General features: G+C 36.0%; 1 protein-coding gene, 2 long non-coding RNA genes and 1 pseudogene across 3 annotated transcripts; 1 reads left to right on the top strand and 3 right to left on the bottom strand.

Annotated features, from left to right (window-relative positions):
- Window positions 1-19,125: 19,125 nt before the first annotated feature.
- On the bottom strand, window positions 19,126-53,220 carry ZSWIM2 (zinc finger SWIM-type containing 2). Its single transcript, XM_025848890.2, has 9 exons — window positions 52,625-53,220; window positions 51,350-51,426; window positions 49,356-49,396; window positions 43,383-43,593; window positions 36,090-36,341; window positions 33,408-33,492; window positions 32,602-32,714; window positions 21,154-21,307; window positions 19,126-20,242 (listed from the first exon to the last, which is right to left on the bottom strand). Exons 1-9 carry the CDS (start codon window positions 52,787-52,789, stop codon window positions 19,430-19,432), a joined length of 1,911 nt encoding a protein of 636 aa, XP_025704675.1. The 5' UTR covers window positions 52,790-53,220; the 3' UTR covers window positions 19,126-19,429.
- Window positions 53,221-56,511: 3,291 nt separating this feature from the next.
- Window positions 56,512-57,392, bottom strand: LOC112806578 (uncharacterized). The gene is made up of 3 exons (XR_003203891.1): window positions 57,324-57,392; window positions 56,754-56,828; window positions 56,512-56,583 (listed from the first exon to the last, which is right to left on the bottom strand). It is a non-coding gene; the product is annotated as an uncharacterized lncRNA (long non-coding RNA).
- Window positions 57,393-57,533: 141 nt separating this feature from the next.
- On the top strand, window positions 57,534-205,234 carry LOC112835817 (large ribosomal subunit protein eL28-like; annotated as a pseudogene).
- Window positions 177,829-213,496, bottom strand: LOC141370690 (uncharacterized). The gene is made up of 4 exons (XR_012374948.1): window positions 213,377-213,496; window positions 205,822-205,941; window positions 181,739-181,801; window positions 177,829-178,344 (listed from the first exon to the last, which is right to left on the bottom strand). It is a non-coding gene; the product is annotated as an uncharacterized lncRNA (long non-coding RNA).
- Between the last annotated feature and the right edge of the window lie 46,350 nt (window positions 213,497-259,846).

Here is a 259,846-nt window from a genome sequence, read left to right as displayed (position 1 = left end):
CAGTATCTTACCCCTTGCCCTACAGTATCTTACCCCTTGCCCTACAGCATCTTACTTCTTGCCCTACAGCATCTTACCCCTTGCCCTACAGTATCTTACCCCTTGCCCTACAGTACTTTATCTCCTTGCCCTACAGTATCTTACCCCTTGCGCTACAGTATCTTATCCCTTGCCCTACAGCATCTTAGCCCTTGCCCTACAGTATCTTACCCCTTGCCCTACAGTACTTTATCTCCTTGCCCTACAGTATCTTACCCCTTGCCCTACAGTATCTTAGCCCCTTGCCCTACAGTACTTTATCTCCTTGCCCTACAGCATCTTACCCCTTGCCCTGTAGTACTTTATCTCCTGAGTAGCTTAGTCAGTTAAGCAGCCGATTTTTGATTTCAGCTCAGGTCATGATCTCAGGGTCCTAGAATTGAGCCCTATCTCAGGCTCTGCACTCAGCGGGGAGTCTGCTTGAGGATTCTCTCTCTCTTCCTCTGCCTTTCTGCTCTGCATGCACATGCACACCCACACACGCTCTCTCTCTGAAATAAATCTTTTTTTTTCAAAGATTTTATTTATTTATTTGACAGAGAGAGACACAATGAGAGAGGGAACACAAGCAGGGAGAGGAAGAGGGAGAAGCAGGCTTCCCGTGGAGCAGGGAGCCCGATGTGGGGCTCGATCCCAGGACCCTGGGATCATGACCTGAGCCGAAGGCAGACACTTAACAACTAAGCCACCCAGGCTCCCCTCTCTGAAATAAATCTTAAAAAAAAAATCTCTGCTGAATTCCTTAGACCTTCTCTTACCCCATCTAAGTTGGCTTCTGAACCCTAATCCCTAGACACTTCCTATCATATTATCCTGCCCTTATTTTTTGTTCATTTTCATATTTAAAATTACATAGGTTGTCTACCTATCTCCCTTCCCTGGTAGATATTAAGCTTCTGGAGAATGAGGACCTTCTCTGTTCCTTGGAACAGAAATTCAATAATATGGTGAGTAGTTAATTTGTTTTCTGAACAATTTATCAAATTTGAATTGTTTCTGTAGTTATTCATTTACCTCTTCAAACTAACATTTCCTGAAAGCTCCTAGTAGTTTCCAAAATAGACATATCTGTGTACACACAAACATATATATACACACACACAGTCTCTTGGATTCTGTCAAAAGCATAGAACCTCAGTGTGATATATTGAATAAAAATTATTTTTGAAAAGAAATATTTTTCTGAGTTGAGGTGCCTTTTCAAAAGAAAAAGAATAGACCTTTAGTGGAATAATATTTGTAGAAGAGAAACTCTTTAAACTTTCAGAATTTATAGTAGGGGTCTAACCACAACAAAAATTTTATAAAATTAAAAGAAACAAAGGAACCACAAATAACTCATTTTGTAATTGAAACAATCCTTGGAAATATCTTCTTGTATAAAGAGGAAGTTTGGGAAGCAACCAAGATGTCCTACATGGCTTCTGTAGGTGAATGTATAAAACAGACAATGGAATGTTTTTCAGAGCTAAAAAGAAAGGACCTATCAAGCCATGAAAAGACCTGGTGCAAACTTAAGTGCATATTACTAAATGAGATGTCAACCTGAAGAGGTTACATATAATATGATTCCAACAATATGACATTCTAGAAAAGGCAAAACTATGGAGGCATTGTGGTGGGGGGATAAACATGCAGAGCACAGAAGATTTTTAGGAAAGTGAAAATATTCTGTATGACGTTACAATGATGGATATATGTTATTACATTTGTCCAAACTCACAGAATATACCATATCAAGAAAGAACCCTAAAGTTCACTCTTTATGGGTTTTGGTGATTTGTGGACTTTGGTGATTATGATATGTCAATATATGTTCATCCTTGGTAAAATAGGTAACATTTTGGTGAGTGATGTTGATAATAGGAGAGGCTATACATGCATGGGGGCAAGAGGTATATGATAAATCTCTGTACCTTTCTCTTGATTTTCTTGTAAAACTGAAACTGCCTAAAAAAAAATAAAGTCATCAAAAAAAGGAGACAAGAACTTCTTGGAGTTTTGATCCAAGATGGCAATATAGGAATCTTGTGAATTAACTTCTTCCTAAGCACACAACTGAATCTACAGCTATACATGGAGCAAGTCCCCCTGAAAGAAATTCAGAGACTAGTTGAGTGAATCCTATGTATCAGGCAAACAAGAAAAAACCCACATCATCTACCCTGAAATGGGTAGGAAAGGCTGAGACACACTTTTGTCATAAATTCACTCCTAGCATAGAGCCAAACAATCATGAGGGAACTCTCAACTCCTAGCTTCAACCTTGTGGGAAATGGAACGCCACAACAACCACTGGTATATGTTCACTCAGACTCCGAGATCTCTGAGAAAACTCGAGATTGCAGGGTTAAAAATAACCGGAAAGGATCAGAGTGAAATGCCCTTGGAACGTGTGTGGTCAGTTCTAAAAAGTACTAAAACAAGAAGATGTTTAGTAGATAGGAAGCCAGCTGTAAACAGCACACTGTGCACTCCCCTCTCTGTTCCTTTATTCTGTTTTAAAGATTCTTCCCTGCTTGACTAATCCTGTATACACGGAGGAATGTGTCTTACTACGCCCCTGCTGTAAACCATTATAGTTCTATATCGCTGTAGAAGGTATATAAGGGTATGGGAAATAAACCTCGGCACCTCGGGCTGTTAGCTCGGGGTCCCCTGTGCCTCGCTCTACTGTCATCTCTTTTTCTCAGTCCCTTCGCCACCCCAGGTGTCCGACTCTCTGAGGTCGACACAACCTGAGGAGCAAAATATTTGGATCCCAAATCTGGTGCCCCAAGTTTTAAGACTTCCAACTGAGGGACAGGCCCCCAAATAACTAACTCTGAAAACCAATGAGGTTTACATCCAGAAGGACCAACAAGACTATAGCAAACAAAGAAATAGTTCTTAAGGGGCTTGCAAGAACTCACTGCGGCTATGCCCCCAGGGCTCAGCACAGAGACAGTGGGCAAAAAATGCCCACCTTCATCTTTCCGTGAAAGAGGTCTATTTGTATACCTTAAAAGCTACTGCTGAGGGTCAGACTTTTAATTTAACATTTATATAGAGGATGACTGTGTGGACCTCTCTCCAGACCAGGGAAGCCTGTGGATATTTCCATTGACCTCTTCCTCTAACCTACTCCAAGTAACCAGTTTTTCCAGGGAAGGAACTTGTACACATGTCTGGTACCCCAGCTGTTGGGGCTGCCAACCAAGAGACAGATGCCTAGATCATCTGGCTTTGATAGCAAGCAGGACTTAAATTCATGAGGATTCATACATGACTGTAGCAAACAAAGAAATAGTTCTTAACTGATTGTTCCCCTAGGGGTTGCATTCACAAGTCCCCCAGGATGGTAGCAAACAAGGAAGCAGTTCTTAATGGATGCAGGAACATTCCTTGCACTCCCCCACCCCCACCCCATGGCTATTCCCCAGGGTCCAGCACAGGGAGAGCAGGAAAAAAGCTCATCTCCCAGTTTCTCCATGGAAGGCACCCAAACACATACTTGCCCAGCTGCTGCCTGAGGGTCTTGCTGCCAAACAGGTTTCATCTAGGGGTTGACTATGATCCTCTCCTTTGGGGCACTGACAGTCTTGGTACATTGTTAACTACTGTGAGCCACAGAACAAAGAAGGCAACTTGGACAATCACACAAAATTGAGAGACAACCAAGAGCTCAGACACAGCTAAACAATAAAATTCATCTTATGCACAGGATTGTTCCTCAAAACTGGGAGAGGTGACTAACTTATCTAATGTGCAGAAACCAACACAGAGATTCAAGGAAAATGAATAAACAAAGGAATATATTTCAAACAGAAGAACAAGCTAAAACTATAGAAATAGACCTTAATGAAATGGAGACAGTGATTTATCTGATAGAGTTCAAATAACTGTCATAAAGAGATGCTTATGGAGCTCAGGAGAATGATGCATGAAAAAGTAAGAATTTCAACAAACAGAAAATATAAGAGAGCACCAGCTGAAGTATACAATAACTGAACAGAAAAATTAAATAGAAGGACCCAACATCAAGTTAGATAAAGCAGAAAAAAGACTCAGAGAACCTGGATACAGGGCAGTAGAATTCATCCAGTCAGAGCAGCAAAAAGGAAGAATTTTTTTAAAAAGGGGGAAAATAGCTTAAGGGACATATGGGACATCAAGAGGAACAATATTTACATTGTAGGGATATAAGACAAAGAAGGAATAAGAGAAAGGAGCAGAAAATTTATTTAAACAAATAATGACTGAAATTGTTCCTAACCTGGGGAATGAAACAGATATCCAGATCTAGAAAGCCCACAGAATTCAACAAGATAAATCTAGAGACCCATACCAATACATGTTATATTCAAATTGTCAAACATTAAAGATAAGGAAAGAATATTAAAATCAGAAAGAGAGGAAAAAAAAAACTTATGTACAGGGAACTTCCATAAGACTTTCATCAGGTCTTTCTGGAGAAACTTTACAGGGCAAAAAGACGTGGCATGACATATTCAAAGTGCTGAAAGGAAAAAACTGCCAACCAAGAATATTCTACTTGGGAAAGTTATCATTCAGAATTGAAGGAGAGATAAAGAGTTTTCTAGAAGCTGAAGGAGTTCGTCATCACTAGACTAGACTTAGAAGAAATGTTTAAGGGAGTTTTTCAAGCTGAAGGAAGAATATTAGTAACAGGTAAACATATGACAGAATAAATCTCACTGGTAGAGGAAAATATACAGCTAAATTCAGAATAGTGCAATGATATCATGATGATGGGTAAATCACTTATAACTCAGGTATAAAGGTTAAAAGATAAAAGCATTAAAAATAACTCTAGCTACAATAATTTGTTAATGGTTAAACAAGGTAAAAAGATGTAAATGTGACATCAAAAACACAAAATGTGAGGAATGTAAAAATGTAGAGCTTCAGTATGCCTTTAAAGTTAAGTTTTTATCAGCTTAAAATAGACTGTTATAAATGATGAGGGAACAGAAGGCAAGCTGGAGACGAAGCATAAGCTGGCACCCCACAACACTCTTGCCCCCAGGCACTTCTGGCTGCCCTAAAGGAAAAATAGTTAACTTATAGAGATCACATTCCTGCAAGACCTGAATCTCCCTCAGTTTACTTATAAAAGCCTTAGCAATAGCTTCCCTAAGGGAATGTAAATACAATAAAATGTCTTTATAACCTGCAGCCCATCAACAGATACTTGAAGTGGGCAGAGTGTAATGTTCCTCCAGAAAGCTCCCAACTATCCTACTGTTAATGCCTTACTAGAGGGGTAAACAACCTTAATTTGACAATGGGGAGGACTTCGGTATCCTGTGAGTCTTCTTTAGCATATGAAAGTTCTTTGGAAACCTCCCTTTTTCCTTACCTCCCCCAACCCCATAGTATATAATCAGGCACCCCTCACAACCCCAGTGCAGCAGCTCTTTCTGCCCACGGATCCTGTCCCCAAGCTTTAATAAACCACCATTTTGCACCAAAGACATCTCAAGAATTCTTTCTTGGTTTTTGGCTCCAGACTCCACTCCACTGAACCTCATCTATATTCCAAAACCGCATCAATAAAAACACAGCATTTTATGTCAGCCTCATGGTAATCACAAAGCAAAAACCTATAATAGATAAAATGTAAAGAGAAAGAAATCTAAGCATATAACTACAAAATCATCAAATCACAGAGCAAGAGAAGAAAATGAAACAAAATAATTACAAAACAGCCAGAAACATTTTTTAAAATGGCAATAGAAAGTCCATACTTGGGGGCGCCTGGGTGGCTCAGTCGGCTAAGCATCTGCCTTCAGCTCAGGTCCTGATCCCAGGGTCCTGGGATCGAGCCCCACGTCGGGCTCCCTGCTCAGTGGGGAATCTGCTTCTCCCTCTCCCTCTGCCCCTCCCCCCTGCTCGTGCTTTCTCTCTCTCTCTAAAATAAATAAATAACTTAAAAAAAGTCCATACTTATCAATAATTATTTTAAACTTAAATGGACTAAATTCCCCACTCAAAAGATGTAGAGCATGAGGCACCTGGGTGGCTCATTCAATTACGCATCTGACTCTTGATTTTGGCTCAGGTCATGATCTTAGCATCATAAGAGTGAGCCCTGCATCAGGCTCTGCACTCAGTGTCGAGTCTGCTTGGGATTCTCTGTCTCCCTCTCCCTCTACTCCTCCCCCAACTCTTGTGCTAAATAAGCAAGTAAGTAAATAAATAAATACATAAAATCTTTAGGGGAAAAAAAGATGCAGATCAGATGAATGGATAAAAAACCAAGACAACTATATGCTGCCTAAAAGGGTCTCACTTCAGCTTTAAGGACACACAAATGAAAGTGATGAGATGGAAAAAGATACTTTATGCAAACGGAAACCTAAAGAAAGCAAAGATATATGTACTTATGTTAGACACAATAGAATACCAGCCAAAAATTGTTATGAGACAAAGAAGATCAATATACAGTGATAAAGATGTCAATCCGAGTATATAATATTTATAAGCATTTATGCACCCAACACAGGAGAACCTAAATATATTAAGCAAATATTAATACAATGGGAGGGAGAAATAGACAGCAATACAATTATAGTAGGGAAATTCAATCTGACACTTTTATCAATGGATAGTTCATCCAAACAACAACAACAAAAAATCAATGAGAAAACATTGGATTTAAATGACATGTTAGACCAGATGGACTTAACAGACATTTATAGAACATTCTGTTCAGCAGGAGCAGGACATACATTCTTCTCAATCACACATGAAACACTCTCCAGGATAGATCATATGTTAGGCCACAAAACATCTTATTATTTAAGAAGACTGAAATCATATCAACCATCTTTTCTGACAATAGTGTTATGAAACTAGAAATCACAAAAATCTTCAACAGGAAAATGGTATCACCAAGATGGCAAAATAGGTTGTTCCTAACTTCATCCACCCTCACAAGAAGAACAACTAATAACTATTCATGGACAAAGCACCACCAAGAGAATCCTAGAACACAAGGGTGAAGCTGAAGCACCTCCCTGTACCACAAAGACCAAGACAGCCTGCATTAGATGGGTAGGGGGAGCAGCTACATGTTGACTACATTGCCTTTTCCCCAGGCTGGTGCAGCAACACCCTGAGAGATCTCCCCTGAGAAAAGAGAACCCAGGGTGGACAACCAGCTCCTTCAACATTGCTGTTTACTTCTTGGGAGCCCTAATTCTGGCATCCCCAACAGGGACTGCAGAAGAATCTATAGGGCTTGAAAATTAGGAATATGACTGTAATATAGAAGGGAAAGGGGCTTGCCTCCACTCAGATCTTGGAGGACTGAATTCCTAACTACAGCACGCAATTAGTACTTATAACCAGCAGCTTTGCTCATTGGTAGAACAAAGTCAGTAGCACAGTCTGAGCAGAGAACAGTTACAGTTCTCCCTGATTCAGGTCCTCAACTGAAGAGTTTTGCTGGTCCTGTAGCCTGGTCTGCCCCAGCACACACAGGGGAGCTGAGTCATAACTCCTTATACTGCTGAGTAAAGCTCCTAGCCTTGACCGACCAGAAAGGCTGGCAGGAATATCTGGAAGCTGAATAGCCAAGCAAACCTCAAGTCGAGTAGGCAGAGTTGATCACCAACAAAGCCAGTGGCAGGCATGGAGGATTCCAAAACCCCACCCAGGTGGGGAAGCTAATTCATAGTTTTACCCATTGCTCAATGAAATTTTCAGCCCCATTCAACCAAAAAGCCTGGCCAGAGGGCGGGGAAAGTTACAGAACCCAGCAATGCTTGAATAGAGTCCAGCAGGCAGAGCTGATAGTCTGCAGACCAAGGCGAGTGACTCTAGCCAGGGAACTTAGGGCACAGCTTGGCATGAGTCAAGACTACAAAGAGCCTTACTGGCCTTGGAGCTGGTTCTCTCACTGTGCTCAGGCAGGGAATATTTGTAGTACCACCCATTGCTGAATAGAGCTATCTGTATATCAGGCCAGGGAACATAATCAGAGCCCATGGGAAGCTATATAGCCTATCTAACAGCCCTATTTACAGTGGTACTTGAATAGAGCCCAGCCCATGGCTTTCCTTTTCTAAGCAAAACTGGTGGCCCCATATGGCCAGGGAATTCAGTATACAGTCTTGCCAGATTTCGTTCACCAAACAATGAGCTGTGCAGGCCCTGAGGTACATCCTGCTGCCCAGTCATGGCAAGAAAGCTAATTCATAACCAAACCCTACTTCTGAGTATAGTACCCAATTCTAACCATCTAGTAAACCTGATCAGAGAACCCAGGCATCCACGGAACCCATCCTATAGCCTCACATAGGCTGGAACCAAGCTAGAAATCCTATCTAACTGTTCTAGGCCAGTGGCACTCCTCCAACCTCAGAATTTGGGCAGTTAATTTGACCCTCAAAACAGAGATTAGCAAGTTCCACCTGACCAAGGACATTATCGGCAGACTTATCCAGAAATCCACACTGAACTGACTGATGAAGAACTGTCTCTGCAAAGGTGAACTTGAAAAGTCTAGATGAGAAGACCACTTACTCATCTATGCAGATACTAATGTAAGGAATCAAGGATCATGAAATATCTGGGAAACATGACAGCACCAAAGGAAACTAATAAAGCTCCAATAACTGACCCTAAAGAAATGAAGATCTGTGAACTTCAAAAGATTTAGAATAATCTTTTTAAAGAAGTTTATTGAACTATAAGAACAATTAGACAGACAACTAAACAAAATTAGGAAAACAATGCATGAACAGAATGATTTCAACAAAGAAACAGGATCAAAAACAAAGAAATACAAACACCCTAGAGCTAGAAAAATACAATAATTGAGAGGAAGAATTCAATAGAGAGCTTCACCTGAGGACTCATCATATGGAAGAAAGAATCAATAATCTAGAAGATGTGTGAAATTATCTAGTCAGAGGAGCAAAATGAAAAAAGAGTGAAGAAAACCTCTAAGACATATGGAACACAATCAAAAGAAAAAATATCCATATTATGGGAATTCCAGAAGAAGAGAAAGGGACAGAAATATATCTAAACCTGAAAACTTCTCTAACGGGAGAGAAATGGACATCTAGATCCATGATGCAAAAAGGACCCCAAATACATTGTACTCAAATAAATCTACACTGAGACACATTATAATTAAATTGTCAAAAGGCAAAGACAAAGAATTTTGGAAGTAGGAAGAGGAAAAAAAGTAATTATATACAAGGAAACCCACACAAGACAATCAGTGGGTTTCTCAACAGAAATGTTTCAGTCCAGGAGAAATTGGGATGATATAGTCAAAATTTTGAAAGAAAAAAAAACTATCGATATAGATTCTATACCCACTAAAGCTATCTATCAGAAATGAAGAAGAGATAAAGATTTTCTTTTTTAAAATTTTATTTATTTTTTAAGTAATCTCTATACCCAACATGGGGCTTGAACTCACCACCGTGAGATTAAGAGCTGCACACTCCTCCAAATGAGTCAGTCAGGTGCCCTGAGATAAAGCCTATCTTGAACAAACAAAGGCTGAAGAAGTCTGTAGGACTAGACCAGCCTTTTAAGAAATGCTAAAGGAACTTCTTTGAGTGGAAGTACAATATGCTAAGTCACATCACCAAAACTTAAGAAATAATGCAAAACTTATGATAATGGTAAATATATAGTCAAGATTAATTCTATAATATAGTAATGGTGGTATGCAGTTCACTTAAAACTCTAGTTTATAAGTGAAGGAACAAATACAGTAAAAATAACCAAAACTACAATAATTTGTTGTCACACAATATAAAAAATATGCAAACTGTAATATCAACAACATAACATGCAAGCGGGAGGAGAAGTAAAAGTATAAAGTTTAGGAATTTTATTGAATTTCTTATCAGTTTAAAATGGGGTGTTACAATTTTAAGCTATTTTATATAGTCCTCACAGAAACCACAGAGAAAAAACCTGTGGTAATTACACAAAAGGACATGATAAAGAAGCTAAAGCATACCAATAGCAAAAGACACCAAATCTTAAAGAGACAGCAGGACCAAAACAATAACAATGGATACACAAAACAACCAGAAAACAATTAACAAAATGGCAATAGCAAGTCCATATATATCAATAACTACTTTATACTTAGATTTAATTTTCCAGTCAAAAGACATAGAATGGCAAAATGGATTATAAATAAGATCCAACTACATGCTGCCTACAACAGCCTCACTTTGGCCTTAAAGATCGAAAGCAAAGGGATGGAAAAAGATATTTCCTTGGCAAATTTAAGAAGATTGAAATATAAAAAAAATGAAACTGGACTTGTATCTTACACCACTCAAAAAATTAACCTGAAATGGATTAAAGACTTAAAAGTAAAACCTGAAGCCATAAAACTCCTAGAAGAAAACAGAAACAAAACTCATTGGAATGGGTCTTGGAAATGATTTTTTGGATATGACACCTGAAGCACAAGCAACAAAATCAGAAATAAATGAGTGAGACCATATCAAACTAAAACACTTCCACACAGCAAAAAAATCAATAAAGTGAAAGCTTAGCCTATGGAATGGGAAAAAATATTTGTAAATCATATATCTGAAAAGTGGTTAACATCAAAAACATAAAAAAACTCATATAACTCAATAGTAAATAAACAAATAATGAAATTAAAAATGGGCATAGGACCTGAATAGACATTTCTTCAAAGAAAATATACAAAAGGCCAACAGTAACATATGTAGTTATTAGGAAAATTCAAATTAAAACCAAAATGAGATATTACCTTATGCCTGTTAGAATGGACACCATCAAAAAGACAAGAGATAACAAATGCTGACATGGTTGTGAAAAAAGGAACACTTGGGCTCTGTTAGCAGAAATGTATATTGGTATAGCCACTCTGAAAAACAGTATGGAGGATCTTCAAAAAATTAAAAATAGAACAACCATATGATCCAAGCAATTTTACTTCTGGGAATATAGGCAAATGTAGCAAAAACACTAACTCAAAAAGATATCTTCACTTCCATGTTCATAGAAGCATTATTTACAATAACCCAAACAAAGAAACAACCTAAGCTTCCTTCAATGAAGTTTTTTTTTGGTGTGTGTGTGTGTATATATACACACACACAATGGAATATTATTCAACCATAAAAAAGAAAAATTCCTACCATTTGCAACCAGATGGAAGGACCCTGAGGGCATTATGCTTAGTGAAATAAGTTAAGACAGAGAGAGACAAATACTGTATGATCTCATTCATATGTAGAATTTAAAAACAAAACAAAACAAAAACCACAAAAAACAAAAAAATACCCCACCCCAAACTCATAGGAAAAACTATTAGAGTTATGGTTGCCAGAGGCAAGTAGTGGGGGAAGGGGGAATTGGAGGAAGGTTCTCAAAAGTACAAACTTCAGGTTGTAAGATAAATATTTGCGATGCCATGTACATGATGATTATGGCTAACATTGCTGTATGATACATATGAAAGTTGGTAAGAGACTAAACCTGAATTCTCATTACAAGGGAATAATTTTTTCCTTTATTCTTCCTTTTCTTTTCATGTTATCTATATGAGAATGGATGTTAACTGAACTTATTGTGGTTATCATTCACAATATATGTAAATCAAACTGTTATGTTATATGCCTTAAATTTATTCAGTGATGTATGTCAATAATTTCTCAATAAAACTGGAAAAAAAGATTGAAATTGCTTCTCTGACCACACTGGTATGAAACTAGAAATTAATAATGGGAGGAAAACTGGAAAATCATGAATACTTGCAAATTAAATAACACTCTCATGAATAACCAATAGAGAAAAAAAAGAAATGAAAGGGAAATAAAAAAAATATCTTGAGACAAATGAAAATAAAAACACAGTATGTCAAAACTACGGAATGCAGTAAAAGCAGTTCTAAGAAGGAGGTTGATAGCAATAAATACCTACTTAAGAAATAAGAAAGATCACAAATAAATAAACTAACTCAATGCTTAAGAAACTAGAAAAAGGAAAAAAAAGCCCTAAGTTAGCAGAAAGAAAAATATTTAATAAAGATTAAAGTAGACATAATTGAAATAGAGAACAGGAAAAAATAGAAAACATAAAACTACAATGTGATCCTTTGAAAAGATAAAAAAATGGACAGACCTTTAACTACACTAACTAGAAAGGGCTCAACTAAAAAAATCATAAATAAAAAAGAAGATGGGCGCCTGGGTGGCTCAGTAGGTTAAGTGACTGCCTTCGGCTCAGGGCATGATCCTGGAGTCCCGGGATCGAGTCCCACATCAGGCTCCCTGCTAAGCAGGGAGTCTGCTTCTCCCTCTGACCCTCTTCCCTCTCGTGCTCTCTATCTCTCATTCTTTCTCTCTCTCTCAAATAAATAAATAAAATCTTAAAAAAAAAGGAGACATTATGGGGCACCTGGGTGGTGGAGTCAGTTAAGCATCTTGACTCCTGGTTTCAGCTCAGGTCGTGATCTCAGGGTTGTGAGATCAAGCCCTGCATCAGGCTCCATATGGAGTCTGCTTCAGATTCTCTCTGCCTCTCCCTCTGCCCCTCCCCACTGCACTCTCTCTCTCTAAAATAAATAAATAAATCTTTAAAAAAAAGGAGACATTACAACTGATACCACAGAAATACAAAGGATCACTAGAGGCTACTATGAAAAACTATACAGCAATGAATTGAACAACTTAGAATAAATGGAGACATTCTTAGAAAAGTATAACTTACTGAAACTCAATAAGGAAGGAATAGAAAATCTGAATAGACCAATTATTAGTAAGAAGATTGAACCAGTAATCAAAAATCTCCCAATGAAGAAAAGCTCAGGACCACATGGTTTCACTGGTGAATTTTATAACACTTAAGGATTTAACACCAGTCCTTCTCAAAAAAAATCAAAGAGGAGGAAACACTTCAAAACTCATTTTATGAAGCAAACAGTACTCGGATACCAAAGCCAGAAAAGGACACCACCAGAAAACTACAGGCTAATATCCTTGATGTATATAGATGGAAAAATTATCAAAAACAAACAAACAAAACCCAAACAAACTAGCAAACCAAATTCATCAGGACATTTAAAAAATCATTCACCGTGAAATGACGTGGGATTTATCCTTGGGATGCAAGGATGGATCAACAGTCACAAAATCAATGTGATAACTTCACACTAATAGAGTAAAAGAAAAAAAAATCATATGAGCATCTCAGCAGATGCAGAAAAAGCATTTGGCAAAATCCAACATTGATTCGTGATGAAAGCTTTTTTTAAGATTTATTTATTTGAGAGGGAGAGAGAGAGCACAGACACAAGTGGGAGGGACAGAGGGAGAGGAGAAAGAATCCCAAGCAGACTCCAGGCTGAATGCAGAGCCCAACGTGGGACTCGATCCCATGACACCAAGATCATGACCTGAGCAGAAACTCAGTCAGATGCTTAACTGACTATGCCACCCAGCCGCCCCTGATTCATGATGAAAACTCTTTTAAGATTTTATTTATTTATTTGACAGAGAGTGACACAGCAAGAGAGGGAACACAAGCAGGGGGAGTGGGAGAGGAAGAAGCAGTCTTCCTGCCGAGCAGGGAGCCCCATACGGGGCTTGATCCCAGGACCCTGGGATCATGACCTGAGCTGAAGGCAGATGCTTAATGCCTGAGCCACCCAGGGGCCCCAGGGATGAAAACTTTTTTTTTTGAAAACTCTTAACAAATTACATATAGAGGGAATGTATCTCAACATAACAAAAACCATATATGACAAGCCCACAGCTAACATCATACTCAATGGTGAAAGGTTGAAAACTTTTCCTCAAAGATCAGTAACAAGACAAAGATGCCCACTCTCACCACTGCTATTTAACATAGTGGAAGTCCTAGCCAGAGCAATCTGGCAAGAAAAGTAAAATGCTTCACAATTAGAACTGAAGAAGTAAAATTTCTCTATTTGCAGGTGATATATTTTATATATATAAAATCCTAAAGATCCTACCTAAAAACCAGATCTAAATGAATTAAGCAATTTGCAGGATACAAAATTAAATAAAAATCAGTAGCATTTCTATACACTAACAATAAATTATCTAAGAAATAAAGAAATTGATCCTACTTACATCAAAAACAAAATACTTGAGATAAACTTAACCAAGGAGGTGAAAGATCTCTATACTGAGAACTGTAAGACATTAACAAAAGAAAAAAAGACACAAATAAAAAGTTATCCCATGTCCATGGATTGGAAGAATATTGTTAAAATGTCCATACTATGAAAAGCCACCTATATTCAATGAAATCCCAATCTAGATTCACATGGCACTTTATAAAAAGTAGAAAATAATCCTAAAATTTATGTGACCACAAAAGACCTAAATAGCCAAAGCAATTCCAAGAAAGAAAAAAAAAAGCAGGAGGCATCACACTTCCTGATTTTAAGCTATATTATAAAACTATAGTAATCAAAACAGTAAGGTGCTGGCACAAAAACAAATATATAGATCAGTGGAATGCACAGACTAAAAGTGTCACAGCGGAAATAGACATTCTGTGCAAATGGAAACTAAAAGAAAGCTGAGGTAGTTTTACTTATTTCAGACAAAATAGACTTTAGGAGAAAGTGATAACAGAAAAGGAATTGAAAATTGATTCTGAGAAAATCTCTCTGATGCCAGTGCCTGGACAACTTGTTCTATTGTACCATGATGTACTTGACTCTTGCTTCACCTGGCCTATAGCAACAATCTCCTCACTGGTATTCTTATCTCTTATATTTTTTTCCCAACCTATTCCCCAGACTCCAGCAAGCCGAACTTCCTAAAATACTGCATTATTTACCTTGATTCAACGTTGGTTGGTTTCTCTTTAGTAACAAGGGTCATTTAATGGTGGCAAGAATCAATTTATGTGACCTTAGGTATATCATCTTCTCTCTTGTAAACTGATCTAAGTCAATTTGCTTAATTGCATCATATTAATTCCTAATAGTATCAATCATATGATATTAATAAATATTTATTTAAAAATAAGGTCATTATTATCCCTGATGAACATAGATGCAAAAGTCCTCAAAAAAATATTAGCAAACTGCATTCAAAAATTCATTAAAAATGTCATTCACCATGATCAAAAGGGGATTATTCTGGGGATGCCAGAATGGTTCAATATTTGCAAATCAATCAATATGATACACCACATTAACAAAAGATAAAAATCATATTATCATTTCAATAGGTACAGAAAAATGTGATGGCATTTTTGGAAAGAGGAATTTTTGTCACTATATCTTAATGGTCTTATCCAGATACTATTGAAATATCACTGAAATATACTTCTGGTCCATTGTTGACATTTTTAAAATAAAAGCAACTACTTAAAATATTGCTATTTTTTGGCTACTCCTTTGTACTGTAAGAATAATATACCAGCATATTACTACTAAATTAAAGTTGCATCTGAAGCACAATTTGATCTTTAGTGTTATATCTTCTAGTCCTTTCTCTCAGGATTTCAAATATTTGAACAAGTATACATGTGACAAATGTGTTTCAGTATGGAACAGATGGCCACAAAACGGTACAATTTATTCACAAGCTGAAATCCAACTTTCAAACACTAGAACCTCTCCAGTGATTTAAGCTTCTATGATATGCCAAATTGTCTTTTCCTATTCAGACTTGAAAAATGCTCCCTCTGCTCCAAAGAGATCACTCATTCAACCATAATGACATTTTAACTTAAAGAAAATTGGTCATCCTCTTCAAAGAACATATTAAAAGTAGAACTTGTTTCACAGTAGACATCACTTAGAAAACAGTTCCATCAATTTTTAATCTTCTAATTGCTTTTGGAAATGTTCCTGCAAATGTGTACCTTTGAATATTTCATTATAATGGCTTCTTTGAATAAAAATATTTATTACCATATGCACAAGAAACACATTATATATGTAGTAATTAATCATGATAATATGCATGAAGGTATTTGCTCGGTACAATACTAATTCTACAACTATACTTCACTGTTAAGAATGATATTCTGCCTTTACAAGCTCCAGAAAACATTCTCTAGCCAGAATCAGAAAAAGATTTATTTAAAATGGGATAATATAATATTCCCTCAATTAAAAGCTGAGAGAGACTCAGAGAAAGAGGCAGAGAAAGAATACCACGGTGTTCTAGTGTCAGACTAGGAGCAAGAAAATGTGAATTTTTGTTTTTGCTTTGACTTCTCACCTTGGGTGACATTAAAACCCTTTAAACTTTATTTTCCTCATTAAAAAAAAAAACCCTAGGGGGATGCCTGGGTGGCTCAGTAAGTTAAACGCCTGCCTTCTGTTTGGGTCATGATCCTAAGACCCTGGGATTGAGTCCCACATTGGGCTCCTTGCTCAGCAGGGAGCCTGCTTCTCTCTCTGCCTGCCGCTCCCCCTGCTTGTGCACGTGCGCCCTCTCTCTCTGACAAACCAACCAACCAACCAACAAACCAACCCCAGGATCTCCAAAAATTCATTCAGCTCTTCCACTCTGTGATTGTACTGCACGGCTAGGGGAGATGAAGAGACACAGAAAAGGGTTTGAGCCAACTGCCAGCCTCCTTTCACCCAAGTCTCTCACCATGTCCCCCAACCCTCACTGGGTTCTGGGTTACTTTTTCCACCAGTGCACAGCCCCACTGCCCAACAGCCTTCTGTTGATTTAGACTCCTGCTGCCTCACTATATGCCTTTGTTGCCATGATACCTGGCAACACGATTGGGCATCATATATTTGCCACTGAGAAACTGAGGGTAAGGAGCATCCTGTGCTGAAGGTCACATCCATCTCTGAGTCTCTCCACCTGGGGCCACAACCAAGCAGCAACTAAAACTTTGAAATAACTTGTTCACTCTGCCTTAAATTTCCATTTGTTGGTCACTTAAGTGAAGTCCCATCTTCTTTATTCTCACCTTTATCGCTATAAGACTTTGTGTTTCCTTTCTTCCCTAACAGCTCACGCCCCTTCCCATCCCAAACTCCTGTATTTTTTTTCTCCGGACTTCTGATTCCACTACCATGAGCTCCCTACACCTGTGATCTTTCCATAAAATGTTTCAGTCCTTCCCACCCTTCCTCCCCTCTTGTCTTAACCTGTATTGCTTCTAAGGACTTTACTTCCCTGCAGCCCTGTCAGAAAAGCATATTTATTTTTTTCATACTGTCCTTGCATCAGGATCAGGGGGTGGGGTCAATTTCTCTGTACTCCTTGACGTTTTCAGATCATAGCTCCAGACTTTCTTATAAAAATGTCAGTTCCCTTCAGGATTTACCATTTCTAGATTCCTCTCCTTTTCTACCCCCTCCTCTGTAGACCTTCTTAGACACATTCAGCTGAGGATTTTTGGCAATAGATTTACAAACTTTCTTCCCTCCCTAACTTCTCTTATAAAGAAGGATATTAATGTCTATGAGGCTGATTCAGTTATTGCCACTGGTTCTCTTTGGCTTCATATTTTCATTCTTGCAGGCTTCTCTCTGCCTCATCTACCAACCTATGGCCATACTTGGAACCTGCTCCCTTCTGAAATCTCTTCTTCAGGCATTACTTTCTCAGACCCAGACTTCCTATTTTTTTGCAGCATGCCTGCCTAGTACTCCTGTTTGACCAATCTTAGTCTTCCAATTCATTTACTCATTTATCTTGCCTTAGAGTCAACCTTTTCCTATAATCTTTTCTAATTTGTTCAGATTTTGAGTCTATCTCTTCTTCGATGTCTCCCTTGTTGAGGCCCCAAACTTGCTTGCTCATTTTCCTTTAATTGTAACTACCTACCAAAGCTGCAACCATGATGAATTCAAGGCTCCATCTTCTCTACAGTGGCACATAGATTGTGTTGTGCAGCTAAACATCATCCAAATGAGTCAGATTGGTAACATTATATAAATTCATAGCTAGCAAACTTAAAAGGACCTTAAAATTGCCTGAAAGGCTATTATGCTTCACCAGTCAGTTCACTTTCCATTTCTCTCAAGAAAATAGTTTCTTTAATCCTTTTCCAATGACCTCAAACATCTTTCTTCTTTACTCACTCTCTGCTTATTTAGACTACAATTTCATTACCTCTTGCATCTAAATCTATAATATATACCCCCCTTCTGTTATAGTGGATAAGTCCCTGCATCCTACTATAGGGTATCCTGACACTTATGCTCTAGATCCTTCTGTTATTAACAATTATCACACATACCAGCTGTATCTGTCTGATATCACTTATCATACACACCAGGTATATTTTTAATGACATTTAAATAGGTTCAAGTCTCAGCTTAAAAAAAAAACCAAAACCCTGAACAAACAGACAGTTACTTTTGTCTCTTCTTTCATTTATAATCTCTTGTCCTGAGTTATATATATATATATACCCTGTTTCCTTGTCCTCACCTGTCATTTTCTCTTCAACCCAATCCAACCTAGACTTGGCTCCCACCACTCCACTAAACTCTCCTAGCTAAGGTCACTAATGTTCTCCTTGTTGCTAAAGCAAAATTGCGTTCTTCAGTCTTGATCTTACCTGACCAACTGCTACTAATTTACTACATTTTCTTTCTTTGGTTTTCTAATACCACATATTTTTTTTGTTTTGCCTCCCTCCCATGTGGCCACTTGTCTTCATAATTCAGTAGTTCAACCAATATTACAGAACACTTTGTCAAGCACTGTATGTTAAGTGTACAACAGTGAATAAGACAACAAGGTCCTTGCCCCCAAATATATTATATTTTAATGGGGTGGATTAAGTAATTTTATATAGTCTTCAAAAATAGTAGAAATAGTAGAAATTTGGTAGTACTTATAAGTTTCTTAAAACCAGTGAGATCATTCTAAATGTGGTATAACTTACAGCATTATAAGTATATTTAATTTTCATTTCATGTATAAGAAATACCTTTAAGGAAATAAAGTGAAAAAGACAACTACCATCTGGATTTTCCTATAGGTTTGTGGTGAATATTAATGCAAGAAAATACAAAAAATATTCAATGTCCTGGAAAGAATCCTTCCATGTTACATGTTATCAAGTGGAATGTTTAAAAACAGTAGCTCAAGACAAGGAAAATCTATTTCCTTAATTTAAGTAAAAATAAATATTTTAGTCAGTATGAAATAAAATTTCTAAAAATTATTCATAATTAACAAAATCCTGAACATACTCATCAAAACACCTAATGCTTTAAGTCTTACAGAGAATGGGGTCATTTCTTTTAAGAGTAGTTAGTCATTCACAGACAAGTAGGCAAAATGATGACAAAGAATTCTGTGTACATTTGTCAAGAGTATACAGTGTTATGTTCTACAAATAAAACATTTTTATGTTCAATATTCAAATATTTTCTGATGTTAATAAAAATACATCTTCATAATTGAACTCCTTCCAATATTAAAGATAGCTCAGGATTTTTTGTATTTGAAGGATGAGATTCAGGCTTTCTTGACAGATTACTACATTTTTGTCTAATTTTTCCCATACAATTATTATATCTTTTAGACAAACTAATTTTAGTTGTACCCCAATTGACAATAAGATTTAAATCTTCTGGAAGTAAAGTATTTGATCTCTTCTTGTCTTCTCTTATTCTAGTACCAAAAGTCTTCTTTGGATTGTGGTTAATATGTTTACAGTCTTTGGCCATCTTCTGACTTTGACCAGTGTGGTATTTTTCACTGATACATGGGCTTTCCATTCCAGTGAGACATATAATATTCTTGTGAGCAATAGAAGGAAGAAATGTTTGAGATGACATTTTTCCAAAGGATCCAGTTGGTAAATCTTGAAGATACCTGGGGAAATGTTGGCTAATTTTATATTCATAGGTTAATTTTCTTGTGTTTGAATCATCTAACTTGATAGAGAATAGATCATCTATTGTTATATTCTGATAGGTATCTGTTGGACTTTCAAGTGTATTCAACTTTTCAGAATTATGTTGAGGTATGCTAGGTAAAATTCCAAGTCTATTTTGTTTTAAGACTAATCCAGTACCAGGAATAAAAAGTTCTGGTTTATCCTGTTTTGACAGATGAGTGATGTTTGTGTTTGAAATGGATTGATGTGTGTGTCCATTTCCTGCCGTATCTTTCCAGATTAAAGGGTTATATATAACTTGTCCATCAATAGGGCATGAATTGCACTTGTGGAATAACCAACTGTCAATACATTTCCTATGAAACTTAAAAAAAAGGTTATAAATTAATCAGATATAATTATCTTGTTTATAATGTATACATCTATGTAAGTTTTTCCCAGTTTCATTATTGTGTTACTATTAAAACTATTTAGCAAGAATGGAAGATAATTATAATTTATCAAGTTTTATGGAGATATTTTGAAGAGGAAAATGGAATGGGTTATGACTGATCTCCATTTTCAACATTAAAATGGAAAGACTTCTATGGATATCATTTTTGTAATCTTGTTAAATCCCACTACTTATTCAAGCCATGAATTTTACTGTTGCTTTCTAATGAATGAAATTTGTTAAATAATAAAAACAGTCATAACCAACTAGAGTTGGAAACAGATCTGATGATGGTAAGGTATCAAATAACAAATCACATTCTTGAGAAGAAAACAAACTAAGACTTTTTAAGTAAAGGTGACTCTAAAGCTAAATATTTATTTAAAGTAACTTTATTTCAGGAAAAAACTGGTTACTAACTATATGGTGATTGAACATTAGACTTTAATTCCAGTGAATTCATTTGAAATAATAATTAACTACGTCAAATTAAACATTTCTGTTTCATCCAAAGAATCACAAAAACACATTATTCTATAAGCTATTTCTTTATATGGGTAATGAAAGTAGATAAGATAGATAAAATAATCTAACTTGAAGAGCCATTTTATCTTTCCTGGATAGCATATACAGAAATGAGTCCTAATCAATAGAAATCCATCCATAGGGGACAAAGCTGCCTTCTCAATAGTCTCTGCTGCAGCTCTTCTACACATACTGTTCAATATGAACATCTCTGCACATAATGCAACTAAAAAGTGAAAGTAGAGACTTAAATTGTCAATTCATTTGTAAACACTGGCCCTATAAAGAAAGTCAAACTAACATGATGTGACTTCTACCTTGTGAGTACATGGTAGCAATCTTGTATGTTGACCCAGATGAAATGCCTTCAAACAAAGTCGACACTGATAGCCTGGAGCAAGCAGCTTACTATTCTTTGTAATCAGTGAAAGAGGCAGTGACTTCACCACTTGTTTTGGTGTGTAAACTTGGCTGAATGAGAATGAGCAGAAAGACATTAATGTTTATATGTGATTATAGATCAGGTAGTAATCAGTAGCACAGGTAAATAACCTCCATATAAATAATGTAAATGAATCCAATATTTTTTGAACTGAAGGTAAGAAATCTCATACATTATAAAGTCGAATAAATCAATTATATTGATGCTGAACAAGATAAACCCAATTTCAACATCAACTTCATAAATAACAAAATTTAGTCATTTCAAATAAAAACACTAAATTAAAATTTTTTTTTTTTTAAAGATTTTATTTATTTATTTGACAGAGAGAGACAGCAAGAGCAGGAACACAAGCAGGGGGAGTGGGAGAGGGAGAAGCAGGCTTCCTGCGGAGCAGGGAGCCCGATGTGGGACTCGATCCCAGGACCCTGGGATCATGACCTGAGCTGAAGGCAGACGCTTAATGACTGAGCCACCCAGGCGCCCTAAACTAAAATTTTTTGATTTCCACTTTTTAATGTCTATGAAATAAGAACAAAATTTTAGTGAGAACCATATACTCAAATTATTTCAGTCTAAGCCAACACTTATTCCTTGTGTTTAGAAAAATACAACCTGAATCATGATGCCATCTGGTAGGGAGTAAGGTGCGTGGTAAGCCACATTAAATATTCTAGGCTACTGTGATAAATTGGTAGATGAGAATCTAAGAGGAAACTCATTTTCCCTTGGGGTATATGCTTACTACTTTAGTATTGTTAGACTATGTTAATGTAATTGTAAAAGTACCAACCCCATTTTTGTACCAGAAGTACCAACCAACAGAACTAAGATTAATGTAAATTAACTGCTATGTGATGCCATTAATAACTGAAGAAACAGATAAAACAAATATTAAAAACAAAACCTGGTAAAAGGTTAGACACATTCCTATTATTCAAAAGTCATTCAGAACAAAGTTCAAATACAGGACTACCCCAGAGATATTGTGGGCTTGGTTCCAGACTACCACAATAAAGTATCACAATAAAGCAAGTCAAGTGAATTTTTGGTTTACTAGTGCAAATAAAAGTTATGTTTACATTATACTGTAGTCTATCAAGTGTGCAAATAACATTATGTCTGAAAAAGCAATGTACATACTTTATTTTTTTTTAAAGATTTTATTTATTTGACAGAGAAAGAATACAAGCAGGGTTAGCAACAGGCAGAGGGAGAGGGAGAAGCAGGCTCCCCATGGAGCAGGGAGCCCAATGTGGGGCTCGATCTCAGGACTCTGGGATCATGACCTGAGCCCAAGGCAGTCACTTAACTGACTGAGCCACCGAGGTGCCCCGCAATGTACATACTTTAACTAAAGATGCCTTACTGTTAAAAAATGCTAACATTATTTGAGCTTTCAGTGAGTTGTAATATTTTGCTGGTCTTGCCTCAATGTTAATGACTGCTGACTGATCAGGGTGCTGGTTGTTGAAGGCTGGGATGGCTGTAGCAATTTCTTAAAATAAGATAACAATGAAGTTTACCTCATCAAATAACACTTCCTTTCTGTAGCATGTGATGCTGTTTGATTACATTTTACCCACAGAAGAACTTCCTTCAAAATTTGTCAATAGTCTTTTATTTTAAAGATTTATTTACTTATTCCAGAGAGAGAGAGAGAAAGAGAGAGAGTTAGTAAGGTGAGGAGCAGAGGGAGAGAGAGAGAGAGAGGGAGAGAGAGAATCTCAAGCAGACTCCCTACTGAGCACAGAGTCCCACAACAGGGCTCCATCTCGGGACCCTGAGATCATGATCTGAGCCCAAATCAAGAGTTGAACGCTCCAGCAACTGAGCCACCTGCGCATCCCAAAATTTGTCAATACTCTTAAACCCTACAGCTACTTTATCAACTAAGTTTCTGTAATATTCTAAATCTTTTGTTGTCATTCCAACAATCTTCACAGCATCTTCACCAGGAGTAGATTCTATCTCAAGATTCTATCACCACTTTCTTTGCTCATTCATAAGAAGCAACTCCTCATCCATTAAAGTTTTATCATGAGATTATAACAATTCAGTCACATCTTCAGGCTCCACTTCTAATTTTATTTCTCTTGTTATTTCCACCACACCTGCAGTTACTTCCTTCATTAAAATCTTGAACCCCTTAAAGTCATCTGTGAGGACTGGAATCAACTTCCTTACAACTCTAGTTAATGTTAATATTATGACCTCTTCCCATGAATAATGTTCTTAATGGCATCTAGAATGGTGAATTTTTCCCAGAAGGTTTTCAATTTACTTTGCCCAGATCCATCAGAGGAATCACTGTGACAGCTATAGCCTTACAAAATGTATTTCTTCACTTCTGGAGAAGATGGCAAAGTAGGAGTATCCTAGGCTGATCTTATCCCATGTGTACATTTAGATAACACTCACATCAGGTTAAATAACCCAAAAAATGACCTAAAGACTGGCAGAACAGACTTCCAACATCTAAATGAGAGAACAGTCTACATCAAAGAGGGTAGGGAGGGAAGAGATACAAGTTGGGAGGCAAATTGACCTGTGAGACTCTGTAGGAGGAGGGATGCCAACAGTGTGGAGATGGGCGAGGACCAGACCCCAAACCAGGCTCTGCAGGCATGGGGGATCTGCACTAGGAAGACAAATCCCCATAACATTTGGCTTTGAAAACCAGAGGGACCTAACTACGTGAGTCCTTACAATCAGTAGGGCTTAACAACTGGAACTTTAAAAATCAGTAGGCTTAGTTCTGGAAGAGGCAGAGGGGATAAGAAACTGAGTCTCCACCCTAAGAGGGAGAGCAAAACAAACAGTCGCACTGAGATCAGCATAGAAACAGCAGTTTAAAAAACTGGGATATACAAGAAGAAGATGTATTTACTAATCTCTGAGCATGTGCTAGAGAGGCAGGGATCTTTGGGAGACTACTCCAAGAACCAAATAGCTGGTGGACATCATTTCCCTCCCCTACCTCCCAGCTAAATACATAGACATGTGTTGAAACTGGTACAGCATCAACACTCTTCACCTACCTTGATAACAGCAGCACCCTGCCCCTGTGTTCTCTGGGGATTCACCTCCTCCAACAAGCCCTTGGCAAGAGTTCATCCAAAGAGAGGCCACAAGCCTGGCAGGGTACAAGCAGCCCTGATAGGGGATGGTACCACTCCAAAGTGACTCCTGCCCCAGGGAGAGGAGAAGGTAACCATACACACCAGTTTTACTGGGCCCCAGCAATGGGCTGGGGCAGACCTGTGGTCTGACTGCAGGCCATGCCCAACAACAAAAGCTTCCCAGGAGATAAAATGGGGAAAATACCTTGCAGTTCAGTGCTATGCAATTCTGGCAAAAGCCTGGTCTCAGTCAACTCAAGCCCAAGGCAGCTCCAGACTAGCCCACTAATAACATAGGAACAAACCCTACCCACAACAGACAGACCACTGCAGATGACTGTACTGAAAACAAATGCAACGCAGCCACAACATAGGGTACATGCAATCACATAGGAGATACCCTTGAAGTGCCAGGTTGTGGTGAACATGGGGCATTGCGCTACAGGGAACCACAGGACTTCTTTTTCATAAGGCCACTACTTTCAATATAGGAGATGTGCTGACTTTCCTAACACTTAGAAACAGACACATAGAGTTAGACAAAATGAGGAGATAAAGGAATATGCCCCAAATGAAAGAACAGAAAATCATAGCAAGAGAGTTAAATGAAATGGAGATTAGTAATATGCCTGATAGATAATTTAAAGTAATGGTAATAGAGATACCACTGGACTTGAGAAAAGAGTGAAGGACTTCAGTGAGAACTGTCAACAAAGAGATAGAAAGCATAAAAAAGAACCAATAGAGATGAAGAGTTCAAGAACTAAAATTAAAAATACACTAGAGAGAATAAATTGACTAGAGAAAGTAGAAGAATAGGTCAGTGATCCAGAGGACAGAGTAATAGAAAGCAATCAAGCTGAACAGGAGAAAGAAAAAATAATAATAAAAATGAAAATAGACAAAGGGAACTCAGTGACACCATCACTTGTAAGAACATTCACATTATAGGGATCCCAAAAGGAGAAGAGAGAGAAAAAAAGGCAGAAAATTTATTTGAAGAAATAATAGCTGAAAACTTCCTGAATCTGGGGGAGGAAACAGAAAACTAGATCCAGGAGGCACAGAGAATCCCCAACAAAATCAACCAAAGGAGCTCGACATCAAGCACATAGTAAATAAAGTAGCAAAAAGTAGTGATAAAGAGAAATAATTTTAAAAGCAGCAAGAGAAAAGAAAGAATATAAAGGAATCCCCATAAGGCTATGAGCTGATTTTTCAGCAGAAATTCTGCAGGCCAGAAGTAAGTGGCATAATACATTCAAAGTGGTAAAAGAAAAAAACCTGTAGCCAAGAATACTCTATCCAGCAAGGTATCATCCAGAATAGGAGAGATAAAGAGTTTCCCAGATAAACAGAAGTTAAAAGAATTCATCACCACTAAACTAGACCTACATGAAATGTTAAAGGGGACTCCTTGAGTAGAAAGGAAAGGCCATAAGCAGGAGTAAGAAAAGTAGGAAGCACAAAAGCAGTAAATTTAAGTATATCTATAAATATCAGCCAAGGAATTCACAAAATAAAAGGATGCAAATTATGACACCATACCCCTAAAATGTGGAAGGGAGAGGAGTAAAAATTTAGTGCATTGAGAATGGGTTGAAACTTAAGTGACCATCAACTTAATAGAGACTGCTATATGCATGTTATATATAAACCTAATGGTAACCACAAATCAAAAATTGGTAATAGATATGCAAACAATAAAGAGAATCGAATCCAAGTACATCACTAAAGAAAGTCAGCAAACCGTGAGAGGAGAGAGCAAGATTACAAACGAACAGAGAAGAACTACAAAAACAAACATAAAACAAGTTAAAAAATGGCAATACATACCTTCAATAATTACTTTGGACACAATGCTCCAATCAAAAGACATAGGGTGATGGAATGGATAATAAAGCAAGAACTATATGCTGCCTACAAGAGATTCATTTCAGACCTAAAGACACATGCAGATTGAAAGTGAAGGGACGGAAAAGTATTTATCATGCAAATGTAAGTGAAAATAAAGCCAGAATAGCAACACTTATATCAGACAAAATAGACTTTAAAACAAAGACTGTGATAAGGGACAAAGGACACTCTATAATCATAAAGGGAACAATCCAACAAGAATATATAACAATTATAAATATTTATGCACCCAACATGGGGGCAACCAAATACATAGAGCAGCTAATAACAAACAAAGGAAATAATTGGTAGTAATACAATAATATTAGGGGACTTTAATGCCCCACTTACATCAATGGATAGATTATCCAAACAGAAAATCAACAAGGAAACAGTAGCTTTGAATAACACATTGGGTCAGATGGATCTAACAGATATATTCAGAACATTTCATTCTAAAACAGCAGAACACACATTCTTTCCAAGCGCATATGGAACATTCTTCAGAACAGATCACATATTAGGCCATAAAACAGATCTTAACAAATTCAAAAAGATTGAAGTCTACCATTCATCTTTTCTGACCACAACATTATGAAACTAAAAATCAACCACAGAAAAAATCTGGAAAAAACACAAATACAGGAGGTTAAATAATATGCTATTAAACAAGGAATCAGTTACCCAAGAAGTCAAAGAGGAAATTAAAAAAATACATGGAGAAAAATGAAAACACAATGGTCCAAAATCTTTGGGATGCAGCAAAAGCTGTTCCAAGAGGGAAGGTTGTAGCAATACAGGCCTACCTCAAGAAACAAGAAACATCTCAAATAAACAACCTAACATTATATCTAAAGAAGCTAGAAAAAGAAGAACAGATAAAATCCCAAACCTGGAGAAGGAAGTAAATAATAAAGATCAGAACAGACATGAGCAAAATAGAAGCTAAAGAAACAACAGAACAGATCGATAAACTAGGAGCTCATTCTTTGAAAAGATCAACAAAATCAATAAACCTAGCCAGACTCATAAAAAAAAAGACTCTAAATCAGAAATGATAGAGGAGAAATAACAACCAACACCACAGAAATACAAAAAATTATATGAAAAAATTATGAAAAATTGTATGCCAACAAATTGGACAACCTAAGAAGTGGATAAATTTGTAGAAACATATAACATCCCATAAATAAATCAGGAAGAAATAGAAAATTTGAACAGACCAATTGCTAGCAATGAAATTGAATTAGTAATAAAAAAAACTCCCCAAAAACAAAAGTCCAGGACAGCATGGCTTCACAGGTGAATTTTACCAAACATTTAAAGAAGAGTTAATATCTATTCTTCTCAAACTATTCCAAAAAATAGAAGAGGGAGGAAAGCTCCCAAATTCATTCTACAAGGCCAGCATTACCATGATACCAAAACCGGACAGTGTCACTACAAAAAAACACTACAGGCCAATATCCCTGATGAATATAAATGCAAAAGTTCTCAACAAAATATTAGCAAACCACATGCAACAATACATTGCAAAGATTATTCACCATGCTCAGGTAGGATTTATTCCTGGGATGCAAGAATGGTTTAATATTTGCAAATCAGTCAACATCATATACCACATCAACAAAATGAAGGATAAAAATCATATGATCATTTCAATATATACAGAAAAAGCATTTGACAAAGTATAACATCCATTTATAACAAAAGCTCTCAACAAAGTAGGTTTAGAGGAAACATATCTCAACATAATAAAGGTCATATATGAAAAACTCACACCCAACATCAAACTCACTGGTGAAAAACTGTGAGCTTTTCCCCAGGAACAAGACAAGAATGTTCCCTCTTGGGGCGCCTGGTTGCTCAGATGGTTACACATCTGCCTTCGGCTCAGGTCATGATCTCTGGGTCCTGGGATAGAGCCATGTCAGGCTCCCTGTTCAGCAGGGGAGTCTGCTTCTCCCTCTCCCTCTGCCTCTCTCCCCACTCATGCTCTCTCTCTCTCAAATGAATAATAATAAAAAAGTATGTTCACTCTCATCACTTTTATTCAACAAAGTACTGACAGTCCTAGCTATAGCAATTAGATAAGAAAAACAAATAAAAGGCATCCAAACAGGTAGGGAAGAAATAAAACTTTTGCTATTTGCAGATGACAAGATACTATATACAGAAAACCCTAAAGTCTCCACCAAAAAACTATTAGAACCAATAAATGAATTCAGTAAGGTCACAGGATACAAAATCATGTAGAAATCTGTTGCATTTCTATACACTAATAATGAAGCAGTGGAAAGAACATTTAAGAAAAATCCCATTTAAAATTGCACCAAAAAGAACAAAATACCTAGGAATAAACTTAATCAGGAGGTGAAAACTATAAAACATTGATGAAAGAAACTGAAGATGACACAACAAATGGAAAGACATTCCATGCTCATGGAAGAACAAATATTGTTAAAATGTCCATACTACCCAAAGCAATCTGTAGACTTAATGCATTTTTCTAGATTTTTATAGATACATAAAAATACCAACGTCATTTTTCACAGAATTAGAACAAACAATCCTAAAATTTGAATGGAACCAGAAAAGGCCCTGAATAGCCAAAGCAATCTTGAAAAAGAAGCTAGAGGTATCACAATTCCAGATTTCAAGTTGTATTACAAAGCTGTAGTAATCAACACAGTATGGTACTGGCAGAAAATTAGACAATGGAACAGAATAGAAAGTCTGGAAATAAACCCACAATTATATGGCCAATTAATCTTCAACAAAGAAGGCAAGAATATGCACTGGAAAAAAGTCTCTTTGATAAATGGTGTCTGGATAACTGGACAGCTATATGCAAAAGAATGAAACTGGACCAAACTCTTACACCATACACAAAAGTCAACTCAAAGTGGATTAAAGGCCTAAATGTGAGACCTGAAACCATAAAAATCGCAGAAAAGAGCACAGACAGTAATTTCTCAGACACTGGCTGTAACAACATCTTTCTAGATATGTCTCCTCTCTTTTTTTAAAAAAAATATTTTAGAGAGAGAAAGAGAGAGTGCACAAGTGGGGGGAGGGGGTAGAGGGAGAAAGAGAATCTACAGTGGACTTAGTGCTGAGCATGGAGCCTGATGTGGGGCTCAATTCCAAGACTCTGAGATCATGACCTGAGCCAAAATCAAGAGTCCGATGCTTGACTGACTGAGCCACCCAGGTGCCCCTCTAGATATGTCTCTTTGAGGCAATAGACAAAAAAGCAAAAATACACTATTAGGATTACATCAAAATAAAAAGCTTCTGCACAGCAAAGTAAACAACCAACAAAACTAAAGAGAACCTACTGAATGGAAGAAGAAATTTGCAAATGACATATCTGATAGTATCCAAAATATGCACAGAACTTTTACAATTCAACATGAATAAAATAATCTAACTAAAAAATGGGCAGGGGGCACCTGGGTGGCTTAGTCGGTTAAGCTTCCAGCTCTTGGTTTTCTGCTCCGGTCATGATCTCAGGGTCGTGAGATCCAACTCCGCATCAGGCTCCATGCTCAGTGTGGAGTCTGCATGGGATTCTCTCCCTCTCCTTTTGCTCCTCCCCCCACTCTCTAAGTAAATAAAATCTTTAAAAAAATAAAATAAAATAAATTAAAAATGGGCAGAAGAAGACATGAACAGACATTTCTCCAAAGAAGACTTACAGCTGGCCAACAGCACATGAAAAGATGCTCAACATCACTCATCATCAGAGTAATGCAAATCAAAATCACAATGGGATATCACCTCACACCTGTCAGAATGGCTAAAATGAAAAACACAAGAAACAAGTGTTGGAAAAGATATGGAGTAAAAGGAACTATCTTGTACTGTTTGTGGGACTGCAAACTGGTACAGCTCCATTATGGAAGACAGTATGGAGGTTCGTCAAAAAATTAAAAATAGAAATACCCTATGATCCAGTAATCACACTATTAGATATAGACCCAAAGAATATGAAAGCACTAATTTGAGAGAATATATGCACCCCCATGTCTACTGCAGCATTATTTACAACAGCCAAATTCTGGAAACAACCCAAATGTCCATTGATAGATGAATGGACAAAGAAAAAGTATACAGGCGCCTGGGTGGCTCAGTTGGTTAAGTGACTGCCTTCGGCTCAGGTCATGATCCTGGAGTCCCGGGATCGAGTCCCACATTGGGCTCCCTGCTCAGCAGGGAGTCTGCTTCTCCCTCTGACCCTCTTCCTTCTCGTGCTCTCTGCCTCTCATTCTCTCTCTCTCAAATAAATAAAATCTTAAAAAAAAAAGTATACACACACACACACACACACTGGAATATTACTCAGCCATAAGGAAGAATGAAATCTTTGTCATTTGCAACAACATGGGATGTAGAGGTTATAATGTTAGGTGAAATAAGCCAGGGAAAAACAAATACCATATGATTTCACTGCTATGTGGAATTTAAGAAACAAAACAAAGAAAAGCAAAGAACAAAGAAAAAAAGAGACAAACCAAAAACCTCTTAACTCTAAAGAACAAAATGGTGGTTACCAGAGGGGAGGTAGGTGGTGGGATGGGTGAAATAGGTGAAGGGGATTAAGAGTACAACTTATCATAATGAGCACTGAGTAATGTATAGAATTGTTGAATCACTATATTGTATATCTGACACTAACACAACACTGTATTTAACAGTTAAACTGCATTTAACTCTTGGAATTAAAATTTTAAAAATTTATTTCTTAAATAATAAGACTTGAGAGTCAAAATTACTCATTAATTCATGGGTTGCAGAATGGATGTTGTGGTAGCAGGCACGAAGACAACACTACAATAGCAATGTCAAAGATCACAGATCACCATCACAAATATAATAACAATCTGAAAAAGTTTGAAATATTGCAAGAATTACCAAAATATACAGAGACATGAAGTGAGCAAATGCTGTTGGAAAAATGGCACCGAGATACTTGCTTGATACGGGTTATTGCAAACCTCCAGTTTGTAAAAAAATGCAATATCTGCAAAGTATAATAAAGTCAAGTGCAATAAAACAAGGCATGCCTATATTTTGCAGAAAAGTTTATATTTCTTATCACTCTACAGATATACTTCCATACTACAACAATTGCTTTTACCTAGGTCATCTAATCATCAACTAAAAAAACAACTGTATTTTTATTATTTAAGGTGGTAACCATACTTTATCTTGAAATTATCTTTTTATTTATTCCACTTTCTCTACCTAGAATGCCTTTCTACCCTAATGTTCTTTTGCTTCTACCTATAATATCTTCAAAACCTTTAGTTACACAATTTGTCACTCTAATGGGTTGGTGTGATACCTAGCCAGAGCCAGAGGAAATGGAGATGGAGAGCCTTTGCATAGGCTTATTACACACCCGCAAGGTATTTTAGGCTCTGCAAGAGCTGTGGTCTACAAAGTGTGTGAAGTGTCCATAGGACATGGATAAACATCCATTGGGTTGGCCAGAAACATGTGTGTGTTTGTGTTAATGAGAACAAGCACAGTTTTTATTTGGATAATTCACTGAAATTATTTTTTTTAAAATGAATTTTATCTCATCCTTTCAAAATGACCTCTTTTGTATATGTTTTATAGTGTGCCTAATATGTTAATAATACACAGCTTATTTAATTTTCTTTAATGAAGAATATGACAAAAAATCTGGAGGTTTACCCACTAATAAACAGCCAATCAGTGTTGTGAAATACAACCAATCCGCTCAGCATTCTTCCTCCATGAGGGTGAAATAGTGGGGGAATGAGGAAGAAAAGACTTCCTTCCCCTAGAGGTCAGTCACTTCAAAACAAATATCAAATCCCCCTGCATTTTTTTAATAACATATCAGTTTTAATTTTACATTTATTTAGACAATCATTTATTTACTGAGGGAACTACTATATTCCTAATAGCTAGTAGAATCTCTGGTGGGATTAATAATAATAGACAACATTACTTGAATATTTGCTGTGTGTATTAACTCATTTTATATTCACAAAATTCCTATGAGGTTGGCTTTTATAATTATTCTCATTTTAAAGATGAAAAAAACGTGGCAGAGAGAAGTGAAGTAATTAGCCCAAAAGTCACATGGTCAGCTTGTAGTTGTAAAAGGATTGGATTCAGGCATTCTGACGCTAGAGCCTTCCTCTTTGCTTGCATAATAATGTTAACATATGGTTCATATAAATAAAGGAACGAATAAAACTTAAACTGAAAAATTATTTAAATGTTCCAAGTCATAAAAGAAATGTAAGCTTCACTGAGAATCTCACCCTTGCTTTCCTTGAAAATGTGGCATCTTCTCTTCTATCTCATTTTTAATGTCTACATATTTTGCAATTTCATCTGATCCTTTTTCTAGTGATCTCCATCTTTGATTTCTCTTCTGTAATAGGTAAAAATAGGTGTTACTTTGCAAATCATGGAAATTTTAATTTTGTGGATTAAAATCAGTTGTGTATCAACATGATGTGAATAACAAAGACTCATTTAAAAATACACTTTTTTTAACATTAAAAAATTTATAAATTATTAGTGAGTCTAACATACTGTTGCACAGCTACTATAACATTACTTTTTAAGGTAAAAACATTAATCAATAATGGTAATTGTGGATGTTTTATCCTGTGTAATAAGTAGAAGGTAGCATTATTATTCAGCAACAGGAGACACTTCTAAGTGTACAGTTCAAATGATTGCGACATTTTATTATTGTTGATGTAAGAAATTTTAAAACCATAAGTGGTTGTCAATAAGTTAGATCAAATTTGAAACACTGAGTTTTTTTAAGAAATGAATATTCAAGTTTAGTGGCTGTAATTCCTGTACTTAAGATTTATGTATGATATCACCAGATGTTTGTTATTGTGTTAGTTTTGTAAACTACCAATGTGATAACTGGTTGCCTTGTACATTCCTATGAGAGTTCTCATAAAAATTTGGTCTTAGGTTTTTATTAAAAAAACAATCAGCTCTATTACCAAGTGTTATCTATTCTTATTATTCTTAGATTTACTTTACTTAGATTTATAATAGGACAAATACAAACACCATATAAAATTTAAGATGGATATGGTACCTCACGAAATGTAAATGGGTGAGAAAGATGGCAGCAGCTATCAAAACATTCCTGGCATAAGTGGTATTCTATACATTTGGTACACCTAAGAATACAAAAGGCCAAGACATACAAGAAAAAAATTCAATTATTTTGATGGTTTTGGTGAACAATTCCTGCCAAAATTTCCTGGGAACTAGGCAAATAGGACAAAGACCCATATTATCTGATCCGTATTAGCTTCCTACTGCAACTGTAACAAATTATAAAAAATTTAGCAGCTTAAACAACATAACTTTATTATTTTATAGTTTTGTAGGATAGAAGTCTGACATGGGTCTCAAGGGACTAAAATCCAGGGGTCGGCAGGATTGCATTTGTTTCTGGAGGTTCTAGAGGGGATCTGTTTCCATAGTCACATTTCCCCCTGACTCCGTTTTTGTCTCCCCCGTCCACTTTTAAGAACCTTTGTGATTACAATGGGTCCAGACAATCAAGAATAATCTCCTTATTTCAAGGTCAAGCATTTAGCAATCTTAATTACATCCGCAACCTTAATTTCTCTATGACATGTAACCTAATATATAGGTTCTGAGCATAAGAATGCAGACATATTTGGGAGGACATTATTTTGTCTACCACATATCCCTTTCATGATTTGTTCCCACAGTATCTTAGCTTTCATTTCTTTCTTTCTCTAAACTCCTATAGGCTTTATAGCCTATTAGATATCTATCATTTGATTATCCAGTGTTTTCCAATTGCTTCATAAAGAATCGTACTTAGGAGAATACTTCTTGAAAACAGGAATTATATACCCTCTCTTTCCTCACAACATAAATTATTCTCAGAGGACAGTGTAGAGCAGTGGGCAGGGAAAAAAACAGTGGAGAATGGCTGTATTTGGAACAATTCTCCCCAGTGCCAATTTGGCATGCAGATTATTTTGAGCTGAAGTCAGTCAAGCCTAAAGGACTCAGGAATAGCTTTTTATCTCCCCCTCAACTGCCTAAAGGAATTTAGATAGAGGCCTGGCCCAGAGAGAGAGCTATCACCAGAGATAACTACAAAGAGTATGGGCTAGGTCTGGTAAGCTGGAGGGAGCTCAGCAGGGCCTGTTCAAATTCCTCTTTGTGTTCCATTGTTTCTGCATGGCAGGACAAACATTTGCTCTTCCCATCTTCCCATAGATTGTCTTCTTTCCCTTTGAAGCTCCAGGCCCTTACCCTCTTCTTCTTAGCTGAGGATGGCTTATAAACCTCAACTGCTAGTCTTTGAACCTCTCATGTCAATGTAAGGCTCCCACATGAACAAATTAAAATTTTTTTTCCTGCTATTAATCTGTCTTATGTCAGTTAACTTAATAGACCAAATAAAAGAACCTAGAAAGGTATAGAAAAAATTTTCCTCCTGTGCAGGAGGTAGTAAGAAGAATCATCCTCAAAGACAGAAAGAGCAGTCAGAAAGCTCAGAGTAATAGAGTGCACTATCATTAACAAAATGCTTAAAAGAAAGATTTGAAATCGTCTACTAAAGCCACACACTAATCATTTGAGGAATAGGCAAGTTTGAGGACAGAATTTTACACCATGGCCAATTCAAGTCCTCATCCCCCATAGCTGTTCCTCCCAATCCTCTCTTTTACACACTATCTTCACTCCTTACTGTTTGGGTCCATACCTCTTGAAAACAATGGCTGCTAAAACCAAAGATCAAGTTCTTCCTTTTTCTAGAACTCTATTTAACCAACATTCCTGACACTAGCTGAACACCTGCTAAAACTCTACAAAAATTCTCCCCTTCTTCAATTTATTGGAGCCTTCTCAGGCCAGTTATTTTCCAATAAAGACTTTTACTTATAGTGATCCAGTTGATTTTATTCTATGTGACACATAGAGAAAACAAAGAACTAAAACACTTCAAAGCAGAAAAGTTACCATTTGTTGATGGGAATGATAAAAAAAGTTTTATGGTTTTATAAGAGGGTTCTAAAAATATATTAATTGGGCTCATCATAATGTATTTCTAGGAAGACTGAAAAAAAGAATCTATTTTCTTAACATACAGTTAAGCTAAAATTTTAGTTAAAACACAAATTTCTCAAGCACAGCAATTAATTGATGTTTTAGTGTGGCAATTCTGGGAAAGTTGGGGATTATTTACAAAAGTAACAAAAATTGTTTTCTCTAACATTTATTGTTGAGGTATAGGATTAAAGAAAAAAAATATGTACTCATTGCAATTTCGAGTTTGGGAAACTTGATTACATATTCAGTCAATCTAGTCAATATCCCTCTAGCTCAATCCTAGGAGTGTTTGGCAATGATTTCACTGATGGTCCAAAGAAAGTTATAGAAGTTGAGAGGTCTAGAAGTTGAGGGTTCTGAGTTTGGAAACTCATTTAGGCCTGTGTCCTGAGCTTCCAGGACAGGATGCTCCTTCAGACTCTCAATCTAGACTGAGTACAAAGCCAATATCCTTGTGTAAGTGAAGAAAATAAAACAATCAGAATTTTTGAGGTACTGGGCTGACATAAATCACCAGTCTGGAAATCCTAAATAAGCAACCATCACCTAAGGCAAACACACTATATATAGAAGGAAGAAGGCAGTCTAACTGACCAGTACCCCAATGCTCCAGATTTCCTAAAGTTAAAAAAAAAAAGTTAGAATACATGTTTATACTTTTACTGATGACACTTACTTATAACATTTCCCCTCAATTGGAAATTGTTTACAGTTATTACAGGGAATTCCAAGGTGTTTGTCCAGTCGCTCTTTTTCAGCTGCAGTCACAAGTTTGTTAGAGTTTTTGAATTCTTCTAAAATAAGTTTTAATGGTGCAAACTCTTTCCTACACAGAGGACATTTCAACATGGAAGTGTTTGAAATCATATCTTGATAATTAGCTAGGATCTTCATGCATTTTATATGAATGCTATTGCCACAACCAAACCTGTTAGAAATAAAATATGAGTTTACCACTTGTATATATCAAAGTTACATATATTTATATAAATAAAACTTCCCGTGCTACCATCTTTATTTCCCATAAAAATAGATTCTGAACTGACTTTCCAGATATAGCTTGATTATACACATAAACAGTATCTTATCTACCTGTCTAATCTATCATCTTTAATTTAATACATTAGAATTCTTAACAAATTCTCCCTCATTCCAATGAAATGGTGGTTTAAACAATTTTGCATCATTAGAATATTTTTCTTTTTTTTAAGATTTTATTTTTAAGTAATCTCTACCCAGTGTGGGACTTGAAACCACAACCCTGAGATCAAGAGTCACATGCTCCATTGACTGAGCCAGCCAGGTGCCCCAATATTTTTCATTTTAAAAGTGAGAATAAATATAATCTTAATAAAAGGAAAATTATAATAATAATTATTGTTTTTTAAATAAAAAGCATCATTGAGAGCAGGGGTATCACCTCATTTTTCTAGAAATCACACAATATGTGGTTGTACCTGACAAATATCTACTGAGAGAAATAATATTTTGGGAGATAGTAAATAATTTAAAAATATGCAATAGAAGCAGCCATATGAAAAACTACATGGATGAAAATTCTGGCCAATAATCAGGAGTAAGAAAATGAAAAATTCAATAACAAATGGTTGCCCAAATATTCAAGTCCAACTTTACAGGGCCTCAAAGAATAGTATGAATATGACACTCTTAACAAATGTTTGTATATAGGTAAACATTTCAATTATTTAGGTTTAAAGATAGAATTTTGAGACACTGAAAATAATTTTTATAATATTAAAGTACTACTTTTACTCTCAGAAAATTCTTTGTAACTGGTCTAAGCCATGGCATTTATTCATGTGTATAAAAGAGAAATGTGAAAATTATCCTACTTTAATAACTCAAAGTGGAGGGGGGAAATAAAATGGAGTTAAGTTTTAATTTTCACCCTTTAGAATGTAACCTAGAAATATTTAGAGTAAGAATAGGACCTCTTACAGCAGATATGTTAGGAAAAAAAGATCAATTAAATATAAATTAAGCAATAGGTAAAGCTTTTTGTTGTTTCTCTATCAACATGTCTCCTAACAATCAATTACAAACATATTAAATTACAATTTTTTCATAAGCTTTAAATATCCAAAGAAAAAAACATGTAGAAGGCTGGGAAGATGGCAAAACAGGAGAATCCTGAACTCACCTTGTCCTGACACAATACTGACATACACACTGACATAATAGCCACATCAGTGCAATTAACTCAGAAACAACCAGAAGACTGACTGGAAGAACAGACTTTTCACAGTTAATCACAGAGCGAGTGCAACATCGAAAAGGGTGAGAGGAGTAGAGATATGGTCAGGAACTAAACCCACAGGGAGACTAACCGCAAATGGGAGGGACACCACAAGCATGGAGAAGTGGAAGGATCAGACCCCACACCAGGCACCCAAGGCCCAGGGAACTTGCATTGGGAAGACGAGTCTCCATAACATTTGGCTTTGAAAACCAGTAGGGCTTAACATCACCAGTTTTTACAGTCAGTGGGGGTTAGCTCCAGGAGACCCAGAGGGTGAAAGGAAACTGAGTCCCCTCCCCACCCTTAAAGAGCCAGCATAACATATAACTGAGATGAGATACAGCAAAAAAGCAGTAGTTTGAAAAACACCTGGGGTATCATGAAGGAGATTTATTTACTAATTTCAGAACATGCCCCAGAGGGGCAAGGATCATTAGGAAACTTCTCCAAGAACTAAAGAGCTAATGGGCACCATTTCTATCCTACCCCATCCCATAGGCTAGATAGCTGGATGCTATTATTTGGGCAATATTAATAGTCACACTGGATGCTTGCCCTCATCCTGTCACTCTCCACCTATTTTGCTATCACAGTGCTTCCTGCCTCCACATTTTGCTGTGGGAAGCATGCCAACCAACTTGTCCCACTTAGCAGGTGTCCCTAGAAAGTAGCTGCTGGCCTAACACACTCTGCAAGCAGTCCTGGCAGGGACCAGCACCACTCCAAAGTGACTCCTACCCTGAGGAGAGGGGAAAATAACTACACACATCAGTGCACCCACAGTCCCTACAGCCAAACCTTATAGCTGGCAGCTCAGAGATTGCCCTGCCAATCAGTGCAACTGCAGCATTGGCACACAGACTGGGGGCAGGCATGAGGTCTGACTTCTGGCCCCATCCACCCATGAAAGCCTCTCAGGGGACAAGGCAGGGAGAGTAGGCTACAGATCAGTGTGATGACAAGACAAGCCCCAACAGGGATGGGCGGTAGGCATGTGGTCTGGCTTCTGGCTCCATCTACCAATGAAAGCCTTTCAGGTGACAGTACAAGACAGTGCCCTGCAGTTCAGTGTGACTGCAGCTCCAACAGACAGGATGAGGGCAAGCATCCAGTGTGACTATTAATACTGCCCAACTAAAAGCCTAGTGCTTTTAGATGGGTTCAAATGTAAGTGATCAACTTATATGTACTTTTAATAGACTTTTATATGCATAAGATATTATATATGAACCTAGTGGCAACCATACATTAAAAAAAACTATAAATGATATAGAAAAAAATAAAGAGAAAGGAATCTAAGCATAACATAAAAGGAAGGCATCAAACCACAACAGAAGAGAGCAAGAGAAGAAAGGAATAGAGAAGAACTACAAAAACAACCATAAAACAAGTAACAAAATGCCAATAAGTACATACATATCAATAATTACTTTAAATGCAAATGAAATAAATGTTCCAATCAAAAGATGGTGAATAAATGGATTAAAAAAAAGACTCATCTATATGACACCTTCAAGAGACTCACTTCCAGACTTAAAAACATATGCAGACTGAAAATGAAGAGACGGAAAACCACTTACCATGCAAATGAAAGTGAAAAAAAGCCAGGGTATGAATACTTACATTGGACAAAATAGACTTTAAAATAAAGACTGTAGCAAGAGAAAAAGAAGGACATTACATAATGATAAAGGGAACGATCCAACAAGAGGATTTAACAACTGTAAATATTTATGCATTCAACATGGGAGCACTAAATACATAAAGGAACTATTAACAGACTTAAAGTAAGAAATTGACAGTGATACAGTAATAGTAAGGGACATTAACACCTCACTTACATCAATGGATAAATCAGCCAGATGGAAAAATCAACAAGGAAATAGTGACTTTCAGTGACACAATGGGCCAGATGGACCTAACAGATACTCAGAACATTCCATCCAAAAACAATAGAATATACAGTTTTTTCAAGTGCACATGGAACAATCTCTAGAATAGGTTGCATATTAGGTCACAAACAAGTCTGAATAAATTAAAAAAGATTGAGATTATATCATACATGTTTTCTGACCATAACAGTATGAAATTAGAAATCAAACAGAAGAAAAAATCTGGAAAGAACAAAAATAAATGGAGGCTAAATAACATGCTACTAAACAATGAGTGGGTTAATCAAAATATAAAAGAGGAAATAAAAAATGCATGGAGACAAACGAAAATGAAAACACAATGGTCCAAAATCTTTGAGATGCAGCAAAAGCTTATCAAAGAGGGAAATTTATAACAATACAGACATACCTCAAGAAGCAAGAAAGATCTCTAACAAACAACCTAACCTTATATCTAAAGGAGCTAGAAAAAGAACAAATTCCAAAGCCAGTAGGAGGAAGGAAATAAGAAAGTTTAAAGCAGAAATAAATGAAATAGAGACCAAAAAACCCCCCACAAAAAACAAAAACAACAACAACAAAAAACCTCCTCAAACAATAGATCAATGAAACAAGGAGCTGGTTCTTTGAAAAGATCAATAAAATTGATAAACTTTTCATCAAACTCATCAAGAAAAAGTGAGAGAGGACTCAAATAAATAACATCAGAAATAAAGGGGAAAAAGAACACAACCAATGCCACAGAAATATAAGAGAATATTATGAAAAATTGTATGCCAAAAGATTGGGCAATGTAGAAGAAATGGATAAATTCCTAGAAACATAACACCTTCCAAAACTGAATCTAATTCCAATAAGAAATAGAAAATTTAGACCAATTACTAGCAAGGAAATTGAATCAGTAATAAAAAAACTCCCAGTAAACATTTAAAGAAGAGTTAATACCTATTGTTCTCAAACTTTTCCAAAAAATAGAAGAGGAAAGAAAGATTCCAAATTAATTCTACAAGGCCAGCATTACCCTGACACCAAAACCAGATAAAGATACTATAAAAAAAGAGAAGTACAGGCTAATCTCTCTGATAAACATAGATGCAAAAATCCCCATCAAAATATTAGCAAACCAAATCAAACAATACAGTAAAAAATGATTCATCAGGATCAAGTGGGGTTAATTCCAGGGATACAAGTATGGTTCAATATTCATAAATCAATTAACATCATATATCATATTAACAAGAGTTAGGACAAAAAAAATCATCTCAATAGATGCAGAAAAAGATTTGACAAAGTACAACATCCATTCATGATAAACCTCTCAACAAAATAGGTTTAGAGGGAACATTTTTCAACATAATAAAGTCATATATGAAAAACCCACACTAAAATCATACTCAATAGTGAGAAACTAAGAGCATTCCCTCTAAGAGCAAGAACAAGACAAGGATATCCACTCTCACCATTTTTATTCAGCATGGTACTGAGCGTCCTAGCCATAGCAATCAGGCTAAAAATTAAATGACATCTAAATTGGTAAGGAAGAAGTAAAACATTCAGTATTTGCAGATGACATAATACTATATATAGAGAACCTTACAGACTGCACCAAAAAATACTAGAACTAATAAATTCAGTAAGGTCACAGGATACAAAATCAATATATAGAAATCTGTTGCATTTCTCTATACTAATAATGAAGTAGCAGAAAGAGAAATTAAGAAAACAATCCCATTTATAATTGCATCAAAAAGAACAAAATACTTAGGAATAAATTTAACCAAGGAGGTGAAAGACCTGTACTCTGAAAACTATAAAACTTTGATGAAAGATATTGAAGATGACACAACAAATGGAAAGAGTCCACATTCTAAGATTGAAAGAATTAATACTATTAAAATGTCCATACTACACAAAGCAATCTACAGAATCAATGTAATTTCTATCAGAATACAAACATTTTTCACAGAACTGGAACAAATAATCCTAAAATTTGTATGGAACCACAAAAGACCCCAAATTGCCAAAGCAAACTTGAGTGAGTAAAACAAAGCTGGAGGTATTACAATTCCAAATTTGAAGATATAAACAAAGCTGTAGTAATCAAAACAGTATAATACTGGCACATAAAATAGACACACAGATCAACAGAACGGAATAGAGAACCCCAAAATAAACCCACACATATATGGTTAATTAACCTACAACAAAGGAAGCAAGAATATATAATGAAGAAAAGACAGTTTTTTCAACAAATGGTGCTGGGAAAACTAGACAGCTATAGGCAAAAGAATGAAACTGGACCCCTTTCTACACCATATGCAAAAATCAACTCAAAATGGATTAAAGACCTAGATGTGAAATCTGAAACCATAAAAATCCCCAAAGAAAACATAGACAGTAATTTCTTTGACATCAGCCATAGAATCATTTTTTTAGATATGTCTCCTCAGGCAAGGGAAGCAAAAGCAAAATTAAACTATTGGGACTACATAAAAATTAAATCCTTTTTGCACAGCAAAGGAAACCATCGAAAAACCAAAAGACAACCTATTCAATGGGGGAAGTATTTGCAAGTGGTATATCTGATAAGGGTTAATATCCAAAATATATAAAAAAACTTGTACAACTCAACACCAAAAACCCCCAAATAATCTGATTAAAAATGGGTAGAGGATCTGAATAGACATTTTTCCAAAGCAGTAATAGAGATAGTTGACAGACACAGGAAAAGATGCTCAAGATCACAACTCATCAGGGAAATGCATATCAAAGCCACAATGAGATAGCACCTGATACCTGTCAGAATGGCTGAAACAAAAAACACAAGAAATAACAAGTATTGGTGAGGACATGGAGAAAAAGGAACCTTCATTCACCACTGGAAATGCAAATTTGTGTAGCCACTGTGGAAAGCGGTATGGAGGTTCTTCAAAAAATTAAAAATAGAATTACCATGATTTAGTAATTTCACTAAAGGTAATTTACTGAAGGAAAACAAAAACATGAATTCAAAAAGATAATGTACCTCTATGCTTATTGCAGCATATTTCCAATAGCCAAATTATGAAAGCAACCCAAGTGTCTATTGATAGATGAGTGGATAAAGAAGGTATGGTACACACACACACACACACACACACACACACACACACACAATGGAATATTACTCAACCATAGAAAAGAATGAGACCTTGCCATTTGCAATAACATAGATTAACCTAGAAGGTATATTCTTAAGTGAAATCAATCAGTCAGAGAAAGACAAATACCATATGATTTCATTCATATATGGAATTTAAGAAACAAAACAAATGAACAAAGAAAAAAGACAAGCAAAATACCAGACTCTTTTTTCTTTTTTTTAAAGAATTTTATTTAATTAATTAATTTTTTTTATTATTTATTTATTTATTTATTTATATTTGAGGAAGAGAGAGAGGAGAACAAGTGGGTAGGAGGGGCAGAAGGAGAGGGAGAAACAGATTCTCTGCTGAGCAGGGGACCCCCGAGCCCAACATGGGACTCCATCCCAGGACCCTGGGATCATGACCTGAGCCGAAGGCAGACGCTCAACTGACTGAGCCACCCAGGTGCCCAAAATACCAGACTCAAATACAGAGAAGAAACTCGATGTTGTCAGAGGGGAGGTGGGTAGTGGGATGGGTGAAATAGGTGAAGGGGATTAAGAGTGCACTTACCGTGATGAGCACTGAGTAATGTATAGAACTGTTGAATCATTATATTGTACACCTGAAACTAATATAATGCTATATTTTAATTATACTTCAATAAAAAAGAGAAAGAAAAAACATGTCACCTGCAAAACGTGACAGGAAGCTTTTTCTCTAAAAGTACTTCTTGACAAATCGAGCAGATATCATCTGAACCAATTTCCTTCTGTTTAATGTACCCATCTTCTTCTATATGGACAGTTTCATTATTTGTTCCTTGTTGGGGAGTTTGAACTCGATGTATCCCTCGAAGCAAGTCACTGATTTCTCCTTCCACAAGACCTAACTGCAAAGCAGCTAGTGAAAAATCCCAAAGTATTAAAATTCAGTGGCTAAATTGGAGATACAGAAATGTAATAACTTATGCTGAAAGTTATCAGATAAAATACCAGAAAGACAGTTTTGATTGAATTACTACACCTACATTTACCACTTTTTGTACTTTTTCAGAACCAAAAGGTCAGGAAAGAGTCATTTATAAAAAGAATGGAAGTTACCTTTTTTTCTTGTAACTGAAAAGAGTCACTGCAAATATTGCATTTTATAAAGATTTTGGATTAATTATATGATAGTGCTCATCCTTGGATTGGTGTTATAATCATGTCTTACATATTGATCTGTTCAACTTGTCCACAAACAAATATTTTATCAACATAGAATCAGAAGAAATAGGCAAAACATAAAGGGGAAACAGGGATATTTGAGTAGTTAGTAAAATTAATATTTGTTAAATGAATAATGAATGATTGGACAAGAGGAGAGCAAGACTCATTTAATTGTGCCTATTCTCCTGTCTTGGTTTTATGTTTGTATAAGAGTGTCTTGGTAGCCACATCTTTCACAGATTTGGTTAGTATTCCTCAGGACAATCTATTACAAATTATGTTGTTTATAACCTTGGGATGTGCATTCTTTGAATTATGAATTTTCTACATCCTGCTGTCTTTATAAGAAATTATTTTCTAATACATATAGTTTTGATCAGGACATCCTAGATTCTTTTTTCCCTGGCCCATCCCAAGCTCTTTTCCTTTTCTCTCTCCTTAACATGCCATAATTTAAATGTCATCAGTTATTGGTACCCCTGAATTCTATTCATTTTATACATCCTTTAATACATTTAGTACATCCTTTAATAAATTTTAAAAATATTTGCAAGATAATGAAAAGCTTCATTTTTCTGGAAAGTCTCCCAAATAAACACTAAAAATACTGAAAACATCATAGATACATTTCAATACAGAAATCTCTGTCCCTTGTATGAGGTGGGGTGGCAGGTGGAATGTAAGAGGGTAACATACTTTAATTAACCATTACTTTGGAGGATGAGGGGTATTTGTCACAGAGACAGAGCACATCTGCTCTCTAAAAAAATGGGGAGGAAAACGAAGAACAAAAATTGTGCTTTTGGGAATAAAGATTTTCTAGGGCAGCGGAATTACTGAAACATAAAAGTTCGTAAGAGGAACTGGCCATAAACTGTCCTATGTCGTAAAATATGAATTGCAAAATGCAAGGGAGAAACAAACTCTTCTGAGATAATTTGGAAAAATTAATGTATGAGACTATGAAAGAATATTCTTTTATGAAGAAGGCAAGACAGCTAACCTTATCAGAGGCAATGGAAGATGTTCAATTTCATTAACATCAAAGAAAAGTGAGTTGAAATACGATTGAGGCACAGACACACAATAAATACTGCTATTGAATAAGCAGTGATAAATAAATGAAATGTTGTTTCCCTTATGCTATTTCTTTTTGTATTTAGTTAAGTTATATTAAGGCATTTTAGATCTTCTAAAGGTATGTTAGATGTATGGGAGAATGGAAACTATTTTCTTATTTAAGTTTACTAGGAATCAATAGATTATAATGAACCTTGTATCTGGTATTGTTTCATGTTTTGTATGATAGCCTTTTTTTCTAAAACTATAGAAATATTTTTAACATTTCAAAGTATTCCTATGTATTTTTAAATTATTTTCTTTGGGGACTTAAGTATTTTGTTCATGTCTTTCATTATATGGTTAAGTAATAACATGACCTAATATGAATCCCAAAGCAAAACTAGCAGAAAATTGATACAGTGCTGAAATTGCAAATCAGCAAAAGTATTTTAAAGACCAATTTGGTAATACATATGGGTGGTAGACATAAAAATATTAATACTTTTACTCTAAAATCCAATTACTGAGATTTTAGGCTAAAGAAATAATTGAAAGAAGAGAAAGGTTCATGTACAAAGGATATAACAAGTAGTTTGAGATAAATTAAATGACTAACAATAGAAGAATGTTAACTAAATTATAATATACCATATCAAATGGAATAATGTTAGCCATCGATGACTTTGATTACAGAGATTACACAGCATTGAAAATGCTTATAAAGTAACAGTGTGTGATAAAAGCAGAAGACGGAATTCCCATGGGGTATTAGGCGTACATAAATATAAACTCAAAAAGGAAGTAAGAATGCATAAAAGTTTATTTTATCTTTGTAGTGGGAATTATAAAAAATTTCCTTAAATGTGGTTCTTACTTTATCTGTAAATATTTAACTAAAAAAGGAACAGACGGCATTAACCAGACAAAAAGAAAAAGAGAAAAGGGAGGAGAAGAGAAGAGCTCAAAAAGTCTAGTTTGTACTTTGCATTCTGTCTGCTGTTAATATTGGACCTTTTAGAATCTCCCTTATAAAAGAAGAGAGGAGAGTTGGATAAACTAAAAGTTTCTTTAATGTCAACTTTTATAAAATGAAGAGAGGGATAAGTTTCAACTCTTAGTTATTTGTCCCTCAGCTCTCTATTAAAAAGTAAACTATCAAAAAAAAATAGACATTGTATTTAGAAGGAACTATTAGGTGATAAATGCAGGTTTTGCCGTAAAACATTTGGTGGGTGATAAGAAGAAGGCTGTTCGGTGTTCAAAACTGATATCTTTATTATAAAATTCCTGCATAATCATCTTTGTAAGTCCTCAAAAATAAGTCTCATGTTTTTGATATGCAGCATTAGAGTATAAATATTTGTTTTCTGATGTGTTTTGCAAGAATCTAGGAATGATATTCAAAATACTCTTCCCTCATTACTAGTAACCATCTCCTCCATTACGTACATACTTTACATAATCTTAATGAATAACTGTTTATAGCTTTCTTTAAATTACTTTAATTTTCATTTAAATGATAAATTTTAAGATATGCAAATAGGATTTTCTCAATGTTGACTAAAACTTCTTTTATTTTTTTTTTTATTTTTTTTTTTTTAAGGATTTTATTTATTCATTTGAGACACAGAGATACAGAGAGAGAGAAGAGAAAGCATGAGTAGGGAGAGAGGCAGAGGGAGAGGGAGAAGCAGGCTCCTTGCTGAGCCAGGAGCCCGATGTGGGGCTCGATCCCAGGACCCTGGGATCATGACCTGAGCCGAAGGCAGACGCTTAACCATCTGAGCCACCCAGGCGCCCCATAAAACTTCTTTTAAATATAGGAGAGATGCAAGATCTTTTATTTTAGTAGGAAGTATACATTTTTCAAAATTAATGTATAGGATTAAACATTTAGAAATTTCCCTATTGTAGACTGATATTTATAAAAAGAACAAAACATGGTTTCTGTCTTCAAGAGGTACAAATTATAACACAATATTAAGTATTACGTTGGTCCATATGAAATTGCTATTTTTGTAAATGAAGAAGTCCACAAATGTTAGTATTCATATGTTTTGATTTATAAAAAATACCTAGCAGAGGCTCCTGGCTAATGCGCAGTACAATAAATACTTGTTGAGTTCAGTTGTGTAGAGCAGCACTGTCTAATAGAGTAGCCAGCCATTAGCCACATGTGGCTACTGATCACTTGAAATGTGGCTCATGTGACTGAAAACCTAAATTTTTAATTTTTTTCATTTAAATTTAAGTTGAAAACTGATAATCAATAGTTACCGAAAAATTCATGAGTATGTTTGTAACAATTCAGGTATTACATGAATCTTTTTTCCAACTGATTACTTTTTGAAATCTAAATGCAGAAGAAATATTTCCAATGAAAATATAGTATCTGAGATGAGATGCTCTGTAAGTAGAAAATACACACTAGACTTTGAGGACAGTATAAAAAAATTGCATTATTTTTATACTGATAACATATTGATGTGATAATATTTTGATGCATTGGATTAAATTAACATATTAAAATTAATTTTCCCTGTTTGTTTTTACTTTTTGTAATACAGCTACTAGAAAATTACATATGTGGCTTACATTATATTTCTATTGGACAGCACTAGTATAGAAGCTTGTGAAAATGATATGTAGTGGGGAGATCAAATAAGACTTGGAGAGGATGTGAACATTTAACTTCAGGTGGATAAAATGAAGAAATAGAGAAGACAACAATACATATACTATCGTAGAACCTAATCATTGTGTATGAAGGGATTGGGAGAGAAGATGAAGTAGAGAATTAAGTAACATTTCAGAAAGAACCTTTTGTCTACAATGTGAAGGAGGGAGCAACAAAGTGCAGGCACTGAAAAGAAGGAGGCTACAAAGAATACTATTACGGGCTTGTGAAGGCAGACAAAGGTGAGAATGAGGATGGAGAGAGGAGAACACTACTGAGAAGAAGGCAGGATGTAACGTAAACAGGATTTATAGAGTGACTAGAGATATGAGGGAAGAAATTGGAAGAAGACAAATCAGGGTTTCTAGTTTTGGAGACTAAAGAAGAAGGAAAGCCAATATATGAGGTAAGGAATACAAAATGGGAGCACGAATGGGGAGAAATTTGTTATTTTTCTAAAATGCCGTGGGTCCTCCAAAACTGAGCTGCCCTGAAGGCAGCGGGAATACTGCTCTGTTGATAAGATGTTGAAATCACTGGTATAGAGGTAACAGCAGACATAGAAAATGCAAGACACTTCTAAGAGAATGTGTAAAGTGGGAGAAGAGTACAAAAGAAAAATGCCTGTGAAACAGTAATATTAATTTATTACCTAGTACAACTTTTAAATGTTTATTATAATTGTACTTATATGATAGCTGGGGGGACTTGAACTTGGCTGAGTAAAACATACTCTTAGAACTAAAAAAAAATGGAAAACTGATTATTACTTTCTTTATGAACATTATAAACATTTACTAATAAGTTTTAAAATGCCATTGCAATTCTTAGATGGGTCTATTGCAGGCCAAATAACCACATGACTACAGGAACAATTCCATAATGACAATATCTTTTTTATAAGATCTACAAACCTAAATGACATATAACAAAATTATTTTTCTTTCTGTTTTAATTTTGAGTACTCCAGAGCTTAAAGTTACACAACTATATGCTTGACTGCAAACACAATTTAAGTACTGAGATAAAAACTATTTTATTCTTTTTTTTTAAAGATTTTTATTTATTTGAAAGAGGGAGAGAATGAGAGAGAGCACATGAGAGGGGGAAGGGTCAGAGGGAGAAGCAGACTCCCCGCCGAGCAGGGAGCCCGATGTGGGACTCGATCCCAGGACTCCAGGATCATGACCTGAGCCGAAGGCAGTTGCTTAACGACTGAGCCACCCAGGTGCCCAAAAACTATTTTATTCTTAAAAAAATATATTTATAGATTTTAAAATATATTTATATATATATTTTCATACGAATTTCAGTCAGTAGACGTTTTTGAATGAAATTATGTGCTATGTCAACTGCCTATTGATGGGATCTAAACAATTGCATTTCTTATTTTTCCTGTAATTAAAATAATTTTAAATATAGAAATCACTGTGAATCTTTGCTTAGAGCACATGAGGAAAATTTTGCCTTCAGAATAACTGGCCATTGTCTCATCCCTTTTTACATTAAATGCCATTGAGTTTGAAATGACATATAAAGTTACTTTTTTTTTTATTAAGGAAGAAAAATGTTCCAACTGTCTTAAATGAACAAACTGAGCTATAGCTAGTTGTCAGATTATCTAGGAAAATAATTTTTTAAATTTGGAATATGTCCAAACAAAAAATTACTAAAATCGTTAACTTTAAAATAATAAAAGAAAAAATACAACTTACATTCATGATTCCTTGGAAGCTTGAATTTTTTCAACAAGACCCTAATATTCACAGGCAGAAAACCAAAATAAAACATTTATTTTTGACATAACCTAAAAAGATATATTTTGTTTTAATTTTAAGATAGGAAGATCATTATAGAATTTATATTGCTGACAGTGTTATAAATAAACAACACTCTTACCAGTTTTCTGTTACAATAGTAGTTAATTGTTAACTATACTGAAATTATAATAAAAAACTCATACAAAAAATAGTAGTTAAATATATGTTTTTAAAGTAAACACATGTGAAAAAAGTGTGATAAATGAAAATAAAAGACATTTATAATAAAGAGATTTGCTAGAGAGAGTCCATGAATTTCTTCAGGATATACATTTGTTCACAGACACAGGTTAGTGAGGGAACTGAGGTATTCATAGTACTTCCTTTAAACTTCCCTAGAAGTTTCCTACTCCTGAAAATGGAGTAATTTTCTGGAGAGTACTAAATGACTTTTCCTCCATATACCACATTAATGTATGACAATAAAAATACTTCAAATATAACCAATTAAACTGGAATATGGCTTTTTTAAAAAGTGAGAAATATATACAAAATTCTTACATAAATATATTAAATATACTTTAGTATATTAAATACTTGAATCATATTTCCATTTAGTTTGGTATATATATATTTTAAAATGAGTTATATTATATAAAAATGAGAAGAGAAGGCCCTTGCCCTGAGGAAGCTAGCACTAAAAAAATGAAAAAACCTATTTTAATAAATGTAATTTATTATTTTTAATAATAAAACCAAACGGCAAGTTTTGAAAGGACCATATTTTATATCTTCTATGCTAACTACAGCAAATTTATTAGCAATGCTGAATAAAAACCGATCAAAACAAAAAACAAAAACTTAGTAAATAAAGCTTTGGAAATGACAGATATACATTGTTTTTGTTTTTTTAACCTATAAAGAACAGCATTCAAAATGTAAGATACAAACTCTTCTCTCAATTTTTTGTTTGATTTGTTTTACTCTCAAATATCAATCAAACTTTCTATAATAGCATAATTCATGATTTGTTTCTATAAATATAGATGAGTAAAACAAAATGAGTTGAAAGAAGGAAAAAAATAGAAAGAATTCCAGACAATTTCCAAACACTAAATGGAAAGAGTTTTTTTAATTTCAATTTCTGGGATTCCCCTACAAATAGGTTCTGACATTAGGGGTAAAATTTCAGATTTGTCAGAAGTAATCTTCAGTGGAGTCCTACTACTATCTTGAAAAATTCACAGTAAAATGCTTATTGAAAACAAAAATAACACATAGAAGGGAGAGGTGTGGGGGGATGGGTTAGCCTGGTGATGAGTATTAAAGAGAGCACGTATTGAATGGAGCACTGGGTGTTATATGCAAACAATGAATCATGGAACACTACATCAAAAACTAATGATGTAATATATGATGATTAACATAACATAATAAAATTAAAAAGAATATATATCATAATAAAAAATTATAATGATCTATTTTGTTATTAAATAATTTGTTGTACTGCATTTACAAAGAAAACAATGCATCCCTTAGAAAGCATAAAAATAAAAATGTATTTGGAGATTTATTTTTAACTGACAGCAAATAGAAATCCTGTAGTGAGAACATAATTATCATCAGTGATGTGAATCAGGGAGGTTTTTCTTTTTCTTTAGAGTGAGATTTCACATTTGTATATAATGAGACCCTAGGAAGTCATTTTTTTCTTATTAAAAACATTAACATTCAAAACTTGTAGAGGTGGTAGTATGTTTCTCAAGTTAAACCTTACTTAATTTTCAGAATGAAATAAAATATCCCAAAATATACAGAAAAACTACTACCATTTTACTTTTATATTCTCCCAACACCAAATTTCTTTAATCTTGTAGTACTCAAATCATGAAAAAGGCAATATACCAAGATGCTCCTTTGTGGCAGATCTTTATTACAGAGTTACTTACCAGCATATATGCTTACAAAGTTCTCCTCCTTTCAGAAATGTGGAGCAGTTACAAACATGAGGATTTCCTAAAAAAACCTTTAAAAGAAAAATGCATACTTAAAAAATCCCCCAGCTAATTTTTAGAGTTAGAATAAAATTAATTTAATAGATAATAGGATTAAGAGAGATTTCAAGAAGTAACTTAGTTTAGGTGACTCCAAAGGTTGAAGATAGTCTATTGAGACATCTTAACTCTTGACACCAGTCTCCTCATATTCTTTGCGTTGGTCAACAATTTGCATTATGAGTTAAGACTCTTTTTAGATGACCTACACTCAGGCAGCTGAAAAGAAATCTAATTTTAAAAGCTAAAAAGAAATTCTATACATTTCTTACCAAAAATTCATTCTGCCTTGCAGTGGAGCTAAAGATTTTTTGTAAACTAGCTTACCTTGGATTTTCGTTTGTTTTGTACACTTAAATTGGCATATAATTTTACTTGAGAAGACTAATTTTATTCACCAAATCTATATTGGATAAAACAATTTATTAACTACAGTAAGTGTTATAAGGGAAAAAGTAAAAAAAAAAAAAAAGAAGAAGAAGAATGTCTTAAATAAGCACAGGCTAGTAGTTTGTATTCAGTACTTAAAATGCAGGACACTAAATTAAAATTTTCCAAATCAACACCTGGGAGGGGGGATGGATGGTGGCTGACTTTTGAGTGGCTAGAGTGGGATATCAAATATAAAGTATCTGTTGTCTTTCAGCAAAATTAGAAAGAATTTTTATTAAGACCTTTCCAAGGCATCATCATCTAAACAGTACTTTAAAAGGATCTTCTTGGAGTTTTAGAGTAACTGAAGAGTAAAGAAAAACCGATTTTATTTATTTGGTAAATATTTACGGTATGTAAGTAGGTCATAGGATTTTCATTTCGTTTGAGTTACAGGGCTACTGACTGCTAACACCGGATCTAAGGATGCACGCAATGTAAACCCTAGGTTTAAATAAAACGTCTCACATTTTCAAGCCTAAAGATCAAACAAGGGCCATTATATTACAAGAGTTGGATGCAATTTGGAGTCCTGACTTTCAAAAATGAAACTTTTCTAACAAATACTATTTCCCTCTGCAATCTGCCCATCTTTAGCGTCTGGAACTCGTGCGGGTGGGGTGGGTGTGGCAGCGAGAATCCGCAGGGATGGCGAGGGTGGCTAGATACCAGGCAGGCCCAGGAGGACCAGGCGGGTGGGCCAGGCAAGAGCAGAGGGGAGCCCGGGGCGGTAATTACTCGGAAATCCCTGTTTTCCGGCTCCTCCTCCCTCAGCAGGAAGCCAGTGGGGCCCATCTCTCGTAGGAGGTAGATGCTGCTGCTCATCGCCTGGTCTTGTTGCCAGCTGAGGTGGTCGCTCAAGTGTCTTCGCCTTTCAGAGGCCTTATAGCCTCGGCGAAGCATCCTGCCTGGGTGCGGGCGAAGGCAGCCCCTCTGCGAGACTCTCCGCGGTGCCCGCCGGTCTCCATGACAACCGCGTGCCGGCGGGTTGCCTTGGTGATGGTGGTTGAGCTCCCTGGTGTCCCAGCGTGCCTTGCGCCAAGCTAGAGCTAGCGATGAAAGTGCGAAGGGAGAAGGGTGTGGATTCCACAGCTCTCAGCCGCCTCCACTCCTTACTGAAGCGACGTTCCTGGCTGAGAAGAGATAATTTAAAAGCTGGCCGCCAAAGGCATAGCTGTCAAATCTCTCGCGTTCCTTTTGCTGGTTCCTCGCAGGCAGGGCTGGTGAATGAATTCATGTATTAGGACAGTTGCACAACCTGGTTACTGTTTGGGCTCTGCATGCTAAAATTATCCTGTGATGATTCATCATCTTTATCAGAAAGTCCAGAGTGATTGTTTTTGTTCAACAATATTCCACCAACATTTCCCAAGTGCTCACTATGTGCATAATCTGAGCGAGTCGCTGGGGGAAGATCAAAAATGCGGAAGACAGGAATCTAATCCCCAGGAAGTGAGATCCTTAAATCGGGATGTGTGTGTGTGGAGGGGTGTGGTTTTAAAGCAAGAGGAGCATCACTAAATTGCCTATTTGGGGCAAAGGGCAGAATCCATTGACTCTGTCCTCTAAATTTACAACCTCTGTTCTAAGGAATAAGATTTTAGAGGTATGCAACATTGATTATAATTCAAATTGTCTTTGAGCTTTGTTACCACATGTTGGTGGGAGAGCTGTAATAAAGTTGAGTCAAGTAAAGAAGCATGTAACTAGAATGTTTCTAAGAAATTGAAATCAGGAAATGGATACTTGGTGGCCCAGTAACATAAGCAAAGATGGAGGATACTTGTCCCATTTTATCATTGGTGGAAGCCTCAACTAGATTATGTCAAGAGCAGAAAGGAGAAAATGGCAAAGGCCATGCTATGAGAGAAAATGATGGAAATGGCAGCTTGCACATGTGAGACAGGCAGATAAACATCATTCAATCCTAGGTGTAAGTTTTTTTTTTTTTTTAAGATTTTATTTATTTATTTGACAGAGAGAGACACAGCGAGAGAGGGAACACAAGCAGGGGGAGTGGGAGAGGGAGAAGCAGGCTTCCCGCGGAGCGGGGAGCCCGATGCGGGGCTCGATCCCAGGACGCCAGGATCATGACCTGAGCCGAAGGCAGATGCTTAACGACTGAGCCACCCAGGTGCCCCTAGGTGTAAGGTTTTTAACTTACTAAATTTTATTACTACCTTCCTATTCTGACAAATAACAACTAACATACATACAACAATAATCCCAACTTTGCTGTCAATTTAATGGTACTAGATGTTAAAGTAAAACATTATACATTAGGGAAAAACTTCATACTGAAACCAAAAGAAATTATAAATTGAATTCACTTAGTTTATTTGTTAATACTTGTAATTAAAAAAATTCAAAATAAATTACTGACAATCTACACTTTCTATATAACAAGATGAGTTGCGTTCAGAGTGAAGGCATTTTATTCAACTGTCATTCACTCTCTCTCTCTCCCTATATATGTATATGTATAATATACACAAAATATATATGTCTCCATATAATATATAACTCTATATTATGTGAATATGAAGTAATAGTTAAGAATTGTCTTGAAGAGAACTTTAAGAAATGAACAATAGCAAGTAATTATTAAAAATTATGTTTTACTGGGTGCCTGGGTGGCTCAGTCGTTAAGCGTCTGCCTTCGGCTCAGGTCATGATCCCAGGGTCCTGGGATCGAGTCCCACATCGGGCTCCCTGCTCGGCGGGAGGCCTGCTTCTCCCTCCCCCACTCCCCCTGCTTGTGTTCCTCCCTCTCTCGCTGTGTCTCTCTGTCAAATAAATAAATAAAATCTTTAAAAAAAAAAATTATGTTTTACTTATTATAATTAGATGATGCTTGCTCCATGTGTAAGTGATAAACATCATTTTCAGAAAGGTTACATGTTTAAGACACAATAGTCTTTATGTAAACTAAATGTAGGTTCATAAATTCCATTTTGGGGAGTGATAAAAGTAGGAATATTCATGCTTTCATGGAAGTTAAAAAGAGAAAGCACAGATTGTTAGAACTTCAGTCTAGGTGTAAGACATTTGTTTTTATATCTGTCAGTTAAGACTTAAAAATGTTTTTATAGGCAGGTGACTATCCCATATGTTTGCTTCATCTCTTAAGAGTGTATGACATGAGTAATATTTGCAAATATTAAATAAAAGAATTAAATTTCTCCCTTAAGTTTGTTGTGTTCCTTTCCAAGTTACATTTTGAAGCATATTGACCCAGAGATGAGGGAAGTGGTTAGTACTAGAAATGAGTCATTGATAAGCTTTGTGTTTCATGAATTAAGTTTTAGTCCCTTTAGCAATTCGATTTAGCCATAAAAGACAGGAATTAATAAATTTTTATCAATCAATCTTAACTATATAGGTTAAGATAGAAAAAGTTGGGCCTGTAGTATTAGACCTTGGGATTGTGGAAGACAATGCCCCTGGGGGGGTAGGAAGAAGACTAACAGAAGTCAGTGGAGGAAGTCCGCTGCTAATCTCAACATGGGTATATTCGTGTTGGGGTGAGAGTGGAAGTATGTGGAGGGATGGATTGAAACACTGAGATGGGTTTGGGAAGACTGAGAACACATCTAGGGTCGGTGTGTGGTACCAGGCTGTTTAGTCCTGGAATAGTGTCAGAAAGGTGCAGGTTGCTGGGAAACTTTAGCTTTTGGCCTAGTGCTCCCTAACACGGAGTGAGCAATACATGGAGGTGCCAGTTGAAGACAGATCGGTAAATCAACTGCTTGTGATGTCCTGGTTCTGAAGAATTAAAGACATACAATGAATATAGGAGTTTGTGTTTACATCTAAAAGTGGGCACAAAAGGCAGAATACTAGTGTCTAATGTGATGCAGAACTCAACAATTTCAAGACGATAGAGGCAAATAGAACCAAGGACTCCAGTGGGGAGCTTCAAGATGAGACCTCCTTTAAAAAAAAAAAATTAAAGTCAAATAGAGTGAGTCACAACTCAGTGATCACCAACAGGGAATAGTTCAGACTGACCACTGCAGAAGTGACCAGGAAGAATCCAGTGGACATTGTGCAGATTCAAGATCATCTTTTGTCATCAGACATATGGTTATATAAGCTTCCCTTTCCTCATATACTCATATACCTTTTTGGAGAGAAATAGGGGATGGGTGGAAATCTGAAATGCTAGGCATTTTATCTTTACTAGTGACTAAGGCAGACTTAACATTCCCCTCAACTTGACTAAACTTTAGATAGGTTTCTTCCTGACTATAGGTCCCTGACCTCCATTTTCTTAGAGCATTCATTCTAGAAAACTTTAAATTGTATTTTTTTCTCTGTCCCTTTGAGATGTAAATCATCTTTCTCCCAGTCTCTTGCTAGTTTTACAAACACAGTAGTGTATTTCTGAAGGACCTGGAAACCAGCTCTTTGAAGTGGAATCATCAAGAAAGACAGTGCCCCTATCTCCCAGTCTTTGTGGCAGTGTGGAACCTAACTTTGGTGAGCACCAATAAGCAGTCACTTTAACAAACCTCCTTCCTAATGTCCTCCAGGACTTTTCCACTAGCTTGCTGCAGGCTTCAAAATGCTCCTTTTGTTTCAATGTAGTTGAAGTCAATCTCTCTCTTCCCTACTGCAATCATCCTGAGTAAAGTCTTCCTTGATGGTTTAACCTTGTCCAGGGCAATTTTTCTTTGGCAATAGATAGCATTCATCTAAAAAAATATTATCAAATCAGACTAAACTTACAGTTTACTAAAGTTTTTTTCTTCTTCTTGTTATCAAGGGGAGTAGTAAGTAGCAAAGGTGATTGGACCATTTATAGAGAAAACATACTTCAGGTTTTTGTACATCCAAGCGTAATATAAATAAATTTGCAACCTACTGTGAGTGTGATCGGACTTTTAGTTTAAGATGTCAGACTGAGTAGATAATGACAGTTCTCTTCCATCTGAAGAGTCTATGAAAATAATAAAAAAAAAAAGTAAAAAGTTGCAACCTCTGATACTGAAAAGAACTAGAGAGGACAGAGGTAGGTAGACTTCTAAGAATGACCCCAATGACTTTAATTGTATAATTAATTTGTATAATTGTATGCAATTATACAATTCCCTTGTATAATTCCCTCCCTGTGATTATGTCATGTCACATGACAAAAGAGATTTTGCTGATACAATTAAGGTTGCTGTCAGTTGACTCTGAGTTAATTAAATGGGAGATAATCTGGGTCATCCTGATCTAAACATACAACTCCTTTAAAAGCACAGAGTTTTCTCTGGCTGGTGGCAGAAGGAGAGGTCTGAAACGAAGCATAGTTTTCTTGCTGGCATTGAAGATGGAGGAGGCCAGGAATGCTGGGGACCCCTGGAAGAAAAAAGTAGACTCTGGTGGAGAGCCAGAAAGGGAATGGGGGACTTAGACCTATAGCAGTAAGGAGCTGGATGTTGCCAGCGACCTGAATAAAGCTGAAATCAGTTCTTCCTTGGAGCTTTCAGATAAGAGTACATCCTGGCTGACACCAGGACTTCAGTCTTGTAATACTCTGACCAGAAAATGCAGCTGGGTCTGCCTCAATCTGACCTACTGAACTGTGACCTAATAATGGGTGTTGTTTTAAGTCACTGTTTGTGGTAATTTTTAAAATATCAATAGAAAATGAGTATATGGGGCCATTGGCAAATGGATATGGGGCCGTTGGCAAATTTCAACAAACTGCTAGAGGAACAAATATGAATGGAAAGTGCTGACTGACTGTCTCAGGGGGAATAAGTGAAGGTATGAACATGAAACAGTTTACTCCTCATTATCTGCCAGCATTGGGTTGGACAAGAGAGTCATCTGGCTTGTTCTAAGTATCGAGTAATTTATTATAGGATATAAGTTAGCTTGCAGAATGTTTACTGAGGCCACAGAAATCAAACTTTGATCAGATACTAAAGTGAGGCACTTAGGAAAATTGTTGATTCATACCCTGAGATTTTTTTTTGCGACGGAAATACCTCAAAGTCACTCAAGAAGCTAGGGACCAGACATTAGCACCTCTACTACTGTTGCAGAAAACTTCGTAACTATAATTGCTAGTTGGGCTGCATGGTCTCAAGAGCTTCACTTCTGCCTTTCAGGTCTTCACTTCTGCCTTTTATGTCTGTTAACACATAACAGTAATGTGTTATAATCTAGAGGCAAAAAGAAAAAAAAATCTGGGAAATATGGAAAGGTGGTTTTTAAAAAAAACTGGACAGGTAACAAAACGGCCAAGAGAGGGAAGTAAAAGTGGTTTGGCCAGCCAGAAGGAGCAATCAGGGAATCAGAAAGAGCTTTTTGGTTTTAAAAATGATTGTCCAAAAAAAAAAAAAAAATTCCCACCACTGAGGGAATTTACCTTCAAGTGGAAAAAGCTTATCAAGTGGTAAGTAGGATGAATGAACTATAATTATTACCATACTTAGTTATGTGGTTAATAAATTTCAGAACATTAAAGAATGAGAAAACCCATTTACAGAATAAAAAAAATAGGTACAAAGAGGCAAAAATTAGATAAGCATCAACTTTTTTGTTTGTGTTTATATTTAGCTAAGTAGGACTCAGAAGCTTATCTCCCATGCACGGTTAATAAGTACAGAACTAGAGGATGTATACTAGAAAAATCAGGGTCATTTTAATTTTATGTTTATTATTATTTTTTGTTTAATTTTATGTTTAAATGGTTCCTATTTATCAACACCTGTCCTTTTATGACATAGCTTCTCTGTTTTCTTTATTTAGTTGATTCATTCCTTGATTGGTTTGAATAATTTCTCGAATACTTTTTGCAGGAAGAGAATATGAGTTATATACTTGATGTAATCTTGAATAACCTAAACTGTCTTAAAACTGCTTTCACAGGTGAACGACAATTTGGCTGGCTATAAAATGCTTGGATAAAAATCGTTCTCGTTTAACCCTAAAAATATTGCTATATATTTTGCAGGTGATCCATGATATAGAGGGTATAACTCTGAGACCAGTCTAATTTTTTATTCTTTATGTATTTAAACAAATCTTTATAATTAAGACTTCAACCAGGATTTCATGAGTTTTCCATTTCCATCTGTCCATGAATTTTCCAGTTATCCTCTTCTTATTGATTTCTAGTTTCATGCCATTGTGTTCAGAGAAGGTACTTGTATGATTTCAATCTTCTTGAATTTTCTGAGACTTGTTTTGTGGCCAAACATATCCTAGAAACATGGCTTAATATCATAGAAAACAGGCCTAACGTCCTAGAAAATCTTTCATGTGTGCTTGAGAAGAATATGTATTATGCTGTTATTGGATAGAATGGTCTGTATATGTCAATTAGGTCCACTTGGTCTATGGTGTTGTTCAAATCCACTATTTCCTTATTGAGTCTCTGAATGAGCTATCCATTGTTGAGAGTGGGGTATTAAAGTCCCCAACTATTATTGTATTATTATTTATTTCTCCTTTTAGCTCTGTTAATTTTTGATTTATATATTCAGGTGTTCTGATGTTGGGTGCATAAATATTTACAATTGTTACACCTTTTTGATGTATTCACCCATTTATCATATGATGACTTTTTTTTTTACCACTTTTAGATTGAAGTCTATTTTATCTGATATAAACATAGCTACCCCTGCTTTTTTTTTTTTTAATTACCATTTGCCTGAAGTATCTTTTTCCATCCTTCACTCTCAGTCTATATGTCTTTAAGGCTAAAGTGAGTTTATTTTTATTTTTATTTTTAATTAGTAAACATGGGGCTTGATCTCATGACCCTGAGATCAAGACCTGAGCTGAGATCAAGAGTCAGATGCTTAACTGAATGAGCCACCCACCCCTAAAATGAGTTTCGTAAAGGCAGCATATTGTTTGATTTTCTTTTTATCCATTCAGCCATTCTATATCTTCTAATTGGAGAATTTAATTTGCTTTAAAAGTATTTATTGATAGGTAAGAACTTACTATTGCCATTTTGTTAATTGTTTTCTGGTTGTTTTGTAGATCCGTTTTTCCCTGTTTCTTATCCTGCTGTCTTTTTGTGTGTGTTTTGATTTCTTTTGTTATTAGTATGTTTGACTTCTTTATCGTGTTCTTTTATGTAATTACTACAGGATTTTTTTCTTGTGGTTGATAAGGCTTACAGAACATATCTTAAACTTATAACATCCTATTTTAAAACTGATAACTTCAATAGAATTTGTAAACTTTATACTTTTACTTCTCCTCCCCCTCACATTTTAGGTTATTGCTGTTACAATTTACATGTTTTTATTGTGTAACTAATAACAGATTATTGTAGTTATGGTTTGTTTTCTTTTTAAACTAGAGTTGTAAATGAATAATGCATCACTATTACCATATTGTAGAATCTAACTATGATTATATATTTACTATTAGATTATAGATTAATGCTACCTTTTTGAGCTTTTATGATGTTAATTAGAGTTCTTTTACTTACCACTCAAAGAACTGTCTTCAGCATTTCTTGTAAGGGAGAACCCTCTTTAGTATTTCTGATAAGGCAGTCTGGTGGTAATGACCTCCCTCAGTATATGTTTGTTTAGGCAAGTATTTATCTCTCAGTTTCTGAAGGACAGCTTTACTAGGTTTAGAATTCTTGGTTAACTGTTATTGTCTTCCAGTATTTTGAATATCTCATCCCCTTCTCTCCTGCCCTGAAAATTTCCTGTTGAGAAATCCACTAGTCTTATGAGGGTTTTTCTTGTATATAGCTTTTCTCTTTTCTCTTGCTGCTCTTAAAATTCTTTCTTTGACTTTTGACAATTTAATTATAACGTGTCTCAGGTTAGCCCTATCTGATTCAACCTATTTGAGGTTTTTTGGGCCTCGGGGATGTGGACGTCCATTTCTCTCTCTAGGTTCAAAAAGTTTTCAGCTATTATTGCTTTAAATATAGTTGCTGTCCCTTTCCCACTTCTTCTGGAATTCCAATAATGCACATATTGTTTCTTTTCATGGTGTCCCATAACTTCCACAGAATTTCTTCACTCTTTTTATTCCTTTTTTGCTTCTCTGACTATGTAATTTCCAATGTCCTGTCCTCCAGATAGTTCATTCTTTCTTCTTTCTACTTTTTAAACTCTCTATTGAATTTTTCAGTTCAATTCTTTTTTCAACTATAGGATTTGTTTGATTTTTTTTATGGTTTCTATTTCCTTGTATTTCTCTTTTTGTTCATGCATTGTTTTCCTAAATTCATTTAGTTGTCTGTCTATATTTTTTTGTACACTAAACTTCTTTAGGAGCATTATTCTGAATTTTTCATCTGACAGTTCATAGATCTCCATTTCTTTAGGGTCAGTTGTTGGAGTTTTATTAGTTTCCTTTGGTGGTGCCACATTTACCTGATTTATGTGTGATCCTTGATTCCTTATGTTAGTATCTGCCTTTGAGTAATCAGGCTCTTCTTCCAAACTTTACAGGTTTTGACAGAGATAGTTCTTCACCAGTCAGCTCAGTTTGGGTTTCTGGGTGTGTTTATTGATAACATCCTTGAGCAGGTGGGGCCTGCTCTTATGGTCTGTTTTTGGGTGAGGCAACCGTTTGAGTTCTGAGAAGATGGATGGGATAGGTGTGCCACTGATTCAAAACAGTTGGAAAGGACTGCTGGCTTGGTTCCCTTCATAAGTGAGGCTGAGGGATGGGCTCTGTGGTTGCCTGGATTCTCTGGTCAGGATCACTAGGTGATCAGGACTGGGTACTATATTCTAGCGGTAGACTGGGCTATGAATTATCTTCCCTGCCTGGCAGGGCAGCAGGACAGGGCCCAAGGCCTATTTAGATCATTGTCTGTGGGTTTGAATTAGGCCAGAGTATGCACTGAATTCCCTGGTTAGGTGACGCCGCTAGTTCTGTTCTGCAGACAGGGGAAACCAGGGCCTGTACATCCTGTTCAAGTGCCACTGTATCCAGTGCTGTTGGATGGACGTCGCAGCTTCCTGTGTGCTAGGTGCTCTGGTCAAACAGGCTGAAGGCTGTGTTCAGTATGAGTGGGGCTAGAAATTAGATTCCCTGCCCAGGTGCTGTGGGAGAAGAGCTGCTTCTCAGAGCCAATGACATGTTTTGTAAACTATTGGCTCTGCCTACATGCCTCTCAGCTCCAGGAGTTGTCTCCAGCCTTTCTAGTCAGATGGGGCCAGAAGACACTTTCCACAGCAGGTAGGGCTATGTCTCAGTTCCCTTGTTTGGAAGGAAGGGGGAGGGCTGCTCCAGGCTACTTAATTTCTCAAACAGGCTCTCCAGGTCGGGGGGCCAAGAACTACCCTCAGCCTAGGCCATGAGTTAATCCCCCCACCCCGCCTATGCATAGGATGGAAATGCTCCACACTCAGTACTGGCTTTACTTGTAGGGGTGATGAGCTCTGCTTGCCTGCCTGCCTCTTGGCTCAAGAATTGCTGGGCTGCACTGCTTCCAGGAATTGTTACCAGCCTTTCTGGGCAGGTGGGGCTGGAAGACACTCTCCACTGAGGGTGGGGCTGTGATTCTGCTTCTTGAGTGGGTGTGGGCAAAATGGGTTCTAGGGCTAGCAAAACTGCCTCTGACTCAGGCAGATCAGTGTGCCCCTAGCTTGGTTCTGCAGATGAGCAATACCTCTGGTTGGGATCAGTACTTGGGCAATGCGGATATGAACTCTGTCTGCCAAGATTACAGACTGGTTGTTGCAAGCCTCGCCTCCTTTCTCTGTCACAGTCATATTCCCATTGGTTGAACAGATTCCCCTGCAATCCCCATGGTGTGAAATCAGAGTAGAAGCTCCCACAGTGCAACCCACAATGCTGGGGGTTGCTGGGTTCTCTTTTCCCACCAGGAGAATGGAGGCTTAGTGGAGACCTCTCTGTGTGGTGCTATGCTGGCCTAAGGGAGGAGCAGTGTGATCAATGGGTAGCTGCTTTTCTAATCTCTCTAATGCAATCTGTCTTTGTCTCTGTGGTGCAGGGGCTGCTTCAGCTTCATCCCCATGTTCCAGGATTCTCTCAGTGGTGTCTTGTTCTTGAAGAGTTATGAGCTTTATTTCTTGTGAGAGGAAATGAAGTCAAGAACAACCTGTTTTGTCATCTTGGTCTGTGAGAGCTTTTCATATTTTCCCTCTTCATCCTAATGCATTTAAAAATTACGTCATTGAATGTTTATTTCACAATGCTTTAGAAAATTCTAGTTCATTTGTTATTTCTGCCAATTTTTCATACAGTTTTTCTTTTGTCTCAGCCACTTCTCCTTTGATTGCAGACATCTTATTACCTTTTTTTAAAATTTCTTTTTTTTTATAAAACATGAGAACATGTTTTAGTGAATTTTACCAAGCATTAAAACAGACACTGCTATTTACACTTTCCTTTTTAAAAGCATGTCTTTTGAAAGGTGTGCCTTTTTTTGTTCTTACAGAATCTTTTCTAAGTTGCCCTCTTCTTTTTATTCATCCTTGATAGAGGTAATTTCTTATAGTCTTAGTATTTGCCTCTAGCAGGGGACAAATGGAGTCTTCTTGTTTTGCCTCAATATCCACTCGGATTTGTTAAAATCCTTCTGTTAACATTTTAGGGCAGTGGGGTGGTTCATGGTTCATTGATCCAGGAATAGCTAAGGAAGAAGCTAAGACTGTGGTCAATATCACTTGCGCACTTCTCTCTGTGAGGTTTTTTTTCCCTCATGTTTTGTGAAACAATTTGTAGGGGCTTTACCCATTATGGTCCAAGCTCCTTTCTAAGTTTGTTCCCCATGGCATCAAAGAACCTTGGTATTAAAGAAAGAAACTCCATGTTAATGCAACTAATAATTTATTTTGTGTGCTTTCTTTATTTCTGGTCTCCTGAAACAGCTGTTCTTGAAATCATTTTGTTCTCCTTACTGTCGCTACAGCTCATGTAGTCAGGGTGAGTGCCATTGATTTTTATAGACTAGTTCTTTGGTTAGCAGTGTAGTCTACATGGTGTATCTCCCTGGTTTCTCTGGTATAGTTCTCTGCAAATAGTGCAGATCAGTGTTCCAGATTTTCTTTTATTGTTTTGCATTTATTTAATCTTTATGCTATAAAGGAGTCAAAAAGTGTCAGATGCCTTTGTTTTAGTTACTAACTGCATCTGGAAGTCTTAAGGCACTACATCTAATGAGAGGTTCTTAGAACACTAAGAAGAAATACTTTTTAAAGGCACACATGTGAAAAGGTAGCACTTTGATCTATGTCATTCTAGAGGGCTTGATGTTTTAGAGATGCAGACTGGCTCCTTATAAGAAGGAACATTTGGATAATTTTAGCTGTCCAAAAATGAAATGGATCTTTTATGTTTGAAGATTCCCATCACAGAAAACAATTAAAGGCATACTGAATTGGCATACTCTAGGAATACCGCAGAAGGTTTTCTTGCAGAAGTGAAAGATTATTCTAAGAATCCTCTAGGGGACATTTTTGCTTTCTTAGAGTCTGTAATTATTAGATTAATGTTGTTTTAAAGCTTATTTGAGCTAGTTGCCTCTCACTGCTCACTTGCTTATAGAAACCATGTCTAATTTAAGATTTATTATACAGTTTTCAGTAGCATTCATGAATCTTTCCTATAAATATGAGAATGGAAATATTACCTTAGTTATCATACAAAAGAAAATCAACATGAAAATATTTTGAGAATTCTCTAAACATATACACAACTTTGAATATTTGATGTGTAAATATAAATATCTTATTCATTGGCGAATATTTCTTGTGAACCTCAGGGGCTGTTTATTACTGGGTTAAATATTTGACATTAAGGTCTATGTAAATAAAAAAATTAAATTAACATTTTAAAAGTGTCTTTTTTTGGTCTTAATTGTTTCATTGTTGACTTGGAAAATACATTCAGTCTGTCTCTTCTCTTTACCCTCCAGATGGTAATTTTTCTGATGTCATTTTGGCACTATTCTTAACTGCATAACAGGAACTGAATTCAGCTGATCTATAATTTGAATATATTATTGGAAATTGCCTTTGTAACAAATGACAACACCTGACATTCTCAGAGTAAAGCCATAAGAATATTATAAATGGAAAAATATTACATTTCTTTTTTTTTTAAGATTTTATTTATTTCTTTGACAGAGAGAGACAGGGAGAGCAGGAACACAAGCAGGGGGAGTGGGAGAGGGAGAAGCAGGCTTCCCGCTGAGCGGGGAGCCCAATGTGGGACTCGATCCCAGGACCCTGGGATCATGACCTGAGCCGAAGGCAGACGCTTAACGACTGAGCCACCCAGGCGCCCAAAAATATTACATTTCTAAGCAAAATGAATGAAATGTGGTGTGTGTGTGTGTGTTTTCATAGTCAGAAAAAAAATGATACTTTGATCTAACCCATGGGAAAATCTTAATGTGAGATGATGCCCTGGAGCAAATAGTCATGTGACTACTATCCCATCTTTTGATTCCCAAAAGTTGTTTCCTGAACTACACTGTGTAGTTCTAGATAACTCTAGGCAATATTAGCATAAATACGGCAAAAAGAAAAAAAAAAGGGAAGGCTTTACTGTACCTCCATGTCTACCCCCCAGTGATTCTCCTGTCTACAGTATCCAATGAATGGGGGGTAGCATGCATTACTCTACCCCTATTTATAGCTATTTGGACAGGAGTGGACACTGCATTCAACAAGCGTTCATAGACAAGTCTGAATTAGTGGCCTGGTTCATGAAGATGATCTAGGCTTCCCTCTTCAGAAACTGAGCTACTACTCAAAGGGAAGTTTCTGGAGAAGATCATAATAAGCAGATCTGTAAGGTGCTGCATAGTTACACTAATGGCAGAGTACTAGAGTAAAGCTTTGTGGACTCCTGTTGCCAAAGTCTTCAGAGCTATTATGAATTTAAATTACTCTCTAGCCCTAATCTCACCAAGGACCATCCCTGTTATAGTCCCTCCTTCCAGATTATTGTCATTCCCCACTCACTCATGTCAAAGTAGTTAAACAAGGAGGCCATTATACAAACCAAAACCTAAGGCAGAGTCAATCCATTCAAATCTGAGAAAATGAAATTTAAGAACAACCTTTCCCAAATAAACTACTTAAGCTATAGCCAATCAAATAATTTCCTTGCTTTGCTTTTGTGTCTTCTCTATAAAATCTTTTCTCCTAGCTGCCATAGGCAGAGCACTCCTAAGCACCTTTGGTTTGGTGCTGCCTGATTCAAATCAATGTATGCTCAAATAAACTCTTGAAAATTTTGGTGTGCCTCAGTTTAACTTTTAACACTCACTACAATAAATCCTCTTATTTGAATTAGCTTCAGTGAGTCTCTGCTTTTTTTGTGACCAGATGAGTAACTAAAATCAGGTTCTGCATTAACCTAATGGTTGAGGAGGTATAAAAGAAATGATGGGTCTCAGGTATAGAATCAAAAGTCTTAGAAACCAATGGGATTTGGATAATAGAGGGAAGACTTAAAGACGAATCTCAACCCACTGGGATAGGTAACACAGTTGGACTTTTAATAGAGATACATATTAAACAGTTGGATATATCAGTTTGGACATGTTTTAATGCAATGCCCCCCCCCATAGCCTTAATTGCTATTAAATTTCTTTTATATTGAATTATTTATAATTAAGAATTTTGACAATGGTTTAACTGGCAAATTGACATAGTAAGAGTACATCAAACTAATAAAGCATCATACCATTAATAATTGTTTAATTCTTTTTTTTAAAAGATTTTTATTTATTTATTTGACAGAGAGAGACACAGCGAGAGAGCAAACACACGCAGAGGAAGTGGGAGAGGGAGAAGCAGGCTTCCCGCAGAGCAGGGAGCCCGATGCAGGGCTCGATCCCAGGACCCTGGGATCATGACCTGAGCTGAAGGCAAATGCTTAATGACTGAGCCACCCAGGCACCCCTAAATGTTTAATTCTTTTAAAATAACCTCATTATTGTTATTTTGGCCTTCTGCCCTTTGATCATAGAATTGCAATTCATAAAATTTGATTTCATTCAATTGATTATATGTTTCTTATTTTAAGTTAATAAATTATGATACTTTTTTATGCAGTAGTCCTTTGTGCATTTTTTTAATTAGTATGAGCTAGTTGCTTGCTATAGGACTGAGAAATTATGAGCTAGGAATAAAATTGTGTTTCTGGAGGCACAAACTTGAGGAATCAATCATGAACTTATAATGTCTCCCAGATAATTTGGTTGTGGAGGTGGACAGTTGGATTCTAGATATCATTTTTTGGTTCCGTGCATTAAAACACTTATACACCCATATCTGTATTATATTTGGGCTTTTCTTCTTAGTGACCTAAGTGGTAAAAAAAATCTATTAACTGTATAGAGATATAAATTTACTGCTTGGTGAATTAAAGATACAAATCTAATTACCTTCCAAAACTCCACTGGGCTATAGGAAGGGAATATTTTAAAAGACATGAACTCACAAATACAAAGGAGGAAAGTGGAGACAAGAGCAACATAATTTTGGAAAATGAAATGACCAATGAGTGGCAGACATTGTAGCAAACTGGTAAAAGCTGTATACTGAGCTTGTGTTGTAAAAGGTGAGAATTAGTCCAGTTTACTTTGAAGAATTGCAAAAAAGACTAAAGATTTAGGCTCAGCTACCTCTGGCAGTTGGAAGGTGCAGTGGGATGATACTCTAAAATTATTTAAAAAAATTTGATTGAAACCTGCTTAGGAGGGAGTTACAGCCCCAGTTCTACTTCCTCTTTCTGAACACTTAGATAACTGCCTCCATCCAGGTAAATCAGCAGAGATTTAGTCTCTGGAGGAGGTTACATGAAGGGCTCTACATTGGGGAACCCTGAGCATAATCAAGGATGTTTGCATCATACTGAAAACAGGTATTAAGTAAACATATGCATATTAGAGGCTGAATCCCAGTGCCTTACTCTATCCACAACTAGATCACTGGTTGTCAGGCATTTACTTTTGAAGAAGAAAAAAGGATGAATCTTTTCTAGGGAATCTGCCCAGCCCTAGATAAAAGACCTAAATATAATACAATACAATACAATACAATACAATACAATACAAATACAATACAATACGGGCTTCCGAATGACAATGACATGGCCTGGTTAGATCACCTGTAGTGACAGAGTCAACACGCTCCACCTACATACTCAGAGTTTTGAACTAGGGTTTTCTGTCACCCATTCAACAATGAACTGGTAAATATGAACACAAAATAGGAAACCTAAGGGAGGTCTTTAATGTAAAAATAGAAATCAAATAGCCAAAAGCAAAAAAACTGAGGAAGAAACAGAGACTCTGCAGGAGGAAGAAAACATAAAACATTTTGCATAAACTTTTTAGAGAGTTAAGTCTATTGAAATAATAAAAAAGAACAAAAAGCTACAATACAGAAATAGTAAGAGGACAAAAAAGAGCTTTTAGTTATTCAAAATAAGAAGAAAACTCAAGAGGATTGTAAGAGCAGAAGAAATCTCTCCCCCAATAAAACAAACACAGTAAAAAAACAACAAAACCCAAGTCACAACCACTACCACCACCAAGAAACAAAGAGATTGTGTTTAAGTGAGATGATAATACCTTAAGACATAGCACAAGAGGTCTAATATCTAATTAATAGAAGTTCCAGAAATAGATCAAAGAAAGGAGAAGAAAACATTAAAGAAATAATTCCAAAAAATTTTTCTGGAACTGAAAGGCATGAGTTAACCAACTAGAAAGGGCTCATCAAATGTAACCAATCTGCTAAGGTAGGTGTAATGGTTGGGCATTGAACCACTCCAAGGGGGCACCCTGTATACATAGGTGGAGTTGTGTGAAGCACATCTGTATGCTTTTATGTGGTGTCCCTGAGTGCCTAGCACCAAGGCTCAGAAATGTGAAATTTCATCATCATTGGGACAGAAGTTTCTATATTGTATGTTTGGATGGGGGTGGAGAGAGAATAGAGACACTAAAGGATCTAGAATCAGAATTGCTTTTTACTTCTCATCAACACTGAAGCTCTAAGGCATGGAGCAACGTGTTAAAAATTCTAGGAAAAGTGATATCAAACCTAGAGTTCCATCCCTAGCCAAAGTTAGTATGCAGATAGGATAAAAACATTTTCAGACATACAAGCTTTTAAAATACTTTCCATCAAATCTGTCCCTCCTCAGGAAGCTATTAGAGTATGTGCTCTACCAAAATACAGAAGTAAACAAAGGAACACGGGCTCCACTACACAGGAAATCTAACAGAAGATACAGGTGAAAGGAATCTTCAGGATAAAAAGAAGAAAAATAGTCCAGACTGGAGCAGTTAAGACAACTCCAGCAGATCTGTTTCTTCAAGAAAATGAAATTGAAAGAATGAATATGCGATGTGCCTTAAAGTTTTAAGATATTTTTGGCATGATATGCAGTTTCTAGGTGAATGAATCCTAAGGGACAGAAAATTAAGAAATAATCTGTCACAGACCTTTAATATAACAATCTCAGGTTATCTTGGTCACAGCTCTTTTTGGTGGCCATTGGGTACTTTTTTCCTAACGTGGGTCCAACCTGCCAGCCCTTCAGCCAAAGCCTTCCATTCCTCAGGCTGATCTGTTGCTGTTAGGTGTGAGTCCTTTGGGTGACAAACCATCCTGGCTCGCCCAGAACTGTGGCAGGATTTCTGGCAGGTGGGATTTTCAATATTAAACCCGGTAAAACCACAGGCAAACCATTACAACTAGGGCTTGGAAATGCTGGGACTTTAACATCCCTGGGAAGACTAATGGGAAGCCAGAACTGGTGGATAAGTTACCTCCCTGCCCCCACTCTAGTCCTTCTGAAATAGACTCTGAAGATGGTCCTGCAAGATGGAGCAATCAGCAGCACCTGATATCAAATGGAGACTGATTCAGTTATTCACTCCCTCATATAGCTTGCACTATTTTCCTGCTCCTCATATTTTCCTGCCCCTTGCTCCTTTCCTTTATTCCTATGTCTCTAAGGTTTTCACTCCCCAGTAAAAGGCTGGCATACAAGTTTTACCTTAGGTACTGTTTTCTAGGGAACCCAGGCTTAGGGGCAAACAAATACTTCCTCAACAATTATCAGTTCTAGGAATAAAAATATTGTGCAGAAATTTGAAATTTAATCATAGCTTTACTCTGATTGGTGTTTACCTACTGATGATATTTTAACACACCGAATAGTGACCTAACTGAAAGCATGATGGAACTGGTTTGGGAAAATGAGAGAATGGGAAGGGTGAACGTGTGTGGTGAGGTAGAGGTGAGAAAAAGTTAAATCCTTAACTTCCACTGTGGGAAGTAAATGAAAAATTAAGAAGTTGTTTGAAGATAAAAAAAAAAAGACACAAAAAATCAACCAAAATACTTTATAAATTATTTGCTGCTGGGGAAGGAGAATGGGTGTAGAGGGTCCACGGGCCACTTTGGTCTTAACAAGCATCGATTCTTTAAACTATGTTTGTTTATAGCTCTGATAAAGACTTGCAGCCGCTACCATGCAGACCAGACTTCGCTTCCTCTGCAACCATGTCTGATGAACACGATATGGCTGAGACTGAGAAATTCAATAAATCGAAATTGAGGAAGACAGAAACGCCTTCAAAAGAAACGGCTGAACCAGAGAAGCAAGCAGGCGAATTGTAATGAGGCTGCCAATATGTGCTGTACCTTCCACAAACATCGCCTTACTTTACATCTGTGAGCTGTTTAACTGTGTGAGATAAAAAGAGTGTAGATCAAGTTAAATGGCTACTGCCCCTTTTCTCATCAAAGAATCTGAACTACTGACCATAACCTCGGAGTCTCCTCTCCCGTCTGCCTGTCTGGCTGGCGGGGAAGGAAAAGAATCTGGTGAAGGAAAAAGCTGGGTGGGGATGACCAGTAAAAACTAAATTGGTCCAAGGTGTCAGGCAGGCTCTACAATGTGGTTTAATCAGAGTGCCATTTTTTTTCTTCAAATGATTTTAATTGTTGGAATGCACAGTTTTTAAAATATGCAAATAAAAGTTTAAAATGTGGTTGGTGTGTAAAAAAAGTAGGTCAAAATAAAATAAACTCCATGGCTACTTTTAAATAATTTAATTCTCATAGAATTTAGTGAAGTTTTATTACTTGGGATCTAATAGCATCCGATTGCTTTTAAGTAACTTCTTACCAAATTGGTCCCAAGGCTATATTGTCTTTTGTCATATATTTAGAATATGTGTATCGTGTGTATTTGTATTATTTATTCTATAGGTTAATTTAAGTGTAAAAAGCAGAGTGAAGAGCTCAGCAGCCCTTGGATCTTGTTTTCATTCCACTAGATGTCAGCATAACACTGTGAATTTGAAAGTTGTTGGGTGACCAAGGATTGAATCCTTGCTTGTTCAAACCTATTTTTATTTATCTTTCCAAGGATGATGATGTGACATTTAGATTTAATAATGTAATCTCTTGTGTATTATAAGAATTACTGTCTACCCAAATGTTCATTTTTATTATACCTATTCAAATTAATGTCAGCTGATTAAATTAGTTAAGCTTTGGTGCTAATCTATATCAAGAGAATAGAAAAAGGAAACAATCACACACAGGAATGATAGCAATGAGTATGTTTCCTGCATTGTATTTTGGGTTTTCAGTCAGTAAGTTATGAAAGACATTTGGCCAATATAAAGATCAAAACTATAACATTTCCCCCTTGTGTTATCTAGTTTATAAATATGCTTTAAAGGATATGAGCAATAATTGACTAACTTAGTACCATGTTGACTGATAAGCTTTCTTATTAAGAGAACGTGTTGGGTAATTCATAAGTTAGATATTTTTAACTTATTTTTCCCTTTCTGACTACCCAATGTAGCATCAGAGGCTTTGGCTTTGGGTTGGCATGACCTTGATTCGTTAGAACATAAGCTTCATCTTATATTAAATAGTAAAAACATTAATATTCATGAAAGTTATTTCATATGAGTTCTATTTTTCTTAGTATGCAAAAAGTTTTTGCTTAAAAGAATTGTTAACATTTTACATTTTTTTTTTTTTTTTTTAGGTATGCTCCACGCTGAGATCAAGAGTCTCATCCTCTACTGACTGAGCCAGCCAGGTGTCCCACAACTGTTAACATTTTTTAAAAAAAGATTTATTTATTTTAGAGAGAGAGAGTGAGCACATGTGAGAGAGCACGAGAGAGATTGAGAGAGAGAGAGAGAGAGAGAGTGCATGGGGGGCAGGGGCAGCAGGAGAGAGAATCCCAAGCCAATTCCTCACTGAGTGCAGAGCCCAACCCCAATGGGGGGCTCCATCTCATGACCCTGAGATCACTACCTGAGCTGAAACCAAGAGTCCCACACTTAACTGACTGCACCACCCAGGCACCCCACAAAAGTTAACATTTTAAAGGAAAAAATGACATGTTGAAGTATTTTTCAAATTACAGTACATAAAAATGTTTTAAGTGTGCCATTTTGGGTAGTTTGTAATGTGGTCAATATTTTAATAAGTTTTTAGCCACAAGCAATAGGGAGATACTTATTGGCAATGTATTCTGACTTTAATGAAGTATTATAAGTCTCTCACTAAGTAATTTTCAGTTATAATCTGAAATTTTTCTTTGAAAATTTTCCTCAAAACTCATAGGAAATTCCACTCGTTCATGCTATTTCTTCATAATAAAAGACTTATTTTCAGTGTCAATTTACTCATGATATTAATTAATCACATAATAAAAAGTCAATACCCAACAATACAAACTATAGAAATTTAGGGATATTAAATTATTCCATACTGTACAGAAAGAGACCAGAGGCATTTTAGGTAAATTGATATCATTAAAGCCCTTCTATTTTTGGCAAAATAATCTCTTTTTTCCAAGCTTTTATTTAAATTCCAGTTAGTGGGCGCCTGGGTGGCTCAGTTGGTTAAGCGACTGCCTTCAGCTCAGGTCATGATCCTGGAGTCCCAGGATCGAGTCCCACATCGGGCTCCCTGCTCAGCAGGGAGTCTGCTTCTCCCTCTGACCCTCCCCCCTCTCAGGTGCTCCCTCTCTCTCTCTCTCATTCTCTCTCTCAAATAAATAAATAAAATCTTTAAAAAAAATAAATTCCAGTTAGTTACCATACAATGTAACATTGCTTTCAGGTATAGAATTTAGTGATTCATTACTTACATAAAAAACCCAGGCCTCATCACAAGTGCCCTCCTTAATACCTATCACCTATTTAACCCATCCTCCCACCCACCTCCTCTCCAGCAACCCTCAGTTTTGTTCTCTATAGTTAAGAGTCTGTTTTATGGTTTGCCTCTCTCTTTTTCCCCCCACTATGTTCATCTGTTTCAGTTTTTAAATTTCACATATTAATGAAATCTTATGGTATTTATCTTTCTCTGACTTATTTTACTTAGCATAATACTCTCTGGCTCCATCCACATTGTTGCAAATGGCAAGATTTCATTCTTTTGATGGCTGAGTAACATTTCATTATATACCACTTCTTCTTTATCCTTTCATTAGTTGATGGACATTTGGGCTCTTTCCATAATTTGGCTATTGTTAATAATGCTGCTATAAACATTGGGGTGCCTGTATCCCTTCAAATCAGTAAATACTTAGTAGTACAATTGCTGGATTGCAGAGTAGTTCTATTTTTAACTTTTTGAGGAAACTCCATACTGTTTTCCAGGGTGGCTGCATCATTTTGCATTCAAAAAACAGTGTAAGACAGTTCCCTTTTCTCTACATCCATGACAACACCTGTTGCTTCCTGTGTTGTTAATTTTAGCCACTCTGACAGGTGTGAGGTGATATCTCGTAGTTTCATTTGCATTTCCCTAATGATGAGTGATGTTGAGCACCTTTTCATATGTTTGTTAGCTATTTGGATGTCTTCTTTGGGAACATGTCAATTCACATCTTCTGCCCATTTTTTAACTGGGTTGCTTTTTTGGTGTTGAGTTGTATAAGTTCTTTATATATTTTGGATACTAATCCTTTATCAGATGTGTCATTTGCAAATATCTTCTCCCATTCCATAGGTTGCCTTTTAGTTTTGTTGATTGTTTCCATCACTGTGCAGAAGCTTTTTATCTTGATGAAATCCTGAGAATTTATTTTTGCTTTTGTTTCCCTGCCTCAGGAGACATATCTAGTAAGAAGTTGCTACAGCTGATGTCAAAGAGGTTACTGCCTGGGTTTTCTTATAAGATTTGGATGTTTTCCTGTCTCACATTTAGGTCTTTCATCCATTTTGAATTTATATTTGTGCATTGTGCAAGAAAGTGGTCTAGTTTCATTCTTTTGCATGTTGCTCTCCAGTTTTCCCAATATCATTTGTTGAAGACATTATCTTTTTCCATTGGTTATTCTTTCCTGCTTTGTCTAAGATTAATTGCTCATATAGTTGTAGGTTCATTTCTGGGCTTTCTATTCTGTTCCATTGATCTATGTGTCTGTTTTTGTGTCAGTACCACACTGTTTTGATCACTATACCTTTATAATATGGTTTGAAGTCTGGAATCGTGATGCCTCCAGCTTTGCTTTTCTTTTTCAAGATTGTTTTGGCTATTCGGGGTCTTTTGTGGTTCTATACAAATTTTAAGATTGTTCTAGTTCTGTGAAAAATGCTGGTGGTATTTTGATAGGATTACATTCAATGTGTAGATTGTTTTGGGTAATATAGACATTTTAACAATATTTGTTCTTCTAATCTATGAGCATGGAATATCTTTCCATTTCCTTGTGTCCATGTTTTATAGTTTTAAGAGTACAGAACTTTTACCTCTTTGGTTAGTTTTATTCATAGGTACCTTCTGGTTTTGGTGCAATTATAAATGGGATTGATTCCTTGAATTCTCTTTCTGCTGCTTCATTATTGGTGCATAGAAATGCAACAGATTTCTGTACATTGGTTTTATATCCTGTGATTTTACTAAATTTGTGTATCAGTTCATTTTTTTTTAAAGATTTTATTTATTTATTTGAGAGAGAGAGAATGAGAGAGAGCACAAGAGGGAAGAGGGTCAGAGGGAGAAGCAGACTCCCTGCTGAGCAGGGAGCCCGATGTGGGACTTGATCCCGGGACTCCAGGATCATGACCTGAGCTGAAGGCAGTCGCTTAACCAACTGAGCCACCCAGGCACCCTTGTGTATCAGTTCTAACAACTTTTTGGTGGAGTCTTCCAGGTTTTCAGTATAGAGTATCATGTCATCTGTAAATAGTAAAAGTTTGACTTATTCCTTGCCAATTTCGATGCCTTTTATTTATTTTTGCTGTCTGATTGTTGTGTACTATGTTGAGTAAAAGTGGTGAGAGTGGACATTCTGTCTTGTTCCTGACTTTGGGGAAAAGATTCTCTTTTTTTCCCAATTGAGGATGATGTTTTCTGTGGGTTTTTCATATATAACCTTTATTTGTTGAGGTATGTTCCCTCTAAACCTATTTTGTTGAGGGTTTTTATCATGAATGGATGTTGTACTTTGTCAAATGCTTTTTCTGCATTTATTGAAAGGATGATATGGTTCTTCTCCTTTCTTTTATTAGTGTGGTGTACACGTTGATTGATTTGCCAATATTGAGCCACCCTTGCCATTTAGGAATAAATCCCACTTGATTGTGTTGAATGATTCTTTTAATGTACTGTTGGATTTGATTTGCTAGTATTTGAGAATTTTTGTATTCATGTTTATCAGGGATATTGGCCTGTAGTTCTCTTTTTAGTGGAGTCTTTGTCTGGTTTTGGTATCACAGTGATGCTGGCTTCATCAAATGAATTTGGAAGTTTTCCTTCCATTTCTATTTTTTTGGAATAGTTTGAGAAGAATAGGTATTAACTCTTCTTTAAATGTTTAGTAGAGGGGCATGTGGGTGGCTCAGTTGTTAAGCGTCTGCCTTTCACTCAGGTCGTGACCCTGGGGTCCTGGGATCAAGCCCCACGTCGGGCTCCCTGTTCGACAGGAAGCCTGCTTCTCCCTCTCCCACTCCCCTTGCTTGTGTTCCTGCTTTCGCTATCTCTCTGTCAAATAAATAAATAAAATCTTTAAAAAAAATACACCATGAATGTTTAGTAGAATTCTCCTATGAAGTCATATGGTCCTGGACTTTTGTTTGTTGGGAGATTTTTGATTACTGATTCAATTTCTTTGCTGGTTGTTAATCTACTTAAGTTTTCTATTTCTTCCTGTTTCAGTTTTGGTAGTTTGTATGGTTCTAGGAATTTATCCATTTCTTCCAAGTTGTACAGTTTGTTGGCATATAATTTTTTGTAATACTCTCTTATATAATTTTTTGTATTTCTGTGATGTTGATTGTGATTTCTCCTCTCTCATTTGTGATTTTATTTATTTGGGTTCTTTTTCTTTTCTTTTTGATAAGTCTGGCTAGGGGTTTATCAATTTTATTAATTTTTTTCAAAGAATCAGCTCCTGGTTTAATTGATCTGTTTTATTTTTTAGGCAAAATAATCTTAAAAATTTAGATTAAAGAAATTTTATATGTTACAAATCTAAAGTGGAGGATATGTACCCATATATACACACACACATCTAAAAATACAAGGAACATTCTGTACCTTACAGAATGAATGTACATTACATTCTGTTCATTATGTTTAGAATAGTACCTGGAATATAATAGGTGTGTAATAAATGTTTGTTAAAAGGACAAATTAATAGATGTGAATAGAGAAGATACATGTGTAAGAGATTTGATCAATAAGACTTGATCACTCATGGAAATAAAGTGTGAAAAATTGAGACGAACTCTTGGGGTTTTCTAAGACTTTAGAAGGCTTGGTGGTGGCATTTATTATAATTTGAGACTCCAGGAAGAGGCACAAATTTGGCAGGAAAGATAATGAATTCAGATTTTACCCTTTTGAGGCAGTGTAGCAGACAGCAAAGTGAAGCTGTCTGACAAGAACTGGCTGTAAAACAGATGCATTTGGTGGAAAAGTTTGAGCTGGAGATACAGAAGTTATGATGTAGGAGGGGCCAGAGAGGTAAACTAGATCATCCAGGTGGAGCTGTTCAATGAAAGAAAAAGCAGAAACCTTGCAGAACAATATTTTAGGACCAACAGTATAACAGGGTCTTGGAAAGCAGGCTGGAAAAGCAGGAATAAAACAGCAGGCTCAGAGAGTAGTGAATTTCAAGAAAAATGGAGTGGCCACTAAGGTCAAATACTGCAAATAAGTCCAGCCATTTGAGTAATAAAAGAAGTAGATGGATTTGTAAATTAGGAAATTGTCTGTGACTCTTACATGAGCTAGTTCAGTGGAGCTATGTGAATGAATTACTGTCTATACTTACTGTAGGCTGAGAAATAAGTAGGAGGTAAGAAAGTGAAGATAGTGAATACAGACTGTGGACTACATTCTGATGCATTATGGATATTAAAAAAAGGGGAGCAAGAGAACATGTTACTCAGTGTTTGCTAAAGCTAGCTGACTTAAACGTGGGACTTATGGGGGCAGTGGACCAGCAATCTTCAAACTGATATATGCACTCTTGAAGTCCACAAAAACTTCACAAAGTTCATGGGCATAGAATTTTAAGAGATTCAATGTCCACATACTCAACTCCCATACTTACTGTTTCCTAATATTAATCGGCCTGAGAACTTCAGTTAAAACATCATGCTTGTCTTTTTTTCCCACTTTCCTTTTGTAACCAAACTTCTCTCATTTTAGAAAACAAAATCATACCTTATATCCAATCTGGTATTCATCATCCCAGGGTATGAAAGTTCCTGGAACACCAAACAGAAAGAAAATTTGTATTGATGATAAGAGAATGTCTCTAATGGCTCAAAAACAAATCCTTTTGAAAGTCAAGGCATTTCTAATTGTTTGCTTTCAAAACAATTGAAGAAGTTAATAGATCATTAAAATACACTTTTTGATAATAGATCACCATGTGATTTTTGGCATAAACTTGAAAGGAGTGCAAATAGTTGAGTGATATTGCTAATATCAAAACTTTCATTCCCATCTGTCCTATACCACATTGTTATGCGACCAATTTTGCTCAGTAAAACAACAAAGACTTAAATCCATGCGTAACACTGCCTTCTACCATAAATAATATTCATTGTTACATAAACTAAAAAACAAAACAAAACAATAAAAAAGAATTCCAGAGTGTATAAAGGAAAGCGTTGGGAAAGACAAAAGCATTGGCAGTTAAATTGAAGAAGTGTTGAGGTAGGTATCAGATGAAAGGAAAGGTCAGTAAAGGGTGTGAATGTTATGCTAGACTGGATAAACAGTGACAATGGGATTAAGGTCCCCAGGTTTGAAGGTTCTAAGTAGAGACTGGCAGAGGCCTCAGGTAATATGAGTGGTCCAACGAGGCCAACTATCTGTAACTCTAGTTCTTCCTCAGTATCATTCCAATTTTAGTATATGTGTCCAAGCAAGCACTAGTTCTTCCTCAGTATTCATGATTTAGAAAGGCATTCAAGTCAATGTTGACTGTGATTGGATGAATCCTGAAGAGAACCCTCTCATCAGATGGTATAAGGAGATTCAATACATGTTAGAAAACTCAATTCACCACTTAAGAAGTAAGAACTTGACTGTTTTCTTCAATGCAGTATTCTGAATGCTTGGTACACTGCCTGGAGTAGTGCTCAAATACTTTCTGTTGAATGAATTGTCAGTGATTAGAGGTAGCCAAGACTTCCAAATTTTAACTTAGTGGAACGAATTTGTGTTGCCAATTTGTAATAAAGCCTATTTGAATTTATATATTATTTGTTCACTCCATATAGATTGGGACAAAAATAGGTTCCAATTATGTATTTATGTTTATATAATTTAGTTTGAAAATTCTCTTCCAAATATATCTCATATCTCTTTCATTACCTAACATGAGGGATAGAGGTGCTACATATTACCAAAAGAAGTATAATTCAAATGATAATATTATTAAATTACATTCTATATACTATAATTATTTGTTTATGGCATTATGTGTTAGAGAGTATTTGTATGTCTGGATGACAGCAGAGAACAGGCTGAAACTGCAAATCAGAATTGGTGTCATTAGGTTGAAAATGTCACAGATTTAGCTTTTAATATGCCAGAATGATTGTGTAAAATAAGACGACTAGCAACAATCTCCTACTGATATTCGTGGGAACATGGGGATGACTTTGAGGTTAAGAACTATTTTTAGATTAAAAGACTTGATATTTTCTGTCAATTAAAATGACTATAATTAACAGCTATTACTAGAGTTATTTAATTGCAAATTATAAAAATCCAACTTTAATTAGTTTTAATGATAAGTGGGAATTTATTGGCCCAGAAAAGTGGAAAGCCCAGAATGCACGTAGCTTTAGCACAGCTGGATGCAGGAGCTTAAATAATATCATCAAGATCCCCCTGTTTCTTCCTCTCTTGGCTTTTTTAGTGTTGCGTTTATTTCTAAGCAGATTTTCCCCACTTGGGTGGCCAAGAGAGCATCAGTAATCCACACTTGCTTAGTAGTTAGTGCTTTTAAACTCTGAAGGAGAAGATGGATCTTTTTGCTGATAGTTTTAACAAAAAAAGCTGGGAGAGATTTTATAAGCTTGATGCAGGCCATGTATCCAGCCATGAAACATTCATGATGGTCAGCATAATGCAATACTCTGAGTGATCAGATCTGGATTTTTGGTATCCCTGTAGAAAAGGTTGGTGATGAGGTATTCCCTACCTGAACGACATGGATTGAAAATAACAAACAGACTGTTACCAGACAAAATAATATGACATCTAAAATATTTTTTGCATATTACACTGTATTAATTAACCACATCTTAAAAACTGATGCATCAAATAGCCTAAACAGCTATCACAAAGAGTTAAATATATAGTGGCCTTCAAGATCAATCAGAATTTGAGGTTCCTTATATTTTGTTTCTTGTTTCCTACTGCCAAAGTTAGCTCATTGGCAGCAGTCCCCAGGAAAGAGGAAAGGGGATATAGAAGAAGAAAAAAAAGAGAAAACAACTTCTGTTTAAGGAAGTGATCCTGAAGTAGCACACATCACTTCTGATCATATCCCACTGGTCAGAACATGGTCATATGACCATTGGTGGTGGCAAGGGAAGCTAGTAAATATGACATCAAGCTGTGTAACAGTGTGTTCAGCGGGACTCTTGTTACTAAAAGGAAGAAGGTGTAAATGTATAATGGGAAAAGTAGTTATTTCTGCGATGGTTCTTCTTTTAACCTTTACAAACTTAAATAGGGGAAAAATTTAAATTACTTTTACTATGGAAAGCATTGCTAAAACATGTATTTATATGGGAAAAGAGTAAAGGGAATTTTCACTTTCATAATAAAAGAAAAAGTTTCAGTATAAGTGTTTAGTACATTTTAAAGTCCCTTACAGATGGTGGTACTGTTGAAGGATGCTTTGATTTTTGACATTACTATGGATATTTTAGAGATAATATTAACACATATTTTTCATTTATAAAAGAATGGATATTGATGCTCTGAAAATTATAAATATCTTGGTTTTGAACTTTTTTATGTCATTGACTAGTATATCTACATTTTTAGAAAACATGGAATTTGTATGGAATCAAATTGCATTTGTAAGGAATCAAATTGTTGTAATATGTACTATAAAAGAGTAGATTAAAAATTCCAGTCAAATATAATGCAAGATTGTGTCTCTTTCTAATGCTAAAAGCTTACTGAGCTGGAAAAAGTATAATTTAACATATCACCCACTTGTCAAAAAAAAAAAAAGATGCCTGGCTTGGATTTCATCCAGGAAAACATCTGTTTGCCTGGAATTAATAATAGTACAACCCTAATGATATGCCAAACAAGTTATTTTAATAGAAATGCTTTGTTTTGAGAGGTTAAGTTTGGTTACTCAGCAGAACTGCTGTGTTTATAAGGGTATCATGTTTGATTCTGCAACTAGGGAACACATATCCCACTGAAGGCAAGCTTGGGAAATTTGGTGGAAGTTGCTGTACATTTTACAGCTAAACTAACAGAGTACTCTTGATCTCTAAATGACCTCTCAAGATTAACCACATTAGAAGATTGGAGGCAAGGTGGTAGGAAATCACTATTCAGATTTTAGAATAGATATTGGAGATTGTCCATTGCTTTTAAAAAGCACAAATATTCATTTACATGCCTATTAGCTGTTTCTCAAGATCTACTCAAAATAAAAATCCTGCTTGGTTCATTTTAGTCCCATTCTTTCTTTTTTTTTTTTTTAAGGTTTTATTTATTTATTTTGACAGAGAGAGAGACAGAGAGGGAACACAAGCAGGGTGAGTGGGAGAAGAAGAAGCAGGCTTCCCGCTGAGCCTGATGTGGGGCTTGATCCCAGGACCCTGGGATCATGACCTGAGCTGAAGGCAGACGCTCAACGACTGAGCAACCCAGGTACCCTAGTCCCATTATTTCTTACTCCTAATTTTCCTGCTCTAAAATGTCAAAACATTTAGATAAAATGAAGGGATAGTCAAATGTTTAAATGCTTGGTCTATGTGATTTTTTTTTTTTAAAGATTTTATTTATTTTTGACAGAGAGAGTGTACAAGCGGTGGGGGGAGGGGGTGCAGAGGCAGAAGGAGAAGCAGGCTCCCTGCTCAACAGGGAGCCCGATGTGGGACTCAATCCCAGGACCCCGGGATCATGACCCGAGCCGAAGGCAGACGCTTAACCATCTGAGCCACCCAGGCGGTCTATGTGATTTTAAACATCTAGATTTTTAAAATCAGAGAAAAGACTGAAGTTCTCAGATTTTATTCATAATTGCTATTGTGTATATTTACTATGTTATAACTTTTTAAAGAACCACTGCCATATGAACCAGGCCAAAAAGGGTAATGTCGTAGGGAAAGTCATTTATAAGTGTTTTAGGCCTGTTGCCGAGTTTTAGTGACTGTTCTGTTCAATTTTAATCGTGCCAATACTGTTTCATTTAAGCACTAGACCAATGGCTAATACACATTTAGAAATAAGTTCATCCAATACAATTTTGGTTTTTAATTCAGAGGCATCATCTAGCTAAAGTGTCTCTTTTAACAACATTAAGAAACAGGCTTAACTACTGTAAAAAAATATTTAGGGGGCACCTGGGTGGTGCAGTTGGTTAAGCACCAACTCTTGGTTTCCACTCAGGCTGTGAGATGGAGCCCTGCACTGGCTCTACGCTCAGCACAGAGTCTGCTTAAGACTCTCTCTCTCTCTCTCTCTGCCCCTCCCCCCAATAAATAAATAAATCTTAAAAAAAAAGAAAATATTTAATGTTTTATATTTTACTTTCTTGAACAGATTATTGATATACTTGAAGAAGTATAAACAGGCTAAACTAAGGTTTTCTATGTAAGAAATTTCTATTTTGTAAGATTAACATTTTCTAAGTTTTTTACTGAAATGTAACTGCTAGTATGTGTAATTGATCACATTTTTACGTTAACTAGGCATCCTCAAATGGCACACAAAATTCTGAATGCTGTGCAGAGAGAAAGCAGCCGGAGGAATATTTTCTGGCAAAGTCCAGCTCCACATGTTGTTGCTGACCATGGGAAACAGATGTGGGCCAAAACAAATGCTAAGATTATTCCAGGAACTTTCTGGCATACCTGGAACTTTTTTCTTAATTAACTAGTCTCTACTGAAATGATTTTCCAGGTCTAGGCTACTTTTGGGTATGGTTTTAAAATGAATTGATTTAATTCTAGATCTCTATGAGGAGTTTCAGAATATGCCAAGGGTCTCAGGTAGAAATAGTAATGGAGTTGTAATATAGACTGCTAATTACCTTTGCACGAGAAATCTCTTTTTTGTTGTTTATTCAAATATAATTTATACTTAACAAAAAGCAACCCATTTTGGGTATACAGTTCTGTGAATTTTGACAAATTTATATAGCAGTTCAACACCACATTCAGGATAGAAAAGATTTCCATTATCTGAAAAAAATCTCTTTCATGCGTTTTTGTAGGCAATCCCCTTTCCAACGTCTGGAAATCACTGATCTGATTTCTGTCCCTATAGTATTATCTTTTTTAGAATGTGATAAATCAAATCATACAGTATGTGGTCTTTTGATTCTGGCATAATGCTTTCATTTAGCATAACATTTTTGAGATATATCCATGTTAGTGCATGTATCAGTTTATTCCTCCCCCAGCCCCCCGAGATTAGCCTCCTTTTAAAGCTAACGGAATCACAAATCTATTTGTGCAGACTCAAAAGTGGCCTGAACCAATCATTTGTGGTCTGGCATTCACATTTTCCTTAGCCAAGTGGTCCCTTTCCCATAATCCTGTGCACCCAGGGATGGTCATATTACACTCTTAAGACAATTAAGAAGAAAGGAGAAATTTGTTGGAGAACATTTGGGAAGGATTTAGCCCTCATTTATAAAAATAAATTTATCATACTCTAGTACCACTGCTTGCTTCCCCCCCTTCCAGAGTCCTGCCTTTAGACATACGATGTCTGGAACTATGGAATCCATTTTGCAAGCCTGAAGGAAAAGCCAAAAGAACTGTAGAGATAAAATCCCAGAACTCTGTCATTTTTAGTTTATCAACAAACATTTAAACTGCCCACCTTCAGATTTCTCAGTGTGTATGATGGCTGACTGTGCTTGTTATTTTGCTATTTTATTATGTTATTTGCAGTCAATGACATTCCTTGCTGAGAAACTGTCATCCAGTCTAGAAGCCATTTTGGGTTGGAACTGTGGCTCCGTTTTAGAATTGTGTAATTCTGATTATTATGGTCAGAAAATCTCCACTACTACTTACTATAGTAACTCCCTGTTGTACATGAAATGGGTTTTGGCACCTAAACATCTTCCTGGAGAATTCCAACCCATCAGTTCACTTAAACAATGATAGTTCTACACCATTATGATTTGCCTTTGAATCCACTTACTAGGCTTGCTCCAATATTTTCTGGACTGGTTGCAGAACTGTGAAAACTATATTGTTCACTGATTACAATATTGCAATTCTCTTCTTGAGTAAAATTTAAGTATGATTTTCAGATTATTCTCTAGAAAAGAGGAGAGAATTAACCAGAAAATTTAATGAGTCTTGATAGGAATGTATTGCTCATGCTACCCATTATTGCAGTCTCATAATGGTTGATATAGAGTTGCTCAACTGGTACATTTTATTATATTAGGTTAATCTTAAAAAATAGAACATATCATTTACTTTTGGGGAATTAAAGGAACACAAGTTGATGTCTTTAAAACAAAATAGAAAATGAATGGAAATTATTTCTGTAGGTAGGCCCACATTTTAATATGGGTCTGTCAAATATATGCTATTATTACTTACTATTAAGTACTTAGATCAAAGTTATTCCAAACTAACATCCTTGTAATTTTACAGTCACCGAACAGGAAATCCTGTCCTGAAAGAATTGTTCTCTCTGCCATTAATGAAGGGACATGCCCACTGGGAATAGCCCGAGAGGACAATTAGCCCTGCAGAAATATTGGAATAAGGTAATATAAAACTTGGAAATATTTTTGCTAACAAAACATTTTTATCCTAATAATTTAGAAGATAATTTTAGACTTAAGCCCATTTTATGTCAAATACTTTTTGCAAAGATGGCCAAAGTTTTTGACTGAAGGAAGTGCTCATTTTTATGCCCCCAAAATAAACTTGAAAGATGTTAGAATTATTCGTTTTATATAATATATTTCATGAATTATTTCTTGAATTAGTGTTAAGAATAAGAAAGTAGGCTATGTTTGGAACTGAATAATAAACTCCATATGCCTTCATCAATATTTCATAAGATAATTCTGCAAATGTTAATAGATAAGGAATGATTCTGTAATTTTATTAGCTCTTCAACCAGTCTAAGGTACAACCACTTTGCTTTTTTCCCCAATGCATATGAAACATACTTTCTTGAGAATACTTACCCAAATCTTTTTTCATTTAATATAAGGCCACAGAATTACTCAAGAAATGGCACATTTATGTTACTTTATATTATCTAAAGGATCTTCTTTGAATATGTCTTGAGATTGCTTAGAGTTGCAAATTTTAGGACTGAAAAGGTTTTAGAGATCATCTATTTATGTTGTTTCAAGTGCCCTGATTTACTCACTGATAGATACATATGTTCTTTGAGTTGGAGGAAAAGGAGTGAAGTTACAAAGAAATTTCTAGGAATTTCTCATTCTCTATTGTCCATCTCATTTGTGGTACGGTCCGTAGAAGAGTGTTGTGCCTGTGAGCAGCAGTCTGCCATGGCTGCATGGGGATAGAGTTTGAGAGACATTTTTCTATACAGGTTACATTATACAGTTGAGAAAACCAGTGATCAGAGAGGTGAAATAAATTCCTTAGCTTAAAACAGCTATTTAGAGGCATAAGACAGAGGAAAAGTCCTCAAGTAGAAATCAGTCCTCTTCAGTCTAGCCCTATATATGCCACAGATTTGTTGGAAATGGCAGCAGAAAGATGACTGTAACTGTAAATAGTAACTTACCAAGAGTATAGATTCAAGCCATGGTGTCCAAGACAGGTTCTATTGCCTGTGCGAATAGCATGTTCACAACTCCTAGACAGTGCTACCCTTCCGGTCTCAAAATTCTGACTGGGCAACAATTATTTAAACCACAGAAGACAGTTGACCCAATATTAGCCATATTATTGTTTGTGTTGCATTCTCAAATAGGATGATGAACCTGTTGGTGATTATAGAGTTTGGGCAGCAGCATGTTGAATCTGAGTGATTCAGTTTATTTATTTTCTTAATTTTTATTTTTTAAAGATTTTATTTATTTGACAGAGAGAGAGAGAGAGAGACACAGTGAGAGAGGGAACACAAGCAGAGGGGATGTGGGAGAGGAAGAAGCAGGCTTCCCACCGATCAGGGAGCCCGATGAGGGGCTCGATCCCAGAACCCCGGGATCAGGACCTGAGGTGAAGGCAGATGCTTAACGACTGAGCCACCTAGGCACCCCTTGAGTGATTCAGTTTAGACAAAGAAGCAAAGACAATCATTTGACACATATGGAGCACTTACTACATACTACACATATTAGTCTAAGAACTTTACATCTCTAATGTCCTGTATCTTTATTAGAAAGGTACTTTTTTGTTCCCATTCTTTAGACAGAGAAAATAGGCTTAAATATATTAAACGGTTTATTCAGAGTGATAAAGATAGCAAATGGTGGAATAAGATTTTAGGCTTAGGTAGTTGGACTCAGGACACACACTCCTTCCTAAGCAGTGACAGAAGCAGAGATATGGAAAACAACCTGATATTAATAATTTTCTGATTTCTAGGTCTGGTTTTATTCGTGCTTTGGGATTCTGTGAGATTCTTTGTATACCTCCTTCTCCACCTTTTTACATGAGCTATTTGCTCCTTAAATAATAATAAATTCCCTAAGAAATTAGGAGCTGAGAGTAGGGACTGCAGAGAGGTTTACCAACAGGCTACTGGAGCTATTTACACAGCATGCAAAATAGCAGACAAGTTAGCATTTTAACAAAGCCATCTCTTACTTGAAGGTAAGAGATATGGGTTATAGAAACAATGCAGAGATGGAAAGAATGAGTATCCATAAATAACCTGATCATGTTGGAAATCTAGAAATTCTGAGAATGGATGTGTGCTAGATTTGGGCTCAGAATTTTAAACTGTTCTGGAATCTAAGAGCTGGGAGTGGAGTGATGTGTCAGTTGTATGGGGTTTTTAATAAAAAAAGGGATGTGCTATTATTTGATACTTGTAAGATAGTCAAAATTTGTTGTAGACATTATATAACACAGAACTATATTTTACCTGAGTAGCTCTTAAAAACTGGACACGTTGATACAAATGCTATTCTACTGATTATTCTTTGAGTTACATCCTTAGATTGCAACCATATCAAGTAAAGTGATTTGTGTGCTATGCAAGTATAATACCTTTTTTACTCCTTAAAATTTTTAAGTGTACAGTACAGTACTGCTAACTATAAGCACAATGTTGTGTAGATGATCTTTAGAACTTTTTTTATCTTGTGTGATTGTAACTTTAGACCCATTGAATATCAACTCCACATTTCTCCTTTCCCTCAGCTCCTGACAACCATCATTTTACTTCCTGCTTTGATGAGTTTGACTATTTTAGATACCTCATATAAGTGGAATGATGCAGTATTTGTTCTTCTATAAATCTATGACTGATTTATTTCACTTAGCATTATGTCCTCAAGGTTAATCCATGTTGTAGCATATGACAGAATTTTTTATGGGTGAATAATATTCCATATTATATATAAACCACATTGTATTTATCCATTCATCTGTTGATGGGCATTTAGGTTGCTTCTACCTCTTAGCTATTATGAACAAAGGGGCAATGAACATGGAAGTACAGATGCCTCTTTCTGATTCTGATTTCAATTCCTTTGGATAAATACTGAGAAGTAGGATTTTTGGATCATATGGTAATTCCATTTTAACTTTTTTAGGAACTAAAAACTACTATTGTCCTGCATAGTGGCTGCACCATTTTACATTCCCACCAAAGGGGCACAGGGGTTCCAATCTCTCCACGTCCTTATCAACAAATGTTATTTTCTGCTTTCTAGGTTTTATAGTTTCATGTCTCAGGTTTGTCTTTAACCCACTTGGAGTTGATTTTTGTGTATGGAGTAAGATAGAGTCCAATTTCATTCTTTTGCCTGTGGATATCCAGTTTTCCCAATACCATTTGTTGAAGACTCTACCTTTTCCCCATTGTGTACTCTTGGTACCCTTGTTGAAGATCAGTTGATGTGCTGATTTATTTCTAGGCTCTTTTTTTGTTTGTTTGTTTCATTGGTCTCTATCTTTATACCAGTACCATGCTGTTTTGGTTACTGTAGCTTTGTAGTATGTTTTGAAATAATGAAGTATGAGGCTTCCAGCTTTATTCTTTCTCAAAATTCTGGTTTTTCAGAGTCTTTGGGGTCCCATATGATTTTAGGATTGTTTTTTCTATTTCTGTAAAAATGGCATTGGAGTTTTGAAAGGGATTGCCCTGATTCTGTAGATTGCTTTAGGTAGTACAATCATTTTAACATTGTGATGTTCTCCAATCCATGAACATGGGATCTCTATTTACTTATGTCTCCTTTAAATTTTTTCAGCAATGCTTTGTAGTTTTCAGTATACAAGTCTTTCACTTCCTTGGTTAAGTTTATTCTTTTTTTTTCTTTAAGATTTTATTTATTTATTTGAGTGAGAGAATGAGAGAGAGCACATGAGAGGGGGGAGGGTCAGAGGGAGAAGCAGACTCCCTGCTGAGCAGGGAGCCCGATGCGGGACTCAATGCTGGGACTCCAGGATCACGACCTGAGCCGAAGGCAGTCGCTCAACCAACTGAGCCACCCAGGAGCCCTGGTTAAGTTTATTCTTAAATATATTACTCTTTTTCATACTATTGTAAACAGAATTGTTTTCTTAATTTTCTATCAGATTGCTTATTGTTAGGCTTTAGAAACACAAATAATTTTTGTATGTTGATTTTGTATCTTGCAACTGTACTGCATTCATTTATTAGGTCTAACAGTTTTCTTGTGTATGTGAAAGTGGAGATGGGGAGGTGGCAAGGAGATTTGAATGTGTGACGATCAGTATGCTGCCTGATAGAACCTCCTGAGAGACTGAGTAAACTTAGTTGGGAATAAATCTGTTGCAATTTAAATGTAAGTAATATTATACACTTATAGTTTATAAGCAAGTTTAATAAAATTTTTCATTAGTTCTTACCTTTTAAACATTTAATGGATTTCAGACTCAATTTCCAATACTGATAGTGAGTTAATTCTTTTGGTGAAGAGCATTTGCCATAGTGGTTGCAAGAAAATAATTTATTGCCTGTTATGCTTTTCTTGGTACTTTCTTCAGTATATCTTGGTAGGGTTTCATTGTCTAGAAGGACTGAAATTTGTAGAAGTGGTTTTCTAGTGCCATAACAAAAAAGATTAGCAGTGACAGTTTTCTAAAATATATGTTTCCTACCAGAGGTAGGTTTCTCAGCCCATTTCCTTTAATGATATCTGGGGAGGATCTGATAAGCTTTATTCTACTTTACATAGGTTAAAGGGCATTGTCTTCCCTTTCACTCCAGCAGCCAACAACAAAGTCAGGCATATGTTATCACCATCACACAGGAAGCTGTGGGCTAGCTTGTGTTAAACAGAGCACAAATACAGGAAAAGTGTCAGGTTAAAAGCTCGTAGAGCTCTGCTAAAAGAATATTATACTAATAATATTTCAAACAGAGATATGTTATTAGAGTTCAGCATGAAGTACTTAGAAATCCTTAAATATGTAAAACTAGATAGCGAGTAGCCATTTTACTTTCCTCACTTTGAAATTATGACCCCATTTCTTAAAGATAGAAAAATAACAATTACATTAAAAAGTTAAGTCAGGAAATGACACAATTTCTCATACAATTAAACAATTTCTTAATAATTTAAAAATTGTTCCCCTCTGCTTTGTGTGATAAAAGTTCTAATTATATTCTCTTATTTCAAAAGAAAAGGGGATTTCCATTTTGTGGCTAAAATTTTGTCATAAATAAAGAATGCATGCCTTTTGGAAACTAAAGAGCTCATTTCATTCAGGGATTTTTATGTTGTCAGTTTTAATTGGGGTATGCATCTGGTTTTAAACAGTCATAGTGGATGTATTCTAGTATCTACCAATGTAGTTTTGTGTATCATATTGGATTTGTTAATGGTGGATATATTTGAGTGATATCTACCAACGTAGTTTTATGTACTATATTGGATTTATTAAGAAAATCATCAGAAGAGTTTTGCAAAGTGATTTTCAAATCCCTTCTTTTAAAAAAGATTACAAACAAAATGAAATACAAAAACTTTTGAAGATAAAACAAAAATAATAATATATAGTCTTAAACTTTGACATTGTCACTATCAACGTTTTGATTCATTTTCTCTCCATGTGTATTTTTTAATACATTTTCAGGTTTGCAGTCAAATGTGTTACACACACACACAAATGCATATACATATTTATGATTCTGAATATAACTTTTTCTTAAAAATCAATATTACATACATTTTCTAAGTCAATCAGAGAAAGACATGTATCATATGACCTCACTGATATGAGGAATTCTTAATCTCAGGAAACAAACTGAGTGTTGCTGAGTGGTGGGGGGTGGGAGGGATGGGGTGGCTGGGTGATAGACATTGGGTAGGGTATGTGCTATGGTGAGCGCTATGAATTGTGCAAGACTGTTGACTCACAGATTTGTACTTCTGAAACAAATAATGCAAGATATGTTAAGAAAAAAGAAAAAGAAGAAGATAGCAGGAGGGGAAGAATGAAGGGGAGTAAGTCGGAGGGGGAAAGGAACCATGAGAGACGATGGACTCTGAAAAACAAACTGAGGGTCCTAGAGGGGAGGGGGGTGGGGGGATGGGTTAGCCTGGTGATGGGTATTAAGGAGGGCACGTTCTGCGTGGAGCACTGGGTGTTATGCACAAACAATGAATCATGGAACACTACATCAAGAACTAATGATGTAATGTATGGTGATTAACATAACAATAAAAAATTAAAAAAAATATTACATACATTTTCATGTATTTTTGAAATATTTTTCATAATATTTTTGTATTCTTTATAATCTTCAGTTTTAATGGCTGTATAAGGTTTCATGTTTAAACAAGCCATAATTTATTTATTCAGTGAACGTTTGTATGGGATGCACAAATATCTTTCTTTGTTGGACTCTTTCAAATCTTCTGGTTACCCTAGGGACAGTGCTCCCTATATTTTGTATCTTCTTTTTTTTAAAAAATATTTTATTTGTTCATTCATGAGAGACAGAGAGAGACAGAGAGGTATAGGCAGAGGGAGAAGCAGGCTCCCCCCGGAGCAGGGAGCTCAATATGGTGCTCAATCCCAGGACTCTGGGATCACGACCTGAGCTGAAGGCAAGGCACTTAACTGACTGAGCCACCCATATCTTGTATCTTCTTATGGCTATGACCAGGAAGGCCCATGTCATGTGGATCTAATGGGCCAATTGTTATGCACATGTCCTCAGAATAAACTATTAAATATTAAAATATTAAGTTAATTGTCTCCAGGGGTGTTGCATAGGAAGTGTCGTGGTTCTATATGAATGTAGGAGCCATTTCTAGTTTGGATTCAAGCAGGAAAAGGTTGTAGACTGCTAAAGAGCCTTAAAATATCTACCATCCAAGCATCAGAGCAGAATTAAGCTGGTCCCCTGCCAAAGTGCAGACAGAAAACTCATGTTTGAGACAAAACCAGGGTTAATAAGTAAAAATAGTCTCCAGAAAAGTGTCTTAAAGTTTGTTTTTTGTTTGGATGTGTTACAAAACACACTAGGCCATATGTGATATCTATATACCTATTTGTGTTGGAAAAACTATTCTGGTTGTGCACCTTGCTTTGAGGACCACAGGAAAATACTAATAGTCATACATTGATTGTCTTCTCTGGCTATGGCTTATGAAGAACCAAATACAAAAGTCCTAATACACACCACACTTTATCAGAGAGTATTTATCATCATCCCCAGAAACATTACTGTATGGCCTCTGACACTAAAGAAAGGAAATTTTATTATTGCTTTATACTTTTGTTTTTCCTCTAATTATTTTGTTTCTTTTTGTTTTCCCCTCCCCATTCTTTTTATTTAAGTGGATGGACTTGACAACCAGATTTTTAAAAAATCAAATACATTGAAGCAGTTGAGTATCTTTTGCCTTAGAGGGTATATCATGGAATAATGGGTTATTTTTACCTTCATGGGAATAATGATTTTTTAATAATTATATTTATATCTTTACCTTTCTATTGACTTTATCAGGTTTTAACCATTGAAAAATTCCATTTTTCTTATTTATGGCCATGATTTCAAATAGTTTACCATTGAATAAGTATCTTTCATTTTTTTCACAAGGAACCGTTTTTGAAAAACTGTATTATATATAGGCCTACTAACACAGCTTGATTAAAAAACAAACTCTGCCTTATTTTTATTTAGGAAAATCACACATGGAAATATCAAAAGACAGACAACATTATTTAGCTAGTTTAATTTTGTGCTTGGCTGATGTTGGAAAAAACAACAAAGAGAAGAAGAGTCTTTCTCTGCTGCAGCCCAGATGTTATAAGGCTGTTGAACTTGGGTTTAACTGACCCGGGAGAACCAGTTGGCTGCTAGAGAGGCCCTGCTTCTGGCTTTGTGGAGATCAAGGAAAGCCCTTTCAGCATGTCTAAGAGCCAGATCCAGGGTGTCTCAGGCAAGCTAGGGAGCACTTTGGCAAAAATCTCCTGAATTGTGCAATCTCTGACGCTGTTTTTTTCCAACTTTTCCCTGTGAAGATCACATGCTTAAATTGGGCCATGCAGCTGTGTGTGGGTGGGGTGCTTATACTCAGAGCTCTTAGGTCTGATGGTGCACAGTCAATGGTACGTTATTTCTTCCCCCGCCCCCACCCTGAGAAACTTCAGAAGTAATTCCTTGAGGTTAGCAGTTGATAACCTGATCTGTTCATCCTAAATGTTGAAACCTTCTCTTGGTTTTATACATGTGTAGTTTGTAACTGCTAGGCAGTTTGCAAATGTTTCATTTGTTTTTAGAAATCTAATGACAAATGCTGTATCAATAGTTTTCTATCAAAGAAGAACCTCCAACTTAGTTGTCAAAGAAGTCACCATTTCTGCAATATTAACTTTTAATTTAATTTTACAGACACTTTATTAGAGTGTTGGTTATTGTATTTGTGGAAAAAAACCCCTTCATATTATTCCTTATTTAAAAACACATTTTGAAGCACTCCTAATAATCCCTGCCACCCCTTTGTTTGAATTATGGAGTAGTTGTTTCATTGTACTTAAACGGCTTGATTCTTAGCACAAGGTTAACCTTGCAAGTTCAAAGAACAATTTGTTACAGAGTAACCTACAGACGTTACTATCATGGTCCCCAGAACATTATTCTGTGCCCTCTTGGATCCAAAGACATTATGTTTTATTATCACTAAGTCTACGAGCCATCTTCTCCTCCCCTTCCTTCTTTTCCTCCCCCTCCCAGTAAAGGAAGAGACTTGACAATCAGATTAAAATTTTCACATGCAACGATGTTACTGAGTTTCTAAGGTCTTTTGCCGGGAAGAGTAGAATATGGCAATAGGAATAATCAAAAACTTATCAGGAACATCAGTGACATTTATGAAGCTATTGTGGTAGATACGATTTAATGTAATAGAATTTTAATTTTATAACTATGAGTCAAGCTTTAGGAGAGTGACATCACCAAGATGGTGACATAGGTCATTCCTGACTTTGCTCCACCTCATAAGAACAATGAATAAGTGCTCAAGAACAAGACACCACCAAGAGAATCCTAGAACATGGGGGAGAGGCTGAAGCACGCCCTGCACCACAGACATCAGGACAGACTGCATTAGAAGGATAAGAGAAGCACACAGTGACCACATTGCCCCTCCCCCAGGCAGCAGAGCAACACCCAGAGAGGTCTTCCCTGAGCCTCCATTCCTATAGTGGAAAAGAAAACCCAGTGGGGATAACCAGCATCCCTCAGCACTGGGGTCACTTTGTGGGAGTCCCTACTCTGATACACCAGAGGGATTGCACGGAAATCTGTGGGCCTCAACCAATAGGAATCTGACTATGATGGAGAAGGGGGAAGGGCTTGCAACCAGCAGATGGCTCTTGGCAGACCAAGTTCATACCTGCCGTGCCCAAGTACTGATCCCAAACAATGGTTTTGTTCATCAGCAGAACCAAGCTGGGATACACTCTGATCGGGGAATTTAGATCTACCTCATTGGATTCTCAAATGAGGAATTTTGTTGGCTCTACAGCTTGATTTGCCTGTACCCAGGCACGGAGCTGAGTCACAACCCCACCTGCTGCGGAGAGTGTCTCCTGGCCCCATCTGACCAGAGGGCCTGGTGAGAAAACTTGGAAGATGTTTATCCCAGCAATTCTGAGCTGAGAGGTGGGTGGGAAGAGCTGACTGCTCCCAAAGGGAAGCCAGTACTGGGCATGGAGAATTACCCTGCTAGGCATAGGCAGGGGGATTAATTCAGAGCCAAGGTTGAGGGTAGCTCCCAGCCCTTCCCAATTAGAGAGATTATTTAGGAAATTGAGAGTAGCATATAGCAACCCCTCCCCCTTCTGCCCAGGCAAGGGAGCTGAGATAGCCTTACCCACTGTGGTTCCTGGGGCCCCATCAGCCCAGAAGGGCTGGTGAAAACACTTGGAAGCTGTGCAGCCCAGCAGCACTCCAACAGAGAGGCAGGAAGGCAAAGCTGATTACCCCCAGAGTAAAGCTGGTACTGTGTTGAGCATCCCAGTGCTGTGCACAGGCAGGGGGATTAACTCATAGGTAAGCTTTAGGTGTTTCTCTAGCAATTCATGTTCTTTTTAATTATTCTTATCACTGATAAATGGAAAAACACAATTATGTTTTCAGAGTGATACTTAAAGATTTATTTCATTAGTGATAGGTCTTCTTGTTTGAAACTGTGTATGTAATTTAAGATAACTTTTCATTTTCTATGAACTTATTCAAGTCAAACCAAAAGGGAAACAGATAAGGGAGGAAGATTCATTCAAACTGATTTACTTTTTGACTTTTAAAGAATTAATGCATATTTGTGTGTATTTAGATAATAAAATTTACAAGCACATTTACTTTCATTTGTTCATTAAGTTTTTAATAGCATTTTTTAAACAAATATTTATTGATCACTTATTAATGCCAGAAACAGAGATGCCTCAAAGGGCTAATAGTATTTTGGAGGTGCTCACCTCATTCTCACAACAATTTGAGATATATAGGTACTCTCTGTAACAAAGACTGATATTAGAGTTGTAAGCAAATGAAAATAGGTGGATATTAGCAAAAGTGCTTTTAATTTAGGTTTCACTTAAATTGACCATGTTCTTCATATGCTAAAAGTAGCTACAAAGTAGGTAAGAAAGTTAATATTCTTACTGAAAGGAAAGAAAAGACAGTAGGAAAGAAAGAAGGAAAAATGCATGCTAGCATTTGTTGGGTACCTATTATAGGCCAGGCTCTTTACAGATGTTTCATTCAATTCTCCCCACAGCTCTTTAAAGTATACATTATTTACATTTACAGATGAGAAACTGAAGCTGAGTATTATTTAAGTAACTTGCCTAAAGTCATAAGTTGGAATTTATTGGAACCAGAGTGAATCTCACATATTCTTATAAATCTTGTGACCTTTCCCCCTCATAGACTTTTCCTTTTCTTTTGGTATCTCTTGCATTTAATGCGTGCAACAGATAACAATGGTAAAGAATGGAAGGGGAGTGATGTCAGCATCCTGGTGGCAAGATGTTCCTCTTTTGGTCTTCCCCTTTTAACAACAAATGGAAGATCCATCCACAGACAGAAGCACCTTGGGAGCTGTGGGATCCAGCATCATATGCCAGGTGATTTGGATTAAGTGTTGCCCACCTGTGCATCTGGTAATAGGCAGAAAGACCTCTGTGTTGGCTATGGAACAAGCAGAGCCCAAGAACTTACCTCAAACTTTGTCATCTCAGTTAGGGGAATAAACCTGGAGAGTGCTGACCTGGGGCAGATACCTACAGACCAGAGAGAATTTGAAAGAGTCTAGCCTTCTGAAGGGGAGATGGTAAGGGAAATTTTTCCGGCACTGTCCCTCCCTACCCCCAAGCCAACTCTGCCTTGGGCTGAGCTATCCAGCCAATGGTGACCTTTCCCTTAGGGAAAAGGATAGTGGTGAGTGAGGGCCTGGCTATCCTAGTTAAGTGGGAAATGGCTGAAAAAGCCCATTTCCTTCCAGAAGCACTCAGTACTAGGTGGGACCTCCATGACTGCGGCAGGGCAGGATATCAGGAAATAGGCAGATAAGAATAACAAAAATCACTAATGGGACATGGTTCCTTTTGACTGCATCAAGACGTTAGCAGGATGTTTGCACATGAGCCTTTGGGAATTCCTCACCTGAGGATCTCCCCACCAGGTCCATACCACCCTCAACACCCTGAGTGTTAAATTCACACCTTCTTCAACTCTATGGCTGGCTTCCTGTGTGTGCTCCTCAGTGCAGTGGCAAAATCAAGTCCAGTAAATGAAGTGCAATTAGAAAAAGAGAATAAGATCTCTAGGTAATGGAGAAACCACAAACATATGCAATAGTGCAACCTTCTGGAAAACCCAAAAGACAGAGAAAAACCTAGACATAACAGCACCAATGGATAGTATATCTAATCTGAAGGCAATTAGTAAAGATTTAAGGAGGTGTTTGATACTTCAAATGAAAAAGCAATGATACAAAACTACAAGAAATGCAAAGAAAGCAAAGAAACATGTTATTACAAAAAGATAACAATAATACTCCTATAACTGAACCCAAAGACAAAGAATTTTGAGAACTTGCTGATAAAGAATTCAAAATAGCTGTTTCAAAGAAACTCAATGAGCTACAAGAAAACTCAGAAGGACAATTCAATGAAATCAGAAAAAAATATATGAACAAAATGAGATATTTACCAAAGAGATAGAAATCATAAAGAAATAAAAATTCTGGGGCTGAAGAATTCAATGAATGAAAAAAAAAATTCAGCAGAGAGCATCTGTGGCAGTATAAAGCAAAAGGAAGACAGAATAAGTAAGTTAGAGGACAGGAATTTTGAAATAACCCAGTCAGGCAGAACAAAGAAAAAAGAATGAAAAAGACCAAAGAAAGCCTACGGGTTGTATAGGACTCCACTAAAAAATTAGAATATTGGGGTTCCAGAAGGAGAAGAGAGGAAGAAAGGGGCAGAATGTTTACTTAAAGAAATAATAGCTGAGAATGTCCCAAATTTGCAAAGAGACTTGGACATCCAAGTTCACAAAGTTAACAGATCATCCTATTACCTCAATTCAAAAACTTTCAAGACATAAATATGAAACTGTCAAAAATCAAAGTTAAGCAGAATATCTTAAAAGCAGCCAGAGGAAAGAAATATTGAAATCTAGAAAGAATTCCCCCATTAGGCTATCTGCAGATTTCACAGCAGAAATCCTGCATTCTAGACAAGAGTGGAATGACTTATCCAGTGTTGTAAGAAAAAATTGCTAACTAAGAATACTCTATCCAGCAAAGTTATCCCTCAAATATAAAGGAGATATAAAGACTTTCCCAGACAAACAAATGCTGAGAGGTTCATCGTCACTAGGGGAAAAGTATTAAAAATAATTATAGCTACTGTAATTTGTTAAATATATAATATAAAAAGAGGTAAATAATACATCAAAAACATAAACTGGGGGAGTAAAAGCATGAAGCTTTTGTAAGAAATTGAAGTTTAAGCTCTCAGTTTAAAATGGACTGTTTTATCTATGAAATGTTTTATGTTGACTTTATGGTAACTACAAAGTGAAGACCTAGAATAGATTCGCAAAAGATAAAGAAAGGGGAAACAGAGCATACCACTATAGAAAATTACCAATTTACATAGGCAGGCAGAAACAGAAAAAGAAACACTGGAAATACAAAACAACCAGAAAGTAATTAATAAGATGGTACTAGTAAGTCTTTATATACCAATAATAACTCCAGTTGAAAATGGGTTGAATTCATCAGTGAAAAGGCAGAGAGTGGCTGAATGAATAAAAAACAAAATCCCAGTATATGCTGCCTACAAAGGATTCACTTCACCTTTAAGGACCCTCACAAACTAACAGTGAAGAAATGGAAAATATTCCATGCAAATGGAAACCCAAAAAGAGCTGGGGTAGTTACACTTATATCAGACAAAATGGAACTTAAGATAAAGAATGGAATGAGATATAAAAGGACATTATATAATGACAACGAGCTGATCCAAAAAGAAGATACAACATTTGTAAATATTTATATATCCAACATAGGAGCAACTAAATATATAAAACAAGTATTAACAAACATAAAGAGAGAAACAGATGGTAATACTTTAACACCACATTTTAATCATTTGGATAGATCATCCAGACAGAAAATCAATAAGGAAATACTTAAATGGACTTAAATGACATGTTAGATCAGATGGACTTAGACATTTATAGCACATTCCATTCAAAAGCAGCAGAACATATTTTCTTCTCAAACACACAAGGAATCTTCTCAAGGATGGATCATATGTTAGGCCACAAAACAAGGAAAGGAGAGGGAGCACTAAAATAAAATCAAAAGAAAGAGGAGGCATTATAAACGATGCCACAGAGGGGCACCTGGGTGGCTCAGTCAGTTAAGCATACGACTCTTGATTTCAGCTCATGATCTTAGGGTCATGAGATTGAGCCCTGCGTTGGGCTCCGGGCTGAGCGTGGAGTATGCTTGAGGATTCTCTCTCTTACCCTCCCTCCACTCACTCTCTCTCAAAAAACAAAAACAACAACAACAAAGAAACAAACCCAAATGATACCACGGAAACCCAAAACATCATGAGATTACTATGAACAATTAGCATGAACAAATTGGCCAACCAAGAAGAAATAGATAAATTCCTAGAAACATACAACCTACCAAGACTGAACCACAAAGAAACAGAAAATCTTAACAGATAATTATTAGTAGGTAGGTTGAATCAGTAATCAAAAACCTTCCAACAAACAAAAGTCCAGGACAAGATGGCTTTACTGGTGAATTGTACCAGACATATCAAGAATTAATATCAATCCTTCTCAAACTCTTCCAAAAAGTAGAAGAGAAAGGAACATGTCCAAACTCATTTTAGGAGGCTCGTATTACTCTGAGACCAAAACCAGACAAGGACTCTAAAGAAAAGAAGATTATAGGCCAATATTCTTGATGACCATAGATTTAAAAATCCTGGACAAAATACTAGCAAACTGAATTTAACAATACATGGAAAGAAACTGTTGGGGGCCCTGTAGCTGATGTGTCAGACTAAGAATATGCAGATTATGACCTACTGAATGAAGAAGCATAAGGCAAACACAAGAGGCAGGTAGCTCTCTCAGCATGTCATCTCCCACTCTGGGGAAGTGAAAACTTCAGGGCAGTTTTGATTGAAGGTGAAGTTTCAGTAAACTCATGAAAAGGAAGTAAAGTCACAAGCCATTACTGATAGATCTCAGAAAAGGGTGAGAGGTGCAATAGGTGTGGAGGAAGGGCAATTCCCTATCCCAGGTCATGATCCAATAGGAGGTAGAGGGTAGGGCAGCAAGCACCTATGACTTATAAGGAGGTTGCGGTGGCAGTCACTTAGTTTTCATGGGCTCACCTCTAAGTGGTTATTTAAAAAAGTACACTGGGTGCTCCATTCTCAGTGTGGAAGTCCGCTAAAGTTTCTCTCTCCCTCTCTCTCGGCCCCTCCTTCCCATGCTCCCTCTCTCTCTTTTTCAAATAAATAAATAAATCTTAAAAAAAAAAGTACCCTGGGTAAAGTGAAATGGAAATTTGTGGCAGGAATCTTAAGCTTGGGTCTCTATCTAAATGTCCAGACTCTGGGTGTAAGTAGGATTGTCATATTGTAAAATGCCTAGGCAGTAACTCAAAATAACTCTTTTCTCATCATCGAATCATGTAACTTGATTAACCAGGATATAGTCCAAGGATGCTTCAGTATCCTCAAATCAATCAATATGATATACCAGATTAACAAAATGAAGGATAAAATTTATATAATCATCTCAATAGATGCAGAAAAAGCTTTGATAAAATTCAGTATCCATTATGATAAAACTCTCAACAAAGTGGGAATAGGAGAAACATACCAGAACATAATGAGGGCCATATGTGACAAGCCCTCAGCTAACATTGCACTAAATGGTGAAAAGCTAAAAGCATTTGCCCTAAGATCAAGGACAAGGTGAGGAGGCTCCCTCTGTCTCACCCCTTTTTTATTCAACATTGCATGGGAAGTCTTAGCCACAGCAATTAGATTTAAAAAAAAAGCATCCAAATTGGAAGAAATAAAACTGTCACTTTTGCAAATGACATGCTATTACATATAGAAAACCCTAAAGATTCCACAAAAAATTTGAATTAATAACAAACTCAGTAAAGTTGCGGGATACAAAATACACAAAAATCTGTTGTGTTTTTGTACAGAAAAATGAACTAATCAGAAAGAGAAATTAAGAAAACAATCCCATTTATCTTAAAAAGAATAGTATACTTAGGAATAAATTTAACCAAGAAGGTAAAACACCTGTACACTGAAAACTATAAGACATTGATGAAAAAAACTGAAGATGACACAAATAAATGGAAAGATATCCTGTGTTCATGGATTGCAAGAATATTCTTAAATATCCATACAACCCAAAGCAATCTACAGATTCAATGCATCCTTATCAAAACTTCAATGGCATTTTTCACAGAAATAGAACAAAAAAATCCTGAAATTTGCATGGAGCAACAAGCCCTGAATAGCTAAAGCAATCTTCAGCCAGAAAAAGAAAAAAAAAAAGCTGGAGGTATCACACATCCTGATTTCACACTATATTTCAAAGCTACAGTATTCAAAATAGTATTGTATTGGTATAAAAACAGATTATTGGAACAGAATAGGAAGCCCACAAATAAACTCACACATATATGGTCAACTGATAGACAAAGGAGCCAAGAATATATAACGGGAAAAGGATAGTCTCTTTAATAAATGATACTGGGAAAACTGGCCTACTGCATGTAAAATAATGAAACTGGACCACTCTCTTACATCATTCACACAAATAAACTCAAATGGATTAAAGACTTATACAAGAGACCTGAAACCATAAAACTCCTAGAAGAAAAAATAGAGAGGAACTCCTTTACAATTCAACAATGATTTTTTAGGTTTAACATGAACTATGTCAAACTAAAATGCTTCTGCACAGCAAAGGAAACCATCAACAAAAGGAATAGGCAACCTACTGAATGAGAGAAAATATTTGCAAATCTTACCTGATAAGGAGTTAATATCCAAAAAATATGAAGTCTTTATACAATGTAATAGAAAAAAAACAAAAAATCCAATTAAAAATGCATAAAGGATCTGAATCAATTTTCCCAAAGACATGCAAATGGCCAACAAATATATTAAAAAGTGAATGGAACTAGAGAATATTATGTGAAGCGAAATAAGTCAGTCAGAAAGACAAATACCATATGATTTCACTCATATGTGGAATTTAAGAAACAAAACAGATGAGTGTATGGAAAGGGAAGGAAAAATAAAATAAGATGAAAACACAGAGAGAGGCAAACCATGAGACTCTTAACTATGAGAAACAAACTGGGGGTTTCTGGAGGGGAAGTGGGGGGGATGGAATAATTGGGGGATGGGCATTAAGGAGGGCACGTGATGTAATGAGCACTGGGTGTTGTATGCCACTGATGAATCACTGAATTCTATCCCTGAAACTTAAAAAAAAAAAAGTGCTTAACAGAGAAATGCAAATCAAAACCACAAAGAGATATCACCTTACACCTGTCAGAATGGTTAGAATCAAAAAGATAACAAATAACAAGTGTTGATGAGGATGTGGAGAATAAGGAACTCTCCTGCACTGTTGGTGCAAATGCAATTTGGTGCAGCTACTGTGGAAAACAGTGTGGAGTTTCCTCAAAAAAAAATTAAAAAATAGAATACCATATGATCCAGTAATTCCACTTCTGGGTATTTACCCAAAGAAACTGAAAACACTAATTTGAAAAGCTATATCACCTCTATATTTACTGCAGCACTATTTACAATAGCCAAGATATGGAAGCAACCCAAGTATTTATCAATAGATGAATGGATATAAATAATATAGAATGGAATATTACTCAGCCATAAAAAGAATGAGATCTTGCCATTTGCAACAACATGGATGAACTTAGAGGGAATTATGCTAAATGAAATAAATCAGAGAAAGTAAAACACCATATGACTTCAATTATAAGTAGATTCTAAAAAAACAAAACAAATGAGCAAACAAAAAGCAGAAACAGACTCATAAATACAGAGAACAAACTGATAGTTGCCAAAGGGAGGGGGTGAGGGAGATGGGAAAAATGGGTGAAAGGGAGTGGGAGATACAGGCTTCCACTTATGGAATGAGTAAGTCATGATAAAAGGTACAGCATAGGAAATATAGTCAGTGGTATTGGAATAGGTTGTATGGTGACAGTAGCTACACTTGTGATGATCATAAGCATAAAAATATAGACTTGTGGAAGTACTATATTATATACCCCGAACTAATGTAACATTGTGTATCAACTATACTTCAATTAAAAAAAATTTTTTAAGGAAAATTAAAAATAGAGCCATAGATACAGAGAACAGATTGGTGGTTTCCAAAAGCAGGGCATGGGGATGGGCATAATGGGTGAAGGTGATCAAAAGTTGCAACCTTCCAATAATAAAATTAATAAGTCCTGGGATGTAATGTGAAACATAGTGACTATAGTTAGCAGTACTGTATTGTATGTTTGGAAGTTGCTAACAAAGTAAATCTTAATGTTCTCATCACAAGAAAAAAAATAACTTGTGGTGATGGATGTTAACTCATGGTAGTAATTATTCTGCAACATATACATATATTAAATCATTAAGCCATCCATCTAAAACTAATGCAATTTCATATGTCAGTTATATCTCATGAAACAAAAACAAAAAAAAATTAGGAATAAATTTAACCAATGAAGTGAAAGATTTGTACAATGAAACTACAAGACCTTGATGAAAGAAATTAAAGAAGATACAAATAAATTGAAAGATATTCCATGTTTATGGATTGGAAGAATTAATATTGTGAAAATGTTCCTGATACCCAAAGCCATCTATAGATTCAACACAATCTCTATCAAAATTTCAATGCCATTTTTTTCACAGAAATAGAGCAAATAACCCCAAAACACTCTGAATAGCCAAAGAAATCATGAGTAAAAATAACGAGGTTGGAGGCATCACATTTCTTGATTTCAAACTATACTACAAGTTACAGTAATTAAAACAGATGGTACAGGCACAAAAATAAACACATAGACTAATGCAAAAGAATAGAGAACCCAGGAATAAACCACCACTAATATTTGATAAGGGAGCCAAGAAAATTCAATGGGGAAATGATGGTCTCTTCAATAAATGGTGTTGGGAAAACTGAACAATTACATGCAGAAAAATGAAATTGATCCTGTTTTGTACCACTCATTAAAAAGTCTTTATATTAACAATAACTCTTAGAAGAAAACATATGGAAGAAGCTCCTTGATGTTGGTCTGGGTAATGACACCAAAAGTGTTAAGTAACAAAAACAAAAATCAATAAATGAGATTATATCAAACTAAAAAAAAACACAGAAAAAGATTCATTCATCCAAATAAAAATACACCTTATGGAATGGGAGAAAATATTTGAAAACTGTATCTTGGAGAAGGAGTTAATATCTAAAATATATAAAGAACTCATATAACTTACCCAAATGGCCAACAGGTATACGAAAAGACACTCAACATTCTAATTATTAGGGAAATGCAAATCAAAATCACAATGAGATATTACCTCACACCTTTTACACAATGAGGTATTATCTCGCACCTACTATGGAGAAGACAAGAGTTAACAAGTGTTGGTGAGGATATGGAAAAAAACACATAAACTATTGGTGTGAATGTGAACTGGTGCAGCCTCCATGGAAAACAGTATGGAGGTTCCTCAAAAAATTAAAAATAGAACCACTATATTATCCAGCAATGCTAGTTTTGGGTATATATCCAAAGGAAATAAAAATAGGCTATTTGAGAGATATACATACTTCCATATTTATTGCAGCATTTTTTTTTACAAAAGCCAAGATATGGAAGCAACCTCAGTGTCTTCCACATGAATGAATGGACAAAGATGTGGTGTATATATCCCATGGAATATTATTTATTATTTAATCACAAGAAAGAAGAATTTGTGGAAACATGGATGGGCCTTCAGGACATGATGCTAAGTGAAATAAGTCAGACAGAGAAAGACAAATACTCTATGATATTATTTAAACATGGAATTTTAAAAAGCCAAACTCAAAAAAACAGTAGAATGGTGATTACCAGGGGCTGGGAGTGGGGAAATTGGGATATGTTGTTTAAGGGTATAAACTTTCAACTAGTAGGGAAATAAGTCCTAGAGATCTAATGAAAAATATAGTGATTATAGACAACATTATAAACTTTAAAGTTGTTGAGAGACTAGATCTTAATTATTCTCACCACAAAAAGGAAATGATATTCATGTGATGTGATGTGATAGAGGTGTTGGCTAATGCTGTGGTGGTAATCATATTGCAATATGTAAATGTATCAAATTAATATGTTATATACCTTTAACTTATACAATGTATATATCAATTATATATCAATAAAATAAGTTTAAAGAAAAGAATGGAAGTTAGGTAAAATTTAATGTGAATTAACATTTACTCAAGTTTAATCACATTAACCTTTTGTAGTGCTGTATTAAAAACAAGTTGCTAAGGACATACATTAGTAAGAGAGTTTTGAGTTTCACCATTTACTGTCTACCAAGAACCTCTGGCAGAACAATTTTTCATTTCACAATTCCATGATGAAATAATCTGATGCTATGCAACCCTTGGCATGACTCTAAATCCCAGGGGATGAATATGTTGAATAAAATTAATTTTTAGAAAATGAAAAAAAGCTAGATATGTATTTCCCTAACAAGGAAAATAAATGATTAGTGACTAAGAATATTTATCTAAACATATGTGTGTTGAACATCCATTTAGTATGTCTAGGTTGATCTGAAATGAATGTTCTTAGAAACTCTTCTTCATATTGATAGAAATGGATATATGTGAGAGAACAATTCAGTCCTTAGATAACTAGAAATTGGGTTATTAGTTTAGATAATTTTGATAGTAAGTCATAGAAATAAAATCATTCTTAAGTGAAATATTTTAAAGTTCTTTTTAGCATAGATGAAAATGCTAAATAAATTATTACCACTTGGTAACAACAAATTACAGGGATCTGCCTCTTTATCTTTTAGATAAATTCTTTTTTTTAAAGATTTGATTTGAGAAAGCACACGCAAGAGCATGCGAGAGAGCACCTGAGCTGGGGGAGAGGCAGATGGAAAGGGAGAGGCAGAGGCAGAGGGAGAGGGAGAGGCAGACTCCCCACTGAGCAGGGAGCCTGAGGCAGGGCTCTATCCCAAGGTCCTGGGATCATGACCCAAACTGAAGGCAGACGCTTAGCTGACTGAGCCACCGAGGCGCCCCAGATAAACTCTCTTTTAAACAAAGTGTGTATGGTCTACAAACAAATTTTCCATAATATTTAATAATGATAGCCATCATTTATTGAGTACCTCCTCTGTGCCAGTAACTATTTTTAGTCATTTGTTTAATCTTCCTAGTATCCCTAGTAAAAATTACTATCCACATTTCACAAATTAGAAACTGGGGATCCATATAGAAGCCATAAAGCTAATTAGGGATGAGCTGATAATTAGCTCAGGTTTATCTTATTCCAAAGTCTAGTTCTTCCCTTTACACTGTAGGCTTAGGGGATTTTTAGCTTACTCACTCTGTGTCAACCCTGCCTCTACATCCTCCCTTGGCCACACAGCCCTTTTGACCAATCTTCATTTTCACACGTAATTTGGCCATGATCAAGTGGGGAGGGTCCTTGTACCTTAAAAGGCACTAGCCTAGACTCTGTTCTCTCTTGTTTTCCACTTTATAAAATCATATAGTGATTGCAGCCAGGGAAAATTCCTCCTTTTCTCAGCTTTCTTTATCCATATAGCTATCCAGAAAGTGGTTAAGATCCCAAATTTATATTCAGGTTTGTTTGTGTGAGTGGAGGAGATGGAGGCTGAAGACGTGGTAAGGAAAGGTAGGTTGTCCATGCCTTCTCATCTGTCTTATTCCTGATCTTCCCAGCAGAGCACAGCATTGTGTGATCCCATGCTTGCTCTGATACTAATAAGGTACCCTTGGGTTTTCATTCTCCTCTTGGTCCTTGCATTGATTCCCCTGTCCCTCTGCCTCCCAACTACGGGAGGAAGGATGTTGAGCAGTGCAGAGTTCATCCATTCCTGGATATATGTGATAACACCATTAGAATATCTTAAAAACTTTGATTCAAATAAACTATATTGTCTCCCCTTTTCTTCATGATTCAAATGCTTTCATCTTTAGAAAGCATAGGATTTTTTTTTATTGTAAATGTATCGCTACAATAAAAAAATCAATCTGTAATTATGGTAATTTCTTCTGCTTTTTTCCTGTGTAAATGAATCATAGGAGGAGAAAGTCTGGTTGTAAATGTTCCATTATAATGTTCATATATTGATCACATTGAGATACCTTGATTGACAGAATGAGAGCCTATTATTTGTGTTGTAGCTAAACTCTTTTTATGAACAAAGAACTCCATTATAGAGGTTTGGAAATGTTGAGGTTGGGGAAGCCAGCTGGTCAAATACCAAGAGGCCGAAAAGTTATACAAAGTAGAATTACAACATTGGTGATTTCAGCCTGGTCCAGCTTAAGAGTTTCAAAGACTCAATCTTGTCAATACCCTACAATTAGTCAGATGTGTTGGATGACTCACACTGACTAAACTCACAAGAGACTGAACTATATAATCAGAAAGCCAGTGTGTTATTTGACAATAAGAAATATAACAGTCAACATAACCCAACACTCCTGTTCTCTAGCCAGAGTGTTTTTTTTTTTTTCCAGAAAGTAACCAGAAATAAACTTGGTACACATGAAATCAGAATAAGTGACATGTGTGAACTGAGGATTTAGAAGCATTTCTACAATAGAAATAAGTTCTACTCAACACAGCTTAGATAGGCCAGTGCTGCCATTTGTCTTTCTGGTTCTTGTATTACTGATATACACCTCATGATTTAACATTGTTTTATTTTATTTTTAAAAATACTTTTACTGCAGTTATAATCGAGTCTTTTTTGAGCTTCTTTAATTGATATTGCAATTAATAGTGAATATAAGAAAAAAAGTTGCATTCGACCATTGCAGAGGAAGATTTGTATTGATTTAGTTCTTAACAACTATATTTATACAGTGAAAACATAGTTGGGAAATTAGATTCTGCAATTGTCACAAATATGTTTATAGTCAGTCAAGTCTGCAGGCTATCAGTGAATATATAAATATATTAGAACTGACAAAACTGCCAAAAAATTCTGAAGAGAGGGGGAAAAAAACCTTCATGTTAGGTCAGAAAACAAGTATGTGTAGTTTAGAAAACAAAGCAGACATCTGATACCTACTATACTTCCAAAAGGTACGTTACTTAAAATTTAAAGATAAAATTCCAAAATTCCATCAACTACATAAATGTATTGGTGTAAGATGAATCAGTCTTGAATTACAACCAAAGGAATTACTGAAATGCCTAAAGGAGCTCATTATGAGACTATCGTAATGGGATGGTTTTGTAAAGAGCTGCAGTTACATTCTAACCTAACTATGAGAAGTTACTATCGTAATACTGTCAAATAATATCTAGTGTTATATATATTTCTTTCTCCTTTGGACCAACTAGTGGGAACTAGGATATATTTTAGAACCAGGTAAAATTGCTAGAATTATCTGCCTTCCCGCTGCTAACCTTAACAAGTGACTTGAGATAGGTAAACATCAGGGAAGAGGAATAGTTTCTTACTAAGTGAATATAAGCACTGAAAAAAAAAGGGTAGGCACACTGATTCATGTTAAAATTCATACTCATAGAAGGACATTTGCTTATACTGAAAGCTATTTTCTATATACTATGTTTTATAGGTAACATAATATACTGATGTACAGTTGTCTTTTTCCCCCATTTATTTTATTAATACCGCAGGTTTCATGTTATGGATTAAGTTATTTAATGCATGAAATATAAATTATGTATTTTATAAATACATCTAAAGTAACTTTTAGGTTCATTTCAGGAGTTATGTTATATAATTTATAATGTGAATCATCAACACCTGGTGTATCCTTGTAAATCTAAAAATAACTTAAATGAAGCACTTGACTCACAATCTTTACTGCTCCAAGTTTGGCCATCTCCTTGAGTAATGTCAGTGTCCATGTGGATAACCCATCTGGCTCTCTGCTCAGGTCCTTGATTTCTACATCATTAGTAACCTTCCACAGCACTTCAGGCAGCCATTCATCCTCAGCCATATCCTGGACCTTTTTATCACTCATTACTTCTTCCCCTTTCACATGTTAAAGTAAAACAAAAACAAAACAAAACCAGTCCTCAATCTTAAATCCTTATAGCTCAATAGTTCTCAGCTTTGGCTGCAAATCAGAGCTACCTGGAGAAATTTTTGAAATCGTGATGCCCAGGCTACGCCCTATCTTGGATTAATTAAACCAGAATTTCTATCCTCTCTAGAGGTGTGATTCAAGAATCAGTAGATCCTAAAGGCTCCAGGTGACATCGATATGCCACCAAGGTTGAGAACAAGTTTTATTTTTAAAGATTTTATTTATTTATTTGACAGAGAGAGAGAGAGAGAGAGAGAGAGAGAGAGCGCACAAGCAGGGGTAGCAGTAGAGGGAGAGGGAGAAGCAGGCTCTCCACAGAGCAGGGAGCCTGACCTGGGGCTGGATTGATTCCAGGACCCTGGGATCATGACCTGAGCTGAAGGCAGATGCTTAACGGACTGAGCCAACCAGGTGCCCTGAGAACCACAGTTTTAACTTTTCCATTCAGTTACTCTACTACACCTGTTTTTGAAACATTGGCCCCTCCTCAGCTGTCTCCAATCCACATCCCCCACTTCCTTGCCCCACTGATACTTTGTTTCATTCCCTAGCATGGCATCAATCCTGCACCAACCCAATGGTCCCCTCCATGCCTCAGTAGGGGGACAGTTGAGTACTGGTGGTGAAAAATCACATCATAGGTCAAGATGTTACCAGCACTGTCTTTCTTGTCAGCTGCACCTGGGTTCTCAGTGATGCCAGGCCAGCCTGCCTTATTTTGCTAGTCATTTCATGTTCCCATTCTCTGCAATACTTATTCAAAATATGCTTCATTTTTCTCAAACTACAAACTATCTGAGAATTTAAGAATTCAAACTAACTTCCTTTCTCCTGAAATATCAAATGTTCTCATTTTTTCTACCTTTATCTAAACTTTTTTCTTTATTGTTTTGTAGCTCACAAATGGTATTTTCATTCAATTGGCAGAAATATGAATATTTCCTCTCAATCCTCCTTTTTTTCTCCCTCCTTACATCAAATATATAAAAAATTCTGTGACTTACATATTTTACAGTTTGGTCTATTTTTCAGTATTGCTAGAGCTATTACCCTAGATCAAGCAACCACTTTTACTCTTCTTGGTTGCTGAAGCAGTCTTCACCAGGTCTCCCTCCACTCTGGCCTCTTTCCCAGCAGTTCTTTAGAGTGATTATGTCTCAATGCCTAGCAGATTGTGTCTCTCCTTTTCTTATTAGTTTATCAGTGTTGCCCTTTGGATAAAGTCCCAATTCCTTATATGTATCCCCCACTACACTATAATGGCAGAGTCCATGACTCTTCACCATTAGCATAGGTTTTAATATAACATAACATAATATAATATGTAATAGGTTTCAATCATAATAGATTTCAATAAATCATTGGTGGATAAATTTAAGTGAATTTTCAAATGCTTTTAATGATGTATAATAAAATTGAACTAGGACTCCACAGAATTTCATAATGCAATAGAATACTCAACAGAGGACTATAAATAATAATAATTAAAATCCTGGGACTTGAGTGAAAATGAGTTTAGTGATCTCATATTCATATGTTTAGTTTTGAGAACTTTTTCCATATTTGATGCGCTGAGCATGATTCACAACTCACCAGAAGATCACTAAACGATGGAGAAGACAAAACCTTTATTTAAGGTTTGAAAATCACCTGAAAAATCTTTGGGACCAAAAATATGTCATTATTTGCTACAAGTAAGCAACACAGACTTTGGAGCTAGACAAACCTGGTGTGAAATTTGGATCCACTATTAACAATGTAACCTTGGGTGAGTTACTTCTTAAGTCTTAGTTTTTTCATTTATAAATTGAAGATAATTAAATTTGCATCATGGGGATATCATGAAGGTTAAATGAGATAATGTATATGAAATGTCAAATATAGTACCTGCTTAAGTAGGTACTCAATACTTTTACTTCTTTTACAATGATGCCTAAAATACTATATTATTTTGGGGTGAAGGATCATGTCTCCAGAAATCCCCTGTTAAATGCAAATATAGGATGTGAGAGGCAAACATTTACATTTTAGTTTCAACTAATGTGTGCTTGTATATGTATTCATCTCTAAGGTAATAGAATAGTAAAAATCAGTCATGAAAGGAATGGATAAGGTGTTATATGAACTTCTGGCATGTGTGAGGGATGGAGTGATAAGTATGGAATACAGGACATTGACTAAGGGGAAGTTTAAGCATACATATTCATTCTAGGCCCCTAGAGAACTTTGGACACTTGGAAAAGAGAGAAATAAAGGCTTAATACTGAGGCAGAAGCAGTGCCGTTGAACAGGGAAGAGTATATCTAAGATGAGCTTCAACTTCTTTTTATTTTTTAAAGATTTTATTTATTTATTTATTTATTTATTTATTTATTTATTTATTTATTTATATTTATTTATTTGACAGAGAGAAAGAGAGACAGTGAGAGAGGGAACACAAGCAGGGGGAGTGGTAGAGGGAGAAGCAGGCTTCTTGCTGAGCAGGGAGACCAATTTACTTCTTTTTATTTTAATTAGGGCAGTTTTAAGTAGCTTAACAGTTATGTTGAGGCTCCAGGTCTCTGCATACTGAAGCATTTCTGTGAGTCTGGAGCCCTTCGATGTTTTTGAAACAAGAATCCTTTACTCCTGCCACCTCTCTTTGGCCATATCAAAGTACAAATATCTGTGGAAACTATTCAATAAAAATGTGTGCCTTGGCTACAAGTAATTTCTAGTTAAATCCATCTAGAGAACTTTGTTGCCTACCTTATATCTTATACTCTAGTTTTATTTATCAAGAAATTTAGACATTTAAAAATATGCATCTTGAAATAAAATATAAAAGATAAAACACAAAAAAGTAAATTTTTTAAAAAGACTTTATTAATTTGTGAGAGAGAGAGAGCACATAAGCAGGGGGGGAGCGACAGGCAGAGAGAGAGAAGCAGCGTTCCCCGCTGAGCAAGGAGCCCAATGCAGGACTTGATCCCAGGACCCGGGGATCATAACCTGAGCTGAAGGCAGCCGCTTAACTGAATGAGCCACCCAGGCGTCCCAAAAAAGTAAATTTTTGATATTGCTATTAAGTTATGATGAATTTTGCTTTCAATGAATTCTCTTTAGATATGTAATGTATTTGATATTAAATGAATTGTAATGAACATTTATAATCTAGCTAGGTTTGGGGGATTTTATTTAAAAGCTCTGTTGAAACTTCTGTGCAGCATTTACATTTCATTTACTGGTCACAAGAGGGAGTAAGAACACTGCTAAAAATTACATATTTTCAAACTTTTTTCAAGATAAGTTGTATAAAAAGAATCCTCTTGAGTCTTAAGGACAAAATGATTTCTCTTTTCCCTGGTTGGTCTAGGAATTTTATCAGCTCTTAATTTTGAACTGATACATTGTATTTAAGTAATAAAAGCTAAATTCATAAAAATATTAGATTCTTTATGTCTAATAAAGGATCATTTTCAAACAGTCTGAAAAGGTCAGAATGTATTTTTTTAATACTATTTGACTAGTATGTCTGAGTCAGCCATCATGTTTTCAACACTGAAGTGATTGTAAACAAATCTATGTTTTATTGATAATGATGCAACACAATGATGAAATATGTTGCAAAAGTAGGTCTTTTAGAGGAAAATCTGAAATTCCTTTCCTAGAATGTCTGTAACCTATGACAATTTGCTGTTTTCTGATTTTATTGTTTCCTTTAAAAAGCTTTGTGCTAAAGTGTACTCAATCATTTAAAGTACCTTGATATTCCACAGATTATTCAGTAGTTTTTAGAGTAAAAGTTTAAGATAACTTCTGTTGAAAGTGCAACATTGCTGACCTTTGAAAATGCTCTTAAGAAATAAAAATTTGTACAATTTTCTCTTCAGAGTTTAGGTCCCCCAAAGATCACAAGGCTGCTTATCTTATATTCTTTGATAGAATGAATATAATTTCTCCTGAAGATTGCTTCTTACCACTTTGATATAAAAGTACCCAAGTGTCTGCTAGCTATTTAAGGAAAGAACTCCCCAAACATAATATTGAGTCAGGGTTGTGTATATATGCTTTGCTTCATGAATACAAGCCAGACATTATGATAAACTGATGCTACAACATATTTTTTTCAGGCTTAATATAAGCTATGGATTTTTTCCTCAATTTGAAATTTTCACAAGGATAACATGTGGGGAGCAAGATATGTACTAATCTGAAATAAATTATGTAGCTTAATACATTAATCTTTTTAATTTTTGGATTAATATATAGATATTAAATGGCCTAGACATTTTGTTCTTTGAAAAACCCGTGGAACCTATTCAATAAAAATATGGGGCTTGGCCACAAGTCACTTCTACTTAAATCCATCTGAAGAATTTTGCTGCCTACTTTTCATCTTTAAACTTTATGAACTGCAAAAGAAGTACTTGTTATTGTTTTTAATGCCTTAGCTATTACAAGTGCTAGCTAACTCCACGCAAACTTCTGGGAATCCTGAAGAAACATAGTGCTTCCCCACTCCACCCACTACTCCTAAGTTTTCCCACAGTTTTTTTTTTTTCTCACATGGCTTAAAATTATGAAAGTATGAATACTAAGGGTCATTTGTAAGTAAAGTCCAAAAGAAGTGACTTTAAAAACATAACCACAAAGCAGTTAGATCATGATTCTTTTACATGGGAAAATACAAGCTATACTTTTACTTTAATAACACACATCTAAAGTCTCATTATTTAGTGAATTGCTAAATTAAAATTATCTTCTGGAAAAAGTTTCATTATATGTACTATGTTACAAATGTAGACCAGAATACCTATACAGAGTAGTTTTAGCACTTCATCTTTGTTATATCTGTAACTTTTGTTATTGAGCTTGTATTGATGATAGAAAGTTAAAGAATACCTAAGAAGTTACCTAACGTAAACCAAGAGAATTTAAAAAACTATACATGTAAAATCAATTTAATTTTAAATTCAACATTGTATTCCATTCTTTAATTATTAAAAAGATATTTGTTGAATATCTGCTATTTGCTTAATCATTTTAATCCAGTTTGTTTTAAAGTCACTTTAAGGTGTTTACATAAATGTAAATAATTGAGGAAGAGAGAATGGTTTGAAATTAGTAGAAGAGATGAAGAAAGTAAAAGTAATGAAGCAAATATATGAAAGAAAGAGGAATTGAGTATTTTATACAAAATAAGTGCCCTGACATTCTATGCACTTGTTATTGGAAAGTATAAATTAGTTTTTTATTTTCTAAGAGCTAATGGGAAAGAAGGAAACATAGAAATTTCATTCCTTGTAAGATAAAAATAATCAATTTCTCGGGGCACCTGGGTGGCTCAGTCATTAAGCATCTGCCTTCGGCTCAGGTCATGGTCCCAGGGTCCTGGGATCGAGCCCCACCATCGGGCTCCCTGGCTCCGCGGGAAGCCTGCCTCTCCCTCTCCCACTCCCCCTGCTTGTGTTTCCTCTCTCGCTGTCTCTCTCTCTCTGTCAAATAAATAAATAAAATCTTAAAAAAAATCAATTTCTCAGAAAAGCACGACTACTTATGATAGTGAGAGCAAACTGTATTTCCTCTTTGGGTTCTCATAGGGACAACACTGTGTAATTTAGAAAATAATAGCCTTGGGGTTCCTGGGTGGCTCAATCAACCAATTAAGTGTCCAACTCTTGATTTAGGCTCAGGTCATAAATAAATAAAAAGATAATAGCCTCAACAACATTTTTACAGTGAGTTACTACTTTCTTGTAGTCACATGTTAAGCACTGGGATTCAAAAATGATTTTGACAAAACAGAACTACCCTATGATGCAGTAATCACATTACTGGGTATTAAGTCAAAAAATACAAAAACACTTTTTCAAAGGGATACATGCATCCCTATGTTTATTGCAGTATTATTTACAATAGCCAAATTATGGGAGTAGCCCAAGTGTCCATTAATAGATGAATGTATAAGAAGATGTGGTACATATATATACTATGGAATATTACTTAGCCATAAAAAAGAATGAAATATTGCCATTTGCAATGACATGGATGGAGCTGGAGAGTATTATGCTGAGCGAAGCAAGTCTGAGAAAGACAAATACCATATGATTTCACTCATATGCTGAATTTAAAAAATAAAACAAATGAGCAAAGGAAATAAAAAGAGAGAAAAGACAAAACAAGAAATGGACCATTAACTATAGAGAACAAACTGATGATTATCGGAGGGGAGGTAGATGGGGGGGATGGTGAAATAGGTGAAGGGGATTAAAGAGCACACTTAACATAATGAGCATTGAGTAATGTATAGAATTGTTGAATCACTATATTGTACACCTGAAACTAATATAACACTTTATGTTAACTATACTGGAATTAAAATTAAAACTTAATAAAAAATTATTTTGACACAGTTCATGCTCTCAAAGGAGTTGTAACTTAGCTATGGAGATAGGCACATAAATACATAATTAATATACAACACAGTAAGTTGATGATACAAGTAAAGTCAAAGTATTGTAGGTGCAAAAAATCCTACCAGGGAAAAAGCCTACAATGAGAAATCAAAAGATTTTTGTTCTTATTCAATAACATACAATGATAAAAAAAGTTTTGTGGGTCATAGTCTTCCCATGATTAATATTTAATTCCATGGCCAAAGGACCTCATTGTTTTATTTTTAAACTAGTGCAGTATTTCCTGGCTGGTCTTGTCCCCTACAAACTAATCTCTATATTGCTTCTAGACATTCATTGGATTAAAGCTCACAAATACTTTGTGACTTAAAATTTGTTATAAAATAAATTTGAAACTCCTTACTCCCTATTTAGTTCTTCATATGATCAGACCACAAACAATATCCTTATAAATTCTAAACATTTTTATTATTTATTTTTTTATTTTAAAAATATTTTATTTATTTATTTATTTGAGAGAGAGAGAGAGAGAGAGAGAGAGAGAGAGAGAGAGAGAGAGAAAGCCGAGCAAATGGGAGGAGGAGCAGAGGGAGAGGGACAGGCTGACTCGCTGAGCTCAGAGTCCCACGTGGGGCTCGATCTTATGACCCTGAGATCATGACCTGAACCAAAATCAAGAGCTGGATGCTTAAGTGACTAAGCCACCCAGGTGCCCCTCTAAACATTTTTGATAACAGAAATCATTTTAAAAAATAATCTTTGTATTTGTCCTATTTTCAGTATCTACTCCAATGCCTTGTATTTAACATATGCTCAAAAATACTTGTAAAAAGCACTGGATAAATGAATTCAGTTGGTTAAACAATGCAATGTTCCCTTAACCTTCCTCTTAGTTGGCATGTTGAAAAAAATATCAAAATGTACTTATGCTCTTTAATTTTCTATTGCAAAAAATATTTTTATTAAACATATAGTAAAATTCTCTTACTAATATTATGTTTGGTGATTACTTATGAAAGAAATTCATATTAAATTTAGGTTTCCTAGAAAAATCATATATTCTTTTACATACATATGAAAACACCCAATGAGGTCTGTGATTTCTCTGCCTATCACTGTGTGTATTTGTAAGTATGTATGTATACAGACATTTCAAACATTATCAGGGAGAGAATCCTCAAGCAGACTCCCTGCTCAGTGGGGAGCCTGACATGGAGCTTGATCCCAGGACCCAAGATCATAACCTGAGCCCACATCAGATGTTTAACCATTGAGCCACCCAGGCACCCTGGGACGTAGACTTTTAAGTGACATACCTGGGATCAGAATCTAAGTGGCTTTTGCTTCACTGTCTTTTCCAATAAAAATGTCCTGTGTTGTTATTTTAGAAACTGCATGTCTCCACTTGTTTTATATAATTTTTATTTAAACTATATACCCAACCTGACATTTGTAAATGCTCAATAAATGTTGGCTGTTAGGTTTTGATAAATCACATGGAATTGTTTAAAAGTTCAATCCCGTTTTGTTTTTTTTTAAAGATTTTATTTACTTATTTGACAGAGAGACACAGTGAGAGAGGGAACACAAGCATGGGGAGAGGGAGAAGCAGGCTTCCCGCTGAGCAGGGAGCCTGATGAGGGGCTCGATCCCAGGACTCTGGGATCATGACCTGACCCAAAGGCAGACGCTTAAGGACTGAGCCAACCAGGCGCCCCTGCAATCCCGTTTTTAATGCCTTTAGTATAAAAACTCAAAACTTTTATACAGCTCTTCTAGTAGCTTATTCTTTTTATCTACAATTAATTTGTTTTCATATGAGAATTTATTTATACATTGCTCACAAAATAATTACTCGATGTATCTTCTATTACATAAAATATTTTGAAATGTTTTGCTTTTAATCTCTGAAATAGTACGGATAATTTGGTTGCAGTTACTAATACAGTCAGGAGTTTAAATTTGAGATTGTAGTAACACTTCTATCTTTCATATCTTCCTTCCTACCATAACAGTTTTTGTGAAAGGGATTCCTGGTTCTATTTCTACCATTTGCTTTCATATATTCTGTTCCAAGAGGGCACACCCTGTAAGTGTGGGAATAAAACTCTTCTGGGCAGAGCCTCCAGTGCTGCAATTATATTAGATGAGGCTTTTGGATTGCTTGATTTCTCTAAGGACTTTGGTAATGTAGCCCAAGAGTGTTCCCTCTCCTGCTGCACTTCCAGCCACACTTGTTTTTTAATGCACCCTCCTAGATAATTATCTCACCTCTAACCTTGAATAACACGAACCTTCTAATTCTGACCCATCATTGAAATCAACTCTGGAAAAAACTTTATAATAATAATTTTAGAGAGGAAGTTACAGTTTCAACACAGCCAGTCAGTTGAAATACTTCTAAAAGTCAAATTTAAATTGCTATAGATACTATGAGAAACTACTTTTTGATCTTGTTACCTTATGGAATAGAAAAAAGGTCTAACACAGAACCAATCATGCTTTGACTTATGCTTTTTTATTTAAATTATTAAGATTTAATTGAACTATACTAATTGAACATGGTTCTAATGTTGTGCATGTGTGAATATTAAGCCTTTTAAAGCCAACTTTATAATAAGCAATTTCTAATTCATCATTTTTATCATTAAATAAAAATGCAGAATTATCAATAACTGGTATTGGAGCTAAGAAGCAAAGGTGAACAGTTATTATGACCATAAGTATAACTACCATCTGCGGGAGTTTTACTATGTGCTAAGCAATGTACCTGCATTCTATCCTTTAATCCTTGCATATGGCAATATTATGGTAGAGGCAGTTGAGGGTCATAATTAAGCGATGGGCTTGGGAGCCAGGCTGCTTGAGTTTGAATTCTGACTCTACCACTCATGAGCTCTGTGACTTTGATCAAGTTACCTAACCTTTCTGTGCTTTAGTTTCCTTACCTGTAAATAAGGGTAAATGATACCCCACAGAATTTTTGGGAGGATTAATTGATTTATTGTATGAACAATGCTTAAAACATAGTAAGTGCTCAATAAGTACTGCCTACTATTATTCTTCCTATTCCACTGACTAAATAGTTTAGATAACTACTTCAGATTACATATCTTATAAAGGTTGGCATTAGAACAGGAAATATGAGCTCTTGGACTTCACAGACCGTGTAGGTGACCCCTAGGCATGATATTCAAGAATACTGACAAAGTTTTCAGAACACCTTGAAGTACAAAATGAAGAGATGCAGCAAGGTGAAAGAATAGACAAGACTCACTTTTTCCCATTAAGAGCTAACTTTTTTTTTTTTTTTTTTTTTTTTACTGAAGTTGCAATAGACATTTTTGTGTGCCCACGATGGGCAAAGCACTCAGCTGGGTCTTAGAAACACAAAGAAACAAAAGTAAACCTCCTGCCTTCTAGGATCTTAGGGTTTAGTGGGAGAGTCAATGATCATGAAATTATTATAATTCAGTACAGTGATTTATGCAATGGGGGACTGCATTCAGGGAGCAAAGGAGAAACAGCAGCCCATACTGTGTAGTGCATCATGGGAAGTCACAGAATTTCAGTGGGATTTGAAGGATGAGTAGGGAATTGTCAGGGGGAGCAAATGATGAAAGGATTCTAGCAGACGGAAGAACATGTGTGAAAGTGAGGAATGTGAAGGGAGGTTGGCATGTTGGAGAATATCCTTAGAATTGTTTATAATTGTTGGAGAGTGGAGTGTGTTCTGGGGAAGGATATGGAGTATGGGAAGTGGCAGGAGATAGAGTCAGACAGGTCAGCTAGTGCCAGGTCAAAAGGTTTTGTATGCCATATAGTTATGTCAGATTTTCACTGTGAGAGTTATCAAGTAGTAGGAATAGATCCTGCAAAAGGCCACTGTAGGTAGAAACCAAACCTGACATAATGTGGAAGAAATTCCTAGGTAAATTGTTCACTTGGTCAATCAACAGATTTTATTTTGTGTCAGTGTTAGGGATTATGGGACACAAAAAATAACACATGGTTTCTGTCTATTCTTTTTCTACTGTTCAGACGTGTAACACAATGTGATGACTTTCCCTGTTCATAAATGAACTTGAGACAAGCCATTACATTTAAACATTTTCCAGGTTGAGTCACATTCAAAATATAGAAAACATTTTATTGCTTTAAACAAAACAGTAAGCATTTCCAGCCATATTAAATGATTTTATTTTTTACAGTCTTCATTTCTTTTTTTTTAAAGACAATTTTTTTAGAGATGTCTTAAGTTTACAACAAAATGGAAAGGAAGGTATAGAGATTTCAAATATATCTCCTGCCCCCACACATACACAGCCTCCTCATTATCAACATCACTCACCGGAATGGTGCATTTTTTTTTTTTTTTAACCAGGGATGGACCTACATTCACAGTTCATAGTTTACCTTAGGATTCACTCTTGGTGTTGTACATTCTATGTATTTGGAAAAAAGTATAATGACATATATTCATCATTATAATATCACAAAGAGTATTTTCACTGGCCTAAAAATCTATTGTGTGGTTACTATCATTAAAATACCAATAATTCAGTACAGGAACCAAGGAGATTGCATATCTTCATAAAATAAATTCCCTTTTTATTTCATGTCAAATTCTCTTCTTCAATTCAATGCCCCTCTTATTTTTATTTCATGATTTGGTTATAAGTCAGCATAAGTTCAGGGTAAACAGGAAGATGGTATATTTAATTTATTGAAATAGATTTCTTCATATATAATGGTATTTGGTTTTCATATGAAGAACTGGATGTAAATAGATTGGCTAGATTTGCTTTGTGTTGGACTAAATAATAGCAAATTTGAGTAAAGCCGCTGAAATAGAAGCAGTGGTTTAAATAGCAGCAAAGTTTAACATGACCAACAGCAAGACTCTGTAATTATCTTATAATCTACTGATGCTCTCTTTGAGTCCAATCTAGAGTTTATTCTGCCCTTGGAACTTTTACAGTGACTTCATTTCTAATACCAATTTTTTCCTATTTGGTTATTTTTTCATGTCCAATTGGACTTATTTTATTTCTGCCTATTTTTCTCTTAAACTTTCTTTCTTGTTTTGGAATCCTGGGAAAGCTGGCAAAGTAGGAGGATCCTGAGCTCACCTTGACCCACAGACACACTGAAGTAGCAACCACATCAGCGCAACTAACTCTGAAAATGACCTGAAGACTGCAGGACAGACTTTCCACAGTTAATTATAGAGAGAAGGCCACATCTAAAAGGGTAGGAAGTGTAGAGACAAAGTCAGGAGCCAAACCCGCAGCAAGACAGTTGGGAATGACACCATAAACATAGAGAAGTGACACATCAAGCCCCCTAGGCTCTGGTGACCTGCAATGGGAATATGATAAACCCTAACCTTTGGCTTTGAAAACCAGTGGGGCTTAATTTTTTGAGTTTTTACAATCGGTGGGGCTTAATCCAGGTACTTTATAGCTGATTTAGCTCTGGGAGCACCAGGAGGGATAAGAAACTGAATCTCCACACTTAAAGAGCCACATAACAAATAACCCAGCTAAGATATAGCATAGAAACAGCAATTGAAAAGCACCTGGGTATATGTAAAGGAGATTTATTTACTAATCTCAGAACATGCACAGAAGGGTAAGGGATCTTTAGAGGACTTCACCAGAACACAAGTGCTGGTGGTTGCCATTTCTCTTCACCCCTCCTGCCTAGATAGCAGGACACTTGAGGGAATCAGCAAGAACAATCTCCACCTAACTTGCTAGACCATGTTCTCCTGTGAGTCTGCCCCATCCAATCTGCCCCACTCAGCAGGTGTCCTTCCAAAGAGGTTTCTGCCCTGACACATCCTGCAAGCAACCTCAGCAGGAACTGATGCCACTCCAAAGTAACTCTTGCCCTGGAAAGAGGGTAAGTTAACCACACACACACTAATGTGCCTACAGTCCCACCACCTGAACCTTATAGCTAGTAGTGTAGAGAGAGTGCCCTGCTGATCAGTGTGACTGTAGCCCCAAATAACAGGTGGGGCACAGGCACCAGATCCAACTGGCAGCCCCACTCAACTACAAGGCTGTGGTGGTCCCAGACTGGCCCCTTAGCAGCACAGAAACCAAATTTTGCCTGGTGTGCCCACAACAGGCAAAGTGGGCCATTGCAGCTGACTGGATTGAAGGCAAATGTGGCTTAGCCATAAGAGTAGGGTTCATGCAACCCATATAGGAGATTCTTCTGAAGCACCTGGTTTTGATGAACTAGGGGCATTGTGCTGCAGGGCATTACAGGACCTCTTCTTCACAAGGCTACTACTTTCAAGATCAGGAGATACAGCTGACTCTTTTAATATGTAGAAATAAACACAGAGTTAGACAAAATAAGGAAACAGAGGAATATGTTCCAAATGAAAGAACAGGATAAAACCACAACAAAAGAGCTAAATAAAGTGGAGATAAGCGATATACTTGATAAAGAATTCAAAGTAGTGGTCATAAAGATATTCACTGGACTTGAGAAAAGAGTGGGAAATCTCAAAGGGATCTTTAAAAGAGATGGAAAATATGAAAAAACAATCAGTCAGAGATGAAGAACTCAATAACTGAAAAAAAACAACCAAAAAACCAAAAAACCAAAAAACCAACCCAAAACACTAGAGGGAATCAATCCCAGATTAGAGGAGGTGGAAAAATGGATCAGAAACTTGGAAGACAGGGTAATGGAAAGCAACTAAGCCAAATGGCAAAAAGAAAAAAAGAATACTAAAAGATGAGAATAGGTTAAAGGAACTCAGTGACATTACAAGTGTAATAACATTGCATTATAGGGATCCTAGAAGAAGAGAGACGGGGGCAGAAAATTTATTTGAAAAAGTAATAGTTGAAAATGTCCCTAATTTGGGGAAGGAAACAGACATCCAGATCCAGAAAGTCCCCAACAAAATTAACCCAATGAGGTCCACACCAATACATGTAATAAATAAAATGACAAAAAGTAGTGATAAAGAGAAATTTTAAAAGCAGCAAGAGAAAACAGTTATATACAGTGGAAACCCCATAAAGCTATCAGCTAATTTTTCAGCAGAAACTTTGCTGGCCAGAAGAAAGTGGCATGATATATTCAAAGTACTGAAAAGAAAAAAAAACCAAAAACCCTGCAACTGAGAATACTCCATCCTGTAAGGTTATCATTCAGAATAGAAGGATAGATAGTTTCCCAGACAAACAAAAGGTAAAGGAGTCCATCACTACTAAACCAGTCTTACAAGAAACATTAATGAGAATTCTTTAGGTGGAAAGAAAAGGCCATAATCAGGAGTAGGAAAATTATGAAAGGGAAAAATTTCACAGGTAAATGCAAACATGATAAAGGAAATAGATTAATCACTTATGGAAGTTAAAGCACAAAAGCAGTAAAATCAATTATATTTATAAAAATCAGTCAAGGGTTTCACAAAATACAAGGATGTGAATAATGACATCATATACATAAAATGTACAGAGGAGTAAAAATTTAGTGTTTTAAGAAAGGCTGAAACTTAAGTGAATCTCAACTTAACATAGACTGCTATACTCATAAGATGTTGTATACAAACCTACCAGTAATCACAAATCAAAAACCTACAATAGATACACAAAAAATAAAGAGTATCTAAATGTACAACTAAAGAAAGCCATCAAACCACAAGAGAAGACAGAAAAAGAAGAAGAATGAAACAGAGAAGAACTACAAAAATAAAAAAAGTAACAAAATGGAACTAAGTACATACATATTAATAATTATTTTAAATGAAAATGGACTAAATGCTCTAATCAAAAGACATAGGGTGACTGAATTGATAAAAAACAAGACCCATCTATATGCTGTCTATAAGAGGCCTATTTTCAAACCTAAAGACACATGCATATTAAAAGTGAAGAGATGAACAATCATTTACCATGCAAATGGAAATGAAAAGAAAGCTAGGGTAGCAATACTTATATTGGACAAAACAGACTTTAAAACAAAGACTGTAACAAGAGACAAAGAAGGACACTACATAATGATAAAGGGAACAATCCAACAAGTGGTTATAACAATTGTAAATACCTATGGTCTCAACATGGGAACATCTAAATACATAAAGGAACTATTAACAGACATAAAGGAAGAAATTGACAGTAATACAATAATAGCAGGCGCCTTTGAAACTCCACTTACATCAATGTATAGATCAGGCAGAGAGAAAATGAACCAGGAAACAGTGGCTTTGAATGACACATTAGACCAGAGGCACCTAACAGATATATTCAGAATAGTCCATCCAAAAACAGTGGAATACACTTCTTTTCAAGAGCACATGGAACATTCTACAGGATAGATCACATATTAGGCCACAAAACAAATCTCAATACATTTAAGAAGACTGAAATCATATCATTCTTCTTTTCTACCACAATGGTAAGAAACTAAAAATCAATTACAAGAAAACTGGAAAGGGCATGAGTACATGGAGGTTAAATAAAATGCTACTAAGCAATGAATGGATCAACAAAAGGAATCAAAGAGCAAATCAGAAAATACATGGAAACAAATGAAAATGAATACATAATGGTCCAAAATCTTTGTGATGCAGCAAAATTTGATCAAAGAGAGAAGTTTATTGTGTTAAAGGCCTATTTCTACAAGCAGGCAAGATCTCAAATAAACAACCTAACCTCACACCCAATGGAGAAAGAAAAGAAGAATAAACAGAGCCCAAAGCCAGTAGAAGGAAGGAAATAATAAAGATTAAAAAAAATTAATGAAATATAGACTTAAAAACCCCAATAGAACAGATTGATGAAACCAGGAGCTGGTTCTTTGAAAAGATCAACAAAACTGATAAACCTTTAGCCAGACTCACCAAGATTGAGAGAATACTCAAATAAACAAAATCAGAAACATAGGAGGAGAAATAACAATCAACACCACCGAAATACAAAAGATTGTAAGGGAGTATTATGAAAAACTATATGCCTAAAAATTGGGCAACATAGAAGAAATGGATGAATTCCTAGAAACATATCACCTTTCAAAACTGAATCTATTTCCAATTAGAAATAGAAAATTTGAACAGACTAATTATTAGCAATGAAACTGTATCAGTAATCAAAAATCAACAAACAAAAGCCCAGGACCAGATGTGTTCACAGGTGAATTCTATCAAACATTTAAAGAAGAGTTAATACCTATTCTTCTCAAACTATTCCAAAAAAATAGGAGAGGAAGGAAATTTCCAAATTCATTCTACAAAGCCAGCATTATTCTGATACCAAAACAAGACTAAAACATTACAAAAAAAGAGAAGTACAGGCCAATTTCTCTGATAAACATAGGTGCAAAAATCCTCAACAAAGTATTAGCAAACCAAATCCAAAAATGCATTAAAAAATATTCACCATAATCAACTGGGATTTTTCCCAGGGATGCAAGAATGGTTTAATATTCACAAATTAATCAACATGATACAACACATTAACAAGATAAAGGATAAAAACCATATGATCATCTCAATAGATGCAGAAAAAGCATTTGGCAAAGTACAGCATCCATTTATGATAAAAACTCTCAACAAAGTAGGCTTGGAGGGAACATTTCTCAACATAATAAAGGCCATATATGAAAAAGCCACAAAAGCATATTCAATGGTGAAAAACAGCTTTTCTGCTAAGATCAGCAAGGATGTGTATTCTCACTACTTTTATTCAACAAAGTACTAGAAGTCCTAGCCACAACAATCAGGTAAGAAAAAAAATACATAACATCCAAATTGGTAGGAAAGAAGTAAAACTTCCACTATTTGTAGATGATATGGTACTATATACAGAAAACCTTAAAGATTCCACCAAAAAACTACTAGAACTGATAAGTGAATTCAGTAAAGCTGCAAGATACAAAATTAATATACAGAAATATGTTGCATTTCTATATACTAATAATGAAGTAGCAGAAAGAGAAATTAAGAATACAATCTCATTTACAATTGCACCAAAAAGAATACAGTTCCTAGGAGTAAATTTAACCAAGGAGGTGAAAGACTTGTACTCTGAAAACTATAACACCATGATGAAAGAAACTGAAGACAACACAAACAAATGGAAAGATAATCTATACTCATGGATTGGAAGAATCAATATTATTAAAACGTCCACACTACCTAAAACAATCTACAAATTTAATGCGATCCCTATAAAAAAATACCAACATATTCACAGAACTAGAAGAATACTAAAATTTGTATGGAATCAAAAAAGACCCAGAATAGCCAAAGCAGTCATGAGAAAGAACAAAGCTGGAGGTATCACAATCTTAGATTTCATGATATACTACAAAGCTGTAATAATCAAAACAGTATGGTATTGGCACGAAAACAGACACATAAATCAATGGAAAAGAGTAGAGAGTCCAGAAATAATCCCACACATATAGGATCCAATTAATCTATGACAAAGAAAACAAGCTTATACAATGGGGCAAAAAGACAGTCTCATCAACAAATAGGTGCTAGGAAAATTGTACAGCTACAGGCAAAAATAAATAAATAAATAAAATAAAACTGGACCACTTTCTTACACCATACACATAAAAAACTCAAAATAGATTAAAGACTTATTCATGAGACCTGAATTCATAAAGCCCCAGAAGAAAAGAGGCAGTAATTTTTTTGACATCAGCCACAGAAACATTTTTCTAGATAGTTCTCCTAATGCAAGGGAAACAAAAAAAAAAAAAATAAGAATTGGGACTACACAAAATTAAAAGCTTTTGTACAGCAAAGGAAATGATCAACAAAACTAAAAGGCAACCTATTGAATGGGAGAAGATATTTGCAAATGATATATCCAATAAGGGGTTAATATCCAAAATATATAAGGAACTTATATACAACTCTATACCAATAAAACCCAGATCTGATTAAAAAATTGGCAGAGGAACTGAACAGACATTTTTCCAAAGAAGACATACAGATGGCCAACAGATACATGAAAAGATGCCCCAAATCACTAATTATCAGGGAAATGCAAATAAAAACCACAATGAGATATTGCCTCATACCTGTCAGAATGGCTAAAATAAAAAAGACAAGAAATAACAAGTGTTGACAAATGTGAAGAAAAAGGAACCTTCCTGCACTGTTGGTTGGAATGTTTATTGGTACAGCCACCATGGAAAACAGTATGGAGTTTCCTCAAAAAATTAAAAATAGAAATACCATATGATCCAATAATTCCACTACTAGGTGTTTACCCAGAGGAATTAGAAACACTAATTTGAAAAGATATATGCACCCTCATGTTTATTGTGGCATTATTTAAAATAGCCAAGCTATGGAAGCAACCTAAATGTCTATCCTAGATGAATGGATAAAGAAGTGAGATATATATACATATATCTCACACATATATGATATATATATGATAATTTATATATAATGAATATATAAATGAAATAATACTCAGACATAAAAATGAGATCTTGCCATTTGCAACAACACGATGGACCTAATGGGTATAATACTAAGTGAAATAAGTCAGTTAGATAAAGACAAATACCATATGATTTCACTCATATGTAGAATTAAAGAAACAAACAAAGAAACAAAAAAGCAGACTGTCAAATACAGAGAAGAAACTGGTGGTTGCTGGAAGGGAGGTTGGTGGGTGGATAGGTGAAATAGATAAATGGGCTGAAGAGTATACTTATCTTGATGAGCACTGAGTAATGTATAGAATTCTTGAATTATGATACTGTATACCTAAAACTAATATAACCCTGTATGTTAACTACATATCAGTTAAAAAAAAAAGAAAGAAAAAAATAAAAAAGTTTCTTGTGCTTTAAATGGCTGTGTTCTTTTCAAAAAATTATTTTATTGTGGTGAGAATACTTAATATGAAATCTACCCCCTTAACAAATTTTTAGGTGTACATTATTGTCTATAGGCACAATGTTCTACAGCAGATCTGTAGAACTTACTCATGTTTTTAAACTGAAATTTTATGCCCATTGATTAGTAAATTTCCCTTTTTTCCTCCTCCAAGCTTCTGGCAACCATCAATCCAGTCTTTGATTCTGTGAATTGGAATTTCTTCTGATCAGTATTTGCCTTTCTGTGAATGGCTTATTTCTCTTAGCACACTGTACTGAAGGTTCATCCATATTGTTATATATTGCAGAAATTTTTTTTTAAGGATGAGTAGTGTTCTATTGTATGTATATACCACACTTTCTTTACCCATTCATGTGTCAATGGATGTGGATTGTTTCCACATCTTGGCTATTGTGAATAGTGCTGCATTGAACACAGGAGTGCTAAAAGGCAATCTATGAAATAGGAGAAAACATTTGCAAACCAAATATCTGATAAGGGGTTAATCTCCAAAATATATAAGGAACTCCTACCACTAAAAAAAAAAACCCTAATAAACTGATAAATAAATGGGCTAAGGATTGAATAAACATTTCTCCAAAGAAGACAGATAAATTACCAACAGGTATATGACAAGATCCTCAAAGTCATTAGTGAAATGCAAATCAAAATCATAATGAGATATTCACACAGATCAGGGGTCTATTAACAACAACAACAAAAAGACAATAAGTATTGTTGGAGGATGTGGAGAAATTGTAACCCTTGCACATTGTTGGTGGAAATACAAAATGATTTGGCCACTATGGAATATAGTATGAAAGTTCCTCAAAAATTAAAAACAGAATTACCATATGATCAGGAATCTCACTCCTAGATATTTATCCAAAATAACTGAAATCAGGATCTTGAAAAGCTATTAGCACTCAAATGGCTATATTCTTTAATTTGCCTGTTTGAGCACCAAAAACAGTTGTTTTAAAGGTTTTATGAGTCTGCTCCCTAAAATTAATATCATCTAGAATTTGTTACAATTTTTTTTTGTTTGTTTTTTAAGTGTCTCTCTTAGCACTAACTTTTAGGGGTTTTTGGAATTTAAGATTGTAAGCTCACTTTGTGTGGTAGTTTTCTTTTTGCCATTTTATTGCTCTCTCCCTTCTCTTCTCTTTCTCATCTTTCCTCTTCTCTCTCCCTTCCTTTCCCCCCTTCTCCCATTTTGTGGTTGTTTCCACTCACCCTTCAGGCTCTCGGCCCAAAATGAGATTATATAACGGCATTTTGGGCTCTTGCTCTTAAGTGATGTTGGAGACACCACAGATCCACACACAGAAGGACTAGATGGGTTCAGCTCAGTTTTCGTTTGCATTGTTGTCTTTGTCCCGTTATTTGCCCCAAGTAGCAGAACAAATATCCTCCTGATTTTTCAGCCTCCTTTCATTAATGGGCAGGAAAGCCACACTCTCGTCCTTAACTTTAGTGAGCCTGTCAGTATCTTACAAAGGACACTTTTAGTACCACTCATCCTACACTAGCCCAGCTCTGAACTGCCACTACTTGACTTTGGTCCATGGAATTATTTGTCACGTTTTTGTCCCAGTGATGTCTTCTTTTCTTCTCTTTTACATTTTTTTTCCTTTTACGTATTCCTGATTACTTTTTAATAGACCCCATACTCAGTAATTACTGATCTATTTGTTTGTTTTGTCTTGAATGTAAGCTTCTTGAAGCGAGAAACTTATTCATTGATACCTTACTACTTTTTAAAAAAATTTTTTATTGTTATGTTAATCACCATACATTACATCATTAGTTTTTGATACCTTACTACTTTTTAGAACAATTCGTTGGATATAGTTGGCTTCATAAACAAATTCCAATCCATCATCTATTCTCTTTATAAATAAAATAAATAAACAGGAGCTTAATGTGCCAAAAGGAAATTCCATATTTAAAAAAACTTTAGGAGATAATTCAGATAATTCCCTTTTACCTTCAGTATTCATTCTCACACTATCAATCTCACTCTTCCTTCTGAATCATCTCCCCAGAATACAAACATGACCTAGTAATTCCCATCTTAAAAAGAAAACCTCCCTTGATCTCCTATTTCTATATTCCTCTCCAGATGCTCACACGATTTCTGTACTACGTTCTCACATCAAAATATCTCAAAAGAATAGTACCTTCAACTATCTACACTTTTCACCCCATATATATTGCTCAGCTGCCTTCCTCACTACTCCATTGAAACTATCCTTGTCAAGATTACCAGCAAGCAACCTACTTCTCTGTCCTCCTCAAGCAGAGAGCAGTGCTCAATGTGGCATTCAACACAGTTGACCACTCCCTCTTTTTGGAAGCATTCTCCTTTCTCAGGTTCCATCACATCACACTTTCCAGGATTTTCTCCTGCATCACTGGCTGTTCCATTTCAGTTTCTCTGTAGGTTCTTCTACTCTTGGACCTTTAGATACTGAAGAGGCTAATGGCTCAGGCTTGGGCTCCTTTGTGTCTGTTCTTTCTTTTCCTGTAGGATGTTATCCTCTTTCATTGCTTGAACTACTTTCTATATGCTGATGACTATCCATGTTTATCTCTATTCCAGAACATTTCCTGCACTCTAAACATGTATCTGTCTACTTGACATCTTTACATGGCTCTTAGACATCTCCAATTAACTTGTCCAAAACTGAAATACTTCTGAAATTTACTGCATTTTCTCTGCTTAATCTTTCATAGGAATTTGAAACTCTTTTAAGATATCTTTTTAGTTTCTGTATTTTCATTCCCTCATTTGTATTTTTCAATAAAATATATTGATGACATTCCTGGTGTCATTCTAAATTGTATTTACTTATTATTTAATTGTATATATTTGCTAGACAGTATATTGGACATCAGGTCATTTTCTGTCAATAAGGAAAAATATAATTGCCATTCTGATAAATTGGTGCATTTTTCTTAGTAAAAAGAAACAAACAAAGAAAATAAATTAAACATCGGCTCCAATATTTTATATTACCCTGTGAAAATCTGGGCAGGGCTTATAACTTTAATTTTTGAACTGCTGAGATCAGTGATTGCTGTAATATTAAATTTGGGAGTAAAATGTAAGAGTTATGTGTAGAAATAAGCTTCATCAGGTGCATTCTGTAAAGGCAACTATTTCAGCACCAGAATCATGACTGCAAATGTCACTCACTTTGGGCTGACTTAGTGCATACATCTTTCTGTAATTATATTTGAAGAGTTTAACAACAAATAAGGACTTTTCCAATAAATACTAAGCTGAGAACCTGCAGCAAACAAGAAAGACATGATCTCTTCCCACATAGAGAGGATTAAATGATTATAGAACCCATTAATAAGAAAACAAATAAATAAACACAACTGGGATAAGACATGAAGGAAAAAAGAGGGATTAAGGAGTGAGAAATTGGTTTAGATTATGTCAAGAAAATCATTTCTGAGGATGCTTTAAGATGAATGGATATTTAAACGGAGAAAAAAGCAAATTATAAAACCACATTTGTGGCAGTTTTAAGGAAACCAAATTAATTCGCTATAAATTAATACTGTATAAAAGTGTTAAAATTTGTTTGTTATGTAAAGTTAGTAGCAATCTTATTTTTTGTGTTTTTGCTAACTTGTTTTTCATACCTGTTGGTTTATGAGTATATGCATAAATTGGTAAAAGTCACACTGCATATTTAACTCATTTGGAAAATAACAATTCACTTTTTTTGAGGCATTATTGTTTTTTATTTTTATATACAATAGTATTATATATATATTTATATTTTTAAATTTTTATTTAAATTCCAGTTAACATTCACTTTTTTACTAAATGATAAAAATTTATAGTCACGAGCTAGACATTCAATTTGGATGTTGGCGACATCAATATTTTTGTAAGTGGTTAATTTTTTTAAGATCATTTGCAAATTTATTATAATCTTTAATTTACATTATAAGGTGAGCATTTATGTTTGTTTTCAGGATGACAGAATTACTTGAATTTTGATTTATGGATGTTTTGGCTGGGTAACTTATTTTTGTCTATAAAATCTTTCCATAACCATTGTACCTTAGATATCACATGAGGAAAATTAAAGCTGTGTTTTGATTTAATTAAACATCTCAGACATAAGTTTAGAAAAATTACTCTGTTGCTTTATAACCTTTAGAAGCTTGTTCCTTCCTCTGGAAAACCTTTTCCTCTAGCAGAGTGTTACATCTTATTTATTTAAATAAATTGAATCATCTGAGATTAGATTCTGTTGAAAGGTCAAGATGATTTTATATTTTAAAAGTTATGAAGTTTGAGTTCTAATTCTATTAGGAATTTATTACAATTCTTTTAGAAATTTATTAAACTAAATCATGTTTATTCTGTATCTAGTGATATAAAAGGCTGTTAAATATTGTTTGTATCCAAATAAGATATGTTGTTAAAACACACACACACACACACACACACACACACAAACACACCCTATTTTGTAGCTTCAGGGATTTATTGTTTGGATGAGTGTTATGAATTTCTAGGAGTTGGAAGTTAAGTAAATGAAAGATCTCCACTTTTCTGTTCAGAAACTCTTCCTGCATAGATAATGTTATTTTTTGACTTTTTATAAACTCATTTTTTTTATTGAAGCACAATATGAATAGATTTCATGTCCAACTGCCCAAGAATCAGAGTAAATTCTTAGCTCTACGGTAGTGGACTGGAAAGTGTTCTGCCTATTGCTTTGTCCATTGGGAGTATTTCATGAGTTACACTTTTTAATAAGAACACAAAGCTTTCAGTAATTTTCCTCTCAGTTTATATTGATATTATGTAAACATCTGGGTATGTTTCTGTGTCTGTCTGTGTTATTAATATGCACCATTAGGATGTAAATAGAACATTATAAATTCTAAATAAGGAAACAATTGAAAGGAATAAATTAGGGGCTATGGAATCAGAGAAATCAGTTAATCATGTCTCTAGTAATAAGTCAAATGGTTTACATATATAGATAGAGGATAGAAAGGCCACAGTTAAGATAGGAAAAAGGAAAAGGTGACTTTCCTCACAGCCTACAAATAGGCACATTGGCATTAGTTTTATCAGTCTGTCACTTGATGAATTTTGATAGTTTGGGTTTAATGCATCTCGAAGGCAGTTTAAATCCTAAGAGCTACTGAACAAATCTTTGAATAAAATTTTATCTTTTATTCTGGTTCTTATTTTCCAGCTCACAGTTTCTGTTAATCTTACTATATTTTTCCCCCTTAGGCTCTAGACCCATTGATCACTCTTGAATAACATAAATGCTTCAAAGGCTCTTAACATGTCACCTCTTCTAGAGAGAATTTTTTTTCTTTTTATGCCAACACATTTTACCATTTTAAGATATTTTGTTTAGAGTGGATGCATTTCAGCTGCAGATGCCCAGAAAAATTCTTGTGCCTATCGAAAAAAGAATTTCAGGGCAGAAGGATGATAGCTATGGTCTCTGACACTTAGTCCTTCTTTCCTCCCCCCTGAGCCACACCATAGGAACTCCATTCTGCATAGGTGGAGAGCCTGTACTCACAAACACTGACCATATTATGGAAGAACAGAAAAGGAAGATCCTCTAATAAGCAGGTTTTTTTCTTTGGAGCAACTTTATTGAGATATATAATTCATATATCCTACAATTCATCCATTTAAAGTGTACAATTCAGTGGTTTTTAGTATATTCACAAAGTTGTGCAACCATCACCACAATCAATTTTAGAATGTTTTTATTATTTTGAAAAGAAAGCTCTTGCCCTTTAGCTATCATCCTTCAAACCCCCTCCCCAGCTCTAAGCAATCACTAATCTACTTCTATCTCTCTAGACTTGCCTATTCTGGACATGTCATATAATTGAAATCATAAAACAAGTGGTCTTTTGTGACCAGCTTCTTTTGGGGAACTGTTTTCATTACTCCACAAAGCACCAGATTAAGCCAGCCATTTAATAAATGTTGATTTAGCATATTCTATGTGCACTTTTTATGTTAGTAGCTGTTATAATATTGCTGCCTTTAAAGGTCTAGCTGAATTTCTACCTCCTTGAGGAAATTTTTCATGTTCGCCAACCCCATTTGTAGTTAGCATATGATGGTTAATAGTTATAATTATTAATATTATCTAGTATTCAATGTACCACAGGTTAGGTATTGTGCCAGGTCCTTAATCTGGTATCTTACTTAATCCACCCCGTGAGGTAGATATTATTTCCACTTAACAGTTGAAGAAACATTTTAAATGAATTGAAGTAGTTTTTCTAAAGTTGCATAATAAATTATGGAGAAACTTTCAAACCCAGGTCTATCTGATTCCACAAATTGGGAAGAGTTTGATATCTTTAAGTCCTTACACATTATTTTTTTTAATTGGAGAAGCATAACTAATTAACTAGTTAATTGACTAACTAAACAATGATAAGCTTTCAATTACTTTACATATGAAATAACATTCAAATTGTTATTTATAAATGTAGTCATTAATTTATATACTTCAAAATATGTTTATAAAATATACAGTTTGGTTATAGATAAGAGTTTTAGGACTTTATTTTTAAAGCAGATATTTAATTTTTCTCTATGTAACAAAATACTTTATAGTTCTTCTGTATAAGAAAACTTCAGTGTTTTAAGTTGTTTTTAAGCTTCTGAAACATGTTAAGTTTGCCTGTCTGGATTAGAGTACCTTTAGGTATTCATTCTTTGAAAGAATTCCCAATGGATTTTTTTAAATTTTATTTATTTGAGGGAAAGAGCGAGTGAGAGAGCACAAACAGGGGGAACAGCACAGGGAGAGGGAGAAGCAGGCTCCCCGCTGAGTGCAGAGCCTGATGTGGGGCTCGATCCCAGGACCCTGGGATTATGATCTGAGCTGAAGGCAGCCGCTTAACTGACTGAGCCACCCAGGCACCCCCCCAACAGATTTTCAATACCTAATTTAGAATCAGGGCAATTTTTGAGTTTCATATTAAAAAACTGAGACAGGGTTAATTCCTTACTGAGATGAGCTATTCATATGACTCTCTAGCATGCCATTGGCAATAATCTTTATGATTATATGGATTAGACTTTTTATATTGATCTGATGGAACATAAGCACACCTGAGATGTATCAGTATGAAAATAATTTACTCATCACTATCCCTTACAGTCATAATGCTGTTAATGTTATGAAAGTTGGGAATATATTCTTGCTACAGTTTCTAAGATAGTACATATTTATTCATGATTTAACATTAGGTTCTTTTATTTTTGCATTATATTAGCCAGGTACATTTTTCTTTATCTAGGGACTAATGCAGTGATGCCTCAAAGAGAAACTTTTAACTTTGATAACTTGAACAACAGAACACATTAACAAAATTTTTGTGAAAAATTCTGTACAAAATTTTTCTTTATTGGTAAGTGCCTCTCTCATGTATCTCAGCTTCAAGTGGAAGGTGGTATTAGAATTTGGAGCTTTTGCCACAAAATTAATGCCAAGCTACCTTTTTATTCCCTATTCTTTCACTGTTCCAAACTAACTTCTCTCTGAAAGTGCATACATGAGCTATATGGGCTGAGCCTCTAAGTGTTTTCTACCGACATGAGTTAAAGTGTTCACTAATTAAATCAACTGCACAAAGAGAGTAGAGGTTCATGACAGTTGGCATGCTCGTCAATCAGTCTGATTTAAATATGTTACGTCCCTTTGGCCTCAGGCTTCTGTCCCCATTCTAAGTAGTCTGAGAGAAGAGAAAGAGACAATTGATACTCTGACAAGATTAAGTTTATATAAATGATCATAGACAATCTCTTTAGGAACTAATTTTTTTTTTCATGCAAGAAAAATCAAAGATCATAGACACAACTCTAACTCAGATTCCATAACTGAAGCATCCTCTGCAAGTGAGAGGCCTAAATTCTTTGGAAGAACTAGAACTGCCACAAGACAGGTTAGAAACCAGAGGTTATATTTTAACACAGGTCTGGGTAAATAGATTCTGGCTCCCTAGAAAAAACTGGGCTCTACCTACAGAGTTTCTCTTCCACATAATTGCTCGCTAAGAATCCTTCCTTAAACATAAGCCTTCATTACAAAAGTCTTTCTTGCCTTTCTGAAACCAGATTTATGGCCATGGCCTTGTCTTTCCCTTCCAGAGGGCTCTGCTTTTTGCTATTCCAAACCAAATATCCTGTATCTCTCTTCGGAGAGGTTTTTAAAAAAATGAACCCATGTCAGGAAAATGTGAGTAAAAATGGTGAGGCTTAAACATTTAATTAGTCTCACTAAACCAAAAGGGTCTTTCTATTAGAAAGTTTATTATTTCTATATTTTCATTAGGCATTTTTCAAAAATAAAATCAAAATAAATTGTAGCACTCAGATCTACTCCAATGAGTCTCTGAACCTAAAACTTTTAAATGAAATATAGATGATTAGAATAATTAATATTAAAAGCATTTCCATGTTAATGAATTACTAACCTGGTTCCTAGGTCAATGTTTTAAGATGTTTAATTTGGAATGTGATTTTATACCATTTTTAGTAGAGACACTGATTTAGTATTTAAGTTAAAGCAAAAAATCAGTTCAAATTTGGAAAAGTCAAGTAGCTTAAGCTATGTAGATAACTTGCTCTTAGAAGTTTAATATGAGTTAAGAGCTATACTTTATATTATAAAAGTATGCATTAAAGTTATATTTAAATTTAAATTTTAGATCTATCTATACTTAATGACATGTTTAGCATTTGTTTTGCTCCTTAAGGCAATAAGGCACATAAATCTCATGTTCATAAAATTTTTTGTTTTTCTAAAGTTCAAAGAAGTAATCAAAATATGAAAGCAATGCAGCAAATAAATTACTCTGTAATAAAAAGAGGAATCATGCACAATTCTAATACAATCAGGTAAAGTAGAAAATCCCCAAAGTTATACAGTTTGATTTTAAAAATGAGAATTATTTATTGTCTATGTAAATCAAACAGGGACCAGCAAGACCTTGACTTTATTCTAGGCTGTCGCCTTACGTAAGTTGCAAATGTGAAAGAAAACTGCTGTAACTGAGTAATTTACACAGGCTCTCTGGGCAGATAAATCCTGCTGCTTTCTTCCCCACTTGCTTATCAATGCAGAATGAAGAGTGGCAAGGATTCAGAGCTAGAGCAAAAGTTGACAGAGAGAGCTTTAGAGATCAGTACTATAACACGGACACATTTTTTGGTCTTTATATAACAATCACTGTGCCTGGCTCATGGTAGTCATTCAATAAATATTTCTAGTACATTAATGAATGGGTTAGGAATGAATTCCAAGAACCCTTGACAATTAGATTATGAGCTGTCTCTGGCTCTTATCAAAGAGAAACAGGCTTTGAAGTGCATGCTCAGCATAATCCCTGGTGAGAAGTTTATTTTTTAAAAAATACTGCTTTTTAATGAAAGAAAGCCTCAAATGAAATTTTTTATAGCATGTCTCACACATAATTTATTCTTTCAATGATTAAGTATTAACATCATTAGAAGGAAAGTTTATATCTTTTTAATTTGATAAAAATCTTTAAAAAGCCTTTCTACTCGTCCTTACTAAAACCTAGACTGCTGCTATAACAAAGACAGATGCTCTGTATTTAAGAGTTTTAGCTAACACGAATAGTGCCACAGTTCTTTATCATAATTTTACTAAGTTGGGTAATGAATACGCTTTGTGTTTCTTTCCACTTCCTAAGGCTCTGTCTTTTCTTTTACAGTTTCTTATCAAAGCCAGCAGACATCCTACATCTGTCTTCAAACCCTTAACAGAGTTTTGAAGTTTAGGAGGAGCTTCATATGGGGTTATCTCTCTTTGCTTCTTGCAGCCTGAAGTCAAATAATTTGAGTGTAAGAAACACTAAAAACAAATAATATATTGTCTCATGCCTTTGGTTTTTCTTCCTTTTCTAAATAAGACTGCATTGTATGGTGTGTCTGTGGAATTTTACAGTTTCCTACAGTGAAAGAAATGCTGAGCAGACCTTTACTATTCTTCAGATATCTGGATCCTTAAGATAAATGAGGCATTTGCATTCAGAGGCAGCTATAGTTTGGAGCAAGGGAGGTGATTTGTTAGAATGCTTTGTAAAATTTCAAAAGTACTTTGTTATGGTTTGACATAAGTCATTCTGTCCGTTCCTGAATTAAGGGTGAGAAAACTGGGAAAACAGCATGATTGAAAGCACTCCACCGGCCCCCGTTTTATACAGGATTACTCGGTGTTAGATAATATTCTGCAAGTTTTAAATCATTCTACCTAGTTGAGGGATTTAATCCTAGAAATCATTCAGAAAAAGAGCAAAGAGACACCATTGATTTTCCCAACAAATTATTTCCTTTCCCTTTCTTTTAGTTTTCTGTGGTGTTTTAATATTAATACAAGCAGCATCTATTTCATTGTCTTTGTACAGGCATCTATGACTGACCTCAGGAGAAGCAAAGCAGAGAATCAGGAGGGAGCTATCCGTATTCTCGCCCTGGTTCCTCTCCTGGGGAGCCATCATACCCCTTGGACACGTTAGTCTCTCAGTCTGCTCCTCAGGTGGGGATACAAATCCCACCCCTTTCATTATATTGTTGTTGCCACATGTCTGTACATATTCTGAGATGTAAAGTCTTCTATGAATATCAGTAAATAATAGTGACAGTAGTTCTAAATAAGATGAGCATTGTTTCTGTCCTCAAGGATCTGCCTGGAAGACACAAACACTTGGCAGTCCTTTGAGGAAGGGTGTGAAAAACTCAGCACTAGGAAGAGTGAAGTCACATATTATTCTTCAGACTAAACCTCATCAGTGCAGGGCTGGAACTCACCCCTGACGTCAGGTACTTCAGAAGGAAAATGTGCAATGGTGAACTAATGGGGACAAAAAAAGAATTCACAAGAAAGACTACTGTGTCATCTGAGGTGTGAGGTGGGCTGATTTAGACCTTTTTCTTCCCTTCCGGTATCATGTAGACCTTAGCTTTTATAGCTTGTTCCACTGAGACTGTCCCACTTAGATCTCTTTATTTGCAGCAACTTTAAAGCTGCATCTACGTGGTATGCATCTAACTGGACCAAATTACTTTATCTCAAAGAATTCTATGCCCCACTCCCCCCCCCCCTTTATTCAAGAGTTAGATTCGGAGGGAGCCAACCAAGTGGTGTGTGTGCCTGGCCTTCTCTTATAGCGTAATGAACAATAACTGGCCCCTAACTGAGGTGTACCATTGGTTGTCACTATTTTTATAGAAAATGTCTTCAATCTATTTGCATTATGTATTTAATTTGTTTCAAGTGAAAATGTGTGTGTGTGTTTTAAAGATTTACTTATTTATTTTAGAGAGAGAGAGAGAGTGCATGCAAGCATGAGGAGGGGCAGAGGGAGAGAAAGAATCTCAAGCAGACTCCCCGCTGAGAGCACAGCTCTACAAAGGGCTTGATCTGAGGACCCGGAGATCATGACCTGAGCTGAAATCAAAAGTCGGCTGCTTAACTGATTGAGCCATCCAGGCGCCCCAATTTCTTTCAAGTGAAAATGTTTTTTTGATAACTAAGATTTTAAAACAACTTCTTAGAGACATTTTTTTTTTTATGGAGAATCCAAGAGATTTAGAATTTAGTTTAATCACATTACCTAAATTTTCCTTAAGTTCTTCTTATATGAAATAAGGGGATTGCATTAACTGATTGCTCCTTGAGATTTCTATTAGTTTTACATTGAGTCTTTTAATTAGTTCTCTTGTTCCTACTTTTATACCTCTACCTCTTATACTTGTAGTGGAAATTTTTATCCAATTGGGTAATGAAAACTCTTACTGGGTGGGCACTGGGGGAGATGGGGAGGGCTGAGAGAAGGAAAAGGGACATAGCAATTAATTTCTGTTAGTTCTAGTTCAACCTGTGGTTCTGGTTGAAAAGGCAATTTAAAAAATAAAGAAATTTATAAATCAAAAAACTAGGTCAGAGGAACCTTGGTGCTGATTATATTCCTGGTTCGTTCCCTTTCTAGGTTTACCACTTGTGTTAGTGGCTCCTAAATGTTGGTCAGCTTCTGCTTCTTCACTCTTAGAAAAAGAATAGCAGGACTTTTCCAATAAGACTCACATGGAATAGTCTCTTGCAATCTAATAGAAGCAGCAGAGCAAAACTGATGTAATAGTAACTAAGTAGCCAGACCAGGATGATCACTTTTTACTGTTAACTCTTTATTTCAGAGTCTTAGCTCTGTCCCTGATGACGCTCCATTGTGAATTTTTTGATTTCCTTGGATGCCCAGGCTATTTCGTTTTCACTGACTTAGGAAGTTTCTTTTTCTCTTCATCACGTTAGGATTAATGACTCTTTTGGATAGTCTGCTTGACCTTTGCTTGGCTTCTCTCTAGGGCTTTTGCTCTTATGTCACCGAGGTTTGGGCCCTATGGCTCTTAGGAGAGGGAATGCTCCTCCCTTACCATTCTCAGCATCCTGGTTTTCCTACCCTCATATTCCAGGGTCATGGCTCCCACTTGTGTACAAGGCAACTATTTAAGAGTATCAAATGGTGGTATTTTGAATGAAGAAAATTAATAGGAAATATTAATTATTTAGAGGAGGAAGAGATATAGTTGGAAAAAATTCTTAGAGAATAAGTGACTGGACAGAGAGTTGGAAGTTTTTTGAGACTGGGGTAAAATGAGAGGACTGCCACCAGGGCCTTAAGCAAGATTGCATGATGGAAAAATCTGGTAAAATTTCACTTATCTTCTGGACATGCCTTATTGATCTTATTCTTTAATTCCAAGAACTTCCCCTCAATCCCCCATTACCAAGTCCTTTAGTTCTTTAAAATTTACCACTTTAGCTTTCTGCCTGTGGACGCCGCAGAGTAAGCATCGTTAAAGTCTCCCCTCCCACCGCCGTCATGCCTAAGTCAGAGTCTCCCAAAGAGCCTGAACAGCTGTGGAAGCTCTTCATCGGAGGTTTGAGCTTTGAAACAACCGATGAGAGTCTGAGGAGCCACTTTGAGCAATGGGGAACGCTTATGGACTGTGTGGTAATGAGAGATCCAAACACCAAGCGCTCCAGAGGCTTTGGGTTTGTCACGTATGCCACTGTGGAGGAGGTGGATGCAGCCATGAACGCAAGGCCACACAAGGTGGATGGAAGAGTTGTGGAACCAAAGAGGGCTGTCTCAAGAGAAGATTCTCAAAGACCTGGTGCCCACTTAACTGTGAAAAAGATTTTTGTTGGTGGCATTAAAGAAGACACTGAAGAACATCACCTAAGAGATTATTTTGAACAGTATGGGAAAGTTGAAGTGATTGAGATCATGACTGACCGAGGCACTGGCAAAAAGAGAGGTTTTGCTTTTGTAACATTCGATGACCATGACTCTGTAGACAAGATTGTCATTCAAAAATACCATACTGTGAATGGCCACAACTGTGAAGTAAGGAAAGCCCTATCTAAGCAAGAGATGGCTAATGCTTCATCCAGCCAAAGAGGTTGAAGTGGTTCTGGAAACTTTGGTGGTGGTCGTGGAGGTGGTTTTGGTGGGAATGACAACTTTGGTCGTGGAGGGAACTTCAGTGGTCGAGGTGGCTTTGGTGGCAGTCGAGGTGGTGGTGGATATGGTGGCAGTGGGGATGGCTATAACGGGTTTGGTAATGATGGAAGCAACTTTGGAGGTGGCGGAAGCTATAATGATTTTGGCAATTACAACAATCAATCCTCAAATTTTGGACCCATGAAAGGAGGAAATTTTGGAGGCAGAAGCTCTGGCCCCTATGGTGGTAGAGGCCAATACTTTGCCAAACCATGAAACCAAGGTGGCTGTGGTGGTTCCAGTAGCAGCAGTAGCTATGGCAGTGGCAGAAGGTTTTAATTACTGCCAGGAAACAAAGCTTAGCAGGAGAGGAGAGCCAGAGAAGTGACAGGGAAGCTACAGGTTACAACAGATTTGTGAACTCAGCCAAGCACAGTGGTGGCAGGGCCTAGCTGCTACAAAGAAGACATGTTTTAGACAATACTCATGTGTATGGGCAAAAAACTCGAGGACTGTATTTGTGACTAATTGTATAACAGGTTATTTTAGTTTCTGTTCTGTGGAAAGTGTAAAGCATTCCAACAAAGGGTTTTAATGTAGATTTTTTTTTTTTGCACCCATGCTATTGATTGCTAAATGTAATAGTCTAATCATGACACTGAATAAATGTGTCTTTTAAAAAAAATAAAAATAAATAAAATTTACCACTTTAATCACAAGTAATCTCCTCCTATTATCCGTTCTCAACTATAACCACTCTTCCCTATTTTATCAGACTCCTATTTCTCATGTTTGTTTATCTCAGCCATGCATTAAGCAACTGAAATTAAGATGGTAATAACTGGTAGAATTAATCTGTCAGGAAAATATTTCATTATAGAAGAGGAAACTACCAGTCAAAATAAGACTCTAATTTATAGACTGTGTCCATGGAAGATTTTGTGTGTAAAAACCTTTCTGTGCAGGGCACCTGGGCGGCTCAGTCAGTTAAGCAGCTGCCTTCAGCTCAGGTCATGAATCCAGGGTCTTGGGATCAAGTCCTGCATTGGGCTCCCTGCCTCTCTGTCTCTCATGAATAAATAAATAAAATGTTTAAAAAAAACCAAAACCTTTCTGTGCATCATTCCTAATCTCATTTGGTTGATCTATCCTTCTGGGTTATGTCCTACTCAGACAGTTTTCCAAAGAAATTAAAATACATGAAATTGACATTGTTATGAAGCAAAATAGTTCATATGCAAGCCTGACTCTTCTTTACATTTTCAGAAAGCTCTACACTTTTTTCTCACAGAAGCTGGCAGCCTTGGCAGCACTATTGGTAAGAGAGAAGGAAAGCATTCGAGACTTTTTGTTCCTATTCTAAGATATGGGTTGAGTTGACATACAATTACCCAAACTTATTTTGTGAATAAAGATGACTTTCTGTCAAGGTTTTGGTCAAAAATAGAGAGCAGAAGCTATTTAGAATGGTGTTCCCACTGTACACTACTTTGTTTAAAGTTTTAAAATTTAAGCATTTGACATTTCCTTTTTTCTCAAATAGAATCCTGAAGGGAACCTGACAATTTTTATTATAGACACCTGGGTTATAATATTTCTTCCAAAAATAATCTAATAATCTTACATGACTTTTTAAAAATTTTCAACTGTCCAATTTGAGCAAATTATAAAGCTCTTCTGAGCCTTAGTTTCTTTATCTTTAAGGTAGGGGAAAGAAGATGAAATGTGAGGATGAATGCAAATTATTTGATATTTAGCAAATACCTAGCTATTATATTTAAGAACTGGTAATAGTGATATTATAATTTTTCATTAAGAAGCTTGCATTAAAAAAGAATTGTGCCATGCTCTGTGAGTGTATTTAATTATTGGATGAAAAATGCTTTTGGAAAACTACTCTGGAGAAATGCATTATAATTATCAAAAAAAGTGTATAATAGTTTGAATATTTAAAGAAAAAATTAAAGTATTAATATTAAATATTATCGAAATTTCACATTCCATAGGGATGTATAATTATTAAGTATTTTATTATCCTCAATTTGCTAGCATAAATATTCCACAATTTCAGGAATCTCTGTATACCGTAGATTTAGAGATTCATTGAGGACTTAATGAAATCATAGGACAATTATGAAATAGAGAGTTGCAGAATCGTCAAAAAAGAGACAATAGAAGGGGAAAGAGGAGGAAGAAGATAAATGAAGGGGGAGAAAAAATTAAATATGCTTTATAGGCTATGATTTGAAGAACTTGTTTCATTATTAAGAAATTCAAATATCAAAAGCACTTTAAAGTATTTACATAAGTTTACCTTTTAAGTATGAATTTTAGATATTGCAATCATAAATTGAGATATGTTATAATCAATTTCTGATTAATGAGTAGTAAAATATTTTATCTTAGAATAATAAAAATATTACAAAGGAACTTAGATATATAATCCATTATGAGACCATTGCTTTCCAAAGCATTGACTTTGCTTGCATTTTTGATTTTTTTCTCAATATGAACTTTCAGTGCCTTTTCTTTGAAGAAATCAGAGTTTAGAAAAGCATAATAAGAAAGAAAATAATCACTAAACCTTCAAATCAGACATAACTATCATTTGCATCTTGGTATTTATTATTTCAAAGTATTTTTATTATGTACATACATTTACATAACACATAAATATCTTTTTAAAAAGATAACTGGAATGATACAATTTACATATTTTAGTTTTTAAAACAAAATAATATAATACAGATGTATAAGAACACAGAACTACATCAACATTTTTTATAGTTGCACTATTGCTTAATGCAAGTATACATATTTACTTAGCTTATCCACCCTGCTTGGATATTAGGTTAATTTTCCTGATGTAAATTTTTTTCCATGAAAATCCATAAATTTTATCTTGCTAGTCTTATACCCTTAAGATAAATTCTTGGAAGTGGAATTTTGGGGGCACAGGGCAAGTCTAATTTAATAACTATGTCTACACCATTATCCATCAATATCTTTTTTCTGAGTCTATACCTGAATCTGAAACTATATCAATATAATTAAATAGTACTTCGGAAAAATCATAACAATTATATATCCATCAATATTATGTGACAGAGCAGTGGGTATTTCCCTTTTGACATAATCATTTTTTCTGCTCTGAAACTTTAAATGTTTGTGACATCTCATCTATCTTTGTTTACCTTTATGGTTTCTGCATTGGTATCATGCCTAGAAAAACCTCCCCTTGCTTGACTGAAATATAATTCTTCTATTTTCTTTGCATGAAGTAAAATATTTTACATCGCTTCTCTAACTTTTTAACAATTTAGCAAATGTCCCAGAAACTGCTAGGCAAAGATGGAAACTGTGCTCTCTTTTCTTAGTAGGCTGGCTGGGGGGAACTCCAGTTAGAATGTTTGAGTTAAATCGATGTAATATTTACCTATATATTTATAATATATTAAGATGATAAGAATACTTCAGCTGAACAATACATTTAAGTGGGGGTATCTTAAATGGTTTCCCCCACCGTAGTCTCTATATTTAATTGTCATTTTGGATTTTGTGAGGATGGAGGAAGGGAAGATAATGGTAGTTAGGGACAAAGAGTAAGAGCAATAGAAGAGTAGCACTGGTAATAAAAAGTATATAGAAGAAAGGAAATGTTCAAGAAAAAATTGGTTTCATTTAAAAAGATATAAAATAGTATATTATGACCCCAATCACTGATTTTTACCAGTTTAATTTTTATATGCTATGGTTGTTCCGGTAACTCATAATCTTTCAATCCCTTGACTTGAATCCAGAATCTCTCTCTCTCTCTGCCTCCCACCCCCATTCTTTTTACTCTAATGCTGAATATGTAGATTTCTAAAAATTGTGGCTAAATGTATTTATTTCCTCGTGGCTTGGAAAATTAATAATAGTTTAAGTTTCAATGTCCTCTTTTGCAGAACAACAAATTAAAAGCTTAAGAAAAAAATCAACGTTTATGTTTCTTATCCTGACGAAATAGAAAAGAAAAACCATAAGGTGCATGACCCATTCTAGCTAGAAACAAAAATTAGCAAAATGTCTTATTTACAAAGTCCCAAGTTGAAAGGTTAATATTAGTCACAACTAATGACACTTCTTCAGAAAGGAATAATGTTAACAGCACGGCCCTTAAGCAAAAGATCCTAGAAATTAAAAAAAAAAAATTAATGGTTACAAGACCCAGTTCTAAAAGATTTTCTTCTTTCTTTTCTCTCCCTTTGGCAATGGTGTTTAGAGATTATAATAGCTTCTCAGAAGATGGAAGCAAAGTTCAAACTACCCAAACAAAACTTTAGTGGATGACTGACATTTAAATGTAGTGTTTCAGTGATTTATTTATTCATTCAACAAATATTTACTGAGTGTATATACTATGCCAAACTCATCCTACGGACTTCGCTTATATCAGAGAAAAGCACACTGAACAGATAAAGCATCATAAGTTTCTCAGCATAAGTTTTCATGGTCTATAAATAGGGTTTTTTTTGTCTTCTTCAGATATTATTACATTTCCTTCTTTAACCCCAAGCTAATACAAATATTTAGATTTATCATGAATTCCCATTTTCCTTATTATGTGCTCAGTATTATGATCTGCAGATGAACTGAGAGGTTATCAGAAATTATATTTTAAAGTATATTTTCTTTTATGATTTCAACCTATCTTCAAAAATGTCTTAGCAGCTAGCTAAGTATGGAATTCTGTTTATCGCTGTTGTGTGAATTCAGAGATGACAAACATGAAATATTTTCTCATATCATACTTAGAGCATGCCATTTATTGTTTGGCAGTTAAGAAAAGACACAAGAAAGAAGCCAGTCAGGCAATATACACATCTTTAGGCACAAGATAGAGTCTAAAGTATCATAAATAAGAAAGGGTATGCTTAAAATAGAATCTAATATTTAATGTGAAATGGATAGAGAGAAATGGCTCCAGAAATAAATAACAAGATCAGAATTCATATTTACATGGTTGGTTAGGAGACAAAAGCAAGAAATTAAGTAGCAAACAGGGTTGGGCAGTCATTATCAATTAGGTTAAAGGCAGCATTAAAAGACAGGAATAAAGATGGCCTTAGGATTTCTGAGGTCAGAAGAAACATGATGACTTATGGGGTTTGTGTGTATCAGACCATTAAGCCCTCTTATCAGAGCATAAATTTCAGTGTAGAACACCTTTAAGTGGAAGGACCATGTCCATTCACCCTTATGTCATTAAGAATGATGTCTGAAAGCAAGAATGTGCTTTCCAATAGGGTGAATGACTCAGCAGAGGCTCAATATTCTCAAGAGAGATGAGTTAGGTCAGATGGGAAATTTTTTCCTGTGTTTAGTGGTTTGAATTTATCACTCTCCATTTACCACCCTTTCCCCATCTGATGTGGTCATAGGTACTATCAATGGAAGCTCTGATCTAAAACAAACTGCAAAAGAAATAAAAATTACCAAAATGTCTTATTTATAGACTCCCAAGTTGACAGGTTAATATTAGTCACAATTAATGACACTTCTCCAGAAAAGAATAATGTTAATAGCATGGCCCTTAAGCAAAATTTCGATCCTAGAAATTTTAAACAAAAAATTTAATGGCTTTGATTATGTCTTTGATATTATTTTAAATATGCATGACTTCAGATTTCACTACCTCTACTAAGGGTTCATATCCTCTTCACACATAGACCAAGCTTTCAAACGAGTGTTTTGGAAGAAAAAGAATTGAAGCAGTAAAATGGAGGGGAATTTCCTATGGAGGAACTTTCTTCCTTACCACTATTAAGATAGAATGTTAACAAAAAAAGTTCAGGGAAAATGAAGTTTTTGGAAAATGATGAACAAAAAAGTGTATAGACTTTTAATCTTATAGCCATTTTTGGCACATAGTGTAAAATATTTAAAATTCTTATATATCAATTAATTATATTTGATAATCAAATAGAAATAACTGACAGAAAATTCCATAGCCATTGCAAGATCATACAAAAATGAAAACCTGTTTAAAAGCACTGTGCTCTTAAAGATATAGGAGTTCCAAGAAATTTGAAAAATTGGGCAATTAATAATCTCAAAAAAGATTAAGGATCAACTGAAAATAAATGTTTATAATGCTGTCAAACATGTTTTCTTTTCTTCTTGCCTTACTAGATTAAAACTTCCTGAGGGAAGGGCTTTGTCTTCTTGTTTACCACTGTATTCCTCTGAATTAGCACAATGCCTGGTTCATAGTAGGTATGCAATTAATACTTATTAAATTAATGAAAATGTAAAGGAATAAGTGGAAGTTTTAAAAAACATTAGAATTGGTAATAATAGCTTTTCATTCTAAATTGCAAAATGGGGATGAAAATACTTTTCATGGCAAAGCCATTTTCTCACTGAATAGTATATTAAATCCTTGATTTATTTGTTGAAGTTATCATTAGTTGATGAAAATTAATTATTTGAAAAAAGAAATCTACATTTATCAGATTTTCTCTTGGTTTGAGGGTACGGATTTCTGTAAAGATTTTTTTGTATGTATTTCCTTAATTTATTATCAATTAGATATTAATAAAAAGTCACCATTATCAAAAACACAATAAAAACTTATATTGTAACAGGATAGTTGTATAATTAAAGTATATTTCAATGAGATAAAGTCTCAAAAGTGGTTTTAGATCAATGGCTTTGAAATTTAACCTCACAATTCCCTAGATTTCATCCACTGTGTTTAAGTAGTTCTTAAGTCTTTGAGATAACATAAAATAACTGGTTGATTTTTACATTAAAATATGTAAACATATATATATGTATAATATAAATTTATAGTCTTCAGTTGGGTTGTTAATTCATGATAGCAACTAACACTGTAAATATCTTTTAATTTATCTAGGATCTAGATGATATGTCTAGAAAAGGAAAATCTAAGAAACCCTTTCTGTAAGTAATTATTAAATAATAAAACATATTGTCATTTAAACATTTGATCAAATCTATAAAAATACATTTCTCAAAATAATCCTTTAATTTTTTTCTAGTGTTGTAAGAGGCAGTTAGTATATTATTACCAACACGTGCCTTCATAAAATCAGCTTAGATATTTATAGCAAGAGCCAAACATAGATTGACTCAATCTTCTTATGACACATCCAACAGAAAGAAACACAAGGGAAACTATCAAGTGTATTAAGTATGACATGCAAGGCCACCAAAGACCCACCTATTTTCTTATGTTATGTGAAACAGATACTAATCTTAGGTCATTAGTAGCTTGTGCACTGTGCTTTCCACAAAAGCCTGACTCACATACCTCTTTCTGGAGGTATAAGCATGTGTGAAAATGTCGTCATGTAATTGCTTTCCTTTGCATAATATAGATGATAGCCTTCAATAATGTGACCAATTTTCTATTATTAAGCTCAGCCCATTTGCTTTAATTTCTTTATTCATGGAATGGAAACTTGACATTCAAAATCTTTAATTATTTGCCAATCAGGGGAGAAAAGAAATTATGTCAAATTCAGAAGAACTTGAGTTATGAGACATGAAAACTTATAATAAGAAAACAAGCAGTCCAGGCATTCTGGCTCTGTCATCCAGCTCTCAGTGCTTCCTGCCATGCCCTGCATTAGCAAAAGCATCTTTATAGGTGGAATAAAATTGCACAGAACTACCCATACATGCACACACACACAGAAATGAGTGTATGTAAAAAATGGTGAAACTGAATAACATCTATAGTCTAGTTAACAGTATTATACCAATGTCAATTTCCTGGTCTTGATACTGTTCTACAGTTCCATAAAGGCACCATTGGGAGAATCTGGGTGAAGGGCACACCAGACTGTGTACTATTTTTTCAAGTTTCTCTGAATGTGCAATTATTTCAAAATAAAAAAATTTTTAAAAGGCCATCTAAAGAGGGAGGGAGCCTGGGGTGCCTGGTTGGCTCAGTTGGAAGAGCTTGCAACTCTTGATCTCAGGGTCATGAGTTCAAGCCCCAAGTTGGGTGAAGAAAGAAGGAGAGAGAGAGAGAGAAGGAGAAAGAAAGGAAAAAAGAAAGAAAGAAGGAAGGAAAGAAAGAAAAAAGAAAAAGGGAGGGAGCCTATTTGATGACAATGGCCCTAGATAAAAAGTCAGAAACAGATACAACCTTGAGCAAGTCACTTTAACCTCAGGTGTATGTTTCATTCTTTGTAAAAATGTGGTGAATGCCACATTACTAAAAGAAAGGATAAGAACCATATGATCCTCTCAATAGATGCAGAAAAAGCATTTAACAAAATGCAGCATCTATTCTTGATAAAAACCCCCAACAAAATAGGTATAGATATACCTCAATATACCTCAATATCATAAAGGCCATATAGGAAAGACTCACAGCTAATACCATCCTCAATGGGGAAAAACAGAGCTTTCCTCTAAGGTCAGGAACAAAACAAGTATGTTCACTCTCACCATTACTTTTAAACATAGTACTGGAAATCTCAGGCTCAGCAATCAGACAACGAAAAAAAAATAAAAGGCATCCAAAATTGGCAAGAAGAAATCAAACTTTCACTATTTGCAGATGACAAGATACTCTATGTAAAAAACCCTGAAAGATGCCACCAAAAAACTGCTAGAACTAATACATGAATTCAGCAAAGTTGTAGGATATAAAATCAATGTAGAGAAATCTGTTGCATGGCTACACACCAATAATGAAACAACAGAAAATGTAAGCAAGGAATCAATCCCATTTACAATTGCACCAAAAACTCTAAGATACCTAGGAATAAACTTAACCAAAGAGGTAAAAGATCCGTATTCTGAAAACTACAGAACAGTTATGAAAGAGATCAAAGAGGATACAAAGAAATGGAAAAACATTCCATATTCATGGATTGGAAGAATAAAAACTGTTAAAATGTCTATACTACTCAAAGCAATCTACACTTTTAGTGCAATCCCTATCAAAATACCACCAGCATTTTTCACAGAACTAGAACAATCCTAAAAGTTTTATGGAACCACAAAAGACCCTGAATACCAAAGCATCCTTGAAAAAGAAAAGCAAAGTTGGAGGCATCACAATTCCAGACTTTAAGCTATATTACAAAACTATAATGATCAAGACAGTATGGTACTGGCACAAAAATAGGCAATAGATCAATGGTACAGAATAGAAAATCCAGAAATGAACCTAAAACTATATGGTCAACTAATCTTGGACAAAGCAGGAAAGAATATCCAATGGAGAAAAGACAGTCACTTCAAAAAGTGGTGTTAGGAAAACTGGACAGCAACATGCAGGAGAATGAAAATGGACCACTTTCTTACATCATACATAAAAATAAATTCAAAATGGATGAAAAACCTAAATGTGAGACAGGAAACCAACAAAAATCCTAGAGGAGAACACAGGCAGAAACCTTTTTGTCCTCGGCTATAGCAACTTGTTTCTAGACACATTGCCAGAGGCAAGGGAAAAACAAAAGCAAAAACGAACTATTGGGACTTCATCAAGATAAAAACTTCTGCACAGTGAAGGAAACAATCAAAAAAACTAAGAGGCAGCCAATGGAATGGAAGAAGATACTTGCAAATGACCTATGTGATAAAGGGTTAGTATCCCAAATCTATAAAGAATCAAACTCAACACCCAGGAAAACAAATAATCCAGTTAAGAAATGGGCAGAAGACATGAATAGACATTTTTCCAAAGAAGACACCCAGATGACCAACACACACATGAAAAGATGCTCAACATCACTCTTCATCAGGGAAATACAAATCAAAACCATAATGAGATATCACCTCACACCTGTCAGAATGGCTAAGATTAACACAAGAAAGGACAGATGTTGGTGAGGATGTGGAGAAAGGGGATCCCTCTTGCACTGTAGGTGGGAATGCAAACTGGTGCATTATGGAATTGCCTCAAAAAATTAAAAATAGAACTACCCTATGATCCAGCAATTGTACTACTAGGTATTTACTCAAAGGATACAAAAATACAGATTCAAAGGGATATGTGCACCTTGATGTTCATAGCAGCATTATCAACAATAGTTAAACTATGGAAAGAGCCCAAATGTCCATTGATGGATGAATGTAGAGATATCTATCATCTATCTATCTATCTATCTATCTATCTATCTATCTATCTATCATCTATCTAATCTATCTTATCTATCTACCTAATGGAATATTACTCAGCTATCAGAAAGAATGAAATCTTGCCATTTGCAATGATGTGGTTGGAGCTAGAGTGTATTATAGTAAGTGAAATAAGTCAAAGAAAGACAAACCATATAATTTCACTCATATGTGGAATTTAAGAAACAAAACAGTTGAACATATGGGAGGGGGGAAAAAGAGAGAGGGAAATAAACCATAAGACACTCTTAACAATAGAGAACAAACTGAGGGTTGATGGAGGGATGTGGGTGGGGATGGGCTAGATGGGTGATGGATATTAAGGAGGGCACTTGTTATGATGAGCACTGAGTGTTGTATATAAGTGATGGACCACTGAAGTACTCCTGAAACCAATATTGCACTGTATGTTAACTACCTAGAATTTGAATAAAAATTTGAAAAGAAAAAAATGTTTTGAATGGACTAAAGGATTAGGGGAATACTTTTAGCTTAAAATTGAGATGATAATTGGAAAGACAGAATTGGTGAAAATTTTGTGGTTCAGAATACATTTTTCAGCAGATCAAAAGTTTTCATTAAATAATTTTCTTTTTTAAAAAGATTTATTTATTTTGAGAGAGAGAGTGAGAGAGACAGCGTGCATGCCTGCATGCAACTAGGGGGAGGGGCAGAGGGAGAGGAGAGAGAGAGAATCAAAAGCAGTCTCCTGGCTGAGCACGAAGCCCAACTTGGGGCTTGATCTCATGACCCAGGAGATCATGACCCGAGCTGAAATCAAGAGTCTGATGCTTAACTGATTGAACCACCTAGGTGTCCGAATTCATAAAATAATTTTCTAAAGGTAAAACATATTTGAAACAAAATTACTATAAATATATAGCCATTCAAGTGAATAATATTTTAGGAGCTTTTACCATAACAGCTGTCTGTATAGATTAAAATATGTTCAAATATCCTCATTAAGCTATATTTGCCTTTGTAGTTTGGTAACATATGTAGTCTGTTAAGGTTGGAGTCATATATTATTAAAATTACATGTGATGAGGGGTGCCTGGGTGGCTTAGTTGGTTGAGTGACTGGCTCCTGGTTTTGGCTCAGGTCATGATCTCATGGGTCCTGGGACTGAGCCCTGCACTGGGTCCACGCTCAACAGGGAGTCTACTTGAACATTCTCTCCCTCTACCCCTCCTCCCACTTGCAAGTTCTTTCTTTCTCTCTCTAAAACAAATAAATCCACCTTTTTTTAAAAATAGCATTGTGATGAGAAAACTGATTAACCCAATTTTAGTTCATATATACAGGCAAGAGAGTTAAAAAATATGTATGGTTTCAAAAAAACACTTTGCATGTTTTCAGTGTTTAAATTTTAGGAGAAAATTTTCCCACAATTTACTTTTGAAAGTCATTTTTAGAAATAATAACACTCATAGGACTTTCTGAGTGTCAGCAACTTTGTGTACGTTGTGTCACTTAATCCTCACTACAAAATAGGAAATAGGTTTTATGATTCCCTGAGGAAATGGAGGCAAATAGTTTAAGTTTCGTGACTAAGATCTCACAGCTGCCAAGTGGTGGGGCTGAGAGAAGACTTGTCTGACTTTAAATGTGGTGCTCTATCCACTGCGCCACTGTGTCTCAGACTATGAGGATAAAATTTGCTGTTTGTTGCATAACTTTATTCAATATTTCAGATATTTATTGTCTACTGTAAATATGTGTCCCTGAATACCAGAAGCTCTTAACCTAGTGACAAAGCTTTCCAGTTTGCATTGTAGCTTGTTTTCTAACTTTTGGTACCTCTTATAGACACAGAAGCAGAGCTAAGCTTCATTAGATATTTTTAAATATTGAGCTTTAAATACTTAGGTTGATTTCATCTCCAGACACCAGGAAAGCATAGCGTTTAATGGTGTAGTCTTTGAAGACAACAGACTTAGAATGAATTCCAGCCAACATTACCTAGTTGGGAAACTCGTTTAAATTTTTTAAGTCTTAATTTCCTCATGTTCTAGAAAGAATCATATCTACCTCATAAGGTTGTTGTAAGGATTGAAGTTGAGAATGTTTCACTCAAAGGGCTTTACATCCTGACTGGCTCATGCTACTCTCTGATAGCTATGACTATTGTTTTTGAAATTATACATGAGTAGTCAGATGGAAATGTATGCCAGTGTATCTATTCCATAATTTTATCACAGACTTGAAACCAGAAAATCATATCAATAAAATATTTTCAGTTTTTTAAATCGTCTGATTTGGCCAAATCTGTAAGTATCCAACTATGAAGTAAACTGTGGCTATACAGCTATTATTAATGGTCTTTTTATGTGAAAAATATCTAGGTTAGGTAAATTCCAACTCTAGATGATCTACAGCTTTCTGATTATTTAAGGGCTTCTTTCGTTAGCATAAGGTTGATTACACTGCAAATGAGGGCTATATATTTGCATTACTGGCTACGATGATAGTGGGCAGATGTCTCCTCTTCTTTAGTTTGCCTTAAGAAAGTCTCTATACCATTCAGTGGGATTCCAATAACATCAGACCAGCAAGAGAAAATTCATATAAAGATTTGGATAGACACTGTTATGAAGACAGGGATGGCTCCAAAGCACATACTGTTGATAACCTATTGGGTTCTGTTCTGCAATGTTACTTCTCAGGACTGTTACCTTTTTAAAATCCCACATTACCATAAAATAGATGGATATTATGTGGATAACACATGGGAAATGAGTCATTTTCTACTACATCTCAAAGTCTTACATGGCAAAATGAATAAAATCGTAACAAAATGTCTTATAGTAATGAGATGCATGGAAACATCAATATTTTGGTGATAACTTTTAAGCAAGGTATGAATTTCTATCAGGACATTACTATTCAATGGAACTAAAGACAGAGTGACATTCAAGTTCAACCTCCTCTTTCAGAATAAGTAATGAAAATAATCTGAGTAAAAAAAGACTTTCATATAATCTTTCTATTCCAACAATTTCTCTCTCTCTCTCACTCTTGTGTGTGTGTGTGTGTGTGTGTGTGTGTTTCAGCTACAGGTTTTGCAATTATAAGTAGGATTCTCTGTTGAGTGAAAAAAAATTGGAATGTTTGCTGATAACTTTCACTAATGACAGAATGGAAAGAGAGCAAGGAGTTAAATTCTTCTCTCATCATATAATTAAGCATTTTTCACTATGATTTTGAATCTTAAATATGGCCATTACATGGCCAGAGACCAGAGGGAAATAAGCAATATAAGACTGTAAGCAATGTATACAGTCAAGGATTTTGAATCAAGAAACATGGTTCCTTGGATAAGGAAAATAAGAATATGGTGCTGTATGAACTTCTATGCATATCATAGTTGGGTTTTTTTTGGTTATGTAGAGAATACGCATATTAGATATGTTGGGGACAAAATTCTCTAATGTTTACTAAAGCTACATTAGTAAATGTTATCATAATAAAAGGAAAAATAACATTTTGGGAGATTTTAGATACAAAATATGCTGGACACTGAAGTTTTAGATATTGGACTTTAAATATCCTGGGAATTATTATAGAATTGTGATAGCACAATTTTACTGAAAAATAAGCAATTTGTGTCATTTCACACCAAATTCTGTATCAAAACATAATTATATGTATCATTAGGTTTCGAGAGTTAAGAGAGCTATTAAAGAGTAACACATGACACACATTTACACAAAGATAATGATGTAGAGTAAATAACCAATATGAAGAAAAGTCCGTTTAATAATGGGGACAAACTAAACAAAGAAGAGAGATTCGACTATTTAGAAAAGTTTCAGGGAAAGGTTACGAGCATGAAAATTCCTGGAGAATATTTACCTAGTTTTGTATGTATAATAATGATGTGCACGTCCCTTAAACATATCATGTCTTACCACTCAGTAGTTAGAAGCTAAAGGACAATAACATGCTTTCATCAAATGTTTCTAAGAGTCTTCTAAACACTTGAATTGCTTTGCATTGCATTTTACCATTTATTTATTTATTTATTTGACTCTCAGTCTTGTGGACAAGAGTACTTTATCCCTTTTGTTTGACGTTACTAGAATTTAGTGATTCTTAGAACTTAAGGACAAAAAACTAACACTATATTTTCTTCATATATTTAGAGGAATATTTCTATAGACATCATCCAAACATATAAATAGAAGGAAGAAGAGACTTTGCATTTATTATTACCATTATCATTTAAAGCCACTTAAGAAATCTTTGTGGTGGCAGGGAATTTTGACAGGTTTACAAATTGAAACAAAAGCAATTAGAAAAATGTTAGATGAGGGGCACTTGCCTGGCTTAGTTGGTAGAGCATGTGACTCTTGGTCTTGGGGTTGTGGGTTCAAGCCCCATGTTGGGTATAATTACTGAAAAATAAAATCTTTAAAAAATATAGAAAAATGTTAGATGAGACCTTAGAGATATGGAAAACTATAAGGAATTACACATAAATATTACTGCTTCAACTACTTAATTTATACCAAAACCAAGAACTTGAGTAGCTAACACAGAACTGTGGCTATCAAATTTTATTGACACTGTGGAGGCAGGGAAAACTAATATTTGCCTTAAAAATGGCTCCAAAATAATTTTTTATTTTCTGGTGGGGTAGATTAGGTATATTGCAACTTTAGCAAAAATTTCATTCCCCCTTCCCTCTTGCCAGACACTCCCTTTTTAAACTTATTTTTTCATATTATTTTTTGTCTTTCTTCTTATCTAGAATGTAAACTACAAGGCCAGGAATCTTTATCTGTTTTGTTAATTGGTACATTCCAAATACCTCGAAGATTCCTGATACACTGTAATAATTTAATAAATATCTGTTAACTATTTGAGCTGCAACAATGCTTTTGTTGATGTCCAATTATTAAAATCTACAAGCTGAATTACGTTCAATGCATCACTACATATGTGGGGTTAATTAAATAATAGTCAACAATATAATTAGAAGCGTGCATTATTACTAATTATGTAGACTTTTCTTGTCTGGTCTTCTCCCACAGCCTCAGCTCCTCTTCTCCAGAGGCAGCCCCTAATTATTTTTCCTTCACTGATTTCTACTTAAACTAAATCTCCTTCTGCTGTTCATCTATCTTCTATCCAGACCTATCTGTTCTTTTTGAGCCAAACTTTACCCTGTTAGGTTGTAGATGTCCTAGGAAGGAAGTTCCTGGAATTACTTTCCTTGACTCCTGGCTTTCCTTAAAAATGTCTGTTTAGGGGCGCCTGGGTGGCTCAGTAGGTTAAGTGGCTGCCCTTGGCTCAGGTCATGATCCCAGGGTCCTGGGATTGAGCCCCCACATCGGGCTACCCCTGCTCGGCAGGGAGTCTGCTTCTCCCTCTCCCTCTGCCTGCTGCTCTGCCTAGTTGTGCTCTCTGTCAAATAAATAAAATCTTTAAAAAAATGTTTATAGTTGAAAATCCAATAAAAAATTTTCCCATTTCTGTAGGATTTGAAATGGTGTAGGAATATTGCTATGTTGATTTAATTTTTGTATGCCTTTATTTGGACATAGACTATTTCTTTTTTTAAACAAAATTGTTTCAATCCCAAATCTACTCTTCTGTTATTTTAAACACTAGATGTCTCCCTAGTGCCAGTTTCACTTTGCTACCTACACGGGGGCTAGTTCAGCCTAGAGAGTTACAGTGGGTTCCAGAGCAAGGAGACATTTATTTACCCACTATTTCCCTAAAGAAACAAGGACATCTTCTACAATGTGTATCCTCTTAGAGTCCATGTGTCTATGTGGCAAAATTTTAGCTACAGCCCTTTCTGACTTACAGATCTGACTGATAATACTATTTTAAACTTGTATAGCAGTGGCAAGTTTAAAAACCCTTTCAAGTGTATTATTTTATTCTTTGTTCACAGCAATTTTGTAAACCAAGTATTGTTATTATCTCAACTTTTACAGTTGAAGATAATGAGGCCCACAAATGTTACAGGACATTTATGAGTTGACATAGCAGCTAGTAGTCACTGACCCCCCCATATTCACTCACTGATTCTCTGATTCTAAATCCATTTGCTTTTTCCTCTCCATAAAACTACCTTTGCCTAGAGGAGCACTTTCAGATGATTCCTTGTTATGTATGTTTTGATGTACTGGGTCAAATACATCCTTCCATACATTACAACTTCGAACACACATGATATAACTTGCAACATCTTTAAGGCAGATGTTAGTTCTTTCCCTTTTTTTTTTTGTGGCAATATAAAGGTGTTATATTTCACTGCATTTAATTCGTTCATAAAACTACTAGAAAAGCAAATGTGTTTTAGTTAACACTTCTAAATTGGCTTACATGTTCAAATAATATCTAGGGGTGATGCTGCCTCCCACCCCTTTAGTCTGAACCTTGGGTAACCCGGTCTGCGATAAGCTTTAAAGAGGTATACGTGTGAGCCTGCATTCCTCTGTGTACTTCACTTGCTGCCAGGAGAAACATTTAATTTCCTGATGGGAGAACATTATCTTTAAAGGAAGAGTCCCATTCTTTCTATTGTTACTCTGAAGTTCTCTGGATGATTTCAATCTCAGTAAGGTACAAATAAGGACTCCCTTAGATTCTGGTTAAGTAAATATATATAGGAGATGTTCCTTCTCATTAGTTTGTGTATTTTACATGATAATAAATCAGTACTTTTTTGATATGTCTGTAACAACCATGGGCATTTTTACAATTGTGTCTTAGTAAAGTTATTGCTACATTACTTTTCTCAAAGAGCACATTAAAATATAGGAAAATGTAAAATTAACTGTAACATCTGATTAGCGGTTTTACACACGTTATAATTAGAGATTTAGAACTTACATATAAAACTCCTAATTTTGAAATCTCATGTAAGGAATGAGCAGAAACCTGTTACTGGAATTTAAAGTCCTGAACACTTAGTAAACCTTTCAATTTTTCTTCTTTAATATAAGAGTAAATAATTGCTCTTGAATTAGAAAAGGGGAGATGTGATTGTTTTATTATACAGGATAGGTATTTTAAATAAAAGCTGTACATTTTCATGAAGAGTTCTATTTTTTATTCATATTTTAGTTTTATGTACAAATTATTTTTGTTACTGGTCAAGAATTTAATGATACCTTATTTCTCCAGCATTCTTGGGGTTTTTGCTTATTTTTCAGGTTTTCCAATTTCAGGGTGATCTAAATTCACATAGTTCTTTTTATATAATAGATTTAGTTCTCCATTTTCTAGCTGATAGATGGTTTGACCAATAGTCAAGAGCATTGTTCTTGAAGACAGACCTGTGTTTGAATCTCCATTTATTGCTAATGTGATCATGGAGAAATTACATAACCTATCTATGGCTCTGTTTCATTATCTATTAAATCTCAATAAACATACTCAGAGTATTTTGGGTTGGAGATTGAAATCAAGATTGGCTGGAAGGATGAGGTGCAGTAATGTGAAGCTAAGAGCCTAGAATACTGTGAGTAGTCAACGAATGACCCAACAATTGTCATTAATGGTACTTCTCTAGGAAAAAACATGTCTATTCCTGTAACTGGTAGATCTCTTCTCTCAGTAGTACATGTCGTTCCTTATGAATCCACCAATAAAGATTATTTAAAATGCCTCTTCAGAGAACATCATAGTGAATCAATGATAAATGTATTATTAATATGGACCTATAATCTCTTTAGGAGAATACATAACGAAATTTTTATAAAAAATATTTTGGTCATCCTTGGAATATTTTAATTTTAGGAATGTATAAAACATAGTTTCATTTTTTTAAATGATACACAGACATCATACGTGAAGAATAAATTTAATCAGCTTTATTCCAAGCATAGCTTAATCAGCACTTGCACATCCATTAGTAATTTGGTGGGAGTGCTTTTCTTTAAAAGAAGAATCTGTTGGAAAAGAGATTGTTAGTACAACACACCACGATGTGTTGATCTTTAAGCTAGCCTTCAAAATGACTGAATAGGGGAAGATACGGGGACAAAAGGAAGGAAAAGAAATACTCATTGTAGGATCAGGAGACAACAGGGTTAAAAACAAGAAAATGAAACAAGAGGAAAAGAATTAAGACTACTAATGTTTTTAGTGGCAGCAAATTTAATAACAAAACTTATCCCTCCTCCTTATACCCAGTGGTTTACTAGTGCAGTAAACTTGGAGAAGGACATTCTCTCTGCCGCTCAGGGCTGCCTTTTATGTCCGCAAATACCTCATATGAAACAAAAGCTGGTATCCACAATCTCTTGAGTATGAGGCAGAAATGCTTGATAGTACCTGCATCCATATTTTTGGAAATACATGATGTTAATAGATAAATTTTATTAGTGATTAATTCAATATTTTACTTTTCAATACAATATTTTTGTGTAATATAATTAAAACCATGATTTTCTTTTTTTTTTAAATATTTTATTTATTTATTTGAGAGAGAGAGAATGAGAGATAGAGAGTACGAGAGGGAAGAGGGTCAGAGGGAGAAGCAGACTCCCCACTGAGCGGGGAGCCTGATGCGGGACTCGATCCTGGGACTCCAGGATCATAACCTGAGCCAAAGGCAGCCGCTTAACCAACTGAGCCACCCAGGCGCCCAAAACCGTGGTTTTCTAAAAACATAATTATCTAAAACTTAAAAATATGAGGTGTCATGTAAAAAAGTCTGGATAAATAAGTTTGAGTGTTTAATACTTTAGTTTTAGAACTTTTGAGGTTGTCAAGTATTTTGAACTCAGAAATAGAATGTCAAAAATGAATTTTAAATAATAAAAATATTACTTTTTATTTTAGAAATATGATTTAAAAATTTTATTAAAAAGATGATAGTAAAGTTTATGGAATATAAAATCCTTTCCTTTGAATTGTTTCCCAATTTGTGATATAAAACAATTATTTTCAGCAATTTGGAAATGTTTTATTTAAAAATACTCATTCTCCTTTCATTTTTTTCTCCACCTTGTCTTCTCTCTGACTCAAAGTTTAAAAAGAACTTAAACATGTGACATTAGTTGATTTGGGATACTTTCCCCTCTGGAAATGTGGGTTTAAGTGCATTTTAAGTCACAAGTGGAATGAGTCAGATGACCCCAATTTGTTCTTCTGTGACTTTCTGTGTTGATTTCAGAATGACTCTTGCCAAACTCTATTTGGGAGGAGTCCAGTGATGAAATAACAGGAGTTGAAACCTGCTTATTTAGAACATGGCTTTAGCTACTATTGATATATTCTCATTTTGTTTAGTTAAAAAATTCAGTGAAGGTTAGTAAGAGAACAGGGTCCCAATCTTGGAGACAACCAGGGTGTACTTGAAACTTGTTATAATTTAGCTTGTGTGTGTGTGTGTGTGTGTGTGTGTGTGTGCAAGCATATGTGTGTATGTGTGCACATGCATATGTGTATTTATAAGATTACAAATGATATATATATTTTTTACTAACAAAACTCATTTAACATCAAAATGGGATTTTCCATCATAGATACGTGATTTATGAAGACTGGTTAGAGAACCCGAGTTAGTCAGTCTGGGCTGCTATAGCAAAGTGCCATAGACAGAGGGTGGCTTATAAATAATAGAAAATTATTTCACACAGTTCTGGATGCTGGAAGCCCAAGATCAGGGTGCCAACATGGTTTGGTGAGAACCCTCTTCCAAGTTACAGACTTATTGTATCCTCACACGGTGGAAGGGCTGAGGGACCTCAATGGAGTTTCTTTTATAAGAGCACTAATTTGACTCATGAGGGCTACACCCTCATGACCTAATTACCTCCCAAAGGCCCCATCTCTTAATACCATCACATTGGCATTAGGATTTCAACATATGAATTTTGGAGGGACACAAACATTCAGACCATAGCAGAGCTTAAAATTTGAAAACATCTCAACAATGTCACTGCTTTTGATCATTAATAAAAAATTAAATACATAGATATGAATTTATTTAAATGCATTGGTTTTACCCTAAGTAAGGAGGATAAGGGCTTTAACTGATAAAAGTTATAATTTAACATTGGACATTTTAACATGACACTACATTGACATGATGGGCAAATATAAACCTTTTTTCAATATGTAATTAGCTCAAAGAAAGAAATTCTTCAAGTGGCAGAAATGAGAAGAAAATTTTAAGCCAGTGCCATAAGAAAGTGCTGAAGTCATAGGAATCTATGTGGTAATGAGGCTGAAACAGGGTGAAACAGAAATATGGGCCTTAAAGACTGAAGGTTGAGGTTTTAGCATCTAACTGGAGATTTGGAGTTAGGGCTTCAACAAGGACAAGAAGAACCTGTTAAGGTGTACCCTATCTATTAAACAGGGACTACCTAAACTTTGCCACTAGTCTAAGGAAGTAGTAAGGAGTACTGTTTTTTTTTAATTTAATATTTATTTATTATTATTTTTTTAATTTGACAAAGAGAGACACAGCGAGAGAGGGAACACAAGCAGGGGAGTGGGAGAGGGAGAAGCAGGCCCCTGGCTGAGCAGGGAGCCCGATGAGGGGCTCGATCCCAGGACCCTGGGATCATGACCTGAGCCGAAGGCAGATGCTTAACTGACCGAGCCACCCAGGCGCCCCAGTAAGGAGTACTGTTATTAGAAATTACAGTTAAGAAGAAAAACAAAGAGAAATTGAGAATGCGATCTAAGCCAGACTTGGACACTGACATCCTATATGGGAAACGACCCTAAGTTAAATAATTAACTGGGGCCTCAGCAGAAACAAAAATAAAAACTTATAATTCGATCCCTTCCCGAAATGTTATTTAGATTTTACTGGCTTTATAGAGAAGCAACAACTCAGTGGGACATTAACATTTTATTTTTTAATAATTGCTTGTCATGGGATTCTGAAGATCCAGAGACTGACAGCCTTCCAGTTTCTCTAGCTGCAACCATACACATGGGTGTTATTTTTGTGGAACACATTAATTGGTTCTTCAGAGATTTCTATGGGTGTCTTTCCTTTGTGTTGTCTCTGCTGTGGAAATATGGCTTTGGTTCTTACTCCTTGCTTTCCTTTTTAGCTCCAGTTACAATTTGTGTACTGATAAGACATCCGAAGGCTTTAGAAAATTCTGAGAAACTCACTCACTCCTCGTGAAGCCAAATGGTGGAAGTGTTGGCTGCTTCTATGAGATTTCTTCTTTCAACATGAATTTTCCTTGTTCCTGTTTCCATATCCCAGGCTCTGTCTGGCCAAATAAATGGCTTGGAAAAGTTCGGATGAGAGATACTCATGATTAACTGACTTACAGGACAATAAGTAGTTTGGAGAACCCCGATTCGTTTTAGTAATTCTCTTTGTTCCTCCCTTTTCTGGCTTTAGGGAGGAAAAACATTATATTTCTTCCACATGGAGGGTCATGTAAGGAGAAATAAAAATGTTCTTCATGAATTGTGGATCCCACAGAAATTCACCTTCCATTTTCCTAAACCCCCTCTTATATTGAGTGAAGAGTAGGGGTGGTAGTACTGGTTTTGCAGGAAAATTGCTTTTCAGCAATCCTTTCACGGGTGGGTGACATCGAAAGTTGGAAAATCAGTGCTTTTACACTTGTGGTGCTTAGTTAGTGCTCTGGCCTCAACTGTGAGGCTTAGAATCCATGCCTGGTATCCAGGCCCAAATAACATCTTGCTACAGAAGAGTAGGGACAAAATAAGAACGTATTCAGAAGAATTAGGACTAAGAATATTATGACTCAGACCCACTAAAGGAACATCAAATGATGCACTTTTTAAAAAAGACTAGGGAACATGGAAGAACAGGGTGCAAGAATCAAAGAAAGTGATTAACAGGTGGATGAGCATGTCTGTAAAGACACTGATTAAGTAAGCAATGAAAGCTAAAATCAATAATAAAAATACTGATGGTGACTAATTTTGAGTGCCTCAAAAGCCAGGGTTCAAACTGCTGGAAAATCAGAGAAATCATTGGAACTCAAGCTTTCTCAAATCCTTTGATTTTCTGGAGGGAAATAGTAATGTTGACTAAACTTTCACTCTGCTGAGTCAAGAATGCGTGTTAATTCTTTAAGGATAAACACTACACATAGAGCAATAGAGTGTAAACCAATAACAAACCAATAAGTTTCTGCTGCTCAATAAAGGAAGGAAGAAGGAGGAAGAACATAAGCAAATAAATAGAAGGGGAAATAAAATTTAAAAATAAAATACTAAAAATAAATTATAATGAAGCAGTAATGATAAATGCTAAACTACCAGTTAAATTTAAATAAATTTAGATTTAAGTCTAAATTTACTTCTTAAAAGACAGGTAGTTTCAAATAAATTTTTAAAATGCCATTTATGAGAAACACACCTAAATATGATGATACAGAAAATATCAAAATGGAAAAACATGTACAGGCAAAAATGAACGCAACTAAATTAATTTTTTTGCAATATTAATGAAAGGAAAAATAAACTTTGAACCAAAAAAGGGCTATGGTGAACGAATGCCATAATTCACAAGAAAGATACAGCCCTGAAAGTATATATACTGAAAAAACTGTAATGCCTTCAAAAGTGCATAAAGCAAATATTAACAGTATTAAAGTTGAAACTGATAAATCATCAACTGTATTGGGAGACTGATATAACTTTTCTGAAAAATGACAGATTGCATATATCAAAAATTAAGATGCATATAAAGTACTACCTTGAACAAATAGGAAGACAAATTATTTCCAAAGACCCATCGAATATTTTAAAAATGTGTTTAAAAAGTTTACATACAGCGACATTTGCTCTTTTTAGTATAGAGTTCTATGCGTTTTAACACATGCCTACTGTAGTATTACCACCACCACAATCAAGGTGTAATAGAACAGAACAGTTCTATTACTCCAGAAGAAATGACTTCATGCTGTACTTTGTAGTCAAACACTTCCCCTAGTATTAATATCTGGCAACAACTGATTGGTCCTCTAACTCTATAATTTTGCCTTTTCTAGAGAGTACCATATATGGATTTATACAGATATAGCCTTTGGAGAAAAACTTCTTTCTCTTAGCATGCTGCATTTGAGATTCATCAATTTCTCCCATGTATCAGCAGTTCATTCCTTTTTTATTGCAGAGTGCTATTTCATTACATGGATGTACCACAATTTATTTATCTATTCCCCTGTTCAGCAACATTTATGTTGTTTTCAGTTTCTGGTGATATTAACAAAACTGTTTTGAAATTACTATAGTATTTGTGTGAATATAGTTTTCATTTTACTTGGGTAAACGCCAATGTGTGGTCTTGCTGGGTAATTGTTGTGGTAAGTTTGTGTTTAACTTTATAAGAGTTATTTTCTAGAGTGGCTGTGCCTTTTGCATTCCCATCAGGTATGTGTGAGAGTTCCTATTGCTTTGTGTCCTTGCTAGTACTTGGTATTGTCAGTTTTTGCAAAAAAAGAAAAAAAAAGGCATTCTACTAGATGTGTATTGGTATCATTGTGATTTTTATTTTTTCTTTTTTATTGTTATGTTAATCACCATACATTACATCATTAGTTTTTGATGTAGTGTTCCATGATTCATTGTTTGTGTATAACACCCAGGGCTCCACGCAGAATGTGCCCTCTTTAATACCCATCACCAGGCTAACCCATCCTCCCACCCCCTCCCCTCTAGAACCCTCAGTTTGTTTTTCAGAGTCCATTGTCTCTCATGGTTCATCTCCCCCTCCAACCCCCCCCCTTCATTCTTCCCCTCCTGCTATCTTCTTCTTTTCTTTCATTGTGATTTTTATTTCCACATTATCTTTTTTTACATAATACAAGATTCAATTTGTGTCTTAGCCCATTCAGGCTGCTATAACAAAATACTGGCACGATGTATATATATTTTAAAGATTTTATTTATTTATTTGACAGAGAGAGAGCATGAACCCACAAGCAGGGGGACTATCAGGCAGAGGGAGAGGGAGCAGCACTCTCTGCTGAGCAGGGAGCCTGACTGACAGATGTGGGGCTCGATCCCAGGACCCTGAGATCAAGATCTGAGCAGAAGGCAGACACTTAACTGACTGTGCCACTCAGGCACCCCCTGATTATATTTTACAAACAACAGAAATCCATTTCTCACAGTTCTGGAGACTGGGATATCTAAGATCATGGTACTTGTAGGTTCTATGTGGTGGATGGTGAGCACCTGATTCCTGGTTAATAAGTACTTTCCTGCAGTGTCCTCACATGGTAGAAGGGGCTAGGGATTCTGTTGATTGCTTTTACTGAGCACTAATTGCATTCATGAGGGCCCCATCCTCATGACCTAATCACCTCCCAATGACTCCACCCACTAATATGTAATCACCTTTGGGAGTTAAGATTTCAACATAAGCATTTTGGGGGGACACAAATATTTAGATCATAGCACTGAGTATCTTTTATGTTTATGTTCATGAGAGATAGTGTTCTGTAGGTTTTTTTTTTTTCTTTTAATATCTCTGGCTGGTTTTTGTATCAAGGGAATGTTGGCTTCATAAAATGAGTTGGGAAGTGCTCCTGCCCTCTCTCCCCAGCCCTTCCATTTTCTGCAAAGATTATGTGGAATTTGCATTATTTTGTTGTTAAATCCTTGGGAGAATTCATCTGTGAAAACATTTGGGGCTAGATTTTTCTTTTTTGGAAGGTTTTAACCTACAAATTCAATTTTCTAATAGGTACAGATATAGACTATTTATTATGGAGCAAGTTTTGATAATTTGTGGTTTTCAAGGAAGTGATCCACTTCATTTAAGTTGTTAAAATCACGGGCATAGAGTTTTGTAGCATTCTTTCATTATCCTTTAATATCTATGGAGTCTGTAGGAGTATCTTCTTTTACATTCTTTATAGTGTTAGATTCTTTGTTTTCATTCAGTTTGAAATATTTTCAAAGTTTTCTTGAGATTTCTTCTTTGATCCAGGGGTTATTCAATTTTCAAAGATTTAGGTATTTTGCAGATATTTTTCTGGTACTGATGTTTAGAGAACATAATTTATATAACTTGAACTCTTCTAAATTTGTTAATATTTGTTTTATGATCTATCTTGGTGAATGTTTTATGTGTACTTGAAAAGAATGTATATTCTTTGTTATTGGGTAGAATGTTCTACTTGTAGTCAATTAGGTCAAGTTGGTTGGTAGTGTTATTCAGGTTTCTATGTCCTTGCTGATCTTCTGTCTACTTACTTTGTCATGTATTACATGCACATACACCGAAATTTTCCCAGAAAATGTTATAAATTTTCCTTTAAAAAGTAGTACATATTTTAACGAACTTAGAAAAGAAAAATAGTAAATTATTTTTATTCAGACGTGTACCATTTCTCTTGCTTTCCCTTCATTCCCAAAGATCCAAGTTTCCCCTCTGGTATAATTTCCCTTAAGTTTTTTTATTTGAACTTAAACCGTTTAAGATTTGCTGAAATTCTTAAATTTTTTTTTCTGTAAATTTATTTTTCACTAAACATGGGGAATTTTTTTCAGCCATTATGTCTTCAAATATTTTTCTGCACCAGCCTCTTTCTCCTTTACTTCATATACTCCAATGACACAAATAATAGATCTTTTGATATTACTATCATAGAATATTACTATCCTTGGGCCCTATAGGCCTGGTCATTTTTTGTTTTCAATCTTTTTTCTCCCTATTATTTAGAATGAATAACTTTTATTAATTTATCTTTAAGTACTCTTACTATTTGTATTGGGCTAAACAAAACAACCAATGGAAAGGAATAAAGACCCCAGACAAAGATTTCTGCATATATAAGAACTCTAGTGGTGAGAGACTAATTGGTTGTAAAAAAACAAATTTTTTTTAAAGATTTTATTTATTTATTTGAGAGAGAGAGAATGAGAGATAGAGAGCACAAGAGGGAAGAGGGTCAGAGGGAGAAGCAGACTCCCCGCTGAGCAGGGAGCCCGATGTGGGACTCGATCCCGGGACTCCAGGATCATGACCCAAGCCGAAGGCAGTCGCTTAACCAACTGAGCCACCCAGGTGCCCAAAAAACAAAGTTTTTAATACATGGTATTAGGTAAAATTAATTCTTTGTTTAAAGAATTCTCAACTTGTACCACATTAAAAATAAATTCCAGAGGCGCCTGGGTGGCTTAGTCCTTAAGGGTCTGCCTTAAGCATGGGTCATGATCCCAGGGTCCTGGGATCGAGCCCCGCATCAGACTCCCTGCTCAACAGGAAGCCTGCATCACCCTCTCCCACTCCCCCTGCTTGTGTTCCCTCTCTCGCTGTCTCTCTGTCAAATACATAAATAAAATCTTTAAAAAAATAACAAAAAATAAATTCCAGGTGAATCCAAGACCCAAATGTGAGAAAAAATTCTTTAAAACTTTTGGAAGGAAATATAGGTGAATACTTTATTTTAAACAAAAGCACAATAAGCACAAAATGAAAGGAAATCATCCATAGCCTTGTTTAAAATGCAAGGTTCTGTACTGTAAGATACACTGAAAAATTTTTAAAAAACTAATAATCTTGAGAGAAACAATTTATAACATATATAAACAGAAAAACTGGTATCTTATTATAGTAAAACAGTCTCAACATGAATAAGACAAATTACCTAATTGTTAAATGGGCAAATATGGGGTGCCTGGGTGGCTCAGTCATCTAAGCCTCTGTCTTAGGCTCAGGTCAAGATCCCTGGGGTCCTGGATCTAGCCCTACATCCACTCCTGCTCAGCAGGGAGTCTGCTTCTCCCTCTTCCTCTGCCCTCCCTCCCTGCTCATTCTCTCTCTCTCTCTCTCTCTCTCAGATAAATAAATAAAATCTTTAAAAAATAAAAAGGAAAATGAGCAAATAATTTATGATTGAAAAGTCTATGAAAAAAGAAGCTAGAATGGTAAAGATGGAGAAAAGATCTTTAATCAGAATAGTGGAGGGGGAAATTCTCATGGGTTTGAAGATGAAATATTGTTTCACATTCAGCACTGGCAGACCTCTGACAATTGAAACCTCTGACAATATCCAGTTTTGGAGGTGTGGAGAAACAAATTCTAACAAATTCTAACAGTATACAGTTTTGGAGGTGTGGTAGGGTAAATTAATCAAGCACTTTGAAAAAACACTTAGACAATGAAGCAAAATAGACTATGAGTATAATACATATTCCAGAAATTCCACTGCTAGAGAAACACCTGTAAATGTACATGAGAAGACATGTACAAGGCTATTTCTTGCATCACTACTGATAAAGGAAGAAATTGGGAAACAATCTAAATATTTAGTGATAAAGAAATGATTAGGTAAATTATGGTGCAGTTAAAATAAATGAAATAGGTCTTCACGTATCAACTTTGGTAAATTTGAAAGCATAAGGGTAAATTAAGAATTAGGCTGTAACTGTATATCATACAAAATTAAAATGATGTAAAATGTTACCTATATGTTTGATGGTGTTATACACATGTGGGAAAAGTAATAAAAACCAAGACAGGAAAGTTGCACAATCTATTAATATACTGGCTATCTCTGAAAAGGGAGGGAGGCAGGTAGAAGGAAAGGAGGAATTCAGGCTATAAGATTGAGTAAGGTGATAAGAGACTTTCTCTGTATCTGTCATTTTTCATTTCTTTCCAAGGGTTTCTGAAACAGTTAAAAATTTAACATTTGTAAAATCATAAAATTATGTCTAAATCTTTGAAATATTTCATAAAAAGGGGGAATGTAAAAGTTGATGAACAAAGAAAAAAGTACAGCCATTTTCTAGGTATTCTGTGCTGAGCGATGAAGAGCTCTGTTAATGATAGCATTAACCAGCAAAGGGTTTCAAATTTCTGCTGACTTTACATGTGCCCCTGCACTAAACCTCACAGTGGGAATGTATAAGCTAGAGAGGTCAAAACCAAGAGGGAGGTTACTGCTTTTGCTAATTATTAAAAAGAAAAGAACCTTCAGGATTCCTCACATTAACTCATATAACTATGAACCTGTTACAGAAATTAGACATATCGTGTTATTATTTTTTTATACTTACTTTTCTCCTCTGGGAAAGAAGGAAAGTTTTTGCAAAATATATTTAGGCAAAAAATGCTGTTGTTTGTTTCCAAGGAAACCACATGATAATATGCAGTCATATGGGGTAGTTTTATTTTCTCTTCCAGAATTAATTTGGTATAATTTAAAGCATGTAACTTGGGAAATATATTGATGCTGAATTTAAATCTTTAAACTATCTTGTTTCTCTATATACATTTGACTTAGAGAGTTTCAAAATAAAAATGCCAAATTGAATTGACCACTTGTACAGAATAAAATTTTAGTTTTTGTCAGGTAAGAGTGCCCTCTCTTGCTCGCTCACTCTTTCTCTCTCTCTCTCTTCCCCACATACACACACCAAATTCCAAAACAAAAACTTCCACAAATTATTCTTTTATTTTTAAACAAATTTAAGTGATTATTGATAAAAACTTCATACATATTACCAGAATTAGGCATTCAGATCAATTAAAACAGTTACATCACCCCACAGTGATGGTTTCCTAATATAATTCCATTATATTGCAATTTTAAATACTCTGCCTGTGAGAAGCAAAGTTACTGTTATCTGGTGTGATGGTTAATTTTATATGTCAACATGCCTTAAGCTATGCATCCAGGCTAGATGTTACTGTGAAAGTATTTTTTAGGTGTAACTAACATTTAAATCAGTAGATTCTGGGTAAAGCAGATGTGGTTTGGGCCTGATCCAGTCAGCTGAGGTCTAAAAAGCAAAGACAGATTTCCTGAAGAAGAAGTAATTCTCTTCCAAATGGCAACAAAGAAACCTATCTGAATTTCCAGCCTGCTGACCTGTGAAATTTAAATTCAGGACGGCATCAACTCTTACTTGTTTCCCGCCTGCTGCCTGCCTCATGGACTTCGGACTTGCCAGCCTCTATAAATGATGGGAGACAATTCCTTAAAGTCAATTGATCTCTTTTTCAATCACTCTTTCTCTCCATCCTACTTGTTCTGCTTCTCTGGAGAACCTAGAGTAATATAGCTGGCTATTAGCCAGTTGAATTAAGTGATCACCAACATCAGGGTATTTCAACCATTTTAACAAATCCTACGTTTATATACAAACTTTGGTAAACACCTAGGTCATATTGGCCTAGGTGTTTTTATACCCCCAAATAATTTAATACTACTTACTGTATATATTAGAAAAGAATTGCCCATATTTGGGATTGAATTGCACAAAGAATTCCCTAGGGCCTATGCTGAATCCCATTATGTGCCTCTCTCCCTGTACCTTTCCACCCTTCCATTACCTATAGATGCAAAGAACAGGGGGAAGGCTTTTGTCAAGAAAAGCCATCCTGATGGAAACAGAGCTGTAACACGCATGAACATGTAGTAGTCTATACATGGCTATTTTATAGAGCGGGAAAGCAAAAGGAAAACAAAAGTGAAGGGGAAACTGAACTTTGGGATGTCAGTTGTCAACCCTCAACAGAAAGAAAGAAAGAAAGAAAGAGAGAAAGAAAGAAAGAAAGAAAAGAAAGAAAGAAAGAAGGAAAGAAGTTTCTAGTTTCTGTAGGATCTGCAGATAAAACAGTGCAGCCTCCACACATGGTCAGTTTGTGTGCACGGAAGTAGGAGTAAAAAAAAAAAGCTTTGAATCCACTGGAGAAAGGAGGATGTTAATTACTCCACCCTTTCCTCCTCCTTATGCTTGAATCTTTCTTTGTGTTCTATTTTGTGATCTGGACTTGGGAAATGATTCTTCTGGAAAGAGCAATTAGAATGTTTGCAGAGAGGAGCTGAGAGGGAAGTTGAATAATAACTGCAAATTTTAAATGGCAGAACACATGATTTACTAGGGTTTCCTACACACTCAATTCTGCCAATAAATAGATGAGATCAGTTTTCTCATCTGTGAAGTAAAGGAATTGGATGTCTCCATAGATGATCCCACAGTCTCTTCCAGTCTAAAAATCCCTTGAAAATGGACAGTGCAAAGAGAAAACTGGTTCAGGTCTTTTATTCTCCCTCATTTATAGAACAAACAGAATTATATAATTTGATTTATGTTTTTCCTTACAAAGAGCAGCTGTGACATGAAAGAAGACCACAAAAAATTTATTTCAAAAAACCAAATTAACAAAATTACTCCCAATAGACCACAGGGTCAGCCAGACGTTTAATGGCATTATTTACTTGTATTTTTAGCTTTTCAAATATAAAGCAAGGTTAATATTAGTTAAGTTTAGGGGGAACATTGCAAAATATTGAATTTTAACAGGGGAATAAAAATTGTTTCAAACCTTCTTCCATTTATAATTTGTATAAGCCTTAATTTCTCCAACTTTAAAGCTGGAATAACAACTTCCTATTAAGGTAGTTATAAAGAGTAAATAAAGTATTATATATGAAAGTACCTAACATACCTTGAACACATACTGAACTCTTTTCAAAACTTTCTCCTCCTTCTTTCTATATTCCCCATATTGATGATCTATCTATCAGTTTTTCTCTGTTGCTAAGCTAGAATGCTGGGAGTTACCCTAAATCAGTATTTTAAAACTGTGGTAACATAACCAAATTATGCAGTCAATATATTATTTTATTTTTTTACTTATTGTTTTTTTGTTTTTTCATTTTAAAATTTTAATTCCAGCATAGTTAAGAGTGTTCTATTTCAGGGGGCGCCTGGGTGGCGCAGATGGTTAAGCGTCTGCCTTCGGCTCAGGTCATGATCCCAGGGTCCTGGGAACGAGTCCCACATCGGGCTCCCTGCTCCTTGGGAGCCTGCTTCTCCCTCTGCCCCCCCATCTTTCATGAATAAATAAATAAAATCTTAAAAAAAAAACAATGTGCAGCCAATACTGTAAGATAGAGACAATAGAATATAAAAAAATATTAACAAGCATTGCACACAGTAAAGGTATGTATAACTTGTAAAACTTTTGTATTATTAAAGTGTATGTGGGGGCGCCTGGGTGGCTCAGTCGGTTAAGCATCTGCCTTCAGCTCAGGTCATGGTCCCAGGGTCCTGGGATCGAGCCCACATTCAGCTCCCTGCTCATTGGGGAGCCTCCTTCTCCTTCTCCCTCTGCACCTCCCCATGCTTGTGTGTGCTCTCTCTCTCAAATAAATATTAAAAAAAAATAAAGTGTATGTGTATAGGAAGGTGTGAGGGACGGTGAGTCTTCCTGCGTGAAATGTATTTCTTCATGTGGGTTATAACAAAAAAATATCTGAGAAACTCTGTCCTAGGATATGCTGTCTCTCTCCTATGTTCGCCAGCTTACCAATTTTATCTCCTGAAGAAGCTTTCTGATCTACATCCCTTTCTATGTTCCTCCACTGTTTTAGTGTAAGCCCTAATCATTTTGGTTTCTTTGTCATCAAATTTTTCCATGCTGAAAACTGCTACTCTAGAGATCTTTCTAAAGTGTATATTTAGACAGGTTAGCCTTAGGACATACTAATTTTTAGGATGAGAAGTCAATGTTTAATCACCACATGTTTTGGGGGCATTTCAAACACAGTTGACCTTTGAACAACATGGGTCACCGACCCATGCACAGAAATACATATATAACTTCTGGCTCCCCCAAAACTTAACTACTAATAGCCTCCTGTTGACCAGAAGCCTTAACAGTAACATAAACAGTTGATTAACACATATTTTGTATGTCATCTGTATTATGTACTGTATTCTTACAATAAAGTAAGCTAGAGAAAGGAAAATGCTACTGAGAAAATCAAAAGGAAGAGAAAATACATTTACAGTACCGTACTATAAACATCCACGTGTAAGTGGGCCTGCACAGTTCAATCCCACATTGTTCAAAAGTCAACTGTATATCATAACATAAATGAGCACCTCAGACACTTCTTGGGTCCTTCTTATACTCTTCTCAGCCTCTGATTTGGATTTTGCCTCAAGGTGGGGGACAGTTCCTCACAGGATCCCACAGTTCACTTTGCAGGGACAATGTCGCATCTCTAGCACACATTCTTTGCTTTCTCTCGCAGCTCTCGGAGGGGAGAGACGCCAGGGGGAGCCTGCTTGCCACACAGTCACGCACCTGTTGAGGACCAGCGTCGTGTTTGCGTGCTCACGGACTGCGCGCGTGCGCGTGCGTGCACCTGCGTGGTGACATCAGGGCTCCCATCAATAATGGGGGATCGGAGCTCCTCTGTGAATGCTTTTTACCGTTCTATCCTTGCATGGAAGATGCTGCGAAATCATTTCCATGCTTCTCAGAAAAAGTCCAGGTGGTACTGATCCGTGACTGCTTACAGTGGTGGTCAACCCATAATTTGGCTTTTCCTCCTTTCCTTCTCTACCTAGTCCTTCTTTTTTGCCCCTTATGGAATTGTCTCCCAAGTAAACTACCTGCGCACAGCTCCTAGTCTTAGGCTCTGCTTTCAGGGAGAAAGTAAACTCCATTGCTCGACACTCCACGATACCTATACAAATTGCAAAGTAAATAATACTTGTGTAGTGCAGTGAGAAAAAGTTTCTGGAAACATAGAGTTTGGAGAATATAAACACAGTCTTTAAGAAAAAGTTCTCTCAAAATCAGTCCTCTACCTGGCTTCAGTTTTACTGTTTCTCCATAGGTTCTCTGTGCACAGTCCTAATCTGCCACTTACAATTTCTGGAACATGCCTCGCTTTCTTTCACCTCCGTGGTTTTGCACAGACTGTTGCATCAAATGTGCTAGAGATGATGGGTTCCCTCTAAGGAAAATAATCATGAATTATGTCTTCACGTCTCAAGCAACTACCACATCTCTGGCACAAAGTAATTGTCAAGAGGTGTTTGTTGAATGAATGAATGAATACTTACACACTACACATTGCATTCTAATTCTTGGTTTAATGGCTGCTTCTCTCCTCAGTCTGCATACAGGCTTTCTGAAGTCAATTAGTTTATCTTCTTTTTGTATTCCTAGGTTAAGGCCAGCAGCAAAGTATGGACCTGATGAATATTTATTGAATGGATGAATGATAGGATATTATTTAACATACTGTGTTTTAATTTTGTGTTTACCCTTCTTTCTTCCTCACTACATTGTAGGGTCACACGAGGGATCTGTAGTTGAGTTCTGTGTACCTAGTGTATATTCAAGGGCCGACACATTTGTTGTTTATAATTTTAAAAACCTTGCGTATATTTTCTGGTGTTCTCTAACAAAACAAACTCCTACCTAGGCAATATTTATGGAAAACAGAGCCTTATTTAAACAGTACAAACAAATCAATAAAATGTAGCTTTGTATCTGTGATCATCTTTATGATTGACTTTGAAGAAATAATTGATTTGAATATACCAGTTTGGTTGCCAGTATATAGTTAAAAGAAGCTGGCTATTTGTTATGAAATTCCTTGGGGAAGGGTGGAGGTATCACCTTGACATAGTAATATTAATAAGTAGTAATCAAATTGTGAATACATCATATAGGTAGGAAAAAATGGATTAAGATTAGCCAGCTGAAATAGAAAGAATGGAATCAATACATTTAGGAAAAACTACGCAAGAAATCAGATATTGAGGAAAGAGACCTCATTGAAACAGAGGGACAAAACAAGGACACAACGAAGGATTTGGTTTTTAGTCACAAGAGGGACGCAGCCACAAGCATAGTGAGAGTCTAACCAGGTAGAGTTAAAACTGAAATGCTCTAGGGAACTTTGGGTACTTCCTACTTCCTCACTGACGTCAGTGAGAATGATGTTAATAGATGATATAATTTTTATTTATTTATTTTGTTATGTTAATCACCATACATTACATCATTAGTTTTTGATGTAGTGTCCCATGATTCATTGTTTGCGTATAACACCCAGTGCTCCATGCAGTATGCGCCCTCCTTAATACCCATCACCAGGCTAACCCATCCCCCCAGCCCCCTCCCCTCTAGAACCCTCAGTTTGTTTCTCAGAGTCCATAGTCTACACTGTCTTATCTTTTCCCTTTGCTGGAAAGAAATCTCATTAATCAGAAACAAAGATTGAGAAAGGGGCCAATGCTCACTTTCTAGCTGATTGTCCGGAGAAATAGACCAGAAACATGATCTTTTAAAACTAAGGCAGGCAAGTCCCTACTCTGTCCAACTCCTCACACTGGCCTACAGTCTGTACACAATTGGCTCCCTGTGCCCTTATCTCATATATTAGGTCATCTTCTTCTCCTCCTTGATCGCTCTGCTCCTGTCACAGATATTGAATCTGTATTTTTATTATTATTGTTTCAAATTGAGAATTGAAAAGCAGCCTCAAGTCTGACTTAGGATAAGTATCTTTGAAAAGGGACAATTCACATCTTGGTCACTCCTGTGACTTTTCCCAGTTACTGGATAGGTTCAAGCTCACTCAGTGGCTTGGGATTTAGCCAACCAACTGAGTGGGTGTTCAACTGTCCACAGCTGAGACACGTAGTGTCAGTGTTACCCTCATGGGTGCTTTCCCAAACCTGCCTGATAATGAGCTGATTCTTGCAAACCATGTGTCTTAGCAGATTGGACTCCTTTGCCAATAAAGTGATTATAGAATAGTGGGAAAAGCCTGAAGAACAGAATAGTGGCTGAGGGACAAATAAAGATTCAGAACTCAAAAAGCAATAAAAAATTTATTTACAATCTTGGGTTGTGGAGGTACACAATCTCATGAATTCAAAGCAGACAATCAGATGTTATGAAAAAGTTCATGGTAAACTTAGCTTGTCTGAGATGATAAATATGACCCTTGGTCAGGTAAGATAAACACTGAAACTTGGAAAAAATGTAAAAATAAGTAAATATTTAATGGAGTAAAAAAATCCCATAAAATTAATATTTTGGTATTTAATTTTTAAGATCAACATGATAATGTGAATACACTGATTAAAATATATAACATTTGAAAAAATATAAGAAACATAGACATATTGGCAAGATTTTAATTTAAAATGTATGAGAATTTTATTTGTATATTTAAGAAAAACTGGATTTACATTTATGTTTAGTTCATTAGATTTACAGAAGTTACTCAAATACTTAAAAGTCATTTGCAATTCCATCATTTGTATTAGTTTGCTAGGACTGCTGTAGTAAAGTAGCACAGACTTACTGGATGGCTTAAACACAGACATTTATTGTCTCACAGGTCTGGAGGCTAGAAGTCTGAGAATAAGATGTCAGCAAAGTTGGTTCCTTTGAAGGTTTGTGAAGGAGAAATTTATTCCATGCCTCTCTCTTAGCTTCTGGTAGTTTGCTAGCAATCTTTGGTGTTCCTTGGATTTTGAAGTGTCACTGTGATATCTGCCTTTATCTTCACATGGTGATCTCCCAGTGTGCATGTCTGTGTCCACAGTTCCCCTTTAATAAGGACACCAGACTTAGTGGATTAAGGGCCCATCTTACTCCAGGATGACTTCATCTTAACTAATTCCAACTATATTGACACTATTTCCAAATAAGGTTGAATTCTGAGGTATTGGAGATTAAAATGTCAACATATGATTTTGAAGGAAACATATTCAAATCCATAATAGCATGTAAATCTGATTTGCCAGAAGCTTGAAGTCATGAACATCAGCTATACTAAAGATTTTTAATCTTAATAAGTTAAAACACAGGCAATTTGAAGTTTTGCTTTCTACACATAATCCTTGCAGATATTAGACACTCAACTGATGGTCGTTACCAGTCAAAGGCCAGCCAAGCAGAACGCCATAGACTATAGCCATGGTCAGCAATAGTTTTTTACATGCATTCAACCTGCTCATAAGGAAGAAATAACATAGGATATCTAGTTCACCCTAGAAAAATCTGAGTCAATGTGGATTTATCTTTGTTTTGTAAATAAACCCAATAAAAATCATTAACTAGTTTGAAGTAGCCTATTTCCACAACAGAGACTGGAACCTGGAAAGTAGACTTTGCTTTCATTATGGCACTAAAACAATAGGGGACAAACTATCTCACAATCTATACAACAGTTGATAAAACCAATAGTGATACAGTTTGTTTTATAGAACTGATAATTACTTTGACTCCCTGATATACCGAATACAAAACGATGTAGTTTTTTCAAAAAGTTATGTAATTTTCCATTAGTAATTTTTACATATATTGACTTTCACAAATAATGTTCCAAAGTAAACAGGCTGATCTGATTAAAAACCATATGCCTCGGTTTGTTCTCAATGCAGTACAATTAGTACTTTTTTAAGTGTATATTTTATCTATTCAACAGCAGATATATTTATGCTTTTTTTTAAATGGGCTAGGTATATTCTATGCTGAATAATGATGTTTTGTAACATAAATTCTGTGTATTAAGTAGATATTGTGAAGTAGATATTGTGCTCTTCTCTTTTAATGTGCTAAAACTTGGTTCCTAGTCTCTTGATTTATTATTTTCTTTATTCATTAAGAATATGTATGACTTTAGGTATTAAATTTGTGCAGTATTTCACACTAAAAAACCCCAGTCTCTTCCTTTACTAGTATTTGCAATATCAAAAGAAAATTAAGTACCATCACCAAGTAAACAAAATTTAATATTAAATATACCTTTTTAAATCTTTTCAAGTTTAATATTGGACATACTTTTTCAAATATTACTAGGGAATATAGCCCTTTGAACCTCTTGCCTTATCCCTCCCGAGTATAAAGATGCATGTGTGAAATGAGGTAGCCTAGCTGCGCTTTCTCTTTTTGCCATCTCCCAGGTTGAAACTCACTGATCTGTTTAAATTGGCTAAATTATGACAGCAAAGGCTATTTATTGATTTATTATTATGTGATTAGAAAGTAAAGAAGTCTATTTCCTGATGTGGAAAAATAAGGATCGGGTCCAGGGGGAAAATATGTCCGTTTGAGGTGCTGATCTGAGGGACATAAAGGTCTGTGTATGGCAGAATCAGTATTCCAGTAGTTATGGAAACAGGGTGAGTGCTGTGAGCTATGGTCTTAGTGAGCACTGCCAACCAGAAAGAAGAGCAGAGGAGGGACGGCTAAGTGTTTTGATTTAGATGTATGTCATTGTAACAATTTGGTTAGAGTGGACCACAATACTCATTACTACATATAAATACGACATGACTTCTATGGGAAGAGAGTTCTGTCAGATTTTGTAAAATCTAGTATTTTTTAGACTATGTCTTCTTACCTTCTATTGCATTCAGTGTTTTACTCAGTAAAATTTACTGTATGAAGTGTGCCTGAGATGCAATTAGCATTTGCTCAGCAAACTACACCCTTGCAATCTAGCCTGGAGAAGTCATCTGGGGGAGGGTGGACAGTGCCATAACTCCTCAGTGTTTATTTTAAATGATAATTGTACAGAAAAAAAATAATTTGAAGAATAGATTTGGTCTTTCCTGAAGAAGAGTTTTAATTCTAATTTTAGAGCGCTTATATCTAGAATTTTATAGCTTAAGGTTTCATTCTAAGCTGTATAAAACCTATAAATAAAAATATTGTTTAATTCAGGGTTAGGATGAATGATTCTGTCAGGTAGATAGCTATCTGGGTAAGTCTTCAGTGGAATCCTAAAGATGCTAATGAAAATATTGACTGTCTTCATAATAATGTGGAACTGTTAGAGCTGAAGTCTGAAAAATTCTAAACATTTATAGATAAAAAATGAAATCATAGGAAGGCCATAAATAAAAAAATTATTATCAGAAAGCTAGCTACCGTCTGATGCAGACCAATATTCAGGTTAGTCTCTTTATCACAGTGATTATCAGGTACAAGTATGCCCATTTAACAAACGAGAGGCCTAAAGCCCAGAAAAATGATAGACTATGACCGAAATATATAATTGAGGGAACTATATAATTATGTTATATAAAAAATATATAATTGAGGGAAAACTCCGTTTGAATTCACTTCTCATTTCAAAGTTCTATTTTTTCCCATACACCATGCTGCCTCCCAGAGGCAATATTATAAATGAGAGAATACTGTTCCTCATTCCCATGATATACTGAGGGTAACCGTTGTTTAACAAGTAGAGAAAGGCCAAAACAAATGTAACAAAGATTTCTTTCCTTTTCTTTCTGTGTTTTGTCAGCTGATGTAAAGTTTTGATGTTAAAACTAAAAATGAAGTTTCCATTAAAGAGAAACTCCTCAGCGGAGAACCAAATGTTCTTCAAGGGAATCTCATTTATTTATTTTTCTCTAACAGGGTGTGCTCACTCAAAATGTGGTCTTCATTTTTTCCTGTTTTCCTTTTTCTTTTTTCTGCCAAACATTGATGGGGTGAAGCTGAAAGAACAAAACAAAACAAAAACAAAAAACAAACAAACCAAAAAAATCCAAAACCTAAACCAACTGCTTTTTCAAAGCTGAAAGCCATGGAGGCTGTAAAGACTTTGAATTTACCTTTCAGGTAGTTTACTTCTGGAAAGTGCTCCTGAGCCCCTTCAGTTAAGCAAACGTACATGAGGTACACATCCCTTGCTTGCAGGAAAAATTTGAAGTAACTTGCATACATATATATTTTAGCCTGGAAAGCTACGAGTTCTGGTGACATTATAAATTGTTGAGTGTATATTTAGGTCAGCGTCACAGCTCTTTACAGTGGTTGCTTCTTTGGGAAAATATTTCCTTTCCTTGTATGGTGTTAATTTTTTGGTATGTGTGTGGAGATATGTTATTTTTGTTCAGTCTGAGGAGTAGGCTAAAACTGGTCCCAGCTAGAATAACTGTGGATCTTTATAGAATTTTTATAAGTGTTATACAATATGAATAAACAGGTTATTAAAACTTTCCCACTAATCTTCTTATGTAAATTGCTAAGACAAAGTATTTACAATGCATTGCTAAAGCCATTTTATGGCTAATATTTTGAAGACTCATGTCCATTCTACTGGCCAACACACTAAGTAAGACATAAACAGAAAAGCGGGTATGAAATCACCTACACAAGACTATGGAATTTCTCAGAGCAGCTGGGGACAAGCTGTCCCTCCATGCACAGCTGAAATTTTACCCCAGTGTTCCCAAGAAGAGGTGGATTGTTTAGTACCGAGTAACCGTTAGATGTATCCTTGCTCTAGAGGTAGGATAAATAGCTTGTGCGAGGGGAAAGTCCTTAAATTTGGACTCAGACACTGCATTGCCAGCTGGTCACATATCCTTTAATAAAGGACTGCATTTCGGAGCGCCCGGGTGGCTCAGTCGTTAAACGTCTGCCTTTGGCTCAAGTCATGATCCCAAGACCCTGGGATTGAGCCCCACATCAGGTTCCCTGCTCCACGGGAAGCCTGCCTCTCCCTCTCCCACTCCCCCTGCTTGTGTTCCCTCTTTCGCTGTGTCTCTCACTGTCAAATAAATAAATAAAATCTTTAAAAAAAGAAGGACTGCATTTCTAAATATGCCCAGACTTAAGTACTCTTGCCACTTGAAATACCTTATTAACTGAGGCAACCTGGGGTTCAAAAATGAAGAGGAGCTGAGGCAGAAGTCTCTGGGAATGTCCAGCAGAATGACACCAGGCTTTAAGAGAGACTGTAAAAATCAATTTGGACTGGACTTGGCACTTTTCAATATATACAGGACTACTGATGTCCTTGCTCATAGTACTATTTAAGACCAAATTATTTATATATATTGAATGTTGGATTATTATGTTCAGATATAAATTTTCTATTGGGTAAGAAGTCTAAGCCATATCCAATTACTTCTGTTATTTTTTTTCTGAAGGCAGAACTTGTCATTGTTAAACATCCTGTGAAGTAGCTCACTTTGAATTGGGGAAATAAAAAATCGGAAGGGAGAACTGAAACTATGAATTTTTCTAAGACTTAGCTATTGTGCTTGGAACTTGTGTTATGGGCATATTAATACTATGTCTAATCTGATTGAGCTTGAGCTTGCTACATGAAAGGAGGGACCACATCTGTTTTATTTACCATTGCTCATTATAATGATTTCCCTACTATCTGGCACATAATATGGGCTTTCCCTCCAAAAAAATTTTTTATTGAGGTATAATTTACATAATAACAAAATATATAAATTTTGAGAGTACAGTTTGATGGGTTTTGACAAATTTATACATCTGTGTAGCTACTATCCCAGTCAAGGTATAGAATATTTCCATCACTCCAGAAAGTATCTTCAGCCTCTTTCCTGTCAACACCTCCTCCACCCCCATCTAAGCAACCACTCTTCTGATTTCTTTCAATCTTGAGTTAACTTTGTCTATAATAACAACAATGTAGTATGTATTCCTGTGATTGCCTTCTTTCACTCAGCATGTTTTTGAGACTCACACAATTGTTGTATAATAGTATGTTCCTTTTTATTTCAAGTAGTACTACAATGTATGAATTCACCACAAATTTTTAATCAGTTCATTTTTTTGGTGAACTTTTAGGATATTTCTAGTTTGGGGCTATAATGAATAAATCTACTAGAAACATTCTTGTACAATTTTTAAAAAATATTTTTTTAATTTATTTATTTTAGAGAAAGAGAAAGAGAGAGCCCACGCATGCATAAGAGGGCAGAAAGAGGAGCAGAGGGGGAGGAGATGGAGCAGGAAAAAATCTTAAGGAGACTCTTGGAGCCAGACACAGGGCTCCATCTCACAACCCTGAGATCATGACCTTGAGATCATGACCTGAGCCAAAACCACCAGTCGGAGGCTGACCTGACTGAGCCACCCAGGTGCCCCTCTTTTACAAGTCTTATTTAAAGATATGTTTTTATTTCTCTGGGGTAAATATTTAGATATTAAATTGCTAGATAATTTGGTAGTTGTATATTCAACTATTTTCCTGAAATGGTTGATAATTCTTATACTATCATTCAGCAATGTACAAATGAGAGTTGTAGTTACTCTACATTCTCACTAAGAGCTGTATTTTAAATCTTTTAACTTTTAGCCATTCTTTAAGACATGAATGATGACCTCATTGTGATTTTAATATACATTTTCTTATTGACTAATGATACTGAGCATCTTTTAATGTATTTACTGTCTGTGTATATTTCTTTGTGAAATGACTATTAAGGTTTTCCCATTTAAAAAATTGGGATGTTTGATTTTTCATTTCATCATTCAGTTGTAAGAGTTCTTTATATATTTTAGATAAATTTCTTTGCCAGATATCTACATTGTACATATTTTCTCCCAGTTTGTAACTGGATGTAACTGCTAATACTTAGCAGTATTATTTTCTGATGAGTAGACATTTTAAATTTTGATAAAATCCAATTTATCTTTTTCTTCAAAAGTTTGAGTTGTGTTCTCTTTAAGAAGTTTTTGCCTATTCCAAGTTTGCAAAGATATTCTATGTATTTCTTTAAAAATCTTCGTAGTTTTACTTTTTATGTTTACATATATGATCCATGTCAAATTAAGTTTGTATATGGTGTGAGACAGGAGCCAAACCTATTAAAAGTAGGCTGAAAAGTAGGCAAGGGATATCTTTGAAGAAATCTGAGGACATAAACTTAACCTGTAAGTCCTAAGAATAATTACATGTGGTAACAATTTAAATTATTTTTTAAGCTGTCTGGCTTCCTTTAGAGCAGAACTTTCGGTAAAATCTTGGTAAAGTTGCAGCTTGCTCTCTGAATTGCTGTTGCACACCAGGGAATTGAGGAGCAAAGAGGAGAAAACTCTCTTCTCCCTATCACCGAAACTTACACACATCTGGAGAACAGCATGGTGGAAGTAGCAGCATCTTGAAGGAGGTCAGGGGTCCCATAGCTGTTAAAAACAAGAAATGATGGTTCTTGTCATATCTTAAGAGAAGGCTTGGACAAATGAGCTTGAGTAGCTTCTGTTCTTAAGTACCAGAGGAAAGCATCTTCAAGGACTGTCAAACTATCTAGGAGACATTGTAAAGATGAATACATTATTACATTTAGACTATGGGCACTCCAAGTTATTATAGCCTGAATATTAGGGGAATGTGACCTTATATTTTTCTCTCTGGTCAATGAGGCTTGAGAGATGCATAGGAAGTTAAATGCATGGCCACGTACCTAACTGAAATGGAAGTTTATCTTCATTTAATATTGGTGTTTGAAGATAATGCAATGAAGATCATTCCTGGCATTTTAAATAAAAGTAAATTGATTATGAGTGGCATGCAAAATCTAACTGGAAAACCTCTACAGCAAGAACTGTCCGGTTTCTTCAGTAAATAACTTTCAAGGAAGAAAAAAAGACAGTGAGATAGTCTGTGGATGAAAATAGATGAGATGTACCAACCAGTGAAAATGTATGGGTCTTTATTAGGATCCTATTTCAAACGAACTGTAAATATATGACAGTTGAAAAGCTCAAACATTGTTAGGAATTTGATATTAATAAGAAATTACTATTAATTTGGGGGGCATAGTAATGATAATATCGTTGAATTGCTGGTTGTTGAAGATCAGTAACGTGTACATGATAGTTCATTGTACTCTTTACTTGTGTGTTTTTAAAATTTTCCATAATAGGGACACCTGGGTGGCTCAGGTCATGATCCCAGGGTCCTGGGATGGAGCCCCGTGTGGGACTCCCTGTTCAGCGGGGAGTCTGCTTCTCCCTCTGGCCCTCCCCCTGCTTATTCTCTCTCTCTAAGAAATAAATAAAATCTTTAAAAATTTCCATAATAAAAAGTAGAAAAAAGTAAATTGATACAGGAGGGATCTTTCCATTTGACAAAAATAAGATAAAACTTTGCTAAAATATAAAGATCAGGGCTTAGATTGCATCTTACAATTCCTATTAAAGTTGACTACAAATAATGTGAGAATTTATTTTTATATTTAGGACAGTTATTATTATTAATTACCAGTCAGAGCTGTGGCCAATTTTTTTAAATGAAATTTCACAATTTTCCTAAAAAGGAAACTTGAATATTACCAAATGCAGTGCAAAAACCTCAAACCTATTAAGATTTTACACTCACTGAAGTGCTTTCTCAAATTATTTTTGTAGGTAACTCATCTCCTTTGATTTTTGATGTCAATTTCTCTGCAGAAAGAGAAAAATAATTAGGTTTGCTTGTAATACAGTTATCAGGTCAAATATGGTCAAATATTCCTATGTTTAAATTGAGAAACATCTTTGTTTCTCATAGGACTCTGAAGCTGAGGTCCTTGTGAGCAAAGGTTAGACTCCCAGCAGTCCTTTGTTTGCTGGGTCCTCCAAAGTTTGACATTGGTCTCTCTCTGCAACCCTTGATTCCAACTACATGCCCATATCAGTTTCACCATATTGGCTAAAATGACTAGTCAATTCAGAGTGTAATTAATGAAAGGTAAGGGAAACTATATAACCAACCAGTATTAAAAATTATTAGCTAACCTAAATTGAGTGCTCCTAGTGTAACTGACTGACACTGTGCTAAATATTTTGTTTGTTAAACTTTATTTCTCACAATAAACCAGTGAGGTAGGTGAAATTGTTACCATTTTACAGATGAAACTGAGACTCAAAAAAATCTTAAACAGTTTTTCTATGATCATACTGCTGGTAAGTGATGGATCTTTAATTTGAATACAGAGATCATTTCATTAATGTTTGTGAAGAATTTGCTATTGTCAAGGGTACTACCTTTTTATTTTTTTTAGAAATTGAAAAAATAGCTCAACTATATATCCTACATTAATATTTTAAAAATGTTCTCAAGTTAGAAAGAAATAATAAGGATCCATGATGTTTTTGGAGAACTTTATCTGATCCAAGCAAAGGGACAGGGCTAATGAATACATGAAGATTCAGTTTTTTGGAGGGTAAGTGTATGACAGACCACGCTTAGTGATTCTAACTTTGAAGATCAGCTAAATGAGTCTCTGGCCTCAGGAAAACACAAAGCAGGAAAAGAGAAAATTTTCAGAGAGCAGACTGAAGTAGAAAAGTAAGAGGTTTATACCATGACTAAATTAGTTGATTTTTTTTTTGGTATTGAATGAGTTGAAAAATTCATTATCATCCTCATTCTACTGTGCACCCAGTCAGTTCCAGACTAACTAGCTCAAAATTGTCTGAATTCTCTCTCTGATGTGTGCGACTGGACACCCTACGCCCTTGGAACATACTAACTTCTGCCCTGTGATTCCTTGAGTTATTCAAGGAGTAATTACTTAGTTGCTCTCTTCCTCCCTGCCTTACCTTTATTATTTCTTTCTAGTATCTATCCTTAAAGGTTTTGAAAGAATTAATCAACCAGTGGGCCGTGTGTCTGGTACAAAAAAAAAAGGTCCGACCGATGATTCAAATGTTCAGGAGAACCAATCAACCAAATAAGAAATCGATAAATTGTGGTACCAGTGACTTCCACTAATAAGCCAGAATGATTTCACGTGGCTCCCCTTGCCCATTCTAATTATCCCAACAGAAAATTCTGATTCTGACGTTGGCTGTGAACAGACCAGTTATACATGGAGTAGTTTTCATTTCTTAATATATGTTAACAGATTTTTAAAAATTTATTATTTTTTTATTGTGGTAAAATAACATAAAATTTATCATTTTTAAGTGTACAATTCAATGGTATTAAGTACATTCATATTGTTGTGCAACTATCTCCACTATCCCTCTCCAGAACTCTCACATCATCCCAAACTGAAACTCTGTATCCCTTAAACAATAACTCCCCATTATCCTATCTCATCAGCCCCTGGTGTTCTTTTTTTTTAGAGAAGGAGAGTACAAGTGGAAGGCCCAGAGAGAGAGAGGTGGAGGGAGAGGGAGAGAGAGAATCTTAAGTAGGCTCCAGGCTCAGGGCAGAACACGATGCGGGGCTGGATCCCAGGACCCTGAGATCATGACCTGAGCTGAAATCAAGAGTCGGACACTCAAATGACTGAGCCACCCAGGCGCCCCTCCTGGTATTTTTTATTTTACTTTCTGTCTATGAATTTGACTATTCTGGGTACCTCCTATACATGAAATTATATATTTATCCTTTTGTGTTTGGCTTATTTCATTAGCATGATGTTTTCAAGGTTCATTCATGTAGAATGTAGCAGAATTGTTAATACATATTCTAACCGAACCAAGATTTCCCATCTGGCTCTCTGAAAATGTAACCATTGCTAAGAAGATACTTTTCCTGACTTTAAATAGCTATATTTACTAGGTTACTTTAACCACATTTCAAAAATATTTCTTTATAATAATAAATTTCCGAAAAACTACATAGTATTTTATTTAATTGTCTAAACTCTCTGGAGGAGGAAGTTTCAGAATCTTTATAAAAGTGGTCATAGGTCTCTGTCTGAAATTAGGATATTTTTCATCATAAATGTTGTTGTGATCTATAGGCTATAACTTTAAACTTGCTCCTTTTTGTCAACTTTAAGAACAAATTCTTGGCATGATGTGATAACCATTCCAACATCTAGTAAAAGCAGATGATTTCTTTTATTAAAACAAAGGGAGTGAGACCGCGATGCTTTAAGTTTTTGCTTGCTTTTAAAATATCTATCATCACCTGGGGCACCTGGGTGGCTCAGTCGTTAGGCATCTGCCTTTAGCTCAGGTCATGATCCCAGCATTCTGGGATTGAACCCCATCGGGTTCCCTGCTCAGCGGGGGGCCTGCTTCTCCCTCTCCAGCTCCCCTGGCTCATGTTCCCTCTCCCGCTGTCTCTCTCTCTGTCAAATAAATAAATAAATAAATAAATAAATAAAATCTTAAAAATAAAATATCTATCATCAGAATATTTGATTATATGCCTAAAATCTGACAGTCTACCATGCAAAAAGCCATAATTCAATTAATATATTCATTTTTTAATATAGCATGCACATAAAATCATTGAGACTATCCATTTTATCTGCTATTTTTGTATTTTCCTGACATGACATGTAAGTTATTGAATAAATATATTTTAATTGGCCATTTGAATTGATGCATGAAGTTCTTTCACATTGCATTTTGTACAGTTTTTCACATAATCATCTCATTCACTAGACCCATTCAACTGATTTTACCAAGCACCTCTACTATGTCACTTTTCTGTTCTAGAACATGAAAATGCAATTGTAAAGAAGACAGAAATGGACTTTGTCTTCACAGAAATTTATTAACTAGTGGGGAAAATAGAAAAATAATAGGCAATTGTAATATACAGTGAGACATATATTGTGATAAGTCCAGAGGGCTAGCAAGTACATAGAAGGGTGTCCAATAAACACATTGTAGACTCTAAGAAGAATATATGCTTGAAATGAAGACCATGCCATCCTTGCTTTGTGGTGAGCCAAAGGAGTACCTATGAGCAGACCAAGATAGTCTTCAAAAAGTTGCTACCAATCTCATTCAGGGACAAATGAATCATTAATGGCCCAAAGTTCTTTGTCTTAACTAAATTATGGTTACTGTAACTTGAGATGTGAGTCTAAAGAATTAAGGCAGTAATACCAGGAACCCACAAAAAGCACCAACTACTTAGATCAAGCACTGAAACTTTTAAGTGAACACATAAAACTATTTGTAAAATGTACTCCAAGGAAAGTTTTATGGCAATTATATTAAAATCACTTGAAATTTGGTGAGTATTCACTAAAGATGATCACTTTAGTTGTAGAATGCTTGCTATGTTGTCTGTCTTTCCAGTAAGAGTTAACTAGTAAGGTTTATTATATATAATACATAATATATAATAAAGTTATTATATGTAAGTTGTATATTGTATATTTAGGCTACTTCTAATTTAAGTTTCTGAAACCATGCAAATTACATCTCATACTGGTAGGAGTGTTAAGTGTGTGTGTGTTTCAAAAGACTACCAGATCATTAAGACATTAATTGTAAAAGGTAGGCAAGTGAAAAGAAATGTGTCAACACTAGTCAGCCCCACAATATTTTTAACTGTCTCTGTCAGAGGGACCATCCCCCTTGTTCTGACTCTTTTTCTGTGTGTGTTACAGGCAGGTTCTATATAAACATAAAGCCCCTACTATGTTCTAAGAATGTGAACTGCTGGAGTACTTCAGTATACAATATGAACATTGTCCCTGGAAGATAAATTTTGAACAAATAATCAAACATTGAATGACTAATATAAGGACAAATTCAGAATTCTTTGTGGAAAAATAAAAAAGACCTCCAAAATCCCCACTACAGAGACAGTAAAGGATTTTTTTACATCAACCTATAAAGACTAGGAGAACAAGAGAGGCAACAGCAGATACGAATTCAACAAGATTTTGAAAGCTGAATATCAGATGGATGAAAATAAACGATAAGAGAAAAAAATAATTAAAACTAAGCATCTGGGGGTGCCCGGCTGGCTCATTGTTTTCTTTGACACATTACAATTAATTTATCGATAAAAGCAAGTCCCTTCTATCCTAAATATTTTTTTTTTTATATTTTTCTAGGATACTGTTCAGGCATACTTTCAGGTATACTCAGATACTTTCAAATGCACTTTAAGATCATTTTAACCAATTCTTTTTATATATGTGCATACATATATATTCATAAAATATTATATCTAATGAGTTCATATATATCTATCATAATTCACAAGATGTGTGCAATGAAAAGTTAAACACTTCAGTACATGAATGTGTGCAAATTAAGAATGGAAACTGAGAAAATGAGACCAGCTTCTGTTTGGGGTTGGTTCATGAGAGAGTTCTGTCTCCTAATTCTTCATGCTAAGGAATAACATAGTATCTTTAATTGCTTATTAACATAAAATACTGAATTTAAGATACATAAAATGGAGTAGTTCCTATGATGTTGTACAAGCATAATCCCTGATGATATGAGCGTTTTTTAAAGCTATTTATACTCTGATATCTAAAGAAATATAGTTGTGTGCTTTTTAAACATTTAAAAAATTTTAAATTATAAATACGTGTTTATTGTTAAACTCAAATATGAATCAGATTGCGGTTGCTTTCCTCCCAGATGCTTAGTTTGTTTGTTTTTAAAGATTTTATTTTTAAGTAATCTCTACACTCAATGTGGGGCTTGAATTCACAACCCCAAGATCAAGAGCTGCATGCTTCACTGACTGAGCCAGACAGGTATGCCCAGATGCATAGCTTTAATTATTTTTTCTCTTATCATCATCCATCTTATAGTCAGCTTTCAAACTCTTGAATTTTTATCTGCTGTTGTTTCTTTTGTTCTCCTAGTCTTTATAGGTTGATGTAAACAAAAAAATCCTTTACTGTAATGGGGATTTTGGAGGCAGTAGACCTGCGTTCATTCTCCTACGTCTAACCAGAGGCTTCTTTCATTCTTTTAATTATTGTTTTTCTTCTTCCATTTATTTTACTCTTCCCAGAAAAGGATAATCATAAGATCTAGAGTATCTGGGCTTCAAGACTCTTATCAGTTTCTTTGTCCATTTAGTTTCTCTATATTACATCTGTTCACATCAGTACTTTAGTTTACCTGTATTCATTCTTTTTCCTACTTAATTTATTTTCTTTTAAAATTAAAAATATGATTTTGGTTCCAGAAAGGCCTTTTTACCTGTAAGGTAGTTTCCTTAAGACTTCTCACTACTTTTATTTTATTTTTTTTCTGTCTTTTTCTCCCCTACCCCTTTCTTCTAATTTAACAGAAACTATCTATTGAAAGAAGAAGCCACCACTGAGGATGTTAAACACAAAGTTGTTTTATTTAATTGCTTGCTAATTCGGAGGGAGCTGTAGTTGTAGGACACAATCTCTCTGAACAAAGCATTAAGGCATATGCACATGTGCATTGATCACTTGCATCAATGGTTCCTTGTTTCTTTGGCCAAAGGACAGCCAGTCTTTTCCTAGGAGAATAGAAACCTTTTATTCTAACTCTTTAGTCACTGTGTATTTCTTCCAGACCCACGTAGGTCAGATCAGTGGACTAGAAGGTAGTAAACAATAAAGGGGGAGTAGGCTGGCAAGCCAAGCCATTTCCACTGAGGCATTGGTTAGGTCCTCTTAGTTTTGTTTTTGTTTTTTTTTCAGGTCCCCTTAGTTCTTGAGATTTTTTTGGGTGTGAATAGTAAGAAGCCATTATCTCCTCAATTTTTAAATTATTCCTAATTCCGTAAGATCATTAAAAAATGTTAGTTACAGATTCCTTACGTATTTTCATATCACAACCCTTTTCCCAAATAGGGAAAGGTTTTTCCAAAACATGATTTTTAATGGTTGTAGGATTGGTTGATTTCTCTTTTCTGTCATCACTTTAATTTCTCCGTAGAATCTCATGAGTAGAAAAAATGTTGTTGGAATTTGTTCTAAATAGAATTGTTTCCTCTTCAGGTTATTAACATCTATGATCATTCAAATTTCAGTTTTAGCTGAACTAATTAGTTAACTTAGAGCAATTAATAGAAGTAAATGTGACTGGATTGTTTTGAATATCCTTTATCCATACGTAATTATGGATGCATATGTGTATATATCCAAAGAGAGAAAGTGAGAGAGAAATATTTGATATGCTTCTTAAAAATCACTTTATAACTACAATAACTTAAATACTTGCTTTGTATTAGAACTATGGGTTAATTTATTGGATAAGGCATTAATGATTGCATGGAATTAGGATGACCACTTCTTTTACTAAGCTCGATGGAGATATTATTGATAATTTATCAATTATTATACAGTACGCATCATTTAAAATAGCTTGCATTTAATGCAGCATAGTTTCCAGTCACACTGTTATCATAACGATAAATAAACCTACTGGCACAGGCTAAGAAGGGTTTTATCATTATAGTGCTCTTTCTGAGCATAGGGGGGGTTAAATAAACCAATTTATGACTTATTTGTTAAATTGGGGGTCAGCAAACTATAGCCCCTGGGCTAAATCTGGCCTGCTGCATGTTTTTGTTAATAAAGCTTTATTGGAATACAGCCATGCTCATTTCTTTAAATATTGTCTATGGCTGCTTTCATGCTACAATGGTAGATTTGAGGAGTTCCAACAAAGACCATATTGCCCACAAAGCCAAAACATTTACTCTCTGGCTCTTTACAAAAACATATTTGCTGATCCCTTTATTAAATGCTGATGTTAGCCTTGTAGAAGATCTATTACTTTGATTTACCCTTTTGAAATTTCTTTAGGCATTCATAATTTTGACACAAAACACATTTATGTTGATAGCCATGTGCCAGTAAGATGCTGCTTATTAATTGCACTACTAGGTATTTACCCAAAGGATACAAACACAGTGATCCGAAGGGGCACCTGAACCAACAATGCTTATTAGCAGCAATGTCCACAATAGCCAAACTATGGAAAGAGCCCAGATGTCTATCAACAGATGAATTGATAAAGAAGATGTGGTATAGGGGCGCCTGGGTGGCTCAGTTGTTTAAGCGACTGCCTTCGGCTCAGGTCATGATCCTGGAGTCCCGGGATCAAGTCCCGCAACGGGCTCCCTGCTCAGCGGGGAGTCTGCTTCTCCCTCTAACCCTCCCCCCTCTCATGTGCTCTCTCTCTCTCTCTCATTCTCACTCTTTCAAAATAAATAAATAAATCTTTAAAAAAAAAAGAAGATGTGGTATATATATACAATGGAATATTACTCAGCCATCAAAAAAATGAAGTCTTACCATTTGTAACAACATGGATGGAACTAGAGGCTATTATGCTAAGCGAAATAAGTCAATTGGAGAAAGACAAATATCATGATTTCACTCATATGTGGAATTTAAGAAACAAAACAGGATCATAGGTGAAGGGAGGGAAAAATAAAACAAGATGAAATCAGAGAGGGAGACAAATCATAAGAGACACTTCACAAACAGAGTTGCTGGAAGGGAGGTGGGTGGGGAGATGAGGTAACTGGGTGATGGGCATTAAGGAGGGCACTTGATGTAATGAGCACTGGGTGTTATATGCAACTGATGAATCACTGAACTCTACCTCTGAAACTATTAATACACTATATGTTAATTAACTGAATTTAAGTAAAATAAACTTATAAAAAATAAAAACACTTCTATCTTCATCAAAGAAGAGGTTAGTTGAAAGATGCTTCCTACACAGTGTTGTGTCATTGAGGTTAGTTAGTATATGACACTTTCCTTACAATGACAGCCAGACATATGAAAACACATCTATCTTCATGAAAGAAGATGTTAATCAAGAAGCAGATTCTAGAAAACTTTGTCTCCTTGACTTACATAGATGGCACTTTCCTTTTGCTTCCACACATGCATTTGAAAATGCTTTTATCTTCATCAAAGAAGGTGTTAGTTGAAAGATGCTTTCTACACAGTGCAATTTCACTGATTGTAGTATATGACGCTCTCCTTAAAATTCCTGTCACACATTTGAAAAAACATCTATCTTCATTAAAGAAAATGTTTGTAAAAAAAAAAGATGTTGCTTATTATTTTTATGTTCAGCTGCTAAGTTTATCAAAGGACTTGCTAAAAATTCCTGAAGTTCACATCTTCTGCTCTATTATCATTCTAAGAATAGTCATCATGGTTTAATTTGGAAGTGATACATCTGTTGACTATCATAAGCCAATAGCAATTTGTTTTTAATTTTTTTCTTTTTAAAGTGTTTTTATTTCAAATAGTTGATTTTTTTATTTTTGAAATGTTTTTAATTTGAATATAGTTGATACAAAATGTTACATTAGTTTTGTGTTAAACAGTGATTTGACAAGTTTATACATTATGCTATGTTCACCACCAGTACAGCTACCATCTGTCCTGTTACATTGCTATTAAAATATTGCTGACTGTATTCCTTACACTGTGTCTTTTATTCCTGTGACTTACTCATTCCATAACTGGAAGCCTGGATCTCCCTCTTCCTTTCACCCATTTTGCCCAAGTCCTTACCTGCCCTCCCTTCTGGCAACCATCAGGCAAAACATTATTGTTCTCTGTGCCAATAGCAATTTGAATATTATATTCATTCACAATTTTACTTGAAAAAATTACTGAAAATTTAAAAAAAATTATTGGAGGCCATATAATTTAGTATTTAAGAACTGTAAATCAGGTAAATTTGTAGTCTGGTCTAACCTGATAAAATGTATACTTTAAGTGCAAATTAGCTCATATGTGCTTTTTAAATAAAGAATGATGCATTATAAAAAGAAATTCCATTGGTTCAAATGCAGTTTTTTCCATCATACCGATTTTTGGTCATCAAATAATAGCAGCAGAATGCAAATTATGTTAATGCAGAATTCTGTTTTATTTATTAAAGGAATGAGTAATACTGTAGTATGAAAGGCTGTATTGTATACAATACCTGTTTGCCCCAGATTCTTCCTCTTGGTGATATGCTTTGTCTTGGTGCATTTTCCCCTCATCTTTATAACACAGGAGTCTTAATCATTCCTTATGCCATCTCCCATCAAAGTATGTTTTACTTTTTTAAAAACTCCTATATACATTTGCTATTGCAGTCCCTTAGTTATGAAATTTTATATAAATTTTTAACTGTGATAGCATTTTAAATAGGATTATTTTTCTTTAGCATGATGCTTAGACAGTGGCAGGCCTTCTTTGGTTAGCCCTTAACTATATAGTCCCATAAGCTATACTGTTTTTGTGTATAATTTTGCAGAACATAAAGCTTTTCAAGAACACACATTGTTTTTTAGCAGAAATTATAACTTGTTGGAATGTTGTAAGAATTAATTGAAACCATGCAGGTTAAACACTTGCTATAATGCCTAAGATTTTTTAGGGTGGGGAGAGAGTGATGGCATTCAAAACCTCTTGGGATAATCTTTAATGGGAAAATATTGGAAACCAACTAAATGTCCATCAATTTGTGAATAGATAAAATATGATATATCTGTACAAAGTGGTACTTAAAGTAATAAACAGATATATATGTCAGCATAAACATCTCAAAAGCATAAAATTTACAGAAAAAATCAAATTGTAAAGATCTATACAGTATATCAGAGTTATGTAAAGTTATAAAACAATGCAAATATGTTTTTTATGAAATACATATGCAATTAAAATATAAAAATGTGGTCAGAAGATATAAACTAATTTCAGATAGTGATTACCTCTGTGGGAACAAGGAGAATGATATGAAATGGATTCCAAAAGTATCTGTAATGTTTTATCTCTTTAGGAAAAGATTTGGAAATTTCCAATTCCCGGTGAGACAGAGTAAGCACACGTCCCCCTCCCACTGAACACTGCTTTCAAATCTGGGCAGAATGCATAAAGTGACTTATATACAGATCTTCCTTGACGTACAATGGGGTGATATCCCGATAAACTTATCCTAAGTTGAAAATATGGTAAGTTGAAAATGCATTTTTACCCCCACCCTATCAAACATCATAACTTAAATGTGCCCAGAACACTCACATTAGCCTACAGTTGGGTAAAATCATCTAACGCAAAGTCTATTTTATAACAGAGTGTTGAATATCTCATGAAATTTATTGAATACTATACTGAAAGTGGAAAACAGAATGCTTGTCTGAGTACAGAATAGTTGTAAGTGTATCAATTGTTTCCTCCCATGATTGCACGGCTGACTGGGGAGCTGTGGCTTGCCCCTACTGCCTAACATCATGGGAGTGTTGTGCACATATCACTAGCCTGGAAAAAGATCAAAATTCAGAACTTGAAGTATGGTTACTATTGAATGTTTATCACTTTTGCACCACTATAAAGCTAAAAAAATCATTAAGTTGAACCTTTATAAGTCAAGGACCACCTGTACTTTGAAAAATAAATTATAGGGCACCTGGGTGGCTCAGTCGGTTAAGCGACTGCCTTCAGCTCAGGTCATGATCCTGGAGTCCCGGGATCAAGTCCCACATCGAGCTCCCTGCTCAGCAGGGAGGCTGTTTCTCCCTCTGACCCTCTTCCCTCTCGTGCTTTCTATCTCTCATTCTCTCTCTCTCTCAAATAAATAAATAAAATCTTAAAAAAAAAGAAAAAGAAATTATAGAATGGGCGCCTGGGTGGCTCAGTCGGTTAAGCATCTGCCTTCATCTCAGATCCTGATTTTAGGGTCCTATGATCAAGCCCCATGTTGGGCTCCTTGCTTCTCCCTCTCACTCCACTCATTCTTTCTCTCTCAAATAAATAAATAAAATCTTAAAAAAAAAAAGAAAAGTAAATTACAGCTGACAGATTGGGGAAGATCAAAATTTGGCAGCTAGTTTACCTTTTTTTTCCCTTTCATCCTCCTTAACTGGAGAATGAAACCTATTGTGGTGTACTTTAATAGCTTTAGTGTTACAACTCAGTACCAACATTCTTTTCCTGTTGTGTAACTTGTGGTTTTTTTGACAAATCTTAAACAACTGGCCCTGGGGACACAGGTATAGTTGTTGCAGTGTGCATCTGAGCCAGGTAAAAAAAAATCAACAATGTAACTTTCTGTTTGGAAGAACATAAAGGGGAGCCTGGGGAACTGAAAAGTACTCAGGAGATCATGGAGAGGAAGGAATTTGAGAAAGTGATCCCCAAAAGTTGTATATACACTCCTGAGCTCACTCCTGAGATATGCATGCACAGATCTGATCCTGAGCATACCAAAGATTTTAAGAACTAAACAAACAGACCATGGACTGTGCTCCCCCCCACCCCATGCTGACCATTGGGTAGTGCACAGGGGGGAGAAATACTAATAGCACAATGAAGGTTTTGAAAATTGAACTGACACTGGACTTACAGACCACAGAACGTAGAGTGGAACTTAACTGGGCCAGTTGTCTGCTAAAACAAAATTTCAACATTCTCCATAGGATTTAAATAAGACCTGGATTCTCATAACGTAATGTTCAAAATGTCCAGGATGTAATCCAAAGTTATGTAACATACAAAGAGCCAGGGAAATTTCAACTTGCATGGGAAAGAGACTCCAATGCCAAGATGACACAGATGTGGAATTATGTGACAAAGACTTTATAGCAGCTATTTAAAAATGCTAAATCACGAGAGCTCTTGAAACTAATAGAAAAATAGTCTCAGTGAAGAAATGTAAGAGTTAAAGGAGACTAGATGGAAATTTTAGGATTTTAGAAAAAAAACCACAGTAATTGAAACAAAAAATTTACTGGATAGGCTCAATAGCAGAGATGACAGTGGAGAGAGTCAGTCAGCTTGAAGATAGAGCAATAGAAATTGTCAGTATAATGGAGAGAAAAATACTGGAAAAAACTGAACAGAGGCTCAGGGAGCTGTGGAACAATGACCAAAGGTCAAGTGTTCATGTCCTCAGTATCTCAGAGGGAAAGCAGAAAGAGTATGGTGATGAGAAATATTTGAAGAAATAATAGCTGAAAACTTCCCAAATGTGGTAAAACTCAGTGAATCCCAAACAGGCTAAATACAATGAAGTCTATTCCAAGAAACAAACATCTGAAATGACAAAACAACTTGAAAGCAGCCAGGGAAAAATATGCTTTACCTATAGGGAAACAAAGACTTGATTGACAGCATATTTCTCATCAGAAACCATGAAGGCCAAAAAAAAAAAAAAAAAAAAAGTTGAATGATATAGTTCAAATGCTTTAAAATCTCCAAAACCAGAACCAAAAAACTGTCACCTCAGAATTTACTGAAATAAACTTCTGAAATGAAGGTAAAATAAAGGCATTCTCAGGTGAAGGAAAACTAAGAGAATTTGTTGACAGCAGATTTGCTCTGAAGGAATTTACTTTCCATTTGTACTAAGCAGTTAATATTCATTGGCAACAGCATATCTGGTGGATCAAACAATACTGTTCTACTCAAAATAAGAGAGCTTCAAGAGAATTAGGAGCTGTGCTAAAAGTAACCAGCCAGGTGGGTTTGGTGAGGAAAGGCATATTGATGTAAAAGAACTAGCATTGAATATGCGGCCTTGAGGACATCTTATTCCAACAGGAATATGTCTGGTTTTTATGGCAGCCAAGTATTTACAGTACTACATGATACTGCTCTATAGTATAGTATAGGAATCATAGATAAATTAATATAGAAGGTAACAAACTTCTGATAATATTATTGATGATCAAATATATTGGGAGATTGAATTAAAGACTCCACAGAACAATTTTCCTATGGAAGTGAATTGGCTTGAAGAAGATTAAGGCTTGATCAGTAATAGATTGATGATTATATTTTTTAATCTCCAGTAGATATATATACTATGAAGTACAGATAGCTGTAGATCAGGAAGGCAAAAAGACTCCGTAAAGTTAGTAAATATTGACAAAGTCTGTGCTGGCATCATTGGATGGTTCAGCTGCCTGTTTATATCCATACCAACCCTCCACTGATTATTACAAATGCTTGGAATCTGTATGTACATTACGATTGTCCATAAGATGTTTGATATGTGATGTTATAAGGTACGTATTACTATCAAACTAAGAGTGGTTGTTTTGTCATAAAAAGGCCTTGATCACAGGCCAGTAGGGTGGACTACGCTGGGAGGGTTAATTCCAACAGCTTGGAATTATCCTGAGTTTTTCTACTGAAATAAGAATCACACCTCTGCAGCCCTGACCCCAGGTTGAGGCATGAAACATTTGGATTTGTACTGCTTTGTAACCATGGGTTTGAAAGGAATTCTATCAGTTTGTCAGCATGATTTACTGATAACATTGAAACTGATGATATGCATCTGGTGAGCTCCTGTAGGCTCTGCTGTTGTGGCTGGTTATATAAGAATATACCTACATAACCAGCATCGTATATGAAACCCAAGCTGAAACACCCTTTTGGATTCTCTGGTTTGGAGATGTTCCATGCATATATTAGTGATTCCTGATTTGAGAGTGATGAGGTATCTGGTTTGGCCTTTAGAGAGGAAGGACTGAAGCCCCCAGCTAGCCTGCTTTGGACACTTTGCTCAAAGACATCCTTTGGCTTGTGATGCATATCCATTCTCTAAGCTGTTGTTATATTGTATTGTTTTCTTGTAGATTTGCAAGCATTGCCATTTTGGGTCCTGTGAATCTTCTTTAGCAATCCTTGGCAAACCCTTCTGTAACTGTCCCTGTCAGAATTCCAATGATGTTATTGGCCATATGCTATACACTTGAAGGTCAAGTAATGTTCTAATCTGAACATGCCTGAAACCTAAGAGAGGCTTCTACAAAGATTTTATAAGGTTCAGCAGAAGAGTAATTTCCCAAGTTCATGTCCAATTTAATACAAAAATCATCTATAACTATAAAGGAGTGGTGACAAAAACTTTATATGGAAAGAAAAAATAACTCATTTATTGCTGATATTTTTACCCTTATTCAGAGACATTTCTCATTTTAGAATGTTTAATGGCATGGTCTTAAATTTATATTTCAGTTAAGCTTTGGCTGTGTATTATGGTCATGAAGATTCACTATTCAGGTCTCCTACAATAAGAAGCTGCCATGGGAGCATAATTGACTGTAGCTTGAGCTACCACCCCTATGAATCTGAGGCCAAGCAGTCCCCAGACTGCTCCTAGGCAATGACTGAACATGGCAGGGTATTAGTGACAATCCATTTCTGCCTGATGCAGGATTCCTCTAATGTCCATGGAACATAACAAAATTTGATCAAATTTTGGGCCATAATTCAAGCATCAGTAGAATGAGAAAATTAATAAGTAGTACAGTATAGTTTTCTGGTCTCAATCTGATAACATTAAAATTAATGGTAGACCTACAAAAGCCCAGAAAATAATGAAAACATTCTATCAAAATGGTAAAAATATCTAAAATTTAATAATTGAGAAAAAAATGATATATTATGATTTATGAGATCAACTAAAGTAACTTAATTAGAAAGACTGAAGTGTGTAACCCCCCCAAATCATAGCATAATAATTGCATTAGAAACAAGAAAGAATGAAAACAAATGCCTCAATTGAAAATAAATTCAGCTGAAGAATAAAAAGACAACAACAAAAGGACAGCAGAAAGAGAGAACTAGTGAAGATAAAAGGAGAAATCAGAAAGAATACAAATAATAAACACATTCAAGTTATTTGAAAAAACAAAACAATAAATAAATTGTTAGTTAACCTAATAAAATAATACAAATCTTAAAAGAGATTAAAAAAGTAAAGATGGCATCCTCATGTGAGCAATTTCCATGTTTTTTCTACTCTGAAAATTAATCCATCTGCTCCTTCAGAGTATGTGGAGATGACTGCCTGAGTATTGATTGGGCCATGGGAGACTTCTGAAAGACAGAGCCAGCCTAAGTCTTGAGCTAAGACTAAAACAGATCCCAAAGCATGTCAGTCTACTCAAAAGACATTGGGGATAAGCGCAACAGTGGAGTGAGGCCTCCTATACACGAGATTACAAAATAGGCATTCAGAGAAACTGCACTGCTGGAGGTAACAGAAAACAATTTGAGCAACATCTTCCCCCCAACCCTCTCTCCCCAACCACAAAACAAAAACAGCTTTAATAAAATTCAAGTACAGCAGAAAAAAGGGCTCTCAAGAACTTTTTTTAAAGCAGTATTTTTGAAGCAAATTAACCTGTAGATGATTAAAGTTGAGATCCAAAATAGTGCCAGTAGTAGTCCAAAGCACAGAGAAAACTAATGAGCAAAAAACCCGAATAGAATAGGGGAGCCTGACTGGCTCAGTCATTAGAGCATGTGACTCTTGATCTCAGGGTCATGGGTTCAAGCCCCACATTGGGCATAAAGATTACTTAAAAAAAATCTGAATAAAATAATAAACAGTAAAATAAACTAAAGAGTATAAAATAAAACAATAGTAAATAATAAACATAAAATGTAAATAGGGCTCCATGAATAGAAAGGGAAACAGTTGTAGGAGGGACAATAATTTAAAAATTAATAGAAGAAAATTTCATTCAGTGGAGGAAGGACAAATATCTACATTTTCCATGATAAATGTTACCCACTTAGGGTTAAGTGGTGTTAAAAGTTTCATAGTAAAGAAGAATAAAAATAAATCAGAACACTTCCTCATCTGCAGCCCTGGCTGTTAAGACAACTGAGAAAAGAATTAGAGCTCAACCAAAGCCAAGGTTACATTTATCTGCCAGACAAAAGAAAGATATTGGAGAATATAAAAATATTTAGTGTATGGGTCATACATACATATAAATCATGAGATCATGTGAAGCAAAGTACAGAGGGATTAACTCTAATTAAACAACAAATGAGTCAAAACAGTCTTATCATCATGGGTGAAGGAATGAGCAAGGGAAACACATGTTAGATGATGAATGGTATACACATGTATATAGTTACAACTGAATGTTATGTATTGAGAATGCATAAGTCCAAATAAGCATCCTTGAAATGGAGGGGACATGCTGCAAAGAATACTGTAATATTATTCCAGAAAGAATAGTGATAAAAAAAGGTAAAGTAAAAAGTATTCTAAGAGTTTCTTCTTATTGAGGTGTAGCAAGTAGGAAGTTATGGAAAAAGAGTTTGTTAGTGTGGGAAATTGGCATTTTTTTTCTTTCAGATAATAATACAAAAAATATGCTTCTGCCTATGATGCTAGGAAAAAGAAAGGGAGAGAACCAATAAATGTATAATAACCTAATTAAATAGCATTTAAAAAGGACAAAGGAAATAAGTAGCAATTAGATAAATCAACAAAATTAAGAAGGAAAACAAGAACATAATAAAGAACAATAGGAAATAAAGTATGATGGATGAACTAGAATGCATATGTATTACTCATTATGCTATATATAAATGAATTGAATTTACCAATTAAAAGACAGATTGACTCAAAAAACAAAACTCACATATGATATTTCTAAGAAAAAAAATTAAGTGATAAGAGGATGATCAAAGAGATGATAGACACACAAGCAAAAGTAAATCAGTAATGACTGTATTAATATGAGAAAGGGTATAACTTGTCTATAAAGGCAATAAATAGGGATAGAGATGGACATAAAATCATAATGAAGGATGCGGTTTATGAAAAACATAATAATAAACATAGAATACAGAAAAAACAGCAGGTAAAGATAAAAATCAATACATTTAGGAATAAAAGGATAAACTTATAAAACAATTATATTGAGAGAATTTTGTTACAGTTTCTGATACTTAGACATGACTAGTACACAAATATAAGCAAGAAAATTTAAATTATTTTAAAAACTTGGCTTAATAATTTTATAGGATCTCTAAATCTCTAGACATTATGGCTTTTTTCCATTTTTCTACTGGTTGACCAAAAATTGATCATATATGGCTATAAGAATGTATTTTATGAAGAGTTTTATTAGACAATTTCTCTGATCTTATTAATATAAATTTAGAAATAAATAAAATGTTATTGAAATAGTAACTACCTGAAAATTAATTATCACTTTCCTAAGTAGTCTGTAGATAAAAAAGGAAATTTCAAAATCATAAATGATCTAGTAAACAAGAAAGAAAAAAATACTTTGTATCAAAGCCCAGGAAAGAAACTCACATTAGAAACATACACACACGCTACTCCAAAGAAAACCAGAAGGAAGAAGTTAATAAAGTTAAAAGTAGAAATTAATGAAATAAAAAACAAAGAAAATCAAGAACAAAGATTAAGTCCATCCAATAGCTTGTTCTTTGAGGAAGCCAACAAAATAGATGAACCTCTTAGAAATCTGGAAGAAAAGCAAGAATGAGGAAAGGTACATAGCCAAAGAATTTGAAGTTATTAAAAGGATTTTAAGACAGTACAACATATAAATCTATGGGGAAATTTTGAAAATCATGAAATTAATTGATGGCTAGTAAGATACAAGCTAACAAAGAAAGAATTGAAAATCTTGAATGAACCAATTAATACTGACAAGATTAGAAGATTGCTTAATCTACCACTGGAAGTGGAAAGAGGACCAGGTGGTTCTACTAACTTTTAAGGAATAGGGAATTGCAATATTAAGTCATTTAAAACCCCAGAAAAATCTGGAACTCTCCCTAATCCATTTATAATGTCAACATGTTTTATATGTTACCTTATATACCTTCTGTATATATGTATTTTACATATGATATATATACATCTTATGGCTATATTAGTCAGCTAAAAAAGTATTTGATAAAATTAACAGCTATTCCTAAATAAAGTGAGAATAATATGAAACAAATAATTTGAATAGAAGCTATCCTGCACAATCTATAGCAAATAGTATTCTAATTGGCAAAACATTAAGCCATTTAAATAACAATAAAAACTACAAAGAAACTCTTGATGTAGACTTTATCATTCATATTTATTTTGAAGATCCTAGCAAATGCATTGAGAAAAGAAAAATGATTTGTACAGACTTTGGCAAAGAAGGGCTGAAACTGTTTTTTTTTGCTGATGATACATTTCATAACAAGAAAACATACGAGCCTCTAGTCAAAAAATAAAGATAAATTAGGGGCACTGGGTGGCTCAGTCACTGAGTCCAACTCTTAGTTTTGGCTCAGGTCATGATCTCACAGGTCCTGAGATTTGAGCTCTGTGCTCAGTAGGAGTCTGCTTCAAGATTCTCTCCCTCTGCCCCTCCCCCCACTTGTGTGCTCTCTCTCCCTTTATTTCTCTCTATAATAAACAAGTCTTTAAAATAAGGTAAATTAAAATAATTTGGTGTGGTAACTGCACATAAAATAAATATACAAAATATAGATTTTCTCTATAATATGATAAACAGAGCAAAAAGTTTTCATTCACATTAGCAAAAACTTATAAAATACTTATGAATGAATTTAAAAATAAGGGCAGGACACATAAAAATCATAAAATTTAATTAGAGAGCATAAAGTGAGATTTGAGAAAATGGGAAGACATAAAAAAGGCTATCCAAGTCAAATACCATCCACGTTTTTACACATTTAATATCATAAAATACTAATTCTCCCATAATTAATTAATTTCACACTTAATCCAATTCCAAATAAAGTTCACTATGTATATATATATAAAATGTCTAGATATAACATATATAAGATGCTGCGTGACCACTCTGCCTTAGGAATGACACTGGGAGTTACCTTCCCCAAAGCTTTCTTAGCCCAAACAACCACCCTGTGATCTAAGAGATGTGTGCATTGTTCCTTAGATTATGTTTAGCAGAACTTGTACGCAGATTAGCATATCGTATCTTTCCCATAAATAGATCCTCCTAGTTCAGTAAAACCCCTTGTCATACATCATGTGCTTAAGAAACAGTGGTAAAAATGTATGATTATCCTGAAGGACCAATAAAAGCGGGAGCAAAGAAGGGCACAGGGTCTTCCCCTTTGAGCATTGACCCCCTTGACTTCTCCTCTCTTTCACAGCAAAGTTTGGAGTAATCTTTCATGCGTCAGTACAGGGATTGCTGGCCATTCCCGGCATCTGAATACAACAAAAAGTGGGGATTTATAGTCCAGAATCAGGGCGAGGGGGTTGTGGTCAATGAAAAACTACTTAAGAGGAAAGACATCAAGGGTAAGGTGACTATTAGTAAACCAACTTAAAGACCAGATCTTTACTGAAGGCTGGACAGGTTGATCAGATATCAAGTGTGGGGATGAAGAATTTAAGCAGATATCAATAGCGGGGCAGGGGATGGAGGGGGAGGTTCTCTCTAAACTGACTAAGCAGGATTCTTGCTAAAATTGGGCTATGTAGGCCCAACAAGAATGGGGGCCAAGGTTGAGGCCTAGTCCAGAAGAGAGCTCAGAGGAGCCCCATCTAAAGTTTGTTCAAGTGAAAGCAGTATTTTGGCACTAGTGTAAAAAAACCAAATGATTAAACCAAAATTGATACTAGTATATATTTGAATTTAACACATGACAAAGGTGGTGTTTTAGTTCATGGAAAAATGATAATTATTTAAGTAGTGTTACTATACTGACTATACGAGATATGATAAAATTAAACCTGTATCTTAGATACAAAATTCAATGTAAATCTAAAGCTACAGAAATGCTGCAAGAAAATGTTACTACATGTGCAATTTAAGGATAGGGGAGATGCAGAAGAGTTACTCTCACATATTACTTATGGAAGTATACACTATTACTGCTTTTTTGGGCAAAAGAATTCTTTTAACAACTATTAAAATCACCTTAACTCAGCGATTCCACTCGTGAGAATCTTTCCTATAGAACATGATAACTTATTTATGGATAGTATAAATGTTTATTGACACCTTGTACACAGAGGGAAAAAACTAGAAACAAAGTCAATGTCCACTGAAAAAAGAATGGGTAATAAATTAAACTATAACTCTCTTAATTTTACACAGCAATTTTATAAAATGAGTTAAAGTTATGCAAGTTAACTTGAAATAACGTTACACGGTAGTTTTAAGTTAAGAAAAGTAACTTCTTATGACCACATTTTAGAAAATGATCAAAAATATCCCTAATTAGAGTAATGTATGTTGTGAAGGTATGTGATTATAACTTTTTTGTGTGTATATACACAGCTGAATATTTGTGTATAATTATATGGACATGGAGAAAATTACACCTATATGTTAGATTGTTAATTTGTGTTATTTGTCCATGTGGGGTGTGTGTGCGTGGGGAGGGAGGGTTGGGAAAAGCTGCTCTGGGTGAAAGGGAGTAGGAGGGGTAGGAATAAGGTCAAGCAAAACCAAAATAAATAGATGGTACTCCAGAAATTCACATGTATTATATTACTCCCTTCATTCATGTAAAGTTAGATATATGTAATTTTTTTAAAAAAATATTAAATTTAAATAGTAAAAATGAAAAAAAAATGCCTCTAAGAAGACAATGGTAATATATTCACAGATATTGAAGAAATGGAAAAAAAATTATGAGAGAATAAGGTTTCTAGTCAGGAGACAGAAAGCACAGTTTTTTTTGTGTGTGTTTTGTTTTTTTAACCTTGAAAATGTAATATAAAGAATTGTAGACCAGTTCTGGAGTACCGAAAATCAACAAAAGGTCACTGAGGTATAGAGAGGTATCAAATGTGAGAAACAATTATGGTCCTGGAGCTGGAGGGACACAGGGAAGAACTGAGATGAGTAAAATGTAGAGGCTTGGAGAAGGGGCCCACCAAGGATAAGACCCAGAACTCTGAGTTGGGTCAACAGTTGACTGTTGCTGATATCTCTGAGGTGGCCCAATGGGCCTAATTCTTGGAGATTTGGGAAAATTGCAAACTGAACCAGCTACCGCTACTTGAACCAACTGTTGCTGCTATGGTAAAAATCTAATATCGTAGTGATGTAGCCAGGAACAGGAAGGAATGAAAGGACAAATTTCCTTGGTCTCCTGCAGTTTATCAGAGTCCCTCCAGGAAATCATCCTTATTGGCACAGCCCTACAGGTTGTGGAAAGGGCCCCAACATCACGGAGCAGGGGATAGAATGGTGGGTTTCAAGCTGAGAGACACTAGTTTAATAATCAGAAGACCTATGTCAATACATTTGAAAATTGAGATGGAAGACATTATTTTGGAAGAAATAAAAACCTAAAAACGTTAAATGTCATTAAGAAATTAAGTTATTAAAGATTAACAATTTGACAATGTAAAAAAATATGTACCCATCTACAAAGTCATACACTACATAAAACCTTCAAAGCACATAAAATCCTGATGGTCTTTAAGTTGCCCCAAAGCATAGACATAAAAGGAAATTCTCCCCTGCTCCTACCATCCAACCCAGCCCCATTCATGGCTCTGGTGTCACACTCAGATCCACCCATGCCCTCTCCTGCTCACACACCTTCTGTGGCTCCTTATTACCCTCCGAAGAGTCCTGGCACCTCCCAACCCTATTCATTCCTGCAAAATAAGCCTCCTTTTCTCCAAATGACCCTCATGTTGCAGCCATACCCCCAAATTATTTTCCAGCTCTTTCCAACTCCGGCTGCCGTAGCGAGAGGGGCTGTCGCCATGTCTGCCCATCTGCAGCGGATGGTCGTGTGGAACTGCTCCAGCTTCCTGATCAAGAGGAACAAGCTGACCTACAGCACTGAGCCCAACAACCTGAAGGCTCGCAACTCATTCCGCTACAATGGGCTGATTCACCGCAAGACTGTGGGAGTAGAGCCGGCGGCGGGTGGTAAAGGCGTGGTGGTGGTCTTGAAGCAGAGATCCGGCCAACGGAAATCCGCCACCTCCTACGTGCAGACCACCATCAACAAGAATGCCTGGCCACCCTCAACAGCATCCCGGACGTGATCTGCAAGAACAAGTACCACCCAGATCTGCGCACGGCTGCCATTCACAGAGCCAGCGCCCTCCTGCACAGCTGGAAGCCAGAAGAGGAAGCAGGCCCGCCCCACCAAGAGCTCCTGAGCACCTGCCCCCACCTCCAAAGCAATAAAGATGTCAACCTCCTCAAAATAACTAACTAACTAACTAACTAACTAACTAACTAACTAACTAACTAACTAAAAATTATTTGCCAAACCACACAGGATCTCTTCCACGTCTGCCCTTCGCCCAAACTGTTTCCCTTGCTTGAAAGACCACCCTTTTCTCAAGCGCTAGATCCAAAGCCCTTCACCTGGTCTCGGGGAAGCCTTATCTATGCTAGGCAGAGTCTGGCTTCCCTCATGGAGTCCTCCAGCCCAGGTTCCTCCTGCTGTTCCACAAAGCTGGAGACCTCATAGGAGCCCAGTAACACCCAACACAAAGCTGGGTAATGAGGGTATCAGAATGAATCAGTAACTTCCTGCATAGTAAACTCCTATGCATCCATTAAGATTCACTTCAAAAGGCTCTTGGATCCAGGCCAGTTTGCAGAAAGTGTTTGAATTCAAATCCAGGCCCCATCATGGCTTTTCTCTGAGACTTTGGATGTGTCCCCTCCTCTTTCAGGGTCCCAGTGTCCCACTTTTACCTTGTGAGTCTTAAAGCCCCCAGCCCGGCTAGGTACTCACTGAGGTGGTAAGCCGGCTGCCTGTTGCATGGCTACGGACACCACCCACTCTTTGTCACACTTGTTCTCCATCAGCGGCACCTTGGCACTGTCCCACGAGTGGGTCTTGATGTGGGTCGACCTTGGAGGAGAGGCATCAACGGGGCAGGTTAGGACTTGGACAATCCAAGCTCCACCCACCCTCTTCGGTTTCCCCCTCACTCACCGGGGTCACTCACTCGCTCACCCTTGCTCATCTTCCCCCAGCTCCCTACTGCTCCGTTATTCCTTGAACAGCACAGCATGCTCCTCCCTCCTCCTGGCCTTTGTTGTTCTAGGAACACTCTCCTCTCCCCAGGTGTTTGCTACAGTTGTTTCCTGATCTGGGAAGTCTCTCTTTCAAGCAGCTTCTCCCAGCCTGCTCCACCCCATAGAAAGAATAATTTCTTCCTCCTCAGCAAATTTGGAAATTTTCTTCAAATTTATTATTACTTCATGGCAGAAAATTTAAATGTTTATATCCTTCAACTTATACAAACTGTCCTTAAATTTTCTGCCCCTCCAGATTTTTTTCTTGTGTGTTTACAGTTTCATTTTCCATCTACAAAAAAGCAATAATTTTTTTTAAAAAAGGAAATTATCCTATCATATTCTAATACCAGGCTCTGAGAAATAAAGCAAAAAAGAAAACCACAGACTAATTTTATTTATGATGAATAGAAGTATCTAGTACCTTTGAAATATAATTTGAGTAATTGGAGTGAATTATCTAAAAGAAAGTCTTTCATCTGTGTTATCTGCATACTAAATGTAAAGTGGATAAATATTTCTCTCTTTGCTGAATGTAGATAGAGCTATAAACTTGTACTAATAATTGGCTAAACACACTCAGGTTGGATTGATTCACTATCATGTAGGCAGTGGTTCTCAATTCTGGTTGCACATTAGCTTGATCTAGAGAACTCTGAAAAATCTTGATCCCTGGTCTGCATCCCAGACCAATTCAATAAGAACCTTTGGGGAGGAACCCAGGCCTTAGTATCTCTAACACTCTAGGTGAATACAATGTAAAGCCAAGGTTGCAAGTGCTGAACATAACTACATACTAGCAGGATTTTAAATTTCCAAGGTTTAGTGACTAGCAGCTCAAGATCAGCAAATGAGCTTTTAAATAAAATTTTTTTGAAGAATAGTCATCTGATATTTTAACAATTTAAATTTCCTCAGTGCAGGGACCTGTTAATAGCTAGAAACTTGACTGAACCAAACATAGAAGCCATAATTACTACCTTGTGAAGCATGTAGCACTTTGAAATATTTAAGTGTTGAAATGAAACTTTAATCATTTCTAAATTTTCAGTTAAATTTAAAAAAATACAATTGTTCATTAAGTAATTTAAATGAGTGTCCAAAAAATTAATTATTTTTTCCTTTAAAGTTAGTCAAATCAAAGGGGGCCTGTGTGGCTCAGTTGGTTAAGTGGCTGCCTTTGGCTCAGGTCATGATCTCAGGGTCCTGGGATGGAGCCCCGAGACAGGTTCCCTTCTCAGCAGAGAGACTGCTTCTTCCTCTCCCTTTGTGCTCTCGCGCTCTCTCTCAAGTAAATAAATAAAATCTTAAAAAAAAAAAGTTAGTCAAGTCATTAGGATCACAAAAAGTGAATATTGGTATGTGTGATCGTTAAGCTTAGGTATCCACGTGGCTAGTCCATAGTACCACATACTTAATCATACACCAGTCTAAAAGTTGCTGTGAAGGTATTCCTAAAACGTGATTAACCTTTCAATCAGTAGACTTTGAGTAAAGCAGATTACCCTCCATCACGTGGGCTGGCCTTAGCCAGTCAATTGAAAGCCTTAGCAGGGAAAGGGAATTCTGCTTTTAGGCTGCCTTCTGATATCGATTTTACTCTAGGTCTCCAGCCTGACAGCCTGCCCTGAAGGTTTTGGTTTCCAACCTCCCAAATCATGTGAGCCAATTCCTTAAAATAAATCTCTCTATATTATATACACATCCTACTGGTTCTGTTTCTCCAGAGAACCTTGATTAATACAGTATGTTTAAATGGGAGGCAATTAGGGAGGCATTGAAGATAATTTAATTCCCATTCTCAACCCTACTCCTGTTCCTAATGTTTCCTAATATAACTGCAAATTAAAACTTCTAGATTTTTTTTTTCTGTTGGCAAAAGTATGAGATCATAGTGTCCCCAACTCAAGATGTGATTTTGGGGGACATGTTGGGCCCAGTTCTCAAGGTGCCTGCTTTGCCATCAAGTCTAGCTTCTGGTCTTAGATAGATGATGGATCTGAATGTTTTTCCACAGGGAATATTAAAGGTCTGGCATAAATATTCTGACCTATTTTGGGAAGAGAATAGGAATGATGGGATTGCTTAAATTTTGTTTTTTTTTTTTCAAAATTTGTTTTTATTTTTGTATTTTCTGATTTCATACTCAGCAAGCTTCCAGTTATTTCACCACTCTGTTTAGTCTTATAAAGAATACAAAAATATTCCCAGTTATAAAGGTAATTACATTTTTGTTTACATGAGACAATAAAATGGATGAAGCAATTTATATGAGAAAATGAAGTGGGGAATTGAATATCCTTTGAGTAAATCTGTTTTTTTTTTTTAACCTTGAAGTCTTCTGAATGAAAGTTTTGGGCCCTTTGATCAATCACTATGGGAAGTATCTCTATTTCCCTGTTCCTTTTGTTGACCTCTTAAGCAGCATTTAAAATTATTGAACCATACCTTCTTTTGGGATATCTTAGTTTGGACTACTAAAACAAAGTACTGGGCTTTGGGCTACTAAAAAAAGACTGAATGGCTTATAAACAACAGCAATCTATTTGTCACAGTTCTGGAGCCTGGAAGTTTGAGCATGGTTGAGTTCTGGTGAAGTTTGCTTCCTGGCTCATCGATGGTTGTCTCTCTGCCACGCCCTCACATGGCCAAAGGGGCAAGGGAGTTCTCTGATGCCTCTTTCATAAGGGCACGAATCCTACTCATGAAGGTTCCAACCTTATCTGCTAATCACTTCTTAAAGGCCCATCTTCTAATAGGAGACTAGGATTTCAACATATGAATTTTACACAATATTCACAAATTTTCAATCTATAACACACACTCTCTTTTGATTATTACGAAAATTTTACAAATCACTTTACTTCATCCCACCCACTTTAGGGAAAGTGCCTCGCAAGTTGAGAATCTTTTTGGTTGGTGGAGAGAGGAAGAATGTAAATCAAAAATTGGCACCGTTGCCAAAAGAATAGGGAGTAGAGGTTGGGAATAAATACCAAATTTTCACAACCATAGAACTTCCTCATCTTTTATTTACCATCCCTTGATTCTTATAGAAACATTCTAAAATGTCAAAAATGTCAAAAAAAATTAATCTAGTCACACTGCAATTCCTATTCAAATACCAACCCTTAGAATAATTTCTTAAGCATATCTGTCAGAATTCTTCCCTCCCATAATGGTTTGCCCTTTTATTAGTAAGTTATTTAATTGAACACTGCATTATTATATTTGTTTAACTTCTGCCAGCATCCCTGAACTGGGTTTTCAGGTAGATGATTCCATAACTACATTGTCTTATTTCAAATATGTGTTTCCAATAGAGCTTTACACATCTTGACAGGTACTTATTGAAATGAAATCTTCTATAAAATACCAAGAAATATATCCAGGGAACAGTTTTTATAACTAAGCACAATCCTATGAGACATGTCGAAAAAAAATCACATATTAAAATGTGAAAGAGCATTTCAGTCAGTATTCATAAACAGATGTTCTTGCATTGTCACCAAGTAAAATTTTTTGAATTTTAGGACACTTAGATTCAGCGGTATCAAAAGAGGAGAGAGTACAATTTAGACAAATGTCCCAGGCCTGCAGTCAAGTGTTGCCCAACTCCAGCAGACATGTTACATCAACGGGGTTTTGAATGGCAGGGCCAGGATTTGTGCAGTACATAACATGCATGACTAGACACAGCAACCGCGCATTTCTACCTTCCATCTTAGTCACATTAAACTATAAAGCACACAACATTTTTATCAGAAGAAAAAATAAACATAAAAATCTAGATTAAGAGAAAAGGTATCTAAGGTATAATAGATCATTGATTCGATATTTGTAGTAGAAGACAGTGCTGCACACCACAAGGGGAACGCATGTTTTGAGTTACATTTTCAGATAAGATGACTGACATGAATCTCCCCTTCCCTACTCAGCCCCCTTTGGTAAATGACCTGTGGTAATTGTTCACAGTGAAGTGGAATGAGCTTGATTGTAGTTATGGACATGGAGATTAATGAACTGCTCAAACAGATCTCATAAACATGACTTTAACTTCATTAACAGGTGTTCTCCAACTTTTTTTTCACCTCTGCAGGGCCCCCCTGAGAGATAAACTCACTCATACAGCTTGCGTGGGTTTATGAGTACAGACAACTAAGGACCAACTGTTCTGAACAGTGTTTCTCAACCCAGTGTGGTTTTTTCTCCCCATCTGGGTAGGGAGTGGGCAGTGCTACTGACAGCTAGTAAGCAGAGGCCAGGGATGTTGCTAAACATCCTACAACACACAAGACAGTCCCCCCACAATAAACGCTTATTCAACCAAAAAGCCAAAAATATGAATAGTGCCCAGACTGAGAAACTCTGCTTTAGAGGTAAAATTCCTTTGTGGCCTTTATCTTCCACAGATCACTGTTACTGGGAAACACTTGAAACCAACTGATATAATGAGTCACAATAATGGCTAGGGTCTCACAGAGGCCTTTTGAGCTGAACACCTAATGCATTCTTAAAATGTTACAATACTGACAACACTAACCTAAACTTTAGAGATGTGGTTTAAAAATATGATGGCATGTTATGAGTTGTTAAAAATAATGTTTTAGGATAATATTAAATGACACGTAAAAATGTCCATGACCTGATAATTAAAAAGGATCAGTATTTTTTAAGGTATTTTATCACCCCACTATATATATTTGGTAAATACAGGCATATGTGTGGGTAATGTATATGCATACACAAGTAAAAGTGCATATTAAAAGTCTATCAGTGGGGTGCCTCTGTGGCTCAGTGGTTAAGCATCTGCCTTCAGCTCAGGTCATGATCCCAGGGTCCTGGGATCGAGCCCATCGGGCTCCCTGCTCCGCGGGAAGCCTGCTTCTCCTTCTCCCACTCTCCCTGCTTGTGTTCCCTCTCTCTCTGTCAAATAAATAAATAAAGTGAAATTCCATGTTTTAAAAAAAAAAGTCTATCAGTGGTTTAATTTACAGATGATTTTAATTCTTTACATTTTTCAGATTTTTTAAATGATCTACAATAAGTAACTACAATTTTATTAAAGGGAAAATGTTATTTAAAAATTAATGTATGCTTCTGAGAATGTTTTTGAAGGTTCTGTGGAGAGATTTTTGGCTATTGCAGAAAAATGATATCAGTCATGCTAAAAGCAAGTTGAAGTAAAATTTAAAAAATATTTTGGGGTGCCTGGGTGGCTCTGTCAGTTGAGTGCCCAACTTGGTTTCAGCTCACGTAAGTATCTCAGGGTCCTGGGATTGAGCCCCACATCAGGCTCTGTGCTCAGCACAGAATCTGCTGGAGATTATCTTCCTCTCCCTCTGCTCCTCCTCCTGCTGTCACTATCTCTCTCTTTTTAAAATAAATAAAATCTTTACAATTTTTTAAAAAATATTTTGAAGTAAGTTATTTTAGTTGCAAAAATAAAAGTCATCATTAGCATTAAAATTGGGGAACATAAAATGCAAATAATTTATGGAGGAAAATTAGAAATATCTGCCTCCATTCCCCAGCACTCCCAGGAACATTTAAGTGAGGGAAGTAAGATTACAATATAGCATTTGAAAGAATAAAACTAACAAATAATATTGGAAATATGTAATGTCTCTTTTGGTTTTTAGGGCATCAAAATTCATCTTGTTACCTAACTAGAAGTTATCTTCCTACTACCCCACATATCACAGAAGAGAGGGTTATTTTGTATAAACAAACACACACACACACACACACACACACACACACACACAGGCCTTTGTAGCTAATTATGCACACAAATGGAACCAGGGAAATTATTTTATGTGACTTCAACTTCAAGGAGTCAGTCTTCAGAAGGGCAGTCAGCACTGATTTATCTAAAACAGCTCATACTGAGTTCTGTCCTATCTTAAACCAAGAGAGATATTTCTTAACACCCGCATAAAATGTAGATTTCTAAACCTCCTCCTCAGAGACTCAGCTTTAGAAGGCCTGCATGGTTAACAAATACCCCCAGGTGGTCCAGGACCCTAGGAATGTTCCTCACACCCAAGCTCTCTGCAGAGTTATCTTTCAGTCTCTTCTCATTGCCCTTCCCAGCTCTGAGTTTCCCCTCCCCTGACTGCACCCCCACTGATGTAAGGACTCCAGGAAGTGCTTTGCTGCCTTAGCTCTCTCTTTTGCCATATATTGCAGCTGTATAGCAACAGGGTAAGGAGAGAGAGGGAAACCTTTATATCCTAAGGATGGAGAAGAGAAGGGGACAATGCCACTCTGAGATCTGGCCTTGGGAGTATTAAATCTTTGTATGGCAAGGATCAATCGGCTAGTGAATATTTTATATTTTAATATGCTGAAAGAATTGCTGTCTTCTATCCCAGGCTTAGAGATTATTTTAAAAATCTTTTATCTGAAACCTTAAACATTATGTGTCAGGAAATTATAGAAACCCCCACAATGTGTCCATCTGAAGAGAACTCCTTTTCTTTTCATAATACAAACTGCAGGAAACAAAGGTTGGAAACATTGTGTGGATTTATCTTCTTCTTTTTCTTTTTTCTTTCTTTCCCTTTCTTTTCCCCTGGTTTCAGGTCTCTTCTGATTTGTTTAGTATATATTTTTCTGGGGTCGTTGTTACCCTGTTAGCATTTTGTTCTCTCATTCATCTAATCTCCTATGGACAAAATGACAAGATGGAAAAACTAAAAAAAAAAGAACAAGAGGCAGTACCAACTGCCAGGGACCTAATCAATATGTACATTAGTAAGATGTCAGAACTAGAGTTCAGAATGACGATTATAAAGATACTGCTGGGCTTGAAAAAAGCATGGAAGCTATTAGAGAAACCCTTTCTGGAGAAATAAAAGAGCTAAAATCTAACCGAGTTAAAATCAAAAAGGCTATTAATGAGGTGCAATCAAAAATGGGGGCACTAACTGCTAGGATAAATGAGGCAGAAGGGAGAATCAGCGATATAGAAGACCAAATGATGGAGAATAAAGAAGCTAAGAAAAAGATGAACAACTACTGGATCACGAGGGCAGAATTCGAGAGATAAGTGATACCATAAGACGAAACAATATTAGAATAATTGGGATCCCAGAAGAAGAAGAAAGAGAGAGAGGGGCAGAAGGTATATTGGAGCAAATTATAGCAGAGAACTTCCCTAATTTGGGGAAGGAAACAGGCATCAAAATCCAAGAGGCACAGAGAACCCCCCTCAAAATCAATAAACACAGGTCAACACCCCGACATCTAATAGTAAAACTTACGAGTCTCCGAGACAAAGAGAAAATCCTGAAAGCAGCTTGGGACAAGAGATCTGTAACCTACAATGGTAGAAACATTAGATTGGCAACAGACCTATCCACAGAGACCTGGCAGGCCAGAAAGGACTGGCATGATATCTTCAGAGCACTAAATAAGAAAAATATGGAGCCAAGAATACTATATCCAGCTAAGCTGTCACTGAAAATAGAAGGAGAGATAAAAAGCTTCCAGGACAAACAAAAACTAAAAGAATTTGCAAACACAAAACCAGCCCTACAAGATATATTGAAAGGGGTCCTCTAAGCAGAGAGAGAGCCTAAAAGTAACATAGAAAGGAACACAGACAATATACAGTACCAGTCACCTTATAGGCAATACAATGGCACTAAATTCATATCTTTCCATAGTTACCCTGAATGTAAATGGGCTAAATGCCCCAATCAAAAGACACAGGGTGTCCGATTGGATAAAAAAACAAGACCCATTGATATACTATCTGCAAGAGGATCGCTTTAGATCCAAGGACACCTCCAGACTGAAAGTGAGGGGGTGGGAAACTATTGACCATGCTAACCGACATCAGAAGAAAGCTGCAGTGGCAATCCTCATATCAGACAAATTAGATTTTAAACCAAAGACTATAATAAGAGATGAGGAAGGACACTATATCATACTTAAAGGGTCTATCCAACAAGAAGATCTAACAATTGTAATTATCTATGCCCCTAACATGGGAGCAGCCAATTATATAAGCCAATTAATAACAAAATCAAAGAAACACATCGACAACAATACAATAATAGTAGGGGATTTTAACACCCCCTCACTGAAATGGACAGATCATCTAACGAAAGAGAAACAAGGAAATACTTTAAATGACACACTGGACCAAATGGACTTCACAGATAAATTCAGAACATTCCATTCCAAAGCAACAGAACACACATTCTTCTCTAGTGCCCATGGAACATTCTCCAGAATAGATCACATCCTAGGTCACAAATCAGGCCTCAACCAGTACCAAAAGATTGGGATCATTCCATGCATATTTTTGGACCACAACTAGAACTGAATCACAGGAGGAAAGTCGGAAAGAACTCAAATACATGGAGGCTAAAGAGCATCCTACTAAAGAATGAATGGGTCAACCAGGAAATTAAAGAAGAATTAAAAAAATTCATGGAAACAAATGAGAATGAAAACAGAACTGTTCAAAATCTTTGGGATACACCAAAGGTGGTCCTAAGAGGAAAGTATATAGCAATACCAGCCCTTCTCAAGAAATAAGAAAGGTCTCAAATACACAACCTAACCCTACACCTAAAGGAGCTGGAGAAAGAACAACAAATAAAGCCTAAACCCAGAAGGAGAAGAAAAATAGTAAAGTTCAGAGCAGAAATCAATGAAATAGAAACCAAAAGAACAGTAGAACAGAGCAAAGAAACCAGTAGCTGGTTCTTTGAAAGAATTAATAAGATTGATAAACCCCTGGCCAGACTTATCAAAAAGAAAAGAGAAAGGACCCAAATAAATAAAATCATGAATGAAAGAGGAGAGATCACGACCAACACCAAAGAAATACAAACATAAGAACATATTATGAGCAACTATATGCCAGCAAATTAGATAATCTGGAAGAAATGGATGCTTTCCTAGAGATGTATAAACTACGAAAACTGAACCAGGAAGAAATAGAAAACCTGAACAGACCCATAACCACTAAGGAAATTGAAGCAGTCATCAAAAATCTAAAAAACAAGAGCCCAGGGCCAGATGGCTTCCCAGGGGAATTCTACAAAACATTTAAAGAAGAATTAATACCTATTCTTCTGAAACTGTTCCAAAAAATAGAAATGGAAGGAAAACTTCCAAACTCGTTTTAGGAGGCCATTACCTTGATCCCAAAACCAAAGACCCTATCAAAAAGGAGAATTACAGACCAATATCCCTGATGAACATGGATGGAAAAATTCTCACTGAAATACTAGCCAATAGGATCCAACAGTACATTAAAAGGATTATTCACCATGACCAATTGGGATTTATTCCTGGGCTGCAAGGTTGGTTAACATCTGCAAATCAATCATTGTGATACAATACATTAATAAAAGAAAGAACAAGAACCATATTATCCTCTCAATAGATGCAGAAAAAGCATTTGAAAGTACGGCATCCTTTCTTGATCAAAATCTTTCAGAGTATAGGGATAGAGAGTACATATCTCAATATCATGAAAGCCATCTATGAAAAACCCACAGTGAATATCATTCTCAATGGGGAAAAACTGAGAGTTTTCCCACTAAGGTCAGGAACACGGCAGAGATGTCCACTATCACCACTGCTATTCAACATAGTATTAGAAGTCCTAGCCACAGCAATCAGCCAAGAAAAAGAAATAAAAGGCACCCGAATCAGCAAAGAAGAAGTCAAACTCTCACTCTTTGCAGATGATATGATACTGTATGTGGAAAACCCAAAAGACTCCACCCCAAAACTGCTAGAACTCATACAGGAATTCAGTAAAGTGGCAGGGTATAAAATCAATGCACCGTAATCAGTGGCATTCCTATACACCAACAACAAGACAGAAGAAAGAGAAATTAAGGAGTCGATCCCATTTACAATTGCACCCAAAAACCATAAGACACCTAGGAATAAATCTAACCAAAGAGGCAAAGAATTTGTACTCAGAAAACTATAAAATACTCCTGAAAGAAATTGAGGAAGACACAAAAAAATGGAAAAACGTTCCATGCTCATGGATTGGAAGAACAAATGTTGTGAAGATGTCAATGCTACCTAGAGGAATCTACACATTTAATGCAATCCCTATCAAAATACCATCCACTTTTTTCAAAGAAATGGAACAAATAATCCTATAATTCGTATGGAACCAGAAAAGACCCCAAATGGCCAGAGGAATGTTGAAAAAGAATAGCAAAACTGGTGGCATCACAATTCCGGACTTCTAGCTCTATTACAAAGCTGTCATCATCAAGACAGTATGATATTGGCACAAAAACAGACACATCGATCAATGGAACAGCATAGAGAGCCCAGAAATGGACCCTCAACTCTATGGTCAACTCATCTTCGACAAAGCAGGAAGGAATGTCCAGTGGAAAAAAGACAGTCTCTTCCACAAATGGTGTTGGGAAAATTGGACAGCCACATGGAGAAGAATGAAACTGGACCATTTCCTTACACCACACACAAAACTAGACTCAAAATGGTTGAAAGACCTAAATGTGAGACAGGAATCCATCAAAATCCTGGAGGAGAATATAGGCAGCAACCTCTTTGACCTCAGCCACAGCAACTTCTTCCTAGAAACATCACCAGAGGTAAGGGAAGCAAGGGCAAAAATGAACTATTGGGACCTCATCAAGATAAAAAGCTTTTGCACAGGAAAGGAAAGAGTCAACAAAACCAAAAGACAACCAATAGAATGGGAGAAGATATTTGCAAATGACATATCAGATAAAGGGCTAGTATCCAAAATCTATAAAGAACTTACCAACTCAACACCCAAAGAACAAATAATCCAATCAAGAAATGGGCAGAAGACATGAACAGACACTTTTCCAATGAAGACATCCAAATGGCCAACAGACACATAAAAAAGTGCTCAACATTGCTTGGCATCAGGGAAATCCAAATCAAAACCTCAATGAGATACCACCTCACACCCGTCAGAATGGCTAAAATGAAGAAGTCAGGAAACGACAGATGTTGGCAAGGATGCGGAGAAAGGGGAACCCTCCTACACTGTTGGTGGGAATGCAAGCTGGTGCAGTCACTCTGGAAGACAGTATGGAGGTTCCTCAAAAAGCTGAAAATAGAGCTCCCCTACGACCCAGCAATTGCACTACTGGGTGTTTACCCCAAAGATATAAATGTAGTGATCCAAAGGGGTATGTGAACCCCAATGTTTATAGCAGCAATGTCCACAATAGCCAAACTATGGAAAGAGCTGAGATGTCCATCAACAGATGAATGGATAAAGAAGAGGTGGTATATATATACAATGAAATATTATGCAGCCATCAAAAAAAACCACTGAAATCTTGCTATTTGCAATGATGTGGATGGAACTAGAGGGTATTATGCTAAGCAAAATAAGTCAATCAGAGAAAGACATGTATCATATGATCTCACTGATATGAGGAATTCTTAATCTCAGGAAACAAATTGAGGGTTACTGGAGTGGTGGGTGGTGGGAGGGATGGGGTGGCTGGGGATGGACATTGGGGAGGGTATGTGCTATGGTGAGCACTGTGAATTGTCTAACAATGTTGAATCACCGACCTGTACCTCTGAAACAAATAATATATGTTGAAGAAGAAGAAGAAGAAGAAGAAGAAGAAGAAGAAGAAGAAGAAGAAGAAGAAGATAGTAGGAAGGGAAAAATGAAGAGGGGGAAATTGGAGGGGGAGATGAGCCATGAGACCCTATGGACTCTGAGAAACAAACTGAGGATTCTAGAGGGGAGGGGGGGTGGGGGAATGGGTTAGTCTGATGATGGGTATTAAAGAGGGCACATATTGAATGGAGCACTGGGTGTTGTTTCTTGTGGAAATGACACACTGAACGCAAACAATGAACCATGGAACACTACATCAAAAACTAATGAAGTACTGTATGGTGAATAACATAACATAATAAAATAAAATTTAAAAAAAGGAGAAAGTGAAAATGTGCATGTTCAATTCTTACTGTGACTAAAAGACATGAACCAAATGACCTTTCCCAGTAATGCTAAGATTATCAAATTAAACCATTGCCTCTGTATATTTAATTTTTTCATGTTTCCATTTTGTTTCACATACCAGATCAAATTCAAGATCCTTATAAAAAAAATTTACCTTTCACCTAATCATCTGATAAGTACTGTTAAATTAATCAAACAAGGAGGCCATTAGACTGAGGAGGTCTTAATACCTTAGAAGCCGAGGTGAGCAAACCAAAAACTTGGCCTATAAATGCCTAAGGTTTAAGAAATAAAAACCTAAGGACAACCAATCACAACAGCCAACCAGGCTTTGCCAAAAAAGACACACCCTTAAGTTATAGCTAATCAAATAATTTTCTTGTTTTGCTTCCACCTTTTCTTAATAAAAAGTCTCTCCCCAGGCTACTACAGTGGAGTACTCCTAATCATTTCCACTTTGGTGCTGCCCAGTTTGAACTGATTTTGCTCAAGTAAACTTAAAATTTTTAACATATCTTTCAACATTTCAGTTGTTAGTGCTACACCATATACACAGTGGATGCATAATAAATTGAGACAATAAACAGAATTGAGAGAAAGTGGATTTATCTAACAATTTCTGATATCTACAATGAATCACTATTCTTAAAATTGATTTCTTCACTGTATTCTACCCTTCAAAGTTTGTGGAACATGCTCTGTAGCTTTGCATCTAGGTTCCCCTATCTGCATACAAGTTAGCAAAAGTCTCTTTGTCTCTTGATCATTTTGACTGAGTCCCATGTCTATCCCCAATCTATCACTGTAGTCGGGAAACTGCAATGCACTGATTGTTTTAGGACTGGGTCACATTCTTCACTTCTGAGAAATGGTGTAGCCCCACCTATGTATATGGACAGAAGATGGCATGTGGGGTTGATTTCCAAATAGAAGAAAATTAAAAAAAAGAAAAAGAAAAAAAAGAATATGAGCAAATATGATCAGGCTGGTGAACAGATCAGTGCCACACACTAGATTTTAGGCATATTTTGGTCTGTTAGAAGAAACTGCCTCCCAAAATTTTAAAGAAAATAAAACTTATATATGTACAAAATAAGGGTAAATATGATGAAGGGATGGGATATGACTGTAAAGATGAAAATTATAAAAGATTTTATAAAATGAATTGATAAGATAAGTTCGTTGAAAAAAGAAAGAAGAGAAATTAAATTAAAAAAGAGAGAGAGAATGTGATCAGGCAGGAGACTAGAACAAAGCTATACACTAGAGATGTAGGGTATATTTTGGTCTGTTAGAAGAAACTGTATACCAAAATTTTAAAGAGAACAACTTATATATATACACCAAAAATAAGGTTAACTACTCCGAAGGGATAGAATATGACTCTAAAAATGAAAAATAAAAAAGATTTTTAAAGAAGGGATTGATAAGATGTTGTTTGAAAAAGGGAAAAAGAAAAATTCAAAAAAAAATAAAGAAAAAAAGAAAATTAAAAATATTAACTTTGAAAGACTAAAGAATCATGGTAAAAAAGCCATGAATTCTATGTGCAGTATTCCCCTAGCGCTGGAGTTCTGCCATTCTCATTGATCGTTCTCATTGATCGGTAAACTTTGCCTTGGCTGACAGTTCTTGCTGATCTTCTGGGGGAGGGGCCTGTTACAGTGGTTCTCAAATATCTTTGCGGGAGGCGGAATTGCCCCGCCCTTGCCGGTCCGGGCTAAGTAATCTGCTCCGGTTTGCTCTTGGGACCTTTTGCTCCCTGCAAGCTTTCTGATCAGCTTTGGAGGACGAGAGTGAAAATGGCAGCCGCCCAATGTCTGCGCCAGAGGAGCTGAGAACTTGGGGTCCCACTCCTCAGTGCACCCGCAGAGAGTAGCAGTCAATCACTCCCATCTCCCTGGTCTCAGGCTGCACTCCCTGCTCACCCGGCCTATGACCCAGTGTTTCCATCTCTGGCACCCAACCCCATGTGGAGTCTCCAAACCCAGCAGATCCCCATGGTGCGCTCCCACACCACTCCTCCTGAAGGAGGAAGGGGAGTCTCCCTGGATCTGCTGCTTGTTGGGCCCCTGCTGGAAGAGCAGTGGCCTGACTGTGCCGCGGATCATGGTTTATGGCAGCCCCAAGCTGAAAGCCCGTGCCTCAGCTCCGTCTGGCTTCCCCAGTCTGATACCTGTGAGTTCTGCTGCCCTCAGGCACCCCTGGTCTTTCTGTGACCCCGAGGGTCCCAAGACCACACTGTCCCAGAGAGGGTTCCACACCCCCCCTCCCGCTTAGCCACTGGAGCGACATCCCTCAGTGGAGCAGGCTTCTTTAAAAGTTCCGATTTTGTGCTCTGCTGCTCTATCACTTGCCAGAAGTGGTTGACAGATGCCCCCTCCCCTGCAGTCTATCCTCCCGGTATCACCTCGGATTCACTTCTCCGTACTTCCTACCTTCCAGAAAGTGGTCGCTTTTCTGTTCAGAGAGTTCCTGCTATTCTTTTCTTTGATCTCCAGCAATGACTTTTGCCTGAAGCTTTCTCTCTGTGCTGTTGAGATTCATGCTATTAATGACAGTGGGAAGGACACGCGCCAAGCAGCCTCACCCCAATGAGCCTTCTCCACGAAGTGACTCCGGCGCTGGAAGAATCGTGTGCCCATGCACCAGCACCCCTGCGTAGCCGCAGAAACCCAATTTTTACTTTTTTTTTAAAAAATTTATTTATTTATTTATTTGAGAAAGAGTGCATGTTCGCATGCACACGATGGGTGGGGAGGGGCAGAGGGAGAGGGAGAGAAGCCTACTTCCAGCTGAGCGTGGAGCCTGAAACCAAGTCAGGGCTGGATATCACAACCCTGAGATCATGACCTGAGCTGAAATCAAGAGTTGGGCACTTAACCAACTGAGTCACCCAGGTGCCTCTGATTCCTACTTTACTTTTAATCAAATGGGTGATGGGGAAGATAAAGTTTGAAGGGAGTCCAAAGGGATTATCAAAGGTTAGCAAGAAGGATGAGTGGTGGAGTTGGGCATATTCAAAGATGAAGGCAAGGAATCTAAGAACTTAGATTACTTGACAATATTTCCCATTCCAGTAATATGGATGATAATGTTAGCCATAAATCTACATTCATTTGTGAACAATATAGTTGACTTATGAACAATACAAATATTTGTAAAGCATAATTTTTCTGATTGAATGTCAGCATAATATTTGGTTTAATTTTGTGATGCCAATGAAATCTGTTTATTATATGAAGTCAAACTATGACTTCTGATGAAAGGGCATGCTACAGTATAAAGAGCACATGAATCTGGAATTAGAGTTTCTAATCTTGATTAAACTACTGATACACTATCTGACCTTAGTCCCTTATTTTTCAGTGTGTATGTAAAGTGCAGATAAAAATTCCAAGCATTTTTAAAGAAAATGTTTTTGAAAGTTGGTTAAGAAATGTGAGCTATATAGAATTATGATTATTACTAGAATCATTATTTTATGCCAGTAAAAGAAAATAAGTGAGCAGTTATGAAAACCTCTAGTTTTTTTTAGTTTTTTCTATTTTTATTATCTGTTGTGACAATTTGATGTAGTGATTACAGAAACTATTCTTTCATAAGATTCCTCAGCTCCTGTTAAAAGGAAGATGGCCCATTTGTTTTACACTATCTTTTTATTTCAGAGTGAAACAGCTGAAACGTCATGCAGCCAAAGAATGATGTTATAACTCTTAGCGCTACTCTGTACACTATTTCAAATGAGAAAGTCATTTAATCAAAGATTAAGTCATAGCTCATTTTGTTAAACCATTTATAAATGAGGAAATGAAAAATGAAAGCTTTAGTGACTTGTTATAGATCTCCCAGGTTTTCTTGATTTCCAATATGGGTTTTTTCCCCCTGTAAAACATAACTTGTGTTCTAAATTCATTGTTCACCAAACTTAAGGATGCTTAGGCTCAGTGTTTGAAATAGCTGAAGAAAGTACTCAAAATTTGGTTATAACACATAGTCAACTTGAATACAAGAGCCTTTTAGTAGAAATATTCTGACATTTCACTATTGCAACTTTCAGGCAATTAAATTATCAATGGTCTGTCAACCTGGTACCATGCATGGTTTGAGTGAAAAGAACTCAAAATTGTGGTAGCATTTTGTAGACAGCTAGAATCCAGCAGATAGACTGGACAGAAATCATAGTTGACAGGCTACATTTCAGAGTGTTATGTTTGTGTTACTAAAAGACTTGATTCTAATTTTTACTTTTTATTTATTTTTTAAAGTTTTATTTATCTTACAGAGACAGGGAGAGAGAGTGTATGTGTGAACAGGGGAAGGGGCTTAGGGAGAGGGAGAGAGAGAATCCTCAAGTAGACTCCACTGAGTGTGGAGCCCAAGGTGGGGCTTGACCCCAGGACCCTCCCAGGACCCCAAGATCATGACCTGAGCTGAAATCAAGAGTCAGAGGCTTAACCAATTGAGCCACCCAGGTGCCCCAAGACCTGATTATAAATTTTTTTGAAGATTTTATTTATTTATTTGAGAGAGAGAGAGAGAATGAATGGGAGGGGTAGAGGGAGAGGGAGAAGCAGATTCCTTGCTGTGCAGGGAGCCTGACATGGGGCTCCATCCCAGGACCTTGGGATCATGACCTGAGCCAAAGGCAGATGCTTAACTGAATCAGCCACTCAGGTGCCCCCACCTGATTCTAATAAAAAATGTTTTCCACGTTGTATTTATAATGTGAAATAAAAATTTTTGGAGGTGTATCAATTGGGGGGTTCTGTTCAGATGTCAGTAATCATATTAACCAGCTTAAGAACAAAGATTCTAAATTTTCCATTGCTTAAAGACAATGGAGGGGTTCTAGAGGGGGATGGGTTAGCCCGGTGATGGGTATTAAAGAGGGCACGTACTGCATGGAGCACTGGGTGTTATACGCAAACAACGAATCATGGAACACTACATCAAAAACTAGTGATGTACTGTATGGTGATTAACATAACATAATAAAAAAAGGACAATGGGTGAATATTTCCAATAAGACCTGAATATTTGAAAATTTAGCATTGTGGAGGAAAGCAAGAATTAAAGAGAATAGAGGAAGAAAGGACAGTGTGAAAGAAATGATGTAGGATCAAAGTAACCACGTAGGAGATGTTGTCGGTGTCCTTCTCAGATCCTTTTTATTTGATCAGAAAGTCATCCCTTAGCTGTACAAGTGTTGAGGCTAATTCTGGAGTATTGTCCTTTTGCTGAACTGATCCTCATCCGCTAATGTTTGGGAGGTTACATGCCTCCCTATCCCTGGGGAAGCCAATAATGGACTAATACAAGGTACAAAAGCCCAGCCCTCTTGCTTCTGTGTGAGACAACTCTCTGCGCCAATTTACACTTGAGATTAGCCTCTACCCAATTTTGCGTGCTTGCTGGCTCTTTCCCCTTCTCTAACCTTCCTTCATCTCATATAGGTTTTTCCTAAAGAGAACTTCCCCAATAAATCATATATGCCTGAATTCCGATCTCACTTCTAGGGAGTTCTACTTAAGAAAAGGAAGAAAAAGAAATAGAGAAAGAAAAGCAAAAAGCAAAAAACCCCCCAAAAACCAAAAAAACCCAACCCTGCTGTCCAGCCTTGTGAGATGTTTTTTTAAACCATTAACCCCAGGCAAATTGCAACACCTGATTTTGTCTTTCACTCTAATTCACTGGTGAACCTAGTCTTTTTCCAACCATCTTTAAAATTTTTCATTAAAAACTCAATACAGGGGCGCCTGGGTGGCTCAGTTGGTTAAGCGACTGCCTTTGGCTCAGGTCATGATCCTGGAGTCCCGGGATCGAGTCCCGCATCGGGGTCCCTGCTCAGCAGAGAGTCTGCTTCTCCCTCTGACTCAACCCTCTCTTATGCTCTCTCTCTCTCTCATTCTCTCTCTCAAATAAATAAATAAAATCTTAAAAAAAAAGATTCTGATAAAAAAACCCAAAAAACTCAATACAAGCACCCACTTGTGGCAAATACGTGGATTTCAGGCTGACATGAAATTCAGACAAAGGAGAAGGAACTAGGGAAAGAACAAACTTGATTTCCTTGTTGAACCCTATTTATTTCATTTGTAGGGATTGGTGTTAGAATAAATAAAGGTTGTTTTTACTTTATCAAGTGCATATGAATAAATACAAATAAATTTGTCATTCGAAAAGGTTAAAATAAGTTTCAGAGAATGTTTACTTAGACAAATGGTATCCATGTTGATTAATAAAGGGAAGTCAGAGGTACATTTCTAACATGAGGAAGGCTTGTCTTCTAAGGACTTTTACCAAGCTTTTCCTATAACACAGAGAAATAATATCATGTTTTAGGGGTAGTTGGGGGTGGGGGTAGCTGTGTTAGAGTAGGTAGAAAAATGACCTAATCTCTAGAATTTGTGAGTAGGTTGTTACCAGGCAAAGGGTAATTCTCAGGCAAATTTTGCCAATCAGTTCCCTTTAAAACTGGGAAAGCGCCTGAATTACTGTAGGTGGGCCCAATATAATCATGAGTCCTTAATAGAAGCAGCAGGAAGCAAAAGAAGACAGTGTTAGAGTGACGCCGTAGGAGGAAGAATACACTATCCAGGGCATTGCTGGCTTCGAAAATGGAGTAGGGAGGGCCCTGGGTGGCTCGGTCGGTTAAGCATCTGACTTTGGCTCAGGTCATGATCTCAGGGTCCTAGGATCTAGTCCCTTCTCTCAGGCTCCTTGCTCAGCGGGGAGTCTGCCTCTCCCACTCCCTTTGCCCCTCTCCCCACTTGTGCTCTCCCTCTCTTTCTCTTTTCTCAAATAAATAATAAAATCTTTTTAAAAAAGTAATTCTATCACAGGATATTAGTGTTTATAATCAGTGTTAAGACCAGTACACTAGGGGCACCTGGGTGGCTCAGTCGTTAAGCGTCTGCCTTCGGCTCAGGTCATGATCCCAAGGGTCCTGAGATCGAGCCCCATATTGGCTCCCTGCTCTGAGGGAAGCCTGCTTCTCCCTCTCCCACTCCCCCTGCTTGCGTTCCTTCTCTCGCTGTCTCTCTCTCTGTCAAATAAATAAAATCTTGAGAAAAAAAAAGAAAATGAAATGGGGCCATGAGCTAAGGAATTCTGGCTGAATCTAGAATCTGGAAAAAGCAAGGAAATATATTTGCCCTTAGGACCTCCAGAAAGAAAGACTTTCATCAGACTTCGGACCTACAGAACTTAAGAATTTGTGTTGTTTTAAGCCACCTATTTGTTGTAATCTCTTATAGCGGTAATAGGAAACTAATGAAGTGTGTGTACACATATATTTTAAAACTTAATGTTATAAGACTCTTCAACCATAAAAATAGACTACATGGTGACTTCCACAAATTAAAAGATATATTTATCTTATATACATATATATGAACTTAGTAATTTTTTTTTGTACTTGAACACCCTAGGTGTTCATTTTCTATGTCGTCACATGTTATTCTCTACTTTCGCTCTCTTATGCAAAAATAATCAAACATATCACATGTACGGCTATTCTTATAACTAATTAAGTAAATTAATTAGATTGGCAAAAAAACGGGATTCACCTTGCTTTTTGCACTTAACTGTAATGTGGGCCTTATTCCAGGTCAGTTGGCTTAATAAATCCAACCCTTTTCATAGATTTGAAATTTTCTATAGTGTTGATATAGTACAATTTACTCAACCATTCCTTACTGACAAATATTTATGTTTCTAGTTCATTATGGTTGCTGTTGTTTCCTCTTATGCCATGGTTTACAACGGTATAATTTATTTTGGTGTGAATACCTACAGGTGTTGAGACAATATTTATAGGGTAAGTTGACAAAAACTGGGAGTGTTGGGAATTTTGGGTTTTTTTCAGTTTTGTGCTTGCAGGCCAAGTATGCCATCAGATGTAACAAAGATAATCTCTGTAAACACTTTAAACATTAATTTTATCCTTTCCTTCTGCTGTATATAAGATTTCAGCTACTGGTATGTAAAACAAAGCAATTGACAGGTGTTTTTTTTTTTTTATTCCCAAGCCCATTTTATTAAAAAATATGTTAGAAAGGAAAGAATACTCATTAAGAAAGGCTGCAAGCAAAGAAAAGCAAAGGGCCTGTATATTTGCTTCTGCGGTGATTACCTGAGAAACAGCCCTAATTAACAACCTCTAGTGAACCGTCACCATTTTGTTTTTTAAATTTACCGCAGGATTCAGGTATAAGACATGCTGATACTTCAATGGAAGCAGAGAGTAATGGAGTACAAAATGTAGAGGACATTAACCAGAATATATGCCCAGCTAGAAAAGTTGTTAAACCTGTTACAATATTTCAGCAAATGCAAATTTCATCAGCTCTGATCAGGGAAGTTAGATCTGGAGTCCATGTTTTTTTACAACACTTGGAAGCATAGGTATAATACTTATTAATGGTATATACAATATGTGAAATAACATGGTGGAACTGGAAACTGATTTTACCTTTGCTGTCATTTTTTGTTGTTGTTTAGATTTCTTCTATCCCCTGGTAACTCCCCTGGCCCTGGATGAGATCCTTGATAAGCCTCATATTTCTTATAGTTATCTTAGATAACAAAAAGTTCTGTGCTCCCTAATCACAAAGACTCATTTCAATGATTAAAATATCTATCCCACGTAGTGTGCAAAATGGGAAACTTCACTGTGAGTTAAAGCGTCTTTCTCCCATTGCTCATGTACATTCCAGCTGAAAGTCTGCATTAGAGGTGGGGGCAGATGGCATCTTTACTTTCACGGCTATCTTCTTAGCATTGTTATATCTGTCCCACTCCCGGGACTATTGCTGTTAGGAGCACCAGAAGGATGAGGAGTAAGGGGCAGGGTAGTCCTTGTATGAGCTCAGGTAGTGCCTGATGTTGACTTCTTTGACCTTTGCTATTGTTTTGAGGTGATTCTTTGGGGTGTTTACTCCAATTTTCTTGAAGCCCTCTCCACATGGATAGTAATTTTCCTTCATCTATCCAGTTGTGATTCCCACACAGCTTCTGCAATTTGCGCTGTACCTCCAGCCTCTCTTGGTGAGATTATCTTGACCCTCACAGAAAGCCCTCTTGGACATGATTCAAAACTGCTTTTAGGCCCAGGAAGCTCTGTCTTCTATGTGGCCCATGCCTTGTCCTTTGGAAACCCACTGTGGAAGGTCAGTGGCTTCCCTAAACAATCCTCTCCTCTGCTGCCACAGGCTTTTTTTTTTTTTAAGATTTTATTTATTTATTTAAGAGAGAGAAACAGCATGAGAGGGCAGAGTGTCAGAGGGAAAAGCAGGCCCCTGCTGAGCAGGGAGCCTGATGTGGGACTCGAGCCAGGATCATGACCTGAGCCGAAGGCAGTCGCTTAACTGACTGAGCCACCCAGGCATCCCTGACACAAGCTATTCTGACCAGCCTCCTGCCCCTTTTATATTCAGGCTTGAGTTGGAGACTAGACTGGATATCCCTAAACTCCGGGGGATTATGTCAAACTCCTCAAGGAGTGGTCTCTTTGAAGTCTTGCTCACTTGACTTGGGACCAGGGACAAACATACCATGTGTCCCCACTTGCCTCTTCCAGCTCACTAGCAAGTGTCTCCAAGGAAATCCTCTTCTTGTTTTCAATGTAAAAGCTGCCTCTTCAACCCCCCTTTAAAAGCCAGAGGTGGGTGAAAATCAAGAGTGAGTTAAAACTGATTCACAGACAGCCCTTTTGCAGTCCTGCTAGTATTTCACATGGGAATGTTGAAGTAGTTGGCACCTACTGTCCTGGATCTCAGTAGAAACTTGAGTCAGAAACGGCCCCATTCAATATCCCATTACTATGATCAGACTTGTAGATCCTGGAAAGTGCACAGCCATTGGCTAAAGCTATAGAAAATGAGAATTGGGTCCTGGAGGTAGTGTGGCTGGCAGGAATAAAACAAAGTATTGGAATACCAGTGAAATAGGCTGACGTTTAATGCAGAATTCCAGTGTCAAAAGAGGGTATGTATCGTCAGAAGTTTAGAGCAAAAACTAGTTCTAAGTCCTGGGCAAATAGCAGATCCAGGAGGGAAAAATCGGCAGGCTGGTATCCAGGCTGTTTACGGCACACACTGCCCACTGGTCGTTAATACATTAAGTGTGTTTCTCTTACTTCCAGCACTATGTGAACTGGGTACTAATGACCTCTGAGTTGAGCACCTGAATTATGCTAGCTGCTGGGAAATGAGCCAGGTGCTCTGAAGTGAGGTCTCTCTGAGGCTGGGAAGTAGTGAAAGACATTATTGCTGCTTTTTTTTGTCCTCACCCTCTTTAACTCTTCTGCTTGCTCCTGTCACATAAGTATCTCCAGTTTCAAGGGAACATTGGCAGATAAAACTGATTAAATCGAGGTGAATTCTGACACTAAAGCTTAGATGTGATTTGCATAAGAATCTGGAAACAAAACGAGGGAGTTAGAATTATCAGGGAATACAAACTGCTAGTGCTTCTATTTGTATGAATAACTGAATGTTCTCCAAATTATTTTGTAGTAATTGACTCAGGAAACAATAACAGTTTATTCTCCTTCTCAAATCCCAGGCATTAAGGAAAAAAAAAAATGCGTTCTTGTCTTAGCCTTCTTAGATTTCATTCTATCCTGTTGCAGAGTTTGCTTTATTTCTAGACCAGCCTGTGGCAGAAGGCCAATTGCAATCTGAAAGAGATCAGTCACAGTCTTTGGTGTATTAAGGATATGTTCATATTAATAGGTTCCCTCTAAGGATATCTCACATCACCATTCCTGAGCCAAGTTTAAAACAACATGTTGTAATGCTTTGAATACTGAGATTTAATGGAGTCGAAGGTGCCAATCTGTGTTTGTTTGTTTTTTTTGTTTCGTTTTGTTTTGGTGTAGTGTTCCATGATTCATTGTTTGTTCATAACACCCAGTGCTCCATGCAGAATGTGCCCTCTTTAATACCCATCACCAGGCTAACCCATCCCCCTACCCTCCTCCCCTCTAGAACCCTCAGTTTGTTTTTCAGAGTCCATCATCTCTTCTGGTTCGTCTCCCCCTCTGACTTACTCCCCTTCATTCTTCCTCTCCCGCTATCTTCTTCTTTTTCTTTTTTCTTAAAATATGTTGCGTTATTTGTTTCAGAAGTACAGATCTGTGATTCAACAGTCTTGCACAATTCACAGCGCTCACCGTAGCACATACCCTCCCCAATGTGTTTGTTTTTGATGACTGTTATTGAGTTGGTTTAATTCCATTCAGTATGAAGTTGACTGTTTGTTTTTGAGCCTCTACGAATTGAAATACTACACTGAGCAGCTAGTATTTTAATTTTTTACTTTTTGTTGCTGGAAGTAGCATATTGGGTATGAATGTACATTCTTTAGATTAAGTCCTCAAATGAGTCAAAAGGACACAGTGTAGTACAGTGCCAAGGTCAGACATACAGGTTGGATTCCTTCACTCTCATTCTTGGAATTAAAACTTTTAAATCTTCAAGGTTGGATGGGACTTTAGAGAACATGTAATCTGATTGTCTAATTTTACAGATGAGGAAAGTATAGCCCATAATGGGGACTTGACCTTGATTAGCCCAAATAGATTTTGAAACATTAATACTCAGAATCACTTTTATAATAGTGGAAGCTAGAGATTGTCATATATACATTGTTTACTTGAAAAGGTATTGTTTAAATGTGATTATAATCACATAAGAATCATATGTAGATTAACAATAGTTTGTGCATAAGTTATTTGGTCAGTGGTATTAGATCCAAAGTAGTGAGATTGTAATTGACTCAAAACTGTCAGTTTTCTTTTTCCACCATAATATAAGTTTATTTTTTCCTAAAAAAAACAAAACTAAACTAATGAGTAAAAGACTTGAATACAGAGAACAAATTGGTGGTTGCCAGAGGGGAGGTGTTGGGGGGATGGGTGAAATAAAGGGGATTAAGAGGTATAGATTTCCACTCATAAAATAAGTCATGGAGATAAAAAGTACAGCATTGGGAATATAGTCAATAATACTGTAGTAATGTATGGTGAAGGAGGGTGACTATACTCATCATGGTGAGCACTGAGTGATGTATAGAATTGTTGAATCAAAATGTTGTACACCTGAAACTAATATAACATGGTATGTTAATAATACTTCACAAATGTTTTCCATTTACTTTTTTCTTTTACTGAAGAAAAGAAAAACAAATTAAAAATGTAATATAATGTTAAATGGAATATTTCTGAAGGAAACCATACAGTCTAATTATCTGAGCTCTAGAATAGGAATCAAGGATGCAGTGTTCCATGCATAAATTTGGCTATGACAGCTATTTTAGAATATGATTATTACATGAATGGGTGGAGGAGTTCACTGTTTTGGATACTTCTTTGTTTACCTGAGGTAGCTGCCAGTTCCAGGCAGCAATCCCTCACCAGGAAGCTGAGTAGCAGTGCAAATACAATCACTTAAGATCCGAATGAGGGTGCAGATTAAGGAGAAAGGCAGACACTCAAGGGAGGACACTGTTTACCTTGCCCTGGGAACTGACCCCTGGACATTTACGTCATCACATGGAAACTGAGCCTGATCGCTTTATCCTATCCTATATTTTTCAGTTACCTTTTGATTTTTCTCTAAATCACAGATTGCTTTTTGCGAAAGAGGAAAGTGGGGAACTAGCCTGTGCTCTTTCTTTTCATCACAATGGTAATCAATCTTCAGACTTTACTGACACCCAGATATCCTAAAGCATAAAGATCTCCAAGGTGTTGGATGGAAGTGTGACAGTTTTACGTAATTCTCTTCACGATTTTAAGAGCAATGGAAGATTCTAAAATGCTTCTATCTCTATTGTAAATGCTGTCATCTTTGCTATTTTACCTTTTTCACAAATGCAAGGATTATGTGCTAGCATAGACTGATTTTTCTTTCAAAACTCTGTCAGTTCCAAAGAATGAATATGGTGCCAAAAATATATGTACAATGGGAATAGTTATAACCTGGCAATTTCATATACAAAGACAGAAAATATATCTGAGAAAGAGCTGAAGTGGTCTTCTTTTAAGATATTTTATTGAAGTATTTTATGTCTCCAAGGCAGTTTATACTTCCTGTGACATGTTTAACAATTAATACAGTGGAAAAATATGCCAGTATGTATCTTTTTTTTTAAAAGATTTTATTTATTTATTCATGAGAGACAGAGAGAGAGAGAGAGGCAGAGGGAGAAGCAGGCTCCCAAGGAGCAGGGAGCCCGATGTGGGACTCTGTCCCAGGACCCCGGGATCATGACCTGAGCCGAAGGCAGACGCTTAACCATCTGAGCCACCCAGGCGCCCTATGCCAGTATGTACCTTAATAGTCCATTGCATCTTTCAAATGTAAAATCATTATTTGAAGTAGTTCTCACACTTTTTGAAACTTATAATAATGGACTAACCAGGTATTTCTGAGCATGTACTGAATTTATATGGACTTGCTGGAGTTGAAACTCCTAATCCATGCATATGTAATGATGTAAACGGACTTTTAAAAGAAACATCTGCAACTGAAAAGAATTATAAACATTAGTACTTACCATATGCAATGTACTGCATTATGTTTTTCACATATATTGGCTCTTTTAAATTTGGCAACACCCCGGCACATATGAAATAATTGCATTTGTTTTCAGATGAGAAATTTCAGAAACACAGAAGTAACTTGCCTAGCTAAAGTTAGGTCATGGAGGGGGTGCCTGGGTGACTTAGTTGGTTAAGTGTCTGCCTTCATGATCCCAGGGTCCTGGGATGATCCCAGAGTCAAGCTCCCTGCTCAGCCCCTCCCCCCTGCTCCTGTGTGTGGGCTCTCTCTCTCCCTCTCTCTCAAATAAATAAAATCATTAAAAAAAAAAAAAGTTAGGTCATGGAAAGGTGGAATCAGAATTTTACATCAAATTTGCCTGACTACAAAATTGAGAGTTGCAGTTGAGAGAGATGGATGTGGGACTATTTTCCTCCTTTCTTTCAAGAAAAGCATTGACTCCATACACTGATATTTTTTCCCTCTATTTATTGGCATAGCTTGTAGGTAAGCCACAAGTCGTACCTAAGGTGTAATGGGAACAATAATTAATGATGGTGAGAAATCTAACTTAACACATTCCTCTCCCTTTAACCCCCCCACTCTGTCCATTACTAAAACCTCTCTATTCTCTAGAAAGCACACAACAAACATATCTAAGTCTCTATTGTTCTGTTTCTATGACCCTGGTCCAAATCATCATTTTTTGCCTGGACATCCACAATATTCTCCTCATTCTCCCTGCTGCTGTTCTTGCCAACTCCAGTGGATTCTTCAAATGCTAGCAGGGCAAATTTTTAAACGGTAAATTAGAACATGTCAATTTACTGATTAATATTCTTTAATATTTTTCCAACCTATTTGGAATAAAGTAAAAATTTCTTATTTTGGTAGACAAATTCCTTAGTTCTATGGTTTTGGTACCTCTCCATGCCTTCATTTCATACAACTCTCAACGTATCCCATACTTTATCCACACCTGTTCTCTTTCCCATATGCCAAGCTTTGTTCTGCCTTAGGAGTTTGTATATGTCATTTCTGCCTGGAAGATTCTATCCCGTTCTTCCACAACTAGTTTTTTTTTTTTCCTCCCCTATGAGTTATTGGATTAAATGTCACCTATTCAGAGAGGCTTTCTTTGATTATCTAAATTAGCCTAAGACCCATTATGCTTTTTCTTAACATTTAAAAATAATTTGTCATTTTATGCAAGTTTGTTTATATACCAATTCTACCCTACTAAACTCTAAGTTCTATAATGTAAAGACCGTATGTTTTGACTTCACCACGGTATATTCTGCCTTCTAAGCTAGGCACAAAGTTGGTGTTCAGGTGAACAAAGTGAATAAAATTACCATAATTAACTTTGTTTTATTCTGTGATTCTTACTAATAAAATGGAAACTTAAATCAATTACTAAATGTCTTTGTTGACCATTTACATTATGTCCAGTCTATTGGTAGGAGACTATGCAAAAAGATCGGTTACAGAACACCATTCCAATGCAAGAACTCTTACAGAGTTAAAGATGACCTACTGTAAGGAACACAGAGGAAGAAGCAACTAACATTATCTTAGAAGAGTGAATTCACTGACATTGGGACTTGGGAACCAGGTCTTAATGATGAGTTATAATTTTCCAGATTCAGAAGGTTGAACCTGAGTGTTGTGGGCTATTTGGCTTTGGGTGTGTGGCAGGAGCGTAACCTGATTGGAATGCTGGTGGGAGAGGAGCCCAAAAGGCAAATTGCACTGAAAGATCGTCTGTACCAGACCATGGGGTTTTTAATAGGGAAGTGATCTGATCCATATAAGTTTATGGGAAGGTGATCTGAGAGTAAAAAAACATTGAAATTAGAAGGGAGAGTAGCTATGCAACAGGCAATATGATACCCGCTGGGATTTCAGAAACAGTGACCTAAAGAGAGGTAATTGGAAGATATTATTTATCTGGGGTTGTCTCCATCTTTATCCTTTATCAGTCATTTGTTTGACTTTTCCACATTTGACTTTAGTATACATTTTCTAAAATACATTTGAAAACAGGTTATTTCTCTAGCAGGTCATATGTAATGCAAGTGTAATGAAAAATATGATCAACTCTACAGTGTTTGGGAAATAGATGGGAGAGAGACTTCATAAACTATGGCATGCTTGAGTTAGGACCTAAAATAAAGGGGCGGGCTCACTTCAGGCAGAGGGAATAGCATAAGCAAAGGCATGGAGGCATGGTATGAACCAGGGATGGCAAATAATGTAATATGCTTGAACTACAGAAATAACCATAGGGATTCTCATGTGTCCATTGATTGTGGATTTTGGATGAACAAAAGGGGGCTCAGATAAAATACATAAATTTTATCATTTTGGGGCTTTTTTGAGCATGTGGTCCTCTAATGGTGAGATTGCAGCCATGATTGAGTAAGTTTCATGAGCTATTTAAATGTAACTGGATTCTTATCACTGCTAAAGATGCTCTAAATGTTCTTTTTTATTCCTTGCAGTGGCTATTTTAAATGTTTCCACTCTTCTTAAACTCCAACCATGCCTCACCCAGTTTCTTATAATTTATGGCTTTGAAGTGGGAGACATCTGACAAGGGACGATGCAACTTCCTATCTCCTGGTTTCAAAGCTCCTTTTCTCTTTGCCTATCAGACTCCCATCCCACATTCTCCTTCTTGATCTCTGTTACTCCACCAAATTGCTATTAGAAAGAAATTTGCTACCCCAACTTCTTACCTCCCACTCACTCCTGACCTCTTGTAATTGAGTTACCTTCTTTACTGCTCTTTGGAAATTAATCATTTTGTAATTTTTTACATTCCAGGGCAAATGAACTTTTTAAAGTTCCATCTAATTTTTAGCTCCACCTTCTTGGCTCTCCTTTCCACCTTAGCCTTCATGCTTATTGTCTTTGATTATTCCCTTTTCATATCTTATCTTTTGTCTTTTCACATGGATTAATACTCCAAAGTCCTTTCCTTAACTAAATCTCTTCTTTCTCTAGATTCTCCTTTAAACTGTTTTTGCTATATTGGTATCTACTAAATCAGTATCTCTTAGGGCCCATGTACACATTTCTAAACTGGTTTTTAAAAAAATCTTCTATATTCTGTTCTTTAAAATCAAGAAATATTTAAGATTTTAAGCCAACAACTCTTCCTGCTTTCTTCATTCTGTTAGAAGGCCAGAAATTTTCCAGTCATCCATGTCTTATATGTTAAACTACTCCCCTTCCTTAATCTCCCACATTTAATACTGTCAGTTGAATATTGAGGCTATCTTTTTCATTTAACTTTTGTCTTTACATTCTTATTGCTATATGTTGGTTCAAACCCTCATTTTCTCTTGTCTATACAAGCATGATGCCATTCTGTTTTCACCTTTATCCTTTCAATATACCACATCCCCCCCCCCAAAAAAAAACTTTAAATCACTAGGAAAGAATCCCCCCCAACTTCCTGGGTAATAAAATCTTCATTGGCTCCCTATTTCCTACCAAATTTAGAGACAAAAACCTGAACTGTAACTGAAAGTCCTCTACTATATTTTATACTCTCATATATAAAGTATAATTTCTGCTTTTAAGTTGTTTTTAAAACAGTCTATTTAGTTCATGGATGGTACATAAGTAATCTATTGCTGCATAATAGATCACCCCAAAATTTAGCAGCGTAAAATATATATATTTATTACCTCACAATTTGTGTGGCTTATGAATCTGGGCATGGTTTAACTGAGTCTTCTCCTGCATAGTCTTTCATGAGACTGCAAATATTGCTCAGGGCTGAAGTCTCCTCTGAAGGCTCAACTCAATGGGGAAGGATCCATTTCTAAACTGTGTGGTTTTTGGTGGGATTTCGTATTTTGATGGTTTTTGGAATCAGGGCTTCTGTTCTTGGCTAGCTGGAGGATACCATTAATTCCTTGCCATGGGGACTTTTCCAACATGGCAATTTCCTTCAGTTAAAGCTAGAAAAAGAGAGTCTGATAGCAAGACAGAAGTTATTCTCTTATGTATCCTAATTATAGAAGTGTCATGTCATTTCATCATCTTTGTCATAGCTATTGATTGGAAGTAATCGTTCATGCCCACACTCAGGAGCATACCCAAAGGGAGGGAATTGTACAAGAGTGTGAATATCAGGAGACAGAGATCACTGGAGCCATTTTAGGGGTATCCTGTGTCAGAGATATTGGAACAGGATATGGGTATTAAGCTGCAACTGGATAGCAACTGTACTATAGCCCTAGTGAGGGGTAGTTTTTTTTTTTTAAGATTTTATTTATTTGACAGAGAGAGACACAGTGAGAGAGGGAACACAAGCAGAGGGAGTGGGAGAGGGAGAAGCAGGCTTCCCACCAAGCAGGGAGCCCAATGTGGGACTTGATCCCAGGACCCTGGGATCATGACCTGAGCCAAAGGCAGATGCTTAATGGCTGAGCCACCCAGGCGCCCCTGGGGTAGTCCTGACAGTGCATAGGGAAAAGAGATTTGAATGATGCACCTGGTCATCCAATATGTGTAGAAAGAGAAGTGGCCTGAGGTTAGAATGTACAGCCTCATATACATACTCCTCTACATATCTATATGTATATAATCTATAGGAGTTTGTATATGTATGGGTATAGTCACTGACAAATGGCATGGCTAGCTCTTCAGGGGCCGGAGAACAATTAAAAATTGAAGATCAAGAGGTCTGGGGAAGAGGCATTTGGTAGGTAGGTAGGAAGTTTGAAAATTTTCATATCAAATGTTCATGCCAATCAGAGAGCACCTACAGGGTTAGAGGCACTACAGAACAAAATAGATAAAAAGACTTGGTCATGAGCCAGAATTTGTCACCAGCCATTCCCATGCTGGCATAATGAGCACATGAGTAAAGTGAAGAATGGAGGCTATTCATGAATCCAACAGCATGGGCTCCAACTTACTGAGACTGGTCTACCTACTGCTACAGAATATCTACCCTATGGATGACAAAGGCCAAGACTAAGTCTCTGGATAGTTGGTGACAAGTAAGCAACGTTGGATCCTTTCTTCCCCCAAAATGCCAGTGATTAGCTCTGATAAGACTTTTCAGGGGTAGGTTTGCATTTCCTACCTAAAGGATTTCAGCCAGCACTACTATCTAAGTTAGGTTTACATAGTGTTCAACCCACCAGCATGGGATCCTGATAACATTGTGTCCATTCACAGGACCTATTTTTATACCAAAGGAAGTGGAGCAGTGGGCCCATGACTGTTGTGGTTCACATATAATGATAAACTGATGCATGAATATAAAGATCTTTCATTCTGGCCCAACACAAGACACCCTTGAAAGTTCTTTATCATTTGAGAACTGCCATTCAAGTCAGCTGAGGCTGTCCGGACTGCATTGCAACTCAACTTCTTCCTCTGCCTAACCCTGCTATGTCCCTCTGCCTCTGCACAAGTGTTGATTCCAAGCACACTTCTTATTAAGCATTTTGCATGCTAAAGTTTGTCTCAAAGTCCGCTTTCTGGAAAATCCAATCTGCACAGTCAACATGCCAGGAAAGATTTCCTACTAAATAAATAGCAAGGGATAAAGTCTTACCTCAAAGTATGTGCTGAAAAAAAAAGTTCAAGGAAATATTTTAATAAAAAAATCTTATGAAGACATTCATAAAGTGAATGGATTCATGAAATTATAGTGTTAACTTATAATTACAGTTCTAAAATAAATTGAATAGTGAAGTGAGATTTTAATGGAACACACAGGCAAACTATTTTACTAATTGAGATGGGTTTATCAGCTATAAGGATTTTTTAAATTCTAGAATTGACAATAATTATGGCCTAACTTATGTTTGAAAAGATATTAACTGTCAAAATCCAAGTAGGGTGTCATATAGACAGTCACTTTTTTTGGAAAAATATAATTGTGGGGTTTTTAGTTGGTAAATTTAAATCTCATTTCAAATAATGTGAAATAAAGTTAAAATCTATTTAGTCTTTTTCATTTGCTCTATCATCACTTTATATTTTGAATACTTTTCTCTTTATTATATTTGTCAAAATCTTTTCTATCTCACTTGATGCCAAGATAATGAAATGATTGAAATCACAGTTTTGATCGCACTGTGTCTTCTCAACTGAAAGAAAAAATATTTTTATTACTCCTATGCCACAATATACTCTCTGTAAGTAAAAGATCTAAACTCCCCAACAAAGGCTCTTTTGAAATTATTTTAGTTATTCATGAACAGAGCAGCTAATTGTTTATATTTTATGTGTAGTCTAGAATCGTGGAAAAATCCTTTAAGATGTCTGGAATCATTTATGTGCCTATATTCAGCAAGAAAACTCTGGAACTAGGCTGTCCAAGAGGCTACACACACACACACACACACACACACACACACACACACACACACACGGGAGCTTGGCACTGACTGCTGGCTAAGGTAACTCAGTTCTCCACGTGGCCTCTCCATGTGGTCTTTCATCCTTCAGTATTATATCCTGAGCTTCTTCCATGGTGACTGGCTTCCAAGAAAGCCAACAGAGAAGCTCCCAAGACCTAAAGCTGAAGCATACAGCATAACTTCTATCATACTGTTGGTCAAAGGAAGTCCTAAGGCCAGTCCAGATTTATAGGGAAGAGACATAGATTTTACCCTTTGATGGGAAAAGTGGGAAATTTATATACAAAAGGGCATATTCCACAAGAAGAATTATTGTATCCATCTTTGGGAACAAGCTAGAATACCAAGGTTATAGACGTGGCAGCACCTGCTATTGGAGGTCAGGGGAAGGTCTATCTGAGCAGGTGAAATAAGACTAGGAAGTTGAGTGAAATGAGGGAATGAGCTTTGCCAACATAAGGGAAGAAAGAACATCATTGCCAAGGGAATATCAACTACAAAAGGCCTTGAAGTGGGAACAAACCTGGCTGTGTTGGAAGAAATCCTAGAGCTTCTTATGATAATTAGGCAAGAGATTGTTGTCTCTTAAACTATGGAGCTATTTGTGAGTGTGGTAGTTTCTTTCATTCAGTATATGTTTTGAAATAGAACCGATAGGACTTGCTTTCAGATTATATGTTGGTGTGAGAAAGAAGAATCAAAGAGGATTATAAAGTTCTGGACTAAAATCTGGGTAAATAGTATTACCATTTAGTAAGATGAGCTGGAGTCACTTGAGGTGGAACATGTGTGTTGAAAAATAAAAATCCAGTCTTAGATATTCACTTGAGATTTCTATGGATATAGAAATATATAGAAATATAGAAAGTGGACATGCTGAGTTGGAAACTGGATATGTGAGTCTGGAATCCAGTAGCAAGTTTGGACCTAGATATAAAAATGTAGGACTCATCATGTGGGATTTAAAAAATAGGGGATTTGATGAGATCACCCAGAAAGTAATTTTAAAAGGAGAAAAAAAGAGGTGTGGGGAGTAAGTTCTAGAGCATTCCAACATGTAGGGGTTAGGAAGAGCAGAAAGATCCAAAAAAGAAAGCTGACAACGAAAGTGATTGGGGTGGACTGTTGGCTAGGGACACAGTGTCCTAAAAATACATGAGGTAGGGAACTGCAAGAAGGGAATTATCAGTGGTGACAGGATACTGCGAAAAGTTCGATGAGATCTGGCTGTTGAATATGTATAGAACTTTGAACGAGCTATTCCAGTGAAGAGTGCAGCTAAGAGAGGAAGTGAAAATAATGTATGTAATACTTATACATATTTCGCTTGTTTATTTTTTCCTGAAAATGCAACAGATAAATGGGGCATGTTTTTTGTTGATGGAAATGATCCACAGGGAGGAAAACATGATGATGCAAGAGCGAGGAGGATGATAAGAAGAGGTGTTTGCAATTGTAAGAGAAATGAGAACAAATATTCAGGTGGCTCATTGGGACATAGATAGGGATAAGGGCTTTTTATCACTTTAATAAAAGGAGAAGTATAGTTTGGGGTTAAGGACCTAAAATTGGCAGATTTAATGGTTGAAGACATGAAATTTCTCCTTGAAATTTTTATATTTTCTAAGTAAAAATGAAAGCAAGGTGATAAGGTAAGAGTAAGGTAGTAACAATAGGGTTTTGAAATTGAGAGGAAAAAAAGGGTGAAATAATTATTTTGGAGGAATTAAATGTGATTTAACTAAAGAAATGTATAGTCACCAGACAGTATTAGCAGACCATTTGAGGTTTGTGGTCATAAATTAAGTAGGCCAGTATAAGTTTGCTTTTTCTTTTTTCTTTTTTCAGCAGGGAAGCTAGCTTTTTTTATTTTATTTTATTATTTTATTTTTTATTATGTTCAGTTAGCCACTGTATAGTACAGAATTAGTCCTTGATACAGTGTTCAACAATTCATTGGTTAAGTATAACACCCAGTGCTCATCACAGCACGTGCCCTCCTCAATACCCATCACCCTGTTACCCCTTCCCCTACCCTCCTCCCCTCTGAAACCCTCAAATTGTTTCTCGGGGTCCATAGTCTCTCATGGTTTGTTTTTCTTTAGGTGCACTCAGTTACCTAGGTTCAGGGGTAGAGTTGTTACTGGGTTGCTTGGTTCTTGTCCCAGATTCACCAAAGAATTGGAGACCTGAGATCAGAATGAAAAGGTAGAATTTATTGGGTAGATAAGCATAGTACATTTTCAAGAGAAAAAGCGGGCCACTGCTGGAACAAGAGTGGCAGTGGCCCCAGGAAGCTCTAGCTGCCTCCTTTTTTTTTTTTTTTAAAGATTTTATTTATTTGACAGAGAGAGACACAGCAAGAGAGGGAAAACAAGCGGGGGAGTGGGAGAGGGAGAAGCAGGCTTCCCGCGGAGCAGGGAGCCCGATGCAGGGCTCGATTCCAGGACCCTGGGATCATGACCTGAGCCCGAGGCAGACGCTTAACGACTGAGCTACCCAGGCGCTCCTAGCTGCTTCCTTTTAAGTCTACTTTCTGCATCTGTATTTGGCTTTAATTGACATTTTTGACTGACAGCTGGTGGTTAGGTAACATTTAGGCTTCTGCGCATGCGCCTACCCATGATACATCCTGTTATATTTATTTATATATTGTATATTTACGAGTATCTAATGAGCTTTTGCTATGACCTTAAAGTTAAGGGTACAACTTAAGGGCAAGTTGTACTCTTTGTGCACATGCTCAGCTCTTGGAAGTCCTCTTGGGCTTTTGAGCCAGCTCTGTGGCTAGACCTTTCCTGTTCTGTTAACCCTCTGGGGTGGCTCTGAAGGTATGGCCAGCATCTGTTTTATCCCTCCTCACTGATGCCTAACTAACTGCCTAACAGAATGGGTGGCTTTTCACAGATGGAGGTTTTTCCAGGTGAGATGGAATGGATAGGGGAGATGAAAACCTCAAGGATATGCGAAGAACAGCTAAAATGATGAATCATGGAATCCAAGCTAGGTGAGGAAGGAAATGGGAGAAATCAAGATGGTATTGGAGAGGGAAAAGAGGTAGAGAAATGAACTGAAAATTCTGGTGGAATGGGACTTGCAATGGTATGAGATTCCACAATTAACTTCCTTTCAGAACCCTGAAGATATGACACTCTTTGGAGAGGGGCTTCCATGGGAAATAACTATGGCAGCAGAGACCAAGGTGTCAAGAGTCCTGGGATGGGAATGGGATAGACAAGCCTTGATGACCAGAATTAAATATCCTGCCAGCTTAAACAGATGAGAATTGGGATTAGGATTTAATTTAATTTTAAGGAAAGAAACCAATGTAGAATTTTTTCTACACCTATATACGTATGTGTGTATATGCATGTATGTGCATTTCTGAGAAGGGCACATACTGAAAGGTTTGAAAGTTTTCCCCTTTTAAAAGATATTTATGCATGTTATAATTTATGCAATTTAAAATATAATTTTAACTAATCACAAGAGAAACAAAGCTTTACACATTATATAATGAGTGCAATCTGATATAGAGTGTTAAGATATCTAAAGAAAGAAAGTTGATTTGATGCAAGTTGGTTAGTCCTGGGAACCTTTGAAAAAGGAAGTCATGAAGGCAAATTTGGCAATTTCTATCCAACCATTACCCAGGAGAAAAGGACACTTAGCCAACAGACTTTGAATATACTGACTCCTGACTCCTTTGGCAAGCCTATCCCTGTTTTAAGATGAATTAATCAGTTGTCTGAGCCTAATGCCATTAAAAATTGGATTCATCTGACTTTTTTGTTTTGATTCCACATTTATTGAACAGCCTTCTGATTATTGTCTTTCTGTGTGTGCCTACAAGGACAAAATGTGTTGCTCATATGAGTTTCAAAAATTTTAGTCCCTGTAACAATTATTTCACAATGTAAATTAAGTCACATTCTGGCTTCATTTATCTACCTCAGGAGCTTGGATAATGTGAGCTTTTTCTTGTGAAGTGGATTTGCTTTTGGAATGCTGACAAAATCAAGTTATTAGACATGTAAAGCAACAGGCCAATTCACGGGCCATAGTGAATCTACCCAGGTGATGAATATTATTACTCTGTGAGGCCTCTTGGGAGGAAGCCAGCCTTGCCTCTGGCAAACTCCCCTGCAATCACTGTATACATCCTCTACACTTGGAAACCTGGCTCAAATTTTGCCTCTTCTGTGATGCCTTCTCTGGGCTTTCCATCTACTTTTAGCTGTCGGGGGGGGGGGGGTGGTATTTTATGGATCACACAGTCTGCTGGGCTCACGGAGAGGTTTCCCTGCTCACAAGCAAAAGTTCCTTTTAGTGGAAGGATATATAACTGGTTTATGTCTATCCTTAGATCCCCCCAAGCAAGTTATGTCTTCACATTTTTGGTCTGGAAGAGAAGGCTTTAATTACATCCTTATTTAAATATAGTATTCCAAGATTCTTGCAGGCCCTGCATGCGTTTTCCTATTACAGAGATGGAATAATTTATGGAAGGGCAAGAATACACATCAGGACTTTTTGTGTTAATGAAAACAGAAATTTTGATCACTGACATGAACTAGGAGGCTAAAATGGAAATATTTGCCATCTAGTTCTCAATGAAAGTACTGCTATGGTAGTTGATATTCCAAGGAATCATTTATGTCTGTGTATATATAAGTCAGGGTGACAATATAATTTATCATTTAAACTAGGACACTTTTGAGAATGAGGGTATACACTATAAATTATGCCAGGAGAACAAGTATAAATTAAAGCTGCCTTGGGTAAGCAGAGAGGTATGGTTACCCTATATGGAGCTGGATTGAGAATGCGTCAGGATAGTCAGGATAGGTCAGTATAACCATACAGTTTTAAGGAGCCGTGATCTGCTACAATTGGTCAGTGCTTTATTTTGATATGTACTATACTAGTTGAAAAACTTTTTTTTTTAAAGATTTATTTATTTCAGACAAAGAGAGCACATAAGCAGGAAGAGGGGCAGAGGGGAGACAGAGACAAGGAGACTACCTGGGAGTCTGCTAATGGGGCTTGATCCCAGGACCCTGAGGTCATGACCTGAGCTGAAATCCAGAGTGGGACGCTCAACTGCCTGAGCCACCCAGGCGCCCCTAGTTGAAAAACATTTTTTAAATATCACTCCAGCCTATACGGATAAAAATAATTTAAAAAATTTACACCTGAAAGCTTACTTAGGTAGTGAGAGAATAGAGCCCAAGGGAGATTATTTTAAGCAAAAATGTAGAGGAGAAAGTTTATTCATCATAAAGGATCTCATCTGATTATGAATAATATATTTTATATTATCTTTTTAATACTAGAAGAGAGATTATATTACATGGAGAAGTTGCACTGAAAATATATTACTTTGGGGGAGGGGCTTTTTATTTATACCTATATATACTTTTTCATTTATATATTTTTTATTTTCAAGGTAAAGGAATAATAAAAAGTCTAATTCTAAAGTAGCATATCACAAGCATATTCTGTGTAATTTGTCATCTTTTTAGTCCTCTATTTTTTAGTTATATTTTTAAACTATTCCATAGACTTTCATTAAGAAAGCTGTAATTCCTTAAAGGAATAAAGGAATGCCTAATTTAATTATAGCTTTCTTGCTCAAATTCTGTATTTATCTAGGAAATTAGACTTTTAATTTAGGTTTTCAAATATGTTTACATAGATAGATGTTTATCTAAAAATCTTTTATGAAACTTTATTTAAACTTTCTTTTTATCTCTTTGCATTTTTTTAAATTTTATTATATTATGTTAATCACCATACATTACAGTAGTTTTTGATGTAGTGTTCTATGGTTCATTGTTTGTATATAACACCCAATGCTCCATTTAATACGTGCTCTCTCTAATACCCATCACCAGGCTAACCCATCCCCCCAACCCCCTCCCCTCTAGAACCCTCAGTTTGTTTCTCAGAGTCCATAGTCTTTCATGGTTCGTCTCCCCCCAGATTCCCCCCGCTTCATTTTTCCCTTCCTACTATCTTCTTTTTTTTTTTTTTAACATATAATGTATTATTTGTTTCAGAGGTACAGGTCTGTGATTCAACAGTCTTGCACAATTCACAGCGCTCGCCATAGCACATACCCTCCCCAATGTCCATCACCCAGCCACCCCATCCCTCCCAACCCCCACCACTCCAGCAACCCTCAGTTTGTTTCCTGAGATTAAGATTTCTTCATATCAGTGAGATCATATGATACATGTCTTTCTCTGATTGACTTATTTCGTTTAGCATAGTACCCTCTAGTTCCATCCACGTTGACCCAAATGGCAAGATTTCTAGAGAAAGAGAGAACGAGAACGAATAGAGGGAGAGGGAGAAACAAACTCCCCACTGAGAAGAGAGCCCAACCCTGGGCTCGATCCCAGAACCCTGAGACCATGACCTGGCCAAAGCAGAGGCTTAACTGACTGAGCCACCCAGGCGCCCCTAAACTTTATTTTCTGCCAACCTTACTTCCATTTTCTGTTGACGAGTATGCAGAAGCGCCTGCAACCTCTTGACGGTGGTTCCTACCCACTGCGTGGCCGAAGCGGCGGGGGCTGCAGACAGGCCCTGGGTGGGGGGCCTGGCGCTCCAGGCTTCAGGCCGGAACCTCGGAGCAAGCGCAGAGGGCACCTGTACCTTCCGCCTGGCCGCCAGCTCTGCTGAGTAGCCCCAGGTTGGAGCTGGAGCAGTCCGTTCTGCCAAAGTTCCTCCTTGCGCCCAGCATCTTCAGCAGCGGCCTGCGCTTCCTTTTCAATCTCTTTAGATCTCTGTGCAAGTAGAGACCAGGCCTGACATTCTGTGGCTGCTCAGGGGGATGGGGCCACCGGCCGGCGCCCCTCCCCCACGTCAGAGCCACTGAACGAGCTCCCTTGTTGCTCGGGGGTGGCAGTGACCACATGGAGCAGACCCGGGGTGGGCGGGTTAACTAAGACACCTCTGGAGAGGCGGGGGGTCAGCCCCAGGATCAGTAACCGCGGGAAGCTGCGGCTCCCAGAAGGCTGCCTCCATCTGCTTAGATAAGGTTCCAGGGCCGCGCGGCCGGCATTAGGAGTGGCTCCACTGGGAGCAGCAAACTTGAGCACAGCGCACTGGCCACTGCTCCCGGAGGGCATGGTACCCACGGCAGCCGGCTTTTCAACGGCAACAATGGCACGAGCTGCCTGCGGTAGCTTCTCCCAGGTCCTCTTCAGATTTATGAGGTAATGGCATCACTCTCCCTTTTGTAGGTGACGGTTTTGTTTGGAAGTCGGCGTTGGGGCCAGGTTGGTGCCAAGTAGGTTCCCGCTGCAAGGAATGTGAGGGCATCCTGCTCCTTTATCTGCAGGACATCAAGGGCTCTGACACTGTGGAAGTTTCCTGGTTTTATGGGAACCCAGCACAACACCTGTATGGACGCCTCTCTGCATAATACAGAAAGGCTTGGTGGCGTTTATCTTGAGAGGACTGGTTGTGGCAGTTATTACTATTCATCAATATTTACTGCACCTCTGGAACTGAAGAAGACTGTATTTATATACCCTCTTAATAATGTGAGATGTGACCTGTAACAAAAAAAAAATAGTACAACTAAAGAGGTTAAAAATAAGGGTAATAACGTCTATTTCATTTATTTTTATAACACACTAGCCTTTGTGAAGTTGCTCAAAAGGGTAAATAAATCTTCATTAGTGTTCACTTTGGAGGAAACTGAGAGGCAGCTCTAGAAAAATCAGCACTTACAGTTTTGAATATTCTTTTGACTTTTGCTTTATAGTTTATACTTGAAACCACTGATTTCTATGTCTGAGGTGTTTTACTTTGCCATAGGAGAAATGCTATATGGCCACAGAGTCCCTTTATAAAACTCTCTTGTGGCTGCTCTGGATGAAGAATGGCAATCTTGTTGAGGTGACCCCAAGTTTCCATCTCCCTAGTAAATATGGTAAGTGCTACACAGTCTTTATGCTGTCTGTCAGTTCCAAACATCTTCAAAATTAGTTATGATCCATCTTCATTCTGGCTGCTATAACAAAATACTAGAGACTGAGTGGCTTATAAATAACAGAAATTTATTTCTTATGATTCTGGAGGCTGAAAATTCAACATCAGGGAACCAGCATGATTGAATTATGGTGAGGACCCTCTTCTGGGTTGCAGACTGCTTACTTCTTGTATCCTCACATGGCAAGGGAGTGAGCTAGTTTTTTATAAAGGTGCTAATCCCATTTATGGAAGTTCTACCCTTATGACCTAATTACCTTCCAAAGGCCCCAATTCCCAAAACTACCACATTGGGATTAGGGTTCCAATGTATGAATTTGGTAGAGGGTGGGGGGAGGCTGGGGACACAAACATTCAGTGCGTTGCCACATCCATTCAGACCTTTTTGCCTGATGAAATAATAAACAGGTGACTATAAATAATTTTATGTGCTTTTTCCTTACATAAAAGTAAAATGTAGTCTTTGTAGTTTATTCAATAATAACAAAAAGAATAAGAAAAATCAAAAGTGTAGTCCTCAAAGGTGAAAGACAATTTCTCTAAAAATTGATACAGTATCTTGAAAACCAGATATGGCTATTTGATCTCAGAATCAATTTTCTTAAACTTTGTCCTCATAGGAAAATATTATTCTTGGAAGGAAATGACTTTGTATTCTAACAATTCTTGAAGCAGCTATAGTCTTGTACCCAGTTAAGCTTTTTATTTTTTCCTTCTAACTTTTACTGAGAACTTACTTGTTAGATACTGTTCTGATGTTCTACACATAAAACTCAGTTTATGCTTATCACAACACTGTGATGTAGGTGCTAATATTACCTTAATGTTAGAGAAATAACCCGAAGAACAAGAAAATAATTTGTCTTTGATTATTTAGTTAATAGTTGGAAGAACTATGATTTGTGCCTTGTGTTTTCAGAGATTTTTGTATTAACCATTACACGATGGTTATTTATTTAACTTACGGCAAATGGCAACATCCATCAATGTATTTGAAATGATTCAAAGCCCTTAGCCTGGAGCCTGGCACACAAAGGCAACCAGTATTTGTTTGCTATGTCCTTGTGTTTAAACAGTACATGGCACACTCGCACTTTTACTAACCAAAAGTCACATAACAAGAAGAAAAATGTATTTTGTCTTGTTTATTTGGATGAATTGAAAACTAGTAGAATTGCTCACCTGCGAACACAGAAAATTGGAAATTTATCCAGTTAGGAAGCAATAATTATGCCCAAGTATTGCCCATCTTTGCCCATTTTCCAGGTTATAAAGATTTTACTCAAGGAGGAAAATAGTACTCCCAAAGACGCTGTGCTCCATCTTTTGTTTTATTGCATATGCTTTTCTTACTGTATTATTAATATTTCTCAAGAGGTATACTTCCATAACCTGTGAATCAAGCAATACCTATTGTGTAATGCTGAAGCAGACAGCAGTCAGGCCTTTATTGTGTTTCATAGTGCATTATTTGGGGATTAAAGTGGAAAAAATCCAGATGGCTGATAGAATTTGGGTGATTTTTTCACTGTTGAACAGACATTACTGATATGTGATATTGAAAGCTAATTTTTCAAAAAACCTTGGAACAATCTCTATCAAAGGGAATTGTGCCATTGCTAGTTCACTGTCGAGAAAACAAGATGTAATGAGAATAAGGCCAGAAAAACTGCCCAGCTTAGCCCAGTCTAAATTACAAGCTGTAGATGCATGAGCTAAATAAACTTTATTGTTTTTAAGCTGTATTTTCTCGGTGGGTTTCCACAGGAAAATTAAGCCTTATAGAAAAAATATTTGAGTGACTATTTTCTCAGTTCTCCCAAATGGTACATAGTTAATTCATTAATAAATGTCTTAGGACATTAAGGCTTAACTATCTTCTGGAACCCTACTAAGAAGGGATGTTTCAAGCCATTGCATTGTGGATGATTGTTGGATAGCATAATTGTAACAATAGATAACTAATGCAACCATATATTAAAATGCTTTACAAAGCCGTCATTCTTAAAATAATGTGTCACCAAAATGACAGATCAATGGACCAAAATTAAATATCAAAAAAGTCTGAAATATATATAAGATACAAAATAAAAGTGGGCATTAAAAAAAAAAAGAGTATGTTCTGTCTTACTGATTCTTTCATTTGCTTAGGATGCATATAGATTCCTCTCCACTCAGCTTTATTGAGGAATAACTGATGACAAAACTGTGTATTATTTTAAGTGTGCAATGTGATGATTTGATATACATTGTAAAATGATTACTACAGTCAAACACATCCATCACCTCACCTGGTTAGCATGTGTGTAGTAGCATGTTAACAATCTGTTAGCAAATTTCAAGTATATAATGCAGTATTCATTGCATTCACCATGCTGTACATTAGATCCTCAGAACCTGTTCACCTTATAACTGAAAGGTTTTTACGCTTTGACTAACATCTCTCCATTTTCTCCCTTCCACCCACTTCCCTGGCAACCATCATTTTCTCTGGTTCTAGAAGTTCAGGTTTTTTAGATTGTACATGTGAGATTATGTATTTTTCATGTAGTTTTAAATATATATATGAATTCCACTTGTGAAGCAAATATATTAAAAAGAGAGAGACACGAAAAATTGAGGGAAATATTTTGGATATATAATTTTTATTTGTGAAGCAACTACATTAAAAACAAATTGACATTGAAAATTGAGGGAAATATTTGTATAATTCTTATTTATTTAAGCACATTATCAAATGAAGATTAAACTCTAGGTTAAAACCTTCAAGCTGGCAACTTGTAGAATTGTGTGCATACCTCAAATGGCAGTCAGTATCTTCTTTGAGGCTCGCTTTTCTTTTGTGAGCTACTTCAGAAGCTCTGGCTTCAACAGGAATGTGTAAACATAATTATAAAGTGACAAAACCTCTTTTCAAATATAGAGTGCCTCTTGTTCTTTGTGTATTTGCAGCATCTAGACCAATACCTGGCACAGAGCAGGCTATTGATGCACATCTGTAGACTGAATGAATTAAACAATAAGATTTGTCTCTTTTGGATGGTTTAAGCTTTTTTTCTTTTCCATGGCCGGACCCAATTATGGATCTTAAAGTATCCAAATCTGGTTTACTGGGGCAGAGCATGCACTAGAATTTTAACAGGATATCCGATGAAAAGATATGTGATGTCACTTGATAAGTCCCTTTAGAGAGTTGGGTTAGAATTAGTAAGACATTATGAGCATTTGAGAGAGTGGAATCTAAATATTGTTTTTAGATTTGCATGCAGAAGGGAGAATTAGTCCAGAGAATATGAGAGCAGAAAGGCAAACAAAAATACCTATCAATAGATACATGCTAATTGTTTAACAAAATTATTTAACAAATTAAAAAAAATTGTTTAACAAACTCAGACCCATTTCAGACAATTCTGGATATAATTGTTTACTATTCTTTGCACTGGTCCCAAGATAAAATTGTAGTGGCAAATTATAGGCGATCAGCCCAGTGTAGATGGGGGCAGGACTTTGCTGTTGCTTGGAAGTGACTACAGCATCCTCTGAGTAGGGAGCCATCCCTGGTAGAGCAAGAATTTCATAAGTGGGGTGAAAAGTCAGCAAAAGAAGCCTCTCTTAATTTCTTTTTATCTTTATAAAGTTAAAATGCCATAAATTCTTGCCAGAATAGAATAATATTAGAATAATATTAAAGAATGCCAGAAAGTTCATGCTTTGTGAAAGCTAACCGTGGAAAGTGTATGGGAGGTAAGGAAAATCAGCAATGTCAGGCAGAGGATGAGCAGAGGATGTTGTCTGGTTGTGCAAAGATCTTCATAGTGTGTCTGCATTATATAACTTGCAGTACTGAGGCTATCTAGAACTCTGGACATGCCATTATTTATTTTCTAAAGCAAAAGCCCCCCAAAAGTCAAGCATAATTAATTGGTTAATTGGTTAATTTTTTGGTATTATTTACCACTACTCCCCTCTAGATCATCACAAACTATCTGCTTACTAACCAAAATGTCCTCTTACTGTTTTGTTTATTTTATGATATATATCCAAAGAAAAAATAAAGCGTCTTGATAAATGTGATCTCTGAAGATCAATACTTAGGATAAATATTTGTTCTAACATAGCATTTCTTATGTTTAAAAACTATTTCTCATTGGTTTGAATATAAATTCCTAATTGTTTATGTTTGAAATTCTGTTTGACACATGTTTTCTCTTTGGCTTTTGAAAATATTGACAAATTCTCAACATATATCATTTTGGACTCTCATGGGTGAACCACCCTCTATCTCAGCCGTTAACAAAGTCTGCTCTTAACGTGATCAGCCAACTGGCTCTATTGCTGCCTCTGAACTCGGACTTTTAACAAGTTCCAAGATACTTTGGGGGAAAATTGCAAGTGGGAGAAATATGAGCATTTGTTGAGATTCTCTACTCTCTGATTAGAATATTATGTTTCTTGTCTCTTGTGGAGTAGAATTCTCACTTATGAAAATGTTCCCCATCCAATAATTTTTCAAGGGCCTCAGGAGAATTCCTGTTCAATTAAAACTGAGAACCCTTTACAGCATCTTCCTGAAGTCCAGGACCTTGCAGAGTGTTTGGGTAAAGAAAAACATGCCAAAGTACATATTTTTGTTATTCAGAACAACAAAATCCACAAAAACTGAAAGAAATTGTAGTCAAAGCTTTGTTTATGTACCTATTCAGCTTTTAAAATGCAGTGATTTATTTATCTTAGCAAACTAGGCAAACTAATCTTACAAATGTAATTTGCCTTCATTCTTCTCTCTGAACATTCACTCCTGTGAACCTGTTAATACTCAAATGGGCCCAGATGTCACCTACGTGGAAAATATTCCTACATGTACATCTGTAGTACTTATATGTTGGCATGTTCTAGTCCAGTCCTTATATTATAAAGTCATACAATTGAATCTATTAATAACCAGTTCCTTATATTTATACAGTGCCTTTGACCTTTAAGATACTTTTTAAAACCTTTTTAACCTTCAATTTGCTTTAATATTAGGATAATGCCTTATGATATTTAAATCATGTTAATTTGCTGTCACTAGAATGCATTAAATAGATCTCTAACCAAATTCTTTGACTATTTTTTTTAAAAAACCAAAACTATGTCAATTTGACCATATTCCACATGAAAAAAGTATTGATTCTACCTTGTGCCAAAGTGCTTGTGCCATATCTGAAATTTTGTTGTTAGTTCAGGATTTCACTCTGTAAGAGCAGCATTTAGAAGCCATCCAGATTAAGTGCATTGTGCAAAGCAGTCATATGAACAATAGCTGAAGTCTCTGGGAATGGTTGGTTAACTGGATAAAGGGAACACTTAGGACTTCTGTGCAGTACTGTAGGAATAAAGACCAGTAGATGGAAGTTAAAAGGAGATGGAATTAAATTTACCCAGAGGAATACATTACACATGCCTGTATCCTTGGTGCCTAGGGTTGTATCTGGCAGATGTTGAGTTCACAGGAAATGCTTGTTGTCAGAGATGACCAAAGATGAATATATTAAACTTTCTATAAAAGGAGTGAGCTCATTGTCACTGCATGTATTAGGCAGAGGCTGTGTAAACTTTGGTTGAAATGCTGTAGAAAGAATTTCTGCATTGGGAGTAATGTTGGATATACTCCACTTCTTAGTTTCTTTCCATATTTACCTATCTAGAGTTCCATAAATTCTTATCCACATTAAAGAGCCTTACATTGGTGTCTCTACCTTAAACATCACTTTTACGAGTAAAATTTTCCTTTTAATGTGAAAGGTTTTACCCTGAGTTTGTAGATTTGAAAGCTTAATTTAGACTTTTGATGGACTGAGTATCTTAGAAATTCACAGCCTTATTCAAAAGGATCATAACATCAAAATCACCGGTTCCAGACCATAGAATTCTAAGTTGTTTCCTTGCTAAGCCTCAATATAATTCATATTTCTAAGTAAAAAATGTCCTTAATTCTGTTGAGAATTTTAACTTTCAACTCCATTTCTAGTTTCTGATCTGGTTCCACCTTTGATTAATGATGTCAGGACCTAATCTGATACCACATGGAACAACAATAGTGATCAATCTTGCTTCTTACCTGGGACCAATTTATACTTCATGCTCTCCTTTCTGGCTTTAACAATCCTTAATTATTCACTAAACACAAGCACTCGATAAGTATTTGCTACTTTGGTTTTTCCAATACGAGAATAATTGTTGGTAAGACAAAAAGGGACGTGAAGAAGGGAGTGGCGTAGTGTGGAGTGAGGCAGGGTTCTCCAACACTACTCCTCTCCTGTGCCTTATTCTCGGTGTCTTGCCCTCATCCTTCTGTTTACCTTCAGAAAATCTTTTATAATACTACTGAGACCACACATTCCTGGACATATAAACACTATATTAACAAATGTTTCTGTAATATATTCTCCAAGACAACATTTGGATGTTTCCAAGTCATCTGACTTGGAATATGCTAGCTTTTGTTCATTCCATATTTGCAAGTGTGGGAAGCTCAAGATGCAAGATGCCTGTGGTTTTCTTTTTAAAAAATAGACTATTTTTTTAAAAAATAGACTATTTCTTTTTAAAAAATAGACTATTTTTTAGAGTAGTTTTAGGTTCATAGCTAAATTGAGTGGAAGGTACAATATTTCCCTTATACTTCCTGCTCCCCTCTATTATCAACATCCCCCACCAGAGTGATACATTTTTTATGATTGATGAACCTACACATCTTTACTATGCAGAGTCCATAGTTTACATTAGGGTTCACTCTTAGTATTGCACATTCCATGGCTTTGGACAAATTTATAATGACCTATGTCTACTATTGTCGTATCATGCAGAATAGTTTCATTGCCCTAAAAATCTTCTTTGCTCTACCTATTTAATTCTTCCTCTTCCTAAACCCCTGGTAACCTCTGATACTTTTACTGTCTCCATACTTTTGCTTTTTCCAGTGTACCATATAGTGGGAATCATACAGGATGTAGCCTTTTCAGAATGGCTGCTTTCACTTAGTAATACACATTTAAGTTTCCTCTGTGTCTTTTCATGGCTTAATATGCATCTCTTTTTAGTTCTGAATAATATTCCATTGTCTGGATATATCACATATATCACATATCCATTCACCTACTGAAGGATATCTTGGTTGCTTTCATGTTTGGCAATTATGAATAAAGCTGCTATAAACATATGCGTGCAGATTTTTGTTTGGGCATAAGTTCTCAACTCCTTTGGAAAATACTAAGGAGAATAATTGCATAGCTGGAGTATGTTTAACTTTATAGAAAACTGCCAAAATGCCTTCTTATATGGCTCTACCATTTTGCATTTCCACTAGCAATGAATGGGAGTTCCTGTTGCTCCATATCCTTTCCAGCATTTGGTGTTGCCAGTGTTCTGGATTTTGGCTATTCTATTAAGTGTGTAGCAGTATTTTAGTGTTTTAATCTGCATTTCCCTAAAGACAGATGATGCAGAACATCTTTTCATGTGCCTATTTGCCATCGGTATATCTTTTATGATAAGGTGTCTATTATAGTCTTCGGACTATTTTTTACATCAGGTTGGTTATTTACTTATTGTTGAATTTTAAGTGTTCTTCGTATATTTTAGATAACAGTCCTTGATGAGATGTGTCTTTTGCAAATATTTTCTCCCAGTTGGTGTTTTGTCTTCTTTTGACAATGCCTATAACAGCAGAGACTTAATTTTAATGAAGTCCACTCCACTTAGCAATTTGTTCATGGATTATGCCATTGGTGTTGTATCTAAAAAATTAACTTAAAAAGTCCCTGCCAAACCAAAGATCATTTAGATTTCTCCTATGTTATCTTCTAAGAATTTTATGATTTTGCATTTTACAGTTAGGTCTGCGCTCCATTTTGAGTTAATTTTTGTGAAGGGGGTAAAGTCTGTGTCTAGTTTTTTTCCAGCACCATTTGTTGAAAAGACTATCTTTTCTTCATTGTGTTTCCTTTGCTCCTTTGTCACGTTGACTGCCTCTATGTAGGTCTGTTTCTGGGCTTTCTATTCTGTTCCACTGATCTGTTTTTCTAGTCTTTCAATAACAACACACTCTCTTCCTTACTGTAGCTTTATAGTAAATCTTGAACACACATAGTGTCAATCCTTCAGTATTGTGTTGATATTCACAAAATGACTTGCTGGGATTTTGATTAAGATCAAAATGGGAAGAATTGATATCTTGATAATTTTGAGTTCCCCTATCCATGAACATGAAATGTCTTTCCATTTATTTAGAACTTTGATTTCTTTCATCAGAATTTTGCATTTTTCTCATACAGATTTGTACATATTCTGTTCGATTTATACCTAAGTGTTTCATTTTGGGGAGTACTGATGTAAATAATATGGTTTTTAATTTCAAATTCCACTTGTTCATTGCTGGTATATAGGAAAGCTATTGACTCTTGTGTATCTTGCAATCTTGCTTTGTTATTAGTTTCAGAAGGTTTTTTTTTCTCCTTTCAAATTTTCTATAATCATGTCACCTGCAAAGACAGTTTGTTTCTTCCTTTCCCAACAGTGTACCTTTTATTTCCTTTTCTTATTGCATTAGTTAGGACTTCTAGTATGATTTTGAAAAGAGTGGTGAGAGACTTCACTTTGTTCCTGACCTTAGTGGAAAATCTTGAAGTTTTTCACCATTAAGTATGATGTTAGCTCTAGGGTTTGTTTTTTTTTTTTTTTTAAGATATTCTTTATGAAGTTGAGGAACATTTCCCTGTCTTCCTAGTGCTAAGAGTTTTTATCATGAATGGCTGTTGGATTTCATCTTATGCTTTTTCTGCATCTATTAATATGATATTCTTCTTCTTAGCCTATTGATGTGATAGATTGCATTAATTGATTTTTGACTGCTGTAAAAGCTTTGAATAATTCTTTTTATACATTGTTAGATTTGATTTGCTAATATTGAGGATTTTGCATCTATGTTTTTGATAAATATTGGTCTATAGCTTTCTTGTAATATCATTGTCTGGTTTTGGTGTTAGAGTAATGCTGGCCTCCGAGATTGAGTTAAGAAGTATTCCTTCTTCTATCTTTTAAAAAAAAATTATAGAGAATTGGTATAATCTCTTCCTTAAATATTTAGTAGAATTCACCAGTGAACCCATCTGGTGGGTGCAGGTGCTTTCTGTTTTGGAAGGTCATTAATTATTGATTCAATGTACTTGATAGAAATAAGCCTATTCAGATTGTCTTTTTCTCCTTGTATGAGTTTTGGCAGATTGTCTTTTAAGAATTGGTCCATTTCATGTAGGTTACCAAGTATATGGGCTTAGAGTTGTTCATAATATTCTTTTATTATCCTTTTAATATCAATGGAATTAGTAGTTGTGTCCCTACTTTCATTTCTAATGTTAGTAGTTTGTGTCCTCTTTTTTTTTTCTTCATCAGCTTGGCTAGAGGCTTATCAATTTTATTGTTTTTTTCAAAGAATCAGCTTTTAATTTTGTTGATATTCTCTGTTGACTTCCATTTTTCAATCTCATTGGTTTCCTTTTTTAAAAAGATTTTTTTAGAGAGAGAGAGTGGGCATGCACATGCAAGAGTTGGGGGAGGGGCAGGGGGAGAGAATCTCAAGCAGACTCCCTGCTGAGCCCAGGGCCCAACTCAGGGCTCAGTCTCATGACCCTGAGATCATGACCTGAGAAGAAATCAAGAATGGACACTTAACTGACTGAGCTACCCAGGTGCCCCAATCTCATTGGTTTCTTCTCTAATTTTTGTTCCTCTTGTTTACTCTGAATTTGCTCTTCTCTTTCTAGTTTCCTAAGGTAGAAGCTTAATGATTTATTTTAGCGCTTTCTTATTTTTAAAATATATGCATTTAATGCTATAAATTCCCCTCTAAGCACTGCTTTTGCTCATCTCACCAATTTTGATAAGTTATATTTTCATCTTCATTTAGTTAAAAATATTTTAAAATTTTTCTCGAGATTTCTTCTTTGATTTATGTGTTAATTAGAAGTGTGTTGTTTAATCTCCAAGTATTTTCTAGCTATTTCTGTCATTGATTTCTAGTTTAATTTTATTATGGTCTGGGTGCAGACTTGATATGATATATATTCTTTTAAATTTGTTAAGGTGTGTTTTATGGCCAACAATGTGGTCTATCTTGGTAAATGTCCCATGTGAGCTTGAGAAGAATGTGTTTTCTGCAGTTTTTGGATAAAGTCGTCTTTATCAATTATATCCAGTTGATTGACGGTGCTGTTGAGTTCAACTATGTCTTTACTAATATTTTGCATGTTGGGTATGTCCATTTCTGATAGAGTAGTGATGAGGTATCCAACTATCATAGTGGTTTCATCTATTTCTCCTTGCTGTTCTATCAGTTTTTGTTCTGTTAGGTGCATATATGTTAAGGATTGTTACGTCTTCTTGGAGAACTAATCCCTTTATTATGTAGTGTCTTTCTTTATTCCTGGCAACTTTCCATGCTTTGAAGTCTGTCTTTCTGAAATTAATATAGCTACTTCTGTTTTTTTTTTAAATTAGTGTTAGCAGGGTATATCTTTCTCCATTTATTTTAATCTATATGTGTCTTTGTATTTAAAGTGAATTTCTTGTAGACAACATATAAGTGGGTTCTGTTTTTTGACTTAATCTGACAATTTCTGTCTATTAATTGGTATATTTAGACCATTGACATTCAAAGTGATTATTGATATAGTCGAATTAATTTTCACCACATTTGTTACTGTTTTATTTGATGCCCTTGTTCTGTGTTTTCATTTTTTTCTTTCAACCTTTTCTTTCATTTGTGGTTTCAATTGTGCATTTTGTATAGTTCCATTTTTTTTCTTTCTTAGCATATCTGTTATACTTTAAAAAAAAAACAGTATTTTTAGTGGTTGCCCCAGAATTTGCAAAACATGTTTACAGCTAATCTAATTCACTTTCAAATAACACTATACCACTTCATGGGTAATGTGAGTACCTTTATAATAACAAAATAATCGTCATTCTTTCCTCCTATCCCTTGTATCATTGTTGTCATTCATTTTAACCATTATATATATACATTTTCAAGTACACTGTTGCTATTATTTTGAACTTATCTGTTTAATCAATTAAGAATAAGAAAAGAGTTTTTATTTTACTGTCATTTATTTTTTTCCAGTGTTTGCCCTTTATGTAGATCCAAGTTTCTGACTTATATCATTTTTTTCTTTATAAAAAATTTCTTTTAACATGTCTTACAAGGCTAGTCAGCTAGCCTGTTGGCAACAAATACTCTCAAGTTTTGTTTGTCTGAGAAAGTCTTTTATTTTTCTATCACCTTTGAAGGATAATTTCACAGGGTACTGAATTCTAGGTTGGTGGGATTTTATTTTTTCAAAACTTTAAATATCTCACTACACTCTCCTTGTATGTGCATGATTGCTGAGGAGAAGTCAAATATAATTCTTATCTTTGCTTCCCTATGGGTATGATTTTTTTTTCTTCTGGCTTCTTTCAGGACATTTTCTTTATCTTTGATTTTCTGTACTTTGAATGAGATATGCCTAGGTATATATTGGACATTTATTCTACTTGCTGTTCTTTGAGTCTCTCGAGTCTATGGTTTGGTGTCTGACACTAATTTGGAGAAATTTTTAGTCATTATTTCATCAAATAGTTTCTCTATTCCTTTTTCTTCTTCTGGCATTACCATTATGTATGTTATACCTTTTAGTAGTTATCCACAGTTCTTGGAATATTCTATTTTATAAGTCTTTTTTTTTTTTCCTTTCCTTTTCAGTTTTGGAGGTTTCTGCTGAGATATCCTCAAGCTGAGAGATTCTTTCCTCAGTCATGTCCAGTTGACTAAATAGGCACGTCAAAGACATTCTTCATTTCTGTTAGTGTTTTTGATCTCTAAAATTTCTTTTTGGTTCTTTCTTAGAATTTCCATCCCTCTGCTTACATTGTCAATTTGTTCTTACATGCTGTTTACTTTATCCATTGAATAAATGGATATTAATCATAGTTGTTTTAAATTCCCAGTCTCATAATTCCAACATTCCTGCCGCGTCTGGTTTTGATGCTTATTCTCTCTCTTCAAATGGCCTTTTGCCTTTTAGTATGCCTTGTAATTTTTTCCCTGATAGTTGGACATGATAAAAGGAACAGGTAAAAGGAACTTGCATTTAGGCTATTTGTAATGTAGTAGTAAGGTGTGGGAGGGAGAGGAAAAATTCTATAGTCTCTCTTTTTTTAAGATTTTATTTATTTATTCATGAGAGAGAGAGAGAGAGAGAGAGAGAGAGAGAGAGGCAGAGGGAGAAGCAGGCTCCCAAGGAGCAGGGAGCCTGATGCGGGACTCAATCCCAGGACTCTGGGATCATGACCTGAGCCGGAGGCAGACGCTTAACCATCTGAACCACCCAGGAGCCCAAGAATTCTATAGTCTTATGATTAGGTCCCAGTCTTTTAGTGAGCTTGTGTCGCTGGATTGTCAACTTCCTCAATGCTTCTCAGTAATCCCTCTCCCTCCTTGCACCAGATAGGGTGGCAAGCTTGGACAGGAATTGGGTATTCTCGTCCTCCAGGTCATTGAGGCTCTGATAAAATCCCAGCAGGTTAGAGTCTGGTTAACTTCTCCTCAGGACAAGACTTGTTAAGAACAGAATGCCCTCTTGTGTTTCAAAATGGTTCCTTTTCCCCTTCCCTGACTGGAATTTCTTTGATATTTACTGTGAGAACCTGGTCAAGCTTCTAGAGGTAAAACACACAAAAATGTGCCCCTCCTTGACTGTGTTCTCCTGGAGCTTTTTACTCTGAGTTGTCTGCATTCAGCCTCAAGAAATTTATCAATTACTGTTTAGGTTTTCCTACCCTGACACTGGTTCTGTCACCCTATGGCAGTTTCTGCTTGTGCATTTCTGCTCTGTTAAGTATTATCTACATTTGCCTGTTGGTCTTTCCAATTTTGGGGGCTGCAGTTTGCTCTCTGGCCTTACTTCTTTTACAGATCTAAGAAGAGTTGTTGATCTTTCAATTTATTTCAGCTTTTTACTTGTTAGGATTGAGTAGTGACTTCCAAGCTTCTTATATGTTGGACCAGAAACCAAAAGTCTGCCTATGGTTTTTCAAAGTACTCAAAATATATCAATTTGGTGATGTTTTCTTCTAATGTTGGAATAGATAATATTTTCTTTCTTTTTTTCCCAAAGTTTTTATTTAATTCCAGTTAGCTACCTTACAGTGTAATATTAGTTTCAGAGGTAGAATTTAGTGATTCATCACTTAAATACAACACCCAGTACTCATAACAACAAGTGTTCTCCTTAATACCCATCACCCATTTAACCCATCCCCTTGTCCACCTCCCCTCCAGCAACCCTCACTTTGTTCTCTATAGCCAAGAATTTGTTCTATGGGTTGTCTCTCTCTCTTTTTCCCTATGTTTATCTGTTTTGTTTCTTAAATTCCTCATATGAGTGAAATCATAGCAGCATTACCAACAATAGCCAAATTATGGAAAGAGCCCAAATATCCATTGACTGATAAATGGATAAAGAAGATATGGCATGTTTGTACATTTATTATATATTATTATATTCCATTATATATAATATAATGGAATGTTACTCAGCCATCAAAAAGAATGAAACCTTGCCATTTGCAATGACGTGGATGGAGGTAGAGAGTATTATGCTGAGTGAAATATTAATTATTTTGTTCCAAAGTATAACCCTATCTCTGGCAAAAGTCAACTTATTTTTATAAGTAACAGTACATTTAAAACATTATTTTGTGTATTGCAGGATAATTTTCTCTCACACA

Source organism: Callorhinus ursinus, unplaced genomic scaffold (assembly GCF_003265705.2).
Source record: "Callorhinus ursinus isolate GAN/ISIS: 27379988/994484 unplaced genomic scaffold, GSC_fseal_2.0 scaffold2, whole genome shotgun sequence".
Lineage (NCBI taxonomy): Eukaryota > Metazoa > Chordata > Mammalia > Carnivora > Otariidae > Callorhinus > Callorhinus ursinus.
Note: the sequence above shows the minus strand (reverse complement) of the source record. Positions and strands in the feature narration are given on the sequence as shown.

What these genes read in the sequence shown, in the direction of transcription:
- ZSWIM2 (XM_025848890.2), bottom strand. Translation starts at nt 52,789, where the DNA reads ATGCTTCGCCGAGGCTATAAGGCCTCTGAAAGGCGAAGACACTTGAGC. An exon ending in ATTGAGGGGAAATGTTATAA is followed by an intron (nt 33,493 to 36,089) that starts GTAAGTGTCATC and finishes TTGTATTCTTAG; the next exon opens with GTGTACCAAATGTATAGAAT. An exon ending in CATTTTCAAGGAAAGCAAGG is followed by an intron (nt 21,308 to 32,601) that starts GTGAGATTCTCA and finishes ATTCTCATTCAG; the next exon opens with CCAAGTTTACACACCAAAAC.